Genomic DNA, 288,358 nt, shown 5'->3' with positions numbered 1-288,358 from the left:
GATGATGTTCCGTATATCAACTATTTCTTTGATATATATTGTGATTTTGGTGTTATATCTAAGAAAACTTTACCCAAAATCAAAAAGATTTTCTCTCACATTTTCTTCTAGTGGTTTTATGGTTTTTGGTGCTTCGTTTAGGTCTATGAACTATCTTAAGTTTATTTTTGTATATGGAGAAAAGTATGGATCAAGATGTTTTTTTAAATAAATGGATACTCAATTATTCCAGCACAATGTAAGAATTCTATTTTTTTCTCCATGGAATTGACTTTGCATCTTTTTTGGATATCAATTGACCATATATGTATATGTCAACTTCTGTAATTTCTATTAGGTTCTGTCAGTCTATTTGTTTATCCTTATACTATGATCGCACTATATTGACTACTGTAATTTATAATAAGTCCTAAAGTCAGATAGTCCTAATCATCCAACTTTATTCTTCTTTTTCAAGTTTTTTTCTCTATTCTGGGTGATTTGTATTTTTTTTTTAAGATTTATTTATTTATTTTAGAGAGAAAGAGAGCGCGCACGCATGTACAAGCGGAGGGAGGACCAGAGGAAGAAAGAGGACCTCAAGCAGACTCCACACTGGGCACACAGCTTGACTTGGGGCTCAATCTCACGGCCCTGACAGCATGACCCTGATATTGTGACCTGAGTGGAAATCGAAAGTCCGTCACTTAACCTACTGAGCCACCCAGGTGCCCCCTGGGTGATTTGTATTTCTATATGAAACTTAGAATGAGCTTGACAGTTTCTACCAAAAAAAAAAAAAACAAAACAAAAAACCCTGCTAGGATTTTGACTGAGACTGCATAAAATTTATAGTCCAATTTGACATCTTAACATTATTTTGGGTTTCTTTTCATATATGAGGTATATCTCTCCATTTATTTAAAGTTCCTTTGAAATCTCTCATCAGAGTTTTAAAATATTCAGTGTATGGGTCTTCTACATATTTTTCAGATTTGTTAAGTATTTTATCTTTTAATGCTATTGGAAATGGTATCTCTTTAAATTTAAATTTCCAATTTTATGTTGCTAGTATATACGATAAAATCAATTTTAGCATGTTCATCTGCTATTCTGCAATGCGTTAACCTCACTTAGTAGTTCTACTTTTTTATTTTCCAATCTGGATGACTTTCATTTATTTTTCTTGCCTTACTACCTATCTAGAATCTCTCATACAATGATAAATAGGAGTGGTGAGAGTGAACATTCTTGCCTTCTTGCAGGTCAGAGGGAGAAAGTTATATATACACATAACCATGTAAGAATAAATTACATGGCCCTTTGCCCCGGATATGAAAAATAAAGTTCTATTATGTAATCACAGTACAATTATCAGTTTTGTTAATTTACATTGATATAATTCTCATATTTTGCATCAATACTCCAATTTTGTCAGTTGTTCTAATAATGTTTTTTACACCATTTCGCCCCTCTATTAGAGTATGCAGCCTAAGGCCAGATATTGTGCCATCTGCCATCTCTCTTTAGTTTCCTTTGATCTTGAACATCTCCAACAGTGTTTATCTTTTCTAACATTTATGTTTTGAAGAGTAAAAACCCCTTTTTTAAGTCACATGTTCTTCTCTTACATTTATCTGATGTTTCCTCATGAGTAGGTAGTTGTTATTGTATTCTCAGCTAGAATACTGCATTAGCTGGGCTGTATCTTTCCAGGTTCTCACATCTGGAGACATATCATATCCATCTATCCTTTATTGGTGATGTCAGTTTTGATCACCTCATTAAAATAGTACTGAAATCCCCACTGTATAATTATGAGTTTTTCTCCCTTGAAATTAATAATTAGTCTATGGGGAGACACTGTAAGATAATGCAAATATTCTGCTCCTAATAAAAAATTCTTTATAAATTTGTTGTACATTCATTATTTTGCCTAATTCTATGTAAAACATACTGTTTATCAAATGATTATTTCCCAACTTTAACATTCCCTCCACATTGATCAGTTGTCTGTATTTACTGTAAGGAAGAGATCTTCTTTCTTTAATTATTCATTTCTCCACTTATTGTCAATATGGACTCATGAATTCCCATTCATTCAGTGGATTATAATTCATTAATGCTAATGAATACTTCACTGGTGCTAAAATTGTCCCAGATTTGACCAATAAGTGGCCCTTCAAACTGGCAGTTGTATCCTTATGGCAAGTTCCTGTCACTCTTTTTATTTTAGTACTTCCTTATTTTCTGGCATAACAAGAAGCACCAGAACCATGTTGTACTTACTGTGTATCAGATTTTTCTGGTATCAGATTTTTCAAGGTGCCTTTGTTCATTTTAAGGAAGAGTGGTAACAGAGAAGAAGTTATGGGCACTAGGTGGGTTCATTGCTACTGGGGTGGCATTTCTTCCTGATCTTTCCTTGGACAGAGCTAAGAAAAATATGCATATATACATGCATATACATAGACTTATCTAAACTATAAATACCCACAGACATATGTACATGTATACATAAACAGTCACACACATGCACACTAATAAAGTATTTAAGAAAACATAAGTTCACAGTAGTACATCCAATTCCAATCTAGCCCTATTGGGCTTATATTTGCCTTTCCCCCATTCAAAATCTATTGTTTTTCCATAGGGAAACCTCTGGTTCCCAACATCAAAACGTTTTCCCATTTGTTCAACTATTTAATGCATCTAAAATAGTTTCAGAATGTTTTGTCTACATTAGTACAATCAACAACCCTATTAAAAACACTTCAGGATTTGTCTGTGAGTCTTCACACACTACTTTGCTCAAGACTAAGGGTATATAAATACTGTGTTCATAAATTACTTTGATTAGTTTGTTATTTCACTTACTTTCCCTATAGCATCTTCATGGTAGTCAATGGAATTACAATTAGGACATTTGTTTCAGCGTTGTTTCAGTTTTTGTGTTACCATTTATCTTAATTTATATCTAAAAATAGGTAGAATGTTACATGCTTTCAAACGTCAAAATTATATAAGACGGCATACTCAAGAAAGTGCTACTGTCTCCTCCTTATGCCTTCTGTTTCGTTCTTACCTCAAATTTTCCTACCATGTTTGTCTTTTCAAACTACTATGAAACTGTGATTTACAAACAAGCCATGACAGCATTTGAACTTGGAGAAAATTCAACATTTATATATTAATTAATAATTTGACTTCTGCTTTTTCCACTGTTCTCAACTCAATTACAATAGTTTCATTTGACAACAAAAAGCTGTAAATACAAACATAAATACAGGCACTATTGTTTGGCACCTCTTGATTATAAAATTGTCATTCTTATTATCCAGAGTATACATATGTGTGCATATGGGTGTGTGCTTCTCATCAAAATGAGAACACAATCATATAAAATCTCATAGGGAATGCATTGACCTCTGAAAATTCGTCCATTCCAAGTACAAGCAGGATGTGTTCTTTTCCAATTCTCTTTCTCAGGAATCATACCATAATTCAGAAAAAAAGAAAAGAAAAGAAAAGGATGCCATCTTTAATAAGTTTATGTATAAGCCATTATTTTTTTGCCCTGCAGTAACATATGAGGCACATAAATAAGTTTTATTTTGAAAAAATAAGTAAATATATACATTATATTAAACGCAATGTGTCCATGTTCTTCCTAATGGTATGACTGTGACTAAATATAAGGAAAAACATGAATTTAACCGACAACTTTTTTTTTTCACATTCTTCATTTGAGTTTTGTTGGGAAGTGTACTCATAATACAGAATTATTTATTAACTAAAGAATGAATAGAGATTCAATGATCATAATCAAATTACAGGTGTAAAATAAAATCGAATTTATCCAACTACCTGTTTTCTTGCATCTCTTCCTCCTGTCTTCGATTCCACTCCTAAGCCAGCGAGCACTCTGGTTCCTACTTCACAGATTTGCTCAAATCCTTTTTCCATCTCGAAATCTCGAAATCAGTTCCTTTTCCAAGTTAAGTCATACATTAAGTTCACATTCTTTCCTCTCACTTCTCAGATTTCACTTTAACATATCAAGACTTACTGATTACATAAGTCTAGAAACGGCATTGCAGTAAATTGGTAATTTTGTGGTGAATTAATAGCCAACCTATTATCAGATCATCTTAATAATTGCAAAAATGACAGAAAAACACTTACAGGATTACAGTCTGACAGCAACAATATAATATTAGATATTTGGCTTTAAATAATAAAATTTGATAAAGTTTTATTTTCTTACATTAATATTTCATAATTTAAGACCTGTCTCCCACATCTTACTCTTTTATTCAGATAGGAAACGATTGCTATAGTCATAGATATCTTATGTAAGCAGCATTTAAAAAAAAAAGCATTACACTAAAATATGAGTTGGGAATATTTTGACTACAACAAAAAAATTCAAGACATAATAAAAAAATAAGTAATAAGATATTCTTATGTAAATTCTTTTACATTTTGTAGTTATTGTGGTTTTGTTTTATTTTGTTAGTGTGAATATAATTTTGCCACTTTGGTATGAAAGCAACAGTTCTATTTTATAATATATGGAAGTTCCTCATCAGCATAGTTGTTTGAAGCATCAAGATTGAGTTTAGTTCTCTAATGATACCAGATGCTCTACTCTTTTGCAACATTAGCTCATGGTCTGAGGAGAATTGTAACATGTGGCAGACTCAGCAAAGAGATGAATTCCAAATCCTTAGCAGAGTTCTGAAAAATGGCAATAATATTTTAGCAAGGAAAACTCAATACACATGGTCTTGGCAGCAGTCCCAAGCTCAGACTGGTTCCACCCTTTTTCTTCACCTACATTTCCAACTTTGTTTCAGAATGGTTATTGTTGCAGATCTGAGAGGAAGGACAAACTAAAAGCCTCTAAGGGCAAGCAGATAAAAAGTTTGATCAAAGTTGGGGGAAATAAGAGGGAAGTTGATCATTTGGTGGTTTGGTGTTGTTTAGGAAATCTGGAAATGCTAGAAGTATTGTGGATCCCAGAAAGCTTTGGATAGGTAGTTTTACAATAATTGAGAACATGTATTTAACACAATGACTAATAATCTGTGGAACTTGATGCCCAAGGGTTGATGCTTCCTGAAGATGTAGCCATTTTAATAGCAATTTTGAAGAAAATATAAATAATAAATACAGCTAGTTTAGAATTACTTTATTAAAAACACAGCATATCAAGATGATCTCTGAGGTTCTCCCATTCATTTCTTTTTTTTTTTTTACTTTTTTTATTAAAATTTTTTATTAGCATATAATGTATTATTTGTTTCAGGGGTACAGGTCTGTGATTCATCAGTCTTACACAGTTCACAGCGCTCACCATAGCACATACCCTCCCCAATGTCTAACTCCCATTCATTTCTATCCAAGGAGTCACTCTGAGTCTCACAGTGAACACTAGGCTGGGTGAACCGTGTCCTGGCCTGGAGGGCAGCTTGAATGCTCTCCCTAAAGTATAGTAAGTTTATTGAACAAACAATCTGTGTATATTCATAAAGATTACCTCTTATCTGGCTGTAAAGGAGAATAGCCTTGTGAGTTATTTACCAGATATTAATTTGGTATCTGCTATGACCTAGGGAGCCTATTGGGTTATTAAAACAATAGAGTAGTTTAAAGATAATTATTGAAATGTTTTCCACTGGATTTTAGATGTGTTTTTATTAGATAAGAAAATTTCTTATCTTAAAGGTTTTTTAATTGGATAATAACACCCTCCCTAGGAGGGTGTTACCTAAATCCAGGCAAGAGGTGGACTGCAGTACTCTCTCTAGGGCAGAGATGTATGGCCCTCAGAAAAGAGGTCAGAGGTGAAGTAAATGGGTAGGGTTTATTTATTCAGTCACTAATTTTACAAATATTTATTGAGGATCTACCATGTCCAGGACTTGGCACTTGAGTATTAGGTGTTGGTACTGCAAGAAAACAACAAAACAAACAGAAGTTCTTGTCTTCACAGAACTTAGAATCTAGCTGTAAAGACAATAACAGAAAAATAAATAAAATATATGTCAGAGGATATATTTTCTCACCACTTGATCAGAGGATCATAAAGGGTGAGAAAAAAATAATACAAGAAAAAGAAGGCAGAGGGCTGGTAAGTTGTGAGATTTTAAATGAGATCAGCAAAGAAGTACTCACTGGGGTAAAACTGGACCAAAGGTCTGCAGAAGAGGAGGGAGCAAACCATGCAGCAGATGCTGGGAAGGAGTGATCCAGTTGGAGGGACCAGCAAGTGCGAAAGCCTTAAGACACAAGTATGCTCTGGGTACATCAGTATATGTTGGAGGTTAAAGCCATAGGATACACAAGAAGAAGGAAGAGGAGGAAAATGGGGATCTCAGGATAAAGGATATCTAGGTTACTCTAAAAAACAGACATTGAGACAGAACTCTTTAGGTAGAACTCATTTCTTAAATGCATTACAAAATTACCTAACTCCTTTAATAGAATATAATGTATACCGTCTTCTCGTACTGGTAAACATTATGGACAGTACTATGGAATAGCCCTTGCTCAGGGGCTAAAGGCTTCATAGAGATTTGTTTGCTCCAACTCTGAATGCTTTGATGATATTGGGATTACGATCTAGAAAATAAGAAAGAAAAACGGATCTGCCTTTTAGATTTTTACCATCTATCCTCTTTACTACTGTATCTCATAAGCAGGCTATTGGGGTATAAAATCTGAATGCAACTCTGTTTAATATCAATGAGAGGGAAGAAGTATTATGTAAGCTTTTTGATTCTCAGAATCTATCATTGTCTGATTTCATGTTTATAAGACTATTCTGGCTGGTTGAAGAAGTTAGAAATGGTACTATGTTCAATCTTTTCCAGATAATGTAGGGGAGGGAGAAGGGTAGCAAGATCATTATAGAACAGGCTAAGATTGGGATCTACATGTAACTGGATGAGTCCCTTTGTGTGAGATTGGTGGAAAATATGAGGTGTCATTTGCTACCTCACTTCCTCTGGAAAACCCATCTTGTGACCTAGAGAAGGGATCATGTGCCCTTCAAATGTTTTGGTACCACCTTTATCATAGCATTTATCACTCTGAGTTGAAATTGCTTCTTGTCAGCCCTCCAGACCAGACTGTAGACCTCCTGAAGACATGGATCAGGTCTGTTTCATCACCAAGCCCTGTACCTAGCATAATGCTCAGCACATAATAGACACTCAATAAATATATCTTTAATTCATGAATGAGGGCATGGACCAGTTCAACAGCCATATCTCTGTGGTAGGATCAACTAAAACCTACCAACTTTTTCTTTTTCCACATCAAATACTACTCTACAGCCATATTTCTCTTCACTATATTCTTGTGCAATCAGTTTTTAATGATTGCCTTTATATTACTCTCTTACACAACTTTATTATGTTGATTTCAGCCCACCATCACTATACTTTGAGATTTTTATTTTAATCCTAATGCTATCGTGCAACATGGAGCTTTGTATCACCTACAAATTTGATAAGAATTTCTGCTATGACTATTAGTCATTATTTTATAGGCATATTAATTAAACTTCGTTCATACCTCCCATTTCAATATCATCCCACGAAGAAGTCTTCACTTCCCTGACAAAGTACAGTATGAGAGACTTTGCCAAAATGCACCGACATGAACTCTGTAGTGTCAGAAAGAAAACCAGCATCTCTAAATTAGCCCCAAACAGGTAGAATTGTTTAATCCCAAGGCATTAAGAGATTTATGTCCTGTCATTTTTAAGCATTTTCACTCTTCTCTACACAAATAATGGTTACATCACTGTCAGCACTTTCAGCCAGAGTGAAGCATTTGATCAGAAATGCTTGAAGAATGCATGCATGCAAAACCTTGAGCCTTCTATAAGACAATATGAATCAGATTCAATTGCTAGTATTGAAAAATAAATCAATGTGACAGCCAGATGAAGACTATCCCTACCATAGCTTAGCAAAGCAGTCACGAATAGACTAACCACCCCACCTCTGAATCATGCATAATAGCAGTCCCAATATTTATGAAGTAGGGGATACTATTTTTACAAACCCTACATCTTTTGATGTGAATTTCTTTGATCTCCTGGTATAGGAAGCATTATGGGTGGAATGAGAAAATAAGCACCTTTCTTCTCTTTTCTAGGCTTATTTCACTGAACTGTACACAATGGAAAAAAGTAGATGTCATCTACCATTAGTGGGAGATTCTAAGCTTTATTGCCTCATTCTGAAACATCCCATTCGAAATTAAAACATCAGTTAATCAGGCTACTCAAAACAAAAGTGAACTCAAGAATAAAAATATAAATAATAACAGTATGGATTATTCTAGAGTTATGTATAATTCTCTATATTAAAGTACAAAAATTTGTAGCATTACCTTTAAGTGAAAAATATCCACATATCAACCCCAGAGAGGGTTTAAATAGCTTAACAGCTGAGAAAATACTTCATGCACTGTTTAAAACACACACACACACACACACACACACACACACAACATATTGGTTCTTTCTCTCTCTTATTTTTTTAAGTTTATTTGTTTTTTATAGTAATCTCTACACCCAGTGTGGAGCTTGAACTCACAACCCCAAGATCAAGAGTCACATGCTCTTCCAACTGAGCCAGCCAAGTGCCCCAAAACCTGTTTTGTTCTATTTACCTATATTTTATAATAATGTGGTATAGGAAAAAGGATAATGTTCTGTTAAATCCAGAGAACAGATCTGTTTGAGAAAGGAGCACATTTGAATAAATAATTGAAATTTCTTTTAAATTGGGGGAAAAAAGCATACCATATGACTTTTTTTTTAGGAAACTGTTGAATGTTTAAACCATAATAAACTTCAACCAAATTATGTTTAACCTTATCATTTCATAAATGAATTTATGCTGAGTGGCTGAATGATTTGTTCAATATTAAATTATAATCTCTTTAAGGCTAAGGGTTCTACATTACTTTTCTGTTTTTACCCTAATAAACAGTGCAGTGCCTTGCACACAATAGGTATTTAAGTAGCGTGATTAATTAAGCAAATGGAAACTGCTGGAACCACCAATTAGATGCCACTATCCACCTAGAAGCACTTACATGAGTTGCTGGAAAGTAATTTAGAGGTAAAAATGTAGAAAGTGAATAATGTCCTTGAAAATCCAAATCTATAGACTGAGAGGAAATGGCACATCTGTCAAATGATTAAAGTACAAAAATGAAATAAAATTAAAAAATGAAATAAAATAAAAATTGGAATTTGGTTAGCTGCTTTAATTTATTTAACTGTCAATCCACAGTTGTCTCCCAGTTTAACTGTCTTAACGTGTTCTTCAGTTGCTTCTTGTCACTAAAAAAAAAAAAAAAAAAAGTACATCAAAATAAGAATTTGTCTGAAGGAAAAATTTTCTTTGAAGAAACTGAAAATTAACCAAACTCTGTTTTGAAAAAATGATAAAGAGAGAAAGTGATAAAGAGAAGGTCAAGTTGAGAAATGTTGGAAAAGTCTAGCAAATAGTGTTCTAAAGAAAAACCTATGATCCTTTGGAAATATTTGTCTCAAGCTGTCATTTTGGGACAGCTCCCGCCACATATATAAGTTTTGTTGGAAACTGTGTTCATTTCTGCGCTGTCAGGAAGGGATCATCTTGTAAAGTTTACAACGTGGACAGGGCCTGAGGGGAGGGAAAGCCTGATTTTTCAGTTTCTGGTTTTGCTTGGCTAATCCTAGCTTACTATTGACTACCATAAAACGTGGACTGTCCTACCAGATTCTGAGCAAAACAAAAATAGGATTAAAAATATATAATTTAGTACAGGACAGGTTCTACTCACAGACTACTCATTGTACAGACCTTTTCATTCCAAAGTATAGTCACACCATCTCAATTCAAGGTACTAGATTTAAAGGACTCTTAAGTTGGCTTTTAAATTCCACAGAGTACTAAGATTTTTTTTTAAATCCTTTTTATTCTTTTCTTTTTACTAACACAACGGAAAGGATACATCTTTGACTCTACCCTCACATTATTAAAAAAAGAAAAACACTTTTGGATCTCTTCTATGGAATTGCCTTTGGAATCATTTTGCGAGACATGCAAGAAAATTGGAACTATTACCTTATATTCACATTTTGTTTTTTTGATGCAATTTCACTCAACTCGTTTACTCCTATTTATTCATCAGAAATTGCAGCAAATCGTTTTCGGTAGTCTAAAAAATCTAAGTATACCCTTAATGGTTCTGCCAATAGAAACATTCAATATATTTCAAACAAGTATGCAGTTCAGAAAAAAAAAAAAACTGAACTAAATATAGACACACAAAATATTTTATGGAAGATGAAAATGCTCATTTGAATATAAAGTTTCTGATCAGTTTAAAAGAATTTAATGTTGGGGCGCCTGGGTAGCTCAGATGTTTAAGGGTCTGCCTTCGGCTCAGGTCATGATCCCGGGGTCCTGGGATCGAGTCCTGCATCGGGCTCCTTGCACAGCAGGGAGTCTGCTTCTCCCTCTCCCTCTGCCTCTCCCCCTGCTTGTGCTCTCTCTGTCTTTCTCGCAAATGAATAAATAAAATCTTTAAATAAATAAATAAATAAATAAATAAAAGAATTTAATGTTATGAAATTCAACATAATATATGGACATTAAAAGAATGCCTTCTAGAACCAAACTTCTCAGGTTTGAATCTTGGCTCTGCCATTTACTAACCACGTGATCTTTGGCAGGTCGTTGTACTCATTTGTAAAACAGGTATAAAAGTATATGCACATAGGGTGGTGGTAGTGAGGATTAAGTGAAATATATCTATAATTTTTTATATATTATGTATTTTTAAAGATATTATTTATTTATATGAGAGAACAAGTAGGGGGTGAGGGACAGAGGAAGAGGGAGAACAGACTACACTGAGCAGGGAGCGGGCTGTGGGGCTCAATCCCAGGACCCCGGGATCATGACCTGAGCTGAAGGCAGATGCTTAACCCACTGAGCCACCCAGGCACCCCTACATATTCAATTTTAAGCATATTATATTAAATATATATATAAGAATTGCTATTATTATTATTGTTTTGCTGTTATTAAGAAAGGCTTTGTTTATTGTTTTAATTATGGACAATCACCCACCCACAATTATTTTTCTGTGACAATACCCTTCTTCATACTAATAAAATCAAAACCTGTAAACCCACTTCATAATTCATTCATTAAACATACATTTACTAAGCACCTTACTTGCCTGGAGCTGCATCAGGTATTAGGTATTTAATATTTTTCAGATTTTATTATGAGATGATTGAAGCTCTCTGCCTAACACTTTTTAGGGCTGAGTGCTTAAATGCACAGTCAAAAACAATTTCTGAGAATATTTTAATTGAGGGAGACTCTCTTCTTCACTCAACCCCGTTCCTTGCCTTTATCTATGCAAATTAGCATTTACAGGCCAATCTTTTTCTTGTAAGACTTTTAAAAAAATTATCTGTTGGATAGTGATCCAAAATAAACAGTTCAAATAGGATAGGCTTTGGGAAAATGTTAATAAACTTGCCTCAGGCAAATTATTTGAGTTTCCTTGCATTTCTTTCATTTGGCGGGGATTTTACTTGGGATTAAAAAAAAAAAGAAATGAAGAAAAATGTCACCAGATGGATACTTTTATTCTAAAGTGATGATTTTCTTATAAAACCCACTTTTCAAGATTGAGAATTGGGAGGTCTTCAATTTAAATTTAAATTATATAAATTAGACTGGAAAACAATGAAATCACCAAAAAGCTTAGAATCCTTGGTTTTGGATTAGATTCTCAACATCTCATCAGCTGGCAGGTCTTTAGTGAGGGCCTGCTCTTTGAGGTCTGGTGCTAGGTGGTAGAGAAAAGGTGACCACCAGAATAGGCACAACCTTTTCTCCGTGGAGCTTAGCCTTACAGGAAATTAAAATAACTATGAGTGATCAAGTAAATTACCTAAATAAATAAATATACCAGACAAGAAATTAAGCAGTTTGGGAATGTGTCCATTCAAGATGGCCCATATTTGGGCATTCTTTGTCAATACCTCAAAACCCTGTGTCTTACGATTTTTTACCCCAAACTTTTGACGCCCATTTCCCTCCAGTTCTCAGCCGTTGAAGAGAGAAAATGCGAAGCGTTGCCTTTATCTTTTTTTAGCCAAGGAGAAGAAAATTTAACGGGCACCAATGTAGTGCTAGGAACAACACGCAGGAAAGCTAACACCATGATGGGTACACAGAGGCGCGCGAGGTAGCTGTCACGACTGCTGTTGTTTCTTCCCATTCACTTGTCACCCTTTCTTCTTGTGAACAGCCAGGAAGGATTTTGCTAACTAGTATTGGCTGCATCATTAACAATTTGGTGAAGTTCCAAAATCCACAGCCCCTAGAAATTTTCCTGGATCCCCTACTTGGAGAAACACTGCAAGCATCTTACAGCACACTAAATCAAGAAAGGTTGGCCTGGAAAACCATTTATGTAATTTCTCTGCTTTTGTTTTGGGGAATCTTCCAAAGGAAGTGTCTAGAGAATCAGATATAATTTTGAGCAGGGTATGCTAACGTGGCTTCAACAATGATTTTACTTTTCTTGTAATTTTGCACTCGACATCATTTTTTCCAGTGGTGTGTCATGCTGTCCCAATTGACTGTCTGGCCATATTTTGCTCTGTTGTTTGCTATAGCAAAAAGAACAGATACAAAATTACCATTTTTCAACATGGTGTTAATTTCAGTGAAATCTCCCAAGATGCATCCTCTCCCATTTTCCCCTCCTGAATCTACATGATTTCAAAGAGTCCATCCGTTCTTGATTATATTTTGAATAGGAAATAATAACTCTTTGGTATTTAAAAATAATCCAAGAGTCTTATATTAGCTATGGATTTCTTTTTAATTAGCTAGTCATCATAACTAGCAAACATATTTCTTTCTTTTTTCTTCCTTTCCCCAGCATAAAAATATGTTGCTTACACCACTTCAACTTGGGAGATGGGGAGAATCACGCAATTTTCACACAGTCCTACCAGTTTGATCACACACTGCCTCCAGCTCCTAACCTTTAGCTGTTGGCTTCCCATTGCCTGTCACACCCTAATTGAAGTTTTAGGAGTGACTGCTTGAGCTCATACCAATCAAGACTGATATAACCCTGATGCTGAATCTAGGTCAAAGAAGCCGCCCACTTTGGAGCTAACCTTGCCCCTCACAACCAAAAACTGGATTCCAATTTCAACACAAAAAGGACCTCTTGAGAATACCATTACCTGACTTCTCTATATTCTTCGGCATGCTCAACTAACCAGACTGGTTTCCACACTGCTCCATGGCATTTAAATCAATAGAGCAAACAATATAAAGCAAAGCACTAAACAGTTGTTTTACATTATGTGTGGAGTGTTTGTGTTTGTGGAAGGGAAGGGAAATTTCAGTATTTTGATTTGATATTTTACACTTTTTTTCCTTTTTAAAATTGTAATTGCAAGGAAATTGAGTCAAGGGAAGTAAAAGAGCTCAAACAAAAAATGTGTGAGAACTCTTCAAGTATTTTGTTCTCATGATACTCATTTATACGTCATTTTTTTTTTTTTGGTTTGTTTTTAACACCCCCCCAATAAAACACATTAAAATTGTGATGTGTTTCTAGTTCAGTTATTTAAATTCATTGTGAAATGAACTTTTGGCTTTTCTGTCATTCTCTCTTACAATCCTTGGTAAATTACCTCTTTCTTTCCATTGTGCAAGTTACTTTTTTTTTTTTTTAGTGCTCTGTCTCTTACTTGTGATACTTGTGATAAACACAGAGTTTGGCTGCTTTTAATTTGTTTGCTAACCACTTCTATTGTTTATTTTTTCTTATTCTAGAAATAAATTAATAACATCTGGAAGTTTTAAAAATCCATTATAAATCCAAAGACTTCCTTTGCTGGAAAGAGTGACCTTTCTTCTTTCAGAGTGACAGAAACACTGGGAGTTATTAACTTATTGAAAATTACATGGATTCTAAAGAATACAAAGGAATTAGATTACTTTATATGTATTTTGTATATTTTAAATCACATGCCACTTGATATTTATTAATCACCTACTATATGCAAGGCCCTATAACAACTACTATGGGGTATAAAAAGATGAATAAACCTGAATCTTACCCTACAGTAGCTTTCTGTTTAGTACAGGATATAAAAAGCTATAAATCAAAAGAAACTAAGAGCCATGGGAAAGGTAAGGAAAGTTAGAGGAGGAAGAAACTATTTTGACAGGGAATATCAGAGAGATTTCCCGCATTAGGTGATCCGTGGGTTGAGTCTTAAAAATGCAGTAGAGAAAGATTATATAGAGATGCATATTCAGGTAGAAGAAAGATAATTTCAGACAGAAAGGCAACACAAGGAAAGGCATGGAAACAAATAAATATAAGTTAGATATTAGAAAAAGGGAGCTATTCGATTTAAGAAAGTAGCGCCTAAATCAGGATGAATTGCGTATCAGAAATTATCTAAGAGTGTTTAGCCTCTTATCAGGGAGAGGATGGAAAATGGAAAGGGTGGATGGACACGAAAGAATAAGAATAAAGTAAGATTCGTCTATTCAGTATCATCATCCAAAGATTAGTGCTTTGCATAACCAAGATGGCATAATTTTTGTGTGGTAAATTTCTACTTGCAGTGGTTATTTTCATTAGTCAGATGTTTGGACTTAATCACCACATGAAATGTATCTAACATCTGTAAAATGGTGAAGGGTAGAAGTGAATTCTTGGTGTGGGTCCTGTAAATTTGAAGAAATATCTATATTATTAAGTGCCTAGTATTTTTTCTACACTTTTATTTATTTACTTTTCAATAAGTTTAAATCCTTAAGGGATGGACCATCATACAGATTCTATGTCCAACGGCCTTAGCAGGAAGATTGCTTCAGAATTTGGCATGAACCATGCCCCTGTTCCCACTGGCACCTCTCCCCAGATCACTTTGGTTTTATTTGGGTGGCCACCAGGAGTCACTGTGTGTCCTTTGTATGCCTAAGAACAATTCTTGCCCAAACAGAAATGAGGTGCATAAGTACCTTGAATTTTAACCAGTGTGTGTTCCCACTGGTTATGGAGACCCCACTGAAGCCAGCAAAATTGGACCACACTCTTCCAGACATACCTGCATTTTAGAAACCCCATTCCCAGCAGGCCTCCATCGGCCTCAAGTTGGCAAGAAAGAGAATGCCTAATATTTTAAATATTCCATTCTAATCCTGTAATCTTTTTTCACATTTACCAATACCTATTGCATTCGAGGGACTGTGCTTCCTGTTGTGCATGATATTAAAAAGAGGGTGAGGTAAAAAATAAGAATGACTTATGAGCAGAAATAAAATAAATACATAAATAAGTATAAATAGAAAGCAAAGCTATTAAAATGGACATTGCCACATGAAAGCTAAGATGCCAGAGGGGGACACGTAGGTCCTTGGAAACAAAAGGAGCCCATTTGCCATAGCCCTCTTCCACCAAGAAATTTTTTTTAAAGATTTTATTTATTTATTTGAAAGAGAGAGAGTGCATGCACATGAGTGGGGAGGGGGATGGGCAGAGGCAGAGAGAGAGGGAGAAGCAGACTCCCCACTGAGTGCAGAGCCTGAGGAGCTCAGACGCGGGGCTCAATTCCAGGACCCCAAGATTATGACCTGAGCTGAAGTCAGCCGCTTAGCCCAGGTGCTCCCACCAAGAATTCAATGTTGGTATTGTTTCATAGATCAATAAATACCTAAATGCAGAGCTTTTTAAAACTTGATTTAATGTACAGACAAAAATAAAGTCTTCAAACCTAAGACAGAATATTTTTTCATGAACAATAATACTAACTTGAGATGGGTTAGTTGTATAAAATAATAGTCACAATAAGTTAAACGTGGAAAGGCTGCATTTTCATTTATTTTGGGAGAGGGAGTCAGATGGCTCTAAATTTCGGTGTCCTAAAGAATTATTTGGATTAAAAGACCCTAAATCTGGATGCCCCCCCCATTGAATATCTGAATATAAAAATATTGATAGGAATTAAAGTCAGTCTCCATTTGAAACATGCAAATCCAATGAGTTTGGCTTTGGCCTATCTACTGCTTCTATCTGTAGATGGTGATTGGGGCCTTCTTTTTATCTGCAGACAGAATTGGCTATGTTTGAAAAGCTATTGCAGCTGTGTTGGATATTGCTGAAAATTCCTAAGTATGACTCAGATGACAAATTATATTTGATATACAGTCTAGGGGGATTTGCAGAGAAGAGCTTCAATCCTGAGAGTGATTAAGTTAACTGAAGACCCAACAGGGAACTCCTAAACTCCTACAAGATGTTGCATCCAAGCCTCTGTGTCACCTTTGTGGCAAAATTTATAAAGTAATCGCACTGTTCTGGGATGAGTCAATGTGTTAGGTAATGAGATGAACTTCAGTTTTCTATGAATTTTCAAATCTAATTACAATAATAATTATGATGGCAAATGAATCATCACTGAAACACAAGTATATAAAGATGTCATTCAAAAGGACATACTGAGAATACTTCAGAAACTTCTACAGTTCAAGCGTGTACATTAAGACAGTTTGCAGGAAATTGTACTTGCTCAAATTTTTGTCAATCTTTAAAGGTGTATGTGTGTGTATATATATATTTAAAAGCATACAAATATTTAAAAGTGTATATATGCATATACACACATATGTATACATATAAGCATACACACAAACACACATATAAACACACTCAAACACATATGTGAATTCTCCTACGTGTCCTGAGTTTGGACTCCATCATTCAGTATAAATTAATGAGTATTTCCAAAAAAAAAAAAAATTTAAATTACAGCAATACTGGAAATTACGTAAAGATTAATGGTAAGCCAAAAATCAGAAGAATGGTGTTTTTTTTAATTGACCATTAACTCTAAAACTTTGTTCTTTCTCTTCTCTCCATCATTTCACAATCCCCCATTAAAAGACATACAAAATTAAGTGCCAAATTTGCATTCACCCAATTCTTAAATTGCACAAAAATATCTTTACCACAATCAGTGACTAATCCAAGTGGAAAACAGCTGAAAAAAAAATTGGAAACTGTGCTATTTAATTCCAATCCCAATGAGTAATTTGGAGAGTCATGTAACCTCTTTGAACTTGGGGTAATTTTCAGCTGAAAAATACAAGGGTAGAAATGCAGAACCTCAGTAGTCCCGGCACATGATAAAAAAAGAATAGATGGGAATAAAGATATTTAGTGTTTCCAAAATGAGTACACTGTAGCACACTTCATTTTACTAAATGTCAAGGAAATGTGAGTTTTGTCCGAAAGTAAAATTTCTAGGCTAGAGAGAAGTGGTTAGCAATATAGTTCTTTGGAAACAAAAATAAGAAGACAATCAATTCTACCTTGTGGACTAAGAGGAAATTAAAGAAAGGGGTTTTGAAGAATTGGTCATAGTAAATCACTCAAATATTTGCCTATCATGGCCACTACCAATGTCATTGTCTCAATCTTGGATCTGTCTATGGTTAGATATGCCCAAGTTCTTTAACTACAACATATTTTCAACCATATTTCTAGCTCAACTACACACGTAGTGGTATTTGTCCAAATTCTTTTAGAGGGAACACAACTCTTCGAGCGTGTTTCACACACGTAAACTAAGTGAACTCACCCATTCCTCTATGACTAGCAAAGAAAAGCTGCCTTGTGTTTTACAGTTGTAAATTACCCTATTTTAGGCTGCAATTCTGCTATGGATTCAGTATATGTTTAAGTGAATCTTATCACAGATACATTTTAAAGGCACTTACAGTGATTTGAAAGCATATAGAAAATGTCCATAAAAAATACTGCATCCCCTTGGCTTAAAAAAGAGAATCATACATGCAGCAATAGAAAGGAGAGCAAGAATTCTCCTTCCATGTGTTTCTCATGATGGAGATAATTGCTTTTCTTACTGCTATTGTAGAGAGCGGTGCTGACATTCACTGGCCTACTGAGTCCATCACAGCTGTGCTCATGCATCTCTCCCAAGCTGCGCTTTCCACTGAACTGGAAAAGATTGCAATTGTTGGTTGATAATTTGCCACACCCTCGTTTTGCCTCATCTTTCCAGTCACTCTCTTTGTGAAAGGAGAGCCAGATTACTCAGTGCTTTTGCTGGTGCAGGTGTTTAGATTTGTGTTAAAACTCCAAATGCAATCCAGAGAGCAAAATGCCATGTTGGTGTGAGCTGGTTAACGTCAGGGCAGCCAGGGATGTATAGAAAGGAATAACAAAACACAACAGAAATTGTATGTGCAATGGCTGAAATAAAGCATAAAAAGCATTATTTAAAAAATAATCTATCTAACTTTTCACACTGTAAAATGATTTTAATGAAGGAATTCAACAAACTTCCAACTTTTATCGACCATCTAAAACAATAAGATAATAGAGATACCTGAATTTTTTATGCAAGTGTCAAAGACACTGGAAGAAAGACGAATCATATTTCTGGAGTAGTTCGAAAGCAAGGTTTTTGTTTTGTTTTGTTTTGTTTTTGTTTTTGATTTTTAAGTATAGGATGAAGATAATTGGAAGACAGAAAGATGTATGTAACAGTCTTTTCCCCCAACATCTCCACTATGATCCAGTAAAACAGCTTAATTTCATGACTGTCCAATAGTTACTTTTTTTTTTCATCAAGTGGTGACTCCCCAATCTAAAATCAGAAGACTCACAAGAGATTGGTCCAACTGATTCTCTTTTCCTGTCATCAGATGATGTCATCTACATTGAGATATCTTTGTGCTTTTTGTAACTGGGCCCCGGGAAGCAAGCTAACCACCATCCATCCCTACTGAATAGATACATATACCTGGGAATATGTGCATAACATGTGACTTAAGTAAAAATTGAATAACATGAATTGAGAGAAAGAGAGAGAGGAAAGCAAGTTTAAGGAAGGACAGTTTTGAACTGGGTCTTAGAGAAGTGACTTCCATGAATTGGTGTGAGGCGGAGAGAATTTTCTGTGTACATGCACACATGGAAATGGGCACAGTTGAGTTAATGTGGAAAAAGTGAAATAAATACAAGTGACTTTGACTAGACTTGAGCAGAATTGAAGAGCCCAGGTAGAATACACGGATGATTGAGGAAAGTGTGGATTGATGATTAAGGTGTAAAGAAAGACTGTGCTTACTAGAAATATCTTGTTCTGTGGACAAGCGTCTTTCTCTGGCCAAGATTTATCAAAGACTTACAGATGGTATTTGTCCCTCTTTCAAATATGACCCAGAAATCCCTCCTTAGATCCAGAACTACATTGAAAAGCTATGTTAATGTGGCTTGGAAAATATACATATGAACATCTAAATTTATAAATATTTATACTAATCTTTATACCAATCCAGATCACATGAGAGCTTCTTCTGGGACTCATTTGATATTCCATGTAATAAACCCTTTCCCTTCCTGTTTCTTACAAAGCCAAAACATGAAAAAGCTAATTTCTTCTCTAGGAAACCCTGTCCTGGCTTTCGCAAGCAGCATACAAATTTAAAATCTCACAAGAAACCACACTTTGGCTGGCTAAAGAACTTTGCTGAGAAACAGGAATAGCTATTGATGAGTATCTAAACTTTAAGATGCCATTCAAACATAGCTTAGATACTTAGTCTTTTGACATTTGCCTGAAATTGAACTTCTAGGACCCAGAGTGGGTGGATGAGAAGAACAAACAGAGGCTTTTCTTTCAGTTAATCTCTTACAGTTCCTTATTTAAATTGAGTTAGGGTGGATTCTGGCAAAATCCCAATATAAAGAACTTCTAGAAAGATAAGATTTGCAAATTAGCCATGCCCAAGACAAGGGCATCAAGCAATTTCTCAAAATCAAACAGTTGTTAATGTTGTCAGAGGAAATGAAAAATATATACATTTAATTCTTTTATGAAAATTGAAGGCAGAGCATTTTGACATATTTTCTTAAGTTATGCAAACATGAATGTAAGGAAAATATGTTACAAACTTAGACACAAACAGATGCACACAAACTCCAGATGTGTTTTTTCTTACTTTGTGGGTTGTGTCTTCTATAAGGGAAAAAGACATATTAATCATTTCTTTTACTGCTGAGGGGATGGGTGCTGCTCTCATATTTCAGAAAGGGGCTGGAAAGTGAGGGAAGCCAAACTTTTTCCTATTTAAGGCCAAAGCAAAGGAATCTCAGTGGCTGAGTTTTATGACGGGCCCGGTGCTGAAGGGCAGGGGACATCTGATGGTGCTACTTTGAACTGCTTTTCTTTTCTCCTTTTTGCACAAAGAGTCTCATGTCTGATATTTAGACATGATGAGCTTTGTGCAAAAGGGGACCTGGTTACTTCTTGCTCTGCTTCATCCCACTGTTATTTTGGCACAACAGCAAGGTGAGTAGGTCTTGCTTTCAAGAAACTTTCTGGGGTTTTTGTCTTTCCTTCTCCTTACAAACAGGGATAAAGGGGAAATTAGCCTCCGCAAAGTTAATTTCCTCTGTAAGCTCCCAACTGGGGAACATAGAACTGAGTGTGATGGTGTGTTTTGTTTTTGTTTTTTTCACATTTGCATAGAAAGAATATTGTCATTTTTGTATTTGAAAGTTTTCTGGTTGTTTAAGATAAAGATGTTCTTGTACTAACTTGTTTTCATGTTAGCGGCACTGGAAACTTTTTAAATGGCTTTTAAAAAGTTCCCCTCCTAGACTGTTAACATCTTGGAATGCTTTCCTAGGCGGTCTGGAAGTTATTGGTCTTTTGTAACAATTTTATACTCTCTTTTGTATGCTGGATTCTTTGTAAGGATAGACTATTGAGCATTGTTTTCTCAATAAGGTAATGCATTTTAAAAACAACATGAATTAAGGGAAATACACATTATTAGAATTATGGAATATATTTCTATAGAATGGCAACAAGCGGATACCGTCGTGTTCTTTAAATGGATACAAACTGCTAAGAATGTTTCATCGTCCTTATGTTTATTCTGTTTCAAACACTTCCATGGTTGATTAATACATATTTCTAATAGTTTATTGTTAAGGGTCTAGTGTTTTTCACATGTTCTACATTTTAACTGTATTTGCATTAATGAAGAGAATATTTAAAAAGTGTTTCCAACGGGGATGTTTGACTTTTCTGCAAACAAGGTAAAATGATGCTGGTACTGTTTGACTTTAGAAGGTTGATTTGTTGTGTTTTCAAATAACTGTAAACAATGGTTTTCATGTTCTAATTTCCCCCAAACCATGCTTGTTTCATTACCTGGTTATGTGAAAACATTTCTTTTAACTCATATGTTTCTCATAGTCATGAAAATGCCAGACACATTGGAGTACAAACTTTTATAGAAATAAATATTTAAATGTTAAATTTAAAGATGTTAGAAGAAATCATTTACACATCAGTTTCTATTTGCACAGAATCAAAAATGTTTACATTTAAATTCAGTTTTGGCAAGCGTGCCTGAAAATAGTTTTTGTTTATTCATATAAAATCTTTGATGTCCTTTAAGGTCATATATGAGTGGGGGGGTAGGGGGGACACCACTGACATTGCTTCGGTTACCATCAGCCCATGGCCACGAAAGAAAAGAAACACCCATATTGCTTGTTCCCCATATACCCTCCCCCACATAGTCCTCTTTTCCCTTCCTGTCTCCTCCTTCCCATCTCTCCACCCCTGTTGGCTCTTTTGAACCTCGTCTCCCTTTTCATTCCTTCCCCCATCAGCCCCCTTTCCGAGGCAAGCCCATTTCCTCACCTTTCTTCCTCTTCTTCCTCTATCACTCCCTCCCTCGTCCCCAAGTGTCCTCCCTGTACCTCCATCTCTTTTCTTTCTTCTTGCCTCCTCCCACTCTCTTCTCCTAGAACCCTTCCCTCTCCCTTCCCGTTCTGTCCCTCCCAGAACATGCTACAACTCCCAGTCCTTGGCTAGGGTACCAAATGCCTCCAGCACACCCGTACCTCAATAAAGACATTTGCCTTTTTTACAGTTCTTAAGTTCTCCTGCTTTCGGGGCGGGGGCGACGGGTAGGGCCAGAGTTGCCATTTATTGGAAAGACTACAAAACTTTGGTGTTTGGTTCAAAAGACTGACAAAATATTTGTAGTTGCCCGGTGGTTACAATCTTTTATAAGCACTATGGCTATTTTTCTTCTTGATCCAACTTTAGAGGGGAAAAAAGTGTTTAATACCTTCATTATTTGTACATTACAGAAGTTCTTTTTATCTTTGTCTTTAGCTATAGAAAATAACAGTTATGAAATTTTGCTGATACATTTGTGTGCTTTTAAACTCAAGAGAAGCTGAGAGGGATTTTGTTCAGCTTACTATTTTCATTTGTCATGAAAAAAGGTTGAGTATTTTAAGATAGTACTTCTTGTGTTCCCTATAAATTTTATAAGGAAATTCTGTAGGCGGATTAACTTTGGAGAGGTTACAGAAGGTGGCTGAATATATAGCACACTAAGAACAGTCCAATATAGTTCTGGGAATGTCTTGAGAATCCCAGAGAGAAATAGCACAGACCTCAGGAATACTCACTTCTAGTCTACTCACACAAGTTTTCTGGAGCTTAAAACACGTCTTCACAAAGTATTCGGTCCTTCTACAGATTTCTGAAAGTTCTATTTAATTCACGTATTTTATTCCACCAATGGAGAGATGTGGTCTGTTTTATATTTCCTGTAGTTTATAAACATGCCAAATCTTAAGCACAAAGACTCGCCACCTAGTGGCTGACAGGGTTACCATTTACACAACGAATGCCAACATAAATGTTACACAGCTGGATTCCATATTTTAGAATGAGATTTAAAAATATTACATGTGTGAATTTTAAATATTAAACACTACTTTCCTAAGGAAATAAGTATATTAGTTATAAAATACTGCCCAACACACATACATACACACAAACACATGGTAACCATATTCAGAAACTTTGGAAATGAGCTTGAATGTTATGGCCATTTTCAAAATTCCACAGTAACTATTCCACATATAACATGTAACTATTTGTTTAATATTTGTCAAGTATTTTTATGTAGTCCTTATTTGACATAAGTATTCTAGTCACTGCTTATTAGATAGATGGATAAATAAATAGATCGATATTATTTAGTGATATTGCTTCATTAAGGGCAAAGAGATAAACTTTGTTTTCATTAAATGTTTTGTAATGTTTTTGCTTATATTTTGCTACCCCGATAATTTCACCATGATAATGGACTGCGAGACTTTAATTGTTTTAGAATTACAAAATAAATGGACTTAAGAGAATCCGTTCCCTATTACAGGTCATGAGAGTCTATTTTCCATTATGCTTAAGGAGACAATTTGAAATCCATCAAGTAGCAATCAAGTTTTCGGGTTTGTGTTGCCCCCAGAATTAAACATACTGAATGAAGAAAATATAGCATAAAATCACTGGAAACAATTGTCCCTTCAAGAGGAGAGAATTTATAATTGCTCATGTATTTCAGTGTCAGCACCCCACATGGGTTCAGGGCTTTAGTTGAGATTATACAACCCAGAAGTGACAGCGTTAAGACTAGGACCGAAATTCTGTTAAATCCTAAGTAATTAGAGAACACAAAACATACACTAAATCTAGAGTACCTGACTTTTCTTATTTTTGTAATTGTTTCTCACTGGAAGGGAATACTAAAAAATTTTTCTATTGTCTTAGAAAATATATCCACGAATGCATTTCTCAAGGTGAGAAAAGGTAGATTTTTCTCTGTTTAACACTCAACTTTGAATTGGTAAATCTGTTCTTTAAACAAGAGAAACAAAATGGTCAGTTGTGATTTAACCAGAAATTATCTTCAGTTCTGTAAAAATATAAACTTTAAGTAAATAAAGTATTGATACAAAATTTTGTGTTTTTCATTTATGATACCTTGCATATTTTACCACCCACAGAGTATTCAACATCATATGATCTAAAGACCTATAGGTAAATAGTTATTCTGATTAAATTCTGGAATTAAACATCCCACTATCATAAATGGAAAGAATAAAGCCACTGGAACAATTCTGGGAAAGAAGGAAAGACTGTGGTCATGTGCCTTTTAACTAATTCAGATTCCTGGGTTGATGTCTGATCTACAGGTTTATTTTAAAAAATCAAGGACCATTGGCTATGAGTTTTCAAAGAGTAGAGTTGAGACAAAGTAAAAGAAAAGTCCCTGTTTCACACCTACAGTCACTTGCCAGACCTTGAGTGGTCACTCAGAGAAGAGTGCCATCTACTGAAACCTCATGGTTTTCATTGTGGATGACTCTGGTGCAAAGTTCCAAAGATTTTGTAGTCCAGTCTTTTATTTTGTAACATCAAATGATATCACCGCCTTGAAGTCATTAAAGTGGATTGCTTAAGAGTTAAAGGTTTAAAGATGAAAGATGTTATTGCCTTTGCTGGACATGAAGAACATTTGTAAAATTTCCAGGTCTGCAATAACTTTTTGGAAACGTCTGAGGGGACTGTTTCTTGTAAAACGGTTTTCCCTGGAAAAAAGCTTAGTCCCATTGTTTTCCACACTCCAAAAAAAAAAAAAAAAAAAAAAAAAGGAGAAGAAGGGGAGGAGGGAGGTGTAGTGTAAAAAAAATCCAGAGTTTTCAAAGAGGGAAGCTTTGCCTGTTTTGTATCAAAATGACAACGGAAAAAAATGAGATAGCTACTCTTCCACAAATCATTTGTTAACTGCAGTTTGGGGAGTTACATTAACCACTAGAATGTCTGTCTGTGCCTAACGAAAACACAGCAAAAGTGGATTCCTTTCAGATTAACTAATAAAACCCTTGTATTTTCCATGACTGAGGTCAAGAACTGCCATTTAAAATGTACAATTAATGAACAAAACGAAAAGTTCAAAGAGGAAAGCAAAACTTAGAATGCCCAAAAGATCTAAAAAAATCAAAGACAAAGGATCCAGAACCTATTAAAAATTAAATTCGTTTTGAAAACTTGCATTGAGAAAGTCCTGGTTCAATGAAATGTCATTTACTTTTCTGAAACTATACTTTCTATAATATTTGGTGTGGAAGAAGGCAACCAGGGACTGTGTTTCTCAAGTTAATTAAAATCGGAGAAACACTCTTTGGAACTGCAAGTTATGTCCATAATGTTCAAAGTTAGAAGGGAAGCTTCTAATGAAGTTAGAAGATCATTAACATGAGTCATTTAGTAACTAGAACTCCGAAGTCCTTACTACACTATATAGCTATGATAGTTGAAAACCAGTATCTTAGTGAGACATCCTAAATACGCTTTTTTGTGTGTTCAATACCTAAGATACTTAGGTAGATACTTATCTGTTTGTTGTTGCTGCACCAGAGTTGCTATGAGAATCAGGCTTCTCTGGATATAATAAAATGTAGGCTGAGTTTCCCAATCACACACTAATTCTGTCGGTGGTCTGGATGTCATTAGGGTGGCCTTGGAGATATGTCTCTTTTTCATAAGGTCAGGAGAAAATAAACAATAGAACTCAACTCCAGATGCTATCTTCTTGTTTTGAGACCAGATAGAAAAAATATTCTGTAGGCGACTGTTATCCCTTAAGACAACAACAACCAAAAAAACCCCACTGTCTTTTTAGACTCTGATTCTGAGCTTGCAGGGCTTAGAAGCCCTAATGGGGTAGAGCTTTGAAGTTGGCTTTTTTAACCCTATCCTGACCTCGAAACTGCAGAAAGGAATACAAGGCAGTAAAGTGTCAAATTTAGAGTTAGCTTTCACAGGTTCTAATCGTAGATTTACTCCTACCACGTAACCTCAGGAAAATTTTTCAACGCCTCTGTATCTCAGATTCCTCATCTATAAAATGAAGATGATGACAGCACTCACTCATAAGGAAGATTAAGTAAAATAGGTGTATGGAGCCTTCAGAAGAGTGCCTACAACATAGGAGACACTCTACCAGTTCTGCCCAGTATTACTTTTACTGCCAGTGCAAAATAAAATTGCTGTAGGGAGTGAAAGTACTTAGTGACCTAGCGATAAGGAAAGTAAGATGTACAGTTTGGTGATCAGACGTAAAATTTTATGTTTACCAACTGCCACAAAGCAGGTAGAATATATTTTCTTCAGTATTGCTACAATTTGTCACTAATCAGTTTATATTATAATGCAATTGCTGATTGTTAGATATATGATACTTTTAATTCTAATTCTCTAATTATTTTTATTTTTCGCAGGACAAAATGTTAATCACCTTAAAGGAAATTTCTAATTGGAGGCATAAAATCATAGATCTATAAAGAATAAAGCAAGGAAACATCTAGACTTGATTCATAAAGTTTTTTGTTTTTTGGTTTTTCTGGTGGGGACAAGAATAATCAGAATCCACCTTGTCCATGTAAAACAACATTTTGAAATTGAAGTTATCCACCTATATAGGTCTACAGATATTTCCTTGAAGTTCTTTTAGTCAACTCATCTAACGTATTTTAAAATATTCTGATGAATATAAGCAGCAGAAACGTATTTAACCAAAATGTTTGTTTTCCAAACAGTGTCATTTAAAAGCAAAACATACTTCAGTTGGAAGCTATATACATTCTATATACTCACACTTACAAAACATTCAACTTCCTAAAGAAACAAGAAAATAATATTATGATAATTTGCATTTCATATCTGTTACTTTTAATTTTCAGATTAAAGAACACCTTTTCCCTGAAAAGGATTCAGTAAGAAGAGAAGAAAAAAAATTGAAACCTATCACTCAGGCCAAATGAACAATTTGATTGGATGCTTTGGGGCATATTATTTTTACTCCAAAAATGGATTAAGACAAACATAATTTATACTATTTTTTAGTCACAACAATAAAATTCTATCAGATCAGCATAAATTAACACTTAAAGAATGGAAACAAAAACAATAAAAAGGAAAGTGTTACGCATATCTAAAAATACTAGATTATGTTACTTGGTTTTATTTTTCTCTGAAGTTTCAAAACAGAGAGCTAAGAAAGAAAAGCTCAGAATGGATTATGTCATAGACTAGCTTCATTTTGTTTTATAATTTAGATCCCAGTGAGGAGATGATTTAGTCTAATGCATTGCTTGTGTGGTCACAAATAAATTTATTTCAGGACTGTACTTTGTAATAAGGAACAGAAACATCAAGTGACATGAGGGGTGGGGTTTAAAATTAATTATGTATTGGAACAGGGAGACTTCATTTTAGCAATAACAGTAAAGGAAGTAATTGGAAAAATCTATTTCTTGTCCAGTAGTAAAAATGAGATTATTTGCCTTTATTTAACATTTTTGAATTTCTGAATCCCATTTTTAAAACCATTTCTAAATGCTGCAAGTGGCAAACTAGAATGTTATTCCTCTTGAGAACAAAACATTCTTCTTCTTGACTTTCCCATGATTTTCCCACAGATCATTAGACTATGGTACTAAAACTGAGGGCCATGAGACATCTGTGTAAGAGGTTTAGCTTCTGGGAGAACATATTGCCAATCGTATTTTGTCATGCACAGAACAAGAAATTAGAGGAAACTGCCTTTCAGCAAAGGTGATTGAGATGGAGTAACAGAGAACAGTCTGACTCTCAACCACAAGTTTCTACAGAAACTGACTTTTCAGGAGAGCCAAACTTCTTTTAAATGGATGTGAAATAAGTATGGCAATAAACAACCTGCATTAATTCTTATTTTTCAAGCATTCCAACTTGCTTCTTTTCCTTAGAACAACATCACTTAAAAAAAAAGAGAGATGTACAATAAAGTGACTCAACCTTTATATTGAGACCTCTGTGGTTTAAGAGGCATAATACATATGGTTTCTAATAAAATTTGGACACAAGAGGCTAAGTAACAATTTTCATTTATGTAACATTGGTTTTAACCCAACTCTAATGAATTCATTTACAATTTTTTAAAAAAGTAAATATTGTGCTCACTTAATAGTTTACAGAACAAATGGAAAACACTATTTCTAGTGATGTGGTGATACTTTCAATGAGACATAAACAGAGAGGATGAATATACAAGGAAAAAATTATGTTAATTTTAGGGCAGATTAAGAACAAAGAAAAGATATTTAAAGTATGAAATACTTGACTCTCCCTTTAACTTTTTAATCATTTGTCTTTAGTAAATCATCAATATTCAATAGCTAAGTTTTGTAACAGAGGTCCTGTGTTAAACGTAGAAAGATATTCCCGACCCAGAGACAAAGAGCTGAAGGAATCCTTAGTATAAATTAGTACTATATTTTCTCCCCCCCCAGCTTTACTGAACTATTATTGGCAAATAAAATTGTGTATATTTAAGGTGTACAACATGATGATTTGATATACATACACATTGTGAAATGATTACCACAATCGAGTTAACTAATAGTCACCCACAGTCACCTTTTTGTGTGTGTGCGGGGGGAGGGGTGTAAACACTTAAAATCTACTTTCCTAGCAAATCTCTAGTATACGATACAGTATTATTACCTGTAATCAACATTCTGTACGCTAGTGGTATTTTCAGGAAGGCTGGGGAGCCTGAAGTCCACATTATTAATGGGCAAATCTTGAGCTAAAAATAATCTGTTGGAACATTCCCCATAATGTTAATTTAGAGAAAGCTTTAAAATGTTTCATTTTAAGAATCAGAAGCTAATCCAAAGACTGAAGAATGTATTTCATGCAATTTATTAAACTATCTTCCATCTCATTAAAACATTCAGACCTCTTCTGAAGAACAGTGAACTTAGTTCCTAAATACAAAATGTCAGTTCTGCTCAGAGAAAAATGAGTTTGATGCCTCTCCCCTCTCATATTATTATTGTTCATAACAATGTGAAAAAGATTGGGCTTCTCTTAAGCATATCTTTCATAATACTGTTTAAATAGACCTACTTCATTTGCATTAGGTAAGCCTTCTGGCATTCAGCTTTTATGCTCACTAAGTAGAAAGGAATTCTCCTCTGAAAGCTTAGACAGTATTTCTTTCCAATGTTCTCATATATCTATTTCAAACATGGAGGAAGAATGAGAATAACTTTTTAAAATAAACAAATTCTTGCCTTCTTAAAATTGCATTAAAACAAGCTTTCTTTTATTAGCTGTCGACCACTTTGGGTGATGGTCACACACAGAACAGACTTGGAAACTTCCTGAATCGATGGAGGGTATTACAATAGTGCAAGATCGTTAAAGTCATATCTGTATGCAATAATGGAAAAGAGGAATGGAGTCCATGTCAGTCTGCAGGTTCTGCAATTACCCCTCTTTTGTGAACTTTTGCTAAACCGGCTAAACGTCTAAACCCAAAGTATATAGCATGAACCTAAATCATTGTTACTTCAGATATGAGAGGATATAGAAATGGGAACTCATAAACGTGATCTTCATGGTCATATGCAACCTCCAGATGGAAAAATTTTAGGACCCACTAAAAAGGCCTCTTGGCCACAAGGCAGCAAAAAGTATGGTTATTAAACTCCTTGCTTCCTCCCAAGCAGGCCTCTTTCAGGAGACATTTTAAAGATGTTTGCTCTGAGAAAATAAAATTTCACTGTTTCACAAAGATATAAATACTGAACAGTACATCATTTGTTGTTTGCAAAAATTTTTGCAGATGTTTAGAAACATCTTATTTATTTACTCAATTACTGGCAAACTATCATAATAATCCTTAGGAACTAAAGTTGTATTCAATCACAATTCACAGCTAATGCTTTAAGAATTGAGACCAGGTTTTGTTTTGGCAACCCCTAAGCTGATTCATTGTTAATATCTGCTGAAATTTGAGTACCTTACATATAATTAGGAAACAAGTTTAAAATTTTGGTTGAAGCAAATTTTTGACCATGTTAAGCCACAAATACACATGGCCATGATTCATATTTTTCCCTATTATTTTTACTTATTCCCTGCCCATATTTATTTTTTAAAAACACCATTTATTTTTAGTGATTTGGAACTCTCTTTATATCCATATGGGCTCTACGATATATTATGTCATATCATGTTGACCTACTAATGCCCAGTGGAGCTGACAGTGATATTCAATACATACAGTCAGCTTTGCTAAAGCTTTTCCAGGAATCTGGAAGAGTTTTATGCTGCCAAGAATAGCTGTTTTCCCCTGAATTTCCCAATTAGCTTAATAAAATCCAGAAAGTCTTAAGAGTTAGTGACAAAATCATCATAGTTTAATGCTCCTGTCTACTATTAAAGCAGAGGATAATGATTGCTAGAAAGGCTTGTTTTCAATTACACAATTAATAAATAAATGTTTAAGTGTTGTGTGATTTCCATTGGTGTTAAATTCTTACTATAATTGAAATTAAAATTCTTATTGGCCTTAAGGAAAATTTACTATGGTGTGCCATTTTGAAGCTAATAAACAGATTTGGTATTTTAAGCAAACTTTTACCAGTTAGCAAATTATGTATAGAGAATATGATATTCTTGGTAATTTAATTTGTGGATTTTTTTTTTTTTTTGCATAAGCATGCTTCTAAGAACATACAAATTAGTTTAATAAAAGGAAGAACTTATTGGTTTCAAACTATCTCCACTTTGGTTATTGGAAAGTCATGACAGCATAACAAAAATCATATTTCAGCAAAACCTAAGACAACATCACACCATCTAACTTACTTTCCAGCTGTTGATGGAGGATGCTCCCATCTTGGTCAGTCCTATGCGGATAGAGATGTCTGGAAGCCAGAACCTTGCCAAATATGTGTCTGTGACTCAGGATCTGTTCTCTGTGATGACATAATATGTGACGAACAAGAATTGGACTGTCCCAACCCAGAAATCCCATTTGGAGAATGTTGTGCAGTGTGCCCCCAGCCTCCAACAGCTGTGAGTTTAAAGAAAATCTGTACATCCTCAAGATTTATATTTTAACACATGAATCATTCCTATACCATAGGAGCCTGAAAGGAGAAGAAAGTAATGTCTATCAACTATGTTGGAATTACAAGTAAAAGATGAACATTCTGGTTTAAAACTAAGGATTGGATGTAATTGGGGATAAGAAATAAATATGCAAATTGGGACACACTTCATGGGGAAGTTGCTCTTATGTCTTATTTAATCTGTATCTTTTCCATTTATTAGCCTCCTCGCCCTCCTAATGGTCATGGACCTCAAGGCCCTAAGGGAGATCCAGTAAGTAAACATTCTTCAGTAGAATGAAATGAGTTATTTAAGTAGTCTGCTTTTTTTTTTTTTTTTTTTGCTTCTTCTAATAGCCTTTTCATATTTGGGCCTTCATCATTCAGACATTTCCTTGACTACTACATTATTTAATGACACAAGAGAACTCAAACTGAGAATCCATAATTGTACATGTGAATACTTAAATTTCCCCAACATTATATAATGTCTTCATCCCCATTATCAGTTTGAAAAATAAAATATAGGTCAATCTACAAATAAATAAATCACGCTGAAATTATTCGCATGATTTAGATAAAAAATGTATGTATTCTCAAGAAAATTTATCACTTATATTGGTTCCTCATATTATAAAGCAGAGAAGCTACAATTTGATGATAATTCTGAATCACGAGGCCTTTTCACTGTCTTATGAATTTTTGTCTTTGATTCTTTTAGGGCCCACCTGGTATTCCTGGGAGAAATGGTGATCCTGGTATTCCAGGACAACCAGGTTCCCCTGGGTCTCCTGGCCCCCCTGGAATCTGTGAATCATGCCCTACTGGTCCTCAGGTAATAAATTCCAGGACAAAAAGATCCCCTCCCTTTAAAACTACCTACTTTCTTTTTCTTTTCTTTAGCCTATAAAACATTTCACTTTGGTGGATTCCTTATATCTATTCTCTGATTGTATGTATTTAACAAATCCTTATTTAGTGCTTGTAAGTGCTGGACACTATTTTAAGTGCTTTATAAATTTTACTTTTCCTCATAATGCCAATGCTATTGTTACTATATCTTGGCAACATTTCCCAACTTCTCAGCAGACATAGAATCTATCACTATGTTTGAGAAATGAGCCATCAACTCCCAAATGAATTAACCTGGAGTGTCTAGGAACTGTTGTAACTGTGCCTTATTTTACTTATAATCCCAATGGTAGAGCCTCTGAAAGTTTAGACAAAAAGCAGTTGAAGAGCTGTGAATACTCCTTATTGACTTTAAGTCAACAGGATTATTCAAGCCTAGGCAACTAACTCTTGCCAAGCCTTCAGGGCACATCCTGCTCCTCCTAAAAAGCATGGCAGCGCAATAACCCTGCATGTAAAACAACCAACCGAACAAATAAATAAGATATAATTTCTGCTGCATGGGGTTAGGAGAAATTAGAAGCCACATATCTACAAATCACTCTGAGTTTTAAAAAATGCTATTCAAAAATCAATTCAACAGAAAGCAAAGCATACCATCTAATTTATTCTTATCCTGGTACCAAACATAACCCACTTGTAGGCCTGGGATTCAAAACAAAATAATCTCCAAAGAAATCCGATAAGCACATGAGCTTTTCTATTATTCTTGTGCCTATTTTCTATGCGGATGCTTATTTGGAGGGTAAATTTGTTAGGCATATTAACCGGAAGCCAAGGAATACAAATTTCACTTTCATCATTAAATGTTCGTAAAGTAATTTGACTTTTCCATTTTTTTTTTCTGCTCAGCATGAGACGATCAGATTATATGATTTCAAGGCTCTTTCAGCTTCAAACAGTCCATGATCCTATGTTTCTAAAGCTGCGCGTATCCCTTAGAAATGATATTTTGAGTAAGATCATATAGGAAATAATTATTTGGGAATAACATTGCACAGAGTCAGTTGAAGGGGGTGTGTATTACATAAACAAGTATTTCTGTAGAGTATCTACTACCTGAAGCAACACAGAGACAGGATAAGCAAGATGATGAAATAATGCATATACCACATCTTCTGGCATGCAGAGACTCTCCGTCAGTGAGTGGTAGACGTTGCATGCACCTCTTCTAAATGCTTTTGGAAAGAACTATGACATATATATCAAAATGATCGTATCTATTTGGTCTCTTTGCTACAGAACTATTCTCCCCAGTTTGAGTCATATGACGTCAAGTCTGGAGTAGCAGGAGGAGGAATCGCGGGCTATCCTGGGCCAGCTGTATGTACAAGAGTTTCTCAGCATTCTAGAGCATGATGTAGTTTCCAATTTGTTAATTCTTGAATGGTGGTTTTCCTAGTAATATGGTATTATTACATACGCTTACAAAATAGCTTATTCTCCATTAAGGCTGGGAAAGCAAATGGTAGGATTATCATGATCTTTCTTATCCTAACTCCTCTTTTCCTCACCGCCTCTCATCTCACGCCTGTTCTGCCTCGCCTTCCTTCTTTATACAACCACCTATCCCAGGAGCCCACCTGCCTTCGTGCTTAGGTCTCACACCCATATATTCCCTAATTTTAACAAAAATTTGCTATCTTTCACTTCCATTTTTCCTCGTTCTCCCTAAGTTGTTCAGAATCTTCTTTTTTTATGTGCTTTCATCAATTAAGTGCTACTTGCTAGATGACAATCTGAGTGATGAATGTCCAATATTACAAGCTGCCCCACCTCAAACCCTGAAATCAAATACAAATATTTCCAGAATTTATTGAGTCTTTAAGTTTTCCTACTACAAATGCTAGCTATTCACATTGTACCCAAAAGGTTTCCCTTAATGTAAATGACCTAGAGTTTTGATAGAAGAAAATAGAAAAAAAAAATCACTGAAACCTGGGCAGCTGGGCATGATGCATGGTGTCCCATGTAAATGACCCTAATTGTAGACCAGGCTCTCGGGAGAAGCAATGTGGGGAAGATTATCGCTTCACTGCCAGTAACAGGTACGTAAGTGTAAAGGAAACATGACGCTGGATTCTCAGGGATTATGGAAGTTTGCCAACCAGATCATTAGACACCATATTTGTGACTTCCGAAACTAGAGAGAACAAAATTTAGCTTGTAGATCCAAATGGCCAGTTAAAGAAAGACCCTTAAAATTGATGTAAATTGTAAAAAGAGAATTTTACAAATCCCTAAAGTTTTCAAATCTCTAAAGATGTGATTTTTTTTCTTTTAAAGCCAGAAGGAAAATTATATTAACAATGTAAATATCTGGTCTTATGCAACTAGATTCAAATTATGAATCTTATTTTTCAATCCTATATACAGTTTTTACTAAAAAAAACAAAAACTAAAAAAACAAAACAAAACAAAAAACCCACTACTTAATATTCCAGAAAAGAGGTTACGAGAGAACATTTAATTACAAACTGTGATTTTATAAATTTGTTATCAGTATGTAGAAACAGCATGCTATAAAATGGAAGATTTTCTAGTGTAAGCTGTATTTCTAAGCAATGATAAATCAGTTGGTTCTAATTGTAATTTATCATCGTCCCATGTACGCTGATTTTCTTAAGCACATCTAAATCTTCATGTTAACATAACTCAGTGACATAATTAAGAATTTCTGGGTTGATTTACATCATTGTTTTTAGAAACTGGGATTAACAGTATGTAGATATTTTTCCACAGGAGTTTGGCTGGCAAGCAAAAAAATGCTTCTTCACCAGGACAAATATCATTCTAATTGCAGGGACTTTCATAGCATTTTGCGTGGTTTTTCCAGATTTTAAACCCCTTTTTATGGAGGGTTCAGGCTAACATTTTATAGCATTTACTAATAATTTGTATTGAGTCTGTGGGAATTCCATTTAGAGTGATGTTTTTGTAGTGAGATCTTTATTGTATATCTAATAAAATTAATCATATCTGTGAATAGTTACTACATAATGAGGCATGCTGTTCTCATTTATTTTTTAATGTCAGTATCATTTCTGAACAGAGGCATCTCTTTGATGCCTGAAAAAAGTGTATTTCAAATGCATCTATTTTGTATTTATCCTTTACATTTACATTCCAGGGTCCCCCTGGCCCTCCCGGTCCCCCTGGTACATCTGGTCATCCTGGCTCCCCGGTAAGTGTAGCCATTAGTGGTGCTTTCTTTTTCATGAATTTTATATAAATTGAGTTTACACAGATCTTGCTGTAATTTAGCCATTCCAACATGCATAATCCCAATTAAGGAGAGAAATCACACCCAAGAAAATTCAAAGATGGAAACAACTATTCATAGTGAAAACCTTGGTAAAATTAAACCATAGGCTTAATTTGCATGTGATACGGCTTCAAGTTCAAAACAATTCATTTTCAATGGAATAACGTGGATTAATGGAATAAATTTGCTTTATTCTGATCTGAAAAATTTTGGCTTCCGTGTTTATAAATTGGAATAAGATTTACTGATTGCATTCACAAATCCTGATTTCATGCTGTCTTCAAGAGGTAAATGCCTAATGTGAATATTACATTATTTTTAAAATATTTGCACATTATTCTACTCACTAGGGTTCTCCAGGATACCAAGGTCCCCCCGGTGAACCTGGGCAAGCTGGTCCAGCAGTAAGTAACAATTATATCTGTATTTAATATATTGACAATTCTATGTAGAAATCACTTTCATTTTCCAAAATATCATCATAGGTCCTATAATGTATAGATTGTTTATGCTCAAAATTTAAAATAATAAATAATATTTCTTATGATAATTGAACTGGTTTCAAAGATCTTTTGGACTCTTTAGTGGTTTAGATTTCCTAGAGACACTTGCTATTGAATCTAGGAATTCCCTGGCTAATTAGCCACCATCATAGTTCACCTCCTAGTGTGGATACAAATCTTCTTTCTCTTAAATATAGATTTAATTTTCCTGTAATCACTCAGTTCACCTGCATATCTGCTTTTCTAACATACAATTTTTAAAACTTAATTTAGTAGAAATAAGTATAATTTAACAGAGTCCTCCAAAAAAAACCCATGCTGTATAAACAAGCAAGTGAGGTGAAGTTAGTTCAATTTAATATTTCAAACTATTTGGAAATACCTGTATATTAAAAAATTCAATATCTCACAAAATGTAAAAGTGCCTATGGGTTTATGAATGCATATGATATAAAATATGGATACATGATATTTTTAATTCCTATTAAAAATAAGTTCATTAAACAGTGAAAACTAGATATAATACAAGCATAATATTAACTTAAGGTGTCATTTTTGTCATGAAAAATATTAAGAGTATTTTCTAAAAGGAGATTCCTTTCAGGAAAACACGTACTATATAACAATAAGTTGTTGTAAGAGAAAAACCTATAGATACATTTGTTTTTTATTTTCTTATTTTCAGGGCCCTCCAGGACCCCCTGGTGCTATAGGTCCATCTGGTCCTGCTGGAAAAGATGTAAGTCTTTAAAGATTGAATGGAGATATGGCAAAATCCAAGTTGGAATATACTGTATGCTAGGCTCACGGGAAAACCTTACCAAAAAAATCATTGCTATCCTAATGACATTTTAGCTCATATTAATTTTTGAATGTATAGTGTTTGTATAACTGTAAATACCATAATTTGAATTCCAGACTAACAAAACCCCTAAATGTCCTTCTTCACTGTCAAGAAGGTACACCCACTGAATAGATCACTTAACTGGAGGAGAAACAAGTAGCTTCTTTCTTCCTCTTGTAATGAAGAAATTGATATCAATACTTTATAAACTTGAAAACTTAAAAACACCTTTAATATTGTGTCCTTCTTCCTTTCTCATTTGATTTCCAATGGCAAATTCTTCTCAGTGGATTGAGAGAGCATCATAATATTTCAGTGAAGAGTGATGCCTGTGTTCATAAGTTCATATTGAGATGGGAGAAGTCCTCCCCATTCCTTCTACTAGGAAAGCTATTCTAACAACTAAATGTTTAGCCTACCATTTTCATGAGTCCTTGACAAGAAAAATGCAAAGTCATTAGTATGCTAACTAAGTGCAATGTGCTTTCTTTTCCACAATCACCTATGTATTTTTTATTTTTCCACCTAGGGAGAATCAGGGAGACCCGGACGACCTGGAGAGCGAGGATTGCCTGGACCTCCAGTAAGTCTTTGGCATCCAGTGAATTACATGGAGTAGTCATGATGATCTTAGCTTGAAAATTATTCTATAATTAAATTGAATAAACTTAAAAATGGAAGGCATTTTACAACTGGGCTGTGATTCTATTTGAAAATTCATTAATATCTGTTCTATTCCTTATTTTTAGGGTATAAAAGGTCCAGCTGGTATGCCTGGATTCCCTGGTATGAAAGGACATAGAGTAAGTAGGGTTTCTAGATTAACAAAAAGCTATTTCATTTGGCCATGTTTACTTGCCTAACCAATTTTATTGGGCAATTTGAGTATGTGCCAAAAACGGTTGATTTGATTTTTTAACAGTCAGTTGACTCTGTTGACCAAACCAACTAGTAATTTTACAGGTAGCAATTAGACTGATTTTAAATATGTGAAAAGGCTTGGGAAAAAATTATTTAATTTTCTTATCATCATCGCCAGAAAAAAATGAAAATGTGTTATTGAGAGCCATGCGTTATTCACTGGCTTAGTCAATGTGATTTGCAATTGAATCAAGCAACTTAGTCTATGCAAATCATTAGGTAGATTCCACCAACTGACCCCCAAATCTATCAATTTAATAGAAATAAAATCTGTGAAGGTCATATTTGCTATTGTTAAGGCAACTTCCTAATTGAACTAGATTGTACTTGCTAATTCAGATTTTTTATTATAAAATCAATGTCAAATGTCTTCAATCCATTTAAAAGAGTTTTAAATTATTCACATCAGTGTTGAAAATAGTACTATGTGGTAAAAACTAGTTATGAAAAATACAATGTAAAGTTCTCAACCATTCTGGATTGTTAACAGATCTTTAATATTTTTACTATTTTTATACGTTTCCTAGGGCTTTGATGGACGAAATGGAGAAAAGGGTGATACAGGTGCTCCGGGATTAAAGGTAAATCAAAACAAAAATCATATTTTCGTAAGTAAATTCCTTTAAATGTTATAGCTATATTTAAGATTTATACTTTGGGGCTTAACCTTTTCTGAAATTTACCTGAATTTTGCATTCCAGGAGCTAAATAACAGTAACTAATTCAGATGTTCTATTGGAGCTTCCATGAAAGCTGATAGCTTGAACTGTCTAGATTAGAAATGATTGTGCATCCCTGAGTAACTCACTGATTACTTCTGTTTCATCCTCAAGTTTTTAAGATGCAAAAATTGAGAATTATGGTAAATAAAATGCTACCGAAAATTTGATATTGCTAAAACATATCTTTTTCTTAGGTTCTATAATAGTCTTCATAATGTGCTGCATTTAAAAAACTATACATTCCTCTCTCTGTTCTACAAATGGTAACATATTTTACATGTTTCTAGGGTGAAAATGGCCTCCCAGGTGAAAATGGAGCCCCTGGACCCATGGTAATTATATTTCTTATGTAATTTTCAGTTTTAGTTTATTAACCTCCATCTAACCCAAAACTTGCCTTGCTCCTTCCCCAACTGTTCTTACACATGGCAAGGTTAAAGTAAGACCATTCCTTCAACTGTGTTCTGTAGGGTCCCAGAGGAGCTCCTGGTGAGAGAGGACGGCCAGGACTGCCAGGAGCCGCGGTGAGTCTTGCTACCAACACTGCATAGTTCCAGCCAGAATCCCAGATAAGGCTCTCATCCAGGTTTGCAGGCTGTGGCAATCGTCAGGAAAATCCTTCCTATGAAATAGCATTTAACGATGCCTCCATAAAACTGTAGCTATGACTGTAGGGAAACAAATAAGGGTTTATAGTTATTATCTCTTTTGAAAATTTTTTTAAGTGTTAACTTTGCATACGTTACTAGAACGATTAATTCACATTTAGTTCTGTTAAACACAGAACCCAGTTCTTCTACATCAGATCACCGCTGTATACATTGGAATTTTAACAATTTGACTCTAAAAATGTATTTTTAACAGATTTCAATACACTGGAGGAAAAGTCAACTCAATGGAGTCAGAATTTTAGTCAGGGGGCACCTGGGTGGCTCAGTAGGTTAAGCTTCTGCCTTTGGCTCAGGTCATGATCCCGGAGTCCTGGGATTGAGTTGCTCTCTCTCTCTCTCTCTTGCTCTCAAATAAATAAATAAAATCTTTAAAAAAAAAGAATTTTAGTCATTACTCGTGACTGACTTTTCAGAATTAAGAAGATATTTGAAACAAACTTCTCTTTTTAGGGGGCTCGAGGTAATGATGGTGCTCGCGGAAGCGATGGACAACCAGTAAGTAACTTTTTATCTAATCCTGAGTTGCTTCAGGGTAGTGATTGATTATGTGGTATGGAATGTTGTAATAATATGGATTATAGGCCTAAAACTCAACATTGTCCATAAACATTTCATTCAAACTTACACCAGGTCCATAAACTAAATCTAGACACAATCTAGAAACACTAAACCCATAAGTGAAATTCTGATACTCCTCATTACACTTGGCCAATTACTAACATCTGTATAGTGTTCACTATGTCAATTAATAACCAGTACCGGACATGGCAATTAAAAGTGCTCTGCAAAATAGATAATAATGTTACCTCCATTTTATAAACAAGAGTACAAGAGTTCAGGCTAAGTAAATTGCACAAATCACAGAATTTGTGGTGGAAGGCAGGGGGATCCTACCTTTCTAACTTTAGATTTTACTCTCTTGTATTTTGCCACATCGTTTCTCTACATAATATTCACCCATGGATGAAAAATACTATTTTATCTGCATAATTGTCTTCTGTATTGTGTATGTGCTAACTTATTATTTACTAGTTAGTGTTATGTTAGCTTCTGTTTACTTGATTAAGAGCTTTTGAAATTGTCTTTAATTTTTTTCAGGGTCCTCCTGGTCCCCCTGGAACTGCAGGATTCCCTGGTTCTCCTGGTGCTAAGGTAAACATGCATTTCTATAGAAGAATATAAAATAGATCTTGGAACAACAGAAAGTCATTGGATTGTTTCTTGAAAATAATATATATATTTTACCCATCAAGTAGATATCTTTTTACCTATCAGATCTTTAAAGCCTTATTTCTAATTCCCTGGCATTCAACTATTCTGATACCGCTTCGTCTTTTCCTAGTCTCTTTCTGAAAATCAGATCACATAATCACACACAGTTAGCCTTTTTCTGCGCCTACGTGATTCACGATTCTTCGCTTATGATAGAGCATATCATCATACTATTCCAGCCTTTGGGAGATGGGTTTAAACTAGCTTAGTGATTAGAAATGGCGAGAGACACTGAGTACTTAGGGCTTTCTACCTTAGGGTGAAGTTGGACCTGCTGGATCTCCTGGTTCAAGCGGCTCCCCTGGACAAAGAGGAGAACCTGGACCTCAGGGCCATGCTGGTGCTCCAGGTCCTCCTGTAAGTAGCAAATACTGCCATTGAGAAGTGTTGCTACACTTCTTTCATGAAAGCATACATTTTAATGTTGCTATCAACTGAAATATTTTTTGATAAAAAATCGTTGCTTGGTGCTCTGAAATGACTCTACTGTGATAAATACTGATTTGGTTAGCACTAAAATTCGTGGGTCTTGAGGTTTACCCTCTTCAAAATTTATGAATTTTGTGTTTATTTGACGAAGTGAAGTAGAGGATGGATAGTTATCTGATACTTCAAAGAATGTGTTCCAACTGATCACTGATCATAAAAATTCAGAGATGAAACAGGATTAAACACCTTTTCTATTTATTACTTAATAATTTAGACCAAGTGCATATTATCTTTAATGTATTTAGATAATGATAGTTCTTTTGCCTACATTTTATGTGTTGTGCTGTAGTTGGAGGAATCACTGAAGCTCTACAAAGCCCGACACGCATCAATAAATTTACTTTGCAAATGTATATTCACTAGTTACATTATTTTTACTAGGCTCTTTTCCCTTTCTAGGGCCCTCCTGGGAGCAATGGTAGTCCTGGTGGCAAAGGTGAAATGGTAAGTTGCCCTCACCACCCCCCCTCATTTCATCCACACCCCGATTATTGGCTTCCTTTGCATTTTGCATGACAATCCATTTGTGAAGTCTAAGTTAGCTCTTCAGCAAAGAGAGTTCAAGTTTAACTAATGTTAGTGTTCTTGGGCTATTTTTAGGGTCCTGCTGGCATTCCTGGAGCTCCTGGACTGATAGGAGCCCGGGGTCCTCCTGGACCACCTGGTACCAATGGTGCTCCTGGACAGCGAGGTGGTGCAGTAAGTTGCATATTTTTTCCCTAGTTGCCTGAAAGGTGTGGCTCAATTTCCACAACAGAAATATAAACAGCAGACTTTTTGCACTTGTTCATTTGATTTTATGTTGGTTTCCCTCTGGTTTTATCATTGGATCAGCAGTTGCCACTGCTGATTTTGTTAGTCTGTACTCCCTGTTTTTAAACCAACATTTTATTTCATTTAGGGTGAACCTGGTAAAAATGGTGCCAAAGGAGAGCCAGGGCCACGCGGTGAACGTGTAAGTGTTACCCCAACAGAATGGGTTATTCTTTATTTCCGCTGAAAATTTTGCAACCAAATGTATCCCTTTATTGGCATCCTTTTTAGGGGGAAGCCGGTTCTCCAGGTATTCCAGGACCTAAAGGTGAAGATGGCAAAGATGGTTCGCCTGGAGAACCTGGTGCAAACGGACTTCCAGGAGCTGCAGGAGAAAGGGTACGTTTCCCATAGGCATCTCCAAGGAGAACAGTTATCACTTTCATCTACACAGAACTTGACCTTCAGGGTGAGGAAACCATGCTTTTTCTTAAGCTAAGTACTCAATCCCAAATGTGTTTCGGGGGCATTGTATAACATGAGAACATCTCTGTTGTCACTCAGAAATTATGAAAAAATTTTCATGCTCTGGGCTGAAACGTTTGCCTTTCACTATTTCCAGGGTGTGCCTGGGTTCCGAGGGCCTGCTGGAGCCAACGGCCTTCCAGGAGAAAAGGTAGGTAACTTTAATTTCTATTTTTGTAAATGCTGGTACTACAAATAGTTATATTCTTCCACACAGTTTCCCATTAACTAAAACCTAAATATCTGAAGGAAATATATTGGAGTTTAAAAATAATAATAATTCCCAGTACACAACAATGATTCTAGCCCCTGCTCAGTCTTTCTAGCTTTGCAACTAAAGCAAGTCACTTGTCACTTAACTTCTATGAGAATTCATTAACTTATGTGTCAATAGAGAATTATTTATTTCAGCATCATTGCAAGAATAAAGTCAATTAAAATGCCCAAAAGTTCTTTGAAAACTCTAAAGTACTACCCAAATATGATTTTATATCATCAAAGATATTTGACTTTATATGCACTGAAGTATATCGTGATACCCCCTGAATATTGCTGACATGTGATGTTCATCAAAGTTGCCTCAAAACACTCCCAATATGATAATCCGAGCTAATAGATAACAGTGATTTTATGGCATGTCAGCAGCATACCAACTCTCTTTAAGAGACAAAAGGAAGTTTTCTAATTGTAACCTAAAGGTGATCAATGTCTAGGTCAATGAAGGTTCTTCTACAACTTTGTTGATTTATTTCACCTTGTAGGGTCCCTCTGGGGAACGTGGTGGTCCTGGCCCCGCAGGGCCCAGAGGAGCTCCTGGAGAACCTGGCCGAGATGGTGTCCCTGGAGGTCCAGGAATGAGGGTATCGAGAAACGCTTGCTTGACACTGCCATTTAGTAAGAAGAAGGGCAAATAAAGGAGGATCAAAGACAACTCAAAGCAGACTATACTTTTACAGCCTCCAAACAAAACAAAATACTCTTAAGATCACTTAAGATTAGAATTGATTGAAGAAAAACAGAATACTTGACTGAGACATAGACAGGAAAATGTGCGCAAATAAAAGGCTACCTATGAAATCTCAAAATTTTACAGATACATATATATATTTAATTATCATTTTAAATCACCTGACTGACTGACTTCTTCAATTTAGGGTATGCCCGGAAGCCCAGGAGGGCCAGGCAGCGATGGAAAACCAGGGCCTCCCGTATGTACATTTTTAACATCTCACTTTATAGCCCAGTGAATAATGGAATGCACAATTTGGCCTAGCGTTGATGCATATTGTAGAACCTATATATATATATATAGACACACACACTCACACACATATATACATATATGTGTGTGTCTATATATATATATATATATTGCATATTTTGATGAGATCTTTATCAAACCCCTGTTAATGTAATTTTTTTTCTCATTAGGGAAGTCAAGGAGAAAGTGGTCGACCAGGTCCTCCAGGCCCATCTGGTCCCCGAGGTCAGCCTGGTGTCATGGGTTTCCCTGGTCCTAAAGGAAATGATGTGAGTTCCTTCCTTTATTTCGTCAATAAATATTTGACAGAAGCCTTTTCTTTTCCATATGTGAGTTCAGAGACGGCCAAAATTTGATCTCCACTTCAAAGCACAGTAGAATATATGAAAATCAAAATACCACGTGAGACAGGGAGTTGTTGTTGTTTGGGTTTTTTGGGTTTTTGTTTTTTGGGGGCGGGGAGTTCTGGGGCAAGAGTGGCAAACTTTATGAAAAGCTAGTTCTAGAAAGTAGTTTTGGGTTGTGGATGCATGTATGTGTGTGTGGAAGAGGCAGATCAAAACCATCAGGGAATAAGACACTGAATGATTTCCTTTTGAGAATTAGTAAATACTGGCTACTTCTTTAGGGTGCACCTGGCAAGAATGGAGAACGAGGTGGCCCTGGAGGTCCTGGCCCTCAGGTACACAGCTTTCATTAACTTATTTCCAGCTTTCTATAGATGCATTCATTTCCGGCCTATGGCTTCTATTATCTCCGTTATCTCTGTTTCCCTAACTGCTTTTGTTTTTTTTAGGGTCCTGCTGGAAAGAATGGTGAAACTGGACCTCAGGGTCCCCCAGGACCTACTGTAAGTTTGCTCACATAACTTGGAGATGGAAGTCAGTGGGAGTGGGGCAGAGGAAAGACTTTGGGAATCGTAGTTACGTCATCATAGTTCACCAAAGCGGTTGTGAAGCATGGTTACTTAGCTAGCTAAGTGCTGACTAGTTAGAAGTAAAGACTATATTGTCCATGTCTCCGTTGCATCAGTTCTGTAGGCCAGACTCTGCCTTCCTTCACATCACTAAGTTTTCAACTAAGCAATGAGCCTGTTGAAATGAAAACTGTGTGGACTAAATAGGGAAGGATGTTTTATAACAGAACATCTCATTATATTTTTCTACATTAGGGGCCAGGTGGTGACAAAGGAGACCCAGGACCCCCTGGTCCACAAGGATTGCAAGTAAGAACTTCTTATTTAAATATCACTGGGTTTCTGCTTCTACTAGACAATTCAGTCTTACCCTTGAGAGTTGTATTTGTTGAGCTAATTGAGTTCAATTTTCTTGTGACACTACTAAATTATAATTAATCTTAAGCTTAAAATTTGTGGGTCTGTCTTCCACCTTGAAATAAAATGACAGGCAATGCCAATAGACATTGCTATTCCAGAATGAGTGCATTAGTCATTTTTTAAATTCAGCATGCAAAATTTTTGATGCTTATATGTATTTTTATTATAATATAAATCCACATAGCTAAATCCATTTTACCATATTCATCGATTTATTTTTATATACAGCAACAGAAAAACTAGAGGAAGTAAAACATTAAGTTTGGAAGATATGATTGTCACATCTCTGTCACTGGATTTTGAGAGCCACAAATTTTCTAGTCTTAAAAAAGACTACTGGGACCAGTTTGAATACCTTGCAGAAACATACATGTGAGAAGCTTTCCTGTAAGCAGTGTTTGAAATGATTACACAATCCAAATACGATCTTTTTTTTGTAGGGTTTGCCTGGAACCAGTGGACCTCCAGGAGAAAATGGAAAACCTGGTGAACCAGTAAGTTGCATGCCCTTTTTTTAAAAAACTCAGAAACCAAAAGAATAAAACGTAATCATTTATTGGTTATTAACTTTTGCATTTTCTCATGCATGGTTTCTGAGTTTTAGCACTTAGTTTTTAAATATTCAATAACAAAACAGAGAAAAATTATTCAATCATAGGTATTACATGGAAAGTTTCAATTTTACCATAAAATAAAGAGTACATAGCTCAAGATTGAACAAATTGTACAAAATGCAAAGAAGTCAAATGTGTTATTTTGCTTATATTCCTATAATATGCATTCTGATAGAGACCTAACATATAATGCCAATCTTCTAGGGTCCAAAGGGTGAATCTGGTTCACCTGGAACTCCAGGAGGCAAGGTAAATATTTCCATTTATTTTCTAATTTCTTCAGCATCTTATAGAGCAATTGACTAGTGATTCAGTTTTAGTATATCAAACCAAAATTGTCTTTCTTTAGAAGCACAACATTGCAACTATTTGGTGAATACACTTAGGGTAACTCAAGACATTTTAGTAGATAAGATGTGCTTCATCTGGAAAATCACATCTTCTGACATGAAAAAATACTACAGAAGCAACTATGGGCCTGCAATTGCAAAAGACAAATCTTTCCAGGGCATTGATTCTGCATAGGAAAACTGTGTTGGTAGAAAACCTTAAAAAAAAAAAAAATGCCCTCGTGAATAAAATAATAACAGTGTCAGAGGCAGCTTATCAGACCAGGTATCAAAGTTTCCTCCTTTACACTGACTCTTTTTCTGTTTCCATCTCACTCCGTTGATCAAATGTGTTTTATAAACTACCGACATTTCCAAATTGTTCAAAAATATAAATTCCCCCAGTGACCCGCATCAAAATGAATACAATTTCGCGTGTTTTTGTTTTGTTTTTAGCCTTGGGTTGGCTAACAGGGCTATTCCGTATTCCTACCCCCAGGGTGATTCGGGAGCCCCGGGCGAACGAGGACCTCCGGGAGCCGTGGGGCCCGCGGGACCGAGAGGTGGAGCCGGCCCCCCTGGTCCCGAAGGAGGAAAGGTAACTCCGCACAGTTCAGTTCACCTAGATTTTACAAAATGCACTCCATTTCCTTCTGGAGGTTTACTATTTGTCCTTTAACTTCAGGGCGCTGCTGGACCCCCTGGGCCACCTGGGTCTGCTGGGACTCCTGGTCTGCAAGGGATGCCTGGGGAAAGAGGAGGTCCTGGAGGCCCCGGGCCAAAGGGTGACAAGGTACCAAGTGCTGTGCTGTTCGTTCTAGCATAAAACCAACTTCCTAGGTTAAAGGCAAGAAATGTTGGCGCCAGGGCGCCTGGGTGGCTCAGTTGTTAAGCATTTGCCTTCGGCTCAGGTCATGGTCCCAGGGTCCTGGGATCGAGCCCCGCATCGGGCTCCCTGCTCGGCGGGAAGCCTGCTTCTCCCTCTCCCACTCCCCCTGCTTGTGTTCCCTCTCTCGCTGTGTCTCTCCCTGTCAAATAAATAAATAAAAGTTAAAAAAAAAAAAAGTGAGGCTTAATGTTACCATTTTACAGGAAGTGAAATTTGAGATGTATTGCTAGAGGAACTATTAATGAGAACACCTACTACCTACCCATCACAGCCCATCTTGAGGGTTGCTCTTCTTTTTGGCAGAATCTCACCGAGGATGCTTCTAACCTGATGACTCTGGCTTTTGTTTGACAGGGCGAACCAGGCAGCGCAGGGGCGGATGGTGCTGCAGGGAAAGACGGGCCGCGGGTGAGTACTCCCGCTTGGGAAAAGCAGGTCTTACCTGTCGGTGACATGGAAAGAGTTCCTCATCTCAACTTCTATTGTTCTAAAAACTCATCATGATTACTTAAACCATGTTTTGCCATTTTCTGACCATTAAAAAGACCCAAATGACTTGACTGTTAAAATTCCTGGTTTATATCTATCGGTACCTGATGGTTCAACAGTGATGTGAGCATAGAAAAAACCCTCAAAAGTATGATAAAGGTTACAAACTAAATCATAATGAGTCACTAAAATCCAAGATAATCAATGCTGTTCAGAAAGAATTTTTTTTTATTTTATAAACATCGTAATCCTGTGATGTAGTCATACTACGGAATACTCCTTCACAATAAAAAACACATGCAACAACTTATATAAACCTCAAGGACACCAGGCTGAGTGAAAAAAGTCAATCTCCAAAGGCTACATACTGCATGATTCCATCCATGTAACATTTGTGAACTAACATAATGAGTGATTGCCAGGAGTTAACATGAGGGGAGAGGAAGATGCATGTGACTAAAAGAGGGGATGCGACGGAGTCTCACAGTGATCGCACGTTTGAGCACCTTGATTATGGTGGTAGTCATGCCAGGCTACACTTCATAAAGGGGTCTAGAGCTTATACATACACACTGGCACAAATGCGTGCGTGTATAAGTGCTGAGACCTGAATCAACTCTATGGGTTATACCAATGCCAGTTGCTGCTTTTGCTATTGCACCATAGTTGTGTCAGATATTAACATTGAGGGATGCCTGGAGAAAGGTGCATAGAATTTTCCTGTATCTTCTTTTGCAACCTCCTGGGAATCTATAACTATTTCAAAATAAACGTTAAAAACAAACCAAATGAAAAAACATTCCCATCAATTGTATTCCCGTTTGCAAACATCTTCCGGGTATGACTGCAGCCAATAAGCATGATAGTTAAGTCATTACACAGATGTTATATTTACCAGAGTTGCTTTAAAGAAATTCATACAAATTTCACTTTTGACAGATTTGATGGGTAGGCCATCATCCAATTTTTTAAAAAAACACCTAATATCTCATTTATGTGACATAGGTAAAACTTTCATATTTGAAAACGTCAATTTGAAAATTTTAATATGGGTATTTATATTCTGAGTAGTTAAACATTTTGGGCTATCAAGCAGTTGAATAAGACAATGCACTTTAATTTTTAAAAAGCTACTACTGTAAGATCTTACATCACATCATTTATCTTCTGCAACGGAAAGAAGAATGAATCGATAAATTGCCACTGACTCTTATAGATTCAGTCCTTTAGAGGCACCTCCGCAGAATCTCATATTTATTAGGCTCTGCAGTATTTATACACCAAGTGAAGCATATCATTCCAGCCATAATAGAAGTCATATTATCTAGTTTATTAGATGAATGCTATGTGACTGATAGGAAAAAGGATGCTTTTTATCTTTAAAATTAAAAATGTAGGGCGCCTGGGTGGCTCAGTTGGTTAAGCGACTGCCTTCGGCTCAGGTCATGATCCTGGAGTCCCAGGATCGAGTCCCACATCGGGCTCCCTGCTCAGCAGGGAGTCTGCTTCTCCCTCTGACCCTCTTCCTTCTCATGCTCTCTATCTCTCATTCTCTCTCTCTCTCAAATAAATAAATAAAATCTTTAAAAAAAAAATTAAAAATGTATTTCTATTTTCTTTAGGGTCCTACTGGTCCCATTGGCCCCCCTGGCCCAGCTGGTCAGCCTGGAGATAAGGTAACACTTAATACTACTTAGAAACAACAAGAAAGTATCCCTAGTTTTTTGGATGCAGGCAATATTTTTTTCCTCTTTTTTCAGGGTGAGGGTGGTGCCCCTGGACTTCCGGGTATAGCAGGTCCTCGTGGTGGCCCTGTAAGTGTTATAGTCATCTTCAGTGTGCTTTTTAACTCCACCTGGGCAGCGGCTATCCCTGCTTCCTTCTTTAACAATTCTGCCCCTGGGCCCCGGGTCTCAATGGCAGGATGCCATTTTCAGGAATCCTATGACATGCAAAGGAAGGTCAAAGTTCTTAAATCTAAAATTCACAAGAGACCGTTTTAAATCATGCCTTCTCTCCTAAATAATTCTGGAAAAAAATTTAAAATGCACAAACAATATGCATTTGTAAATAATATTTCTTAAACCTGCAGGATCTTTGCCTGAGGCACCTTCTAGATCTAAAAATTTCTACCTTCAGGGTTTGCAACTCAGGACAGATACATAATAAATGGTCCTACTTAATTAATTGATTGATTTCTCAATTGACCCTTTTAATGTATTTTTAAATGCTTACATTTGTTAGAAGTCATATGATTGCATGTGTTAAACACTTCAAAATTCTCAGATTATTTTTCTTGTAAATAATATCACAATCAGAGGCAGAAAGAACCAAAGGTTCTGGTGTTGTCCACTGCTGATTTTGTGGAGAAGTGGAAAAGTCTTCACAAGTTTCACCGTGTTGGTTAGCTTTGCATACTTCCTGCCGAAGGAAAGATGAGATGATGCAGAGGATGATACACCATTGTCCCTGTGGGAAGGTGTCTTCACCGTGACCAATGAGAATGTTTTTCACTTCAGGGTGAGAGAGGTGAACATGGGCCTCCAGGACCTGCTGGCTTCCCTGGTGCTCCTGTAAGTATGAACACACAGCCCAGAATCACTCTCTTGTTGAAAAACAGACATTTGAATCCGGATTCTAGTCAAGCCTCTGCTGCTCATTCCCTATAGGGTGACTTTACCCACCCCTCCCTTTTTTTCTGTTTTTTTGTTTTGTTGTGTTTTGTGTTTTGTTTTTTACTTCACTCTTACTCTTTAAAAGATGGAGATGAAAACACTTGACTTGCCTTTATGCTTCATTAATGAGGCTCACATGTTACCCTAGATTTTAAAACACTCTGAAAATTTAAAAACTTATTCCACTGTAAGATGATACTAATTAAAAGTTGCTCTAAGTCTTATCTTTCTCCAGTGAATTTACTGGAGCTCATTTTCAAAGCACAATCCTTGGAGAGGCTTTCTCCCTTAGGACAAATAACATCCATTTTAACATTTTCTTGATAGTTTTCTTTTATCACGAAAGTATTTTGATTCACTTTGGTTTGGCCTCTTTTCAGAAAACCTCGTTTTCCAATTTTATTTCAACATCTTGCCACCTGAAGAATTCTATTTTCTGAAGAAAGAGTCTGATAGGCCAAGTGTATTGGGAAGGACGTCAGCTCACAGGTCATTGTCATTTCTGAATGTAGGGACAGAATGGTGAACCTGGTGCTAAAGGAGAAAGAGGTGCTCCTGGTGAGAAAGGTGAAGGAGGGCCCCCTGGCATCGCAGGACCCCCTGGGGGTGCCGGGCCTGCTGTGAGTATTCTCTTTCATTCAGTTTTCAAATGGAAAGCACTTAGATGTATCCATAGTCCAAGACTTCATACTGAGAGAGCCTGTCAAGGTGAGGAGAGCATCCTCTGCCTAGGAGTACAGTTCTGACTTTGAAGCTTGGCTCTAATAGTCTAGATATGACCCCAATCAGGTTGTTCTAACCACTTCCTACCTAGAGTTACTGGTTTGTTGATTTTTGTTTGTTTGTTCATTTGTAGGTCTGTTGTAGTTTTTTTCCCCCAGTTTTATTAAGATACAATTGACATATAGCATTGTACAAGTTTAAGGTGTATGACATAACGATTCGATATATGTATACGTTGCAAAATGATTATCACAATAAGTAGAATTCCTGTTTTTCAAAGGCTGAATGCTTCTTTCAAATTTTGAGTGTGGTGGAATTCTGATGAACCATTTCTACCTCCATTCCATTTAGGGTCCCCCTGGGCCCCAGGGCGTCAAAGGTGAACGCGGCAGTCCTGGTGGTCCTGTAAGTATCCATTCTCTTAACTAGCATTCTCTAAACTGTGATTCAAAAGCAGTAATTAATACCAATCTGTATAAAAACTGCCTTGAAATCACTAGATCCTGAAAGAGTATAAAAACTATAATCCCTTAATTCTATGTTATATGTAAATTCTAAAAGAAAAAAAAAATAAACCAAACCATAAATGATCCCAGGGTAGAATGCAGATCACATTTCTTAGCCTTTATATTTGTTTTTAGTAGTTTATTATTCATTCTGCTTCACTTTTGAAATTCAAAAATATATTATCATTTCCCAGGGTGCTGCTGGCTTCCCTGGTGGTCGTGGTCTTCCTGGTCCTCCTGGTAATAATGTAAGTATTTTTTTTTAATACTTTTTCTTTATTCCATAAAGAACATTCAGATATGCATAGGAGGAGAAACCTACCCATTGCTACTTTTCTTTGTGATTAAATCCCATCTAAAATGCAGGTAAAAGAGGGAAGAAATATTCACTTTTCATTATAAAGCACTCCAACTTCCATAAATGCCTTTGTAGGGTAATCCAGGCCCCCCGGGCTCCAGCGGTGCTCCAGGCAAGGACGGGGCCCCTGGTCCACCTGGCAACAATGGTGCTCCCGGCAACCCTGGAGTGTCTGGACCTAAAGGTGATGCTGGCCAACCCGGTGAGAAGGGATCCCCTGGCCCCCAGGGCCCCCCGGTGAGTGGCTGTGGTGCCCTATGGATTGACAATACTCTTTTATTTTGAATTATGAATTCAACAGAGGAAAACCTAGTCACAGAGAGAAGAACTAAGGCTTTCTTATTTGTTCAATAGGGACTTCCAGGCCCCCTGGGAAGTGCCGGGATTACCGGAGCCAGGGGTCTTGTGGGACCACCAGGCATCCCCGGTCCTAGGGGAAGCCCAGGCCCGCAGGGCATCAAGGTGAGTGTGGCCATCTTGCCCTGGACTCTGGTTTCCTTTGATAGCCTTCAGAGATCACTTAACCATAGCAAGCACGTCATGAACAAATTTTCCCGTAAAAGATGCAAATTCTTGATATGTTCAGATTTTCAGGAAGCACGTGTATTATCAAAAGGCTGCCAAACACAAAAACAACGCACATCATAGGGCAGCCTTGAACATAAACACTAAGAAATTGGTAACACAGAAAATATCTTGCCACCTTAAGTACCTCCGTTAGGAGATGTGTGAGCGTTCTTTACTTTGTTGACTGTCAGTTTTGAAGAGGGAAATAGTCAGTTTATAGACCTGTGAAAGCCTTTAATTAATATGAATTTTCCATCAACTCAATTTGTTTCACACTTCTAATTTTCTTTCCCTAATATTACTGTAACATCCTAACATGTTATAGTTATTTGTCTTAAATATCCATTTAGCAAAAGGGGTAATAAAATTCTGTATCATTAGGGCTCACATTTTGACACTTTGAGCACCTCTTTAAACAAAATGCCATATAATATTGTAACGAAATGAAGATATAATATTTAAGCATATTCAATTTATATGAACATACCTGGTAAATGTATATTTTTTAGATAGAGCCAGATGTCCAATATAAACTAATTCCGATGGTCACCATAAACGTATAATTTCATGATGGTTAATCATTATTTTTTTCTCACAATGGCCATGTCTTATTTATATATCTCATATTAGAATGTATTTCTAAATAACAATCATTGTCATTACTTAGCTGTTTTGGTATCCAGAGTCACTGGGAAAGTTGGAAAATACAAGAAACTGGCTCTTCCTCAATGATAGGGATAGTTTTAGGAACAAATTCAATAGAATTTTTAATAAAACAGAGTTTTTCCACGAAAAATAAGAACATCTCATAACATATTGATTGCTAAGATAATATGAGTTAAAAAAAGTTAAAAAAAGGTAAAATAATTTAAAATAAAATGTCTTTTATTTCTTTATGCACAGGGTGAAAGTGGGAAACCAGGACTTGCTGGTCACAATGGAGAACGTGGTCCTCCTGGACCCCAGGGTCTTCCTGGTCTGGCTGGTACAGCTGGTGAACCTGGAAGAGATGTAAGTACTAGTTCTTAGGAAATATCCAAATATCCTGGTAGTGTTTGGTAATCTATTTAAGCAAGGGTCAAATTGCGCCTTAATATCTAAGAGTGTAAATATTGCCACATGCCAAAGTTCTCCTTCTTTCTTTAATAAGATATCCCTTCTATTACAATTTAGAATAATTTTAAATGTTCTTGTTCATTAATATATACCCAATGAATGATCATTAATGGAGAAGAATCTGAATGCTAGCTAAAGAAAGACACAAGTTGGGGATGGGGAATGCCCCAATTTATAGCATTCCTCCTGCATGAAAATGTGCTGCATGTTATCTGTGATTAAGCCTTTTCTTAAATTGTAGATTTCCATTATCAGCTTAAATTACTGTTTCTTAAGCTTTTATTTGTTATCTCTTCCCGAAGGATTTTTTTAGACATTTTTCTTTCCTAATCACTTCTCCCTCTCTCACTTGTGAAATTTTAGTGCCATTGGTATACTGCTTATCTATTTAGGTATTTAGGTACACAGCTGTTGTAATAGCTAAGATTTTTTAGTCCTAAGAACCAATTTTTATCCTCTTTAGGATGCTATTGCTACCGCTGAGAATACATGGCTTAGCTTATATTTGAATGGTTCGAAAGAGCTTGATTTCTTTTCTCCTTGTTTTTTTAATCAGGGAAACCCAGGATCAGACGGTCTTCCAGGCCGAGATGGCGCTCCCGGTGGCAAGGTATAGTGAACATAGATACAGTGGGTTTGTGTACTTAAAATAATAACTGCTGATCATATTTATGTTGGATCTGTGAATTTGTCCTCAGGGTGATCGTGGAGAAAATGGTTCCCCTGGTGCCCCTGGTGCTCCTGGTCATCCAGGCCCCCCTGGTCCCATTGGTCCAGCTGGAAAGAGTGGTGACAGAGGAGAAACTGTGAGTTTTTCTTTGCTTACCTATTTTCCTCAGTAAAGGGATTAAGAGGTGGAAGATAGGATGTCAGATCGGCTAACCAAATGATCTTCTATCATTTCTTTTTGTATTTATGCTACTCTTTCCTTAGGCAACCGGGGTAAAAAAGGTATCTGCTAAGTTTCTGGCAGTAGTTAATGCAGAAGTCATTACTAAATTCAAAGCAGCATTAATCAGTCTAAGTGTATATTCCCTGGGTAAATGCAAGGCTGAATTAGCAAGACTCTCTCAGCTTTCCTGTTTAGACCCCTTGGTAAAGATAAAAACAGAGAAAGCCCTTTGAAGGAGAAAATGGCACTAACTTTCAATAATCGTGTGCATACTATTAGTCCATCATAGTGAAATTAACTTCTAAATAAAACAAAGCTTTATCAATAAATAAACACTTCCCTGTGTGTTTGCTTTTATTTCAGGGCCCCGCTGGTCCTTCTGGTGCTCCGGGTCCTGCTGGTTCCCGAGGTCCTCCTGTGAGTTGTTTTTTAACTCATTCTAGAGTCTAAGAAATGTTCTATTTTCTGGCATGTTCAGGAAAAAGGGATGACAACATACACCACTATGGAGCAGAATTTTAACTTTCCTTTGATGATACAGAAGGCAATTCAGGATCTAAAATTCCTTGGGGCCAAGGACCTACGTAGCAACTACTGGGGTTTCATGCAATTATCAGTCCAAAATCAAAACTACAAGAACAATCTTTAGTGTTGCATGTATGCAGTGTCCATGGAATTTCTAGCTAATAGAATGTCATGGACTGGATTTCATTGCTATCAGTTTTATTTTGTTTTACCAATATGTATGTGTGTTTATGACCTTAATTTGAAATGTGTCTGTAAAGGGTCCCCAAGGTCCACGTGGTGACAAAGGTGAAACAGGTGAACGTGGTTCTAATGGCATCAAAGGACATCGAGGATTCCCCGGTAACCCAGGTGCCCCAGGTTCTCCAGTAAGTGCATCCGCTTTGTTAGAAAATCCCCTTCGGTGCGTGTTAAGTGATGAGCTAGGCAAATCTGGGAGACCAAAAGTAGAAAAGTGCTCATCTTTTCATGTCTCCATGAGACATGGATTCGAGGGCTTCGTTGAAAGAGTAGTTGGCATGAGGCAATGGGGAGATTAAAGAAGAAGGCAATCATATTCCATCATGACCCCCATGTTTCTTGATTTGATCTTGAATGTACAGTTTCCTAAATCTTTGAGAAGTCTTCCTTCATATTTACCTCTCTTTTCCTCTCAGGGTCCCGCTGGTCACCAAGGTGCCGTTGGTAGCCCAGGACCTGCAGGCCCCCGAGTAAGTGGCATAGAAAGATACTGGAAGATCCATATTTTTCAGACATTCTAGCAGGAAGATATCCTAGCATTGTGATATCATGATCATTTTCTAGGGACCTGTTGGACCCAGTGGGCCCCCAGGCAAAGATGGCACGAGCGGACATCCGGGTCCCATTGGACCGCCAGGGCCTCGAGGGAACAGAGGTGAAAGAGGCTCTGAGGTAAGACCGCACTCACAAATATGCGGGTTTAATTTGCTACAGTCTTCAGGTTTCAGAAACACTTTGTAAGGTTTGGAAGCTAGATAGTGAGTTCAGTACAATACAAACACCCAACTTAATTTAGAAAATCAACAATGACTTTTAGAGATTCTCTACTCTTTCTCCGTCACACTATAACAACAAGAGAAAAAAAAAAATGAAGTTTTTTTTACCGTTTGATGAGAGAGCAGTCATTATCCCCAGAATAAAGACAAAAGCCCAATTAACCAAATGAACTCTGCAAGCATTGATCTCACGCTGGAGATCGCACAATTATGACCATTGTAATGACTGGCAAGCATGTAGCACATCTTCTCAAACAGCTTCCAAGATTCCTGTTTTGCGACCAATACCATCATTCCCAATACCTTCCTATCCCACATCTTTGGCATAAACGGAATAAAAACCATTATCCCCACGAGTTACACATTTGGTAATTGAAACACAAATAGTGATCAGCCCAAAGACAGAAAGTTAATGACAAATCTGGGATCAGAATCTAGGTTTCCTGATCAGATTCCCTCTGGCATGTCAGAGTTAGAAGTGTTTGTATCATTTATTCAGAAGGAAACATGCTAGAGTAAAATTTGTGCTCTCACTCCACTGATTTGTACCCAGGGGAACGCAATAAATTTCATGGCAACGAATTTATTATCATTGGTTATCATTTGATCACAAAACGACTCAAGTAAACCTTTCTTAAAATAATTATGATGACATATTGGTTGGTTCTGATGCATTGTATTGACCCAGCAACGTATTCTTTCCGCGAAGAGCGAGTACACCTCCGTGACGCCTGTTCTTACCCATCCCAGGGCTCCCCAGGCCACCCAGGACAACCGGGCCCGCCTGGACCTCCTGGTGCTCCTGGTCCGTGTTGTGGTGGCGGGGCTGTTTCCCTGGGTTCTCTCGGAGGGGCTGAAAAAGCTGGTGGTTTTGCCCCGTACTATGGAGATGAACCGATGGATTTCAAAATCAACACTGAGGAGATTATGACTTCACTCAAATCAGTCAACGGACAACTAGAAAGCCTCATTAGTCCTGATGGGTCCCGTAAACACCCTGCTCGGAACTGCCGAGACCTGAAATTTTGCCATCCTGAACTCAAGAGCGGTATGTGGGGGAGTCTTTCAGGCTCATGGCAACAAGATTACAGAGAAAGCTGCTTAGATGAGAACTGGGGGAAGAGAAAAGTTTCACTGTGCATAGAAAATATTTTATAGCAGAAATAGTACTTAAAGAATGTTGGTTGAATTGAAACTGCTTGATATATCCAGAAAGTATACACTGCAGGTATCCTTAAGATGGAACATAAATAACCCAAATATTCCAAATGTAGGAAAATTTCAAGACAGTCTTGTAGAAATTTTAAAATAAGTCAGAGTTTGGGATGTTTCTGCATATCATTCCAAAGTTGTTTGAGTGATAAAGCAACATAGATCATTGTGTTTTCGGGACAAAATTTATATAACTTGATACAGACATAATTTGCAACTTAACTTTTGCAATCTTTATTTAATGAGATTAATTTTTGTGATAAATCTAATTATTAGCTTTTTCATATTAAGAAACAGTTAAATGAAACACCCCAGACTTATATAAAATTAAATCAAATATTGTAATACTGTAAGATTTTACACATATTGGGTTAATTCTTTCTGAAAGGCAAAAATTATTTCAGGCTTTCAGATACCTTGACATGGAACATTGCCTTTGTTAGGAGTCATTTCTGAAAATTACTTAAGAAAGAGAACATCAGTCACGGGGACTTTGGGTTAAACTTACTGGCATAAATCTAGATTAGACAGAAAGCTTACAATATTTAGCAAAACCACATTAAACAGATAATCATCTTAAAAAGAGGGAGAGATTTCAATAAATACAATACACCAATCAAAATGTCTTGGCTAAGTATATCATCATTGTTCCATATCAAGAAGCTATATTTTACTTCAGTATTTTCTAATTATTATACCTAACTCTTTTTAATCTCCACAATTTCAGTAAAAAGTTTCTGTATTATATTGTACTATAAAATACAAATAAATTAGCAAACAACATTATGAATGCTTTACCAGGTAAACAAACAAAATAATTCTGGCCCAAACTTCACTACTGGATTTTGTAACCAATTCCCATTATTCTTTTTTGTGACTATTCAGGAGAATATTGGGTTGATCCTAACCAAGGTTGCAAGCTGGACGCTATTAAAGTATTCTGCAATATGGAAACTGGGGAAACGTGCATAAATGCCAGTCCTTGGTCTGTGCCACGTAAGAACTGGTGGACAGATTCTGGTGCTGAGAAGAAACATGTTTGGTTTGGAGAATCCATGGATGGTGGTTTTCAGGTAATAATGGATATACCACTTGTTAACCAAGTCATTCCTACTTACCTAACTTTTTTGATTCCTCCCAGTTTTTCATCACAATGTTAAATTAGTTACTAAATAGGAGAACCCAAATGGCCTTATATATTCAGGTGACTACCTTTATAACTTTTATACCTTCTCTCCCAAAGCTAAGTTAGATCGAATTATTTGTTGTATGCAACCACCTTTCTTTCAATTCTTAACACCTCTTTTACTCTAGCATTAATATGTTACACACGCAAAAGAACATATTCACATATAAAATATTCATACATAAAATATATGAATAACCTGCATTATAATGACCATACTATACTGCATGAATCCTTCAGGACATATGGTTGCAACGAAGATGTTTGATCAGTTGTGTTTTTCGCCTATCACAGTTTAGCTATGGCAATCCTGAACTTCCTGAAGATGTCCTTGATGTCCAGCTGGCCTTCCTCCGACTTCTCTCCAGCCGGGCCTCCCAGAACATCACGTATCACTGCAAGAATAGCATTGCATACATGGATCATGCCAGTGGGAATGTAAAGAAAGCCTTGAGGCTGATGGGCTCAAATGAAGGTGAATTCAAGGCTGAAGGAAATAGCAAATTCACATACACAGTCCTGGAGGATGGTTGCACTGTAAGTAATAACATTTTTAAAGGCATGGATCATAATGATCTTAGCATTTCTAGTTTAATCATGCTATTTTGAAAAGAAGAAAAAATAATGAGGGTGAATAAAAGATAACATTTGGTGTGAGTTATGTAGGATCTACTGGTTCATTGCAGGGAATATTAAATACCACACACAAAAATATATATCTTCTCAACCTCCAGGTGAAAGGAGTTGAAATGAAATCAGTAGAAATTTAAATTCATAATATAAACTTTATCAGATAATCTGGGTGGTTACTATACATTCTCCGTAATAGCTATCATATGGACTCAATCTAAAAATCTCTGCTTTCTCTTTAATTTTGAAGGGTAGCTTTAAATCTTTTCTTTGTTATCATTTATAAGCAAAGGGAGAATTCACTTCTAATATTAGCAAATTCCATCATGAGAGACTTATTCACTTTTTAGTAAACCAACCGTATACCTGGTAGCAGTGACCAGACAGAACCAGGCCTCCTGAAAATGGGCTGGCTATTGGCACTCTCTACTGAATGCACCTTAAAGCTCTATAATGCTTTTGGTTAACAATATGGTTTATTAGGGTGCCTGGGTGGCTCAGTCAGTTAAGCGTCCAACTCTTGATTTCTGCTTAGGTCATGATCTCAGGGTTGTGAGATCAAGCCCCATGTGGGGCTCTGCACTGGGGGTAGATCCTGCTTGAGATTCTCTCTCCCTCTCCCGCAACACCTGCCCCCTCATGTGCACATGCTGTCTCTCTCAATCTAAAAAAGCCCAATAGGGTTTATTATCTGGGATGATTATAACTTTAAAATGGAAGAGGTCTCATATGCATGGAAGATAGCATGGCAAGTTGGCAACACCTTTAGGGCACACTATGCTTTTAAACTTGGTCAGTCAGAGGAAGTGTCTAAGTAATTGTAATGTCATGATACCTCACATTTTTTTCCTCTTTTTTACAGAAACACACTGGGGAATGGGGCAAAACAGTCTTCGAATATCGAACGCGCAAGGCCGTGAGACTACCTATTGTAGATATTGCACCCTATGATATTGGTGGTCCTGATCAAGAATTTGGTGTGGACATTGGCCCTGTTTGCTTTTTATAAACCAAACTCTATCTGAAACCCCAGCAAAAAATTTCACACTCCATATGTGTTCCTCTCGTTCTAACCTTGTCAACCAGTACAAGTGACCAACTCAATTCCAGTTATTTATTTCCAAAAGTTCTGGAAAAAGTATAATTTGGCAAAAAAGGATATTTTTTTTTTGCTGTTACACCAAATACAGTTCAAATGCTTTTTGTTCTATTTTTTTACCAATTCCAATTTCAAAATGTCTCAATGGTGCTATAATAAATAAACTTCAACACTCTTACAATAACACTGTGTTATATTCTTTGAATCCTAGCCCATTTGCAGAGCAATGACTAGGCTTACCATTAAAAGATAATCTTTCTTTCTGAAATAGTCAACATGAAATTAGAAAAGACCTCCCTGTTTCAACTACCTCAACCTGGTCAGAAATACAGAGGAATTCTAGAAGTCCCAGAAGATGAAAAAATTTATATAATTTCCTAAAATATTGGTAAAAAGTATAGTACAAGAATTTGAAGAATTATTTTAAAACCTACAATTATTTTAATCTTGGATATCAACTGCTTTTAAAGGTGCTTTTCTCTTTTCTTGTCATTGCTGAAATGATCAAGATTACCGATATTTGGGAAGGCTTTAAAGACACATGTTATGGTGCTAATGTATTTTCACTTTAAAAACTCTAGGTCAGAATTGTTGCCTTACATTCAAAACATAAATGCACACCATCTGTACATGTCTCCTGTCAAAAAAATCTATTGGTGTGTCACTTCAGGGAACTCTCTCCCTTGATCCTGTAAAAGTCAACAACAACAAAAAACAAATAATGGGGCTTCTTTTGTCACAGTAACACAGAATGTGTTGAAATTTAACTTTGTGAGCTTGTATGTGGTTGTTGATCTTTTTTTTTTTTCCTACAGACACCCATAATAAAATATCATAATAAAACATTCCTGGTTTTTGTCACTTTAATAGATATAAGAAATGCATGTGTACACTCTAGAACTCTGGTGATCTTCTTGAAAAAACGTATTGAATTCGAACTCTCTAGCTTAATAATGCAACGACCTCAAGAATATGAGCTATGTTCAGAAGAGAGAGAATGCTCAATGGGGAATCTTGAGGATTTTTAGATCATATTCAGTGAAAACTGAGGGCATGCTCTTTGAATCAATCCCTGGAAATAATAACATAGTAAATTCAGTTGTCCCCAAAAGGGGAGGAATCAGGGAGGAAGATGCCAGTAATCTACTGGAAGTAAGCAGTGTCTAGCAAAACAATTAAGAATAATTGCAAGTTGAGGCTTTTCTACCACTGCTACACACTGTCTCATTGCCCTCTTGGCCCTTTTCTACCTTCAAATTCTTATTCTTTTAGTTACTGTAAGTATGGTCTTGCACATCTGACTTTATAGTTTGATGTTTGCTTACTCTGTATGGTTTATAACAATAATACTACTTTCAAAAATAAAAATTCCATCAGCCAAATGTCACGTCAAGACGTCCACTTACCCTCCATGTTAGAGGAAACCAATGTTAACAGCTTCTTGTGCATCTTTCCAGAAATATATATACACACACACACACATACGGAGATATGGAGAGAGAGAGAGAGAGATAGAAAGACAGAAAGAAAGCCAATTTGCATTATGCATTAAAATTAAATTACTTGGAGTTTTAAATTTAAGCATCTTCAAAGCCAGAAATATTTGTCCAAGTCTTCCTCACATTGCATCACACTGACAGTGGCTCTCCTGTCTCCCTCTTTCATTTATAAGGACCTTTATAATTACATTGGGTACAACTGGACAATTTAGGATAATCTCCTCATCTCAAGGTCATTTGATGACCAACCTTAATTCTGTCTGCAACCTTATACCCAAAATAGCATCTAGTGTCCAGTGTTACGATGATTTCACCAGGCTGCTTTTGGGGTATGATTTTGAATATGGCTCTGAAAGTGAGCATTCTCTTCATATATCTTTATTTTATGAGCTTGGGTTCTATAGCTTTCTCTGAATTTCCCTGAACTTAAGACAAAAATCTATATATTACATTTCTACTTAAAACAGCCAATGTTGATTTAGGTGGTTTGTAACAAAGAACCCTGACTAGGCCAGCAACTGATAATAGCAGTAATGGCAGTGAGCAGAAATTCGGGAAAATGGAAAAACTCTGGGATCAAATATTTGTACTGGTTAGGGGTAAATATAGGAAAATCCAATTTGCATTCAGAGATGGGAACGTGTCAGTCTGTGGAGATAGGGCTCACATCTGTAATCACCTGGAATGATTTGCACTTTTGAAGCTAAGGCTGAAGAGGATGAGTGACTTCTGCTACACAACAGGTTATTTAAATTTCATGAGAAATTGCAGGACAGCATGTAGGTGTGTCTGCTTTATTGTTGATCCACAGGAAGAGAATGACAAGTTCAGATCCATACCTTCTTGGCTCGAGGTGCAGAAGGAAAGTTATGGCCTTTCCCTGACTGTGCTAAAATAAATATATTAACATGAAAAAACATATTTTAGAACTCATCTCTTTGCAAAGTTTTGAGATAACCAAAGAGCAAATATAAATCTTAATTTATTGCAGATAAGCAAACTTCAACAGAAATCTAAATGGGTTTTTGAATTCTTTGTTTGATTGGTACATAACTAGGAAATAATAGGACCCCAGAAATTTGCATGGGGTTTTTGAAAGAATTCTCTTCAAATATTCCTCTTTCACATTAAATTACTCTAGCCATTTAAAATAGGACCTTTTATTTCATGCCTGCTAATATTTCTGCCTTTCTTGAAATGCAAGATGCCTACAAGAAAAGACTAATTCTCCTCATACTTCACTCCCACCACTGCTTATTGTCTCCAGATTTATAACTAGAGTCAGATCCCAGATTGCATTGTGTAACAATTAAGAAGTCAATCTCAGGAGGAGGCTTACACATAAAAAGAATGAAAAAAAATTCATTAAATAATATTTTCCAAAATCTGGGCAATATGTGTGGAAGAATTGTGCAATTCAGATTAGACAAAATTCACCAATATGTGAATGTTAACAGAAAATTCTAGAAAGGCTACATTATTAACATGGTTGGTTGACTGAACCAGGCCTCAGAGGCGGTGCAAATTAAATGAACAAATGATCTGAGACATTGCAAACATCCTGCCAGATGGAAAATTAAAGAAGAATTAAGATAGAAACGTTGGAATGGCTTATCCTATGTGAGACATAACTTACCTTCTAACTATATACCTAGGATGGAACACCAAGGTCTTAAGAAATACATAGTGAGATGTTGCCAGCACCTTTGAAAACTTCCTTGGAAGTGTGTCTTTAGTCTAGAGATGGAAGTAGGAAAAAAAAAAAACAAAAACAGCTGAAATAAGCTTCTTGGTTTCAATGGAGATGACAGGAGTGGGCAGAAGCCAAAGAGCATCTCTAGATCACCAGAAACAAAGTGAGAATAACTATAAGAGACAACAGGGCTAGAATGTTTTGTTTTGTTTTGTTTTAAAAAAAGGCCTAACTCAGAAATATCATATCTTTGGTGGTGGCTAATTAATAAAGGGTCTACTATTTGGGTCCTGCTAGATGGGCTGACTGTGACAGCTGTACTTAGTTTTTTTATAAACAATAGTGAGAAACAATTCTAGTGCTGGTAGAAAGAGAGCTTGGTTGAACAATCATACAAGACATGACTTTCCCCCCAGTTTCCAGTCTATGAGACAGTTCATAGAGGCGGCGCCCTGAAAGAAGTTCAGAGCTTTGGAGGAAGTCTCCTACAATAACAACATAACTGATGAGCCAAGCATTATTAATATGACCAAGCATTTTTCTAGTCACTTTAAACTTATTAATGTACAATTCACTTCAATCCTCTGAGGTACTATTATCTTCATTTCACCAAAAAAAAAAAAAAAAACCCACAAATTATGAAAGACTAGGTAAATTGTCAAAGGTCACCTAGCTAGTAAGAGGTTAAAATTTGGGGTTAAGATTTTAACCCAAACAATCTGAATTTAGAGCTAATACTCTAAGCCATGACAGCAAACAGCCTAAAAGTTACCATGTTAAGGATACATCCTCTTGCCAATTATTAGAGTGTCATTAGTCTCCCTAATATCTCCGCTAGACAATCTCCGCTATGTCCAAAACTTCAGTCGGCAATTTCACTCAGGATAACTCTCAAATTTACATCTGTATTTTGTAGAGCAAGTGAACCATATTTTCAATGGCCTAACTGAGATCCCCACTAAAGTTTCCAAATGTCTTTCATGAAGCAAGCAATATGGAGATCTTGAAGAAGATCATACCAGACAGAGGGAAGAGCAATTGCAGAGGTCTTGAGAGAGGGGTGTTCATGGTGTGTTCAAGGAAGAACAAAGGGAGACGGATTGGAGCAGTTAGCATGCAGGAGAGTAGTACAAGAAAAGACCACAGAAAGAGACAGGGGGATAGATTGTATGGAGTCTTAGAGGAAGGGTGACCATTTGTCTAGCTTTGCCTGGGAGAGCACTATTTATGGGTGCTTTCTTGATGTCTCATGACATTCAGCATTTTAGAACTCTCTAAATATTCTGATTTTATGATATTAAATGGCCACCCGACTTTTATTTGGTCGCTGTGAAGATCTTGGCCTTTGCTCTCAGTGGAATAAGAAGTCATTGAGCAAATGGACCGCATGATCTGGCTTAGAGTTTTAGAGTGTTGCTGTGGTTGTTCTTTTGAAATAATAGCGTAGCTTCCACCAGGATGGTAATAGTGGAAATGATGAAAAGTAGTTGGGTTCTAGATACATGTTGAATATAGAGGCAACAAGAATTGCTAATAACGTGGATGTGTGGTCTAAGAGAAAGGGAGATGTCAAGCATGAATCCAAAGCTTTCGGCCTGAGTAACTGGAAGAAAAGAGTTGCCAATATCTGAGATGGAGGAAACTGTCAAGGTTAAAGATTTGAGGGGTTCAAGATTTCAGGCTGCGAAGGTTACGTTGGGGATACCTCGCAGTCCCCTAAGTAAACTTGCTGAGTTGGCGGTTAGACAAATCTAGAGGTCAGAGGAGAGGTCCAGGCTAGAGAAACACACTTAGGAGTTTCTGCATATGCATGGCTTCTACATCCATGCAAGCAGATGCAATCATCAAGTAAGTGAGTGTAGAAAGAAAGGAGAAAGTGAAGAAGGACTGAACTCTGGGGTAGTCCTGTATTTACAAGTTGGAGAAATGAAGAGGAAACAGCAAAGAAGATGGAGATGTAATGAAAGGAAGCCAGAAAAGTACAGTGACCCAGACAGCAAGTAGGAAAAAAGTTTGTTGTCTCAATGTTAAATTCATAGCCTATTACAAGGATAAGTAAGCTTAGAGTTGATGTATTCCAAGGCCGCTAATCACAGATTTTAAAAAGTGAGATCAAGTGAGGTTATATCAGTTTTCCAATGTCCTATAAACTACAGACAGTGATGTGATGCAATCCCCCAACTTATATTATCACTTTAAAGCCATATTATCACTTAATTATCTCTTACTTGTTGGAAGATTGAATACAACTCTCTTTACCTTCAATCTGGCATTTGACAACAATTATTTCACTTCTTTGTTTTATTTTTATTATTATTTATTTATTTTTTAAGACTTTATTTATTTATTTGACAGGGAGAGACACAGCAAGAGAGGGAACACAAGCAGAGGGAGTGAGAGAGGGAGAAGCAGGCCTCCCGCTGAGCAGAGAGCCCGCTGCGGGGCTCAGTCCCAGGACCCTGGGATCATGACCGGAGCCGAAGGCAGATGCTTAATGACTGAGCCACCCAGGTGCCCACACTTCCTTGTTTTAAAAAAAAAAAATATTTTATAAGTCTTGAGGATGAAATTTATACAGACATTATAACATATCTGGAAAATGCAGACAAGTAAGAAGGAAAATTGATTAAGCTTGTCCCATATCAGTGGACACTTCCTTATTCTATGTATATTCTAACATAATTGGTACAATACTACATATGCAATTTTGTATGCCACTTATTTCATTTAATGGGACACTGCTTTATTTAATTTTTTTAAGTTTCTTAATAATTAGGAAAAACAGAAGAAGCTATTTTTTAAAAGTAATGGCTATGAAGTTAGAAATCACACTAAAATATCCTTTCTTTTGTCTAGTTTATATTAAAATTTTACTTGTCTGGGTTATTTCTTAGAGAAATGTGCTTATTTTTAAAAGTGAGTCATAAACTGTGAAAAATATTTTCCTTTCAGACATAATTCTCCATTGAGTCATAACTCACTAAGTGAGCTTGATAGAATACTGAAACATTCTATATGACAGTGCACAGATGAAAGCTCTCACTAAATCTTTGTGTTCCCCAGTCTGCCACATTATAGTTTTCACAGATCTTATAAAAGAATCACTTGCTGAGGGCACCTGGGTGGCTCAGATGGTTAAGCGTCTGCCTTCGGCTCAGGTCATGATCCCAGGGTCCTGGGATGGAGTCCCACATCAGGCTCCCTGCTCCTTGGGAGCCTGCTTCTCCCTCTGCTTCTCTCTCTCTCTCTCCCTCTGTCTCTCATGAATAAATAAATAAACTCTTAAAAAAAAAAAAAGAATCACTTGCTGAGTTCATGCCACAAAGAAAAAAAAATGATATCATCCATGGCCAATATTTTTTAAACAAATTCTTCTCTGATGATAATTTTTCTCCTCTTTTTTCTTCTCATCTCTTTAAACATTGACCAAAGACATTTTTCCTTTTAAAACTCCTTAGTGTTTTACTAAGATGCACAGAATTACTTGGCATTTTTCCATCATATCTGATAATGATTCTTATTAACAGAAGTCAGGCTACCCTTTGAGGTCCATAAAATTTATAAATGGGAATTACCATATTTCACACAGTTTAATGATGATGTGAAAACAATGATATGCTCATTGCAATGTTGAAAATGAGACGTTTCATAATGAAATAGGTGGGAGAAATAAAAAGATTTAAGCTCTGTCTTAGATTGGGTCCTCTGGAATCAGACTGCAAGGTAGCAACTTGTGAGCAGAAGCTTCATTAAGGAGTCATTTCAGAAAATACACAAAGCAGGTTTGGACCGAAGGAGATGACCCCCATGCAATTGACACCGAGGTCTCATACAATCCTATAACAAGTTCTGGAACCGAGATGACCTTTCTGAGTTGTTATAATTCACAGTAAGGGGGACGGGTCTGTGCATCCTTGACTCAGACAGGCATTGACTAGACCAGAACATGCAAGGGGTAGGAGGTACGTTCAGTAAGGGGCCAGGTGAAATCATGAGGGAGCAAAACTTCCAAAGGAAAGAGTCTTGGTGACTAAAAGCAATTCTCAATGAGGGGAATGGTGGTGAATCTTCAATAACAGGCATTCCGAGGGGCTGTCAAAGCTTTGGCTTTGAAGAAAAAATCTGAGTAGAACAACATACTATCTACTATGAGCCCCTACTCTCTGCTCAGCGCTCTACTAAACACTAGAGGGGGATATAATATATAATTGCTCCTCCTTAGAAATGTGTTGTCTATCGAGAATTGGTAAGTTGAACTCATATGAAATAGTACAAAAGCATTCAAGATGGTTAGCAATTAAGTGCCAAATGGTGCTGGACCAACCAAGGAGATATAGATACTACATCAGAAAAAAAGAAATGGCCAATGATGATTATATTGTCAGGACACTCTTTAAGAAGATGAAACTTGAGTTGTGGAATAGAGTATGATTTGGGCAAATGGTGGAGAAAAGGAAAGCCATTTCAGACTAAGAAACAAAAGAAGAGAAATAGAAGCAGGAATGATTAGTCTATGCTCGTGGAATAGTGAAGAATCCAGCCTACCTGAATGCATTCATTTCAATTCAGCGACATTATTGAGCAATTATTGAATGCAAGGCCCAGAACCAAGTGCTCAAGAAAATTCAAGGAGAATGCGATACTGTGCAATTTAGAAAATAACATGTCATGGGACTCACCATGATAACTTGTATTAGAGAGGTATGAGGTACTAGAAAGACACAAGGAAGGAACAATCATGTCCACTTAAAAGGCTATATGCAGAGAGTGGCCTTTGAGGCAGACTTTAAGTAACAACATTTTCAAGGGGAAAGAGAAAGGAGGTTCACCAAAAATACTGTAAAGAAAGAGGGGCAGAGTTATGAGGTATATTTGGTGTTTAAATTAGCCCAGTTTCAGACGGAGCATAGGTTTCACCGGTGGTGTAATAAGACAGGGCTAGAAGTATAGTCTGGCCCAAAGAGCTGACAAGAGTAAGGTGACAGGGTTTTTGTTTTTGTTTTTGATCTGATTCTTAATGTAGAGCCATTTAAAAGTTTTAATTATTGGAAGATTCTTGCTTGCGGAGAGTCCAAGGTCGAGGAAAGTGTGGGGAGACAAGGTCAGATTAACAGGCAGTGAAGACATATCCCTTGTGAAGAAGGAAGAATGAATCACCATTTTAGGGAGGAAGTGGATAAGACGAAAAAAACTTGGCAAAAAAATCAGGGCACTTTTTTCCCCGAAGACTAGACTAAGGATTCACAGAGTGGAGATGTCCTTGCTGGGAAAATTAGGTTAAGAGGGGAAAATGGGGTCAGCGAAAGGAGGACATCAAGAGTCACGCAGGAGCTGTTGCTGTTTAAAAAAGGACTGAGTGGAAAGTTACACAACTCCGGTCTTACAGCTTTCAGCTTTCTACGTGGCGGTTCAACACAACAGTGATTCACTTGGAAGAGTGGTTGAACATGATAAAATGTGTGACTGATTGGAGAATACGAGGTCAGGGGCGGCTAAGCAGATCTGGAAATTACCCTTCTACAGATGGTGGATGAAATCATCTGGCTCCAGATGAAATCATGAGGGAGCAAAACTTCCAAAGGAAAGAGGGAAAAGGCCAGCGTGGTGTTTGTGTGGTGGGAGGGAGGCTGTGGAGGGAGCAACGGCAGGAGTCTCATTTGGCATCCTCTAGCTTTTAGTGGCTGAAGAAAGGAGGTTAGTTTAATTTTGAGCGCTGGATTGTGATGACGTCAAGGGCTATGAGCACGGAGAGGAAACTGAACGGAAGGAAGGTATCATTAGCGCTCTTGATAAAAATGATTCGGGCCTGATTTTCAAATTTTGTCTTGAATTTAAACCACCTGGAGACTGTTCTCTGTAGAGGTGGCAAGAGCACAGATGTGAAGGGGTGCAGGCATTCACTGCCTGGGAGAACCCACAGAGCAGAGAGCACAGCAGCCTGCGGGGAAACATGTCGGACGTCCCGGGGAGGAGCAGGGCCTGCAGGGCCACTTCCTTATCTGAATCTTTAGGGCTTGCATTTTGACTACAGATGTGTTCCTTTCCTGTTACGTTGTTCTCATTAAAGTGGCTAATAATTGTGACCATTCTGTATCTCCAGCTGCCTTTCGTTGTATAGCTTATCACCGTTTCAGCTGCTGGGAAAACTGTTCACACTGACGTTACAGTTCTACCTTCCTCTGTTGATTACCACCGAAGCCACCCGACTTACTTTACATATGTACAGACCAATCTCTTATAATACTGATGGCATTTAACCATCATTGCTTATGTGCATAGGCTTTTGGTATGCACTCCCTAAATTGTGGTAAATCATATTCTTTGACAAAAATAAATGCAATTTGGGTTTTTGGTTTTTTTTAACTTGTAAGTAGCCACATGGTAAGGTTCTAATGTGCATTGCATATCATTTGAGATGTTTCTTGATGGCAGCAAAATAAAATCCAGCAGAGAATTATAAGCATAAATTATATAGAATTATGCTGAATTAGTGCAATTTCATCTTTAGGGCTTCTTTTTAAAAAAGATTTTATTTATTTATTTACTTATTTGGGAGAGAGAGAGAGAGAGAGAGGAGCAGAGGGAGAGGGACAAGCAGACTCTGTGCTGAACGAGGAGCCCAGTGTGGGGTTTGATCTTACAACCCTGAGATCAGGACCTGAGCCAAATCAAGAGTCCAATGCTTAACTGACTGAGCCACTCAGGCACCCTTTTAGGGCTTCTTATTATAATAATCTCACTGGTATCTTTGCCTAGATTGATTTTCCAACCAGAATTTTCATCTTCATGTTTTTTTTCTATTCGTCTCCTTGATTTTAGTCATGAAAGTGTAAAGATGAGAACACGAATGCAGGACAGCATCAGAGGTGGCTTTCAGCTCTCTTTCCAAAGTTTGTGGTTACCTTTAACAACTAAGGTTCAGGATTCTATAACTGAGAAGTACTACTCCTAGTAATAGGAATATAACTTTTCTTTTTCTTCTTTTTCACCCTTAAACATCAGCGCTCCTGGTGATCTGTCCTAGCTCACTGCTCTCCTTTTAATTCCTTCTTGAGAGATCGCATTCCCACTTGAAGCTCTAACAGCTCCTCCATGGGATGGCTAGAATGTCTTTAAGTATAACCCCAACCTTTGCCCAGCTGGATGCTCCACAGGTACTTTCCGTATGTCTTCAGCCTCTCCCCAGTTCTGCTCCCCATTTTAGGAAATGCCACCATCTTCCATCTAGCTACCCAAGCCAGAAATGAGAATTATTTGAAATTGTTTGCTGCCTCATCCCCTTCTTTTTCATCATATTCTGTTGATTCTATTTCTTAAGCATCTCCCCAGTCCATCCCTCTTTCTCCATCCTCAATGGCCTTGACTTCTTATTCCTTGTTTCTTTTTCTCCAACATTGTTATAACTAATCTATTTTCAGTCACACTCACTTTAAAAATTCTGCCAAGGTGATGTTTCTAATATGCAAATCACAATACGTGTCTTACTTGCTTAAAACACTTCGTTCAGTATTTTGCGGTAAAAGTCCTATTTATATTTTGGATGCTCCTGATTTCGTTCAAAGGGATTAGCCCTGCATGCAAAATATTCAGCATCTTTGGCCTATCCATGAAACGCCTAGATTATTTCCCAATTTTTATGCTAACCACAAACACCCTCCTCACACATTTCTGAGGACCCTCTAGAAGGTATGGTTACACTCTCAGCTGAAAACCGAAAATTTCCTAAAAGAAAGTCCTCCAGAATTATTTTCAATCTTTAGCTTGACATACAAGTCCCTTCCTGACACCTCTTTCTGCTTCTTTTATTTACTTCCCTGTAATGCCCTGCATTCAGTCCTAGTGCCCTGCCTTCTCACTTGGGGTTCCCCAAACAAACCACATCTATTAAGAGCTCCATGCCTTGATCTACGTCATTCTTTATGTCTGGTCCCTTGCTCAAGACACATTTTCATTGTTCAAGCCTCAGGTATTCTTCTTTGCTTCCCCTCCTTTCCAAATCCCAGTCTAGTTTAGATGATGGCTCAGTCCTGTGGTTCCACTGTGAATACTTCGTTAAAATCAGTTATCATCACATATTTATTCAATTCAGTTGGTGGTTTGTTCTGTTTTACCCACTAAATGGTAAATATACAAGAGTGGTTTCCTGTAGCCTTGATTGGATAATCATTTTACATTCCAAATAAAAAATGCCAATATTCTTACATGAAATACACATGCAAATCAAGCACCCACACCTGATTCCTAGGCTATGGTCTAAATCAATCTGCCACCATTGTGAAATCGGTTTTGTCATGTGTATTTTAAGTTCCACTCTCTTTAATATCTGTTCTTGTTATTTTTACAAATGATATTTTCAGTTACTTGTCATTCTGTAAAATTAATGGTCCTGGAATATACCCCATTATATCTTGCTCTTTCTCTTTCCCACAGTTCACATCTGGTCACAGCCCCTCCTCATACTAATAGGAATCTGAATAAACCAATTTGAGAAAATGACTTTAACTACACCTTCCACATGCAGTGAAAAAAAAAAAAACAGGCAAAAAATATATGTTTCCTTGCATCTTCTTTTATACCTAATACAATCAGACATCTTAAAATCTGTCAAATTCTGATAGAGTTTAATTTCTTATTGTTTTGGTTGCATTTTTTTTTCTAATGATATTAAATATCTTCTACATGTTTATTGGCCTTTATACTATGGCTTCTGTGAATTATCTATGTAGGATTTTCATATTTTAATTTTTTTCCTTCCTGATTCCTAAGGAATTTTTGCAAATAAATCTATTAAACATTTTCTGTCATATTAAATACAAAAATTTTCCCAGTTTGAACATGCTTGTATGATCTAGATTTGAAATTCATTTTAGAATCTGATCTTCCAACATTTTAATTTATTATTTATATATTTGTTTCATTCTCATTCCAAGATTATTAAACTGCTCAAAGTATTTTATACTAATACGTTTAGAGGTTTTTCTTTTCAAATGGAAATATTCAATCCATTTGGGAAATGCCTTGGTACGAGGACTAGAGAAGGAAACATGCTTTAAAATGATAAATGTTTATCAAGTTTCTGTAATATAATTTACTGACTACATGAGAATTAATTATATATTAAATTGTAATATACATGCATAGATTCATTTCTAAATACTCTTCTTTCACCATGGCCAGTAGCTTTTTATTATATTTTTTTCATCTAATTTTATCTAGTAGGGCCAGTGACCCAACTTTACACATTTCTGTTTTTTTTCAGGGGCGGGGCATGCTTTATCATTTTTTTTGCATATTTTTTACTCCAATGAACTTTAGAATGATTTTGTCATGTTCCACGTTTTTAAGATCCTATAGGGATTTTGAGTGGGGTTGTATTTAATTTAGGCATGCTTTTAGGAAAAAGAATTACATTTTTCAAACACTGAGCTTCCCTATGTGAGAATAAGGCACATTTATTCCCATTTTTATCTTATTTTACATATCTTAGTGAAATGTTATATTTTTTTAGTCAGGTTCTATAGACTTCTTGTCAGATTTAGTCTTTGGTGTTGTATGCTGTTACTGCCACTGGGGATAGAATCATTTCTTCTATTGTGTTTCCTATCCACTAATACAAATAATACATAGTAATAAGGATACATGCTTCACACTAATACATAAATCAAGTATTAACACTCTCTAAATGTACTTTTCCAGTTACACAGTATATAATTTCTCATCATTCACTCAATGAATATATTTTGAACAAACACAAATATACCAGGCAGTATGTTGGATCCTTAAAAATAGCCCCTGCCCTTGTAACAAATACAATAGAGAAGACTGACCCTAATCAAATAATCATAAAACTGTGTAAAGCATTGTAATTGTGCTATAAGGGAAAAGTACAGAGTGCCAAGAAAATTTATAAGAGGGACTTTATATAACCTGGGTGGTGGCGAAGGGTGAGGATGTCCTTGAACAGAACTCTAAAAGATGAGTACAAGTAAACTGGGCAAAAGGAATACATACACAAATAGACTTTGGCAGGATGGGGAACCCTGTTTTTGGGAAATGGACAGAAATCCATTGTGTGTGGAGCAGAGAATAGGGCAGATAATGACAACATGAAGCTTCAGGAGTCAGGTGTCAGGTCATGGCAGAGACTCTGAGCTTAAGGATTTTTATCTTTATCCTGGAAGATACCACTGAAGTTTTTTAAGGTGTGTGTGTGTGTGTGTGTGTGTGTGTGTGTGTGTGTGTGTGTGATGGAGCGGAGGAGAGTGAGGTGATATATTCAGACTCGTATTTCAAATTGACCGCTCTAGCTCTTGGGGAAGAAGGCCTCCAAAAAGAGCAAGAACGGATGCCTGAAAACCTGTTAGAAGGCTATTGAAGGAGCCCAGGAGAGAGGAAATGATAATGTGGACTAGTGTCGTGGCAGAGGAGACAGAGAGAAACATTTATTAGGCTCACGACTTCAAAAAAAAGCGAAAGTGCGTTATTGCACCAGCAAAATGAGTTTATTTGCGAATAGCAGAGGCATTGTGATTTGGGACCCACACACTATGGCGAATCATACGCAAGTCTGGAGAACAGAGGAAAGGGGCTTGCTTTTATAGGTGAAGGGAGGAAGCTGGCCGGGACTGTTGCACTGAGTTCTCATCAGCTGGGCTGTTGCTGGGCAAGGAGAAATCCTTCCTCCTGCTGGGGTATGTAAAGTATGCTTCTTTTCTGTTGGGAAATTCAAGTTACGTTTCTTTACAGCAAGTGGTACTTTGTGAGAGCTCCCCCTTCAGGGCTTTCCAACTCCGTTTTACATTAGGTTTCTTTTATTTTCATAAGGCAAAATTGAAAATACTTAGCCATGCCAGAATTCTGGCATGGTGAGGGAGAGAAGTGTCAAGAATGACTCACAGTTTCTGGCCTGATTAAATGGATGGATGATCAGACTATTGCCTTGAGATGGGGGACACAGAACATAAACCAGCTTTCAGATAGAAATAACATACTGAGCTACAAGTACCTTTGAAACTCAAATGAAGATGGTGAGTTAAACATTTATGTATGCATTTCTCGAGCTCCAAGGAGAGATCTGTGCTATGTTATGCATTTTTTAAGACTTATTTTTTTTTAAGATTTTATTTATTTATTCATGAGAGACAGAGAGAGAGAGGGAGAGAGGGAGAGAGAGAGAGAAGCAGAGGGAGAAGCAGACTCCCAAGGAGCAGGGAGCCCGATGCGGGACTCGATCCCAGGACCCTGGGATCACGACCTGAGCCGAAGGCAGACGCTTAACCATCTGAGCCACCCAGGCGCCCTATGTTATGCATTTTGGAGCTACTGACACATAGTAATTACAACTGTGGGCATGGATAAGGGCGGGTGATGACAGAGTATTGAGTGCGAAGGTAAATAGGAAAAGACTGATCCCTGGGGAATGCTGACACTTAAATTTGGATAAAATGATGCATTGATAAAGGAGGTTAGGAATAAAAGCTGCTCTTAGGTAAGCCACCCATTTTGATAAAAAATCAGCTTACTGACACATCTTGTGCTCCATAGACTTGTGGTTGTCATACCATATCATGGCCTTGGTTTACCATTGTTGGAACTCAGCCCCAAAATTAGTTTTTAAGAGGTTAATAACATACTATATGTTAATTAATCGAATTTAAATTAAAGGAAAAAAAAGCAAAACCAGAAAAGAAAGAGATTATTCTTAGTCCCTCCTGAAATCTTCGTAATTTCAAAGAAAAACAGTTAGCTTGACATGCTCTTTATTCATAGTGGGATAAGGACTCTGCAGTATTTCTTTTTTTTCCCCTCAGAATTGTTTGCACTTGCTCCCAGCCATATAACACGATTCTGTTGAGAAGGGATGTTGTCTACAATTTCCCTGAATCTCTTGTCAATTTGGAATAAATTACATTCAACTTGGCCATGATTTGCCAAATTTTATGAGTTTGGGATTTTTTTCAGCATTCTTTATGCTTTCTTTGCTATTTTTCTTCTTTTTCTTAATTTCTGTTAATTTTGGAAGTTTTCATTTGTATTTTTAATAAATTCATATTCAATGAATGTCACCATCCTCCCCAGATGTAGATTATTTCAACTTTTGATCATGTAGAGTTTGAGGTATCAGTTAGGAAGGTAAAGAAGTCCACTAGTCTAGTCTAGTGGGACCTACGGATCTAGATCCCAGACAAGTAATTTGAGGGTCTTTGGAATTGCCTAGGTCAACCTTTCATTCCTGAGCTCCAAATAAGAGCTGGTATTTCTATAGCTAGAGATTATTAGTGTTTTTGACTTAGCAGAATCACCACATATTTCTGGTTCATCTGTCTGAACTTGTACAACCTGTGTAGGTTGGACCTTAAGGAAGTTTTAATACAAACCAAACTCACAAATGTCTTCAGGTACATAAATATCCAAATGGAAGATGTGGAGCTCAAATAATAACCAATTTGGGAAAAAGCAATGTTGTGAAATAAATATTGAAAATAAAACACTGAAATCATTTAGGTTAAATTCGTATGTGATATACTTTGAAGCATACATTTTATTATCACAGTTTAATCAACCATGAAAAATCAGTTGCTTTTCTCTTTTTATCAATAATACTACCCTGAGATTTTTAAGGGCATAGACAGTGATAATTAGTGTCGTGTTGCCTTTGTGGGTGATGTTGAAAATTGATTTTCGTTTCTGAGCCATTATATACACAATGGAATGTACTTGTTGTTTTATCCTTTAAACAAATGACAAAAAATGATACTACAACACTTTAATTTTCACCATTGGAAGTAAAATGGATCTAATATGTTCAAAGGAACTTCACAAAACGAAAACCATTGACATGACAAAAGCGTGCATTTAATTTGATGTTTTGCAGAGATACATGACTAAAGTTGTGTGCATGGCTTGGCCTTTGGGAATGTCCCAGCTGTTTATTTTTAAAGAAAAAATAAAAATGGAGCCAACAAATGCAATTAAGGGGGAAAAAAACCTTGAGACACAAGGGGACCTACATGTTCTGGTCTAAGAAACATGCAAGTATCACAAAACATTCCAGATACAGTATGACAGATGAACAATGAAAAGGCACTGGAACAATGCTCCTTCTTTCAGAAATGGGAATTCTAACAATTATTTTTTCACAAATGGTATTGATGAAACCATCTTTATTTTTAAAGAATTTTATAGAAGGAATTTTAGCACCATCATTAGAGGAAAAATAATAATACATTTTAGCCCTGCCTATCTCCAGTCTTGGAATAATAACAGAAGCATAGCACCTTTTAGTATCTAAAATATAAACAAGAATAGTAAGTCCATCCCAGCTTCTAGAGATGAGGTAGCTCATGCTAAGAAATGTTGGGTCACTTTTCCTACGAGAGTTCAAAGGCCAAATGTTCTAATTCCAATCATCACATTTGATTAGAGTCAGCTCCACAACTTGAGTTTCTAAATCTTTTTCTTCATTTTAGGCTTCAGGATGATGAGATTGTACATGTGGAAGACTCTCGACTTTGGGTCCTGGACATATGTTTATAAAGTTGTACGTGTAAATTATTTTGCATTCAATGTCTTCTTAAACAAGAAAGTGCAAATGTATTCAATGGTATACTCATGTAACTTCTATCTACATTGATAGAGTCAAGAGGAAAGATACCTTTAAATTTGAATGACAAAAAAGTCTGAACTTACCACACTTTACAAAAATTTAAGATCACTTTGTTTTCCAGAAATTCCACTGAATATATATTACTTAAAAATTCCATTTAAGACACTGAGAAACTGATTTTTTTCCCCAAAGTTCTCTTTAAAGAGTTTTTATGGTAGTTAAACAATATCAAGACATGCATGTGGGTTTCAATCACAAGGATAAACATTTTGATTTCATTTTTAATTGATAATCTGGGAATGAGAGGTCACAGAAGGGCACTACTTTCTATTTTTCAAACTACAGCCAAGTGAAATAAACATGTATTGTGGTTTTACATACCCCACTCTTTAAGCTACCTGCCAGGAAGAAGAATTTTCTCATAAATACTAAGCAACTTTGTCATTACATTGAAATAAATTGAAGAAAACGGAGATTCATTTATTCAATCAGTTTACTTTTTTAAAAGGTGGTCATTGTCATTGGTCATCTTAAACCTAAACTGCTGTATTGAAAAATATTTTAAATCAATTAAAACTTGAGGATTGTAAGTAAAATAAATATTCTGAAGGATAAGGAGGCCAGGCACTTAAGACCATATATACAATGCTGATGCAGGATCAGCCATTATTTCAAGAGTCTCAGGATCAGCTTCAAACAGTCAAAATTCTTGTGAATGGGGTGGTCATTGATGGCGGGGGTGGTGCTCATAGTCAATGTATCTTGGCTTGCTTTACACAAAACAAACTGGCCCAATTTCGATGCCAAATTCTTGGTCTGTGCTGCCAACATCCACAGGGGCAAGATCTATGATGGGTAAGCGTGCCACGTTCTGCGTTCTATATTCAAAGATGGTCTTGCCCACATTTCCATTTCGTTTCTGGAATTAAAAGATGCAACGGGTTAATGGTATAGACAAGTTATTCCAAAGATGTTAGATATAAATTTCCAAGCCAAATTTTATAATGTGAAAGCAATGATTTTTAGAGCACTACTTAAAATTAAGAGTACTGCTAACGTCAAATTAGGTCCTGGCATGGTTGGCAGGCATTTCCCTCATGTTTCAATTGAGGAAATGCCTTTTGTTCTTTTACAGCTTCAAACAAAATGGTCACTAACATAAATTACGAAAGCCTTTTTGCTCTTCACAAATGAAACTATAATTCATCAATAAATATTTTCCCTTTTATATCTATATATGCAAGTGAGGAGACATACAAATCAGTGAAAAAGGTAAGGGGTACCTCAGAATGAATATGTTTTAGAATCGAGAAATTTTAGGCCTGGAACTGAGATTAAATAAAGTGACTTGCAGAAGAACCACCAAAGAGTTTACAGAAGAGCTGGGTTAAATCCCAAGGACCCAGTCCTTTGTTAGTTATTTTGTATTAAAACTTCTACTGTGCTTCATGGACTAACACACATTTATGTTTACCCTAAAGAACAAGTATAAACAAAGTGGGAGTAAGATTGCCCCCACTTCTGCCATGACAGTATTTTTATCAAAAATATATTTCTTCTTCAACCAGATCAATATAAGTCAAAAGTACTTACAGAGCAAGTATCATGAAGAACGATATATCTGAATCTAACATTTCCCTCTGCTTTGATTTCCAAGTCATTTGACCCTTTCAGAACCACAGCTTTCTTGAGGTTCTTGGCTTGATCATCCATGTATCCTACACTGTTTTTACAGATGTAAGTAATGTTCTGGGAGGCTTCTTTTGATAGAAGGCGCAAGAAGGTCATTTGAGTAATGGCTGCATTAGGTGACTGATGATCTCCATAAACAAACTACAGAAACAAAGAGTCTTTGTTATATGGGTTTCATAGTGCCCTCTGTGTGTGTGTCTGTTTTTATTTCAGACATCAGTTTTGAGAAATATTACTTTTATTTTTTCATATAACAACATACTTTACCTATATATAAAAATATTTTGGAACTTCTATGAATATTCACAAGTAAGGACCTCTGTCCTTTCAATCCCAAACAAAAGGTAATGAAACCAATGATAATTATAACTCATCAGAGAAAATCTAAGTATTTTTGAAATCTGCTTCTCTATTTGTTTAAAAAGTCTTGGATATTGCTTTTTAGAAGTTATACTTGAGCACTGACTTAATTGTGTATCAAAAATAACTCCCTGTTTTTATTGCTACTTATAATAAGAACTGGGACTCAATTACTGGCTTAAAATCTTTTAAAACCCACTGTTACATACTTAGAGGAAATAAGAATTACAAACTTTCCATTAGCTAACAAAAACAGATAATCAAAAATATTTTCCTACAGGTTCTTTTCTACTTATCTTCTATTTCGAATTTTATTTTCAATGCTCCTATTTAAGCCTTTTATATATTATATTAATTAAGTTATATTTCAACTGGGTATATTTAACTTTTAAAATTTCCTACTCATTAAATAAGGGTAGAGTCTAGTATATCCTATACACATCCATAATGTCTCATTATGTTTGCTATGAACATGTGTTCTGAGGAAAGATCAGAAGCAGAGGTGAGAGGAAAATTGTAGTTAGGCTGCCATAAGGAGATCCAGAATGAAATATTCATATTACAATAGGAAGTGGCAAGGCTGGTTGAGAATCAAAATACAGGACCATGAAAGAAACATAAAGGAGAATGGACTTAAAAATATTAAAAGAATTCATATGCAGTTGACCCTTGAAGAACATGGGTTTGAACTGCCTGGGTCCACTTACACACCTAATTTTTCAGTATATACAGTATACAGTACTACAAATGTATTTTCTCTTCCTCATGATTTTCTTAATGCATTTTCTTTTCTCTAGCTTACTTTATTATAAGAATATAGTATGTAATACATACACCCTATAAAATATGTATTAATCATCTGTTTATGTTATGGATAAGGCTTGTAGTCAACAGTAGACTATTAGTAAACTTTGAGGGCAGTCAAATCAATGAGGATTTCTGACTGCATAGATTTTTGACTGATTTTTCTCCCTAACCCCTGTGTTGTTCAAGAATCAACTGTAACTATAAAAATGCCTTAAGTTTAAATAATACAACAAAGTTTACATAGTGATCTAATTATTAAAAATACTATTATGGTAATTATCTAATATTTTTTTGTAGCTTACCAGGTACTAAATAATATATTAAGCTTATTATAGTCACACAGAGACTGTGAGATAAATATTATCACTTTCACTTTATTTTTAAAATTTTTTTAAAAATTTATTTATTTATTTGAGAGAGAGAGAGCATGCATGAGTGGAGGGAGGGACAGAGGGAGAGGGAGAGAGAGAGAGATCCTCAAGCAGACCACCCCCCCCCCCGCCCCAGCTGAGCATGGAGCCCAACACAGGGCTCGATCCAGGACCCTGAGATCATGACCTGAGCCAAAACCAAGAGTCAGAGGCTCTACCGACTGAGCCACCCAGGTGCCCCATCACTTTCACTTTAAAATGGCAAAACTGAGCCTCCAAAAGCTTAAGTGACTTCCTGAGGTCACAAAGTCAGCAAGAGATCCAGGTGCTAGTCATCAAGTTCTCCTGATGCTAAATATAATCCATGTCTTTCAACTGTGGAAAGATCCTTTTAAGTATACTCCACAGTCAGTGTCACAAGCATTAAAAGTACTAATAGTAAAAACAATTACTTTTCCACATTCCATCAGTGGGAAAATTATCATTCAAAATTTATGTTAATATAATTCATAGTAAAATTTATTTATGTAATAATAAACCTGGTCAAAAATAATAGCATAGTCCTAAATAAATAATAAAATACAATAAATAATGAAAAGCAAAGAATATAATTTTTAGAAAGTATATTAAATTACCTGAGATCCTCTATTCATATCAAGACCATACCAAACAGGCTTATGGTCAGAAGACTTGCTGGCCCACCAGGTCTTACGTGGAACGCTGGATGGGTTTGCTGAAATACATGTTTCTCCTGTGTCCATGTTGCAGTAAACTTTGATTGCATCTTCAACAGATCCCTGGTTAGGATCAATCCAGTACTCACCTATTTTCCAAAATAAAAGTACATGCTAAATAAAGAGAATTTCAAACATGATGATGAGTCTCTGGAAAGAATTAACAGAGGGTTTGAAGATATGAACTCACTGATGAAGGACTCTTTTAAGAGAGAGTATCTCAGTTCAGGAAATACTCTGCGGCTAAGGAAAAAGTGTTACACATTTGAGTGCTTTCTATTGCCAGACACTGTTCTTTTTTCTTTTTTTTTTTTTTTTTAGATTTTATTTATTTATTTGACAGAGAGAGAGACAGCGAGAAAGGGAACACAAGCAGGGGGAGTGGGAGAGGGAGAAGCAGGCTTCCTGCTGAGCAGGGAGCCCGATGCGGGGCTCGATCCCAGGACCCTGGGATCATGACCTGAGCCGAAGGCAGTCGCCTAACCAACTGAGCCACCCAGGCGCCCCGCCAGGCCCTGTTCTAAGGCACTTTGCCATATCATGTGCTGAAGGCTCAAAACAGACATGGGAAGGAAATATCACTATACCCATCTTACAGATTAGAAAACTATACCAAAAAGAGATAATCCACAATAATTACATGGCTTTGCCAAAATGGATGTGTTCTCATTAAACTTAGAAAGCCAATATTTTAAAGGAAAATATAATTGGAATCTAATAAAATAGCATATTGTCAAAATTATGAATAAAGTAAGTAAATGAGTTGAACTATAATTAGAATGCTATAACTTATCTCTGGAACTACATGAAATGGGATCAGTAATAGAGTATGCCCTCTTTTATAATACTTATCATCTCATCCTATAATTTTTCACGTCATTGACTGTCCCCACCACTAAAGCATAAATTCTATGACAGGTTTGCCATTTTACTTCTTGTGTCTGTCACTTAAGTAGAGACTCAGTAAAATATTTAGGGATGCAGTTGAGAACACAATCAGAAACAATGGACCTTGCTCAAATGGGGAGGTGTCTACTCACCGCTCTGCTTTGCAGAATGGCAAAGCTTTAGGTCATCACACGTCCGGGCTGGATGCTTTTTAGAGCCATCAGGACTGCGCATGGTTTCAATCTGACTACTGAGTGACTTCAGGGTAGCATGAACCCCGGGGTCAGTTTTGTTTTTGTCATCCGGAGCCGCCTGATCTTCGGTAAACTCTGGAAGTGGATCCGGCATGCTCTCATCGTAGTGACCCATGATATCTCCAAGAGCAGCTGTAAGGTGGCCTGGGGGACCGGGGGGACCAGGTGGACCAGGCTCACCAGGAGGACCCTAATTTTTAAAACAACCAGAAATGCAGCGAATATATATTTTTTGTTTTTGTGTTTCAACTGGACACAAAGGCACTGATGAGACTTGTATGTGGGGAGTTACAGTGCGATACCCCAGTTTGATGGTACCAACAGATCTGTGACCTCATGACTTTTTTTCTTAAGATTTATTTATTTATTTATTAGAGATAGAGCGTGAACACAGGTGAGTATGAGCCAGGGAGAGGGGCCTCTAGAGGGAGAGGGAGAAGCAGACTCCCCACTGAGTGGTGAGCCCTAATGGGGCTTGACCTTGGACCCTGAGATCATGACCTGAGCCAAAGTCAGAAGCTTAACCCACTGAGCCACCCAGGCACCCCTGACCTCTGACTTTTTTAAAACTAGATGCCTCTGGTCTGCTCGTGTAACTTTCCAAGCATGAGAAATGATGCATAACTTTTATCAGGCAACATATCTGCAAGCCAGCATCTGAGACCAATAAAAATCAAAGCATAAAATATTTGCTCCGATGTTTATCTTGCAGATGCAATATATTTTATGTTAAGAATGTGTAGATATGTACATTCATTTCCAAACTGGGGCAAGGCAAACTAAAATATGTCAAAAGGACTTAAGGACAGAAGCTGGAGGAGGAGATGCAGAGGAGTTGTGGGTGCTAGTTCTTTAAGACCTCACATCTATGTCAAGGAAATACCCGCAAGAAACACCCTGAATTTTCCCCTACTTCCAAATACAGAGGAAAGTACAGGAAGTCTTTTTATGTGCATTAATTAATGTGTAGATCAAACTTCTCTGTACTAAACAAAATTGAATAAAGTTCTCTTTAGCCTTTTTATTAACAAAAATAAACAGCTTTCTTACATTTCTTGCCATACAAGAACTATTGGAGTAATAGGGACATAAGCACAGAAAGTGCTTAGCAGTGGATCCTCGCTATCAGTTGCTTCCCAGGGAAGAGCTCAGCAACTTGAGGGGATCAGGGCACAGCCTGCAGGGGTGTGTAGTCCACCTGTCAGGTGGGGAGCACAATGCTGGCTGTCAGAGGGCTGGAGCTCTATACTAACCTCACTGTGTTAGGTGTCTCTGAACAAGTTGCTTCACACTGCCAACCTGGCCTCACCCTCAACAGACTGGTAAATCCGTTGGGTTTTTTCCCTTTAAGGTCATAGCATGATTCTACGCATTCCTTTATGCTAATCGGGTGGAAGAGATTTTTTTTTTTTTCTACTAAGGACCACCGAACCACAGAATAAAGTCAATCAAGAGCCACATAAGTCAGAGGTATTCCAATTCTGCAGCTGTTTTCCATTCCCAGAGAAATAGATAGGAAACATTCCTCTTGACCATGGGAAAAACAAGGCTGTTCCATCCATATAATAAATAATAAATATTTGGTTTAGTGGTAATATCAGTAAAGGGAAGAGACAGAATAAAAGGGGAAAGATAAATAAGACCAAAGAGGAAGCAACAGCACAGAGGGATGCGTAAACTCACATACATACACGCACACGTGTGCATGGCAAAAATAGGAGCATGTTTCCCAAATTCCTGATGTTTCCCAAGTTGATACTATTGGAATTTTTTATAAGAAGTTCTAATTTAAATCCTTTCTGAATGGCATTTTCCATAGAGCAAAACTTTAATTTCATGCTTTTCCCTTTCCAGAATTTTCCTGAATGACTATACTTATCAATCTCACGTTTAGTATATTGCCATTTAAAGCAAAGTGACATTTTTGTAACTTTAATTATAAATACAATCATAACCTGCTATTTTCTCTCATCGGTGTCACATGAAGTCAAGGCTTCCATAGCTTGGACTCTAATTTAATATGCTCTGAATAATTTGTAAAATACTTGAAATAGTTACTCATATGGACAAGTAAGTTCTTGCGTGACTTCTAGGTTTGTTTCCAGAGTCCTTTCGATCTCTTGTCCACCATGCTGCACAGATGTTCCTTGGGTAGAGTCCAAGCTTTGGCAACCAACAGCATTTCTTGCATGCAAACCCCTGTGATTACCTCAGGTCCTGCTTCTCCAACACTGCCCCGCACACCAGGAGGCCCGATAGGCCCAAGTGGTCCAGGGTTTCCTTCTTTACCTGAGGGACCGACTGGACCTGGAGGACCCTGCCAGAAACAAGGTCTGTATTTTAGATTCTATGAAGAGAACTTTTTACAATGACTGTCTAATCCAAGAACTGTTTTCCTTACAGAGCTATCACAGTGGTTTCTCATTCATTGTCCTGCTGACTAATCAATGGAGTTCTGGCTCCTTAATGTTCACTGTTTGATCACACTTGGATTCTCCAACATCCATACATGGTAAAAGACCAGCATCAGTCAAAAACTTTACTGGACTGATCATCCACTTTTATGGGAAGAAGGCTGTTTCATCAAATCTCATGTATTATAAAGTTAATTAGAAATTTAATTAATTAGGACTAAGAAAATGGCAGAGGTATGAGTGATTAATATAAGTTAAATTTATGTGCTTATTCCCCAGGATTTCATCACGTCCTAGTTATATTAATACTACTCTTCTCAATGTTATGTATGATTTATTTACACTGTATTTAGACATAGCAGAAATTCTTCCCACGATTGTCCTAAGTAATTATGTGTGTCAATTGTCTTGACATTAATGACCTATTGGAGGCAGCACTGATACCAATGCAGAATTTTGAAAAGCTTCAAATATTGGTTTCATTTTATGATTTGCTTCTGAATTAGCCTTACGCAAACTACTTCTGAAAAAGTATCTCAATTACTTAAAGGAAAAAAATAAAAAACATATCCAGCTTCAAAATTTGTTTCTACCTCATAGTAAGTCCTATTATATCTTCTTAAAGAGTTCAGTGAAATTTCAATGAACACAAACTAACAAAATCAAGTAACAGATCAGTATATACATAGTAGGTAAAAGGTTTTAATGTGGGCCCCTGAAGCAATGTTTCAGAATATTTCTACTTAAAGGTAATTGCTGAATGGTTTGTCTCATACATTTGCACTATGTTACCAAAAGCATTGTGGTTATTTACATCTGCAACTTAGTAGCTTTGTTACTTACTCTTGGGCCAAATGGTCCAGGAATTCCAGCACTGCCTTGTTCACCATTTGGACCCTAAGTAGGAAAAAAGTAAAAACTGTTGCCAAAATATTTACACCTACATTTTGCCATTCCCAGCTTTTAAAAATGATTAAAAATGTGCGGTCATTGACTTTAGCAGGATAAACTAATTTCCTGAAGTCATCAATCTCTACGACGTCTACATGAGTTGACTAATACTAAACTGTAGAGTAATGGTACATACGTCCTTTTGCTTTATTTCTTCCTACAAAATTACAGCTGATATATGGCAAATTACAATGGGTAACTGGGTAATTAAATATTCAAGATATGCTTTCAAATTAAAAATAATATATAAAAAGTCCAACCATTTTATGGACAAATAAATATTCTTGTCAAGATACCTGTGTATTTTCACATGGAAGGCAAATAATACTTAGAGGAATAACTTACAGGAGGTCCAGGAAGACCTTGAAGACCAGTGAAGCCCCTGTGACCCTTTTGACCTCGGTCACCTCTGTCACCGTGATCACCTTTGTCACCTCGAGGTCCTTGGGGTCCCTAAAAATTGGGTCAGGACATGGTATTGCTCGGTGAGACTATAATTTACTGCAATGTTAATTTTTACAGTTGTATTTACTACACTTTTGAATCCTGTACAGCAGCCCCCCCTCATCCATGGGGGATGTGTTCCGTAACCCACAGTGGATGACCGAACACTACATACACTATGACTTTTCCTCTACATACATACCTATGATAAAGTTAAATTTATAAATTAGGTATAAATTAAGAGATTAACAGTAATGAATAACAAAATAGAACAATTACAACAATATACTATGATAAAAGTTATGTGAATGTGCTCTCTCTCTCTCAAAATATCTTATTGTATTATATTCACCGTTCTTCTTCTTGTGATGATGTGAGATGATAAAATGCCTACATGATGAGATGAAGTGAGGTGAATGACATAGGCATTGTGACGTAGCGTTAGGCTACTACTGACCTTCTGATGATATGTCAGAAGGAGGATCATTAGCTTCCTGACTGCAGTTAACCGCGGGTAACGGAAACCCCACAGAGTGAAATGACAGATAAGGGGGGGGGGAACTACTGTATGAACTAACATAGTTACTTATCTAAATAGAATTAGACCTAGAAGTTTTTGTCTATTTTCCCCAAGGAATGAAGGTGATCACTAAAAACATAAGATATATAATAATGCTTTCCAAAAGATTCAGTTTTTTAAATGCCTACCCTGCATTCATACTAAAATGACGTATTAAGTTTGATCTAACCAATATGAAACATTTTCCAAAGATTGTATTTCACATATTATGCTGATATCATTATGTAAAAATACTGCCACCATACATAGATTCTTTTAAACTAAAACATGAGTTCTTATTTACTTATGTTACCTCTAAGAAAGGAGTGTTTATTAAATTTGCACATGTAGATAAGCTAACTGGATATGACAGCTGGGAGTATATTAAAGAAGTTGGCCATATTTGAAAGTTGCTAAGAGAGTAGACCTTAAAAGTTCTCATCACAAGAAAATAAAATTTGCAAATATGTGAGATGATGGGTGCCAATTAAACTTACTGTGAACTTGTGATAATCATTTCACAATATATACATACATCAAATCATTGCACTATGCACTGTAATAATGTTATATGCCAATTATATCTCAAGCTTGGGGGGGGAAATAAAAAATTGGCAAACCCTTGTTTAAGCAAATGGAAGAGGAATATCATCATTAAGCCACTCTCCTCTAAAGAGATGCTTGTTATCCTTATATGTGCAGTATCTGTACCCAAATCCATCAATCCTGATCCTGAGAAACTAAAGAGAAAAGCAATAATTAAGCATCTTCTTGTAGGATAGAAGCTATGCCTAGAGAAGAGGTAGAAATTATCAGATTAATCTGATCAGTCTTGGGCTGCCTTTTTATTTGTTTTTTTGTTTGTTTGTTTTGTTTTGTTTTGTTTTTTAAAGTCTTAGAAAATAGGAGCAACTTCAGGAATCCAGTGGTTCACAGTAAACAGACAAGAGGCCTACATAGGGTCAACTACCATAGGGACAGCTTCTGTTGTATTTAGTTTTCCTAAAAGATAATTCAAACTCTATCAATCTGACTTTGGAGAATGGAAAATATCATCAAATAGACTGGCTCTCAGATTAATTATTTTCTTATTAGTTTCTTGCTTTTTTGTTTGGTTCTCTCTCTATCTTTTTTTTATTTGGACATCCTAATTGTCAAACAGTACGGGAATCTTTTTATAATAAAAATAAGAGTAGATCTTAGTTACTTTTACATATTTTATATAGTAATGCAAAATTTTTTAAATTTTTTATTGTTATGTTAATCACCATACATTACATCATTAGTTTTTGATGTAGTGTTCCATGATTAGTAATGCAAATTTAAATACTAAAATCAGTCTGAATGTTTTCACAGCAGAGAGGTTCTTTTGTTTTGGGGTGTCCTAAAACTTCATAATTGAAAATAAACTAAACCAGAAAGCACCTATTTAAATTACTAACTAAAGTTCACTTAATCATGAAAAATAAACCACCTCGTTTTTGTAACTAGTTAGAAAATCATTCACTTGACATGCCATAGAACTATGAAATCTTCTCCAGTGAGGCTCAAATCAAAGCTGAGAATTATGATTTAATAATAGCCATGAATTTAAGGCTATAATTTTTCTTCATAATATAGCTATTAATTTATATAATGAGTGTGAAAGGAACATGGCCTATTAGGCTGCCATCAGGGATGATTCATTCACAGTAAAACATCTATATGATAATCATTAACCTGGAAGTAATTGCAAATAGCAAAAAGATCAGAACATGAGCAGGGTAGTCTAACTGAAAATAAAAAATATTTGACTAGCACTTTTCAAGTTTACAAAGAGATTTCAAACCCATTTTCCTATGTGATTTCTAGAAAATCTCTGAAAAGGGCACTAAGATTACTATTATTTTGAGAGAAACCTATGACTCTAAAGGTCTTTATTGATTATTGAAAGAATTCACAGTGAAATTCAGAGGACATATGTTAAAATTATAAAAACAAATACAAACTTCTGGATATTAAGTTAATATTTTTGTCCACAGTTTGAGGAACTTGCCAATCTTCATTTATGAATCTTAGATTGTGCTTCTTTGAGAGTATATATATTTTATGCGAGAAGATTTTTATTTTTAAAGAAAAACAGAGAACTTACAAGTAAGCCACGTTTTCCAGTTCGACCAGGTGGTCCTATAGGACCCCGAGAACCCTAGAAGAAATTTTCACAAAAATTAGTGTGTAAAAAATATGCATATACTATATAGATACAGGATTCAAAAATATATAAGTTGGATACTTACATATGTTTATGTATATCTATGTGCACATTTTTGTGTCTAATTGATTAAAATCAAGCTAATGTCCTTAGGCATGGGATGTGCTCACTACAACCTCAATGACACTTCTTTAGTCAATTTCATTAACTGACTTCACTGACTGAAGATCCTGAGTGCATCGCACTGACATTATTTGCTTAAATCTACCATGATGCGTACTTACTACCTTTCCCATCAATCGCAACATCTTTAGATGATGAAATTCAAAGCATCGGGATTTTTGAATATCCATTAGAAACCCAATGTTTTCCATTAACATTAAAGCAGTTTAAGTCATAAGTGGCTGTTTATCATTCTTTGTTTAGAGTCCTTAATCAAGTGTGCTTATATGATGCTGTGCGGGCATGCATGTGGCTCACAACATGGCACACCGATGTTTGTAACTGTCAGGATGAGACGGACTCTCCTTACCGCATCTCCTCTCCGTCCTGCGTCTCCTGGGGCACCCACTGGGCCAGGAGTTCCAGGGGCACCCTGAGAGCCTGGCAGACCTGCAGGTCCAGGGTCTCCACGATCGCCCTGATGAGGATAACCATGGCATTATTCTTTTCATATTTATCCTAAACCAATGGCATTCTATATACTCACACTATTCATGGTAAGAAAATATATACCTTTTTTAAACCTGATTTTTATTATTCAACTTATATTTTACTTAAATATTTTACTTATATTTACTTATAAATCAAACTGAAAAGAATAAGAATATTTCCCCCAATTTCAGATGTCCTCCCTCCCCTCACTTTTACCCTATGGCTCCCACAGTCAAGATTACTGGAGTATAACAGTGTCACCTCCAGAATTTAGCATGTTTCTTACACCAAGCAGTCTTCAAGTATATCCTTTCACTTGGGATAAACACTTTCCAGAGTGTGAAAACTGGGAAAATTTTAAGGAAACCACTGTCTTGATTTTCAACTCCATATGTGTTCTCTCAGAGAACTGATCTGAAGTATCCTTCCCTACTACCTCTTTAATAATCACCCCTCTCCCATTTTATGAAAGGAAAAGCATTCTTATCTACCCGCAAACTTATTATGGTGTAGTGCCCCCAAGGAGTGAACACCTTTGGCCACCAAACTAAGGACTTTTCCAGAATGCACAGTTCACTTGAGAATAAAGCAATGAGGTATTTGGAAAGAAAGAGGCTGCTCCTTATTTTATCCAGGTGACCCAACTATGACAAGGCTCCAAATCTTATTGTCTCCTTAGGAAGTCAGAGGTAAGATTATTGTCATATGAACAGGTATTATCATAATTATTTGACTTGAAAAATAGAGTCAGACCTATTCTGCTGCAGAAGTTCTTATTTGACTGATCAGTTTGGCAACCAGGATAAACCTTGGCAATTAGGCTAGAGAATGGGCATGTAATACACTGGATAAGCTAAATGGGCAAATACAAGATTTTGAAAAAATATATATTGAAAGCACATTTAGAATTTACCTCAACGATTACCTCCTTTCCAACTATGTAAACCTATGACTAAAATAAAATGTGATGGCAACTTAAATTGTGCATAGGTGTTCTTAGATTTTCAAAATTATACCAGGGAATACATCTGCAAAATCTTTGAAGACTACTGCATTGTACAATGTATACTGACCAAGGGAAAAATCCACATGCCAAGAGAATTTGCATTCCCTGGCTTTATGATAGATGGGGGGAGGGCTTATTCCAAGATTCCTCAAAACTCTTTCTTTCTCTTCTTTTGAGCGCCTACTAGATACTCTAAACATGCTATTTAATGCACAAATGTCCAGTGGAATAAGTAGTAATCCTATTTAAAGTATTTAAAAACTGAGGTTTAGAATATTTGTTCAAGGCTGCACTGCTGGTTACTTAAGGGAATCAAGATTCCAGTCAAAGTCTGTCTGACTTTAGAGCCCATTCTGCTACATGATGACCTTTCAGAGTGAAAAGAGTCATTGTGTCATAATAGACATTAGACTGGGGGACTGATTTTTTGCCTTCTGTGGACTGATATGAGACAACTGTGTGACTAACCCAAAGGGACTGGGACTTCAGAAAAAGTTGGGGATATTTTCACAGATCAGCATAAGTCATGAGATTTAGAACACATCGTAGTATATACAATATGTAGAAAGCCACATGGTTTATTTTCTCATGGGGCATTCCCTTGAGGAGAGGAGTAGAGAAATTTAGATATCACCCAGCTCTATTTCTGCTTCCATACTTTTGTGAATGAGTTTGAAATTTAGGCTACTTCATCTGTATCCTCATCAAAGGCCTTCATGTTGCACCAGATATGAAAGCAATGTGCTTTCCTACAATTAATAAGAAATGCCATCTCACTTTGCTGTGTACTCAAATCTCATTTCATTGACAAGATCTATCTAAATTATGACACTACAAAAAAGGTAGCTACTATCAGGAAAATCGGGGCTGCCCCAGAGCTCTGAAAGAAAGGGTAAATTTTACTCTTTAGTATTACAAAGATTTCAAATTTACATTACTGCTGATTTTCTAATCAGTGAAACTGCCCTTACACGTTCTCCAACAGCACCGTCCCGTCCTGGAGTACCATCATTACCAGCTGGACCCTATAAAGAATCATGTTTGAAAAATGAGTTAACTGAGTAATGAAAAAAATCTCATTCCAATTGCCAGAAGAATTACAGCATGTTTTCCACCTCTCTTCCATAAAGTATAAATTAGCACTTATGGAAATTTTAGTAGAAGAAAGTCTTCTGCCATGTTTTCTATTACTTGGAATTGCTTGTAAAATTATTAACACGTTCTTACGTTTTTTTGGTGCCAATTTTAATACAGTTTTATAGAAGACACTGCATTTTCCACTTACAATCCAGTGCTTAGAAAGTGCAATGTTACTTCCTTGCCCTGTGCACATAGTCCATATTCAAGCATTAAGAATGCCCAGTTATTTACTATGGCAGCTCAACTTTAGAACTATCATGGAATTTGCTATAAATTTGGGTCCTTCAGTGCTTTGGTGGAACAATACTAAATCTATGCTCGGGTTGGCTTAATCAACCTCTTCAATGGTGGGCCCAGACGAGGCAGCACCAGATGGAGGAGCCCCACCACCAGGGAAGCCCACCCCAGGCACTCCCAGAATGTGTCCTGCATTTAATCTAAATTCTTCATTTCTATTTTTTATTTTAAAACAGGGGGAAAAAATCCTCAAATCCTTTGAAATACATAGGCAATAATTTTATTCTTCGAATTTTATGTTTTGTTTGTATCACCAGTGAGTGGTTTTCCTCCCTTTCATATCTTAAGCTTATCGAAACAAAATCCTTGAAGTTTAAAAATAAAGCAACTGGGTTTAGATATGAAATAACTTTTTACAATGTACATTCTTCTCTTCCTGCATTACTTTGATTTTTTTCAGAACTATGTTTTTATCATTTGATGAAAAATTGCCCTGAAAGGTATTGATTATTTCAAGAAAATGTGACACTGTCTGGTGATTTACCCATGAAAGCACTGAACGGAGGAGATACCAATGTATAACTTCTCAAATCACTTTTCAAAAATTGATTTCCTCTCAAATGAGACTCAGGGAACACGACATGCATAATGTTACTTCATAGTGATATTTAAGTAGAATGATCTCTCCTTACGTTTCTCTTTTCACAAGCTGTAATTGTCATATTAATCCTATTACCACAAAACTTGGCAATTTTGAGAAATATACCATTATAGAATGAAATAACAAGGAAGAAGATGGATGAACGTGTCCTTTCACCTTCAAAACAATTTGGCAACAACCTAAATCAACTAAAATCCTTGGCTCCAGACTAGATGAAGTCAGTGCTTATTACCTTCTCTTTCTGTCCTCACGTAGACAACTTTCTGGGGAAGTAAAGTACATCAAATAACATCACTGAGAAACTTCCAGTCAAATGCACCATCGATTTCTAAACTTCTAAATTTCTAAATTTCTAAATTGATTTCTAAAAAAAAAAAAAAAAAAAAAGCTGTTCCCATGACACCCAGATGACAAGAGGAGAGTTATTTTGACTCACTTCGGGTCCAGGCTCCCCTACAGGGCCATTTGAGCCCGGGGGTCCCACGGGGCCAGGTGGACCTTTATCCCCTGGTGCACCAGTAGGTCCTACTTTTCCTGGTGTGCCCTGAAATAAGCATATAAATATGTCAACCACTTCTGAAGAAATGTAAGAAAGCCAGTTTAGATAAAGTCTACGTTTATTCAAATGGCACCTCAGTCCCTCCTTCTATAATATTAATTATCCATTATCCCACAATACTCACTTTATTTCTGTATCCCGGCACTTGGGTTTCACTATCTTATTGGGAGATTGTACTTCTGGGTGCTGGGCTCACTTCTGGTAACAGTAAAATCTTCCCTAACTCCGAGTTTGCTGGTTTCAGATCTCTACCCACATTCCCCCAGTTCCAAGGTCCCAGCAGTACATCTCTCTGTCTACATTCCATATAAAAACATCACCCCCCCCAACAAGCATGTAAACTTTTAGTGGTAAAATTTAATCTCTTCAAAGCTAAGAGTAAGTCAAACTTTTATCCACACTCCAGGGAATGTGAGGTTCTTAGCACCCTCCAGGGAACAGGAGATTACTTTCAGAGTCTATCTTTATCGCTCACCCCGCTTTCACCTCCAATATTACTTTGGCTCAACTACTTCTTCCCTTTGATGATTTATGAAAGCTTGCCCTCTGAACTGTGAAATATGGATGTTTTGGTTAGGCATGTTTATTTAAAAAGAGGCTACCTACTCACCAGAGGAGATTATCCCCTTTCTCTAGCTCCATGGGTATTTTTAATCTTTGAGGAAAGATTTTGAATCACCCAAAATCCATATCCTTATTTGTCTACTTCTCTGGTCCCCGGGTTAAATAAATATATTTTTCAAAGACTTTGCAAGGTGCTTAAGTAAAGAATTTGACATTCAAAGTCAAAGGTTTTTACGATACTCAGAATTTGTGTCTAAAAAAGACTTTAAATCTACTAAGAAATAAGAGATAAATTCTCTCTTCGCAAATTATATTGCACATAATCAGATGAAATGTTGACCGACATGGCCACTCACCGCTGGGCCCGGCAGGCCGGGCATGCCTCGCTCTCCACGCTGTCCTGGCATGCCCACAATTCCTCTCTGTCCAGTGGTTCCAGCTGGGCCCGGGGGACCGTCAGGACCCTAATTTTGAAGACAAACTATAATTAGAAATCCTCCAGGATAAAACCATATGCAAGGACCAGATCACAGCTTTATAGGTTTTTCAGACCAAAAAAACAATTCTGTTTCATAAAAGCATACTACATAGGAGTAGTCATAATTTATACTCCACACAGAGCCTCTAACATTGTTTAAAGGTGAAAGCAGCTCATTGATTTCCAAGAAACTTGAAGAGTAATGTGAATACTGAAGGAATGAAAGAGGTAACTATTCAGGCAACTATTTTTCCTCTTTTTAAAAAGACAAAGAAACTTTTTAAATAAAGAAAAGAAATAGTAACCTAACACATTAGTGTTTCGAGACATTTAGATATCAAATAAAATAACGTATTTTAAAAAACTGTCTTTATACAGCACAGATGTTCTCTTTAGTTTTTGAACACCACGCCCATTACTGTTATGTTTTACACTTCTACAAATACTTTTTTTTTCTAGAGCAGAGAAGTGTAAATTTAAAACATATAGGGCCTAAGGATTTATGAAAGCACCCAGGTTAATGTATACAGTTTCTTTTCAGCAGTGAATATTATGGATATCTATCAGTAAATATCTCTAATAGAGGTGGCCGCAAACCAAGATGCCAAACTTACAGGTTGCCCATCTTCTCCTGGGTCTCCTTTATCTCCTGGGCCACCAGGGGGGCCAGCTGGTCCTCGATCTCCCACTCGCCCATGAGAGCCAGGGTCCCCACGAAGACCTGGCGGTCCCTCCTTCCCAGGTTCCCCTAAGGGCCCCGCAGGTCCTGGAGCTCCCTAGTAAAGACAGAAAGAAACCCAGGATGGCAGAGTGGAAGCCACATTAGAAGACGTGATGCAGTGGCCTCTCAGGTCCATTTTTCCTGTTAGATAATCAGTCATTGAGTGGATTTAAACAAAATTAAACAAAACACAGCTGCAGATTCATTTCCCAGGAGGAAATCTAAATTATTTGCAGACAATTACCTTTGACTCAATATCAAAAGTGTGTTGAAATTAACTTGAATTTTTAAACTTCTTAAGCCTCTGCTCCATCAGTGAATATATAACATTTTATTCTGTCTGACCTGATCTTATCATGAAAGAATAACATTTATTAAACAAAGTTTCAGAGATGCTTCCTAACTGAAGGAAATGGTTATTAGCACACAATACCATTAGAATTTAGTACCCAAATGGAATAATAGTCAAACACTGGGGCTAAAAAGGACTTGTAAATAAGTTCCTCCAGGAAACACTGGATGATTAAAGGTGAATTTACTTTGACAGGATACCAGTGTGTATGAATTACTAGGATAATGGTTGTTAACATGGGTTAACAAGTCATTAAGAGATTAAATAAAAGAATAAATAGTAACTCAAATATATATGTGTATCTATATAATGTGTATATATGTGTGTTTGTGTGTATTTTCATGTGTTTGTATGGGTGATTACTCCACTACCAATGATTTGAGTTACTGAATTGACTTACAGGAGGGCCTGGAGGTCCAACTCTGCCAGCAGAACCAGGAAACCCTGTAGCACCCTAGAAATACAATATCATATAAACAATTTCAAAATAACTATTAATTACATATACTTTCTGGGATCTATTTTTTTTTCACAGGGATGCTTAGGCTTTAGATTCCCTTCCTTGTTATAAACAATAGATTTTTTTTTCTTGTATGCTATGTTTTTGGGAATGGATCTGCATTAATCAGTAGGAAGGATGCTATTTTTCTCTTTCTACTTTCCATTTATCTTGAACACATACAAGTATGTTCAAGGCTCGTGCTAGGATCACATTAATCTTTCGCATCACAGAGTCCTGTAGAGTGGTTCCCCATTATTCCTCACCTCTTCCATAGGTAATATATTCTTTATGTTATATGGGAGGCAGCTGGGTCTCCAAGATCATAAAACTAATTGCAACCCAGATCTCCAATTAAGTGCCCTTTCCACGACAGTTTACTTATACAAGTAAAAACCTGTTGTTACAGCTTCAGATTAACTTTAAAATGGCCATGAAGTGCTAGGTGTCTATGACTAGCTGTATGTAATTCCCAAAGTTTCAAAGCAACTTACGGGTGGACCCTGAGTTCCTCGGCCACCTTTGAGTCCAGGAACACCATTAGGACCCTACATAGAAAGACATGAACAAAAGGTCACTATAAGGAAAGCAACATGGGCTAAACACAAAGTCTCACCATTGGGCATGTGACTCAGGTTATTGGTGTTTGCTTTGCTTTCCACTTACATGAGGGCCTGGGGATCCTGCTAGACCTTGTGGCCCAGGAGAGCCTGCATCTCCCTTCTGTCCTGGCTCTCCGGGTTCCCCTTTTACTCCAGGCTGCCCATCGGGACCCTACATCAATTGTTTAAATAAACAATCAATTATAACACTTATAGACAAGCTATTCGACAGTAATTATTACCAACATATCATTTAACCATATATTGTTAAATGGTGCTTTGTGTTCAGTATTAGAGCACAGGAGAAGAAAATGCCCTAATGAGGTCTTTGAAGGCAGTCTGAGAACATAAGTTATCCTACCACATTTTTATTATACCAAATAAGTATAGAATTTGAAATAGTGTGAACCCATCCATTTTAGTGCCAGTTGTGGAAGAATGTATGAAAGAATGTATTGAAAATGAGAATATTGCCTAGAAAACTATTTCCAGCATCTTTAATATACCTTCAACACACAGGACAATGATAATTAATTAAATTTATTGCTATCACAAGAGTGTTCATTGTAAATTAGAGATATTTGAAAATTATACCTGAGGTCCAGCAAAACCAACAGCCCCAGTGGGGCCATTTTCGCCGCGAGAACCCTAGGATAAAACAAAGATTACTGTAGCTTTCACACTTTATTCTAAATGGGAACAGTATTTAAAAATACAATTATGTAAACCTACAGTGTTTTGAAATGTAGAGATAGATGATTAGATGTATTTCTTGAGGAAGACTTTTAAGGGTGATATAGAGATAAGGGCCATAGAACAAAATTTCCAAGGTCTGAAGTCTCTAAAAAGTTTCTTAATTATTTAGTAAATGAGTTGCTTACCAAGATTTAATAGGTTGCATACAAATAACAAGACTGGTAAGTGTTTGAGTTTAATGAGTGAAATAAACTCTGAAAACTAAGAAGTTATAAATAGCCTGAACCAACAGGCATGGTTTTATATAAATATCAGGACAAAATGATGAATTGTTTTCCTGCTCATTGACACTCTAAAAAAAAAAAAAAAACAATCAAAATACTGTCACTTACAGGATTGCCACGGGAGCCGGGAGGGCCAACTAAACCTCGAGGGCCAGGTTCACCCTAGAAAGCAGACGTTAGATGGTTATTGTCCAAAGCAGGAGCAAAACATAACGCACCTGGAGGGCACTGAGTGCTATGTGTAGGGCAGGTGGTGGGGAGAACTCTGAGATGATCTTGCCCAACTACCACATGTTATGAAAGAGAAAACAGCATGAGAAAGAGCGATCATCCAGACTTCCTGACTTGGAGCCCACATAACATCAGTTTACCTTTTCTCCAGTGGGACCTGCAGGACCCGGCGGACCCAAGGGACCTGGAAGACCCTGTCAATGAACAGAACATAGACATACTGAAGAAGAGAAGGAATGAAGTCCTCCATGATTAAACAAATAAGGTACCATTTTGTTATAGCTTAGCTGCTTTTGCAAAACATTGTCTATAATAAATGATATAATTTGTATATTCTTAAGATTTTTCTATTTACTCTAAGACAATTTCCTGGGTGTTCTCCACAAAATGTTCTAAACTCTTTCATCCATCTCAACTCATCCCTACATGATACTGTCTTCAAACATTAGTTCCAAATTAATGCTACTCTTCTACAATGTTTCTATGTTTCCTGGCCTATTTAATTTTGAAATTCGAGTGTAGAGTGAAAAAAGCTTTTCTTCTTTTGTATAGAATATTATATTCTTAAATTAGATGAACGAAGTACCACTCTATTTTTTTTTTAAGTGAAACTGTGATAGAGCATTGAGTTTTCTACATTCTCTTAAGATTACAAGGAGTGTGACTACCCAACTACACTGAGGTTGGGGTTCCTTATGCTCAGAGCTTAGGGAGCTATCACATGGGGGTTCAAACTGGGTCTTCTTGACGTGTGGTCACAATCTTTAAACTGGACTATAGTGGAGTCTTTTCTGGAACAAATTTTCTATCTGATATTTCCGCATGGCCTCTTCATATGCAGCCCAACTATTCTTTTGTTACTTAACTTTTGTATGTATTATGGTAGGAATTTAAGGAACAAAAAGGACTTCTGAAATTTATATTCTTATAAGAACATGAGAAAACTGTGACCATATATTCTCTAGATCTATAATAGAACAATATTCTTCCAATAATTTACCTAATATATTTCCTTAAAGAATCAGATTAAACATAAAGATCACTTCATTAAATTCACCCCCCTTTTTTTTTCTTACAGAGAAAACATGTTATTCATTTTTTTTCCCTTTACTATGGGATTACAGCAAGTGGTCTGCTCTGCTTCCTCCTTAAAGCAATGTACTGTCTTTACTGAAAATAAAGCAGTCATTGCTCGAGTCCTGTTTCTATTACACTGCATTTTAAAGTTAGTTCATAGGAACAACAGATACGTATTTCAGATTTCACCTTAAAATAAACTGTCGATGCAACACTCCCTCAAATAGCACTGCACTACTTTACTACTCGCTACAGACCATCTATGACAGAAGATACAAACAACCTGCCAGATTTGCTTAGACCTTTCTTGAAATACAAAATCAAATATTAGAGCTAACTACAAGGCAAGAAACATCTCATGTTCATAATTTGCTAAGTTAAGCATGTCAATCTTAAGTAGATTTTCAGAAAAAAGAAAAAAGGGATAATTACCACTCAGACTAAAACTTTTCTTTATTTTACTTTATTGTCTTTATCAAAAATTAATATAATCAGTGCATTAACAGTGGCTCAATGTGCCAAATCAATATGTTAACGACGGTTCGATGTGAGCTCTTTTTTATGGTACAAGTGCTCTTACCACGGCACAGAATGACAACTACCAGCAAACCATGTCACACTGAAACAGAAATTATTCCTCAAATATCGGGAATTATTCCAGGAAATGCTGAACGTCTGAGCAGCTGTATCTATCTGCTCTTACATGAGAGAATAATTTCATTAACATCTAAAAAATTATATCCAGTCTGTCCTTAGAACTGCAAATGTATTCTATGCTCGAGAATGAAAAGCTTGTTAAAGGTCAGCTTCTGCCATGACATTAAACAATGCCTTGGGGTCGACCATCCTTCTTTACATTTCACTTCTTCATCCTCTTTACTGATGAAAGCATTAATGACGATTCATCGTGCAGTAATTTTCTCACCCCTAACGTCCAGCCAACTCAAGCCTCAACTTGGCTCCTCTGCAAAACTCTACATGCCTGCCCTGGAATGAGGTCTAGAAGAGCTCATCAGACTAACACTCGAACAAAAATAAACATTGCATATGAAATAAAAAAAGAAGATGGAGAAAGATAAAGAGGGCCCTACTGCTTAAAGCACTGTTCTCATATGCGTGGTAAAATGTGTTCTATTTCATTCCCTCAACAATAACCACATTTTGGCTTGCTCTAATTCAAAGTAAGCAAAATGAGTATCCGTGATTGATCAACATCAAAGCTCCAAATTCATCATCTTCCAAACCCTGACCATGTGTGAACACAACGAACTTTATTTTGGAAAGTTCCAGCAAATTCACGTAAGAATGATGATGTTGATTCCCAGCTTAGCCGGGAAAAGAAATGGTCTCACTTACTCTCGCTCCGTCGTTTCCAGCTGTGCCTTCAGCACCCTTCTCTCCCATGCCACCCTGGGGAGACACACAAAACGCCATTCATTCACTTAATTATCTTTTGCTCCCACTTTGTGGAAGCTTTGGGAGGCCAGGGGCTGATCTCTCTTCTTCAGAGTTATATCCCCTTGAGCCTAGAGCAGTGCCTGGCATTGTGTATTTTTCTCAATAAATACAGATATTGAACAAAAGAAAGAGAAAGGGAGAGAGAGAGGGAAGATTGACTTGTGACTTAGGATGGTAGATGTAAAAGCCTGGCCAAGAAATAATTTTCAGGAGGAATTGAGAAAGCCTAAATGAATGAACTAAAACAAAACAAAACAACAGACTTACTCTGTCACCCTTAGGGCCTGGAGTTCCTGCAATTCCTCTCTCTCCTGGCATACCTTGAAGTCCTGGTGGGCCTGTATCTCCAGGGGTCCCCGATGGCCCTGGACTGCCCTAAAATGAACCAACAATAAGTGACCTCACCAATACAGTATTAAGATGGAGCCACATGAAATTTCTCTGCTGGTAAGTCAAAAAGAGTGGAATATCAGCGATTTCAAATGGTTCAGCTTAGTGCTTATATTTTTCATTTGTGAAAATTGCCTCTGAGGTCATTTTTTGAAATAAAAACAACTTGGCCTTTCTGTTTGTTGATTTATGTTTTCAACTTTTTTCTTTGGGGAAATTGAGCATCAATTCAAATAAAAATAATAGTTGCCTTCCTTTTTCTTTGACAACATCATGGGGATCCTGATAAAGAAAGAAGACATTACTTTTTTTTTTTAATTTTTTATTGTTATGTTAATCACCATACATTACATCATTAGTTCTTGATGTAGTGTTCCATGATTCATTGTTTGTGCATAACACCCAGTGCTCCACGCAGAACGTGCCCTCCTTAATCCCCATCACCAGGCTAACCCATCCCCCCACCCCCCTCCCCTCTAGAACCCTCAGTTTGTTTTTCAGAGTCCATCGTCTCTCATGGTTCGTCTCCCCCTCCGACAAGAAGACATTACTTTTAGCCAGTATTTCACTCTTGCTAATGAGAGTTAGTGATATTAAGCTTGATATTAAGCTTGCTTATAGGCTAAGTCAGTGATATTAAGCTTGCTTATAGGCTAAGTCAGTGATTAAATTGAAGCAGATACTATGTAATCACTCTGGACCTTAAAAATGATAAGGGACCTAAAGTTATATGATCATGAAAAATTCTACTTTGTTTATACCGAAATTGACCACCCTGTCTTCTACCACTCTTAAACGGCACCCAAAGGAAATGGTACTGATCTTTGCCTTATGATGTATTTTACTTTCCGATTTCAAAAATGACATACTTTCTTATGGTTAGTAAGCAGAACCTGAGACAAAAAAAATGGAGCGTATAATTAGGAATATCTCTTAATAAATTATATGGTTTTCTATTTACTGCCTCTCCTTATTAATGGAATTATCCAATTGTCTATTTTTTGCCTCTGCTTATTAATGGAAGTCACTAGTAAAAGTTGTATAAATAAATATTAGGAATGGGTTTCTATATGAGAATGTATCATTATGTGCACTAAACCCTAAATCCCATCACAGAAAAGAGACTTCTTTTCAGCTGACTCTTAAGTGCCAAGGAGAAAGCCTAGTAGATGCTCACTGAACCCTTGTTGAAGAAGAAAATTATATAATCGAATTATCTTGCAACAACAAGAGAACTACGTTTTAGTTCCATCATGTGTTTATTGGGCTATAACTCTTGGAACATCCTGAAGCGCCCAGCTCACCGCCATACTCACTTTTGGACCATCAGGGCCGTGGCCCCCAGCCATTCCCTTCTCCCCAGGGAGTCCGGTTATTCCTGGTTCTCCTCTCTCACCTGGATTTCCGCGTTCTCCCTAGTGCAACATTGGGATGTCAAGCAAGCTTAGCGACTGTTCGGAAAGTGGGTTAAAATGTTTCTGGAAATCTGCAAAACTGCTTCTACTGGATAAAAACTGAGAAATTAGCCACTAATGAGGCTCAATTTTCTAATTTAGTGATAAGAAATGAATTTGAAATAAGAATATACTAGTTTTGCAGCACAGGATTTTCTCACAAGATTTATTTTCATCAAGGGAAATAATTTTAATTCTTAAAGCCCACTTTATGATAAAAGTTTTTGTGTTTTTTTTTTTTTAAACTGAAGGCAGTGGAAACAAAGTTAATGATGAAGGAGAAAGTACTCACTCTAGGTCCTAATGGGCCAACTGCTCCAGGATCTCCAGGAACTCCCTATAAAATATAATTTTAAAAATTTTAAGAAACGCTTTGAGCTCATTTTTAGGTATTTATTAGAAATCTTTCCATACCACACACCTAATTTCTTTTAATGTACTATTAGAAGTTTGAATAAGCCCATAATACTGAAGAAAGAAAAATATGTATGCTTTTATAAATGAGGGGATATCCCATACATGGATGGAGGAAATTATTTTTTCAGAAAAAAAAAATGTTTATTAAAGCTGAATCCTTGATTTTGGGCAATGAAAACATGCAAATGAAAACATCCAAAGTATTATCTCAGAGTGCGCTGGTTTTTTTAAAGACAACAAAATATATAGTAATTTTATTTCTTAATGTGAGAACATTTTAATAAAGGAAACTGTAATAAAAAGCCATAAAGAGCTGATCTCAATTCAATTTAGTAAATATTTCTTTTTTTTTGACCATATACTATGGACAGTGCAGTCTACCAGGAATTGTGGGTTCTAACTAGTGCAGTCATGGCTATGTTACAAGTTTCAGTTTATTCTTAACTAAAAGAAAGTTTGCCAAAAAGTTCAAAATCTCTCTCTTTGATTAAAAATAATAACTAATGACAAAGAAAGCTGTTGTGTAGAAAGTCATGGTCATCAAAGACTGGGATGAAAACTAATTTAGACTTTGGGTTGGTCCTGAATGTCAAGTTTTAAGAATGATTTAATCAAATTATTTATCTCTCATTTTCCTTTTTATTTATGCTAATGGGTCATATGTGGTTTAAAAGAAAACCTAAATATAAATATATCCGAGAGTTCTTTCAATAATATTTTATCTCGTAAGAAAACATCGTGGTAGCTTTATCAGCATCATGTGGTGTTTTGTAGTGATATGTAAGTAATGGTACATCTTGCGATTTCTAAATATGATGTGGCTTGCAATTTTGTGGCAGATAGTGCACTATTCACAGTGTCTTGATTTGCACTATAACACCCTGCAATATTCTGAATAGAGTATATTTTTGACAAAGTAGCATATGTCTGATAGTTTGGATGGTAACAGATAACAATGAAACCTAAAACCACTACCGTCTATGTTTACAAAATCACAAATGTTAATCTCAATATACTCAATATGTTTGCTTCCATTGTAATCCTCCATCATGAGAAATTTTCACTAGCGTGATAGAAGAGTTCTCTTGGGCACATGGATACGTGTCTTCACTTTAGAGGCATCAGTGTCTATCCTCCATCCCCAACCCAGGATGATGCCAGGGGAAGTGAAACATGAAGAAGCATGTGCTGTCCTTGGACAGTAATGTCACGTCCTCTAAAATGGAGGGCTAGCATTTCCTCTGCATGTAGCACCTGCACACAAGCTGGTGGCAGTCACACTAGAACATCACTGCTGCTAGTGACTTAGTGACCCACCTTTTATGTCAGTTCCTCAAATAAGCCTTGCCTTTTACTAAAAAAAAGAAACAAAACAAAAAGTGTATCAAGTGGGCCTCCAGTTTTCTCCCCTGCAATGTATTGTCCTCCACGTGGTGTGATCTTCCTAAAACCCAAATCTAATTGTACTACTCCCTACTTAAAAGCCCTTCATCATCTTCCATTAGAAGAATCTGAACAGGGGGCCTGTTGGTTAGCTCAGTTGGTTAAGCATCTGCCTTCAGCTCAGGTCATGATCCCAGGCTCCTGGGATTGAGTCCCGCAGGCTCCCTGCTCAGCGGGGAGCCTGCTTCTCCCTCTCACTCTACCCCTCCCCTCTGCTTGTGCTCGCTCTCTCTCTTATGCTCTCTCTCTCTCAAATAAATAAATAAAACATTTTTAAAAAAAGAAGAATCCGAACAAATTACACTCAAATTCGGACTTTCCATAATCTGACTCCTGATTCACCGTCCAGCCTCACCTCCACATCAACCTATACTATGCATTCCTGACTTGCCAACTTTTTCAGTGCCTTCATTTGATCACAAAACCTTTGCACCTGCTGTTCACATTTTCTGGAGTATTTTACTACCTTCCTTCCTCCCTCCTTACTCATAAAAGATATTACTTTGTCTGGGAAACTTTTCCTAAATCTCCAAGTCTGAATTCGGTGCATCTTCTATGTTTCCACACACACAGTGCCTCCCCAGAAACTCTCTATCTCCTACTATGATGTAATATAAAGGCTAGGTTCGTGTCCATCTTGTTCAATTGGTTAGGGCCAGGGCTTAATACAGCTAAGCACAGAGTGCTCAGCAAATATTTGTTGAATGGTCAAATGAATGAACAAATCACTCATAGAAAAATAAATTAACTGATGTCCTGGTAAAATAATAGAAATAAAACAGTATCTGTTTATAACCATTTATAAAGCCTCCAGTAAAACTCTGTAATTATAAGAAGATATATATTTAGTGATTAAAAACACAGTCTTGGGAAGCAGGCCACCAGGATTTAAATTATATCAGCTGTATGACTTTGGGAAAGTCACCTAACATGTCTGTGCCTCATTTTCCTCATCTGAGAAATAGGCATCATACTAGTACCTAGATATATAGGGTTGTTTTAAGGATTAAAAGAGAGACCATTTATAAAGCAAACCAGGACAGTACTTCACATGTAATAAGTGATGTAATGGCCCAGCAACTTTTATTATTGTTATTATTATTATTATTTTAAAAGAACTCACCTGATCACCTGGCTTTCCACCTTCCCCAGGAGGCCCTGGAGGACCAGGAAGCCCCTAAAGGAAAAGGAAGAAAATGAAATTGTGAATTGGTGAAAGTTTAATAGGCCACTAGGGTTAATAGTTTACCTTTTATAATTCATAGGGCCTCCATGACTATACTTTCAAGCAAAAGATATTGTTTAAAGACAAGCAAAACAGAATAAGAAAACTCTATCTTCTACCATAATGCAGCAACCGGTCAGTTTATAGGTTTAGATTTTCATTTGGACACCACTTAGCAAAAAGAAAAAAAAAGATAAGAATCTAACTGGAGATTCTTAACATCTGTCAAGTTTTTATGGGTCTGAAAGCAATATTTTAGGTTGCCAGTATAGTACTGAAAGTCACTCCTGAAAGTGTTTTTTTTTACCAAATTATCATTATCCATTATTAAATAATTTCCCATACAATATATTTAGATAAATTTTAAAAATTTGTTTAACAAAAATTTTAAGATATTTTGTCTGTAAAACTAGATAAACCTTAAAACAGTTCAATAAAGCTTAACAAAAACATTTTATAATTTTTAATTTGTTAATAATTTTGGATTTTGATCAGTTTTTCAGGGAAGTCTGTTCCTTCTCTCTGAACAAAAATGTTGGGTTTTATCCATTTTATCTATTTACTAGAAGAGGGATGACTTTTTTGAAAATTGTGGAATTTCACATCATTTGACCATATCTTTTCATATTTTAAAAAAGCAGTTTAATTAATGGTAGAAGAAATGGAAAAATGAATTTGTGCATACCTGAAAGCCAGTGGGGCCTGGAGGTCCCTGTTCTCCTCTCTCCCCAGCTAGACCCTAAGTCAGGAAGGAAAGAAAATCATGAGTAGAACCAATCTTTATACCTGCTTCCTGCTTTTGTGACCTACCAGAAGTATTGATATTTGCCTTTTTTCTAATCACATGTTTTCACTTTAACCAGATAATGAACTAGCATTATAATGAACTAGCATTATAATGAAATAGTTGAATGGTATTGGTAGAAGTCCCTGCTGGTGAGAAAATATCTTCCAAAGCCAGCAAAGACACTGATGACATATGTTTATTTTTGATCCAAACATAAAATGTCTAGAGCCAACCATAAAATTGTGGGAAATTGGTTAAGTTGAACATGGAAAAATTCATTACTTTCTTATATCTAATCTAAGCAGGTAATACAAGTATCCCCTGCTCTTCCAAAGTTCGTGTTCTAGCACTTCACTTTTATGGAAGGTCAATATTAGCTTTCTGCTAACTGTAAGGAATCTGAAGAGAATTTTTGCTTTCGTGAAAGAAGGCAAAAAGCAAAAAAAGCATTCAGCATCTTTTTGCAGTGAGCTGTCACAGAGGCAGTGCACCCCTAGGACCAAAAGAGTGGCCGGTACAAGCTCCTCCTTCCTGGGGAACCACACTCAGCATCTCAGCATCAAGCCACCAGAGCGCCGACCTGTGTCTGTGAGCATCTGTGTTTTACCTACATTTATTTTGTGCATGTGTTAGAACAAGATACGTCCTAAGGTATTAAAAAAAGCCTAGGAGAGGTTCTTTTTGGAGTCTGGGAATTTTAAGAAAATTTTCCATATAAATTAATGATAATTGCTTCTTTGCTTTATACCATTTCAGCTTATAAAAGTTTTCCCAGGAACACTCTACTTTCAGATAATGGGGGAAACCTGTATTTCTCTTCCAATTTATTTCTCAGTGTCGTAAAAAGTATTAATCAAGGTTTCAAGCACTAGAACAACTGAAGAAAGCAAAGCTAACATTTTAGAAAGATATCTAAATTGCCCCATTGCAAACAAATAAGTAGGCCAAAATATTTCTGATAAATATTTCACTTTCGAATCCTCGGATGCAAATGTACCTTAAAGGATAAAAAATTTTCATTTTTTAGTCCTCCAAAAAAAAATAAGTCAGCTTAAATAAACTTCTATAAGACATCACTAGAAGAATATAGGTATAATTCAGTATTTGTATATTATTAATAAAAGACAGTACAAAATATTTGTCAAAACATTTGTCAAACTGATTTTCCTCAGTTGACATATTCTTCAACACATAAAGATGACGAGGTTGCTTTTACCATCAACATTTTAAATAAGTTTAAAATAAAAAGTCCAATCACTCCATTTAAAAAGGCAGAAGGTACCAGAACAGGAATCAAAAGAAAGATTATAACTGAAATTCTTCAATCCTGTACTTTCTTATTTACTTCCCCTGAAACTTACTCAAAGTCAGGCTGTAAACAAACATCAATGAAAAATGCAATGTGAATACCTTCTCGTTGAAAGATCACCTACCGGGGGCCCCACGGGACCAGAAGGACCAACTTCACCATCCTTTCCAGGAGCTCCCTAATATCACACAGACATAATATGTGAAGTGAGGCCACAAGACACTTGGATAATTGCATACATACATATATGTATATTTCTTCCTCTTGGCAGAAAATGTATAGTTACCCTCTGCCCAGGAACACCAGCATTTCCTGCCTCTCCAGGTTTTCCAGGGTCGCCCTAAAGAAAAATTAGAAACTATTTTAAAATTCAATCAATTTGCTCAAAACATGGCTGCTTCAAGTGAGGATTACGATGAGATAGCAAACCTGTTAGACACTGTACTCACACTGCTACCTTTGGGGCCTGGAAGACCCATACTCCCAGGTTGCCCTCTGATTCCTATGGAGCCTGGAGGACCCGGCCGGCCATCCTCCCCTGGAGCACCCTACAAAATTCACAGGAGCAAAGGAAGTTTTATGTAAATTCTCTCTGAATATCGTATCGCCCAAAACATCACTTGCCTTTCCTTACTTTTATACAAGTTCCATAAGTTTTAGATTATCCTTCACCTTTTACTTAGTGCATAAGAATAGTTGAGTGTTTAAAAACAACTGCTGAAGTATTTTGAGTATTTAGAACAGAGATTTCACTCTTTCTCTATACACAAACCTCATCTTCACAACTCCTTACACTCTCATATTCATAGGGAAAATTTTCTTTCTTCTTTAATTTACTCGAGCTTGTGATAATGAAAATTTGGTACTTCTGTTTCACATTTTTGGCATAAAGGAAGGGCCCAGAATATATGAGCTGTCAAAAGTCATACCTACCTGTCTCTTAAACCTATACAATTGGGAGGACATCAAGAAATGAGAATGTTTCTAACAGACATATTTGACCAATACTGGAAGAATACATAATTTCAACTTTTGCCACTGATGTCAGAGAAGCAATTTCAATCTCAAACATTTGTATCAATTAAATTTGATCAATTTTTGGTGAATTTTAAAATATGAAGATCCTATGAATTTGCTTCGGCATTTTAAACATGTATATATCATCCACCCTATTAAAAACATTAACCTCAAATAAACATCTTACCATTTAAATTGTAGGTCTATTGAGCAATATTAATGCTTGTGGAGTTGTGTTTATTTATTTATTTTAAGTAGGCTCCACGTGGGGCTTGAACTCATGACCCTGAGATCAAGACCTGAGCTGAGATCAAGGGCTGGATGCATAACTGACTGAGCCACCCAGGCACCTTAAGGAGTTTTATGTAAAATACTTACCAAAGGCCCAAGTTTTCCTTCAGGACCTTGAACACCAGGATTTCCCGTCAGACCCTGAAAATTAAAAGCAATTGTCATTTTGTTACTGACTTGCAACTGAAGTAAAGATTCTAGATTGTAAAAATAGTATTATGTTAAAAGGATCCAGTTCCACTTTGCAATGCCCATTCTCAGTGGCCTTAGGCTCCTCTAGACAAACTCACAGGCCAATCATGGACCTCAGCTAGGCTGGCTTTGGAAGGAATGCAGGGCAGAAAACACAGCGTGCCAACGGGCAGCACCACGTGGGACTCTTCACTTGGTGGGGGGAGCCCTTACAGCACAGCCTCCCACACTGGAGAGGTCACATGGGAGGAAATGAGTCTACATGGTGGGCACAGGAGCCACTCTGGCTGAGAAATCTCATGTAACCAGTATTTGTAAGAGTACCTTGAATGTAGTATACTGATCCTGGCAAGGTGAATGTGCAGGTACTAGTTACTCCAAACTCATGGCACCCAAAGCTATGCCTCCTACCAGGTTTTTATAATTCATAGTCCTCCCAGTCCAAATGTGGTCTACAGTCAGAGGTCATTTTTTATTATAAGCAATATTGACTGCTCTTTCAGCTGGTATACAAACTTTATCAGGTATCTAGGGAAGAATTTCTAAGAAAATGTTGGTTTCCTACGTAGAAGGAGGAAGGGCTATAATAGACTTTTACTCATATATTTCACACTGTGTTCAAGATTATGTGCAGCCAAATGTACATTTCCATCCAACAACTTTTTGTATAATTCCTTTCTCTTTGAGGACCATTGTTGACAACTGAATATGAGTGGAATTCCACAATCCAAATGAATTTTTAAGTGACATTTGGTCAAGAGGAAATTTATCAGGAATTCTCTCTGCCAAAACCAATAAATTATTTGTCAGCAAGTAAAGAAAAAAATAAATATTGACAAACGGGATTTTCTTTCATGTCAAGTGGCAAAATGATTAATGCATACTCCTTTGAGAAAGGGAGACTAGAAATGGCTGTATTTTATAAACATGATAAAAATAACAAACCAGTATTTTAAAAATAGTGAGTCAGGTCAAAATTGCAAAAACAAAGACATGCTCCCACTTGTCAAGACTAGCTCAATTAAAAAAAGTCCTTTCGATGAGTTCTCAGGAGCAGTTCTCTTGGGTTGATGTAGCAAACGGCTGTGTTCTTACCCGAGCACCTGGCAGCCCAGGTTCACCTGGCCGTCCTGGGTCCCCCTGACCTCCTTTAGGTCCCGAAGAACCCACAGGACCCCTTTCTCCTTGAGCCCCCTGTTCCAATGCAAAGCAGAATGTGTCAGAAAACAAGAAAATAGTGCAGGAAATAAAAGCAAGGAAATATAAAATTTATGTTTTACAAATCAAAGCACTAGTATACCATACAAATACTTTATCAAGTAGTTACAAAGTTACAAAAAGTATCACTACATATTCTATTCTCATTTGTCTTTCTTAAAGAATAGTGGTTTTTCATCATTAACTAATGAAAATTATGTTTAGATTACCACTCCGATAATCTAAACTTGGGGAAAAAATACCAAAATTTTAGAGTCTAAATTTCTAGATAAAGAAAATTCTATATATCAGCTAAAGGAAAGGTGTATGACCTTTTCTTCTCAGCAGTGTCCCTAGAAAGTCTGAAAATAAACTTCTACGTGCTTCCAACCATTATCCTTCTTCCCTAGCCCTCTGTAATATAGAAACTGCACAAGAGGTATTTGACATTAGGCTTGACGTCTGTGTTTGACTCTTTTCTGGATCTGCCCCCATGTGGACCAAAGCTAGATGGCTATTCTGGACAATGGCATCTTTTGGACCACCAGCCACATGAGTATCAGCGTCGATGGGATAACCTCACCTTTGGTCCAGGTAAACCATCAGAGCCTGGAAAACCACGATTGCCAGGAGCACCCTATAAATGACCAAAATGTGATTCTTTATTGTTGTTGATGTTCTTGAAATGTATAATGAGTGGGTAATTTTTAATTTTAGTATTATAAGGTTTTAGGAGCTGTGATCAAGCCAACATGGCAAAAAGTATGTATAAGGGGAAAAAAAAAACCTACCTACATGGAAAGAAATTTAAAATTTTGGAGAATATATAAGTACTGAGCCAAAAATTATTCAAAGTAAGAACTATACTAACAGTTCATTGTAAAATTAAACATAGAGGAAAACTGATATCTAGATATGAGCAGCAAAGAATGGCACCATCTACTACGATAAAAATGTCAATGATAACATGCATCTGTATTGTCTTCTATGTGAAGCACTTTGCATTCTCTGAAAGTCTCTACAAATGTAAGGTGATAATGCCATTGTCCCTTTCAGACCTGTTTCATTACATTCCGGCCACAGCAACATCTTCTAATCTCTGAAATCACCAACCCTCCTGGCCTCCAGCCTTTGCATTTCCCATTTCTTCTGCTGACAATGTTCTTTCTCCTAAGTTCTCTTTCTGGCTCATCCTCATCTTCAGATGTCAGCTAAAATGCCATCTTCCCAAAGAATCCTACTTCCTAATCACCTAATCTAATGTTACACTATTGTCATATACTCAAAGTTACTCTCTACCACATCATCTGTTATTTCCTAAGTGTATACAGCACTTACTAAAATGTATAATTATATTTTTGTTTGTCTGTTGACTACTGTTTACCTCCCCACTAGAACAAGCTATTGTTTACTAGCCCCCACATGAAGGCTGGCAGCCTTCTTTTTCACTGAGTACCAATATATCAACTATATATCAATATATTAATATAGCAAACTGGCAGAATGTAGTTGTTCAATCAGTATTAGTTGAATGAATGAATGAATGAATGAGCAATAATTAAACAGTTGGCTCCTTGAATTCACAGACAGCCATACTGGACAATGCAATGCACTTGCAAGCATTTCTTTTAACTGCTCTAGCTTTCTTTACTATCCCAAAACTTACCCATGTAATTCCCCCACAACTCTAAGAATTTATTTTATTATTCAAATTTTACCCTTTCTCCCATTGGGCCTGGAGGACCGACTGTTCCTGGATCACCTCGGGGACCTCTTTTGCCTTCTTCACCAGCTGGGCCTATTGGACCCTGAATACCATGTGGCCCCTATTAAAAACAGAAGGAGGTTACCAGAAAGAGCCAGAGTACAAGGGAGTTATAGTCAAAAGCTTCATTCAATGAAGTCAGTTACAAATTTGAAACTATATTAAACTGTTTCCATCCAAAGGTATATTAGTCATTGTTATTATTTGAAACACTTGAGCGTTTTGACCTGTCCACTCCTGGACAATATTTATGCTCTTCTTAATCATTTAAACAAAAATAATGAAGGCTTACTGGTTCCCCTTTTGGGCCAGCTTCTCCTTTGAAACCTGGAACTCCTGGATCACCCTAAAATAAAAGTATGAATAGGTATGAGAACCAGGACTTTTGGCCAGTCCAACCTGCTTTAATTAATTATAGTAAATGGGTCTTGAAAACTTTCTGCAGCTGAGTCTGTATTATCATTTTTTTTTTAAATTTTGCAAGTCTTGTAGAATGTATGTGAAATTTTATAAAATCTAGTAACATTTAGGTAGCAGTTTGTCTATTTTACAGTGGTCTTCAAGAGACTTATTTTTGAAATCTTGTTTGTTTCATCACGCATACTAGAAAAATTAGAATTATTCAGTTTTTCCAATTTGCTAATTAAAATTAGAACTAACAATGACAACTTCTACAGATAAATCTATTTCAGGTTTATTTTAGGAAATAGACTTATTTACCCAGAATCAAAATAATTTTATATTTATGTTCTCTTTGTTGACAGTTTGACAACTTCAAATAGGGCATTTCATCTTGGGAGTGTTCAGAGGTTTTATGTATGTGTGTCTTTAAACACCAGTTAAACTAGTGGGAAGCAGATTGCTAAATTGAGAACATGATAACGTCGAATGTGAAATATCAGCAACACTCGTGTTTTAATAAATCTGTCACCAGCATTTAAAAGGATTTGTTAGCATAACTAAATTACTTGGAAATGAATTCTAAGTATTTATTTTAGGTAGTGCTAAGAAAGTTTTAATTTTTACATATCAAGCTAAAAATATATAAACACAACTTCTCAATGTGTTTATTTCTTATGGGCTCTTCATAACTTTTTCTAATAAATAATTTCACAAAATATGAAAATTCACTCAATTTGAACAATACGGTGGGGTCACTCTTCACGATGACTCTCAAGAAATGGCTGTTGAATCCATTTTTCACTGAACTGTCATTCTAACCTCCACATTTCTTCACACTGGCTTGCAAAAATATTTCCATAATGGTTATTATTCAACTACTGATAAAATTCTATGAGGAAGACCATCAAATCACGACCTTATTATTTTAAATAAAAAACCCACTAAAATCCAAAAACAACACAGTAATGTTCCCCTTTGAATTTAAACCCCTAAACTGTTCATTAACAACATTTGGCTTCCACTTTACAAAGATTTCTATCTTCAACTGCCTCATGCAGATAAGTCACATTATCTACGTTTCATTGCATCTCACTGAATATTATTTTCCTTGGTGATCTCAGGTGGATTATGCTAATGGACGGTGATTACTGTAAAGGACATTACCGGTTGGCCTCGAATTCCTGGAGGTCCCGTGCTACCTTGAGGTCCCGGAGACCCAGGGGGCCCTGCTAAGCCAGGAGGACCCGAGGTACCAGGAGAGCCCTAGCAGAGTGAAAGAGTGACATGATGAGCACAGACCTTTGTAGAAGTCTATGGTCAATGTCCAGATGATTATGTCCATTGGAGCTTCTCGCGGCATGAATGCAGTTAGTTACTTACCGTTGGGCCTTTGGCACCAGGTGTCCCATCAGTTCCTACCACACCCTAAAAGATATATGAAAAGTTTATAAGACATTAAGCCATGTTTAGAGTGGTCTTTGGATGTCCACCCATATTCCAAAAGGAGGCAGAAAATTACTATAAAAACATCAACCACCATTATATCATAAAACTCACTTTTATAACTAGTTCCCTTTCCATAAAAATAGACAAAATGTTGCAGAGTTGACAAGAGAAATATGTTTTTTTTAAATCAGTCGCAAGCATTCAGAATTCAAAGAAGATATATTAAAATAGATTGCCTTCGTTCTGATGTTATACAACACATCAAGCTTTCTGTTAAGAACATCATTCTTAAATGTGCTAGCAACTTACAGGAAGACCCTGAGAGCCAACTGGACCCGGTGGCCCAGTTTCACCTCTTTGCCCTTGGGGACCTTCAGGGCCTCTTGCTCCAGTGGGACCTGCTTCTCCCTAACGGGGCACAAAAGAATATTAATTTAAGAAAAATATAAACGTGGTGTGGTTCAAAGTTTATTGCTTATTTGGAGCTTTACATTTTATCCTCCAGCATTTAAAGCGGTCATGAGCACAAATTGGTCTACAAGGGATGTGTGCCTAACCTAGCTTAAGGAGTGGACTCACTTTCCTAACCCTTCGAGTGTGAGGATATCTGCAGCATTAACAGCAGAGCCAAGTGGTCAAGGTTACCTGATAGCTACTCTTATTTCAACCCAAGAGAACGGTCCAGATAGTAAATAAAAGTACAGATGCCGAGTTAAATTCTAATTGACATAAATAACAAATAATTTAAGTATAAGTTTGTCCCAGGCAATACTGGAGCCATACCTGTATGAAAAATTTTTCTTTATTTATCTGAAATGTAAAGCTAAGTGGGTTTCTGTATTTTACATAATATATTAGGTCCTTACGTAGATCTAATCCTAGAGGGACCTGGACCTGGAATTTTAGAACTAAAATTCTAAGCCTTAGGGTGTTCATTAGTGCCAATAAGACATATAAAATCTCCCTTGAATCCTTGAAATACAAAGAACTGGATGTGGAAGTTTATTCTTCATTTGGAAAAACAGAGATCATGGAAGAATTTAACAGGTATAGCAGAATCCTGGCCAAAAACAAAGATCTGGGAATTTTATGCTTGGGGAGGTGGGGATAGATTAGGCAAATAATTTCTGAGAAAAACAGTTTTGCAAAGTGTTTGACTTTTTTAGCAGTTTTCAGTAGCCAACAGCCAGTGCTAGAAAACCCCAGGAGGAGAAACAAGTATGCAGAGTGAACTGCTGTATAAATTGTGATTCTAAGAGTCTTATCTAGATGCCACAGTAGGAGCAGAAACCACTTTCTGCTAAATCTTAGTCCTGGCCATGGTGAGTATTCTATCCTTAATTCTCTGGCCAGAGCTCAGTTTGAGGGTAGAGGGTCTCACACGAAAGGGGAAGGGATTTTGCATATTTTGATCAGGGGACATAGGGAAGGTGGGCCCTCCATGGCTAGAGTCAGGAGCAAAAGGATTAGAACTTAGGGGAGCAGATCAGAAACAGAGGGGGCCTCATGAAGGTCCTAGGAGACCAAGTGCCACAGAAAAAAAGGGACTGGTTAGTGAAATGACTTAGGGCATCATTTTAAAGCAGCCACATCTCTGTGGCACAGAGTTTAAAGACAGCATTACAGAGAGCCTGAAGGATAATTTGACTTGATGATGCTCACATTTCAGAGTATTTGAAATTTTGTTGTTGTTGTTGTTGGTTTCAAACAACAAGTTCAAAGCCCATTTGAGTAGCACTCCTCACAAGAAGCTTGGATCTATATTGAGGGCATCACTTAACGTTCAACGAAATTCCATGAGAAGACAAGATTGAGAGAAGTGAGGTGATTGCCGTAGCTACAGTCATTTTTGTACAGCAGAATCTTGTGAGTGAATCCCTTCTGTGAGATGAAGAAAATTATTGCAAAGGGGAAACTGGGTGTGAGGGGTAGTCAAATGTATTGTGTTGTTTAACATTTGAAAGAGGTGTTCTGAATGTATTCACTAATCTAGCTAATACAATCTTAACAATCTCCTACTGTAATCCTTGCATTTATCATCCAAAACACTGAAAGAACAAACTGTGACTCCCTACAAATGGAAATCATCCCAACAGAGTACTTTAATCCATTCCCATGTGGAAAGCCAAATAAGCCTCCCTGACTATTCCTTTAATGGGTTGTGTAAATGGTAGGGGCAGGGGGAGGAGTGAAAGCCAGCATTGCGTGAGAGAACAGCCTTTTGACAACCTCTAATTTATTTTAACCTCCTCTTGTTTAGAACATTCTGCTATTTATTACTGCCAGGCACTGTATCCAAGAACAGAGTTCCAATTCAGATTAAGTTCTTATTCCTTGCAGCTGTTACAATTGTCTAGCTTAGAGTTCTAACACAACAGATTCTTTGATATTACAATTGTATGATTATCAGTAATTCTCCTTCAATTACATATCGTTTAGTAATCTCATTTTTAAGTTTTTACAGTTATTTTTTTCCCTACCGTATTAGACACTGAGAATGCTCTAGGCTTTTTCCTTAGGTAAGCAACCTCCATACAATTAATGAAATGTCATCCTTCACTTCAGGATTCATATAATCAAGTAATTCTTATAATCAAGAGCGAAATATATTAACATTTTACCTTCATCCCAGGATTTCCTGGAAAACCGGACGATCCAGGTATCCCAAGGGGACCCTATTAAAAGAAACCAGAAAAATGATCAGACATGTTTTTTAATCAATATCTAATTGAGTCATCTTTCATTCTTTGACAACATTCTGCATTTTGACACATAGGATTAATCCACTTAGTACTTTCAAATCACAAAGATAATGTCATTTTATTATAAGTACTTTCCAATGTTGGTATGGAATAGTGCTAAAAGCCACGTCCAGTGGTATTAAACACTTGTTGTAGTGTATTAGAGAATAAGTCAGTCACAAATACAAATTATTTGAAACAATTGCTTCTTGAGAGATGTACTTTCTTTGTGCTAACTAAGTGGTATAGTTTTTAGAAAGTTAGGTTTTGTACCAAAATCCAGGACTGCACTTTATAAAAATGATGCTTAAGAATCATCTGGGTATTTCAGAGCGATTTTTTTTCAGGCTAATATGTGGATATTTGTCACTATCCCATATTTGGGAAAGTGTGCATAGAGTTTAAACCATTAATTTAAAGGCCAGATTTAAAGGAAATGAGTGAGTGTAAGAGGAATTCCATTCCAGGTTATCCTGATTCTTCTTTGAGGACTGTGTTGTAATTCCATCTGTGTTACAGTAATAAAATCCCTTTTAAACTATTCTTATTTTTTCCTCCTATCTTTTTGTTTCCTTTTTATGAAGAACAAGGCGGGAAAGATCCTAAGGGCAAATAATTTCAAATCTGATTTACCCTCCTTGTATTTTCCTGAGCTCATCATGTTTTTTTTAATCTATCCATCCTATAGACCATGCTATATTACTGCTCATTTTATATACTCATCTTTCAAGACTTAGCTTGAAAGTTGTTCCTCTTTAAGTCTTCCTTAATATCTGTATCTCACTATAGGTGTAGGTACAGGTAGGTTCCCATACTTGAACTTCAAGTTACACTGTACAGCATAGCACTTATGGGCAACAGCATTATGCTACAATATTAATCGATGTATCTCTCCTTGATAGACAAGGCAGTATCCAAAGATAAGTACTATGCGTTTATCACTTTTTTATTCCAAGTATCTGGGACACAGTGAGTGCTCTGTAAATGTTAACAAATGTACAAATGGAAGAATAAATGAATGAAGTGAATATGAAAGTAGTACAACTCACCATCGGCCCGGGTTTTCCAGGCATACCATGTGTACCTCGTTGTCCCTAATTAGGAGAAAAAGAGACAAGATACAATTACATTTTCTATAGTATTTGCTCATAATTCATTTGTTTTATAAAAATTTCCATGTTAAAAACTGAAGAATAAATATTAACTGACAACAACCTTAACTGGGTCAATAGCAATAAAAATACATTTTTGTACAACATTGATAGGGTAGTAATAAACACACCCATCCTTACAACAATAACAAAGAAAAATCAAGATTGAGAAAAAAATGGAACTGATTAAAATGATCCTTTTTATTTGAATGTATGATTTGCAATCAAATGAACTCAAAGACAATGAAATTTTATACACCTAAGTCTTTCTAATAGGCAGATTAACTCAGAGGAGGAATGTCCTCCTCGTAAAAACAACAGCAAAATAAAGTACACACACACACACATACACACAGAGGAAATTAAGTAGTAGTGAATGCTATGGTGATCATCTAGATCTTCCTTCAGCACTGAAGTAATCATTCTACCACTGCTGGAAGTGTTGTAAGCTGATGGCTCATAGTTAAGACCCTCCCACCAACTGCCCTCAGCAAAGGAGTTAGCACTCCCAAGGTTATGCCTCTTCCAAGGTCAATGCGGTAGTACAAAGGATTGGCTGCCCCCCACCCCTCCATTCAAGACAAGTCTGATGAGCCATCCCAACCCCACAGTTCTCATGGAACTGAGAACTCATGGAGACTGGGCTCTTTGTTGTAATTGTATACAGCTTAAATTCTCCTTGTGACAAACCCTGCTTTTTATTCATTTCTTCACAAATGTAGCTTCTGAGAGCACTCCCCAATAAATTCCCTGCACACAAGTCTTTGCTTTGATGCTGTTTCCTAGGAAACCTGATCTGACACCCTAATACCATTGGTGCCTGAAGAAGTACAAGAAAGCAGACTCTAAAATGGGAATTTAAAGCTGGATTCCTCACTGACTATCTAGATGAAGCATGACTCACTCTTGACATCCTGGGGCAATGCAGCAATAGATATTGTCTCCAGTGGCAAACTGAGATAGGGACAAGTGTAAGAGAAAGGGCTATGGGCACATAACTCAGACGCTCGTGAAGGATTGAAGAAGTAGCAATTATCAAGTTGATGGAATTGCATGGATCTTGTTGAATGAATACATTGGAGAAAGACACTGAAAGGCTAATGGTGATTTATCATCAATATAAGACTCCTTGGAAGCACTTTAAGATATTGTAATCTTCTACAATCAGAGAGAAGAAAAAGCTGAAGATTGGACCCAGGACTTGATAAAGCTTCAAGAGCTCTTGACAAGGTTGAATTCTCAACCACAGAAAGTCTGTTACGCCCTATGGTCAGGGCCCTTGATTTGAAGGAATGAAATTTGGCATTGGGAACTTCGAAATCTCAACTCCAAAGTCTGTGGGCCTGTAGAAATTCCCACCATTAACAGCTTATTCTTCCTCACTTAAAGATAATGCGGAAGCCTCTACTTTACCAGACAATATATGCTACCACCACCACCACCTGCCCCTGCTGCTTAGCCAACAGATCAATAACTAGCATCAAGTCACAAATTAACTGAGTTGAGGAAAAGCCGCTTCTGGTAAAAGAGGAAAGAGACACACCAAAGGAGCTATGAGTCCCTTACATCATGTAGAGGCAGAATCCAAAAGAGAATGTGTGGAAGTAGGTCCTGAGGGTACCAGATCGTGAGGGAAAGGACATAAAGTGGAGAACTTTAATAATATGGAAATACTCTCCCATGATACATATTTAACACTCTGATAAAGACTCTGAAAAAATGGTGTTAACATGGGAGATGGTTTAGAAAGAGCAATGGCCCACACTCAGTGATGGAGCATTGCCAAAACTGCCTTGGCAGATAGTAGAATAAAGCACAGAGAAGTGAACATACGAGATCGGATATACTGTGTAAGGATGGATAAGCAACAGCCGACTACATTCTACAGTAGTTTCTACGTTTCCAGAGGACACTTTATCTTCAAAGGGTTACAAGAGCCTAGTGAGAGGGTCTCAATTCTCCCCAACCAGGGCTCTGACTTTGGTACTATTGAGAAATTCTAAGGTGGCTGTCTTCTGTAGCTAGGGGTAACAGCAGGGGATGCTGTAAACCTGGGGTTCCTAATACTAATAGGGATGATAAGATCTCGTCATAATAGAGGCTAGGTGCAGTCCTTAATTTTCCAAATTAAAGTGGGTGCAGTATAATTAACTGCAAGGTTGAAATATTAGCAAGTACAGCCTAACCTTCAGAGAGCTGTGAAGAGAATCAATGGAATATGCCCCCTACCTATCTAGGTTCAAGGTACATAGGCAGACAGCAAGGGCATTCCTCAATCTATACATGTAAAATAAATCACAGGGATGCTTAGGTGGTTCAGTCAGTTAAGTGTCTGCCTTCAGTTCAGGTCGTGATCTCAGGGTCCTGGGTTCGAGCCCTACATCGGGCTCCTTGCTCAGTGGGGGGTTTGCTTCTCCCACCCTCTGCCCCTCCCCCCTGCTCATGCTCTTGCTCACATGTTCTCTCTCTCATGAATAAATAAAAAATATTTTAAAAATAATAAAATAAATCAAAGACAGATGACCAGGAAACTCAGCTCTTTAAAAAGGGGACACTCATAGTACTTACCTTTTAGGATTGTGATGAATATGAAATAAAGTGTGGAAGAATGCTTGGCATATAATAACTGCTTGATAAATGGTACCTATTATCATAATTTTACTACTATTCCAAATTTTATATTTTTTCCATGGACTACATTCCGTGCTGCTATAGTTTTTTTTTATACTTTTCTTAACTTTGGTATTAATGTAAGTAGGCAACAAATGTACAGTGGTTATATAAGATGTTAACATTAACAGAAGCTACGCAGAGCGTGCACGGGAACTCTCTATACTACCTTTGCAAATTTTCTGTAAACATGAAATTATTTCAAAAGAAAAAGCAAGGAAAAAATTGAAAAATTAAAAAGTAGGCAACCAGTACTATCTTCTCATTTAAAAGACATATTCAGCTCATCGGAGTGAGTTGAGATACGCATACTTACCGGAGCCCCCTGCGGCCCAAGCCTCCCTCTTTCTCCCGGCATTCCCCTTGGGCCCTACAGGTGACAGAGAAAAACACCTTTGAAGCATCTTATTTGAATTCTAAGGTAGTTTGACTACCTCACTCAATTCGACTGAGACTCAATACAATTGGCTACCAAACAGTAGTATTTCTAGGGGCAACTCTGGGTTTGAAAAAATCTCTACCAGGGCACCTGGGTGGCTCAGTCGGTTAAGCGACTGCCTTCGGTTCGGATCAGGATCCCGGGGTCCTGGGATGGACCCCCGCCTCGGGCTCCCTGCTCTGCGGGGAGTCTGCTTCTCCCTCTGACCCTCTGCCTGCCACTCGCCCTGCTTGTGCTCTCTCTCTCTCTCTCTGACAAATAAATAAATAAGATCTTAAAAAAAAAAAATCTCTACCTGTGGGGATATATAACCTACCACCTCTTACCTGAACAGATTTCACTTAATGTAGCTAAAATGGGCTAAATCTACAATAGTCCTGATTTGAACACTAACTATAGGAAAAGAATAAGAGCATTAAATGGTTAAGAAAAACAAACAAGGGCAAGAAGTCTTTTCTATTCAAAGGGTGCAATTCTCTGGATGTGCTTGTCTGTCAGCTGGTAAGCAAGATTACTTCATCAGCTAACATACTTTCTCCACATCATTTTGTTTTCCATTTAAACATTCTCTTTATATAGTCTAAAAAGAAAAAAAAAAAACAAAGAATTAAATTGATACATACCATTGGACCCATGGCACCCATTGGACCAGTAGGGCCAGCTTCACCCTAAAGCAAAAATGAGATTACATTATAGTACAAAAAACCTACAACTGATATTCATATCACTGTTTCCATGTGTGTGTCATTTTAAAAGTGTATTTTCAAACTGAGCATTTGAAAGGCATACTTGAAATGAAGGAACTCAAAATTCTGTTGTATTACTTTTTCTTAAAATGCAATGGCAATTTAATTTCTATAGAAAAAAGTATAAGATAAAAGTGAGGATGTAAACAAGATTGATGAAACTATCACATCTGTTCACATTAATTAGTATCAAAAAGGTAATTATATGTTTATGTCTGATAATACTTTAGTCCAAGTAAAACTTCAGAAAGCTAAAATTGACTAATATTCCTTTAAGATTATAAGAAGTCTAAAAATAAAATAATTAAAGCTAATGCATATATATACACACACATATATGTACACATACATATATCATACATACATCACACTTATATACGTGTGTGTGTGTATACACACACACACAAATATATATGTATATATTTTCATATATCTCACATGATGCTTCCCACTAAAATGTCCTCTGTACTTCTTTTATGGTCTCTTTCTTTCTCTAGGAACATAAACACATCTTGGGAAGAAACAATAGCTAGAAGGCCCTGGAATCAAAAGGGTACTAAATAATGGAGCTAATAAATTATTTAAACCTCTCAGATATTTTTGAAGAAATAAAACAGTGACTGTTTTAAAAGGTGAATTCATAGTACCATCTTCATGTGAGGAAAGCGCCCATCCTACATTGGCAGAAACCCAGTGCCATGATGTCTAATCTTGGTGGCAAAGTTAAGCCATGTCATGTATCCTGCCAAATCTATTGCCACTCATCTATGAAAAAATATATTTATCTACTCAACTATCTCTTTTTTTATATTCCTCTTTCCTCCAAAATTTAAGGGGGTTCTGAAAAGTTGGTAGGCACTTGAAGCAAACCAGAAATGCAATGGTGATGTCAGATTTAGATTTTATACAGTTACCTTGGAACCAGTTGCTCCAACTTCACCTTTAGGGCCTTCAAGACCTTTGTGTCCCTAAGGAGAAAAATATAAATTTGTATGCTACTGCTTTTTTAATTCTCAGATATATAAAAGAAGAACCAAAAATAAGCTCACAGAAAGTGTCTTATAAAAATGGATATTTAAAGTTGTTACCCAGAATGTTTTCAAATTCTCAACATTTTTTGAAAGCCTATTCAAAGAAAATTAAAGTACCATTCTTAACTTGCAATGTCCTTACCTTTCAGATTTTTGTGATTTCACAGAAATTTAATCTATAGCTACAAATGAAAAATCTATGGTGGTTTTAGAGAAGACAAGTAATTGTGGAGGTTATACAGTTATAGAATATGGGCTATAGCTGGGGAAGACATTCAAAATAATAACTAGTACAGCAGCAAGCATTCTAATCAGAAGTTCAACTACTCAAAACAGAGGACAGCCAGTATATACTTATCGAATATCAGCCATGCTTTCTGATAGATAGATGATAGATTGATAGATGTGTAATTTTTTTTTCGGGAATTTTGAGATCTAGGAGTAAATCTTAATGCTATTAAATTCACAAATACGATAATCCAAATACCCAATTCTATTTATCTAAAACATATTGCAAACATACAAATATTTATTCTCTCCACATGTCAGAGCCCATTCATTTCATGGTTTGGAAATGTGGAGAGAATAGATTTCCCTTAAACTGCAAGTCAGCAAGTATTTCTTTACAGTTAATTTTAGCAAAATTCATACAAAATAGTAATAACAATGATCTTCTTTCCTTGTTAACTCACAAGGAAACACCTTCAAAACTGCATTTTGTTAAAGTTTCTGTACTATAATGTAGAAAAACTGAACTACACAAATATTGAAAAGTTACAAATCCTTCAACTTTTTATTCCTGGCTCCACTACCACAATTTACCAGGCACTATACCTGATGTAATGAAATGAAAAAGCAAAAGCTATAGCAGATAAAAGACCTCATATAATTGACACTACATTGCATTAATCCATAGCTACACTGTTTGCAAACTGGGGTGATGACAGTCCTGAGCAAGAAGGGGTTCCTGTTTAAGCTGCAGTAACTTCTCTGACCATGGATCATCGTTCCTTCTGTGGCAGAGTTCTACAGTTCCTCTAATGCATTTGGGACGACTGTCTCAAAGTAACCTACAGCTTTTCTGACAACTCCTCGCTCTCTCTCCTGCTAAGAACTGTAGCCTTTTTCGTCTGAGTTTTTTTAGAACCTTCTGCTACCATATCCATCACTTCTACCACCAGACCCATAACCACCACCACAGGGACTGCCTGAGCTTCTTCCACCAAAACTGTCCCCCTTCATCAGTCCATAATTTGATTGCTGTTGTCCACTGTAATTTCCAAAATCCTTATGGCACCCACCACCACCATAGTTATCTCCAAAATTTCTTCCTTCATTGTAACTATCATATCCTCCACCACTGCCACCGTATCTGCCATATCCTGGTCCATATCCTGGTCCACCACCACCATCATAGCCTCCTCTACTGCCATAACTAGGACCACCACCATCGTTGCCACCATCACCTCCTCCTTAGCTACCTCTGCTACCACCACCTCCACCACCAGAGCCTCATCTCCCATCAAAGTTTCCTCCACGACCCATAAAGTTGCCAGATCTACCTCCATGACTTCCTTGTAATCCAGCAGACTGCATTTTTGTAGAAAGGGCCTTTTCCACTGCACAATTATGCCCATTAATAGTGTTGTATTTCTGAACAACAATTTTACCAACTGCATCATTATCATTAAAAGTTACAAAAGCAAATCCTCCCTTTTTTCCAGTCTGCCTTTTCTCCATAACTTCTATGGTTTCAATCTTGCCATACTTTTCAAAGTAGTCTCTCAGATTCTATTCTTCTGTATCTTCTTTAATACCACTGATGGAAACTTTCTTCACTGCTAGATGGGCATCAGGCTTTTTTTTTTATTATTATTCATGAGAGTTAGAGAGAGAGAGGCAGAGGCAGAGGGAGAAGTAGGCTCCCCACCTAGCAGGGAGCCCAATGTGGGACTCAGTCCCAGGACTCTGGGATCATGACCTGAGCCGAAGGCAGATGCTTAACCATCTGAGCCATCCAGGCGCCCGATGGGTATCAGGCTTTACACAATCCTTTCTAGAAACAGCTCTCTTTGGTTCCATTACATGCCCATCAACCTTGTGTGGTCAAGCACACATTGTTGCTGCAATGGAGGTTTTACCTCCGTTTTGAGTGATATGTAATTTCTATATATGTACATAACATATAATAATTACCTATTAATTATCTTGAGTTATAAAGAGAGAAACATTCTATGGCCTCCCCAGTTTGGGCTGACTGGACCCCTCCCATGATCTAGCGCTCTCTAGTATCATTGTCACTTATTCCACTATGTAGTCATTATGTCTTTTTGTAACTGTAACCCTCATTAGCCTGAGGCTGAAAGCTATGGATTTTTCTTGTTCATCACTGCGTCCTCTTTTGTAGTACAGTATCCAGCATATAGTAAGTACACAAAATATATTTGTTTATAGAATCAAATGAAATTCAAAGGAAATATAAAAAAGTATTGTGAATTTGATAACCACAGATGAATACTGAGACCAGAGCCAGCTAAGGACAACTGACAAACAGAATTGTAAAGATTTTGAAGGTAATGCTCCCCAGACCCTACTCAATAAGCCATAGTATCTGAAAGGATTATGAAGGATTGAACTTACTCGGTGACCCTTCAGGCCTGGAAGACCAGGAGCCCCAGGAAATCCTCGAGCTCCCTGTGAAAAAAAAATAGGTAAGGCATTTGAGAGTTATTAATAAGAATAGGAAATTGTTTAACATAATTTTGTTCCCCAAAAATCTAACACTATAGTTTTGTTTAGCAAAATACCAAAGAAGAGAAAGGATCAGTATACTTTCATCTGTCAAAATACACTTACGTGATCAAAATTAGCAAAGCAAACTCACTGTTAGGAATGGAAACATGACTTACACAAAGACCTGGATTAGTGCCAGGTATTGATTTGATGACATTTCCAAATTTTTAAACTATATCACTGTATTATAATTAGTAGCAAAAAACAAAACAACACAAAAGCAAACAAACAAAACCCAAACAGACAAAATACAGGAAAATAAGTCAGAGTCAACATGTTCAATGTCTGAATCAACTATATCGATTGTATGGGGAAAAAATCAGGGAAGGAACTTAAGGAAAACTATGCTTTCTGTATATTGTGCTTTACTTGTGGTAGAAGAATAAATATGTCTGTACACATCAAGGTATTTTATTTTCTCTGAACTACCAAATATTGGCAGCAGAATAGGATTAGAAAGATCACATTAAAAAGTGATCAAAAATTTATTTTAAGTAAAATGTTCAGGAGAAGTTTTATGGATCTATGATTGTTTAAAAGATTAACTGAAGAAAGGAAATAATCCAACAGAAGGGTTGGTCAAGAATTATGGAGAGAACAAGTTGGATCCTAGACTCAATAATTCCTTAATTTATGTTAATTTTATGCATCCTCCACCTAAGCATAGTAAATTAAAAAAAAATAGGACTCAAACGGAAAATTAAATCTAAATGGTATGACTATTTTGAAACAATGATGCAACTTTTTCCTTATACCCTCTTAAAATAGGTAAGGACCCAGTGACTTAATTATTCACTTATTCTCATTGTCTACATTAATTTGGTTTTGAATTGAATGCCATTACCACTGGCACCCATAGACTGAGGACATTGCTAGCGTAGATTCATGTATCAATTATTATCAATCATTACTATTAATCTGCATATCCCTGGCACTTAGACTTATGCCTAGTGAGTGGGCATTCAATGAATAATCACTGAAGAAACAACTGAAGAAATGGTTTAACATTTGTCTTAACACTCATAGCACTTCTCCTAAACCTTTCCTAAGGAACTTCACTTGTGCTAACACAATCTCAGACAGATGGCAAAATCTTCTGTTCTGTACATCATTGCCTTCATTCACTGTGTACTAACTACTCAATAAATGAAATTCATATGATAAAAGCAAAGCAATCATTCCTCTGTGACCTCTTGTAGGGAGAATGTTTCTGTAGTGTTTTAAGGAGGGGTTTTAACAGTCAGGGCACATCAAACCATGTCTCTCTGAACAAATAAAGTTCCACTAATTCCTCTGTTTACGCAGCCCTGCTTGGGAATTCCTCACTTCAAGCGTTTCCTGTAGGTCTGTCCACTGGAATGCTCCCCTTTACTGATATTTGTTCCCCCTCCTTCCTGAGCAGGGAACTCCGTACACTCAGCCTATAGGAGAATTACTGAGCTATGCTATTTCAAATAATTAGTTAACTGAGTTTTTGTGGTCTGTAAGGGAATTCTCATGCGATTACATATCTCTAATGCAACAAGAAAATGAGCCAGATGTACTAGTACTCATAAAATTTTCTCTTTCTGCTGACCCGAGACTGTCATCATACCCCAATCACATGTGTCCTTGCACAGAACTTGCCGGGTGCATCTGCAACATGCTGGCAGGGCCTGCTTCCTCCCCACGGAGGGCCCACACCGAGAGGATGTGCGAGAGCACAGTAGGAAGGGACGTTCGAGCCTGTGCTGGCTGACGCGGACATCTGTGCTAATGACTAAACCTCATGCCTTGGTCTGCACTGACTCCCCAGGCTGCTGGGGGAGGAAAGGGAAGAGAGAGAGCAGGGAGCTGGGGAACTGGTTTTATATTTGAAACTAAATAATGCTTGGAAGCTCTGTAAGTTCCCTTAAAAGATGAGCACTCATTTGTTTTTTACAAAAAAATCCCAGCATTGAACTTCATCAATTTTCAGGAAGTAAGTGGAGAATAATTCAGTACTGTTGGTTGTATTGAGGGGAAGGAACATTAGAAGAATATAGGAAATGTAGAAAGTAGAAGGTTGAATCCGTTTAGGGGTTGTCACACAAGGAGAAACTTTAAGAGCAAGAATGTTAAGAGGATTTTTGCTTGCTTATCTCTAATTTTCCCCATTGCCGGTGTAGCATATCCTAGGAGAGGGCCTATCAAAGTAACCTGAGTGAGGACAGAGAGGTGGGTTTAGAGTATGGCCAAGTGGCCCAGGTCCTGAATTCTGGTGGAGTGTGTTACCAGGGACAGGTCCCTGCAGTAAGCCAAGGGGAGAAGTAGCTATGTTAGGAGTGCTGGCCATCAGTGTATCTTGTCATAAGATTTTAGGGTCCAGAACAACGAGTTTCAGCCAACATGAGGGTTTGAGGAGCAGCCAAAGAGGCATCCTGTCCATAATTTATTGTCCCTAGCATATAAAAAAAAAAAATCAATAAACGCTCAAGCTGTTCTTTTTGACAATATTAAAAAGACAAATGAGATTAGGAAGTTGTGAAATAGAAATAGTCAGGTTGGTGACTTTGTAAATTTGACACTCGGTTTGGAGAGTACCCATGTTAGGTTATGAAATAATTATTTAGCTCTAGGAGGCTTATTCATATGGTGCCAATGCAAAATAGGAAATTGGAATTAGCTATCATTCTAGCAAAATATACTGTTTCACAATGACAAAAGGGAACATATCTTGGTGATAGTGTCTAGTGCACATGTATATAATGAATTACAAGGTAATTTTAATGTTCTTTCCTTTGCAAAGTTTGCCTCTCTGGCATTGTATTGATAAGTATAAACTTACCGGAGATCCTGCAAATCCCACTTCACCAGGATTTCCATTTCTACCAGGTTCACCCTTTAAGGTTAAAAACAAACAAACAAACAAAAAAACACACACACAGACACAAGGTGAGGGGGAGGCAAAGAGGATTAAAATGCTCCCTTCTGAGACTAGACGACAAGTCAATTGCCGATAAAGGTCTTTTTTAGAAAGCTCATGCCCCCACCCCCAAAAAAGAAAGCGCATGCCCAATGCTCTAAACAGTGTAAAAGTGAGATTGGGCTCTATTTCTGATGGCAATCTATTATAGCAAGTCAGTGTGAAGCTTTCACTAATTTATCCAGAAGAAGAAATTAATATAAATTATACTCATCTGACCTAGCTCACCTTTTCACAATCATCAAAATTTACACACACATACAACACACAGGTACATGCTATGAAATTCTATATCAACATGTGGCACTGAATTAAAACAGTTTCTTAGAACACGACTTGTCATTTCTTTTCTTGTGATAAAATAATTAAGAACTACTAGACATACTTTCTTTACTACCAAATTCAATGTATCTGCTGAAATAAATCTCTTTGAGACACAAAGAGAAAATATTTACTTGTTTTAGTATCACATAGAAATTAATAGTTTACCCATGATTTTATCCTCAACTTTGGTACAACTGAGAAAAAAAGTCCAGAAAATCAAATCTGTTTTTGTATCCTGTTCTTAGATCACATGTTATCATTGTTAAAACCTGAAGTTGAGTCTTAACTTTAAAAATCTAATTGAAGGGGCGCCTGGGTGGCCAAGTCGTTAAGCGTCTGCCTTCGGCTCAGGTCGTGATCCCAGGGTCCTGGGATCGAGCCCCACATCAGGCTCTCTGCTCAGTGGAGAGCCTGCTTCTCCCTCTCTAACTGCCCCCTGCTCGTGTTCTCTCTCTCACTCACTCTCTCTCTCTCTGTCAAATAAATAAATAAAATCTTAAAAAAAAATCCAATTGAAGAAATGGCTTTTTCAGCATTGGAGAGCAATATCGGTGCTATACTATTAATACATTAAAAAAATTCCATTTAATGAAGACCTCATAATGATGTTTTGCCATCAGAGCAATGTATTTTTCTTTAAGTTCACTTCAGAGGTTCCACCAGCAAAAGTTGTGGCTATTGTGACAGCAATTCTAATATCTTATGGAGAAATCACAATGGAAAACTTGGGGGGGAGATGCAAGAAAAAACCAGAACCTAATAATACAAAACAATTGAAATTAAGAATACTTTTAGATTTTTATAGAACTACACTCTGAGTTCTCCAGTTTTGTGTGCATTTAATAAAAGCTAAGAGTGAGGAAAGTACATTGGGAGTTAATGAATAATATCCATGTTAACACTGTAGCTTCTTATTAACCTCTTCAAAATTGCAAAGCATAATGAAGGCAGGCAGCTTACATCTTCACCAGGTTTTCCAGGAGGGCCCTCTGGTCCACGTGTACCTATTGGACCCTAATAACAAAGCAAAATGAAAGGAAAAAAAGAAGATTTACTTATATTTGCCTATACCTACCAATGATATAATCTAAAATATTCTTGAGACAAATGAAAAATATCAGAGAAAACAGCTTTATTTATATTCTGAATTTTATGTTGCATGCCTCAGATCATGTACTCAAAGGAAAAAAATTTAATTTCACAAATGCAAATATCTTGGCATGGTCTGCTAACCATATTCAAAGCCTCTGAATTTAAATACTCTGCCACAAGAAACATAATACTAGCCTCCTGAACTGGACCCTAATTTCTCACTACATTAGGAAAGGGCTGACAAAAGAAAGAGCTCACATCATTATAATGGTGGACCCATCTTTAACTGGGTCTACATGCTTACTCGACATTTACCATTGGTCCAGGTTCGCCAGGTTCACCAGGAGGTCCTGTAGGGCCAATGCCACCCTAAAATTAAGAACAAATTATGCAAATAAATATAATTATATGTAAATTACATATACAAACCAAAGAAAACAGAATACTAAATCATATATTCCTGAGGATAGTGCAGTTGCTTAAACTGCTGGGTCTCCCACATTCCAGCTCTGTGCCTTTGAGGGAGTTACTTAATCTCTCTAAACCTCAATTTCCTAACCTGTGAAATAAGAATAATAATGCTACCTACTTCATTAAGCTGTTACAGCTCTCTTGATAACAAATGCACGTTAAGAACCTAGAATAGTGCTGCGCAGAGGGGGTGTTCCATCGGTGGTACTTATCATCATGATACTGACGTTCGTCTTCCTCATCACCATCAACAACTACAGTTTTCTATTCATCCAGGGCACTAATATAAAATGGCTTGAAGTAAGACTCCACACACATGATAATGACAATATGAAATCTTTGACAGAGCTAAGAATTCTTTTTTTTCCCTTTCTTTTGGAAAAATTATTTCCTACTGCCCGTCAAATCACTACAAAAATTAAAAAATATCTCTACACTGCTTGATTGGTATTCGATATGCTACAGAAAGATAGTATTATACTCTTTTTAAAGATCCCATGGAGTGATTGCCTTGGCTGTGATTTCTAATACCACATGGTGGTAGCCTTCAATGATCTGGTTTCACAGCCTCAGAGTTAGCACATAACCAATTAGGAGAATTTTCATTATGACATGAGATAATGATCTGTGATTTCAGAAGCAAAAGCATATAAAAATCCTTTGTATTGGAGGCCAGTCACATAAAGAAACCAGATGATAAAACTTTAGCCGCATGAAGAAACTCTGAAAAAACATGCTGCATGTATTTCTGAATAGAAGTTAATTGAATACAGCCTGTTCAAAGTGAGCATTACAATATGAAATTTAAAGGCAAGCTGAAAGCACACATGTCACAGAGACCTTATTTGTATTTGTTTTTATTTTGCTATAGTATGTAGGTTAATTATAAAAAGACTTACTTGCTGCCCTTGTAAGCCTTGAGGTCCCCTTGGGCCAACAGGACCCTTAAAAACAAATGAGAAGAAAAGTTGCATAGTGTTCATGACAATTAGGTCAAACGTTTCAAAAATGTTGAATCAGGCTTAGAATCTGGAAAAGTGAAGCTTTGACAGTGAAAGATGATGACATTCTTCATTTGTACTCATCTGGAATGCAGCTAAATTCAAGAAGATTAAAGTTTGGGCAACATTTGGGATGATTTTATACATACTTTCACTCTCATAAAGAGAAAAAAGAATATGCCCGTATACACCCAGTGCCTCTGGGACAAGAACATTTGCATGCTTAAGGGGTGGTTCTGTTAAACCAGAATATCCAACGAAAGAAAAATCTTGGCAGGCAGTTAAGTAATTCTCAAACTGTCTATTGAGTTCTTCAGCATCACAGCAGATAACTCTTATAGCTTTAATGAGCACATTGAATTAAAGACTTAGGAAGCTATCAACAATATTGACTAGATTATATTAAATGTAAGTTTAAAATTATCTACAGCACTGAGATTTCTGGATTATTTCTTTCTTTCATAACAAACATTTAAAGTATCCACATAGGCTTTTTCCATTTAAACATGAAATGATTGCACCAAGGCATGACAAAGGGAAGGAAAGGAAAATGCCATTTTAAAAATTGTATTAATCATATATCCATATAATTTTTGAAGTGTAAGAAAAAGCAAAACCAATTAAATCAAAATCAAGTTTGTTCTTATGGCAAAAATTTAAATTTTTATTTTGAATTGATCAGGGTTTTAGCTAGTAAGAAAACAAAAGCTCCATTTAAAAAATAAACATATTTGCAATTTGAACTTCAGATGGATGGAAACACATATATTTCAGAAACATATCCCATGGTAATCATTGAATGAGCCCATACTGCTAGTGATTTAAAAAGTAGACAGACAGGCAGTGTTTAAGGATGGGTAAAAGATGTGCTTATGTATGTAGTCTAACTTTACACTTGCTATTGCCCAGAATTCCATTAATCTGGGATGACTTTGAATTATGTTATGAGCAAAAAAGCATGGGAGAGTTGGTTGGATAAGTGTTAATTTGTTCAGTGAGATTGTATTCTCCAAATACCCAGGTTAAAGTACTTGACCAGAGAAAATGGGACTCTTTGGCAGTTGAAGAAATTCAAAAGACAATGGGAATAGGGTTGCTAGGCCCAGTCAGGAAACTTTAGAGCTGTTGGCATAGGCAGCCAGAGGATATTAAATAGGAAATAATGAAAATTAAAATGGCAAAACTTCCCATGTCAAAGTTTTGCCAAATCACTGTTTCTAAAAACACCGTCAAAAGTATGGGTTTTGTTGTGGTGGTTATATGTTTTAAAATCCTTTATTTTCTTCAAATATTAAATGAAATATACAGGCAGCCCTTTATTAAAGTCAACAAATTCTTTGCACAGTTACAAATGGAACACCACTGGGCTTTTAATTGGGACACGGCAGGGTTTGACAAATAAACTGAATGAGTTAATGGATGGATGGATGGATTTGTTTAAGAAGACACATATTACTTCTTAACTAGCTAATTCAAACCTTGCTTTATATAATGTTATTTTCCACAAGAAACTTTGATTATCAGTAAAATCTGCACTTACCACAGAGCCAGGCATGAGGCCTACTTGACTTCCAAGTCCAGATTTTTCATCTAACCCAGCCATCTGAGCTGAAAATGGCTGTAAAAGCAATGTGTTCATGTTATTTCCACAGCAAAAGACATAGATCAACAAACTTTTAGATTGAGAAATGCACATTCTCTGGGATTCTCATAGAATGACTCTTCTGAGAATCATTTTATACTTTTGACTTTAAAGCGCAGAAAGATTCGAGTTCTTTTCCATTGTACATGTTTTTGATTGAACAATCTTCCTCAGAGTATTTTACAACTAAGTTCCTTCAGAACAACTACTGCAATGGGCCAAATGTCTCCTCCTTGGTAAAAGCATATACCGTTCTGCTGGTCTAATCGTTTTCAGCTTTAAATCTCTTTATCTGATTTTCTCCCACAATTGGAGCATTCCAAACATCTGAACAAAGCCTAAAAGCTGCTTTTAAAACATTTGTCCTGCAGATTCCAGTTTCCATTTCAGACTATTTTACTTAGATGGTATTCTTGTTTCTTTGTTCATGACCAGTAAACTTTAACTGTATTTATGTAAGTTGATTTTATAATCCTTTTAATGACTCTCTGACTGTTCCAAGAATTGGCAACGGTTTTATCTATTCCCTTTCACATCACAAAAACTCTGGTAACCCAATTGACCAAAACTGTCCAGATATATTCCAGGAGTTCGATTAATTTCCAGATCTTAGTAGGGGAAATGTGCATACTGTTGAAAAAAATAAATTGGCAATTCCTTCTGCAATCAGTTGAGAAGCAACTGTATAAATTATAATAAAACAAAAATCCGATTTCAGTCCATATGTTCCCTAGCTTTGCTATGCATCTACTCATAAAGCCCCTACGTCTGCCACTAAGAATTCAAGGAAGCATATATAGAAAGACATTTTGTTTTATTTTATTTCTGGCAGGAAACTAAAATTGGGAAATCATCAGATAGGATTTTTCATGTCAACTCAGTGGCCCATTCCATATACATCATACTGGATGTGTCATCCTCCCTTCTTGTGGAGGACATGACACAGATTTTGTGAGCATTCTGAGCCTAGAGAACAGCAGAAGAAGAAAGATGTCGCTCTTTTCAATTTATATTGGGGACAGTATTAGTAGCCCTTTAGAATCAATGGAAAGAATAAAATTGCAGAGTCCAGAACTGGCATTGAAAAACACAAGTAATTTGAAGTGGTACTTTGAAAAATGCTATTTTGAATTTTCCAACAATTCTCTGTGGATTTCCTAGTTTTATTGTTGCTCCATAGTAGCACTGCATTCACTTAGCTGCTCTTCCAGTCAAGGGCCAACATGTGAACTAAGACAACTTAAAATCATAATAATAAATCACAAACTTAGGTGGGGGGGATGGGCAAAGTAGGTGAAGGGGATGAAGAGGCACAAACTTCTGGTTATGAAATAATAAGTCACAGGGATGAAAAGTAAGTACAGCTTAGGGGATACAAACAATAATATTGTAATAATATTGTATAGTGGCAGATGGTGACTACACTTACCACGGTGAGCATTGAGGAATGTATAGAATTGTTGAAACACTACATTGTACACTTGAAACAACTAGAACATTGTATGTCAACTATCCTTCAATAATAAAAATTTTAAAATTAACATATTATCTAAATATAACATTGAACAATGCATAGAACTCACCCTGCTCATGCCATCAGGTCCTGGGTGGGATGGATGTCCAGGAGGCCCTGGGGCACCGGGCTGACCAGGAACACCTGGTTCTCCATCAATTCCCTGAGGACCACGAGGACCCTGGGAAAACAAGCCAGCGCAAATTAGAACACATTGCCAAATATGTACTTAGTAGAAAGCTAAAAGCACAGACTTCTTGATGGAGATGAAGTGTTCATTATTTTAAAAAGGAATAGACACACTGTACGCTTCCGATTCTATGACATTCTGGAAAAGGCGAAATTATGGAGATTAGCAGTGGCCAGGGGTTGGGGTGGGAATGGGGAGATTAAAAGGCAGAGCACAGAAGAATTTTAGAACAGTGAAAACACTCTGTGTGATACTATGATGATGAATATGTGCCAGTATACACTCGTCCAAACCCCATCAAGAGCAATTCTAATGCAAACTATGGATTCTGATGGGGGATCTTGATAATGGGGAAGGCTATGGATATGGCGACAGATCGTATATGAGAACTCTCTGTGCCCACCTTTAAATTTTGATGTGAACCTCAAACTTCTCTAAAAAAAAAAATAAATAAATAAAGTCCTATAAAAAAAAAACAAAACCAATAGCAATCCAGCCACCTACAGTAATTTCATCAGCTCTGCTGACACTGCTGATTTCAGCCCTGATCACAGCCTCTCCATCAGGGCATGGTTGTACATTCTGGTCAAAACTTGGCTCTTGATGTATTAAATCCCCAGTATGAGCCTTCTTGGAAGAATTATAAAATTGCATTCCGTTCACCAGTGTTCTAGAACAAGCTTCCCTATTTGGTTGGTTTTGTGGTGTTTAATAAAAATTTCTAAATTCACTTGTCTGTCTTAGATTACGGTTAACTATACATGTGTCTACTTAACCTCCTCCCACCAAAAAAACATCTGAAAGCCCCTTGACTGGGGTTTGTGGTTTTTTTCATTTCTAATTTTTTTAATGTTTTGTATAGTTCTTGGCACATGGCAGACACAATATATGCTTACTACATTTTCACATCTCAATCCTCTTTATTCTCGTCCCTCAAGTCTGGCACACTTTATTTCCTTTACCATCCCCAAAGGTAGACCAGACCAATAAGAAACAGAGGGAAAGGCACAGTGACCCAGCCTGGGTCAAGTAGAACTAGCCAAGTCTAGTTCTCAGAGAAGTGAGCAATGGTTTCTAGCTGCCAAATTCCACCCTCCTCCCAACCCACATTCTGAAGGCAGCTTGGTGAACAGCCACGTCCTCAGTGCTGGAAATGCTCCATCCCCCAACCTCATCATTCCCACAAGCCTTGTGAAGTATTTTCTGACTTTTTAACCCCTGAAGAGTCCTAACGGACTTTCAAAAGAAAGAAGGGACCAAAGAACTCAAAAGTCAGTATGACTGTTATAATTAGAAGCAGATCAAGAAAAATATAGTAAGGGAATTGGAGTTCAATAAAAGGAGCTTCTCATGCCTAAACATGAGAACACCTCCTGGCTTACAATAAGTAATTAAAATATGAGTTAATACAGCAGAAAGAATAAATATAAAACAAGCTGAGATGGGAAAGGGGGCAGTTTGCATATAACGGCTTTGGGGAGGGTGGCATAATAGCTATTCATTAATTTAATTAATATATTCAAACATTTATATAGATTCATATAGATATGTTTACTTCTTAGAAGACTAGAATATAAGCAAACTTATCTATTCAAATAAAAGTAGATAGTCTGAAAAACTTCCACTTTAAAAACTAATTTCTCAGAAAATTATTCTCCTCCTTTATCAAGTCAAACACTTTCTGACTCCTAGACCACTGTCAATTCACTGAACTCTTTTAATTATACTTACGAGGCTGATTCTAATTGCTATCTAGGACTCCTGGATCATAGGAATGTGAGCACCATCAGCTGGAAGTTCATATTGTCAGTGGTAGTGCAGAAAATGTAGTAGTCTGATCTACTCAAAGAGCCTTGTGTGGAAAACTTCTAATGTCGTTTTGAAATGTGAAATTGCTAATTGATAACCAGGTATTGTTATACAAAAAGTGAGCTGAAACATCTCTGCTCCCAAGGGGATTTCTAAAGACAACACCAAAAACTACATTTAGTGTCAATGAGAATAGAGAGAATTTTGGGTAATATTAATCCTCAAAAATTGTGTCCTTTCTCCATCCCTCTGTGATTAATAATCATGTTTTAAAGTCCACTCTGAAGCCAGCCCACTTTTCTATTGACTTCATGATGCATTCTGTGCCTCCAAAGCATCTACTCTAAATAACCTACATGATTTACTCTCATGCAAATTGAGATTAAAATTAATAAAAATTTGTAAAAATTATCCAAAATTAAGTGAACATAATTGTAAGTGAAAGTAAGAAAAATATAGTATATGAGCAGTTTTACTAAGAAACACTGAAAACAAAAACTATCATTTGGGAACACATTAAAATATATACCTTCATATTTCTAAGTGAGCTGAATTATATACATTTTATATTAAGGTAAATATTCCATTTATCATCATTCCCACCCATCCCCCAGGATACTCTAGTACTAATCTCAGACATCTACAATAAAAAGTACTTATTGTGTAAGACTGATGAATCACAGACCTGTACCTCTGAAACAAATAATATATTATATGTTAAAAAAAAAAGAAGAAGATAGTAGGAAGGGAAAAATGAAGGAGGGAAAAATCGGAGGGGAGACGAACCATGAGAGACTGTGGACTCTGAGAAATAAACTGAGGGTTCTAGAGGGGAGGGGGTGGGGGGATGGGTTAGCCTGGTGATGGGTGTTAAAGAGGGCACGTACCGCATGGAGCACTGGGTGTTATACGCAGACAATGAATCATGGAACACTACATCAAAAACTAATGATATAATTGTATGGTGATTAACATAACATAAAAAGTACTTATATATTGCCACTAGGTGGCGACCTTTAAACATCCACAAATAGAAAAGACTAATAAATTACCTCAATGGTAAAGAACTTTATTCACCACACACACACACACACACACACACACATCATGAAATGTTAGAGTTGGTGAGATTGTCCCATTTTACAGATGAGGAAACAGATCTACAGAGTTTAAGTGTCATGTGCAATTAGAACTCAGCACACCATTGTCCATCTTCTGACAGACAAATTGCTAGTTTGTCACTATGAAGTTATCAGGTTAACTTAGTTAAAACCAAGGACATATGATGAGAGACAGTCCCGATGGTCATTGGCTAGGAACGAAGGCTTCGTGAGAGTACCTCTGTAGCAGTAGTTCTTGAGCCTGAGCACTGTTGCTCTCTTTCCCCAGGGGGACATTCAGTAACATCAAGAGACATTTTTAGCTCTCACAACTGTATGAAGAAGGAGGACAGGTATTGCTACTGGCATCTAGTGGGTAGAAATCAGAAATGCTGCCAATCATCCTACAATGCATAGGAATTAAGTGGCCCCAAATACCAATAGTGTTGAGCTTGAGAAACCATGCTTTCCATCGTGAGATTTCTGTGTGTTTTTGATGGTGATGGAAGCAGAGGGAGAAACTGGTATTTAAGATGGCAGTAGCAGCCTACATTGTGCCAGCCACAGCTTTTGTCTGGTAAGCGGCTTCTCCATGTCTTGGGACCTGAGGCAAAATACTCTACCTACAGGTATTTTGTGACATCATGCCAGGATCTTGCAATTGGCCATGTTGGAAGCATTTACACCAGGGAAATCAGCAAAAGTACAGGCACGTTTTTTTTTAATGAGTCAGTCGTTAAACACTTACCATCACACCAATGCTTGCTAGGATTAAGAGAACAGATTTCCTATTTGGGCATCTGCCAAGATTGTTTTGCTTAATTCCAAATAAATAGCTACTCCTCTTACACACACACACACACACACACACACACACACACACACACACATACACACAAACACACCCCTAATTCTCCATTGATTGTCTCATTGTTAACCAAGATAGGAAGCGGAGCATATCACACACTAAGTCAAGTAGAGAAGACGGGGCAAGAGTAGACTCACTGAATCCTAATAAGGAATTCTGAAAGTCCAACCAGTATTTCCATAGTAACTTCCACCTAGACTTAGGACTCAGTGTTATCAATTATTTAAGGGCATGAGTACATTGATGCACATTATTTTCTGCATGGTCCCCTGCACTTCACCTAACTGAAGTTATCTTCTATCTGTTTCGGTCATTCTAGACCCTGGGCAGACATCTGGAGAGCCACTAACAGTGTTCATGCTACCAACACTGGTGAGGTAGCTCAGTAAGCCCAACAATGAAGAATGAAGAACAGCATGGGGTAATCAGAACACAGCCTTCCTACACACCTATAGGACTATGCCCTGTTTCCTTGGGAAAACTGTCATTTACCTGCACGCCTGCCAATACCTATATCCATAACTCCAGCTCCAGTTTGGAAAAAGTATTGTCAGCATGCTATACTTGGTCAAATGTGTGGAAGCATAAAATAATATCAAAGATGAAACCAGTGGCAAGAGCTCCTAGTGACATGATCTAAAATACATTTTTCCTTATTTATATATTCAAGGTTGTTTTTTGCTTCCTTGCTCATCTATTTCTCCCATCTACATATGGATAAACACATATTTAGAAGGCTAAAAATCTAGAGAGTTAAATTTAGTAGATGTCATTAGACAGAAAATTAAAGAGCACAAATTTTTCTGATTAAAACATAAGATACTGATAGCAATACAAAAATTAATCCAGTTATTTAATATATGAAAGACATTAGTTTCTGAGGGTGAGATCTAAAAAGAAAAAGAATTGCTATCCTAGGACTTGGTAATAAGTAAAAAAACTCTGGCATATATTATATAATATGTTGATGTTTTATCTCAAGGGTATAAAGTTGATCATTTAAATTTAAGGGTGTTCCCTTTGTTCTGGTAATGGATTTGTTGATTTTTTAAAATGACTCCTTTGATAACTCTGTATCAGCTGTGCAGTGAAAAAAGATAGAGTGTTACTTGGGAAATAAATTCACTGTACAACCACTTGAAAGAAAATTTAGTCCTCTAATAATTTTTTCCTTTATCCAGTTTGGTTATTCCTGTAGCAACCACAGATCACAGAACTAGGGTGTTTTATCTCAACAGGACATTCCTGGCATTGTTCACTCATGATTTACAACTTCTGAAAACAACATGAGGTATTCATTAGGTTTCCTTAGGTTCTACTTTATTTTAGTTTGGCCTCCTGAGGGACGAAGAGACGCCGTTTGTGTTACCTACGAAGATAATAGGTAATTATTACCATGTGATCATTTCCTCTGAATCAGAAGAGACGCACAATCACTTCACGACCTGAATTCTGTCCCATTTGATAGAGGTGAGAGAGAAACAGCGCCACCAACTCTTTGCCGCATCCTGGGAATGTGGTCTCGAGGTGCTTACTCAGTACAGGGTACAATTCACAAAAAAGGCGACTCTGCTGTCAACTTACAGGTTTTCCCTTCGGGCCCCTCTCTCCTCTTGGTCCTTGTGAACCAGGAGGTCCCTGAAACAGAAAATGATGATTATGCCTTCAAAACACACATACTTCAGATGTTCTTGTTTTAAATGCTTGCTTGATCTAAGAAAACCGGAAAACAGAAGTATCGCTCTTCTTTTCTAATTCGATTCAACTGAAGACTATAGAAAATAAAGCCACGTGCATATAAAAGCCCTGCGTACACAGAAAGGCTGTTTATGTTAGCAATGAAGCTTAAAGGCCTGTAAAGAATTAAAGAATTAAGTGCTACATCAGAGCGTCAAGGAGCCCAGTGAGCTGAACATATTACTTGAATGATAATTGCAAAATTTATAAGGATCATTTTTCCTGTCTTGTCCCATGCAAACCTTTGGTACTAAATGATGGCCACTAAAATACAGTTCGGATTTTTAGAACTACATAGATGTGTGAAACCCAAATTATCGGTGATCTGAGGGAACATACGTGTGTGTTCTCCATCTAGTTACCTAGGAATGCTACTACTAATCCAAACCTGAAATCAGTAGTCTTCTGTGCTAAACCAGTAATACGCTCTTCTGATGTGTAATTTCTCAAATTCTATGGAAATATGATTTAATTTCACTAACAGATGAAATTAACAGTTTGTTTCATTAAACAGATAAAAGGAGCCTACCTTTAATCATTGTCAAACAATAGACAGGTGTGCCCTAATTTCAATGAGTAAAGCTAATCTAAAATTAACAATGTAACAACAGATCGCTTTGCCTTTCATATAACCAATAGGGACACTAGAGAAATAACAGGGTTCATCAATTTCAGAACGAAATGATCTTTTTTGCATCATTCATTGCTGCAAAGGAACACTTGAACTTGAAGCTGTTTCAAAAACAAATGTTTCAAGAAGCCAAGCATCATGGTTTTGCATTCTATTGTCTTTTGATGGGTATAATATTTATAAGGACTTTCAGTATCTCTAAGAACTTAAGAGTACCATGAATGTTGGAGGAAACTACTTACTGCTGGTCCTGGACGCCCACGTATGCCTGTTACCTAAACGACAAATAAGATAATCTGTAAAGATGAAGTTTTGACAGTTTTAGAAAATCAATAGTCAAACAAGTAAGAATAACCGCAAAAATCCCAGTGAAATTTTTTGGAGCAAATGGATGTTGTCAATTGATGCCCATGTCCAGCTTGCTTATGTGTTAGGACATTACCTAATTTACACTCTAATACAGGGAGGCTCTACTGTTACAGTGAATGAGAGCACCAAAGCTGGAGCCACGAGGCCTGGGTTCAAATCCTCACTAACTCTAATCCCTTCCCAGCGGTATGACATTGGACTTAATCTCTCCATGCTTAATATTCCTCCTTCTGCAAAATGGTGATGATGACTATAAAATTACCTCCCTGGCAGAGTTGTGAAGACAAATAAATAAATATTTGTAAAGCACTTAAAATAGCACCTAAGGCGGAGTAAGTACACGGAAGGGTTTATAAATGAAAGATAACAAATGAATGATTTACTTTCTAGGTAATCTTTGTTAAAAACAAGCCAATTTCAAGGCAAAGCAAAAATGCAAACACTGCCAAATAAATCAACATGCATATACTTTTTGTCTTGACAGAGTGATGACAACTCCTTTGAGATCGATGAGACTGCTGGTTGAAGAATTTTCATCCTACTTAATAATATACTTTTTGATCATGTACAGGTCTAAATAACTTAAGAATTCTTATAAAATAGGGAATTTCAATCAGGATAATGGCAAGACATATTTCCAGAAGTGTGGCACATTAAATCATGCCTTTCTATTTAGATTACATGGCTATTTATACTGTAAAAAATATACATCTTAACTATCACTTTACATCCATATATAATGTGCTTAACTTTGTAAGATCCTGATGTTCACTTTCAGTCATGGGACAATAAAATTCAGGAATATTGTAATAAATAAACATTAAATATTATATTAAAGAATCAATCTCTTGGTTTGCTTGTCTTATACTAAAACTTGGTTATAAAATAACTAATTTCCCTTTCTATGAGAGTATGTATGTAAGCAATAATATACAACTATAACTAAGTTTATTAAAGACACAAAAACGAATATATATATATATATACATATATATATATACTTACAACAGGCACTAATCCTGGTTCTCCTTTTTGTCCCTATGAAGCAAAAAAAAAATTCAATTATCAAAATATAATAGCTTGTGCATAATCATGTCACACTAGAATATTCCATATAAACACTGGGAATCTCAATGTAAGAAATGTAAAAAATGGGTGCCAGGTTGGCTCAGTGGGTGAAGTATCTGCTTTTGGCTCAGGTCATGATCCCAGTCCTGGGTTCGAGCCCCATGTCAGGCTCCCTGTGCAGTGGGGGGTCTGCTTCTCCCCCTCTCTCTGCCCCTCCCCCCTGCTCATGTTCTCCCTCTTGCTCATGCCCTCTCTCTCAAATAAATAAATAAAATCTTAAAAAAAAGAAATGTAAAAAACAAAAAGGAGATGAGAAAAGAAACAATATTTACAGTAGTCAGACATTATTGATGAAAAAAATTACTACCATACGAAAGACACAAAAATATCAATCCAATATTTGAAAAGCATAAAGTTATTTCACCTTAGTTTTTATAGTGAATAAGCCTAACGAATTGACTAGATCAGGAGATACTTGTCATGAAAAGGTGTAAAGTCGAAGCACCATAGGAACACTACCCAAAGTCTGAAAACTCAAAAGAAAATCCAACATTTGGATATGTCTGAATTTTCACACTCATACTACATGCCACCTAGTTTTTAGTAACTTCCAGATGCCATTTCTAAAACTCCTGCCATCTTTTTTATAACTCATGGAAGAATCTGAGAAATAACAAGAGGTAAGTTTGCTTATCTACCAAAAAAGGAAGAAAGAAAAGACATAATATTGGTTAGACAATTAGGAAAATCTAGAAAAAATATTAACTGAATAGGAAAATAAAAATAACACAAGAAACAATCATAACTTAAAGGAAATAACATCAGGCAGTTTAGTTGGCTTTTACAATAGATGCAGCAAACACAACAGATATAGATGGGATCCTTTGAACTTCAGTTTCTCAAAAATCATATTCTCATAGCATGATTTCAAGTACATAGATTAAATAATATTGGATGAATTGTACGTTATATGGCTCTATTTTACCACATATTTACTTCTATTATTTATTTTGGAATTTGTCTTCCAACAAATGTTGGTCTCCCCAAGGTCATGATCAAGTCAATTTTATATCCTCAGTTTGACATAGAGAAATCCTCAATAAATTTTTGAACGTATTAATTTCCATTAATATAGTATGAAGTAATGCTTTTTACTGGGCAATTGCAGATTATGAATACATTAAGGATTATACCCAAAATGTAGAAAAAGCTAGAGTAATGAGTTCTATTTTATTTAATTTCTCTTTTCACATGTAATGCTCTTTTATCTGACTATAAAAATAATATGGGTTAATGGGGAATTTTGAAAATAGAGGAAACTTACAGAAGAAACTAAATATCATACTCAACACCCAGGAGAAAACCGTTTTTAACATTCTTGTATTCTTAGTTTTCCATCATGTACCCGAACTTGATTTACCTCATCAATGCCTCAGTATTTTACTCTTAGAATACAGTTTCATTTTTACAATTAAAAATAACTACAATGAATATCCTTGTTTATAAATATTTGTGTAGCATCTCTAGTTAATACCTTACGATGTATTTCTAGAATTTAAAGTTGTGGGTTAAAGATCATACATATTTTTCAGGTTTTTGATCTAGATCACTTAAGCATACTCCTGAAAGGTACAATGAAATTATATCCTTTCAGTAGTATCTCACATCTGACAAAATTTTGTGAGGTGAAATTTTAAAACTATTTTACAATCCTCATAGTCTTAGTAATGGATTCGATGGCAGAACCATACCCTGATCACACCTGCTGATTCTAATGCTCAGGTTAGAATTCGGCAGTGGGAGATGGTTCTACAGAAGCAGGATGGAGCTCTATCTGAGTAAGTTCAAGGTAGGACACGAGACTAAAAGACAACCTACAAAAAGACTAGAAGAAAGGGATCAGCACATACGGGCAGCCAAACAGAGCAGGCTTATTTCTGCATTTCTAAGTCTCCTAACTTCTAGCCCAGGCCTTCCTATTTTTAACATAACCTGAAAATAATAAAAAATAACCTCTTAAGAGCTGTAAGAGCTTTCTCTGAGATACTGAAAGAATTTGAATTATTTAGAAAGGGTAGATAAATCCATGCCCAATACCTAAAGGACTTTATGAGAATAATACTGAAAAAAAAAGTTCCTTTCTAGAACAAATCTAGAAAAACAAGTCAAAGGGAAGAGGAATTATTTCAGCCAAAAAGAGAAAAATGGGATAGTCCACTAAGAATGGTTGAGAAATCTCCATTTTAAGAGACCAGAAATTAAAATGCAGCCTTGGCTCTTACTTTGTGTTTAGGAGAAATGGAACTCGCTGATATCTTTCTCAACTAAATTGTAAGGCTTCTGATATCCTATTATGAACTTTCTGTTGTTCCACAATACTTGATATGGGATTAAGTGCTCCATTATCAGTCTGATAATACATTTTTCTAATGATTCAATAACGATTCTTATTTTGGAAATAAGCCACCAGTGTAAGTATTTGTTGCTTTTTTTTTTTAAATATGGGCTTTGAGTAAGTTAATTTGCATGGAATGATCATTTGTCTAAGCTTTTGCTAAATTTGATTTTCAAACCCACTGGGAAACCTAAAATTCAAATACTCAGATTCAGATGAGAATTATAGCTTAATTTTGCTTCTTGTCTATTATTCATCACTTAATGCCACATGGACATGCCTCACCACTTTTACAAGATGGCGTTACCATGGAGACCATCACAGTGTTTTTCCCATCATTGCATCATCTGTATCCTTTGCCTCATACGGGGATATGACAAAGACTCAGTACTTATTTGGGGGTTAACATGAATGAACGAATATGTTATAAATAAAATCAATATTCATATAAACCAAGCACAAAATACACTTTTATTACATTACATTTCTGCTCTGATAGTTCTGATGGCACTTGATAATAAATGACAGAGTCATGAAGATAGTGGCACATAACTAGAATGTGGTACATTGGCAGCTGCTTTGAGGGTGCCCTCCCCGCTGCACTGCCTTTGGGAAATTTCAGATTTAATTTCAGATGTAAATTAAATGTGAGCTGTTATTCGTAGACCTACTCCTTTGACATCTATTCAAATCTAAATGGCTTCACTGATATTTGTTCCAAATAAGACAATTTATGGTATTGCCCTTTTAACTAAAAAGTGTAAAAGTAGCCAGGACCTCCCCTTGATAGCATCACTTTCATTTACCATGAAGGTATAGCATTGCTTTACCTGATTATCTGATTTTCACCTTACTGAAGTTCTACTGTATGCAAAAGTAAAGACAGTTTAAAGTTGGTGGTAATCTGCCTAATATCTGCCATGAAATTCAGGATGACTGCCTATTTCCATTCCTGACCCCTGAGTCCATCCCATCTGGATAAGACTGAAGCAAATGCCACCGTTTTCAAATTAACTAGAAAACTGAGAACAATTCCAAGAGAATGGAACTCTCTTCACTCAGGGGGATTACCCATATCCAGAAGACACGTGGCTAAACTAGCCAGGTATATCTAGGGTCATGGCTAAATTGTACCACTGTCCTCTTGAGTGTAAGGATTGTTTCTGGGATTATTAGATTATAGGCTCCTTGAACCGGGGGGAGGGGAGAGAAGAGAAGGTGATGTGTGTCTGGTAAAGTGTTCAATTACTTCTTTTAAGTGAATATTTACTTTCCAACCAGTAGAAGAGGGGCCACAACCCCACTGAGGGTACAACCATCACCCCCACCCACTCTTTCTTTCTTCCTTCCTTCCATCCATCCTTCCTTCAATTAAGCAGTAACTGAACTTCTAATATGTGTAAGGTATATACTAAGCACAGTGATAAATGCAAATAATTTGTTCTTTTTTTTTTTTTTTTTTTTTTTTAGAGAGAGAGGGGGAGGAGAGTCAGAGGGAGAGGGAGAATCATAGGCAGGCTCCACACCCAGCCTGGAGCCTGACAGGGGGCTCCATCTCATGACCCTGAGACCCTGACCTGAGCCGAAATCAAGAATCAGTCACTTAACAGACTGAGCCACCCAGGTGCCCCAAAAATGCAATTAGTTCAAAGGTTAATGTGGAATAGTCTCAATCTAAGGGATTTACAACCTTCTAAAAGAAACATCTATAAACAAAAATTAACCAAGTGAATAAAATAGAGGCAGCTGTAATCTATAAGCAAAGTATTTCAGATATTTATATTTGGTAATTTGTACTTTACAAAAGGCTTTCAAATACCATAAAACACAGTCCTGAGTGGACAGTATTAGAATGAAAAAGATATTTTATGAAAATGAAACTATGCAAAGTAAAACTTACCTTTCTTCCTCTACCTATAAAAAGAGAAGAATAAATACATTAAATACGTTATTTTAAGGACAAACAGTTATTGAGGATCTCCTAAATATTTATTTTCAGTAATAGGTTTTTGGGGTGTAGAATTTAACTTAAACAGGTTTCCTTATTACCAGTAGGCAGAACTCAAAAGTTGTTTTAGATCAATATTTCCATAACAGACAAAGTAATACATCCCTTTAGAAAATTCTGACATTATGTAAATATTCTTCACACCATTCATATAGCATTTAAAGTCCATTAAGTTGTAAAATTAACTATTAAAATTGTAATGAATTATCTTCAATCAATATTCTATATTTTTGTTTTTTATACTTTTTTTGAGTAGGCTCTCCATTCATACAGCTAAAAATCCAAAATACATTAAACGTACACAATTATAGAGTGAAAAAAAGCTTCTTCTATCCTCTCCCTTTCCCCTATTTCCCATATTTCAACCCCCCGGAGGGGGACACCATTACTGATTTTTCTATTACTGGTCTTCCCAACCAAAAATATAACGGGACATTCCATTTTTTAAAGTTATCATTTGTGTTAGCAGTGCTTTACAGTTTTTTTCAGGTAGATCTTATACATTTCATGTTGCTTATTCTTAGCCATTTTATCCTATGTGTTGCTATTACACATGAGGTATGTTTTATTCCCATTTTTTATTCTATGGGGTGATTGTTGGTATATAGTAAATCTACTAATTTGTTGATTTTACACTGCATTGTCTTACTAAATTAATTTTTAGTAGTTTTTTACTCCATTCCCTTTAAGTTTTATAAGAACACAATTATATTTTCTACAACTAATCATTTTACCTCCTCTCTTCTAATTTCTAAAACTTTCATTTCTTTTTATCTAATTGTTTGTTCAGGTACATTCAATAATATTAAATTGTAGTTGTGATGATGGATATCCATGTTCTATCTCTGAGTTTAAAGAAAATAAGTCTAGTACTAAACATAATGAAGCTTTTAAGCTGAGAAGTAAATATTTTATCATGTTAATGAAATGCCATTTGGTACTAAGTTACTAAGCATCTTTATCAAGAATATTTATTCATTTTTGCCAACTATCTTTATTTCAATTATGAGGAAAAGCAAATGCTCTTTTTTCATAGTTCTGTTAAAATAATTATTTTTTTTAATGGCAGTGTTGATTCTTCCGTGCTTCTTCCTCTGTCATCTTCATTTCCCTATGATGGTTTTTGGTTTTCTTTCTACTTCTTTCTTCATCATTAATTATTTTGTATTTCTAATGTAGGCCTTTCTTAATAAATTACTCCACTAAGTTTTACTTAGTTTATGGTGAAATGGTCATAATTTCTATCAGTTCTGTGGTAATATATTTACCAGTATGTTCTTTATTTTGTAAATGTAGCTAAACTCTCCCATCTTTTTTCTTAAAGTATCTTTGCATTAATGCTGTTGCTAGCTCTGTTTTTATTATTCATTTTGGGACAAACTGGACTTTCCAAACCCAGCTATTTGCAGAAGGTCACATATTTTGCTATTTTTTTTATTTGCCACTATTGTCCCAACTTACTTATCCCCACAGGTTTAATTTTACTTTGTTCCTGGAGCTTCTTTGCAGATTGCATCAGCTTTGGGTAGCCCTTAGGTGTCATATTTTTAATTCTTCCTATTATATCTTTCTGATTATTTAGCAAATAATTGAGTTTAGGTATTTATTCAAGGCACACTGTTACTGTTGAATGATATCCAAGAGGAGAACTGGTAAATTACTGTCTAATATTTCATGAAAGTATGGTTGAATACCTCATTTTATTTGTTGTTACTTGCAACAGAATTTTGAGCAGGAGAGAATAAAGCCTTAACACTATTTCGACAATGATGCACACACCACTAAAACATTCATGACTGCTAAAACAAATAACCTAGTAGTTTAATATTAATCTTACCTGGTTCATTAAAACATATGAATATGAACTTGTTTCTCTAATATGTGTCTTTAACACATGTATTCAAATACAGTCTATATTAAACACAGATATTTGTCTCCAAAATGTTTTAAAAACCAGGAATTTATATCATTCTTTTCTTCAGGAAATCCATCTCATTCTTTTGTCTTTCTGAGCCATCATTAAAAGCATTCTGCATTCGTGAGTCGATGTAACAGAGGGTGCTCTGGCATTAAATTATATTAGAAATAATTATTCCATTCCCAAGAGCAACCTTGGCACCAGAGAAGACAAATGTGTTTTCTAAATCTCTTCTTGGACATTAATGGACCTCACAGAATACCAACAAATATTTTGGAGGCATCCAGCATGGACAAGGTAACAAATGACCATCTGAAATGACTATAAGAAATTCTCAAATTAGACATAACCACATAAAACTCAGCCCCAAATTCCCCTGGTTTTTAAGAAGACAGGAAATTATCCTCTCCCTCTCACTAATGTTAGATAAGATGGGTGAGCAAAACCATTAACCCCAAACGTCATTGATGAGTGGCTTCATTATTCTCTTTGGTTGCTGAATTCTGAGAGCAAAAACCACTGCAACTATAAAGATGAGTCATTGGATCAGTTCTGGGTTGGCTTTAAGCTTTCTTACCAAAATTCGTATTGCCACCTCCAGTTGTGTGTGGGCAGACAGGACAGCATTCTCCAGGAGGGGTTACAGGGTCAGCACATTCAAGTACATCCTGGCACTGTATCTTGTCACAAAGAATGGCTCCATTGTCACAGACACAGATCTGGCAAGGGGCAGGTTTCCAAATGTCTCTGTTTAAGTACATCTGACCATTCTGAGTACAGGCTATTTCTTCACCATATCCTTCTAGAATAAGAAGAAAAAGGGGGGCGGGGGTTAGTAATCTTCTGAAATTTTGGAATCTGGGAAATAGTTAAGGTGAGTCATCCTGTGGGTTCAAAAAATTCTGGGCTAAGCAGTAACCTACCAAGGAGGCAAAACACAAATGAAGTTACTTCATTGGTATTTACATACTAAGTAATATGTAATTCACAATGAAATGATTATGATACTTATATCCTAGCATGACAGGGGAAGGGAAAAAAAGTGATCCAAAGTTGAAAGCAGGTAATGTTTCCCAAAAGATTTCATTTGTGAAGGTTTAAATAACCAAATATAGGAAGATCAGTAAGAAGAGATTAAAAAAAAAATCTGAAAGGGGGAGAAAAAGAATAATTCAAAAGGGAATATATAATTTCCATGTTTGGTGAACCATATGTGATTTTCAATCACTAGAAACTTTAGATTAATAAATCCCAAAACAACAGAAGACAATATGTATTCTTGTTCCATGAAGAAAAACTTAAAAAAAAAGTGTACGGGTTTTTAAAAATTAGTTTTAAACATAAGGTAGAAAAGAATAACAGTATCTCATTTCATGAGATGTATTTACTAAACTAAAGATGCTTACTAAACCACAAAAGACAAGCAAAGCTTAAACAGGCAATGCATTATCTTCGCATCAAAATTAATTAAAGAAAGTCATGACCACAACAATATGGTAAGCTATTATATAATATCTGCCAAATACTTTTCTACATTTAGATAAAAATGTAATGCAGATTTAGAAAATATATACACACATTTATACATATAACAATTCTATTATACAATTATTATAAGATAAATATATTACTTCTTTAACTTTGTGACTTTTAAGAAACAAAACTATGGTATTTTAAAACACAATGTGGATCATAGCAACCTTGCTTAGTTCCTTTAGAATCCTCCAAACTACTTAAATTCTGAAGCCCAAAGATCCCCCTTCCCAGTCCTTGCACAAACTCCCCTTCCCCCATGCCAGGCACACAGAGCTCACTATTACGGTTTGCTTGTCACCTGCCCCCACCATTCTGGCCCCTCTACAAAAGCAGACCTCCTTTATCCAACTCATTCACTCATCCACCCATTCATTCATTTTGTATTATATGCCAGCTAATTAACCAGTTTCTAAAATGTGGACAGGCAAAAATCACTGCCCTCATAAAACTTATCATAAGTAGTATCAGTTTACTATTTTTATTTATTTCCTTATCTCCTTCGCTAGCCAGTAAATTCCGCGAAGTTAAGGACTAGTTTTTCTTGTTCATCATGGTATTTCTAAAGCTTGACTCCAGACCTTGCAGGGAGCCAACATTCAACAAATAGTTGTTCAATGGATAGATGGGAATGCGTGAATGAGTCTAAATTATGGTTCACTAACTTAATTGCACCGGTGTTAACTTTGTATTTTACAAAACTAAAACTAAAAATAAAAAATGCATTTGTGATTAGTATATAAAAGAATTTATATTTTTTCTTTATTTTTAATTGAAATGTAGTTGATATACAATATTATATTTTCAGGTGTACAACATAGTGATTCCACAATTACATACATTACAAAATGCTCACCACAACATATGTAGTAACCATCTGCCAGTATACAAAGTATTATAATAGAAAGAATTTATCATTTACCAATATACTCAGTGCAGAGCTACAGATAAAAATTTCAGTTCAGGGGAAAGACATTGACCCAAATATCTATCCTCCTAACTCTAGAAAGCTTTTCTTGGGTAACATTCTTCTCATTGCCCCATGGAATGCTTTCGCTTCACGTATCTAGTCCTTCATCCCAGCTATGTGGCAAATGGAGAGTTGCTTTCAAAGCACAATGCCACATTCTGGTTTCTGTGCCATTCACAAGAAGATAACTAAGGCACTAAGTTTCTAATCTGTTTCATCTTCAATAAAATAGGTTTATCACAAAACACACAGCTGACCAAAACAGTAGTGACTCAGTGTATTTTAGGAATTTTAAACGGGGGAGAAAATAGAACTCATGCCTTAACATGCTGTAATGCAGGATTGTTTTGAAGTAAATTAAAAAATTTATACATCAAATAGCCGTGTTACTTTTAGAGGGAAAAATCACTGTGAGACAATGTAACTCTATAACGAACATTTCCACAAAACACAACCTATCCAGAAATGGACTTATATCTATAGTCCATTGGACAATTCAGTTAAGTAAATAATTTAAGAGTAACTTTGTTCATTAAGTTTTGATTGAGAAAGAAATATCCAATCACAAACACTAAATGCCATTGGCTGAAAAAGAGATTCACGGTAAGTTCAAGTAGCTTGCTTCTCCCTTTCCATACCCTGAGGGGCAAAAGTGTTTGACATAATTACTGAGAGTTAAGTGGGTATGCGCCTAGTACTGCGTGTGCAAAATATTGAAAGTTCTGTTCTATTTTCAAAAAGTATATATTATCATTACCAGTTACACCAATGAAACAATTAAATATGTGGAAATTAGAGAATATGAAAAACAAAAGAAAATCAAGATGCCATGCAATAATGTTGTCAATTAAATATCATTAAAATGTGTGAGAGACTCTTTGGGGGTGAGTTATCCTGTTCTCTGTGGCTTCTTTGGGGTTAGAATAAAAAGACACATCCTCTCTTTTGTGTTAACTCATAGAAGGTCACTTTCTTCCTGGAAGTTTAAGACAGCATGACCTCAAGTTGCCAAGGGGCAAAGAAGTAAGCCACTGTATGACTTTCTTTAAATGACAATGTTAAAAGCTAGTTATATACTCTGAGTCATCACTGGTCCTATTCCCCCTGAGAATTTATAATTAAATTTAAAATGATGTGGAAAGTTAGTTGGAATACTTTTAAATGGCGAGGAGACGAAAAACCACATTTGCTGCTAAACCCTGTCTTCTCTTCCCCCGCACAAGAATCCACACACATTACAGAGGGCACAAAAACTCAGTGAACTCTCATTGTTCATGTCTGAATGAAAGACATGTACAAAGAAACATCGAGTAGAAAATACAGGGTGGCTTGCCGTTCTCGGGTTTGTACATGGTAGTTGTGCGCCTGATGATTAGGTTGGCCCTGCTGTTTTCTCCATAGATGTTTACTTCAATGAGAAGAAAAGTAAAATAGAAAGCAAAATTGTAGACAATTTGCAGTGAAGTTGTCATGACATATTATTTTATAAATGACAATATTATAAAAGAAAAAACAAATAGAAATGTTCATACGACATTCTGAGAGGTTCAATACTGTCCTGATTCCTCCACAGAAATCATAAAAATTAACCCAAGTTAACATGAACCTTGATTTAAGGCCTAGAACTTAAACAGTTACTGGTCTTAAAGTACATGGGTAAACAATTTTTTTAAATAAAATCTGAAAGAAACATTCCCAAACTGCAATATTGTGACACTTGTAGTTTGCTATTTATGTTTATCTTTCTTAAAATTGAGGAGGATTGGTAGATATCTGATAATATTGCCATTATTTTGTGATCTTCTGTGGTGTCGCAACTTCCAAAAATTTTGTCTTCCAAGCTGCAGGGTTCTTTTACCCTTATCATATTCCAACAAACTGAACCAGTTCATTGTGAAGCCATTACCACAAACGTGCTGGCACTGATATCTTAGACAGACAAGATGTATTTTATCTGACCACATTTTATTCCAGAGTAACTCAATTGTCCTGTGTTTCTCATATATCCTCATAGATGTGTCTTCTCATAAAGCTTTGATGTGCTTTTAAATGTAGTTGTAAGAATTCAGTTTTAATCACTAGATGGCAGACCAAATCCACTATCTTATTACAACAGATAATTAGAAATTCAGTCATCAGAACTGCTGCTCACCTACTGGCCATGCCCTAGGTCCACATTCCTTTATAGAATTATATTTGTACAAAAAAGCCTGCATAGAAATGGCCATATTGAAACCTTTGACTGCCCAGGAAAGATGTGATTCTCTTTGTGTAGGAAATTATTGGGGTCTACTTAAAAACTTCGGGAAATAGAGGAAATAAAAGTCCCTAAGCCTATGCTGGACATTCCCTAGACACTAACTGAAGTTCTTCCTTGCAGAAATAATGTAAAGTTCTCACATGTCACACAAATTTTATCTCTTATTCAGACAAGTGTTTGCTCAGATAATTTTCCCCACTGGACTGTGAGCTCCTTGGGAGCCAGAACTATGTTCATCTCAGTAACCTTCACACCCAGTGTCATATAATTAGCCTTTGATGAACATTTTTGCAGGGTGGATGAATGCATGAGTGAAGGAAGGAAGGAATTGTCCATTGATACACTTATTAAAAAGACAGCACATGAAGCTGTCCTTCTTTCTTCCCTAAACTTCTCAGAGATGATATACCCTTTGGGACTCCTATTTTGAATGAAAAGGAAATAGGTCACTTGATGGTTCCTGCCAAGTGTGTCCCTCATATTTAGACCTCTGTGGGGCCAGAAAGGAAGAAGACCGTGTCAGTCACAACAGCTCATATTTTGGAACAATTTTCAGAAAGCTATAGCAGCCCTCCCGCCTTCCTAACCCAGCTGGCCTCGGTGCCTGCCGGGGTTATGAAGGTCTGGGCTAACATTATTTAAAGTTTCTCTAACTGTACAAGTCTTTAAAGGACTGCAATCAAGGCAGCGTCAGCTGCCGCCCTCATGAAATGGGCAAAGACTGCCTTAGGGCATTCACATTCACAGGAAATAGCAGCAGGGCAGTCCCTTGTGGCCCCCTGGACCGAACCACGGATGCTGCCTTTTCCAGCAGCACACAGCATCGCCCCAGCTGCTGGCTTTCCTTCCAGAGAATCTTCCAAGGAATTCCCTCCCTTCCCTCTGCTCTTGGGCATTGTTTATCACCAGGGAGAGACAAAGAGGTTAGAGTATTCAAGTGCTTCCTTTAGACTCTTCTGAGTATATGCCAACAATTTCACATTCATCATTTCTCTTTCCTCTTCTTTCCCCATTTAAAACATTAGATACATAGGAAGCCATCAGGGAGAGTGGAGGGGGATCTGTCACGTACTTGGACAATATTTTTCCCCCTCAGCCTCAAGGTCCCTGAGAGGGTAAGGGGGTAGGTGAATAAGGAGTAGGCCTATGGAGTTTGCATCCTTTGTTCTTCCATCCACTATAGACTTTCACTTTTCAAATTTAAAATCTCCTTTTAGGATGGTTATCCAAATTGTTACTTTTGTTGTGCCCACCTCCTCTCTTTATTGCACCAACTGAACAAGAATAGGCATTCAATGATTATTTGAGCTGAGTTAAATTTCTATTTTGTGAAGAACAATCATATTTTATATTCTAAAGCAATGTAATAACAATTAATTTTGAAAAATGACCTTAAAATCTGAAAAAGTAAACAGAAGACAACTCATATACAGCATTTCAGTGAAGTATAGAAATAAAATGAAATTAGATAAACTGTCTACAATGGTGAGTAGTTTCTTCAGTGCAACCAGTCAACATTTCTCAATCTCCTTTGTAAAGGCTTTTCAGTTAAATAAAACTGCTGTTTTCACTTTAGTTAAAATGGAAAAAATAAAAAGGAAAATCTCTCATGTTAGGTACTACTTAAGTTTCTTTCCATGTATCATTGGGAAATCTAAATGATCGTGGCCAAAATGTGAAACTAAAATTACACATAATGCACACGCAATGCTCATCTACAATTTTGTCTGGAAAACCAACTTACAGTCTGCTAATGCATTTGACATAGATTTTTTTTTTCTCTGAAAACACTGCTCAAGCTATTGAATAGCCTGTAAGAACACCACAACGAAAATTAAGCCTGCCTTATACTGAATACACTAGAAATTTCAGTAGTAATTTCTAAGCAAACCCTAGTCCTTTTCTCAGATGTTAATCCTCAGTGAATGAGTTCAATACAATCTGTGCTATGCCAAATGTGCTTGCCTACCTAAATGCATGAACAGTTTTGAATTGTTTTGAATGAAGTCGGTCTACTTAATCTCTCTCCAGCATGATACTGCTTGAAATAAAGAGGACAACCAAAAATCTGCCTAGCTATTTTTCTGTCAAATGGGTGGTATCGTGGCTTTTATATAGTCTGGAGATAAAGTAAGTAAGCAGCAAATTCTGAGCAACATATGGTACTTGCATTCCAGATTTCCATCATTTCCTTCAAGTCTTAGCTCAAATGTTACCTTCTCCATAAAGCCTCCTCTAACCACCTTACAAAAAATTTGAAAATTAGCACACACACACATACACACACCCACGTCACTCTCAGTCCACGAGTTCCTGCTCTTTTTTTTCCTTTTAATTTAGTACTTATCACTTTCAAGCCTCCTATATTATTGTATTTATGTTTATTGTTTGTCTCCCCATGATAGAATAATAGCTTTATAAGGATGAAATTTATTCTGGCTTGTCCATTAATATATCCCAATATCTTATAATAGTATCAGGATCATAGTAGATGCTCAATAAGTATTTGATGAATTAATTTGTCAAATATTCAATTATAAGAATACCAAGAAAAGATCTAGACCGTATTGGATATAAAACTATTGGCTTTGATCTTGGACTTATATAATTTTTAAAAATGCCTAATTTTTCACTACTATTTAAATGTGGGCCATATCTACAGGGATTTAAAATACCTGGCATTGTAAAAAAATAAATAAAATAAATAAAAATAAATAAAATAAAATACCTGGCATTGTGGGAATATCATGTATTCATGTTATTTATTCCAGGTATTTTGTCCTGAAAAGGACAGATTCATTTTTATAATGAAAAGGTTATTTTTGTATATTAAGAGAATATTCAGTATGGGGTAATCAGATCTGAGTGACAGATGGCAGCTACACTTGTGATGAGCACAGTATACCTACAGAGATATTGAATCACTACGCTGTACACCTGAAACTAATGTAACATCGTGTGTCCACTATACTCAAAAACAAAAGATGGGTATAAAATTAAATACTTTATATGATGAAACATTTTTAGGATGATTTCAACTCTGTATCTTATGATTTCTTTGTGCTAAATTTTGCTTTCTTTTCTTGCGTTCCCTGACACAGAAGAAGATTTAGGCCGCTAGAGAAAATCCAGACATTGTTGTCAGTTTATTTCTTCTAATTTATTCTTTATTGGCTGATTCTTTATTCACTGCCCTTGCCCTGATCAAACTGAAATTTCTTTTACAATCAACGAAACATTCCACAGTTCTCAATGGCTCTTTGATTCCTTCTATTTTACTATCAAGAATTCTAAAACATCTTTAAGTGTGGAAAGGGGACCTAAAGTGGCTGTCTCTTTCTGCACTCCTCCCTTGGGAGTTCACTTCTGCAGGAAGGGGGCCCTCCTGCTTTCATCCTGAAGGCACAATTTCTAATTTTCTCCATATGGGTCTACTTCAGGACTTGAACTAATACCCGTAATACCCACTTTTGTCCTGATCTGCCTAGATTGAATTTATGTCTATTCTGTGGCTATTACAAAATTAGAGGGTGATTTCACTGAAGAACAGAAATGAAAATGGATTTTACCCTTCTTTCTGGCATTCCTTACTCAAATCACTTCTAGAGCAGGTAACAGATTATTTAAAATAAGACTAAAACCATTATTTCAGAATCTAAATCCATCTCTTCCTCTTCATGTTCAGCTTACCTTCTCTAATGCACATTCATGACTGTAGACTAGCCACCTTATTTGTTGCAGTTTTAAGATCAAGGCCCATTATGCACCGAATCTCAACGCCAGACAAATGCCACAGTAATATTCAGGGGGAGAAAGAGAAGCTGTGCCCTTACTGAAAAGTTATATTAATAACTTTCTATATGCACAGCACAACTTTCATTGGGAAATTTCTGTGTTTGTAAGGGGAACAATGGAGAAGGAAAGGAAAAAGCAAAGAGAGAGAAGGAAGAGGAGCAGGAAGGGGAGAAGGGGAAGGAGGAGGAGGGGAAGGAGGCGGAGACCAACCAGGACAACTTTTTTTTTTTTTCCTATATACTTTTACTACACTGAGAAGGAAGATTTGCAAGTTTCTTCAGCAAAACACAGAACTCACCTAGGGATATTTCCTTATCCTACGTTTGGATAAGAAAAATACAAAAATGGAATCCAAGATTTTGACCTGTAAATCTATGTGCTTTTGAGAAGTTACTTCTTTTAATAAGTAAATGAATGGAGCCCAAATTAAAACACCCTTTTGTGGAAGTAATATGAACATGACAAGCTTTATTGAATTTCAAAAGCTTTAAATTATTTACAATTATTCAGAATTATTCCTATTGGTTTTGTTTAAACTGAATTTTATCACTGCTGTTTAATTCATATGCTAATTTCTAAAAACATGGTGGCTATGAATGTATGTAAAAGAAGAGAACACTCATTATTTTCTTAAAATATCTATAGGAAGATTTACAGTTTTCAAAAACTTTTAATTATTTATTCAATCCCAAATAGTGATGGAACACTTATTTCGTACTAATGTGGCTAGCAGTAGGGTTGAAATCAGAAGGATGTAGGACACTTGCTAACCTGTGGTATGTAAAATTTAGGTTGGACAAAAAGACAGAGTAGCTAGGTTGTTTACTTTAGTACATGAAAAACAAGTCTCAGTGTCTCTGTTTATTACTGTATAGGAGAAAATAAAATATTTTCTTTACACCTTTACATTCAGATGAAATGAAATATTCTAGGATATCACAAATAAGTTTGGCTCTAAACTGTTGCTAAAAGTTAATCTAAATAAATTAGTCAATCTGGCAAATGGAATGGAGGCATTATTTAATCCATTTAGTCAATATTTATTTATATAGCAAATTTTACCAAATACTTGTCTAATACAAGAGTAACTGTGGATCATGAAATGAGACATTTGGAGTCCAACTTCCTTGCCAAAAACAATCAAAATATACAAAAACTTCAAAGGGTAATGAAACTTTCTTGTAGGAAAAAATAAGTTTGCATATACGTGTATTCCAATTGTACATTCTGGAAAATTTGCATACACATTGAAATTTTATAAACTCAATTCCTGAAATCTCCCTCTGTTTTGAAAGGTCTTTGCCTAATGCGATTTACTTTAATCAACTAGAACTAATTCTCGGCAATGTCAACCTGAGGATTTTCTAGATTCTAAAACAAAAACAATCTTCAATCATCTGGGGGAGAAAGTTATGTTTATAAAAGCAGACTTCAAGTAAGCTAGGAATAAAGAGAATATAGAATTCCAAATGACACTGAATTATCTTAAGAGCAGATTGATCAGCTATTTGACTGTCCTTCAGTGTCCAAATGGTAATAAAGTGTATTTCAAACTCTAGAACAGTCTGAATTCCTATCAGTAGGAGAGTAGAAACCCACAAACACACATCATCCAATGAGTTCTCATCTTATGCCAAGGCCATAGTTACAAGATCCCCTGCATGGGTTTCAGCCTTCTTTCTATGTTTTAGTCTTCCAACATCTTTGGCATTGAGAATCTTTCATATGAGGGCGCCTGGGTGGCTCAGTCGGTTAAGTCTATGCCTTCAGCTCAGGTAATGATCCCAGGGTCCTGCCACATATCAGGCTCCCTGCTCAGTGGGGAGCCGCTTCTCCCTCTGCCCCTCCCCCTGCTCTGCTCATGCTTTCTCTCTCTCTCTCTCAAATAAATAAATAAAAATCTTTAAAAAAATAATGCTTTCAAATGATAAAGTAAATGTACTTACTCTTGAAGCAAATATCAAAATAACAGAATGAATGCATTTTGGTAATATAGTTTATTCAACAAATGTTTATTATCTGTTACTTTGCCAAACATTGGGAATACAGAGGTAATGTAATGAATTACTTCCCCCCCTTAAGAAGCTCACTCTCTCTATTAGGGAACCAGTCCAGGAACAGACTATTAGAACACCATTCTTTAAGTATAAAACTAGAGGCAAACCCAGGTTGAATAGAAATACTTAAGAGGGATACTTCATGTAGGCTGGAGGTAAGGAAAATCAAAAGAGTTCTGTGATTCAAGTTCTGTTATTTCTTTATTTCTCTTCTTTAATTTAATACATTTTTAGTTTTTCTTTATCTTTTTTCTTTTTCTTTGAGTGAGAAAACTAAGATCCAAAGTGGTTTCTTCCAAAAACTCACTTCCAAGTTGTATAATATTGACACTCCCGGCTCATTGCTGGTAATTGGCAATGGAGTCCTCTCTACCAACTGGCCAGGATGGATCTGAAGGAGTACAGGCACTTCCTCTCACTCATTACTTCCTTATTTATTTATTTATTTATTTATTTATTTATTTATTTATTTATTTATTTATTTTTGCCATCTCTTCTCTTGCCTGAGGGTGAAACAATAGCACTCTTGTTTCTAAACCTCCTAGTGCCTCCATAGGTAGGTGCCTCAGAGAGGAGTGAAAGTGCAGCTCGTTGGTCACGGCGCCAACCAGCTGTGCAGAGGCCAGCAACATGGGAGGAACCAGTTGCCCCGATGACTAAGTCTGGCAATGCTGGGATGAAGTATAAATGCATTTTTCCAGGTCTAATTCTACAACCATTTGTAAATTCGACAAAACCCAATTTATTACCACTTTTCAAAATTAGTACAGAATTCTGGATTATATGGCCTTGGCATTTTAGGAAGTCAAACATAGTTGCATTATATAACATCTACTTTGAAAGACCCTGAATTTCGTCCATAGATGCAAGTTTATAATTTAGAACATAGCACAAAATAAAGGATCAAATACCTGTGCTAGAAGTTCATTTATTTTATTCCTAGCAAATCCATTTATATCCATTTTCACAGATTCCCTAAGTTGGCAAGTCCTTTGTGTAAGATACTAGGTGTGAAGAATTCTATATAAGAGGTTGGAAAAGATGGGATCACTGTGAGCTGATATTATCTGAGGAGGGATGAACAGAAGTGGGCTCTAAAGTAGGTCTTAAAAAACGCAAGCTGTTTGAGATGGTGAAGGTAAGGAAGATTGCCTGAGAATGGAGCAGAAACCGCCACCACCACCAAAAAAAAAAAAAAAAGGCATAGAGAGGAGGGCAAACATGTCGTATCAGAAGGGGATGGTTCCATTTATAGGGAAAAAGAGTGTTGTGAATTCTGGGAAGAATAATACCTCTGCCTCGAGAAAGGATTTCCATGACTTGCCCCTTTCCCACATGTAATTTGGCTTCTCTTTTCTCTGTACTCTGACTTCACCTCCTCCGTACACCTAACGAAGTACCTGCAACAGTCTTCAAATGTACTTGTTTGTTTACATGTAAGCGTTACCAGGTTATACTTTTATTGAGGGTAAACAACATTTAATTTATCTCTGTACCATTAGTGCTGAATAGTGTCTGATAAATGCTTGTTGAGTAAATAAGTGAATAAATAGAAGGAAGTATAAGTAACCCTCAGGAACATTAATCTAACAACAGAATTGAAAATGAACTGGAAGCAGGTAAGACTAAAGGCTACTAGTTAAAAATGTTATACTGTAGGAAGGAGAAATAGTTATTCTGGGAATGAAGAAAGAGGGGTAAATCCATGAGACACCAGATATAAAATATGCAAGGTTTGATTAACTACAGGTGGGACAAAGTATTAGAAAAATTTTAAAAATGACTTTCAAGGCTCAGGAATGAATACAGGAAGTAACATCTACCAGATATGGTTATGAGTTGAGTTATGTGCCCTAAAATAATATGTTGACCTTATTTGGAAATAAGTCCTTTGAAGATGTAATTACTTTAGATGAGGTCATACCAGAGTACAGTGGGCCCTTAATCCAATGTGACTGGTGTCCTAAGAAGAAGAAAAGAGAAGACACAAAGAGACAAAGACTCATGTGCTGGAGGCAGAGACTGAACCATAGCTGCAAACCCAGGACTGTGGAGAACTGCGGGCAAGCACAGGGGGCTAAAAAGAGGCAGGGAAGGATTCTCCCTCTACTGAGTTCAGAGGGACGATGGCCCTGCCAATATCTTGATTTGAAACTTCTAGCCTTCAGAATTGAGACAATACATTTCTGTTGTTTTAAGCCACCCAGTTTGTCATACTTTGTTACACAGCAGCCTAAAAACAAATACAGACATCTACAGGATAGGAGAATGGTCCAGACACTGAATAGAATACAAGTTTTGGAAAGATAAATAAACTTGATTAGAAAAATTCTAAACCCTATTTAAGGCACATTAGGATGTATATTAAGGAGGAACAATCCAGTATAAATACTAATAGCTACTATTTATTGTGTTATAAGAGCTATGCTAAGTGTCTTACATAAATTCTATACTTAATCCTTCCAACCACTCTGAGAGAGACTTGGAGTCAATCCTCACAAAGTGAGTGAGTGGCAGAGCCAATATCTGAACAACCACACACTCCTAATTATTACATTCTAAGTTAGACAGTTGGACTGCTACTTTAGAGAGAGAATAAAGGGAAGACAAGTTTATATATATACAATTTAAAATTTACACTCTAAGTGTATATTTTGAGTAAGTGACAGTAATAAACTGACAACCCATATGAAGAATGAAGAGCAAGAGAAGTCTAGATTAACTTGAAAGGAAAAAAAGAGTAAAGCATGGTTTACCTTAGAGATAGGAAAAGAGAGATTACCATGGGTTTTTTAAAAACTGCATTTGTTATCAAGGGGAAGCGAGTGAAACATACTAAGAATGTGAACTCCATTCTTTCTTTCTATTCAGCTCCCAATTCAAAACAGTCAATATTTCATTTCCTGACGTTATGCCTGTGTAGCCACCAAATGTTACCATCCTAATATCCTGTGAAATTTCCCCTAACTTTCCCGAGGCTTCACAGGATATTGATGGGGAAAAACTATCTCCATGACAAAAATAAGCCTTCAGGCATCTTGATGAGTATGAATAGTAAATGACTGCATACCAATTATTATTTAGTCCTTTGTAGATTAGTTTATAGGACACAGGAAATGAAATTTTCCTCTAGAAAATTCAGCTTACACTATATAAATATGACTCCCCTAATAACAAACAATATACTTTATTCTACCTACTTTAAACTAAAGAGGTGATGCTGAAAAACCCACTGGGGAAAATCTAATAAAATTTGACATTGAAAAATACAATTTAAAGCAAACCAATAACCAACTGCTTTTTAAATTGCACCTTATTCAGGTTTCCATTTCCTTTCATTTTTCCAAAGTCTAAACTAGTCTTCACAAAAGTTCTTAATTGTTTTTTCTTTTTTTTTTTAATTTAATCTTGTGTTAAGAGCTTTGAAAATAGAAACCTCCCTCCAAGAATTCTTAATCTCAGGAAACAAACTGAGGGTTACTGGAGTGGTGGGGGTTGGGGGGGATGGGGTGGCTGGGTGATAGACATTGGGGAGGGTATGTGCTATGGTGAGCGCTGTGAATTGTGCAAGACTGTTGAATCACAGATCTGTACCTCTGAAACAAATAATGCAATATATGTTAAGAAAAAAAAAAGAAGAAGAAGATAGCAGGAGGGGAAGAATGAAGGGGAGTAAATTGGAGAGGGAGATGAACCATGAGAGACTATGGACTCTGAAAACCAAACTGAAGGTTCTAGAGGGGAGGTGGGTGGGGGGATGGGTTAGCCTGGTGATGGGTATTAAAGAGGGCACGTTCTGCGTGGAGCACTGGGTGTTATGCACAAACAATGACTCATGGAACACTACATCAAAAACTAATGATGTAATGTATGGTGATTAACATAACAATAAAAAATTTAAAGAAGAAAAAAAAAAGAAAGAAACCTCCCTCCTAGGATCAAGGTACAATTTCCATTTTCTCCTGTTTAGTAATGACCAGTTCAGTCACAATTAATTTGAATGACAATAATGATGAGAATATAAAAGCAAATAATGGAATAAAAGTGAGAACTAGTTTTGTTTTAAAAGAGGGCATGTGAACTAATAAAAAAAATTTAAACCTGATCCATTTGCATACTGATTTAATGGGAGATAATTGGGTGAAACTGGATATTCTTTTTTTTCTTTTAAAAGATTTTTATTTATTCATTTGACAGAGAGAGACACAACGAGAGAGGGAACACAAGCAGGGGGAGTGGGAGAGGGAGAAGCAGGCTTCCCACCAAGCAGGGAGCCCTACGCGGGGCTCGATCCCAGGACCCTGGGATCATGACCCGAGCGGAAGGCAGATGCCTAACGACTGAGCCACCCAGGCGCCCCTGAAACTGGATATTCTTATGATGTTAATGGCGTAACAGTGATTAAGAGTTACTTAATGGAATTTTATTAGTTAAATATCAAGTACAAAGGTTGATGGGATTTATTGTGAGCTCAGCTGAACTTTTCATGATTGGACCACATTACCAAATGAGATGACAAGGTTGGGTAGATACAAAAAGATACTTAAAGTACGACTCCACCAATAGAAATCTCTCTGGAGTTGTAGAGGTTCAACCATAGAGGGGAAAGGCCATTCACGGCAGCTGCATTGCTGAACAGAATAGTAAATTTAGAAGCATTTCATGTCCATCTACATTTACCAATTCTCTGGGAGTTAGGAATTCTAGAAATAGAAAAATCATTCTCTATATCCATACCAAATTACAAGTACAGCAGAATTCATATATGCAACATTATTCTACCACTCATAAAATTATGGGCCCTCAGGCTCTGGATTCCTTTAAGTATCTATGAGTGATGAAAAAGTTTACCAGGAACTTAGAGGAATATGAAAATACACAGTGATAAGCCTTGTCCAGCCATGACTTAATGCTACTTTACGCCTGCCATGTATGATGAATTATAAATTCTGTTATTTAGTGTGCTAAAGATGTCAGAAACTTAAAAATTTGTTTTTATATAGGAATTAGATTACATTTAAAATTACTTGGGATTAATTTATCCTAATCATTCAGTCTGTCCATGTTAATAGTTTAAAATTATAAACTTAATAGTTTAAATTATATAGCTTAAATAATTAAAAAAATTTTTTTAAAGATTTTATTTATATATTTGACAGAGAAACACAGCAAGAGAGGGAACACAGCAGCGGGAGTGGGAGAGGGAGAAGCAGGCTTCCCGTGGAAGCCCGATGCGGGGCTCGATCCCAGGACCCTGGGATCATGACCTGAGCCAAAGGCAGATGCTTAACGACTGAGCCATCCAGGTGCCCCAATAATTTAAAATTTAATGAAAAAAAGCCAATGTGACAATAAGGTAGCAAAGGGTCTATTATCTATTAGTTTATGTGGATTCTTTATAATGGAAATATTTTGTGTGATGGAAAGAGACTATAGCAAATTTCTCTCAGTTATCATTGCTAACACTAAATTAATATTTCTTATTTTTAAGAATATTAATAATAACTCTTTTACTGTCAAAAGAAAGTACCTCCCAAATATTTAAAAAATTATAAAATTTTATTTCTTTTCATGTTGCTAAACAAGAGTCGATTTCAAGAAAAATGATTTGGCACTTAGAGCACATTAAATAGGAAATTCTGCAGAATTTCCTAAGAGGAAAGAGGAAATCGGCTCTTTGGCAATTATACCAAAAGGTCAAAATGTCCTAAAACTCAGGAGGAAGAACATGTTTTAAGTAAAGGGTGTGCAAACAAAATAATGTAAATCAAATCTAATTTCCCCTGTTAAATGACATTATTTAATAAAATGACATATATAAAACCCAGTGTGCTATGTAGGGGCCTTGAAAGGTCTTGAAAAGGTAAAGAAATGATTTAGAATCTCCAAAGAAATATCCACAGAAATACTCCAAGGAATACTAAGGTCATGAGCAGAGAGAATATGATCTTTATCCAACCAGCAAATACTGAGCACCTACTATATACCATTTCTCCACTAGGTACTAGAGCTGAACAAAAAAAAGGACAGCATTCAAATTCCAAGTAGCTATAGCCCAAAGAGGCTTAAGACAGTCAGTCAAGCAATTAAAGTACATAATGGTAAGTACCCTGATAGAAATAAATATAGGATGCCAAGAGTGCATGCGCTAACATTGTTTAAGGCATTTTGTAGGAGGAGTAGGTTAGTCTTTCTGGCGGAAATGTTGTGTCAACTGAGAATCGAGGAAGAAGTAGAATTTAACCAGGAGCCATATGTAATTCACTATGGTTAGAAGGAAGAGACGGAGAGAAGAGAAAGCAGAAGAAAGAGATTGAGTGGTGGGTAAAGGGACAGAGCTGGAAGAGATGGCAGCATGGGGGGCTGGAGCATAAATTTCTGGTGCATTTCAGCACCTCCTACTTTGGCTTCACCTTCAGGGTAGGTAGCATTCTGCCAACTTAAGTCAAGAGAATGAGGAATGGGGAACTAGCGGGCAAAATGCAGCTTTAACTCCCAAGCCTTTCAGATGTATTTTCACTCTTAAGCTAGTCACTGGGAGCCCCTAAAAGGCAAAGTGATGCAGGGGCAATGGACCTTAAGGAGTCAGGGAAACCTGAGCTTTTTGTTTGATATTGCTTTTTTAACTCTGGCGCTGATAATTACTTGTTATGTAACATTTGGCAAATGACAACTTATTTGATCCTCAAATTTTTCCATCTAAAAATAGGGGTAATATACTCCCCCACCCCAAGGCTGTTCTGAGAATCAAATAGATGTGAAAGTGCTCTGAAAAAATCAGTATGTTATTTAAACACAGCCATTATTACTTAGCATAGATTTTCCCAGACTCCTCTTGCTTGTCTCAACCCCATTTACACATATATCAAAAGCAAATTCATGCTCACTTCTCTCCCCAAAGTGGGGACTTATCAGCATCTGGAGTAGGGTGAAGGAGGAGAGATAAATCATGCATTACCTTATATTGGCAGAAATCCATTTGTATGGGGCTATGATGACAGTGGAGGAATCCTGTTTCTCCCACAAAACACCCTGAGGTGAAGTATTTAATAGCCAGGCTTTGGGTCTGTCCACATAAATAAGATCATAACACAGGAGTGTGCTCAGATTTCAGGAAGTGCAGTGATAACACAGAAAGAGGGGAAAAGGTGATTTCTGTAGGGCAAGAGGAATTTTTCTGAGTTGGCATATGATATTGGACAAAGCCATTGTAGTAATTAGTATGGCCTGTTAATGCCACAATACCTGAGCCACTTGCCCACAGCAATACACCTGTGTTTAATATAATTACAGCCGGAAAGTTTTTGAGACTAATTATATGGTAGCCTTGACAGGAGGCTTTTTAAGCTGTGACAGAATATTTTGTGACTTCAGCCAATATGACCCATATCTTACAAGATAAGTTTTTAAAAAGTAGGTGGCACTGAGCCTGCAGGGCTGGAAGGCAAACCCCAGTATCATCTTTCAGAGCCATTTAAAGTTTCAGGTTATTTTATGACTATATTTTATGATCTTTCAATTCTTCCTTCATTCAAAGATTTCACCCAAAATAAAAATTGTATATGTTTTGGTACTTTAAATGCCATGTATCCCTCAAATTGAAGAGTTTCTTTTTAAATTTTTTTAAAGTTTTCATTTAACTTAAGTTTATTTTATTTTATTTTATTTTAGATCTCAGCCTGGATTCTAAGTACATGCTTCTCAAATCTGGCTTTGCAAAAGAACCACTCAAAGAACTTCTTTTAAAAAAATCACCTCCTAGACCCTACCTCTTGTAATTCTGATTTTGGTTTGCAACTGGAACTCTGTAGGCTTCTTAAAGGCGTCTCCAGTATTTTGATGCCAGATTCGGGTATAATTACTTTAGTCATCACAGTAAGCACTTCCAGTGATGCACTACTTCCTTTAAGTGGAAGAAACGACAAGAGAACTATTGTTTCTTAGAAAGATCATGCCTATTTGGGGCCTTTCAACTTCCTTATGTCCAGTTGTTAGAAAAGAATGTATTTTCTGCTCCTTCCTTAAAACAACACAGAGGAAAGGTAACTGGCACTCCCCCCAGCCCCAGTAGGAAAATTTACCACTAGAAATTACCACAAACCTGAAATCTCAATAATCATCTCTTATTTAAGGTGTAAAAACTCTTAAATTAAAATCACTTTAATTAGTATGACTCTTGGGTATTTCAGACATCTATCTCCCTGGAAAAGTATCAAATTTCAATCAGTCCAGTGAGATTGCGGTGTGAATATCAGAAGTTACAAAGCTCCCCCAAGAATCCATTTGTGCCTTTATGGTCGACGAGTGAGTAGTATCACTGGGTAGAATTCACAGACCAAAAAAAGAAATCTCAAGAAAAACATTTCACAGGGAGAATTTAACAAGAAAAAACAACTACCTTATAGAAAACAGATGGCTTGTGTTACTAAAGCTGGAAGGCCGCTAGCTGTGGCCTCAATTTGTTTTCTGTGCTTTTATAAGTTGGCAGGAAAAATCCCTTACATTTTACCAAAAGGGGCCCAGCCCATAAATAATTCACTAGAGAAGTAAAAAAATCCATATTTTAAATATGAACTATGTAAAATGATTGAAGAATGACCTTTTAGTTCCTTTTATTTTGAGAGATGATTTTGAGACATTCTTAAAATATCCAAGAATAAAGAGAAAATAATGTGGACCAAATAATAGTTTATATGTCAAATGATATTGTTTTCATTTTTTAAAACCATTTTAAAACCAAAAAACTATTTTACATCCAAAAACTACTAGGTGATGTTTACTTTCATAAAGCACCTATTTAATCTAAAAATGGACAAATTATAGTATGTGGTCTAGGAAATTATTTTCAAGTCAGGAATCGAAAAGTGACTCAACTGTATTACATGCATCCACTCGAACTTCATATATGCTAAAATTTGGAGGGAGTAGTTGGATTATAATTTAGCCACCTATTATGTGGCTACATTATAGAAAATAGTGTGCTAGGAGGTTTATAGTGATATCAAGTTCATGGCCTCATGTGGCATGAACACTTTAGTTGTTTCAACTTGTGCTCTTTCAATGGTTCTGTCTATAGCAGTTATGAATTTTATGACCATAACTGACCCCTAAGCACAGAGAGATTCCTTTAAAGAAATGAACAGTTAACTGAAGTAAGATGTCTGTGTTGTGATATACTAGAGATTGTTTTGGCCACAGAACTAAAATACTTTTCCTCCTTATATTCCTTCAGTTCAATTTGACAAAAATGCACTTTCTGTCTTGTTTGTGCCGGACACTTTCCCAGACACTAGTGATGGAGTCATGGGCAACGCATTCCTGAATACTTTTATTTCTGAAAGGAACTGTCTCGCCTGATTTTGCATGAGAGTTTTCCTTCCTCTAGTAATTCATAGAAAGATGGCGGTATCTTGTAGGTAGAATCTCTGTGTGTGGTTTGGACAATTTACCCCCAAATCCTATTAATCACAGAGGAATTGTGAGAGGAGAATCTATTAAAAAAAGTTTGACTTTCCATGTATAGAAATAAGTTAAAAGAGATCAAATTCAGATTTAGAATTTCTTTAAAGCTTCATTTTCCTCATTTATTTAACAATTATTTGTTGAGCACCTCATCTGTGCTCAATTTCAAAGGGTGCTTACTTCTAAAAACGCTGACCAGATTCATCCTAATTTTTGTTCTACCACCTCCTAGACTGCACCCTCCACTCTGTCTTGGCTAGCAAGGCAGGGTATCTCTGTCTTATTCATATCTATATCCTTGACATCTAGTAGGGGATATGAGACATTGTGGGTGTTCATTGAGCTTTGTGAACTAAAAGGGAAGGAAGGAAATAAAATCAGAGGATTGCTATCATATTTAAATAGCCACTTTGGCTCTGAGAAGATTTCACACATACCTATCACCTCTTCTACAGGGATAAGTGTCCATTTCATTTTATAGATGAATAAATATTCAGAGGATAAAGTAGTCTACAATTCTACCTTTGGCACAAGTAACCATGAATTACAAGTCCAGTTTTTAAATCCCAAGTCACATCAAAAAGTTCAATTTATTTCTCTTTCATTCATTCCATACATAGATATTTGAGTACCTACTATCTGTTAGGCACCAGACCAGTCTTAGGAATGTTAAGTGTGAACAGAACAGAACAGAAAAAGTCTAGTCCTTAGGGAGTTTACACACTAGTGGAGGGAAACAGAAAATAAGCAAATAAACACATAATCATTTAATATGCCTAATACTGACAAATGTTACAAAGAAAACTGCAGAAGGTAAAGACAGAAAGTGCTAGGAGAGACACAAATTGAATGGGGAGGGGAAACTAGGGTTAATTTTTAATAAACAGGGGTAATCTCACAGAGATTTTAACATTTTTGAATTACTATTTTTATTAGGAGAAATGTCATCTTTAAGTACTATCATCATGAACAGCAATCTCAAGTTCTTTCTTGGGTTACAGGAAATGATTTTGATGGTTAAATGTATTGCAAAGTTTATATAATGGGACACTTTGCCAATGTAACTTAATAGCAAATATAACACAAAGCATCAAAAGTATCCCTCTTTGCCCTTAAAATGTTCATGCCATTTCAAAAATTTCATGAAAGTATGGCAATATGTCAGTGAGAAAATTTAACTTTTGTTTAAAGAGCTCTTGGCTGAAAAAGAAAGAAGCTTAATGAGTTGGATTGTCTTAAGACACAAGATAGATGGTCTTAGGACACCTCGTTGGACAAAATCTTGAGTCAAAGGTTGGCTTTGAACTGCTATTGGACACTGAAGGCAGCTATAAACATTCTGCTTAATTCATAGAGAAAGGTCTGCGTCACGACCAGTGGGTCTCTGTTGTGCAGAAACAATTAAGCAGCTAGGGTTTGGAACTCATTGATGAGACACTCAGCCTGTCTGGACCTGGGGGAAGGAAAATATATGATGATTTTCAATGCAATTTGGCTTCAGGAAAGCATAATGATGGTACTCTCTTTAGTCCAAAAAACTGAAAATCTAATGACACTAGTGAAATGTGAATTTAAGAACTACATTGCTGGGCTGACTTGGTCAGAAGAGCATACCACCCTTAATCTGAGGGTCATGAGTTCGAGCCCCATGTTGGGTGTAGAGATTACTTAAATAAATAAGTAAAAACTTAAAAAAAAATAACTGAATTGTTGACAAGGATGAATACTCAACTATGATTCAATTTGCTTTACAGTTCCTCTGAGAGAATTTCATCATATACATATATAACTTTAGCCAAACTCACTTCTTGTACTAGGTAAAACAATTAGAAGAGAAAAGGAGAGAGTATATGTGTTAATAATTACATATTTCTCATGCTAAGATTTGAATATTTTGAAAAAATAATGCTATGTAATGTAATTGATAAAAATTTTAAAAATGAATACTAAGTTTTCATTAATTCAGAGGATAATAGATTTGATTATGAAGTATCTATTAATTCATCCACTGAGGTTTATATTTTGATTGTCTTTTATTAAAACATCTGTTATTTGAAATATTAAGTCACTGAGATGTGCAGACATGTGATTAAAGGTGCTCATGGCAAGGTTCTCTGACCTCAAGAGGCCAGAATAGCCACGTTTTACATCTATTTTTATGATATATAATCATAGCCTACTTTTTAGAGACCTAAGTAGAAGTTTCCTACCACATCAGCATTCCAGAATAACAGTATCATTTTGGTACAGACAGCTTCAGAAAATCAGAGAAAAAAAGAGAACTTGTTTTAGGAAAGGTTACAAACCTGATTGTACATTAAAACAATTTTTTAAAAGAATGCCTTTAGTTAATGAGATAAAATTAATTTTGTGTGCTTAAGGGAGTTGTACAAGTGTTTCGGACCTGGCTCTAAATATTAAGCAGAAGCTATCTTAACTTTCTAATAATTTGACAGTACTTTTATTTAAACTAAATACCATAAATTGTTTTTAGAAAAGCATAATAGAATTGAAAAACAGTGAGTGAAATTCAAATAACCAAACCATAATGTATCTGAATAAAAGGTGTATAATTTTTAACTATCCATCTCATTTACTGTCAAAATGTAAGAAAACAAATTAATTGAGCACTCACTGCCTGTGAATGCCTGGCTAGGAGCTTGGCAATCATAACTGGGGAGAATTTAAGCAATTACTCAGAGATGAGGAGTTGAAGATGGGGTATGCTTGGGGAGCATTCTTGTATTTGGTCTGCCTGATACTGAGTATTCTATCTAGGGAATAAGTGGAAGAAATGCCAGAAAGTGTCAGTTGCTTTCAATCATAGCAACCCTGAACACCAACTGACAGTGTAGTATTTAACTTGGTTGATGGTAATATGATAGCATTGAAGTCTTTTCCTTCATTGAGCAGCAAAATGAAAGAAGGAAGATTGAATCCTCTGAGATTGTAGAGTAAGCTGAGAGAATCATAGAGGAGAGAAAGATTCCATGCAGCAAACCAGATAGGTGGTCATTATTCTGGTCCTAGGATGAATCAAGGAGGGTTCAGCCTAAGGACAGAAGGGAAAAAAGAGAAAGAAGTTAGAGAGGCATGTGAAGACTGATGTTGGTGACAAAGTCAGAGGAGTTCAGTTCTGTTTCTTACGAGATGAAGATTTTTTGGAGTAGTTTGTCCTGCCTTGAAGAGTGGAAAGACCGTTTCTTTCAGTTTTCTCTCAGGTGTCTATTTCGGAACATACTGGTAATCACTACCCTGCCCCTCACGGACCTTACAGACTAGTGAAGACATAGCCGGATAGAATTGGTTCACCATTCCTGAAAGCTCTTCTTTTGCCAATAAAAAAGTAACAAATATCAGAAATGATAATGCTGATCAATGTTCTTTGGTATCAAGACAGACTCCTAGATCTAACATCTTCTTCAGGCCACTCTGAGAGTTATTAGTACCTTGAGCCCTCCATTCTGTTCCAGTGTCAGTTGCTTCGCAGATTACCTTCTCACCAGCCAGGAAGCCTTTACAGAGTTGATAGTAATCATAACCTGAGCCTGAAAATTATTCTATTAAGGTAGTTGACAATATAAACATGACAATCTCTTGGTGGTTTGCTGGACTGTGTTGGAGTACATAATTTTCAACAGTTTTGCATAAAGCAAATTCAAATTTGATGAACTATAAAGTAAAAAAAAAAAAAAAAAAAAGATTTTGGAATTTAGGAAATACCAGACACCAAGAAATAAAGGGCAAAGTCCAGGAAAATGAGAAAAATCGTATCATAAATGGGAATGCAAAAATTTCATTTCTACTTCTTAAGCCTGGCTAAACAGAGGGAGATGGGGTGGATAATTAGTTTTAAGACTTACAAAATGAAATCCCCCTAGTTCCAATTAATCCATCATTAGTGAAAACACTAGCTCCTACATGCCTTATTAACCACATGAAATTAGTACAATCTGAGAAGTTATAAGAGGCATTTCAAAGCTTTGTAAAGTCATCTTGCCCTTAAGAACAGTATCCATATCTCTGGCTTCACAACCTAGGGTTAGCTGGAATATATATAATATATATGGCAAATCTTCAATTTATGTCATAATTTACCTTCTATTTCTGTTTTCCATTTCAGCTTACATTTATGGCCAAAGTCAAATAATAATAAAGTACTAGCTTACTTTAGAAACACATAACTTCTCATTCAAACCAACCAAACAGCAAAAGCAGAACCTACCACAGATGGTCATGGATTTCTAGATTATTATCTCAACCCCTTTAGCAACTTTCTTCTTCCCTAACCTGCATAATAACATGTCATATGTAATTTATAGTGAAAATACTTTACGACCAAATATTGCCAAATACTAACAGTAACACACACATTTCCCATGCTCCATGAAACTGTGGAGTGCCTATCTGGTAAGAGAAACATTACCTAAGCTTGCAAATAAGATACTGCAATGATTTCTAGCAAATCCTACTCATTTGTGTCATAAATAGTGGTTACAAACAGTGAACTGAAAAACTGAATGTACTATTCCACTTGACAGTTTATTAATGATAATCTGCAGGCTCAAGCATTTCAATTGCTTCAGTTTCAAACAGTTGCAAACATTATGGTCAGACCTACACACTCAGGAAATCTCCACATTGATGACGATGAACTGGTGACTCACAAGTTGGATGTTGGTTTTTTTTTATTTTATAAGAGTTATTAAAATAGAAGACAATTCAGTTTAAAAGGACTTTCTTTAAATTGATAGTAGTAGCCATAGAAGTAGCAGAAGTAGCCATAGAAGTCAACTGAATACTTTATGTGCTAAGTACAGCCCAAAAGTTTTATATTCTTGATCTCATGTAATCTTCAACATCGTGTCATTCCCACAAGGTGACAGTAATAGCTCACAGCGATTAAACAGTTTGTCCTGGGGCTAAGATGCCCACTCCTCAGAAGTGATAGGCCCAGATCTGAAACCAGGCAGTATTATTGCAGGGGTAAGCTTTTCCATCAGGAAAGAAGATCAGCAGAGAAGCAAGGCCTTGTTAATCACACATTCTTCCTCTATCACATTCATTCCCTGGTTGGGCAGTGGTCAGGGAGGTGTTAGAATAAAATGGCTCATAGCATAGAACCTGCTGAGGTAGAGTCCTGATTCAATTTCTGGCTTCTCAGCACTGAAAGTCAGGAATCTTAATGGTTAACTCAAGCTGTATTCATCAGTTTTTCTGAATGCTAATTTATGTGGCAAATGTTCCTAAGACATTATGTGAAAACTCAACATATTCTGCAGACCAGGAGTTTCCATTGAGTTTATTAGCTTTGTCTAATTGAAACATTAGTGTTATGTATGTAAATATATATGTATGAAATATCATTCATATGTGTGTATTGTGGTTGTAGATATGTTCTTTTATAGAAATGGTTATGCACACTCATGTTAGGCAGCTGCAGATTTTTTTACAAATACATATATAGACAAAAATATTACATATGTATAAACATGGTAAAATTATGTGTTTTTATACTTATATATACACATGCAAATAGACATGAATAAACATGATAAAATCTTACGATGCTGACAATTATGCAGTGATATTGGGGGAAGAGGGAGATGGTCAAATTGCTAAATGTAGTTTATTTCTTATACTTTTAAATTTTATTTTATACTATATTTATTTTTATACTTAAAATTCTATCTAAATTCACCTTTATTCCAATAATTACAACACTTTTTTTTCTTCTTGCCATAAATTCATTTTCTTGACAAATATATTGAATTTGATTCAGTCAGTAAAACATGGGAAGCTACAAGCTTGCTTCCCTTCCAGCTACTTATTACCTAGATTTTATTTTCATTTAACTACTAATGGCTCTGACTTTTTACTTCCTCATAATGTTCATCATTTTGAAAACAAAAGAAAAATGTCAAATAAAATGCTGAATCCATATTCCATATATTTAGCGACTAGAAATCTATATTCTATAATTAATAACATTTTCCTTTATTCATGTTCCTTCTGAATAAAACTAACTGGACTCTGTAGACAAAATTACAAACACAGTGCTTTAAATATAGCAGAAAAATGTACTTTATAGACCTTGGATAAATTATTTATTATTGGCCTTTTATACAAAATAACGTGGTTCAAGATTTATAAAAATTTTCATAGAAAATAAAAGACATAGAGATGTCTTCTAAAGATTTAAAAGTAGGCCATATATTAATGGTATATACATCAAAGCCACGTCAAAATCCGAACTCTGTGTTGGATCATATTACTTTATGAAGTCATTTTGTAGAAGTGGCAAGAAGGCTTATGTTCTGATCCTTATTGGAGAATGAAGGATTAAGGCAGACCTCTAAATTTACCGGTCAAGGGTTCATTTCACATTGGAATTTTAAGTAGTATTATTTTGATGCAGTCACACTTTGCATATTAAACAAACAGGAATATTTCCCACTTGCGTAGAGAAACATGCTTTCTCTCATTTTACTTAAAAATTTATATATATATTGTAGACAACCTTCCATTTTCCCACTGTGTTAGCCATGGATTCAAAAAATATTTTCCTTTCCTCCTTACCATGGGAAAAACAACAGCACGTGTGGGATGGACCCTCAGCTGGCTCTTCAGTATCCAGGAGAAAATGAGGTGGGGGTGGGGATGGATAGCCTGGCTTATGGTGGACTGGAACTTGTGCAGTCCTCACCAAGATGTGAACTACTGTTCAATGCAAGGCGATTGTTACATGAATAATGAGGGTCCAGAGTTTCTCAGATACGATAAACTTTAAAGAGAATCTAGAAATCAATATTTGTATTTGACATCTCTCACTTTTTTAATGTTATGTAATTCAAATAGTTTTAAAAGCACTGTGTGCAACAAACAAACATATGCGCAGGCCCATTCAGCCTGGGAACTCCAGGAAGGAATGTCTGGTTTAGGGTATACTTTTATGATATGTTTCGAGCATTTGCTTAGCTCTACCTTTATGGTATTTGTTAATGTGTCCTAATTTGCATCTGTTTTATATGATAGCCCACACATGGAAAGCTTGGGGAGAGTTGTTATAAAAACCAAGGCTACCCTACTCCCAAGGTGTCCTTGCTTCTAAAATATTGTAGATACATAATTCATTAAAATATTTATAGGTGTATGTATATACACCTGTTCGTATACATGCATATATTTCCTTGCTCTATCAATTGGGAGGGGTAAAATAAATGACTCCCAGTAGCAATGACGATATATATCTGGCCTCAGATTGTGGTTTCTACTACCATACTCCAATAAAAGGAGGCTCTTTGAAGAAATGGCTGATTCTATGACTAAGACAGGAAGTATTCAAGATAAGCCTGGAGCATCTTAGAACGCTATAAAGTAAGATAGTACTAAAAAACGAAAAAAGGAAAAAAAAAATCCCACAATGATGGGGGTATGTCAAAGAGACACCAGAGCCACCTGGAAGAATTCCCAATGGTCAAAGTAGGAACAATCTAAAAAGGAAAGTAGCAATGAATTATTACCCAAAGTTTAAAATAAATATCCACAAATCCACATTGATATACATAAATGAAAACAAATGAACGAATGAATGAATGGATGGAATGTGCAGAATTCCAAATAAATTATGGATGGAACATAACTCTTTCTCCTTAGGTGTGGGCTGCACACAGGGACTTTCTTCCAAAGAGTGCAATATAGAAAGGAAGAACAATAGTAAATTTATAGTGGAGACATCTGACAAACATTACCTCATGATGAGAGTTGAGAATGGCACTTTAGGTTGTCCTCCTGACAACCTAAAGGTTGTCTGAGGTTGTCCTCCCCAAAATCCACCACCTCAGTCTAATCTTTAAAAGAAAAGTTAGAAAAATCCCAATTAAGCAACATTTATAAAACAACTAACCAGTACTCCTCAAAACTGTCAAGGTCATGAAACACAAGGTAAGTTTAGGAAACTCTCACGGCCAAGAGAAGCCTACGAAGATGTGACAACTAAAGGTGATATGGTATCCTGGATGGGATCCTGGGACAGAAAGAGGTCATTAGGTAAAACCCAAGGAGATCTGAATAAATATGGATTTCAGTTAATAAGAAACTGTCAATACTAGTTAATTAGTTGTTAATAGAAGATGGTAAGAAGAGGGGAAATTAAGTCTGGAGGGCATCTTTACAATTTTTCTGTAAATCTATAACTTCTAAAATAAAAATATATTTTAAAAAATGACCAGAAGTTAAAGTATGTCAAAGCGTAATTGCTTAGCATTTCTATAATTATCTAGTATAAAAAGCAAAAATGAAAACAAGCATCAAAGTTAAGAAAATCATTTATACTAACAGAGAATTCATTTTACCATATATACATACTCCATATAGCACCATACAGAGAAAAGAGCAAAACAAAAATTTCTCAGCACACGAAAACACAAAGAACATGCCCAAGGCTTCAAAGATGAAGAGTCCTCTGATTCCCACCCCAGAGCTCTTGCCTGGGGGCCAAGTTGCCTTCTTTCCTTTACTCCATCTTAAACAGATTAGAGAACTGTTGTGAACATCAGTGCATTTTTAATCCGGGAGGCACACTGGGTACCTGATTATGAAACAAAGATACGTTTATAGACCAGGAAGCTCAACACAGAGATACCACTGTACTTCAGCGAGGCAAATGATAAGGATACAGAAAATGTATGGATATGTGTGTATAGAGAGAAAGGGAGAGAGAGAATGGGGAAGTTTATCTTTGCTCAAAACGTATAATGCCATATTTTCAGAGCTTTAAATCTCCATACTCCTTTCCGTTTAGGCTGTTATCTTTACCCTTTCTGATTTTTGTATTAAGTCTTATTATTCACTGTAGAAGTTTAATATACACTAGGAAAAACAGTGTGTGGTATCAGAAGAGCCAGCTCTACTAATTACTGGCAGGGACACCTTGAAGTTATTTCTTTTCCTAAGGCTCGATTTTTCCAATTTAAGAAGTAGGTTTAATAATTCTCACCTCAAATAAAATGAGATAATCTACATTAAAAAGTGTAAACTGTTAAGCATGACATAAATATTTCTTGTTGGTTGACCTAATTCAAATATTCTAAAATGCACTAAAAAATCACACCTTGCCCATTTGAGATTTAAATATATTTTTAATAACAAATAATTATTCTTTTATTGAATGGAACTATAAAATAGCCAGATGTATTCCTTTTAATAGAGACGTGCTGAAAGTAAGGTATTCTGGGAATTAAAGCAGGATTGACAGGCAGAGAGAGGGTAGATGAGTAACATGAGCTAAGGACTCCAGATGGTTTAGTGTGGGTGAAATAAGCTGGAAATGTAGTGTGCAACAGATTATATTGCATAATTAGCATGCTTCAGGTCACCAGTAATAATAAGAACCATTTATTAAGTGTTTATTCTATACAAGGCATTTTTCGGATGTTATCTGATAAATGCTCAAATTTTTATTTGAGGTAGGAATTATTTTCCTATTTCCCCATATTACAGATACAGGGACTGGGGCTCACAGGGGCCAACGATTTCCCCAAAGTAGTGAAGAGTCAGTTGTCAAAGCCTTATTTATGTGACTGCAGAAGGTGTGTTCTTCACATAACCTCGGCCAACAGCTATGTAGTTAGTATATAGTAGAGTGCCCTTCTGACTAGGATGATTTATTTGCGGCTCTGGTTAGAGATCTCCTCTCACCCAATAAATAAAATAAGTTTATACAGTCACATGGGTCACACGGTTAAAGCAACATTTAAAGTTAACAAATTCTCTTCTCTCAACTCTCCCCTGAATTCTTGAAATTCACCAGTGCTGCAGAGAAAGACTGAAATGCCCTGCTAACTTTCCTCTGGATTCTTAAGGTGTATTCTGACCCATAAAAAAAGTTAACTGGCCAGTTAATTGGGTCAGAGTTTATAGGATTTAGTAGTGAAGCTATCTCTTTTAAAATCTTTAAAAATCCAGTTGTCCAATAATATTTCAGTTACTTAATTTCATAATGAAGTTTTTATGTCAAGGATCAAAGACCAAAAGTTAAGCTTCAGGATACTAAGAAAAGAACTTCAGATATTTTATGGACAATCATTGTACAGATAGTATCAAACTTTTCTCTGGAGTCTCTTACATCTCATGCTAAGTGATAATATAAATTTGATGTAATTAATAGCTAGAGTTTTCCCTAATCTATGTAAATATTAAAAACATTTTAGATGTTTTAGAAAGTATTTATTTAGATGATTTAGATAGAATAGTACAGACTATTCTAAAAGATTTAAATTAAAACTATATTTTGATGGTTAAAAATAATTTTAAACCAAAAATCTCTTTAAAATAGTAAAATTCTTTTGACTACTTTCCAACTAAATATGTCTAAATATTTATAAATCTCCCCAATTCCTTTTTTTTTAATTTTTGAGATAAATGCTTGTAAGTAGACTGTAGATTAGGATCTTCCATTTGGCATCAACGAGCTCACCATAATTGTAATTTTTCTGTATTTGTGTATATCGTGTACCATTATTTATGTGTATTTTCCATTAAAATCTATTTTAAGTTGACTCTTCCATTTTTTAAGCTTTAAATTTTTAAGCTTAGTTCTAAACAAAGCTCAGATTTGATAAGCTATATAGTTTTTCCTAACATACATGTCAACACCAAACTTGCAAAAAATTAAGTGTTGTATACTACCTAAAAGTATCTCATGTAGCACTGAGACTAATGTCTTATGCTTTGGGAAACATTCCCATAGATCATAGAATTTTAGAGTGTAAGTAATTTTTAAAGTCAGCCTATAACAAATAATCCTTTCATAAAAAATAATACTTTAAACCTATACTGAGGAGATTATATTTTTTAATGCTACCTCAGCACTATATACTTGCTTTACTTATAATAATGCATGGGACCTAGGCTTAATAACTGAGTGCACATATTAGGAACTCAATAATAATTATTGTTATATTCATAAATATTCACTAAGGAATTATAACTTAAATCATTATTATACATTCCATTTCCTCAGCTTTCAGAGCACTTATCCTCAGATTTTATACTCACATAGAGTCAACTAGAAATTTTGCTCCATACTTCACCTTGTTCATTTTTCCCTTTCTTTCTGCTTTCAAGATCACAGACATCCTGCAGATTTCATTCTACTGTTGCTACCCTGCAATCTATTTTAAATGTAGCTACTAAAACTGTCTTCTTAAGTGGCACTTCAACCATGTCACCTTTCTCAAACCTCAGCAGTTGCCCTCACTATGCTCTGCCCCAACAACAAATTCATCCACACCTTCAGAACTGTGTCCTTTTCTTCACTCTGATCGTTCCTCACACCTTACAAACTTCATCTACTGTTCCCTTATCTGTCTGTGAACTGGCCTCCTCATTCTCTTAAATGTTATTTTGTATGCTAATTAAAAACCTAGATTAAATAGGGGCGCCTGGGTGGCTCAGATGGTTAAGCGTCTGCCTTCGGCTCAGGTCATGATCCCAGAGTCCTGGGATCGAGTCCCACATCAGGCTCCCTGCTAGGCGGGGAGCCTGCTTCTCCCTCTACCTCTGCCTCTCTCTCTCTCTCTCTCTAACTCTCATGAATGAATAAATAAAACATTAAAAAAAAAAAAAAACCTAGATTAAATAAATAAATAAATCCTTTTCACATCAGCCACAACTACCCATGTCTCTCTCACAGTTTCGTGACCCATAATATTCCTTCAGTTCTCAGCCTCTGGCTTCATGCCACACAGAATATGCCTAGAGTAAGTACTTCCTAGACTACCAAGCTTCCTATTACTTGCATCTGCACCACTTGTTTGGAGGGCTGCTGTATATTGTTGCAGCTTGTACACTTCACAAAGTCTCCAACTGAGGGAGCCAGCGGGAGCGACATTCATTCCAAGCTCCGCACCTATTGGAAGGAGGGAGGACTTTTTGTTTGCACAAGGGTACTACTCTCCACTTGCCTAGGGTCACGCAGAGGCGATGCCTTCTCCAATTCACACCAAAGCTATGTAAAGGCTAGACTTGACCCTGGAGTCAAGGTTAATACTTCACACTGTAGAATTTTCCCCTAACTTAATCGCTTCCTAATCTAGTCTCTCCCACATTCTCTATTAGAGTGAGGCTTCTTTGAAGGCTTGAATGCAGTCTTCATTCAACAACTAGGTCCTGAATATCCATTATGTCCCTTATACTTTACAAAATAAAACAAAAACAAAGAATCTTGTTATCAAACAACTTAAACTCTAATCAGAGAACCAAAGCACACAGGCGAAACATTCAAACCACCATACACTTTGATTTCCGGTGAAGACTAGTGCTCCTGGCAATGAAAGAGAGATACATGAATATTAGATTAACCAGGAAAAACTTCACAGAGGAAGCAGGTCTTCAACCAGCTTTTGAAAAAAGAGTAAGATGTGGCCAGGCTAAAGAAAAGAATGAAGACATTACAGCACCATGGAAAACATCCCACAGGTGGAATGTCACAGGTACAGTGTGTTCAGTCTTTAAAAACATATAGCTGGAGAATGCAATTCTTAAAGAATTTGACATTATAATGAAGATTAATATATTAGGGATCATCAGGGTAGAATTTTAGGTCCAATCTGTTTCCCAGATCTTTAGAGGAGGGAGAAAAAAAAACCCCAGTGTTTGTATTTATCATCTGCAAACCAGATGGTTATGGAAAGGGGTGCGGGCTCTCAAAGACATTCTTCCCCTGTAAGAAGCATGTTGCTATGATGTAAGACTCTTGAGCCTCTAAAAACAGTAAACTCAAAAGCACTTGAGGGCTTTCCGAACAATTCAAAAAATCAAAAGAGAGATAAAGAAAAAATATGCAGTGTGACACAGACTGAAAAAAAGGAATCTCAGTTTCAGTAAGTGAGTACCTAGTTGGGAATTTGCTTACTTTTACCTAGTTAGGGGAGCAAAAGCTTTATTTTTGAGCAAGAGTTTTCTTAAAGGGGAGGAAGGAAAAACAAATAATGAGTGCTTGTTTATTGCAAATGTTGAATTAGAAAACTGGACAGTGATTTTATAAATATATCTCTAGCTTCATAAGGACTCAATAGGCTGCAATGTCCTCCTAACTCCACAGTGCTGAAAGACTGGGACCAAAAATATATAAACAAATATAATATATAGGATTATTTTTCAAATAATCTCACTGAATGAATTCCATGAGCCATCTTATTAAATTTTAAAAATACACACATTTATCAGGTTTTTTTAAATCATAATGAACTTGGAAAATGGTAAGTGGTTATAATTTCAACAAATAATGTGAAACACTAGATACACTATCAAGTCTGGATGAGTAGAATATCCTGAGCAGTAAGTACAGTTTGAACACTGAGCAGCCCTGACATGCTGATGTAAAAGAAGAATTCTCCATTTGGTTCTGAGTAGGAACAGATGCCTCTTTTTCTTTTAGAGAGGAAATTACATTCTACATAAGAGGAACTCTGCACTGCCAAATTAATAAGATAAGAAATTTATTTCACCATCTCCTGGAATACATTAGCACGCAATTTCCCTACTGTTACTCTTACTGAACTAGCGCTTTTTTGAGTTTGGAACCTCATGGAAAGCTGAGCTAATCTAGTCCACAACCAGCATTACCCTCAGAGCATTGAAGAATTCTTTTTAAATCTCTACATTATGGAACAATGGAAGCCATGCACTTCCTTATCCCAGATTCTGAATAAGTGGGATATAAGAGGACTTAAGGATTCTTGCATACAGAAAGCATTAGAAATACTCCAAGGGTACTATAAATTCAATAGATATATTACTTAAGTGAAATAATGTGAAAAAAAATCACATCAGAAATTAAGAATAACTTATTCCTTGAGCATCTTTTTCTTGTTTGATATTTTTCCATAGGTTCAAGGCAGTGTTCATTGAATTTCTATATAATAGTAAATATATAGTAATGCACATATTGCTCACTAAAATCATGCAACTAAGCTGAAAATATAAAAGATTCTTTCCTAAAACCCCAAGTATTTATTGAATATCCATTACAGTAGAGCATACTATGTAGGTGCTATACTGAATTCCATGAACACAAAGTGAATTAAGACATCATCCCTCCTTTGAGATTTACAGGCTAATAGAGGAAGTCAGCTCACAAATAATCAGTTATAATAGTGCAATGGTTACATGTAGGAATAGAAGTATGTACTGGATGTTATGGTAGCTATAGGAATGAGATTCAAATCAAATAGTTTGCAATTATGCATAGTTATTTGGATCACATACTAAATTAGAAACTCTATGAAGGCAAAAGTTTTATCTGCACTTATACCACTGTATAATCAGTGTCTACTATGTTGCCTAGATAATTGCAGGCATTTAAAAAATTATTGTCAGGTAATGAGCTAAAGATTTCATTCCGTAGGATTTCTATGGGGCAAGTACAATATTTTAAAGAAAAGAATATATCTGATAAGTTACTGATCAGAGATATCCTGTATGAAAGGTGAGCTCAGGCTATAAAAATGTATAAGATAAGGAAAAAAAATGATTTTTTTCTCTGAGAAGGAAGATAAGGAAGAAAAAAGAGAGATAGAGATAGGGACACAGAGACAGAGAGAGAGAGGGGGGAGAGAGAGGAGTGAGGAAGGATGGGGTAAGAAAATAATTGAGATCTTAGTCCTTAATAATGTGACCCTTTTTTGGAACCCTAAATCTTCAATTCAATTATTAAATCCTCAAAGACTTGGCATGAATGGCTTTTATTGGGTATATGAGTGAGGTGCTGACTCTCACATCTGGACTCACACAAGGCAAGAGAGTACAATTACACAGAAGGCAAAGGATCATGGACTTAGGGGAAGTTAACATGCAATTTAACTGGAAAGTGGCTGACAGCTAACATTTTGGTTATAGTGAAGACATTTTCATTACATTTGAATATATATGGAAGATGAAGAAGATGGGAAAAAGTCTTCCAGAAAGATCTGGGAGAAGGTACAAAGTTGTGAAATGATGCCATTTAGGAAGAATTATACTGGGAAAGAAAAGAAAAAGCTCATGTGGGGAGTAAATGAAGACAGCGTAATTAGGAACCAAATTATTAAAATCCTTCATTGTTAAACTAAAGAATTTGAACACTATTCTCAATGTTATAGGGGACCATTTTAAACAAAATAATCAGAATAGTATACAACAATTAAGAAAGTGAAGATATCTAATAAAGTAATAATAACGTGGATTTATATTGTCATTTTCACATAGGCAGATAGTATACACGTTGGAATGCAAAAATACAGACCATTACAGACATCTGCTTGCTAGACCTGAATTTTCAACATCAAGGCAGATTTGAGCAGGAACTGATGCAGGCTGTATCACGGCTACCCATTTCTGTGTACTAATTGTTTACAATTCAGCTCAGCATTTGGGCAAAAGAAGGAATGCTATATAAAATCATTTGAATTTAGGAAAGGGAGCTTAGGAAAATGTGGTCATTATAAAAAAGTAAAAAGGAATAGTTTAAAATAAAATAAACCACAGAAAGTCTGGAGACTATTTTAAAATACACCATTAGAAGCCCAAGATGAATTTTTTGTCATGAATCATAAAAACAAGCCAGATGCAAAAAAAAAAAAAGAAAGAAAGAAAAAATGCTTTCACAGCAAATTGGTACAGTAAAAGCTGACTTCGCAGAGAGAAATTGGCATAAACTTTAAAGATTTCCAAATCTAAGGGAAAAAAGGAAGCCTCCTAAATGTGACAGATCAGATACAATTAAAAATTAGGCAGACCAGAAAAATATTTGCAAGACTATCTTACAAGGAACTTCAAAGCCAATAATGAAAAGGATCCTTAAAAATGTTAAAGAGAAAGAATCCAAGTGCAGAAAACAAAGGAATCCTAAACATAAAAATAGTACATTGGGGAATACTCAAGGAATGTTTAGCTATTTTCTGTTTTGGTTGGTTTAATCATTTGAAGATTTCAACACCTAAACTGTATATTGAGGTAGGCATGTCGGAGGTGCCAAAGTCAAATTGCCAAAAACACATTAGGTGTTTCATTTATTAGGAAATATGGCACAGAAAAAAAATCTGTGATGCTATAATATCTACACAAAAACTATGGAAGAGTTAAGAGTGAAATGTTGAATATGGAGTCAAGACATGTTACCTGTCAATAACAAACTATACCAAGCCAGAGAAGGTAAATTCTCATGACTCCATTCATAAACACAGAATCCAGTGAAGACCTTGGAAATCTAACACTCATTTCATCCAGGCAATTTTATGGAATCTGTTATAAAGTGGAGGATAACTATGTACTTCACTAAGGACTCACAGAGGAACCACGGTCATGGAAGAGGAAATGATGCTTGACTAACCTATTAGAGTTGTGAAGCTAAGTAAGCATTTGGACAGGAGAGAACTGGTGGATGTAATTTATTTGTATTTTCTAAAAGTCTCTGACAAAGTTCATACCAAAACTACTTGAATGTTGAGTCACCATGGGATTTAGGAAGATGTTCTGACATGCATAAAGAGCCAGCTTAGAGTCAGGAAACAAAAAGTAGGGCCAAATAAATATCTCCTCAGGTAGAAAAATTCAAATGCTAGAATCTTCCAAGGAGTGGAACGCTATAACTTCTCTAGAAAAAGCTATGCCCATACAATTCCCTAGACTTGGGGCACGTGGGTGGCTCAGTCAGTTGGGCATCTAACTCTTGATTTCAGCTCAGGTCATGATCTCAGGGTCCTGGGACTGAGCCCCACATCAGGCTCTATGCTCAGCCGGGAGTCTGCTTAAGGATTCTCTCCCTCTGCCCGGCCCTCCCTCGCCCGTGCATACTCTCTCTCTCTAAAATAAATAATTAAATCTTAAAAAAAAAAAAGAATTCTCTAGACTTACATATAACATCAGAGTGATTTTTACCTTTGAGTCTGTCCACAAGCCTTCGCCAAAATTCTAGTACCCCAGCAAGTTCTCATGAGTAAGGGGATGAGAGAAGAATAGGAGGGGGTCGGGAGGAGAAGGAGAAGTTTCATCTCCTCTCTGAAGATTTTTGGGCCTCTATCAAATGAGCTGCTAGGGAATTCTTGAGCATTTTATCACAAATCCTTAGAATCACTACTGGGCAATCCTAAATCCTTCTAGGAATTAAAAAACCAAATTGTGAATGATTATCAAAAAGTTCTATGATGCTCTTAGTAGACAAACAAAGGACTAATGAACTTCTTCAGAGAAAATATACTTACATTCATATGAAAATAAATTTCTATTCATTGGGTGGTGGGGGAATCCAAATTTCCCCTTAGATGACATGCTACATTATGATGGGAAAGACTCAGAAAAATAATCTGAGTTTCTTCATAGTTCACCCTGAAGATAATCTGGCAAGATCTTAGTTTAAAAAGCCAACATATTCGTGAAGAGAGAAATATACATAAAGTAGTCTTTGATATTTAACAAAGTCATAATATAGCTGAGCCTAGAAAACGTCATGGGACTTAGGTTGCCACTGCTAAGGAAAGATACATAGAGATAGAAAGAATCCAGTGAAAGGCAAGCACAAACCCAAGGGAGGTAAGCAATCTGAATAAATCCACAGAGAAGATGTGAGGCTTCCAGGCTGAGAAAATGAAGTCAGGAAGAATGTGATAGGCCAGCGAAGTGTACTAAGTCTTGGAGGGGGTCAACTGAGACTGAAAAGATGTAAATAGAGGAGTAAAAAGAAAAGAACATTACAGAGTTGGTATTAAACATAAAATCCATATTGCCCTCCAATATGGTGATAGAAAATTATAAAATACTGCAATGACCAAGATTTAGCTAAACCTAGGAATACCAGACAAGGTATAAATATATTTGGAAGTACTTTTAAAAGTCTTTTACCCCTACATATTCTAGAGTCATAAATTTAGCTGAATCTTTATTTTTCTGCAAAGAATCTTCACTGCACAAATTTGATCCCATATAAGGATTACTAGTTCATATAGATCATGGTCTTAACCAAAGATGGAATTCCTAAAGTGTGTGAAGTTCCTTTTAATTGTGATATGGTCTTCTATAAGAAATACTGATTGCACTCTATAGAAGTTTGAAGTATGGAAAATGTTATGCCTCCATCAAGGCAACTTCACTCTCTTCTTATCAAAAAGAAAACTTGATACTAAATTTTAGGTAAAGATTTTCTCATCGTCTTTTATTTTACGGTATTTTATGAAATCTTTTTTTGTTGTTTCAGAAACTGGTGATGAAGACAACTAGAACTAAATTTCTACAAACTTCAAACAAGATTGTTTTAGAAGTGAAATAAATGCAGTAATACTTGCTGATTAATAATCTTGTTAGATTGATATTTGATTGATTACTAAAATTTTTGGTTTTCCACAATCTAAAATAAATTACTTACTAGTATATTTAATTCTGGATCTAAATTCCATTTAGTTCTAAAAGTCTGTGATTCTTTTAATAGATGAAATGCAATATCATTTGCAGAGGTCTAACAGAATAAAAACTAATATAATCTTTACATTTAAAAAATAAGAATGAATCTACCATACTATTAACCAAAGAAATAAATCACACATGATAAGAGTCAATTACAAAATTAAATTGGATTTGGCTAAATATCAACATATTCTGGAAATACATAAAATGAAGAAACTATAGGTACATTAAAAATGACTTTTTTTCCAGTGGGTTAAGATCTACAATCTATATTTCCCCTTTGCTTTTTAAGTATTTGGTGGTTTCAAGATAGTTTGGAAGGCTAGCATTAGAAATTTCTATTATCAAATCATTAACCTTCAGAATAAAATGTGGCCTTCTATGCCAATATTCCTCTTCCATAGTCAAATTTTTCTAGAGAAAAAACTCCATGATAACGCTTATTGAAATAGAACCTTTTATTCAGTGTTCTTTGTAAAGTCTTAGTAGAAACTTAAACATACACTTTTCTCAAAAATGATATATGTCCTATATGGCCATGTAATTTCAAGCTTAGTGCAATGCAAGGGCTTTAAAATCCCTCTGTGAAGTATATTTTATGTGTATCCTCAGTTGTTATGGTTTGCTTTAATTTATGTAATTATGTATGAGGTCAATATGGAAAACTAGCCCTCACTCATTACTGGCAAACATTCCTGAACAATGTGTGTGCCTCCAGGAATCAAACTAACAGGCTCACAGAACACAGCAAGGTCAAATGAAAGCAACCAATTGTTCAGCCACTAAACGGTTGTGATTGTTTCCTATATTACAATTGTACTTTGGAGATGGCTTAACAGGCAATAAATTACATCCAAAATGCTCTCAGATGACAAGCAAACAGCAAAAGAGTTCAGCTAACTGTCACATATCAGACCACAAACACAAATCTGATTCTGTTAGGTCAATATAAAAATCTTGAGACACAATGCATAGAAGGGATTTCTATTTGAAATTTAGTCAACTAAAATCCTTTGGGACAAAAATATTTGAAGATGTAAATTTTAAAGTCCCATAAAAGTTTTCAAAGATTCAAATGTTAATTTTCAATGTTAGTATCTCTGTTGTCTACCATTAATTTTCATCTTATAAGGAAATCAACCTAAACCAGGCTTGCATTTCATCACCTCCATTAAAAAAAAAAAATCTTTGAAAGATAAAGAGTTTCATATATATAATAAATGTTTCATGAGATTCATTGAAAACTCTATTCTCAGATCTTTGTTCTGGAATGAACTTATGGAGCTTGCCTTTGGCTTCTTGAACATGAGATTCATTTACACAGATCATCAGAAGAAAACAAGAAGCTATTTAGTCCAATGTCTTACGAATCCCTTCTCTAGCATCCCTGACTATAAAGCTTCTGCTTGGTTACTTCCAGAGATGGAGAATTTCCCACCTCGATGGGAGCCCATTCTATTTTCAGTTAGGTCAAATGGTTAAGATCTTCCACAGGGAATTCCACATGGCATTTTGGAGAGTGTGTCTATGTATAAATACCGACCAGTACTCTTTACTGTAATTCAATCAACATATCATGGATTACCTGGCAGCCAAAATCGACCTACCTACACTTTCAACTATATGGAGCTACCTTGGTCTGTTGGAGTTATAAGAAATGTCTAATTCATTTCCACACAGAAGATTCTGTCAAATATTTTAAGACACACTAACAGGGGCCCTACCCTCTTATCTTCCTTTCTTATCTTCTGTGATATGAACTCAATTACTTCACCCATTATATTACAAAAGAATGATCATATTCTCCCCTGGACATACTTCCAAAATGTACTTTCTTTAAACTAAAAGGATCTCTATGGCAAATGGTGTTGGAGTCAGTCCCAAAATTGTTTTATGGTTTACATTTAATAAAGGCATAATGACAAATGAAGCAATCCTCAGACTGAAGACACTTATAATCTAGATAGCAGATCCTCTCAAGAAAAGCAATAATGAAAATAATTGTGCTTTGACTGCCTTATTTTCTATTATATCCATGACTAAAGACATGAATGCATGGCAAAGGCTTAGAGAAGTGATGGTCTAGATAACCTGCAAATTAAGTAAATACCTGACATTGAGCTATTGCTTTTATAAGATTCCATTTCAGTTACCTTACTCCCCTTCCACAATGAGTTGCCAAGGTGTGTTTAAATTAAAATCTATGATTCAACAGTCTTGCACAATTCACAGCGCTCACCATGGCACAATTGGAGGGGGAGATGAACCATGAGAGACGATGGACTCTGAAAAACAAACTGAGGGTTCTAGAGGGGAGGGGGGTGGGGGGATGGGTTAGCCTGGTGATAGGTATTAAAGATGGCACGTTCTGCATGGAGCACTGGGTGTTATACACAAACAATGAATCATGAAACACTACATCAAAAACTAATGATGTAATATATGGTGATTAACATAACAATAAAAAAATTTAAAAAATTTAAAATCTAAATTAAAATCAAGGTGTGTTTTAATTAAATTAAAAGCAAGACCATAAAAACACATATTCCTCTATAACTGTTTCTTACGTTCTCAACTTCAAAACCACTAGAGTACCTTCTCAAATTTTACTCTCTATAATTATTTTCAAAGCTCTGCCATAACTGAGCTTTTTCAACTGACTGCACACATCTTACATACTTCTCAATGGCTTTGGTAAAACTATACCCCGGTAAGAATGGATAGAACAGCGATTTTTATTTTAAAAGCCACTTTTTTTTTTAATCACGTAACTATGGAGTCCACCTGAAAACTGTATTGTTGGGTATGTGATCCTAGTATTTACTTTAGAAAGAGATCTGTGATGTTCCTTTGTTTGCTGAAGAGTCTTGAAAAGACAAAGCCTTATAATTCAAGGCATAAAATTGTTTCCAAACTTCTAGGAGAATAAAAAAGCATAATAATCTAGTATAGAAGAAAATTTGTATTAGGTAAGGAAAATCTCATTGGGCACATTTATTTAAGTATCTGTAGTACAAATAAAAGCTAAGAAATTTTGTAAGCTTAATCCATACCACACATTGTGTTAAATGTTTTAGGTGCTCTCTTGTTTGAGAAAGGAAGTAGGTAAGCGGTGACTCTCATCCCATTTTACAGATGAGGTAACTGAGGCTTGGTGAGGTTAATTGTCCTGCTCAAAATCACATAGCACGAGGTAGCCTGAGATATGGATTTGTTGCAACAGGACTTTAGAGGCCCCACTCTTAGGAATGTTCTATATACCTCCCTCCCTTGGACCAAGCAAGTGCGGGTACTGGGGCTGAGACAAATACACAGAAATAAAAGTGATCTCTATCCTTTAGTCACTAAGGAGAGAGAGTCAAGTAATGACAGTGCAATGTGAACAGAAAAATGCAAAATTTCAGAGAACTGACATAGGAGTCATTTACTCTGTTTTATGTGCTTTGACACACATGATCTCATTCAATCCTCACACACCATGAAGTAGTCAGAGCAAGTATCTTACCATCTACGTTTTATAGATTTAGAACCTGAGGCCCAATGGGTATGATTTAAAGTAGAAGATCAGGCAGCTAATGGATGGAGGCACTAGGATTTATGCTGAAAACTTCCAACTCCAAGTATAATATTATTATAAAGTCAGCATACTAAGATTAAGCCAGGACACCAAAAAATTCTGAATTGTATCTCTGTGATGTTTCTTCAGAGAAAATAGGATGACAAAGGGCAGGGAAGCTAATGTGCTAATTTGAAATGGCAGGGAGATCAACACACAGTGTAGCTCCATTGAAAATTTAGACTTCAAAGCTTCCCCAGTAAATTCACAGTGGAACACAGCCAGATGTCCAGGTGTGGAATGAGCTAGTTCCCCACAGGGATCTCTTCCTGTTATCCTGGCTCCTATTACTCTGCCCCTTGGGAAAATAGTTGGGAGTATGAATTAGGTTTTTAGGTTCCAACTCTTGCAGGGGTTGGCCTTTTGGAAGAATCTGGCTTTTTCTGGTCCAGGGCCAGGCTTAGCACAGAGATTGGAAAAAAAAAAAAAATCTCTATTTCAGAAAAGATCTGGGAGAGAGAGTGTTGTAAATGGAAGGGGGAGAAATCAAAATGATTTAGAAATGAAAGTCTGGGACACCTGCGTGGCTCAGTCGGTAAAGTGTCTAACTCTTGGTTTCGGCTTAAGTCATGATCTCAGGGTCATGATCTCAGAGTTGTGAGAAGTGAGATGGAGCCCCTCAGGGGGCTGTTTGGTCAGTGAGGAGTCTGCTTGTCCCTCTCCCTGCCCCTGCTTGCACTCACTTGCATGTGTTCTCTCTCTCTCAAATAAATAAATAAATAAATAAAATCTTAAAAAAAAAAAAAAAGAAATGAAAGTCTAAGATCTGATCAAGATGTGGAGGCAGATGGAGAATTTCATTTATCTTCAATTACATGGAACTGGTTGGGTAGTTTGGGATGACAATTAATAGTCTGCATTTTAAAGATTTTATTTATTTGAGAGAAAGAGAGAGCACTGTGGGGAGGGGCAGAAGGAGAGGAAAAGAGAAAGAATCCCAAGCAGACTCTTCACCCAGGATGGAGCTTGATGGGAGGGCTTGATCTCATGATGCTGAGATGCTCAACAGACTGAGCCACCCAGGCATCCCTACAGTCTGCATTTTAAAATCAACACACAGGTTAAAAAAATGTTGGAGTAAAAGAAGCACCTTGGATATTCAGTGTGTAAAAGAAAATATTCCATTGAGGATGGATGTTCATTTTCGCATTTTCTTTTTTTTATTATGTTATGTTAATCACCATAGATTACATCATTAGTTTTTGATGTAGAGTTCCATGATTCATTGTTTGCATATAACACCCAGTGCTCCATTCAGTACGTGCCCTCTTTAATACCCGTCACCAGGCTAACCCATGCCCCCACGCCCCTCCCCTCTAGAACCTCAGTTTGTTTCTCATAGTCCATAGTCTCTCATGGTTCGTCTCACCCTCTGATTCCCCACTCTTCATTTCTCCCTTCCTACTATCTTTTTTTTTTAAACATATAATGTATTATTTGTTTCAGAAGTACAGGTCTGTGATTCAACAGGAACAAATAATCTTAAAATTTGTATGGAACCAGAAAAGACCCCGAATAGGAATGTTGAAAAAGCAAAGCTGGTGGCATCACAATTCCGGACTTCAAGCTCTATTACAAAGCTGTAATCATCAAGACAATATGGTACTGGCACAAAAACAGACACATAGATCAATGGAACAGAATAGAGAGCCCAGAAATGGACCCTCAAATCTATGGTCAACTAATCTTCGGAAAGAATATCAAATAGAAAAAAAGACTGTCTCTTCAACAAATGGTGTTGGGAAAATTGGACAGCCACATGCAGAAGAATGAAACTGGACCATTTCCTTACACTACACACAGAAATAGACTCAAAATGGATGAAAGACCTAAATATGAGACAGGAGTCCATCAAAATCCTAAAGGAGAACACAGGCAGCAACCTCTTTGGCCTCAGCTGCAGCAACTTCTTCCTAGAAACATCGCCAAAGGCAAGGGAAGCAAGGGCAAAAATGAACTATTGGGACTTCATCAAGATAAAAAACTTTTGCACAGCAAAAGAAACAGTCAAAAAAACCAAAGACAACTGACAGAATGGGAGAAGATATTTGCAAATAACATATCAGACAAAGGGCTAGTATCCAAAATCTATAAAGAACTTATCAAACTCAACACCCAAAGAACAAATGATCCAATCAAGAAATGGACAGAAGACACGAACAGACATTTTTCCGAAGAAGACATCCCAATGGCCAACAGATACACGAGAAAGTGCTCAACATCGCTCGGCATCAGGGAAATCCAAATCAAAACCTCAGTGAGATACCACCTCACACCAGGCAGAATGGCTAAAATTAACAAGTCAGGAAATGACAGATGTTGGTGGGGATGCGGAGAAAGGAGAACCCTCCTACACTGTTGGTGGGAATGCAAGCTGGTGCAGCCACTCTGGAAAACAGTATGGAAGTGCCTCAAAAAGTTGAAAATAGAGCTGCCCTATGACCCAGCAATTGCACAACTGGGTATTTACCCTAAAGATACAAATGTAGTGATCTGAAGGGGTATGTGCAGCCTGATGCTTATAGCAGCAATGTTCACAATAGCCAAACTGTGGAAAGAGCCAAGATGTCCATCGACAGATGAATGGATAAAGAAGATGTGGTATATATATATATATATATATATATATATATATATATATATATATATATATAAAATGGATTATTATGCAGCCATCAAAAGGAATGAAATCTTGCCATTTGCAATGACGTGGTTGGAACTGGAGGGTATTATGCTGAGTGAAATAAGTCAATCAGAGAAAGACATGTATCATATGATCTCACTGATATGAGGAATTCTTAATCTCAGGAAACAAACTGAGGGTTGCTGGAGTGGTGGGGGGTGGGAGGGATGGGGTGGCTGGGTGATAGATATTGGGGGTATGTGCTATGGTGAGTGCTGTGAATTGTGTAAGACTGTTGAATCACAGACCTGTACCTCATTTTCGTATCTTCTTCACCTTTTAGGAAACAATCCCCAGAGAGTGGCCGATATGTAAACAGAATCCCTGGTTGCCTATGTGATTCTATTACAAGAGCTCACAAAAAGTCCACCTGGCTAAAAATATCTGATCTATCAGTTTGTCAACATTAGATTCAATTCTCAGATATCTTCTGACAATGTATTTTTCCTAACTGTACAAAAACATGTGAATTCTGGAGGTTTGTCAGAAGGGGCAGATGGGAGGAAAAACTCATTTCTGCATGCACTTCATATACACTATTTCATTTGATTTTCACAACAGGACTTTGGCAATGAGATTATAACTTCCCTTCTACAGATAAAAAAAATTGGACTATTAGGGGCTAAGCAATTCAGTCAAGGTCATCCTGACGGTAAATAATGAACCCAGGACTGGAAGACAAATCTGTTTGAGTCCAGCCACGCAGGTTTTACTAACCCCATAATATCTAACAAACATATTACCTGGGAAGAGTTTCCCTGATTTACATACTGACATCAATCTTTACAGGAAAGATAATGAAGGTAGAGGAAGGGGTGAGTGGCACGTAAAGCAGTGATAAACATGTGTGTGCATCCCACGACAGAGGCAAACATGCTTTCATGACATGCAATGAATTGGGGTTCTGAATTTTGCTCTCTTGGCTCACCCATCTTCCCTGTATCTATACTTTCTGGGTTCTGTTTGCTTTGCCTGCCGTGTGCCTGATCCCACTTACATCAGTGCTTCATATCCCTTCTGGTTGTTCTGGCAAGACATGTTTCAGTTTTCTGTAGCAGTAGCCAAAACAAGCATTTCAACATCTGGAAATCATCCTCCATCACTTTCACTGGTAAGATACATTTGCCTTAAAAGGTAGTTCCCATATAGACCCCCTCAGATTCCACATTACCTTTGAGTAAGAGCTCTCCAATATTCTCTGGTTACATTGGAACCCACTGACTGCAAACTCTGGCACTTTCTATCATGTTAGTAATGACATATTTTATGAATCAGTGTTATAACATCCTGAAGTTAAAATAGTTTAAAAGGAAAAAATTAAAACAAATGATCAAGCAAACAAAAGAGCACACACAGACACATGCACACACACACACACACACACACAAATTCTCTGGATTCCTTAATGGAGACAACCATACCGGAAACTATTTTTTTAATCCATAAGATATGATCATTGAAAATCAATACCACTAATATAAACTGCAAAAGAACAATGAAATGAATATATAGAAAAAACAACAAACATACACTATCAACATAAAGTTCTAGTTCAAGACTTATCAGTAGAAGGACTTAAAGTTTACTAAAGATGAGCCTCTTTTGCTAGGTAAGCCATAATTCACGACGGCTACCATTACTTCTTCCACTGAAGCGAGTTGTGTTTTTGCCAGGATGAATCAGTTCCACAAAATGACCAGAGACTTACTGCTTTGCATTTTGCTCCTTCTACCTGCAATGCCCCTTCCACAGCCTTTCACATACCCAATTCCTTCTGATCCAGATCTTCACACAAACCGAATCCCCTTATGTAAAGTAGTCCACTCTCCAGAACAGCACTGTCCAAGAGAACTTTCTGTGATGATGGAAATGTTCTACTATCTAAACTATCCTATTCAATAGTCACAAGCCACACTGGCAGTGCTTAGATTTTAATTAATTTAAATTTAATTTAATATAAGTAGCTGTAAGTGGTTAGTGGGTATTATACTGGACCACACAGCTCCAGATCTTACTTTGTTTTAATTCTTTTATGCCAATTATTATAAAAAATTATCTATTTTTTAAAATATTTTGTTTATATATTGTCTTATCATGTTGTATTAATTTTCATTTGTTGCTGTAACAAACGGTCATAGACTTAGTGGCTTAAAGACAACATCAATTTTTTATCTTATAGCTCTGGAGCTCAGAAGTCCCAGATGAGTCTCACTGGCTAAAATCAAGGGGTTGGCTTTCCTCCCATGGGTGTTAGTATGGAATTCATTGCATTGCCTTTGTCAGCTTCTAGAGGCTACCTGTATTCCTTGGCTCATGGCTCCATTCCAGCTTCAAAACCAGTGACATCAGGCCCATCCATCTCATACTGCTGTCTCTGGTTCTTCTATCCAATTTCCCCTCCCACTTTTATATTGTATTCATTTCTTACTGCAGTTGTAACAAATTACTACAAATTTCCTGGCTTCACACAAATTTATTATCTTACAGTTCTAAACATCAGAAGTCTGAAATGGGATACAATAGGCTAAAATCAAAGTGTCAACTGGGCTGCACTCTCTCTAGATGCCCTAGAAGAAAATTCATTTACTTTGTCTTTTCCGGCTTTTAGAGGCCATTTGCACTCCTTGACGTGTGGACCCTGCCCTAATTTTTATAACCAGCAGAGTAGCATCTTCAAATCTCTCTCTCTGATTCCGACCCCTGCTTTCATTGTCACATCTTCTTTTGCAACTGCATTTCTTCTTCTTCCTTCTGATTACATTGGGCCCACCCAGTTAATGCAAGTTCATCTCCCTCTCTTGTAGTCAGCTGATGAGTCTCCACAATGCCACCCATAAACTTAATTATCCCTTGCCGTGTGAGGTAACACATTCCCGGTTACAGGGATTAGAGCATGGGCATCTCTGGAGTGTTGTTAATTGCCAACCACACCCTACAGGAGAATTCCAGTTCCATGTGGTCAGGGGCCTGCTCACTGCTACAGCCCCAGAGCCAGGGAATGTGGCTGTCACATGGCACTTGATAAAATACTTGTTAAATAAATGAATTGTAAGTTTCCTTTTTTAGGGAAATAATTCTTGGCTATGGATATTGAAGACTGTAGAATTTTAAAAATAAGAGAATAAAAAACACCATAAAATTATAATTTATATTACATTTGAAAACAAACCAATATACTGTTTCTTCTTTTCAACATATTTTTCCTTTCAGAAGGACTTGCCAAGACTTGGAAGTTCCAAATATGCTCAGTTTTCTGATATATATTGATGGCCTTGCCCCCATATATTAATTTTATTTTTTTTCCTTTTTTTAAAAAAAAATTTTATCTATTTGTTTGACAGAGAGAGATAGAGAGAGCAGGGAACACAAGCAGGGGGAGTGGGAGAGGGAGAAGCAGGCCTCCCGCTGAGCAGGGAGCCCGATGCGGGGCTTGATCCCAGGACCCTGGGACCACGACCTGAGCTGAAGGCAGACGCTTAATGACTGAGCCACCCAGGTGCCCCCCATATATTAATTTTAAAAGAGTCTGGTTATCCTGCTTTGTTGGAGAGATTGCCCCAAAGAGACATATGCATTAAATGAGCAGAATTTTATCACACACTGATGCATTAATAGAAAAAATTAGTTATTTTCGTATACCCCAAACATATATTGATTTGTTTCAACTATATTTTTGTGCCAAATATTTGAATCTGTTATCTAAGAATAAATTCCATTAAAGTGACAGTATAACATCTCATTATCATCTGTAACTTCCAAAACAGCTAGTACAAAATCCAGTACTAATTTACATGAGGAATATAATAAGCATATGCTCTATTAAGTTACTGTAATAATTTGCAATAAAATAGTAAAAATATGATTGAGGATTAGTTGCCATGGTAGCTAAAAAATAACATCTGGTAACAAAATGGAAAATTCGGCCTAGGCAACTGTTAATATGACTACGTAATGGCTCTGACTACCTTCTAATTTTTCACCCATCTCCCCAATGGACAACACTCAGCACTCAGGCTATAATGAAGCAAGCAGTTAAATATTCTGTACTATTTAATGAAAAGTATATATAAATATATAGATATCTCTCTGTCCCATATATATAAATATATGTATACATATAAAGACATAAATACAAATAATGCTAATACGTTTAGATCACATTAAAAGTTGTCCCAATTTGCTAACTTTTAAAAAAATTTGTTTCTTCTGTGTTTATTAAAGCATATACAAATAATAACACATCCAGAAGTTTAACCCAAGACAAAAAGCAAAAAAACGACAGTGGTAGAGAAGAATTGAAAACATGCATTGAGTTAACAGAGCATGTTAAAGACGTTTCAATAAAAAGGTCCAAAAAGATTAGAAATATCATTTCTTCATTCATCTTGAACTTTAATCACACAGTGTTCTGTTATCTTCTTACGCTAGAAGAGGTAATATTTGCACCACTTTGCCAATGTGACTGGACAGACTGGACAGCAAAGAACTCCAACCCAGACTACTGTCTACTTCAAAGTGTATCTCACACATGCCAGTAACAGGAAGTCTGGAATGTAATGTGCTTCGGATGACAAAAATAAAATGTGGGCTAATTCTTCAGTGAACTAGATGTTTTGTGGTATTCTGGCTTGAAATAAAACTTTGCCAAGAGTTAGGTCAAAATGCCCTATTCTCCCTGGTATGTCCTGGTTTGAAGAAACAACTTGCCATTTTTACAATCAAAGAAATGGCTGAAATAATAAACTATTTTTTATCTGATATTAACTATACTATGTGATTATTTCTTTACCTAAATAGGAAAAAAAAGTTTATTTGTGACAACTAAATTTTTAAAACATTCCCATTCTGGGGGCACCTGGGTGACTCAGTCAGTTAAGTGTCTTCCTTCGCCGCATGATCTCAAGGGTCCTGGAATCCTGGAATCGAGCCCCACTTTGGGCTCCCTGCTCAGTGGAGAGTCTACTTCTCCCTCCCCCTCTGTCCCACCCCCACTCATGCTCGCACTCTCTCTCTAATAAATTTTTTTTTATTTTAAAAATCTTCTAAAAAATTTAAAAAAAAAATTCCCCTTCTATATACTTGCTTTTCCCTCTCTCTTGATAGACTGAATTCAGTGAGGGAAGGGAGTGTATCTTACACTGGTAAGTGTAAGTGGTACTCCCAGAGCCTTGCACAGTAGCTGGAACACAGAGCATATCCAATAAATACTTGCTGAATTTTAATTAGAAAGTCAAAGTCTTTAGGTCATCATACCAGTAATTAATAGAAGGGTCTCTGAGAATCTGCACTGTAATACCTGACGAGATGTGCAATGACTGATTCCATAGTAATGGCTTTATTGAGTAATTTATGGAAATCTGTGTCATTTTTTATGATAACAAGTATTCTTATCACATATGGATTAAATATCACCAAGCCAAGGTGGATTTTATGCAATTTGCTTATATAATCCACTGATCACAGTCCTCCACTTTTGTACAATACCTCATCAGCACTACAAATTATTTCCTAGCACTAAAAATATTCACACTGCAGAAACACCAGCAGATTGTATCCATCATTTCATTAATAACATCCAATAAGTCCCTTACAAAATAATATAGAACTAAAATTGGGTGAATAGAATTTTACTTAAATATGTGACTTAAATAACCACTATATGAAATTAGTTCAGAAATCAATATATTTGAAACATATAAGAAATCTAACCACTGGCAATTTTGCTTTAGTTCTTAACTATTTGGACAACTATTCTCTCAAAGACCTTTGAGAAAGGTCAGAAAGGTCAGAAAACTCCATGCTCCAGTACCTTTCTTCTATCGCCCTTCCCTTGGATCTCTGTGATAAAATTACCATTGATCTGAGAAACTTTATTTTTTTCAGATTTTTAAAATTTATTTATTTGATAGAGAGAGTGCAGAGAGTGAGACAGAGAGAGAGCACAAGTGGTGGGGGAGCCACAGGCAGAGGGAGAAGCAGACTCCCCTCTGAGCAGGGAGCCTGATGTGGGGCTCCATCCGATCCCAGGACCCTGGATCATGACCTGAACCAAAGGCAGATGCTTCACCGACTGAGCCATCCAGGTTCCCCAATCTGAGAACCTTTCTGATGGCTTCCACAACACCAAATTCTCCTGCCTGCTTCCTCTCTGAAATCTTCACTCATTTTCTAACAGCTCCAGCTAATTTTCCCCTTTCCTAAATTTACTTCAGGCTTATTCTCAAGAATTAATGTACCTTTGTTCAGTGTTTATATATCCTATTTCTTAGCTTAATTATTTCAAGTGTTTACTTTGCCAACTAAATTAGAAACTTCCTAAGGTGAGGAACCATGGCTTCTAGTTCTGAATTTATTAATAAATACATAGATTAAGTGTACCACAGCACTCGGCTTGGTACACAGAAGTCAAATATTTTTTATTGTAGATTGATTCATTATCAATGGGCAGCATTTACATAAATGTAAAACACTTCTGCAGGTGATTAAATCTTTAACTCATTTGTAACTACCTTCATGGAAAGATGAACAAATGTTTTGATTAAAAAAATGTCAGTACAGAAGGAAGAAAATATTTTCTTAACATTTTCATTGGAGATCCTCCTACTGAAAATGTTTGGTGTAGGTGTCTGGTTTTTGTAGCTTTTAACTAATTTATAGACCAGCTTCAGCAGATCTGCACGCATGCTGTTATCTATCTATCAGTTCTCTTTACAAATATTTACAGCTCGTTGTACCTCTCATACTAGGACTCTATAAGTAAGACCATTTCTTATTTTTCTTTCTACTTCCAGTGTCTGACCCGGAGCTTAGAATCCAGGGATTGAAAAAGCACACAATAATATTTGACCAGTGACTTTTTTATTAATTTTATAATCAGCAGAGTGTAGAAAGCCGGGACAGAAAACCTAATAATTAAAGGTGTCTCACTGAGTGCTAAACCCGCATAATTTTTTCTTTCCAAAGTAATTTTTGGCTTTTACCCTGTAACACATCCTGTGATTGCATCTGTTTTCAACTCTATGCAGAGTCCTGCTTACAAGGTTTCCTATTTCATCTCAAGTAAAATTTTTAGTTGGGTAAATTAAAAGTTGCTTGTTTATTTCCTCATTACAGCTCTTCATGATAATTCCCAATGTTCATGTCTGAAAAAAAATCTAAGCCTCCACAAGATCAAATGATACTTTCCCTAATCATTGCCTGCCACAGGTTTGGTCTCACTGAGGTCTCTAAGAATGCAGCACTAAACAAACACGATTTTCATGTAGTGTGGAGTGCTTTTCTTTTGACTAAAACAGTCTTGCTCCTTTCCTTTTCTCCCCTCTATAAGATACAATAGAAAGAGCTATGGATTGGGAGCCAGAAAACCTAAGTTCTATATCCCTGTCCAAAATCCACTGCATCATTTATCTTTTGTGAGTCTCAGTTTCCTCATCTGTAAACTAAGGTTCTTAGGTTTTATGCGTGCATCAAATGAATAAATGTACTTTGTGAACTGTACAATCCTACCTAGAGGGTGATATTACTTATAGAGGCAGCAAACTCTACAAATAAATGTCAAATGAATATAGACCACCGGCCTATAGAGAAAACCCTAGCCTTACCTCTGAGAAAGGGAATCTCTTAATCATTGTGATTTAGTAACATGTGGTGGGGGTGGGGCAGGGTAGTTAGGGACGGATGGAAAGTTGAAGCTGACTGTCCAAAAGAACAGCATACCACCCAGCTGAAAAAAGTAACATTATGTATCATGATGCAGAAGCATTTTGAGCAACTGTCTGACAACCAACATTCTCAATAAAAACAACTAATTTACTGATAATTTAATCTTTGCATCATGTTAGCCCAAACAGACCAATAGTTAGAACAGTTGGTCTCGAGGGCCATTCCAAGATATGCAATTAAATTAATTACATTAAATGGATTTAATTTTGTATTGAATTGAAATTGATGCATTAAAATAACTGAAACATTAAATTGAAGCAATAAAGATAATGAATTCAAGCCTGAGCTAGCACAACCTTCCACTCCTGCCCTTTGGACCCCAAACAGACCGCTTTCACCTGCAGCTACATCTGCATCTTTGCCTCCTTGTTTCTAGTGTCAAAGATATAATAATCCCATCTCCTCTTTGAGACTAACCTCTCTACCTTTACACACAACGCTGTGCCTTTCTGAATCGTGGTTAGTCTTTATTGCCCGTATCTTCAAGCTCTCCCTCTCCCTGGGACACGTTCTCTCAGACTATGAACATCCCATTCTGTTCATCTGAAAATAAAATAAAGCAAAAATCCTTACTTGACTCTACCTCTTATCCCAACTATGGTCTTGTATTTCTTCGACTTCACAACTTAGCTTTCTAATGGATGGGGAAGAAAAATAATAATCTATACTTGCTATCTCTATGACTATTAAATACAGAATTTATAAATAATCAATCAATAAATTGTCTAGAAAATCATGTTTCTGGGGTGCCTGGGTGGCTCAGTCGTTAGGCGTCTGCCTTCGGCTCAGGTCATGATCCCAGGGTCCTGGGATCGAGTCCCGCATCGGGCTCCTGCTCCGCGGGAAGCCTGCTTCTCCCTCTCCCACTCCCCCTGCTTGTGTTCCCGCTCTCCCTGTCTCTCTCTCTGTCAAACAAATAAATAAAATCTTAAAAAAAAATCACATTTCTAATAATGAATGAGATAATCCTACCTTCCCTTCTATGCTCCAAGACATTAAAGCAGCTAGTAGTTTTTTGCAGTTTTCCTGCAAAACAATGCTGATTAACGCTCCTGAGTGTTTCTTCATGTCTTTTTCCCTAACTGGATGCTGTTGTACTCTTGCTCCTCTCTTGTCTCCTTTCTGCCGGTTACCACACAGCCATCATTTATGTTCAGGGTCACTTGCTCTCAGAGGTGAGCTGCATAACCCTATGCACTCTTTTTCATTGTATTCATTATATTGTGTTTTACTTTTTGGCTCATATGTCGATTCCCCTCATTACACATGTCCCTTAAATAATGGATAGTGTGTTAATCATCTTTGTGTCCCTAAAGTCTGACTAAAGTCACTATAAATAAAATAGATAAATTATAAAATTAACTTTTGTTTCTATTCTGTACCCAATTTGTGTGCTTCAGAGTATATACTTTTATGAGGCTTCACACAAAGAGGCACATAAATATAGCTAACCTTTACATAAAAGCTGATTCAACTTTTTTAAATTTGCTATTGATATAAAAACTTCAGCAAGATTGAGTAATATAATTAGAAAAGAATCTGATAATTAACTGAGAAAAGCCACTTGATTTTGAACCATCAAAAATATATTTTGCTTTAATTATTAATCACAAACATTTATTGAGTATCTACAATACGTGTAGCACTGGAAATGCATTGGATTTTCTGGGCTTGAGAGATGGTCTTTTTTTGTGCATTTTTATTTAAATTCCAGTTAGTTAACATACAGTGTACCATCAGTTTCAGGTGTCCAATTTAGGTGTGTACATCCAACACCCAGTGCCCATCACAACGAATGCTGTCCTTAACACCCATCACCTATTTAACCCATTGAGAGATGGTCTTTATTCTGAAGGAGCATATGATAAAACTAAAATATCAATGACATTTATTGATAAATGAAACTAAAACAATGGACAACACAGAAAAGGTTCTCTCGAGTGCCAAAGGTGTCATAGAAAGGGGAAATGCTGTCCTTTAGACAAAAAGAACAAAGACGTCTGGGATCATCAGAAAAGTTTTTAAAAGGAGGCACATCAGACCCAATTATGATGTGAAGGACTTGGATGTATGAAAGACAGGATGGAAGGCAGATGAAGGAGATAATGGAGTGAATGCAGGGGAATGACTCTGCTCTGGTGTTTGCTCCTCTCAGACCTTCCCTGACCTCCCATCCCAGCGCTCCATCTCTGAGGCAACATGTGGCAGGGATGTCTTCTGGTGCCCCTAGGATCCTCTGTCTGCCTCCATCTCAGCACAGACCACGCAGTATTGTCCTTTATTTTACTTGTGCCCGTTACATGATTAGCTCCTTGGGGGTAAGGATTAAATGTTTGTTTCTGCAGCAGTCAGTAAAGTGCCTGGTAAACAACAGGTACTCGGTAAATGTTTACTGAAGTAATAAATAAATGAAGGAAGGCAAGTAAGTGCCTCATAAGTGTATACTGGGACTATCTTCCTCTGTAGAGAAAAGCCAGTCAAAATTACCATCACTTGAGATTAGAGCATTATTTCCTTTAATAAAAAGTCAAAAATTTCAGAATCATCTGAATTAAATTCCAATGTCACTAACACAACTTTATAATGACCTTGGAGGGGGATTTACATTCCCCCCACCAGGAAGTAAATTATTACCAAGGGCTATAAAATGACCAAGTAGATCTCACTTATTGAAGAGTACATTTATTTAGAATCTGACAGTTTTCTCCCACTGGCATCTCTGATTTGAACATGGAGGTGAGCATTTGTGAGTAGTATTTTTTTTTATTCTTTTCAGATTTTTAATCTAAATTTTTCATGCACCTCAATTAGATACATAGTTATTGTAAAGACATTTAAAAAAGGCTGTTCTCTACCCCCAGAATGTCTAGGAGTAAACTTCTAGCAGGATTGGGACCACAAATGTTTAGAAGACTCAGTCAGTATTACTGAAGGAGGAAAATTGGGGAAAAAAGCACAGAAATGGAGTCTCATTTCCCTGAAGTAAAAGGAGGGCAAGCAGTATGTTATAACAAGTTCTGTGTTTAAGAAATATTAGTGAAATAAATCAAACCTTCTAGATATTCAGAGTAAACATGTACATATCTTCCAACAAACATAATTGTGAAAAATAATGACTCAAGAATAACAATAAAATATGGATTGAAAAACAAGTATGACCATCCCATAATCTACTCCTCACATGTAAGCCCATAACCTTTTAATTCTCCTTTTTCTCCTTTTTTTCTTTTTTCAAAGTCTGGACAGAATAGCAGTTTAGTATGTCCAGGCGTCAGGAAAAGTAAACAGTGTCTCTGCTACAAAGACAAATCCATCAGCTATAAGGGTGAGAGCCTAGGATGCTGCTTAACTCTGACCACCCGCCCCACCAAAAAATATCTAGAGAACATGGTGTCTTACGGTTGTAATGGTGTAATACAATACATGATACGTTTACACATTTTCTCTGTTGTTGGAAAGTTCGAAATTATCTGAAACCTACATAATTTGAGGCCACATTACTGTAAATTTTTTTCATAACCTCCTCTTAGAAATTTTGCCTAGCTCTGTCGGTTAAGCATCTGACTCAATTTTGGCTCAGGTCATGATCCCAGGGATGTGGGACAGAGCCCCATGTTGGGCTCCATGCTGGGCGTGGGGCCTGCTTAAGATTCTCTCTCTCCCTCTCCCTCTGCACCCCTCAAAAGAAAGAACTTTTGCCTAGAAATTTTGTCTCCTTTTAGAAACTTCTCTAGAAACTTTGTTGTAAAGCCATTCACTGAAAAGCAGATCATTTTCCAAAGTTATATATTGGAAGTTGTAGTCCTGAATGAACCAGAGTTGGGTCAATAACTAGAAACCTGGATAAAAATTTCAAATACTAATTTAAAAGTACAGAAACACATTATCGACAGAGATTATGCATGATTCCTCAATCTACCAAAAGTGTACATGAGATTCTTCACAGGAGTATAGCACAAATCTAGCCTACGTGGAGTAAAGTTTCTGTAATCCTTCTATAGTCACAGACTTTCAGAGCAGGAAGAACTGCTCTGGATAATATATCACAAGTTTCACCAAAAAAAAAAAAAAAAAAAAAAAGAAAGAAAAGAAAAAAAAAGAAAAGAAAAGAAACTGAGGGCCAGAGAATTTAAGTCACTTCCACAAAATCACCCAGTTATTTCATGATAGAACTGCAATTAGAATGCAGATTTCCTGTCCTGCTCCAGTTTTAATCTAGAAGCTTTTCTTTAAAATTATTTCAACAATTTATTCATGAAAGAAAGTAACAGTCTATTTAGTTGAAGCCCTCATCTCTTTAACTGCATGTTTCTCTCCGTACAAGTAGAGAGTCTTAAAATATACCAGAAAGTACACAGGCCTGAGGGATGATGGAACCTTTGTCTAAACACTTGGCTCATATTGCTGTGGATATTTGTCACCAGTTTAAACTTTTAGCTCAAAGTCACCTTCTGACCTAGGGAAAAGGGATACCATGCTACAAACAGACCCTCAGAGCTTCACTTTGATTTTGAGACAGGCTTCCTGATGAGAGATGAATAGGGGAAAAGTAATGATAATAGTGGATTCAGCCATCTGCCAGGAAGCTACGTTTTTGCTTGTGGAGAGACTACAGTCCAGTTATATCGCAAAAATCATGTTTTCTTTTTCTGTTTATTCTGTTTATCCTCTAGTCAAAGCCTCTGTTCTAATTTTTTCCTATTTAATTCCTATTTGGGGGCTTTGGGATGTTCCTAGATAGTTATATAAGAAGGTATTTTACTTTCCTCAATTCAAGGTTTAAAAAAACACCCTAACTTGCTTTCTTTCATGTCGATGGAGAGTCTTATATTCCTTTGGATCACTAACATTATTATTTACTTAAAAGAAAACATTTAGTTTGCATTCAGCTAACTGTTCCTCACAGCAAAGGCATGCTAAGATAATAACGCTATCCCTATATTGGCCTTTATAGGTATCAGGATTTCCACACATATTATGACTTCTTTATTTTGTACCTGTGAGATAAAATAAAAAGTATTATCCCTATTTTATAAATGAGGAAATTAAGGCTCTAGAACATTGTATTTATAAGGAATTTATAAGGAAGGAGTCCCACTTTATTCTGGTCATCTGCTCGGGGCTAGTGCTCTCTAGGTCCTATTGCCATGTTGAGTTAGTAGAAGCTGAGTGAGCTCACACACACACACAGCGCCTTACTCTCCATTGACCACCCAGGAGGAGGTTACCTGCCATACTTCACAAAAACGTTGCCCAGGGTTTAAATAAGTCTGCCTTGACATCAGTAAAATATGAGGAAGGTAAACAGAAGTTTTCTATATGAAGGAGAGTTTCACTTTTCTTAAACAACTCTACCTGAACCAAATGTGCAAACAGTTGCTAAAATCATTATATTAGAAAAAAAGAATAAAATTAAATGAGTAAATGTACTGCCAAGTTGGTGAAATGCATCCTAATACCAAGGTATAACCTTCAGGGGTTTTGCTTGTTTGCTTTTCCTAACTTGCTTTGTGAATAATCAAGAGTTAGGCAGAGGCCTGGCTCAAGGAAAAAACATGAGATAAATAAAAATTATTTATTGCCATTTCAAACCTCCCAATTATACCTCTCCCTCCAAACCTCCCATTCTACCCCTCATGCCTAGAAGTCACTGCTCCCCCATTCTTCCTCCTATCACACCTAGTAACTGGGAGTGGATTGATAGAAATTATTTCAGTTATGGAGAAATAAGTCCACCAGTCCATCCTACCAGAAATTCTAGCTCAAAAATTAGCAATAACAGGGACACCTGGGTGGCTCAGTCAGTTAAGCATCTGCCTTCGGCTCAGGTCATGAACCCAGGGTCCTGGGATCGAGTCCCGCATTGGGCTCCTTGCTCAGCGGGGAGCCTGCTTCTCCCTCTGCCTGCAGCTCCCCCTGCTTGTGTGTGTTCTCTCTCTCTGACAAATAAATAAAATATTTTTAAAAAATTAGCAATAACATGAGAAAGATGATTTCTGAATTAAACTGTAACTTAATTACTTCTTCAATATAAATCTCTGCAAAGAATGAGAGAGAAATGGCTTAAAAATAACTTCAAACTAGCATAAAGGAATCTGATAGATTCTTCTTCCTCAGGAGCAAATAATAAGCATATGACTGCTATTTAAGATAAATGAAAATATTAATGGAACTGGAGGGTGTTACGCTGAGTGAAATAAGTCAATCAGAGAAAGACATGTATCATATGACCTCACTGATATGAGGAATTCTTAATCTCAGGAAACAAACTGAGGGTTGCTGGGGTGGTGGGGGGTGGGAGGAATGGGGTGTCTGGGTGATAGACATTGGGGAGGCTATGTGCTATGGTGAGCGCTGAGAAGTGTTCAAGACTGTTGAATCACAGATCTGTACTTCTGGAAACAAATAATGCAATATATGTTAAGAAAAAAAAAGAAGAAGAAGATAGCAGGAGGGGAAGAATGAAGGGGAGTAAGTCGGAGGGGGAGACGAACCATTAGAGACGATGGACTCTGAAAAACAAACTGAGGGTTCTAGAGGGGAGGGGGTGGGGGGATGGGTTAGCCTGGTGATGGGTATTAAAGAGGGCACATTCTGCGTGGAGCACTGGGTGTTATGCACAAACAATGAATCATGGAACACTACATCAAAAACTAATAATGTATGGTGATTAACATAACAATAAAAAATTTAAAAAAGATAAATGAAAATATTAAATCTCTATAAATGAATTTATTTGCAATGGAACCCATCCATATTTTTAGAATTCCATGATGAAAAAATCTAAAACTGATGGCCACAGAGCCAACATATTGAATAATGCAGATTTAATTAAAAGAATTATTAGCTACAAATAACCTGGTAAGTTTCCACATGCATACCTCCCTTCTAAGTCAAGCCCACCATTTTGTTTAAGTTTAAAAAACTGAGATGAAACAAAAGTGCAGCAAAGTAAGGAAAGTGTGGGTGAGTGCGAATAATGTGCCTACTTCGTACACCAGTTTCTGCTTTCTGGAGTAATCCTCCCAAAAATCTCCTGGGAGTAAAAGGAGTGAAGAAAGCAGCAGCATTTGGAAAATGAAGAGGCTTGCTGAACAGTCTGGGAAAAGATGGTCACCCCCATGACTGCATCCAAATAGTCCGGGGAGCTGCCTTGTAAATCCCTGTGTTATGAAGCAATTCCTCTCATTCCAAATGCAACCTGGGGCAATGCAGTGTGGAAAATAAGTTTCCAATTTTGAATAGAGACTTTTATGACTATCATATTTTCAGAAAATAAACTCTGAAATAGACATAGCTGGTAGACAGGCATGAGGTAGCACTGGGGCATAGAAGGAATCGTGCTTGGCTTGCTCACACACTGGAAACCACTGCAGAGAATGAAATGTGTGTGTGGGGTGTGAAATGGGAGAGGCGGGGTGATGCTTCAAACCACATGGCCTTGAGACAGTCTCCAATGGAAAGATGTTTTTGTTTCTTTTGTTATTTCCCATAGGAAACCTACACAAGGAGCCAATACAATAAAGCTCTACTGTTTGAAGAATAACATTTTAAAATGGGTTTAAAATATAGTCCAGTTAGAAATTAGTTACATATTTTTTTTACATATTTTTTACATATTTTTACATATTTTTTACATATTTTGATGTATTATCAAAATGACCATAATACAATGGTAGGTAAAATTTGCATTTTAAGTTTTACACTAGGCTTTCATCTCTTTGAGAGCAAAAGTTGTTTCTTTTATTTTTCCATAATATCTAATATTTTCATTCTCATAATCACCTAATAAGCATTTATTGTTATTGCTATATTATTAAATAGTAATGGAATAATAGTATCAACTATCATCTAATGAGCTCCTGCTATTTGTCAGGATCTATACTACATAGGTGGTTTATATACATGACAGTCTTCATAATAATTATTTGAGGTAAATATTATTATTCCAATTTTGTAGATGAAGAAACTAAAAAATAGAGAAATAAAAAAATTGCTCAAGATTATGCAAATTTGCAAAAATTGAGTTTGAAGTAAGTGTGCTAGTACTTGAATAAATGGTGGAAATTTTTTTTAGATTTTCAAGAATAATATTCAATTGGTATATATGCATGGAATAACTATAATGTACCTAATACATAAAATGAATTCATAACATGGAGTGGAACCTGGAAAGCAGAGGTAAGTAAAAGAAGGAAAAGTGCATGTGTGTATGTGCAGTGGGAGTTGGAAACTACAGGCAATTTCTTATTTTGAGGCAGAGTGACAGCTGATCTGACTAAAGTTCTAGAAATGAGCCAGATCATAGAAGGTCTTGTATGCCATGCTTAGGAGCCCTGAACATTATTCTTTATGGGAGCCAGCAGAAGGTTATAGGGCTGGTTATGACGTGAGCAGATTTTAGTTTTATATCACAGTGGCAACAGAGAGGGTCTATATACATGTGAGTGGGAAGTGGCCACATACGAGGCACGGCAGGGAATTTAAATGTATTGCAATAATCCAGGGATTTGATGCGGGCCTGAACTGAGGCATTTGTAGAAGAGAGGGAGAAGAGGTATATTTGGGAAGTATTTAGCAGATAAAATGGTAAAATTTAGTAACTGATCTGAATTTTGCTTGAGTGACCAGGTAACATGATGTTGCCATTAACTGATATAAGGAATACATAGGAAAGATGGTCTTGTCTTAAAAGGACGATCATGAGTTGAGTTTTAGATACACTGAACTTGAAGTGGTTATGGTCCATCAGTGGGAAGCTGGGGAAGGTCAAGATTGCAGAGAGAGATTTGAGAATTCTCAGCAGTTAGCTGTTAAGCAAAACCCTGAGTGAGTCCAAGATGATCTAAGAAGAGACAGGGAAGAGCAGTCAACTAAATCCTGTGAGGGGAAAAAAAAAAAAAAAAAAGCAAAGGGAAAAAGGAGAAGTTACTCATGAAGCTAAGAGGAAAAGGTTGGGTAGCTAGAGGGAGAACTTTCAGAGAATACTCTTTCAGGAAAGCCCAAGTGGTCATCTGTATCAAATAAAGGAGATAGGCCTGATAAAACAGATAAAAGGGGCCCATTGGAACATCACACATTTTAATCCTCATTGTACTAGATCAGCTTAACTGGAATGGAGGGGGCAAAAGTCAGAGTGCATTGGGGATGAGTGAGGGGATGAAGGCACAGGCAGAAGACTATACTACCCTTAAAGCAGCTGGACTAAGAATTAAGAAAGGATGGGAGCCAGACACAGGCCTTGGGAGAGAGTTGAGCTTATTTACCAGATAAGGGGAAAGATGCCAGAGAAAGGAAGTGGCTGTAGTTCTAGCAAAGAGAACATGATTGATGGAGCAAATTCCCCTGGGAAATGGGAAACAAACAAAATTACAGAAGGAAACAAATCCAGAAGGGTTTTCAAAACAAATTCAAAGATTGGGTAAAAGTCAAAAATATGCCATTAAGCTTGGTATCTGTGATGTCTGAAATCAGACTGTAATATCACTTTCTGTGTCTTATTTAAGTGTTCTAAAATTACCTTCAGGTAAAGTTCCCAAATGATCTGCCTAAGAGTCCCATCAGACTGACAGGAGTGTGTATATCTTCCCAATTTTAGATGAGGACCCAAAGGTTTAGTGAGGCTAAACATTCCTTGCAGGTTGCAAAACTGCTAAATAGCAGAGCAAAATCGGGTGTTTTCCCAGTGATTACTTGACTGGGCTTACTTTCCTTACTAAAGTATATAGACTACAATAAGGCTATGACACTTAAGATGCAAGCAACATTTCCACTGAGAATATATTTGTTGTCTCTTGAAACTGAATTTATAATTCTGATTGAGCAGACACCCAAAAAAAGAAAAAAAAGGGAGAGAGAGAGAAAAGAACTGTGAGATGTCTTTTCTCCTTCCCAGGAGAAACTTAAAAAAAAGCATGTAAACATTTTTGAGTTTGAACATTATACCACAGAACTACAGGGACAAGGTTCCATTAATTTATTAATATTAATTAATATTGTTAACATTGCTACCTTCTTTGTAGAAGGCATGTGGATAAGAAGAATCTTGCACTATTGTGATTTCTCTTATACACTGGTTCCTTAGTGAATATATTCAGTATAAGATGAAAACACCTTGATTTCTTCTGAGGGGCTTAGTTTTGAACATATCAATAAAATATAATAAAAACACTAAAGTTGCCAATGTGGCCACAATTTTAAGGCAAAATTTTCCATATGATAGTCTGCCCCCTCCAGCAAATGCTAAAAGTAGATACTTTAAAAAATATTGACTATCATGACTCAACAGTCTTACAGGAAATTTAGATGAAATCTACATGGAAAGAAATTAAGAGAAAAACTGAATTGTCAATATCTTCCCAACTCCATTGTTTTATATAAACTTGCACAACTTGCCCAAATTTATACAATGAATCAATTAATAACTAACAATTTTAGTCTCTTCTCCTACCATTACTACATCTCTCATATGTAAATCTAAATTTTTCAATGTTGTGATCTCAGAGCAAAAAATGGTAGATCAAAAAATGACTGACCTTTAAACATTTTATAAATGTGATAAAAGGCCAAGTGATGATGTATGGACTGTCCTTCAAGTAGGAGCACATTGTTTGATTAAATAGATTTCTTTCTGTGACCATAGATTAACATGATTCCAAACTTACAAGTCCAAGCTCCTCAAAACAAAGCTTTCTCTTTCTGTTTCTACCTCATTTCCAGCATTATGTGCATTTCTGGAATGATCAACACAATGAATTGTAGGTCTGCAGTGACAGTGCTAAAAGTATGAAGAACAGGAAGTAAAAGAGAGAAAAAGAAATATATTCACCTGAAAATATATTTTAAAAACATGTGCCCACTGTATAGTAGAATGATTTACCTAAGCTCCTATGAAGAGGATTTGGGCATCGAGTTATTTTTCCAGAATTGACAGTGAATTTGCAATGGTTTATCTATAAACTTTAATTAGGCAGACTTGTAACTGAAAGGAATAACTGGAGTAGCAAATTACTACCAAGTCACAGTTGTGTAGTCTTGAAACAAGAAGCCAACTGGTCTACATCAAGATCAAAAGAGTGTTAGGCAGAGATGTAATACAGTGGTTAACCAACATGAATCAGAATCACCTAGAGAGCTTCCCAAATCCCATCCAAACCTACTAAATCAGGGTATTTGAAAAGGAGAGGAGCCTAGAATCTATATTGGTAACAAGCTCTTCAGATGATCATACAGCCAAGCTCAACATGGATCTGTGGATTGTTTACCTACTAACCTAAAGAGTCATGGTCAAATCATATGTTGTATTTGTCAATATAAAAAAATTATCTGTATCAAAGCACGTGGATGACACAGTCTGTTGAACATGGCTGACTCTTGGTTTTGGCCCAGGTGGTGATCTCAGGGTCCTGAGATTGAGCCTCCCATCAGGCTCTGAAGCTCAGTGCTGAGTCTGCTTAAAAGACTCTCTAGCCCCCTTCTTCTGCCCCTCCCACCATGCTCTCCCCTCGCTTTCTCTCTTTCAAATAAATAAATCTAAAAATTTATCTTTATCTCTTGATCTACAGTCTACATACATAGAGATATACTCTTCAAAGTAAAGCCTCATTTTAGTTTGAATAGAAGTTATAGGTACTTCTAAATTTATCTGGAAAGAATTAGGAAGCAAAGAATTGCAGCCTAATAAGTGCCATCCAATGTTCTTGGCTTACATACTACTCAGAAATGAACAATAACCAGGGTAGATCTAATCACACAACTATATCCTGTCCATTGAAACTAGAAGATCTGTTCCACTTAAAGTGGCTGACACTCATTGTGGTTGGGACTATAGTTGCTTCCTAACAGTTATTGTCTCTTTTATATCCTTCATAACATAACTCTATTCAGTAGAGTACATAGCTAGTGCTACCTAGCTAAAAGGCTACATTTCCTAGCCACCCTTTTAGCTTTGTGTGACTATGTGAGTAAATTCCAGCCACTATAAGTAAGTTGAAATGGAATGAAGACCTAATTATCTCCATGAAGAAAGAGAGAATCACCACCTTCGTCTCTCATCCTCTATCCAGATGCCTGGAAAGGAAATGTAATGGCTGGAACTCCAGCAGCCATCTAGGAGTATAACTTCAAGGATTATACCCTAGGGATATGAGAGTAGAGAACTAGAAAGAGATTGAGACTTTGGTGACTTTGTAGAGCTAATATACCAGCTTTTCATTACTTAACTAAAAGTTTCTTTTAAAAAGAGAAAAAAAACATTTTTTTAAACTATTGCATTCTGCTAGATGCAGCTGAACCTAGATTAAAACATCCACAATAAAAGAAAAGTTTGCATGTCCTACATGATCCAAAGTACCTATTTCAATAGTAATGTGTTTAAAACAATTTATGAGTAATCAAGTATCTTAAGCTATATATTCATATTCTCTACTTCCTTTAAAATGATCTGATCCAAGTCATACTGAGCAATAAGCATTTGTGTCTTCAAATTTGTATTTTCATGATGAGATCAATGGCAGATATAGCATAACAAAATGCAAGAGACCATGATATAAAAAGGACTGTGAGCCCCTCATCTCTTAGTAATCAGAAGTTGGGTTGGGTCCAGGATATCACTGTAGAGTTGCAACAAGAGGGTTGCAAATTTATGGTCCATGAGCCAAACCTGGCACTCAAATATTGCATTTGGCTTATGCAATGCTTTCTGAAAACATTAATTTTGAATGCCTTAAAGTGGACATGCATCTTCAGTTCTCCACCGGCCCATCATTCCCTGTTGATGTACACTCATTTACTTCACTTGTTTATGTTACCTGCCTGGCCTCTGAAAATAAAATGGTACATTTCTGCACCTTCCCCTCTCTCTGTTACTTCTCTGTTGTTGAAATCAATGATTCATACCAAAGATGATTTTCTAAGATTAAGTCTGTCCATTTCTAATAGCAAGAATGTGTATAACTCACTAGGTGTTAGAACTTCGTTTAGGAATGTAAAAATTATTACAAATGCACTAGTGTTTTCTTCTACAAAAAACAAATAGGAAATCTTTTAAAGCACCCCACCACAACATCACAAACACACATACCCAAAAACTCATGAAAAGCTGATTTTGCCATCTTAACTCTGATTCTGGTTACTTAATAGTTTCAACTAAAGTTAGCCCAACTTCCTTTCAGTTTTTAGGAATTTTATTTTATTTTGTTTTTTCAGTTCTTAGGAATTTAAAAAACCAATTCAGTTCTTAGAATTTATTAACACGTAGCAATGTTTGGGCCTAAAAGGCCTAAAACTTGATTTACTTACTTTTATCTCATCATTCATAAGTATTTCTATCAGGCAGGCACTACGCTCATGTTACATTTCTGGTAAATAACCACAGTCAAATAGATGAAAAATATGAAAGTTTGTAAATATCCACTTACATGTGATAACATGTCTCTCCATTTCAAAGGGGACATATTTGTACGCAAAGTCAATACCACATTATATGACTTAGTTATAACTAAAATTTGAAAAACATACCTGTTTTGCATGTGTACCTTAGATATTTCTTTAGTTTAAAGCATTTACCTAAACTTACTCTTCCCCAAACTTAAAATCCTGTGGAGTTTCAAAATTCTGACACGTTTATTAAGCTTGTGTCAAGCCTGAACAGGGGAAATAAAGTATTGCCAAGTATCCATTCAATATAACTGAAACCAAAATATGCACAGTAAGTTACGAAACTCTGAGTATACTGGATTCTGGAATTCTTTTCTAGATTACCTTTAATTAGGGCCATACTACTTTCTTCTGCTATTGAATTTTTATCACATATACTCTCCTAGGTTGAGTAATAAAACAGAGGAAATTATTTTTTGCAATGTGAATGCAAGGAATTATACTTTTTTCTGTAAAATCTGATATTTGGGATTCTAGTTGCTGTGCTGTTTGGTTATATTGGGGGAAGTGAGGTTGGTATGGAGATGGGGACAGTTTTGCACCAAATAACAAATTTCTAACATTTATGTAAATTAATACTAAGAAAAATTAAGCTCTCCTTATTTTTCAGAAACACCTACAGAGTAATTACAACTATTTGGGGAAGTCTGTTAATATATGGCCTATTCCATATACCTTATGAAACACTCCTTTTGTTTATTCACATGTTCAATTATTTCCACACTTTATAAAAGTAAGTTATCTATTTTAAAATATATTAACAAGGAACGTTGTGTTAATTAAGTTTTAAATTAAAGTTGTTGATTGTTTTGGTGGGTGAGGGGAGTGAACTGTCCCTTTTAAAATTAGATTTGCTATTTCTATTGTAATTCTTCTGTGTTTTTTTCTCTCCTCTTTACTGACTTCTACTTCCCAATTATTTTCCCCACCCTTCCAAACAACGGATGTTTTTCACACCATTACAAAAAAACTCAAGAGTTTTACCTTTTGTCAATTGCTTCATTTTTGAAAACATAAAAAGTTCCAAGATTTTAGAAAGTGCCCCCTCTATGGGACTCTGGACAGATTGTTGGGTATTCATCTCACATTCTTATTTTCACTCTGAAAATTATTCTTAGAACCTGTGGCCTCTAGATTAATTTTATGATCTTCTTCAGAGCAAAAGACTCAGTAGTAGGTATTAAAAAATATATACATACATATATGCATATATCTGCATATATACATATACACAAAAGTATATATGAAAGACAATAACAGAAAAGTTTAAATGTGCTAAGTTTTAAAAAGCTTGAGTTTGATGTTAAATAGTTATGAAAATCTATAATGGCCTATGATGAAAAAGAACATGTCTGGAGAATAAGGATTTAATAATCAGTGGAACCAAATTAAGTATTTTCTTATATTCTATAGCAGCCAGGCATTTTTGCTCAACCATACCATACAACCCAACCCTCACATGAGCAAATTGCATAGGAAAAAAAAAAAAGTTGGTAACCAGGCAAGGTTCATCTTAAAATAGAAAAAAAAAAAAAAAGGAAAAGAAACTTGCGTCTAAAGGATAATGCCCATGCAAATACTCCATGATAAATACATTCTATATATAAGGCATGCTGATTTGCTGCCTTCCGCCATCCAGCAGGGAACCACCACTGTCCTGATAATCAAGTCAGTAGGGTGGGAAAATACCACTGTTGAAGAAATCTGGCTTCTATCAGCCTCTGTCACGGAGAAGTAAATGAGACTGGCTCTCAGTAAGCAAAAGTGGTTTTAAGATCACAAATGAAAATGGGAAAGAAGTAAAAGTCTGTAAAGAGAGAAGAACAAGGAGCCAAAGACAAAGAAAAATCAGTTATCAGAGTGGCTGCAGAGGTTTTTCTAAACAAAGAATTGTATGAAGCAGCTGAAGTTCAGTACAAAAAAGACTCCACCCTACCCAGCTTCTGCTGCGACTTTTCCTCGCTCTGAAAACTCCAGCCCACAGAACAGAACTCCTCTGACTAAAAGTGCCTTTAGTGCTCCGTTTTAAGCACTCTTCTTTTAAACTTCCCACTCTCCACATTCAGGCAAAAGGACTTATCCTAGACTTTCCCAGAAATATTCAGTAGTATACTCTGCTCCATGGCAAATGTAGAAGCTCCAGATTTACAAACAACCTCACTGTCTTCAGATCCGTTTCCCAGGTGCAAATCTGTCAGCCCCCTTCTCAGCTTCAAACCAGAACTTCCTCTTCACGCTCTTCCTTCCCTAGGCTTAACATTCCACCTATTTCCCAAACCGTGCAAGAAACACCACAAGCAAAGCAAACGGCAAACTCACCATCCTCGCCTTCTTCCTGGGCTTTTATTGAGACAAACTGCCCTAATAAAACAGTCAGAATGAGGAGAAGTCTTGCTTCCACCCAGTTTGCCATCATGTCTAAATATTAGACATGTGGGTTCTCCTGGGAGTGAAAAGTAGATTCTAAGGTTATTGTAGCACCATGAAGTCAGCTGCGGGCTCTTTCAGCACCGGCCCCGGGGCAGCCTTTGCAAACCCCCTTTTTCAGCACCAGCTCCAGCACAGTCTGAGAAAACTTTTTTCAAGCGATGCAGCTTTAAATAGGAAGAATGCTGCCTCCACTTCTTTTCCTGCCCCTTTTCAGCTTGTTCAGGCTCATAACCATCCAGTGTCTGCCAAGCAACGGTCTGATTGATGGTAAACAACCAAATCAGAACACACGCCTCTGTGCCTTGAACTGTCCCTTCTTCATTTATGTTTTAAACATAAATGGGGGCTTCATCACAGAAACAAACGTTTATTTCTTTCTTTTTTTTTCTTTTCTTCTTCTTCTTTTTTTTTAAGACAGACTGTTAGAAGAAAATAGTCCTATTCTCCCCTCCCTAATCCTTCCCCCAGACACACACCCCTTCACTTTTTCCCTATAAGCTGAAAAAGACATTAGGGAGGAAATATAGCCTTTTAGCCTAGTTTTTGGAGTCTAGACAATCCAGGACTCTTGTCCACCTTAAACTTGTAAAGGATCAAATTTTAACCCTTTCTTTTTACTGAAGAGGAAGTATTCTTGTCTCCCTGCCAGATTCTGTTTCTTTGCCCAGATTTTGGAAGGGGACTATTAAAACTGTGTCCAATTCAAGTCCAGGTGAAGAGACTGTTTCAGAAATATAAATTTGTGATGCGTCATACTTAAAGATTATCTCTGGATTTCTCCACATCTCTTGTTTAGGGGAACACATCTGCAGGTCCCTCCTGTCCCAAACAGTTCTATTCTGTTGAAAACTAGTCTACTATGTTCGCATAAAGGGATGGGAAGTATGCTGCATTTGGACGCAGAAAGTCTCGCTTCAAACAACTCTGCCACTTAACCAATTTCATAAACACAAACTCCTTTATCTCTGTGCACTCTTATTTTCTCATTTGAGAAAAGGGCTTTGCCCTGACCAGTGTACAGGGTTTAGTGACACTAAAATGAGTAATATATTATTAACTAAGTTCCAAATTACAAAGAGCTACGTAAGAGTAGATGGTGGTGTTATTATTCCTACACTAGTTTTTCAGGAACTGTGGCAGTCCCAGTGACACATGCTATTTAACAGCAATATTCATAAATATTGGGGCCACTTCTCATGTTTGCTAAGATCTTAATGACCTCAGAATGTTCTACATAATCTAATACATTTGCTACCTTGAGTCCACCTAGAATGGCTATGCTATACAATACAGGTGAGTCAACGGTCTATAGTAACTCATCAGTGATCAGGCACCTTGCACTGTGCTAAGCACTGAGGGAGACAACGACCCAAAAGAAGTGAAAGCCATGCCCGTTGCCTTTAAGGAACACATGTAGATGCTAAAAAAAAAAAAACAAATTTACATGAAACAAAGAAATATAAGCTGGAGCATATAAATATGTGTGGGTGCATTAACCCCAGGAGAAATTCTGAGAAAGGAGAGATTATACGGTGCGATTAGGTAAGTAATGCCCTGTCACTTTTAGTAGAAGAAATCCAAGAACCTTTGATTTTTAGCTTGGAGCTAGAATCTCTGGAGAAATATTCCAGAGGGGGGTCAACTTTACAAGCAGCTCTAATGCTACACCTCTCAGTTTAATTTTTCATTTTTATAAGAAAGATTAAAAACACAATTCAACCTCGCACGATTCCCTCCAGTTTCAGCCTCTTCTTCCTAACAAACCAAAAGCATATGGTATGATAGGGATGCAGCAAATATTTTCAGGACAGCTGTGATAAATTAGCTCATCTTTGCGAGCTGTGTGACTTCGGCTTTTCCTCTATGATCGGCTTCAGGATCCTACATTACAACTTGGAAAAGAGTAAAATGTACACAGGTGTTGACCAGGTGTGTTGGTTACATTCAGTATAGAGGACTCAACCATTTCTTAGTCCTTGAAGAACTGATTCTAGGCCTCAGTGCTTAAGTGGGGAGCTCAGAAATCCATCACAATTTCAAGGAAGCCCCTCCCAAGTGTACATATTATAATAATACACGCCTCCTGGGTAAGTTTGTACCAAATCAACTTTCACAGCAACCTTGAAAGTTATTTATTATTTTTCTTAAATCATATATAAGGATTTATGGTTCAAAGAAGTTTACCTGCTCAAGTTTGCTCAACTACTAAGTGGTAGACTTAGGGTTCTATTTCAGAAATATCTGATTCCAAAGTGAGTATTCTCACTTCTTCCTAGCTCTTAGATCAGCCTGACACCAATATTTCCAGTTTCCAAAGAAAAGATGTCTCAGCACCTTCAGGGTCGGTCCTTCCCTCTGTGCTCTTTATCCTATCCCTTCTTGTCTCCTTCAGGACATTACTCTGTGTCCTCCCCTCCATCCTCACAAAAAGAAACAAAAACCCCCAAAGATTTCCCCTAACTACTCACCTTCTATAGTCTCCTTTTTTCCTTCTACTTCCTCACCACCCAGTTATACTTCACCATCCTCATTAGAATATCATCACCAGCACTGCAAGACACATCCATATCTCTTTGTTGATAAACCCAAAGACCTTTTGTCTTTTCTCCCTGTAGTATTCGGTATTCTGACTACTCCCTTCTTACTCAAACTCCTTCCTCCCAAGACTCCCTGGTCCCACATACTTCTCTTATGCCCCCTGCTTTTCTGGTCAAACTTCCTTTTCTAATTCCTTTCAGAGAATTCTTGTGCTTTCCAGCATTGTCCTATCAGTATTTTACCTTCCTTGCCCATTCTCTTGGGCTATTTTGACTATTAGATCCCTGGACTTTATTTCCATTTACGTGCTAATGATTTCCAGTCAAGACTTTCCTCTTCAGTTGTAGATCTGCAGAACTGTATTTCTAAGTGTCTGCATTGAACACCTTTCTCTGCACAAGTCCATGAAACTCAAAGAGTCCAAAATGAAACCATTATCTCTCATTGTTCTTTATACCCATTAACACTGTCACCATTATTCTAGTCCCAAAGATCAGGAACATAGAAAGACACCCTTTCTTCTCCCTCAACCTACATCCAATTGATAGCCAAGTCTTGTTGATTTTGTTATGCATTTCTTCACTCATTTATTTCTCCTTTCTTAAAAAACTAAATTAACTCCCAAGTACTTACAAGATAAAGTTGTATGATATCTTAAAAGAAGAAGTAGGGGAGGAGGAAGTTGGGGGAGGGGAGGGAAGAGGGGAAGAGGAAAATGCCCATTTCTTGGTTTCCATTTCTTTCTGCTTTCCTCTTTTGGCTTCAGCCATTGGAAACATAGATTTTTCCCAGGCACATAAGCAGTTTCACACCTTGAAATTTTGCTCAGGCTCTGACCTTTGCCTGAAACAACAATTTCCCTGGTCTAATTCAGTCCCTTATTCAAAAAGATTTGTTGAATGCCTATTATTTGCCAGGTTCTACTCAAGGATCTAAGGATATATCTGTGAACAACACAAATGAGGTCCCTGATGCTGTGGAGCTTACAACCTTGAGTGGAAAAACAGCAATAAGTAAGCGAGCAAATATGCAAACAGGTAATTTCAGACAATGATATGCTATGAAGGAAATAAATAGTGTGTTGTTTTAAGAGTTGTTCAGAAGTTGGTGGTAGGAAGAATGCTGCAGACTAGGGCCATCAGGGCAGACCCACTGAAAGAGGTAACAGTGAATCTGAGACCTAAAATTCGAAAAAGTATCTATCCCCAGAGAACTGGGAGAAAATGGCATTCCAAGCAGGAACAGCAAGTGTAAGTGGCCTGGAATGTAAGTGGCCTTTCTATGGCTGCCATAAAAATTATCACAAACTTAGTCCTTTAAAATAGTACAATGTAGTACCTTACAGCTCTGTAAGTCACAAGTCTGGGTCTCACTGGGCTAAAATCAAGGTGTCAGCAGGCCTGCATTCCTTTATAGAGGGTCTAGGGAAGAATCTATTTCTTTGCCTTTTTAAACTTCTAGGGGTCACTCACATTCTCACAGCCTCTTTCTCCATTTCAAAGCCAGCAACATAGCATCACACTGACACTTTTTTTGTGGCCACATCTCTTTCTCTGACTGCAGGCAAGAAAGGTTCTCTGCGTTTAAGGATACAGTGTGACTGTGCTGGTTCCACCTGTCTAATCCAGGATAATTTCTGCCATCTCAAGATCTTTAATCACATCTGCAAAATCCCTTTTGACATGAAAAGTACACAGTTTCTGAAGATTAAAACATGGACATCTTTGGAAGGCCATTATTCCTCTTTCCATATATGGGAATAAGCTTTGAACGGGCAAGAATAGAAAGAAAAGCCCTTTCTGGCTAGGGTCAGTTACTAAAGTCTTACAGGTCATGGAGAGGACTTTAGATTTTTTTTTCTAAATGCAATGAGAATCTAAGAAAGATCCCCATTGGAATAATGTGCTCTAATGTGCTGATTTTTAAAAAATCTGAATGGCTTATGAGACATGTGTTCTACCAACGCCAAGAATGGAAGTGAGGACACAAGTTAGGAAGCACTTTTACTCCAAATGAGACATGATGGTGGTTTGGACTGGGGAAGTGCAGTGAAAACAGAAAGAAGCAGAGGGATTCCAGATGTGTTCTGGAAATACAGTCACTGAGAAGTTCGATAAAGGGAAAAATTGAGGAGGACATCTCTGCCAACTAAGAGGATGACAGAGCTGGCGAAGCTTAAGTTTTACCAGCCCACCTTCCTCACAGACAAACCAGCCTGTTCCTTCATAGAACCGAGGGACATGTTCTCTGCAGACCTCGCTAACATCACATGATCTTTACATGTCTGTTTCCCCTATCAGACTGGAAGCTCCCTATGACTACAAACATTGTTTGGTTATTTATATTTGCCCAAGAGTTATTTGTTGAACACATGTCGTTTGGTGAAGAATCAGTGGAACTTGATGACTGAAAGGCCATGACAGACATGGCAGTGAGCATTAATAAAAATGATTCTAAGATGCCAACCTAGAGGACTAGGAAAATGATGATCCTGGTGAAAGAACTATCTCGGCTAGGAAGAGAAACTGGTAATAGAGTTGAAGAAGACCACATAATAGATTAGGCACATCTCTGCACATCTATGCTATGAAATAGCATAACCATAATTTCTGAACAGAAAAAGCCTGCGTATTATGAATATACTCTCTTTCTGGCAGAAAGCCACTGTGAAAATAATAACCATAAGAATAGTAATAATGGGTAAAATATATTAAGTACTTACTATGCATCAAATGCTATGTAAGCACTTTCTATGTATTAATTACTATAATCCTTAAATCAATGCTATGGGATAAGTGCTATTATTTTCCCTGTTTTACAGATGAAGAAAGGAAATTGAGGCTCATAGAAGCTAAGTAAATTGTGTCAAGTCATACATCAAGAAACTACCAGATCCAGGTTTAGAACTCTGGCTGCATAGTCCTCTTGTAACAAGGAGTTGAGGTTCAAAGAAATTATGTTTATTTCCTTAGCTTAAACTCCATCACCGATTTTTTTTTTAATAAATGACAATATTGGGAGAATCCCTTGAAATGCATTTAGCATAATATTTTTTCAAGTAAACAAATATATGAACCAATGAATTTAATTACAAATACTATCTATATCCAAACTTTGTAAATACAGGTTACTTCTAGCTGAGTATTTGTACTAAAAATATATCTTTCTACATCTAGGCAAAATTAGAAATATTTTTTTTGTATTAGAAATTGTAAACTTCTTAAATTACAAACTTTCATTTTAATCTATATATGTTTCAGAATAAGTCATATTTTGAGAAAAGTTTGTGATTTTACATTCCAAAATACTATCTTATCTTCTGAGGCAATCAACAGTCACATTTAGAAGTTATGAAAAGTCTTGTGAGCCAAAATCATAAGTGATCTGATAAATAATATTAGCTTCTGTAGCACCCTCTTCTCTACATACTGTTTGAGTACACCATAGTCTTTGAGACTCACTATAACCCAGTAAAGTAATATGGTCAGGATGATTATTTCCATTTATACTGGGATTCAGAGAGATTAGTGACTTTTCAGAAGTTACACAATGCAAACAACAGTCTCAAACATAGGCTTCCAAGTCCTAGCCCTCTATCCATTGTACCTCACGATAATTAAACTATAATTCAGATTTTATTAACTACCGTATACTTGAAATTTGCTAAAAGAGTAGGTCTTAGGGCGCCTGGGTGGCTCAGTTGGTTAAGCGACTGCCTTCGGCTCAGGTCATGATCCTGGAGTCCCGGGATCGAGTCCCACATCGGGCTCCCTGCTCAGCAGGAAGTCTGCTTCTCCCTCTGACCCTTTCCCCTCTCATGCTCTCTCTCTATCTCATTCTCTCTCTCAAATAAATAAATAAAATCTTAAAAAAAAAAAAGAGTAGGTCTTAAATGTTCTTACCATACACACAAAAAGGTAAGTATGCGAGATGATGGTTGTATTAATTAACTTGATTACAGTTATTTTTTCACAAGGTACATATATATCAAATAATCACTTTCTATACCTTAGCTATACATAATTTTACTTATCAATTATACCTCAATAAAGCTAGAAAAAAACTAAAATAACTGTAACAATAAAGTCTTCAGAATTGTAGTGGTTATGAGCACAGACTCTCAAGCTAGACAGAGTCCAAATCTTGGCCCACCACTTACCAGCTGGTGACTATGAAAAAAATTGCATGTCTTTCTGCAGCTTAGTTTACTGTCTGCATAATGAGAATAATAACATTGCCTACCTCATTGGGTTGTTTTGGGGATTAAATAGGTTGATATTTGTAAAGCTCTTAGACAATGTCTGGCATAAAGGTAATATTATTATATATGTTTTGGTTAAATAAAAACAAGTAACAGCATTAGTGCTTCTTTTAAAAAACATAATTTGTCATCAGTTTAAAATTTAACTGTTAATATGTATACAATGGAATATTACTCAGCCATCAAAAAATAAAATCTTGCCATTGGGGACAACATGGATGGATCTAGAGGGTATTCTGCTAGGTGAAATAACTCAGACAGAGAAAGACAAATACCATATGATTTCACTTACATGTGGAATCTAAAAAAATAAACAAATGAACAAATAAACAAAATAGAAATAGAATCATAGATACAAAGAACTCGTAGTGCCAGAGGGGAGAAGATTTGGGAAATAGGTGAAATAGATAAAGGGGATTAAGAGGTACAAACTTCCAGTTGTAGAATAAATTAGTCACTGGGATGAAAAGTACATATGGGGAATATAATCAATAACATTGCAAATAACAGTATATGGTAACTTGTGGTAACTACACTTACCATGGTGAGCATTATGTAATATATAGAATTGTCAAATCACGATGTTGCACGCCTGAAACTAATATAACATTGTATGTCAGCAATACTTCAATAAAAATTCTTAAAATAAAATTTAACTGTTAAAATTTACATAAAGATGAAAACCTAAGGTAACTAGAAGGAAGTTTAATTATCTACCACAGTATGCTCCAGTAATTCCCTCACTGTGTTTTTTTATATTATGTTTATTAAGGAATGCTTTATTTCCTTTCTTTCTTTTTAAGATTTTTTTTATTTTTAAGTAATTTCTATATCTAATGTGGGGCTTGAACTCACAACCTGAAATTGTCTCATGCTCTACTGACTGAGTCAGCAGGTACCTCAAGGCGTGCTTTAAATAGAGCAAAATTCACATTTTTAGGTGTAGGGTTCTTTGAGTTTTGACAAATGCATACAATCATGTAACCATTATCACAATCTAGAGGATATTTTCTTGCCCCCACAAAGTTCCTCCATTTTGAGCCAATCTTCTCCCATCCCATACCTGGCACCATTGATCTGATTTCCATCCCTATAGCCTTGCCTTTCCAGAGCGTTATATAAATGAAATTTGAAAGTATGTAGTCGGAGGTGCCTGGGTGGCTCAGTCATTAAGCGTCTGCCTCTGGCTCAGGTCATGATCCCAGGGTCCTGGGATCAAGCCCCACATCAGGCTCTCTGCTTAGCAGGAAGCCTGCTTCTCCCACTCCCCCTGCTTGTGTTCCCTCTCTTGCTGTCTCTCTCTCTGTCAAATAAATAAATAAAATCTTAAAAAAAAATAAAAGTATGTAGACTTTTTTGTCTGGTTGTGTGATTTCATCCATGCTACAGCAGTTCATTCCTTTTCTTAAATTTCTATGTTTACATGTTTAGATTTATTCTCTCATTCTTAACCATTAATCTATTGTTTATTAAGCCTAAAAAATCATAAAACACAGATGATTGTTTGTATTGGAATAGACAACTCTCTGTAGCTAAAAATGAGAGTCCATGAGTCAGGGCTTCCCCTCAGGGAAACTTTTTAGATGGCAGGACTAGGTACAGGCTACAAAGGAGAAATTGTCCAGAAACTCAATGACACCAAGGCCATTTATACCAAATGAGCTTGTTATGCTCCATATACTGCTTTTAAAAAATTAAAAGCCTAAGAGTCTTAAGTTGTTTCTCAACAAAATAAGGAGTGATTCAGTTCTGTTGACAATTATGTGGCAGCCAGAGGTCTGGAAATTGTGTCCTTGGTATGGAGAGGGAAGTAAAGGGCAAGGAAATGAATGGGATGTATTTTTTTCACATTTCACAAGCCCATCAGTACTTTGTTTAATATTTTAAATTTTCCTATACATTGGGGCAAACTACTCCTTCAGCTCCTCTAATAACTTCAGTTGTTTTGTAGAGCTGAGGAATTCTCTGCCTTTGAGAGACTATGCAAGAAGATTTTATAAATTTGTTCTTAAGAAAGGATAGAATTCTATATAAAAGAGCCATTTTTAACTGTCATTTATGTTGTAGTTTTGTTTCACATTTCATATTTGTGTCCAGTGTTTGAATAAAAATAATTATACCAGGCATCAGTTATATCAGAGCATTGAATAACAATTTTTTAAAATACTTTTTTAGATAATCTATGAATAATAAAAAGATGCAACCCATCTCCCTCTCCCCAATGCAGACATACCAAATAGGAAATGACCATCAGTGGTCAAGTCTTAATCACTGTGGGAAAACAGGAACTTCTGTTCACAATACCTATTATCACAATTCTTTATAATATTCAAGTACTTAAGAAGCTAAAATGACATTATTGAATGAAAAATATATGATGCATTTGGATTATAATTTCTTATTTAAATGTCTTCAAGTAATCAATAAGCTCATTTTGGTATAAATATACAATTATGAATTCAGAGATGTTCTGACTACAGTAATTGAAGCCTTAATTAAATATTAAAATGTGTGGCTCAGTCAGTTAAGCATCTGACTTTGGCTCAGGTCATGATCCCAGGGTTCTGGGATCAAGCCCCGCATCAGGCTCCTTGCTTAGCAGGGAGTCTGCTTCTCTCTCTCCCTCTGCCTGCCACTCCCCCTGCTTGTGCGCTCTCTCTCTCTCTCTCAAATCAATAAATAAAATCTTATATAAATAAATAAATAAATATTAAAATGTGTCACTACACCTAAAATTTTTTAGAATCAACTTTTTTATATTATTATTTTTTAATTTTATTTTATTATGTTATGTTAATCACCACACATTATATCATTAATTTTTTATGTAGTGTTCCACGATTCATTGTTTGCATATAACACCCAGAGCTCCATGTGCCCTCTTTAATACCCATCACCAGGCTAACCCATCCCCCCCACTCCCCTCCCCTCCAGAACCCTCAGTTTGTTTTTCAGAGTCCATAGTCTCTCATGGTTTGTCTCCCCTTTCGATACCCCCCTTCATTCTTCCCCTCCTGCTATCTTCTTCTTCTTCTTTTTTTTTTTAACATATAATATATTATTTGTTTCAGAGGTACAGGTCTGTGATTCATCAGTGTTACACAATTCACAGCACTCACCATAGCACATACCCTCCCCAATGTCCATCACCCAGCAACCCCATCCCTCCCACCTGCCCACCACTCCAGCAACCGTCAGTTTGTTTCCTGAGATTAAGAATTCTTCATATCAGTGAGATCATATGATACATGTCTTTCTCTGATTGACTTATTTCGCTTAGCATAACACCCTCTAGTTGCATCCACATTGTTGCAAATGGCAAGATTTTGTGTTTTTGATGGCTGCATAATATTCCATGGTGTGTGTGTGTGTGTGTGTGTGTGTGTGTGTGTGTGTGTGTGTGTGTGTGTGTATACCACATCTTCTTTATCCATTCATCTTTTGATGGACTTCTTGATTCTTTCCATAGTTTGGCTATTGTGGACACTGTTGCTATAAACATCGGGGTGCACATACCCCTTCAAATCACTACATTTGTATCTTTGGAGTACTCTCACTCTTTGCAGATGATATGATACTTTATGTGGAAAACCCAAAAGACTCCACCCCAAAACTGCTAGAATTCATACAGGAATTCAGTAAAGTGGCAGAATATAAAATCAATGCACAGAAATCAGTTGCATTTCTATACACCAACAACAAGACAGAAGAAAGAGAAATTAAGGAGTTGATTCTGTTTACAATTGCGTCCCAAACCATAAGATACCCAAGAATAAATCTAACTAAAGAGGCAAAGAATATGTACTCAGAAAACTATAAAATACTCATGAAAGAAATCAAGGAAGACACAAAGAAATGGAAAAACGTTCCATGCTCATGGATTGGAAGAAAAAATATTGTGAAGATGTCAATGCTACCTAGAGCAATCTACATGTTCAATGCAATCCCTATCAAAATACCATCCACTTTTTTCAAAGAAATGGAACAAATAATCCTAAAATTTGTATGGAATGAGAAAACACCCCAAATAGCCAAAGGAATGTTGAAAAAGAAAAGCAAAGCTGGTGGCATCACAATTCCGGACTTCAAGCTCTATTACAAAGCTGTAATCATCAAGACAGAATGGTACTGGCACAAAAACACATAAATCAATGGAACAGAACAGAGAGCCCAGAAATGGACCCTCAACTCTATGGTCAACTAATCTTTGACAAAGCAGGAAAGAATGTCCAATGTAAAAAAGACAGTCTCTTCAACATATAGTGTTGGGAAAATTGGACAGCCACGTGCAGAAGAATGAAACTGGACCATTTCCTTATACCATACACAAAAACAGACTCAAAATGGATGAAAGACCTAAACGTGAGACAGGAGTCCATCAAAATCCTAAAGGAGAACACAGGCAGCAACCTCTTTGACCTCAGCCACAGCAACTTCTTCCTAGAAACATCGCCAAAGGCAAGGGAAGCAAGGGCAAAAATGAACTATTGGGACTTCATCAAGATAAAAAGCTTCTGCACAGCAAAAGAAACAGTCCACAAAACCAAAAGACAACCGACAGAATGGGAGAAAATATTTGCAAATGACATATCAGATAAAGGGCTAGTATCCAAAATCTATAAAGAACTTATCAAACTCAACACCCAAAGAACAAATAATCCAATCAAGAAATGGGCAGAAGACATGAACAGACATTTCTCCAAAGAAGACATCCAAATGGCCAACAGGCACATGAAAAAGTGCTCAACATCGCTTGGCATCAGGGAAATCCAAATCAAAACCTCAATGAGATACCACCTCACACCCGTCAGAATGGCTAAAATTAACAAGTCAGGGAACGACAGATGTTGGCGGGGATGTGGAGAAAGGGGAACCCTCCTACACTGTTGGTGGGAATGCAAGCTGGTGCAACCCCTCTGGAAAACAGTATGGAGGTTCCTCAAACAGTTGAAATTAGAGCTACCGTTCGATCCAGCAATTACACTACTGGGTATTTACCACAAAGATACAAATGTAGGGACCCGAAGGGGTACGTGTACCCCAATGTTTATAGCAGCAATGTCCACCATAGCCAAACTGTGGAAAGAGCCAAGATGCCCATCGACAGATGAATGGATAAAGAAGATGTGGTATATATACACAATGGAATATTATGCAGCCATCAAAAGGAATGAGATCTTGCCATTTGCAACGACGTGGATGGAACTGGAGGGTGTTATGCTGAGTGAAATAAGTCAATCAGAGAAAGACATGTATCACATGACCTCACTGATATGAGGAATTCTTAATCTCAGGAAAGAAACTGAGTGTTACTGGAGTGGTTGGGGGTGGGAGGGATGGAGTGGCTGGGTGATAGATATTGGGGAGGGTATGTGCTACGGTGAGCGCTGTGAATTGTGCAAGACTGTTGAATCACAGATCTGTACTTCTGAAACAAATAATGCAACATATTTTAAGAAAAAAGAAAAAGAAGATAACAGGAGAGGAAGAAAAGGGGAGTATGTCAGAGGGGGAGACGAACCATGAGAGATGATGGACTCTGAAAAACAAACTGAGGGTTCTAGAGGGGAGGGGGGTAGGGGGATGGGTTAGCCTGGTGATGGGTATTGAGGAGGGCACGTTCTGCATGGAGCACTGGGTGTTATGAACAAACAATGAATCATGGAACACTGCACCAAAAACTAATGATGTAATATAGTGATTAACATAACAATAAAAAATTAAAAAAAAAATTAAAAAAAAAAACAAAAAACAAAAGACAACCAACATATTGGGAGAAGATTGGGAGAAGATATTTGCAAATGGCCATGCAAAGGGCTAGTATCCAAAATCTATAAAGAACTTATCAAACTCAACACCCAAAGAACAAATGATCCAATCAAGAAATGGGCAGAAGACATGAACAGACATTTTTCCAAAGAAGACATCCAAATGGCCAACAGGCACATGAAAAAGTGCTCAACATCACTCGGCATCAGGGAAATCCAAATCAAAACCTCAATGAGATACCACCTCACACCAGTCAGAATGGCTAAAATTAACAAGTCAGGAAACGACAGATGTTGGCGGGGATGTGGAGAAAGGGGAACCCTCCTACACTGTTGGTGGGAATGCAAGCTGGTGCAGCCACTCTGGAAAACAGTATGGAGGTTCCTCAAAAAGTTGAAAATAGAGCTACCGTATGACCCAGCAATTGTAGCTGTTTTTCAGTGTTCTTTTCTTTCTTGTTTCAAGTTTTTATTTATATTTTAGTTTCTAGAGTAGAATTTAGTGATTCATCACTTATATATAATACCCAGTGCTCTTCATAAAGTGCCCTCCTTAATACCCATCACCCATTTAACCTATCCCCCCACCCATCTCCCTTCCAGTAACCTTCATTTGTTCTCTATAGTTAAGAGTCTCTTATGGTTTGCTTCCCTCTCTCTTTTTTTTCCCCTTCCCCCTATGTTCATCTGTTTTGTTTCTTAAATTCCACATATGAGTGAAATCATATGGTATTTGTCTAGCTCCATCCCCGTCATTGCAAATGGTAAGATTTCATTCTTTTTGATGGTTGAGTAATATTCCATTTTCTGCTCAATCTATTAAAAATTCTCCAAATTACTTCAATTATTTCGGATATGGAAATTGTCAGTAAAAGAAAGAATTAAGAAGTTATTGTGTTCCTGAGGCATGAGCATCAGCCACCCTTGTTTCAAATGTACCTTGAACATCCTAATATATCCATCCTACCTACTTAAGGGTAGGTTTGAGGGTTCTGGTTTCAAAAGTTATATGCAATTCAACATAATGCACACTTATTGAGAGATTACTTTGAGGATGCAAATATATATAAAATCACATATCAATCACATCTTCTTTAACCATTCATCAGCTGATGGACATTTGGGCTCTTTCCAATGTCCTAAACACCACAAAGACCCAGTGGCTCATTGATTATACTGCTTAGAAATCAGAAACATTCTGTATATTTAGATCATATTGCCCTAATTACTACTGGATTAAAATATGTAGATATCCATATACAAAAACATATACCCGAACAAAAAGAGTTGGTGAAAAGGTAATTCATAAACTTAATTTTGAGTATGATCCTAAGTTAATGCACCCACATAAATCTGAGTCCTCCTTGACACCTAAAGATGAGAAAATCAAAGCCTCCTGTGATCACTCCTACAAAAATTGGGTTGTTATTCCTAATACATAGAAAATACTAACACGGGTTTCACTCACCAGTTGGAGTATATTATTTTAATGGTTTTTTTAAGTATGTGAGTGATATTGTCTCCTGAGATTTGGAAGAACACATGGACCTCATTTTCTTGTTTTACAGAGACTTACTTTTGTTTTCTCTGGAATAATTGCAATCATAAGATATTATTGGATGAGTGAGATTTTATAAATGTGCGCTGTCTTCCTTTCAACATCATCTCCACTTCCATGATTTTGGAATGAGAGGAATCTGGAAAATTGTCCCTGGAACATCTGAAATCTCTTTTTCCATAAATATAATACATAGCTAAAACAATCAAGGGACACTTAGAGAACTTTGGCAATTTCTCTCTCTGTTACTTTAACTATAATCAAATTTATACACATTTAATTGTAAGAAGAAATCCTTTATTAATTTGCAGTTTGTAGTTAATCTTTAAGGCCCATCAGTTGGCTCCAGAAGCCATAGTGTACTTAATTTACTAAATTTATTTTGAATTTTGCTCAATTTTTTATGAATCTATTAAAAACTCTCCACGTTACTTCAATTATTTTGGATATGGAAATTGTCAGTAAAAGAAAGAATTAAGAAGTTACTGTGCTCCTGAGGCATGAGCATCAGCCACCACTCTTGTTTCAAATGTACCTTGAACATCCTAATATATCCAACCTACCTACTTAAGGGTAGGTTTGAGGGTTCTGGTTTCAAAAGTTATATGCAATTCAAAATAATGCACACTTATTGAGAGATTACTTTGAGGATGCAAATATATATAGGACATAGTCGTTGCCCTCCAAGGGCTCACCTGGTTTGGTGGTAATAGACATAAGCATTGATATCTATAATCCACATACTACCAGGATGAGTTCTATTATAGAAGTGCACAGAACCACAGAAAAACAGAATAGGGTAAAAGACATAAAGTCACAGGGAATCTAGAGTTTATGGAGGTGGTAGAATTTAAGCAGAGCTTCCAAGAACAGATAGCTTTCCAACAGAGATTGGCTAAAGGAAGGTTAGGGAAGACAGAAAGGAAAATAGTCAAGTGGCTTAAAGAAATTGTTAATAGCCTAGCAGAATTAAATCTCAATGGTACAATACTGAGGCCACTCAATAGTATAAAACATGAAATATTTAAGTAAAACTTAAATACTTATTAATAAATAAAAAATATATAAACAATAAATAAATTAATACCTAGCAATTTATTAAGTAAAACATAATATTTGGAAAGCATAAAGTACTTACATTAAAGGAAATGGGAAGAGGGCCCAGGAAATATTTAAAAGCCAACTGTAATAAATCCCAACCCTAACAAGAATTGCATCTTTTAACAGTCTAGTCAGTATTTCAAGATAATATCTATGCTAATTATTCTACCTCATGGTACTATGGGTTTTTTAATGATTTTACTAAACTAACATACTACTGGACTATATTCTTCAGAATGCTCTGTCACTGGAGAGGGACAGAAAGACATCAATAACATGCCTACATCTTTATTCATGCAGCAAAAAAAAAAAAAGTATTTCTAATACTCTGCATGGTTTTATTTCTTGTAGAACCACACCCACATCTCTCTTCCAAAAGAAGACATAGCTCAAGAAAAAATGTGCATGAATCAGTAACCATACATAGATTTGAATGCTGTTTTTCACATAACAACCTCATCTCATCTTCTAAGTTCAATCCAAAATGGTTTTTCAGCAGCCTGAGAGTCAACATAGCAAAGAGAAATGGAAAACATATTTGTAAGTCCCTCTCAGATGTAAGTCTGTTAATGTTACTAGCCCTTTAAAGTATTTAGAAAGAAAAATACAGCTTCAAATTCCAAATCCTGAAGAAAGGGAATGAATAGCTAGTATAATCAAACTAATTTTAGGTTAAAAAAAAAAACAAAACAAGGAAAGTAACAAAAACTCCTTTTGCGTCATTAAGAACTTGAAGTGTGATCTCTCTGAAAGGACTGTTCCACAGAATATTATCTCTGATAATAATGGGCCATAGGAAATATGAGCTCTGGTCCCAGGACAGCCTCTGACTAACCACTTGACCTAAGGAGAGCTCCATACATTGGCAGAACCCAAGTCCTTGTTTGAAAAATGAGACAGTAAAAGCCCCTTCATATTTCCAAGTATTATTACAGGAACCATTCATGAGTGAGTTTTACAAATTCTAAAAATTAATAAAATATAAGCTATCATTCTTATTATTCTTACTACATTTGAGGGATGATTAAATACAAATAGGCTGTTTGAGAAAAGCTCTATTCAATTCTTCGCTTAATAATGGACAGTGCAGGATCCTGCACTTATTTTTAGCCATTTAAAACATTTTCAGTGGGTAAAAGGACAAGACAAGTGAGCAATGCCTAGTTTGGCAGGATTCCCTTCAGGCTGCCTGAACTCAGAACTTCCAATTTGAGTGTTGATCTAACAGAATGAGCTAAAAGGAGAGTATAAGTGTTTGGAAGAGAAAAGATGGGAAAGAATAATAAGAGAAAGTATCTGATATCCCCCTGGAAAAAACAGACTTTCCATTTGCTTAAAAGTAATGTACATAAGCTAAATATTATTCCTTTACAATTTATGACTATGAGAGTTTCAAACATAACTACTATAAAAGATTTGATTTGATTACATAAAGAAAATACAAAAATGACATGCGGGGAATCCCGTTTTTTTTTTGATACTGTGAAGGACTTTCACGAGGACACCCCATTGAATTCTCTCAACCATACAGTGGGTTAAGAATCTCATGTTATAGGTAATTAACATTAAGTTCGGTAGGGTTAAATGACATGCAAAAGTTACACAACTAGTAAGTAAATCATGCAGGAAACCCAGATCTGACTACCAGTTCATCCCCTACTTTAGAGGGTCTAAGCATTCCTAGGTGCACACAGGATCTTCTTTTTGGGGAGTTAAGGGTGAGTCTGTGAAGTTTTCCCTTTTCCAAATACATATCTATATAATGCCAAATTTTTTCATACACTTTAACCATTACAACAAATGGCAACAGCTTAAAATTAGATGCAAATATGAGAATCCTGCTGCTTTCTATTAAATCAGACATTAAAGAGATTTGCAAATATGTAAAATAATGCCACTCTTCTCATTAACTTTTTGTTTTGGTAAGTATTGCTACTTTCATAAAAATACACCATTATGTTAACACAAAATGGGTATATTATTATTTTAAATAAATTAATAAAAAATTCTCAGTTTTATTTCTAAAATGGTGAATATCAATAGGTATAATCTACTAAATTTTATTTAGGGTCCTCAATAATTAAAAAAGTACAAAGGGCTCCTGAGACCAAAACGACAATTTGAGAAACATTTATACCATAGCCCAAGCATGTCCATTTCCCTTCTACATTTTTAATACAGTATTTGATTTTCAAGTCTACAAAGTAGAACAGGCTTTTCCTCCCACCCATAGAGAAGAGAAAATGAAGAAAATATTTTAAAAATCATTTCACTAATAAACCCATCCCCTTGATGTAATCATTGGTAACATTTACAACATCTATTTCTCTTCAAAGATTTTTTTCATTTGAGAATACATTTTCAATATGTAATATCTTGCTTAATATATTGCTTTTTTCCCCAATTAACAGAGATAAAACTTTCATGCACACTACTAAAAATTCTATGAACAGCTCTCTTAATGACTGTATAATAGTCTATCATATCCACTCTATAACCTATTGAGCTACTCTCCTATTGTTAGTTACTTGAGCTGTTCCCAATTTAAAATATTACAAATAAAGGAAAGCAGAGAGGGTTACTAGTAAATTCTTTAAGTTTCTGAGCGGTAAATGAAGGCACCTGGAGGCACACATATCCTTTGTTGTGGTTAAGGAAGGCTATGTTACAGCTGCTGAATTGGCTTTATGTTTATTTAGGTTTATTTATTTAGTTTATTAATGATATTTAAGCTGAGATTCAAATGACAAAGTAGCTAGCCATGAGAATTTCCAGGGGAAGAAAACTCCAGCAAAAGCTCATACAAATGCAGACTATCTTTGCTCAATATATTTAAGGAACAGAGATGACCAATATGGCCAGAAACTTCAGATTACTGTTTTTCTCTTAGGTAGTAAAAATTTTCCATAGGCCCTTGTTGGTTTTTATTCTGCTATCTTAACCTTTAATAACCTTAGTAAGATATATATTTAGATCTAGGAGTTTATTATTTCTACCTCGAAGAAGTGTATATTACACTTTTCCCTCCAATTTTCCACATGGAGGCTGGGAGGATGAATATATAAAGATACATGTTATTTTTATATAATAAATATAAAGATATATAGCTATAAAGATAATTAATGGGTTTATAAATATATAATCTAGTCTGTCAATCATTCATATTTTGCAGTACTGCCGGAATAAAGTGAGATTTCTTACCACCACTCTATGATTATTTGATTATGAGCAAAGGACCTTAGGAATACAAAACAGTATGAAGTTTATTTTTTGACTGGATGAGTTGTGGATAGTAAAAGGGAGAACATATGGTAGGAGATATCAATTTTGGAGAAATCCAATGGTAAAGAAAGACAGAGTAAAAGGTTTACTAGAAAGATGGGTGGGACAAGAAAAAGTTTTTTTGTTGGTTTGTTGACATATGGGAGGCATATACCAACCAGAACCATTTATCTGATACTTTCATTAATGATATGACTCAGAAGTCAATTTAACCATCCAGAAATTGCTTTCATAATAATAAATGAAAAGCAAATTAAAGGTCTGAAAATCAATTCCTTACCTGCCATTGTAGAGCATATATATGTCACTATTTTGAGGGATATAGATAAGTAATAATAAGTAATCATTAGAAATGGTGGTAAACATTAGGCCAATTCTACCCTAATTTATAATTTATTCATCAACTATTTTATCTAATCATTCATTCATTCAACCATGTTAATATTTTTCTTTCTCAAAAGTCCTATACACTTCAGGGTGCCTGGGTGGCTCAGTTGACTGAAGGTCTGAGTCTTGATTTCAGCTCAGGTCATGATCTCAGGGTCCTGAGATGAACTCTGTGCCAGGCTCCTTGCTCAGCAGGGAGTCTGCTTCTCCCGCTCCCTCCACTCTTCCCCCAGCTCTGTACAGGCTCACTCTCTCTCTTAAATAACTATAAAATAAGGTCCTATACACTTATTAACCTGAATAGTTAATTCCCCACATGTAATATACTAATGTGTATATGTATGCTTTCAAGTGATGTTTTAGACTAGTAGACTACAGGTAGGAGAAGAATTAAGATTATTTTTTTTAACCTTCTGTGAGCTGGATTCCCATATATATGAATTGTTGGGCAAGTCTATGATCCAAAAGTAAGATTGGATACTTTATTAATTCTGTTCTTATTCAGCAAGGATCTATATAATCCACAGATAAGTGGTCATTAAAAACTAAAATGTAAAAGTATCTGATTAATGCTAGCAAAAAAGATGAACCATGAGATAATGCTATAAGTAACTACAGAGTAAGATTTATTAAGGTAGCATTTTATTTTTTCTCTTCTCTTTAAAATCTAGAACAACCCTCAAGTTCTGTTTGTTTGAGTTCATCAAATCACAAAGCTATAGAATGGCCAATAAAAAAAAAATAGAACTCTAAAAATTCAGTTGATAAAAGTTGTTCAATTTAAAGTCTAAATTATGTACAAATACAGCTATAGAACTTTCTACAGTTAGACTTTCTATCCTAATATAATAAATTTCCCAAAGGAAGCAACAGATTACTTGGTTTTCTCCTTTTCCCACTTCAGATTCACTCGCCATCCTTTTTCACATCTCTTTACCTTAAGACGCTGACATTTACAGGTTGCATCAGCAGAAAATCTTGTCCTCTGACTACTTGTTGTGGCTTGACCATTGGGGAGCACAGTGGGGAATTAGAAAGCAGGAAGAGAATGAGGTCAGAGTATTTATTCTCCTGGCCCACTCCTGCCAGGTTGTGGTTAGAGAAAGGCTGCATTCCTGAGGAGTAGTTTTTTCCTACAGCAGTACCTCCCCAGGTTCCAGGAACTGCTCTCCTCTTTCTCCTTTAGACCTAAGGATGATAAAGTCAGGTCCTGGGTGCTTTACCATGTGCTGTTGGTCTTACTTTCCTTCCCACACCTTTGTAAAGAGTGACTGTGTGTTGTCCTCCTTTATCTCTACTGAGGATTTCATCTCTTTAGGGCCAGGATCCTGATAGATATAATCCATCAAAAATAGAATGCATCCAAGTGTTGGATACAGAAGAGTGTTGGTTAGAGACATAGAAAAAGATAACTGAGAAAAGATGAACCAGGTGAAAGCAAGGCAGATATTTGCTTCAGCAACTTGTGGTTAAGGAATTCACCAATTTATGAGTAAGAATTAGTACTTAAAAGTAAAACCATATAATAAAAATGAAGAAAAATTATATTTATTGAATACTCTGTGCCTGGCATTCTACTAAGAGCTATCCAAGCATTATATCATTTATTACAAACACCATCTTGAGATAGGTTCAAAGATAAGAAAACCAAAACTTAGAATGGTTAAGTATAATCAGAGAAAGATAGTGATTGGAATTGGGTTTCAAACTCCAGTATTTTTGAATCCAGAGTCCATTCCCTCAACTACAACCCAATGTCATCAAATGGTAATTATTTAGGCATATAATTTCTACCTGTTTCAATTTTTACATTATATATATATATATATATATATATATAATCATTTACATGAGGAGGTAGCATAGCATGTTAATCAAATGACCTGTAATATTTACCAGATCAAACTCAAAAAGTCTATGGGAAGAGAATAGGCTGGCAGAAAGGAGAGCTTCACTATAAATGTCACTGCCAGCCATGCCAATCTCATAGATGCTGAGAAGTAAGTGAAGGTGGACATTAAAGGAATGTTCAAGAAAATAAATCTCAGTCAAAGCTACAGACCTTTCCACCTTGTTTCTTTGCTACTTTTCTTTCACCACTTTACTTTTCAGCAAATTTCCAGCCCCATAAACTGCCAGCATGGAAACTAAAAAGAGAAACTGAAAAATAAAAGGAGAAAAGACATTCAAGGAGAAGGCAGAGGAAGAACAGCACAGCACATAAGAAAACAGAGGCATAGTTTACACAGAGTTTTTCAGACTCTCAATAAATTAGTGTGTACTATTTCTATTAACAAATCACAAAAATAATAAATTGTGAGCCAAAAAGTTTATATATTAGTAGGAGATGTAAAATAAGTTTATCAGTGCTCAAAAAAGAAATGGAAGATAAAATTAAAAATATTTAGAACAAAAGCCATATATGAACATAAAAGCAATGAAATAAATATTCCTGAAAACAGAGAGATAGTGAACAAGCTAGAGGTACTCACACAAAAATCAAGTGGAAGATAATACAACCATTTAAATATACAAAGGCAAAGATAGATATTGGATGACTAAAGAAATCAGAGATTCAATATATACATAATTGGTACTCTTGAATTAAAAAATAGAACAAAAATGGAACAGAAAACATATCCAAAGATATGAGAGAAAAAACATTTTTAATGAAAGGAAAGAACATCTTGAATATCCGTATAGAAAGAGTACATGTATCATAACAAAGTTGTTACTTGGATGATCAACACCAGGTCATATCTTGTTGGATTTACTGAACTTTCATGATTAATAAAAATTATGTGAATATTGAGGTAGTTGAAAGTCTGATACAAAGGAGAAAAATCAAGTTGGCTTGGAGATTTTTTACAGTAATATCCAGCACCAGAAAAAAACGGAGTAATATCTAGAAAATACTGAGGGAAAAGTGGCTCAATAATTATTCTTAAAAATAAAGTCTGCAGTGATCAAAGTTAGCCAATCAAGAGACGGCTTTAAGTACAGTGAAATGGAGGCACAAATGTGAAATGATCGTGCTACAAACTGAAAAAAATGTGACTAAAGGAAAAGAAAAAACATGTGTTAAGCTTGATGGCCTAAATAACAAACAAAGTAATCCAAATTAGGAGTTGGAGAAGAGGAAAGGAAAAGGACAATAAAATGTACTGATTTTCATTTTTTTCATTGCTAAAAGTCATCAGATACTATCTCAAAATGAATTATGGAATAAAAGGACATCTAGCTTCTAAGTAGGAAGTAGAAAGATAACAAGTGCATTTTTCCCATCCTAATAATAAGTAAAAGCCAGATAACCTTCAAAATCATGATTTTTCTTTACCCAAAAGAAACCTGAGGCTACAGGGCAGCCAAGCAGCATGGTTTCCAACAATATAAAAAGATGGGGTTGTAAAACAAATTGAAGAAGAAAGAGAGAATGGGACAAAAGTAATATTTGGGGAGATAGTAGCTAAGAGTTTCTCTAAAATAATAAAATATATTAAAGGTACGGTTTCAAGAAGCTCAGAGAACACCAAGCAGGATAAATAACAAAGAAGAAAAACAAAACATCATATTCAAACTTCTGAAAACCAAAGATAAAAAAAAATATTTAAGGCATCTAGACTAAAAAGACAAATACATAATATATAAATAATTGCCCCAGATTTCTCATCAGAAACTTTGCAAGACTGGAGACAATAGGATATCATTTTTAAAGTGGTGAAAGAAACCAAAAATTTTTTACACAGCATAAACATCTTTCAAGCCCATTACTGGAAGTCTTACACTATAAGAAAAGTTGAAGAAAATTATTCAAGTAAAACGAATATGATAGAAACTTGGGTCCACTCAAAGAAATAAAGATCTCTGGAAAAAATTAAAATAAAAGTAAATATAAAAGATTTTTATTATTGTTTTTACTCTAAATCATAATTGAATTTCCAAAACAGCAAAAGTAGCAATTATAACATATGAAAAAGTAAACTATATGATAAAAGTAGCATAGAAGTGGGAATGAGAGAGTGGAATTATACTGTTGTAAAGTTTAACACTGCATGTGAAGGTTGATTTTGATTCAAAAATGTGTATTTTGAACCCTAGAGCAACAATGAACGAGTATTAAAAATAGGTATTATTCATAAATCCATATGGAGGTGAAATGGAATCATACAAAATATTACCATTCAAAGGCAGACTAGACATAGCTAAAGAGAGAATTGATGATTTGGAAGACACAACTTAAGAAAATATCCAGAATGCAACATAGAAAAACAATAAAATAAGAAATATAAAAGGGACATTAAGAGATATAAAGGTTAGAGTAAGCAACTATAACATATATCTGATTAGAATTCCAAAAGGATGAAGTCAAGAAAATGGAAAAAGGGCAATACTTTAAAAGATAATGGCTAATAATTTTCAAAATTGAAAATTAACCTGATCCTCAAAGTTAGAAAGTGTAAAAAACAAAAATAAAAACCTAAACAGAATAAATAAAAAGGAACTCACATATAAGCACATTGCATTAAAACTACAGCACACTAAAGACAAAACAGTATAAAAGCAGAATTGGAAAAAGAAGGGCAAATAACTGAAAGGAACAATAAATAAGCTAAAAACTAGACTTTCTAACAAGAAAAGAAACCAGAAGGCAGTGTAAGTTACTTTAGGACTACACTTTAGGAAGAAAACAAAAGTTATCTCACAAAAGAAGTCTGAGATGCAAGCAAAGAAAAATGTTATATATATGGGTAAACCTAAACAATCACTGACCATATAAAACAATTTCTAAAAAATCAGACGGGTTAATAAAAATAATACAAAACTAAAATTGTATATATCTGTTGGGTTTTGGAAGTAAAGCATTTTAAGTGCCTGATTTAGCTGGTAAGAAGTTAAAAATATTAATTTTAGATTATTAATTTTAACATGTGTATGAAAATATCTAAGACAATAATTAAAAGAAAAATTAAATGCATAAAATATACTGTTGCTGAGGGTGGAAGATTAAAATGTGAAAAAAAACTAAAATCTATTAACCTCTTCCCTGAAAAAACAAGAATGGAAAAAGCAGAAAAAGTAAGATAAATCAGAAGAATAAAATGCAATGTTAAAAATTAAGTTGTAGTAAATGTAAATAAACTGAATTATACAGTTAAAAGCCACAGATTATCAGACTGGGTCATGAGGAAAGGTAGCATTTGAATGAATGGGAGAGAGGTGAGAAGAATAAGAGCAAGGAAAGTGTGGAGGATGGAATAACTGACTTACTCAAGAGGTGATAAGTGAACTGGCCAGAGTAGGCAGAGGCTTCACATTCAGAAGCAGGAAAAATTCATTTTTCCAGGTTTAGAATTCATATGGTAGAAAAGAGAGCTGCTGAGCAAAATAAAGAAATTATAAAAGTAGTATATAAGCATGTAGGGTAAATGAAGGAGAGAGATTAGAATATGAGATTCCACCATTCACTTTGAGGAATGATTCACTTTAAGGAAGATTCACTCTAGGCATAATGAACTTGAGAATCATCATTAAAATCATTATCTTTGTTGGAAGATTTGACCAGAAAGGAGGAATGAGGATGAGGATAAGAGAAAGTGGGTCAAAGATATATGCTCATTTATTAACCTTTTCTAGAGAACAGTTTCAATCACTCATATTTCACTACTTGTTATACTTAAATTTATCAATTTTTAAATGAAGTTACTTAACTCTTTAAAGAGTTTTGCTTAATAGCTCAATATCTGAAATACAGTTTTTTGAAGTATAGTCTGAAAACAAGAGAAAAGATGTGTCCTTCAAACATATGTACAAGTCAAGGAAATAAAATGAGGATATATCATGACTATAATATAATTATTCTGCCTTATTTCTTTGCACCCTCCCAAATCTAAAAGTGGCATTGCTTTCAAGTTCTAACCAAAAAAAAAAAACAAAAACAAAACAAAACAAAAAAAAAAAAAAATAGAATGAACTTAAGTACAATGTAGTCAAGAACCAAACACCAGAACCCTAACTTACAATCAACACACCCATCCCATAAATACAGGAGAAAGTCTGGTGGCATAATAGAATTACAGGGAGCAGACCAGTGTTTGCTTTGGCAGATGTGGAGACTGTGCAAATAGGAACACAGCTGTATGCTGAGTATTTTAGTGTTTCTAAAACTGCTGAATCAGACACAAAAGAATATCCAAAGTTGCAATGTATCAGCAAGTTTAGAGAACTGAGTGCTTAGAGAACTGAGTGCCATTCTATTTTTTAAATTTTTATGGAATAAGTGACCTCTATTAAGCGTTTTTGTCACCATGTCAGTTGTAACACAGTAGTTCCCACTTCAATATTGAGGGCCATATCTTACTTACATGGCTATATTTCTTGTTCCAATTTGGATATTTTACTATTTGCCACAAATGTAGCACAGGAAAACTCCAGAGGAGCTGGTGACCCTTTAGCCTAAAAGAGACTTAACTGAATATATAATTAGTTACATATGTGTGAGAATTTTAATAAAAGTGAAATATCTCACATTGAAATTCTGAAGAGTAATGCTGGAAAATTATTGAGAATAAAATTAGAGAACTTGATCCAAAGCTATCCCTGTCTGAGAATGAGGCTTTTTCACATAAGCCTTAATTTCACATAAATGTTAATTTTCCAATGTAATAATTTATTCTATTTTATGGAGAAGTTTAGGTCTTTAGCATTTCAAAAATGAAAGTGAAAAAAAAGCACCTTTTCATTTACCAAGCAGGGCTTTGCCCAAAGACGTTTCCTGAATGGATAATGACTAAATGGTCCCTTAGTGCCTTACTTGTCCCATTCTTGGAAATTTTTAGGACTTCTTTCTGGGCCAATTAACCACAACCTACTACAACTTACCTTGTTTCTAAATTATGTGTTCATGTGTGTCTGACTTCCCTACTGATTTAGTTTTAGACCTATCTGTGTTTCAGTAACTGTTGTTGAATTGGCCTAGACTTACTTTCAAATTATCAAATCCATTTCATCTTTAAAGTTTAATCTCAGCACCTAGAATATTTCCCTGCTTTATTTTCCCTTTAGATTTCTTGTCCCTATACTATTTTTCTTAAATGAAGATTTCACAAAGGCTGCAAATAGACTTCAAAAGACTTCAACCTGTGGGTTGACTCCTGATTGATTCATAGTGATTGCCTGGAATATTTTACTAGGAAGAGCTTGAGGACAAATCTCTGCATTAAGCAGGAAATAATATAGTGCTGGATTAATTACGTCTGCTATGGACTTGGAATGGCGGAGTGAAAAGTGGTAGAATACTTGCCATTTATTTTCTTTTTTTATGGAAATCAGCTTTCCCTTTTATTGAATTATGTTTGACCTAAGACATTATATAAATTTAAGGTGTACATGTCGATTTGATACATTTATATATTGTAATATGATTACCTTTGTAGTGATCGTTAGCACCTCCACCACAACATATAATTGTTTTTCTTTTTTATGGTGGGAATAACCAAGATCTTACCAAGATTGATGATTATAATACGATATTGTTGTCCATATGCTGTATACTGTGCATTGGATTTCCAGGACTCATCTGACTATTGGTTGCAAATTTGAGTCTTTAAACAGTATCTCTCCTATTTCTCCACAACCCAGCCCATGGTAATCATCTTACCCTACGTCTTTGTGAGTTTAGCTCTTTTATATGCCACATATAAGTAATATTATACGGATTTGTCTTTCACTGTCTGACTGATCTCATTTTGCATAATGTCTTCGAGGTCTATCCATATTTTCACAGATTGAAGAACTTCCTTCTATCTCATGGGTTTTTTTTTATTTGTGTTTTTTTAATCTGGTATTTTAATTCCAGTTTAGTTATATACAGTGTTGTTTGTTTCAGGTGTAAAATATAGTGATCCAACAATTCTATACATCAGCTGGTGCTCATCACAACAGGTGCACTCCTTAATCCCCAACACCTATTTCACGCCTCCCCTGACCTACCTCTCCTCTGGTAACCAACAGTTTGCTTTCAAAACCTAAGAGTCTCTTTCTTGGCTTGTCTCTCTCTCTTCCTCTCTTTTTTTCCCCCTTTGCTCATTTGTTTTGTTTCTTAAATTCCACATATGAGTGAAATCATATGGTATTTGTCATTCTCTGACTAGACTTACTTCACTTAGCATTACACTCTCTAGCTCCATCCATGTCATTGTAAATGGCAAGATTTCATTCTTTTTATGGCTGAATAACGTTCCATTGTGTGTGTGTATATATAGAATATATATATATATGTATATGTATATCCATTCATCTATTGATGGACACTTGAGCTTCTACCATATAATTTGGCTATTGTAGGTAATGCTGCTATAAACACAGAGGTGCATGTATCCCTTTGAATTAGTGTTTTTGTATTTTGGGGGTAAATACCCAGTAGGGCAATTATAGGACTGTAGGGTAGTTCTATTTTTAACTTTTTGAAGAAACTCACAGGAATGTGGAGACCCCTGCCTCAAAAAAATAGCTTTTTCTAATTCCTATTTTGTTAGCCAAAAGAGAAGAAAGCTATTTTTTTAAGTCAAAATGTCTGAATTAATAAAAGAACAATTACTTTGTGTTTAGTTTACACCAGTCACCACACTAACTGCCTTACATGGATCGTATCATTTAGCATAGACAATTGTGGAAGAAAGGAACTACTGACATCTTTACCATGATCATCTCTAATTTAGAAGTAATTAAACAGAGCTTGGGGATGTGCTCAAAGCCTCAGCTCTGGTGGATAGCAGAGAAGAGATATGAAACCCAGGAAATCTAATTCCGATCCCTGTATTTTAAGTTACAATGGGAGGCAATGTCTCTAAATGAGACAATAGGCCATCTCTAAGTCCTACTAAAATAACTGAACTGAATGTTAGTGTTCAGAAACAGCACAGTTAGTATTTGGTCTTGCGTTAGATTCCAATGTCCATGCTGTAGTTGTTACCTAACCCTGTCTCTATGAGCCACTCTTGCCTGTATGTAAAATGGAGGTAATGCTCCCTAAAATGGTGGAGTAAATTACAAAGATTAGTAAAATAATTGCATATAAGATATCTGACCAATAGTAGATGTCAGTAAGTGTTGGCTGTCTACACTCATATTTTAATTTCTTACAATTACTATAGGTAATCAGATCTTTAGGCTTAAAAAAAGGATTTATAATTCACTGGAGAAGCAAAACTAATGAAACTTTTAAAATAATTACAAATTTGTGTAACACACTAGAATCAAGATATCACATTTATGAAGAAAAATTGGTAGAGTTTTTAAGTCCCTATAGGACCAAACTCATACCACCCTGCCAGATTCCTTATTTCCTAAAATGATGTATTTAAAGTAGAAGAGCAAGTACTCCCTTCCCCTGCAACAAAATATTCTTAGCCTCTCCTAAGTCTACAAAAAACTTTTTAAATGACCATTAGGTGCATCTGTCCCATCATGGCTTACGAGTGGAAAAACTGAGGAGGGAGTGGGGAGGGGATAACAGATGTGTGGAGATAATGGGCCCCTGACATGACTGACTAGGAATAGAGAAAAAGCTGATTCACATGAGTCCATGCTCACTGATGGACTCCATAAGAAAGGCAAGTGGTTAGAAATATGTCGAAGCCAGGCAGGTGACTATAGCCACAAAAAAGATGGCAAGAGCAAGAATATCCAACCTTAAACCAAATGCTGAAAGGAGCCTCAGGGGAGTAAATTCAACAAAGGCGTACAGGTACAGAGGCCCAGGCCAAATTCCACTGTCCTCATCTATTATAGCACTCAGAATCCTAAGGACACGCAACACAGCTTGACAGAGAACACAAGTGGATTCACGTTGGATGCATATGCCCTCCAGGCCAGCTACATACAGAGGCAGAAATAGTAGCTGCCTGTATGTTGTGATTTGAGAGGAAATAAGCTTTTTCTCTAAAAATATCATGTGATGAATAAAAGTCCTTTGAACTAAGGAGTGGTTCCCTGTTAACTGAAGAGTTAGAGTCAAGCCTGAATAACCCCTGAAGAGGAAGGAAAATCCACTCATCTTTGTCATTTACAACTCACCTGAAAAAGTATTTGCCTAACATATTCACCCTGCCAGCAATTTTGTAGAAGTTGTTTGAGATGAATAAAATGTAGGAGGCAGAGAGGGAAAGAAGAGCCACAGGGCACCACAGGATTATGAAAGGTGACATTAGAAGCCTTTGGTAACAATGTCACATACTTGTAAAGTTTATGTAGGATTATTTTCAACTGTATTGTGAGCAGCAATTCAATAAGAATGTCTAGGTAATATTAAATTTGGAAGCCTAAATTAAAATTCTTTGACTAGTAATATTAGAGATGATTTTTACACATAATTCAATTTATACTTTTAAAAGTAGCAAAAGTGATTTTGGAAAAATATCCTTGGATTTTATGCAAATTCAAGACTAAAAAATGGCAATGTGTGCTCCTACAATATTGGAGAATATATGTGAAAAGAAATAATCAATACTACTGCAGATCAAACAAAAGCTTAGTTTTCTTCTTGTATATGTTAAATTGGAATTAAACTAGGGTAAATGTAGGACTTTTCAAACTTAAACAAGACTGTAGACTAGAGTTGTGAAGTTTATGAATGGTGGTATTTTCAAAAATTGGCTATATTTTAATTGGTTCCTCTAACCTCTATTGTTAACTATGCAAAATATTTTTGCATCATTAAAACATATCTTCAAAATTAGGCCAATAGTAACTCGGGAAAAAAATAACAAGCATTTCAGCTTCCATTCTATTAAACCTAAGCCAGAAAGAGCTTAACTCTGTGCTATGGTCTGAATGTTTGTATACCCCCAAAATTTCATATGTTGAAATCCTAACTCCTTTTTAAAAGGTGATGGTATCAATAGGTGGGCTCTTTGGGAAGTCTTTAAATCATGGGGGTAGAACCCTGATGAATTAGTGCCTTATAAAAGAGCCTCCAGAGAAATCCTTAACCCCTTCCATCATGTGAAGGACACAATGAGAAGTCTGTAGCCCAGAAGAGAGCCTTCCCCAGAATGTGACCATGCTAACACCCTGACCTTGGACTTCCAGCCTCCAAAACTATGAGAAATAAATGTCTGTTGTTTATAACCACCCCGTCTGTGGTATTTTGTAATAGCAGGCCAAACAGACTAAGACACTCTGTTATCTTACAGTTTCAATTAATCGGCTTTAATGACCTGCATCAGTCATACAACTCCTTTACCAAGCATCTAGTAGGTATCAATTTCTGGTCTAAGTGCTAAGGTTGCAAAGATCAACAAGCTGCCCACAAGAAGTGCACATTCTAGTGATTTAGAAAAGCTGATAAATAACCATAATAGAAGGAAATAAGTGCTCTGGGTCACTGTTTTTTCTGGCCAGATTTCTATAACAAGTTCTCTACATTATCTGTCTTCACTTTCACCTCCTCATTCTTCACTCTACTCTACGCAGCAGGGCCATCTTTCCAATGAAGAGGATCCCCCTGTGATCACTAAGTCCCGGGCAAAAGTCTGCATGCATGGTTACCTTACCAAACCCTGGCAGCAATCAACACTGTTGCTACTCCATCTTTTTGGAATTTTTCCTTACTGGTTCTGTATTTAATGCTGCTTCTCTAATCACTCTTTCTCTCCTTTTCGTGTCATATTCCCTGACTCAGCCTTTACTTGTTGCACTTATTAAAAACTTAGGCATTGTCTTCTTTTCTTTACTCCCCTCTCTCTCCAAACCCTTGATTGGAATGTCTATGCTAGACAGTCTCAATGTACTTTTCTTTTACTCTTGAGCTACACACTGATTTATACATCAGTGTTCTTAATACTCCTCTTGGTTGTCTCAAAGAAATATCAAACTCCACTTGTCTGAAACCAAACTCATTACCGTTCTCCTCCAGTCCACCCTGCTTGCTTACTTACTTTTAATCCCAGTTCAAAAGTCACTTCCTCGGGAAATTCCATGCAGTGGAGACCAAGGGCATTTGGCTCACCACGTAGGTACAGTGCTTTGCACAATATCTATAACATAATAAGGGATTAATACATACTTGATTTGAATGAATGAACAATCTTTTTAGGAAGTACAGAGGAACCAGTCATTAATTTTATATGGAACTCAATTTAATGGAACAGTTTACTTTTGAAGGATGAACAGGATTTTGTCAAGATAAAAAGGAAGCAGAGGAGGCAACAGAAGTAAAACAATGGAAGTATTAAATGTTTCAGGAGAATGAATTGAGGATTACAGAGCAAAGGGCATGGTGAAGCATGCACTGGAAGTTGGGAGGTGGGTTGGGGACAGTCATAAAGGAGGAAAGGGAAGATTGGAAAAAGAGATGAAAAAGTAGATTGTGGCCAGAGTGTGAGGAGTCTTAACTTTATCACATAGGCAACTAGGACCCATTGACAATTTCCAGGTTGAGGAGGAGAGATGATCTGTGTTCAAGAAAGCATACTGTATTGGTGATTAAGCTATTGATGCTTATCTGCAATCCATCCATCTATACTCTGTTCTAGGATGCTAATGCTGACACTCTGCAAATCACCGTCTTGCCACCTGGTTCTGTTAGATTCTGTCAATAGGGGACTATAAAGGGAAACTAGAAGACTGGTAAAAGGGAAAGTGGACTCCCTCTTTCCTGTTTGATTCATGTTTTTATCAGAATCACCCTACCATGGCCCTTGTCCTTCTTTTGGCCCTCCCATGACCAGTTATGGAGGTACCAGTAACTTCCAACCTCGTTCCTCCCCTCAAGTTTGAGTTCCCCTTCATAGGGTCCTTCCTCTAACTTTCTTGCTAAATACTCCAGCCTCATGTCTCTGTTCCCTCAGTCCTAGGAGAAGTAGCAGCATCTACAATTATTCCTCTGGTATTCTTTTGTATTTTTTCAGTCTTCTAATAACTTATTGTTTGATATATCTTTAATTCTCCATGTGGGACTTCTATGGTTCTTAATGGACCCTAACTGGCATAAACACTTCCCCATGGGTTATAAAAACAGTGGTAAAAACTGAAGTTAGAAGAGCAATTAAAAGACAATTTTAATATTCTAGATAAGAGATAAATCAGAGAAACTGGGAAGAGTGAAGAGAGTGATGAAAATAATAATAGTTAATACTTAAGGAGCACTTATAATACACCAAGCACTGTTCTAGAACCATAATTCTTATGATATAGATACTAGACTTAATTCTATTTTATAGACAAGAAAATTGAGGTCCAGGGCGGTTTTAAGTAACAGGCCCCAGGTCACACAAATAATAATGGTGGAAACAAGATTTAAACCCCAGTCTTCTAGTTCCAAAGTCCTTCCTTTTAACAAATAAAAAGGGATAGAATTATTGAATTATTTCTGAGAAAGAAGCAATAGTATTTGAACTCTCGTTCAACAGGAAAGATCATAAAGGAGAAGTAAAAAAAAAAATTCAAAGACATACTTCAGTGAATGGGTGGATGATAAAGCTATTAATGATAACAGAAATCTTTTTAAAAGATCAACTTTGGGTGCCTGGTACAAATAATTAATTCAGGTTTGAATATTTTAAATTCAAGGTGAATGTGGGAAAGGTGAGGAGTGATGTCAGTTGAAAGCTGAATTTGAGTTAGGTCATTTAAATGGCTGACATAAAGATACAGATTTCAGAGTTCTCAGAACAAAGATGCTAGATAAAGTCATGAAAGCAGATGGTAATGCCTCTTCTGAAAGGGAGACTACAGAAAGAGAGTGAGGAGAGTTTTCAAGTGGTTAAGTATAAATCTTATGACTCTTTTTTCTACATAAAGAATAGCAAACAGCCTTCAGAAGAAATATATATTAAGCAGTGGAATGGAGACACAGAGAATGAAAGGAAATGTATGTGGTATGACACACAAGAAAAGTATGAAATGATTCAAGAGGTTTTTGGTATTTTTTTTTAAAGGAAACATGAAGTAGAAGGGAGATAAAGACAGTTTAGAACAAAATGCTTTAGTTCCTGCACTAAAATGCAGGATTCCTTAGATTGATCATATGTCTTAGAATGATTTGGCAACAGAGAGTGGGATGACATCAGCAAGCCAATCCCTTAGCCGAGTAAAATGAGTCACATTTTCGTCTGTTTCCACTTGATTAAAATATTTTACATTTGTTGAGCTTGAAAAAAAAAAAAGACAGAGGAAGCCATTGAAAGTGGAAAATTGAAAGTCCAAATATGGTTTGTTTCTGACTCACCAGAATTGCAGCATCATAGGAACTAACTTTGACTTAAAAAGACTTTAAAAAAAAAAAATCTTCTATTCAAGAAATAATTCCCCAAGTCACATAAAAATGTTTTATGGCTTTCTTAAACTTATAACTTAAAACCAAACAGAGAAAACCCTAAAAACAATTACCTTCTGTAATTTTTTTTAAAAATATAAATATCAACTATAGAAAAAATAGGTAATATTTGAATATCATCTGGTCTTTATAACTTATCTTGTTCAGATTAGTATAAACTCTTAGTTTGGATGATTCAAATGTATCTAAACATTTGCTTCTTTGGAACAGAACAGGCAGGAAAAGCAGAGTAAAGAGGTGGGAACAGATTTGCTTCTTTACAGGGATCTATGCCAAGTAATCTGCAAACAATCCATTTCCTGGCAAATGTCCGCTAACTGGTTTGTCCATGTTTTTTTTTTTTTTTTTAACTGTAGCTGCTAATACTGACCTTCAGATCCCTTAACAACAAAAAAGACTTAGAATTAGGCAGAATTCACTTGGAAAAGAGATCCATTGCTGCTGACTTCAGGCAGTTATTTTTCTAAGTACATGAATTATTGTAAGGCCCAAATTATATAAGTGAAAGAAGTCTTTAACCTATAAGGCACAGTATAAACCTTACTTATTATGTATTAATAGACCAGAGCATGTAGAGATCATCTATGAATGGGAACAACTCTATTTGATATCATTTCATATTAAGACAATGTGCTGCTTCATTGTTCTTTGTTCTGTAGTGACATTAATTAAATCTTTCTCATCAGTAAAACTTATTAAACTTATTAAACTCTTCAACAACCAGTGGGTAGGTCTTTCTAAATATAACCAAAACCACATAGAAAAAATATTGAGAAATTGATTCAAAGTTCAAAACTATGTTATGTCAAAATAAATTTAGATGACAAATGCCACACCGTTAAAAATTATTGTTGTTGTTACTATAACATATGATAGACAAAGAATTAAGATTTATTTCTTAAGTAGAGTTCTTTTGTTTTTTTTTTTAAGATTTTATTGATTCATTTGACAGAGAGAGAGAGACAGAGAGCAAAGCAGGGGGAGAAGTAGAGGGAGGAGAAGAAGCAGGCTCCCCAATGAGCAGGGAGCCCAGTGTGGGATCAGTCCCAGGACCCTGAGATCATGATCCGAGCCAAAGGCAGATGCTTAAGGGACTGAGCCACTCAGATGCCCCTTAAGAAAAGTTCTTATGTATCATTAAGAAAAAGGCAGACTCCAATAGAAAAATGGGCAAAACTATGAAAAGGCAATGTAGGGAAAAAAAAGGCCAATAATAAATACATACATAGGAAAATAATTATCAGAATTACTAAAAATCAAGTAATGAAAAGTTAAAAACACTGAGGTACTGAGGTGCCTGGGTGGCTCAGTTGGTTAAGTGTTGCCCTCAGCTCTCAGGTCATTATCTCTAGGTCCTGGATCAAGCCCTACCTCAGGCTTCCTGCTCAGCAGGGAGCTGGCTTCTCTCTTCCTCTCCCTCCGCCCATCCCCACTGCTTCGTTCTCTCTCTGTCTCAAACAAATAAATAAAATCTTAAAAAAAAGAACACTGAGGTACCATTCTCACATTTCATACTGACAAAGATTAAAAATGAAAATACCCAGGGGGATCCTGGGAAAATGACAAAACTAGAAACATCATAGTTTTTGGGTTTTCCAGCAAACCTACATAAAAATGGAGGGAAGAGCTAGAGAGAAAACTAAAAACCCATGGACAACATTTACAACAAAACTAGATGGCAATATACAAATGTGTGGGGACAAACCACTAACAGCCTCAAACCTGCGTGGGATGGAAAGCTGTGCAAGGGAAAGTCAAGAGAAGCCCAGAGGCATCTAATGACTTGAGAAACAAGACAATCCCCAAATAGCTGCCAGCAAGTATTCACTGAAAAATCCAGTAGCCTGGTTTGAGATCAATTGCTTGGAGGGGGAGGTGGCACAGTGAGAGTAATCCACCCAGGTGGAGAGGATTATTTTGTCACTGACATTGTTTAGAATGGCCAGTGGAGGCTGAATACATAAAGCAGATCAACTTTCAGTAGTTCCGTTTTTAAAAATTCTCTATAGACTATCTGACCTCCCTTTGAGTTGAGCCACTAATCTCTACTGTATGTTGTTAGATTCATTCAGCAATTCATTAATTTACTTATTTATTCAGTATTATTTTTGCTAGGTGCTAAAAGATGAGAATTCAAAGTTGAAAAAAACAAAATACCTGCTGCCTCAAGATCTTAAGACAAATACGTAAATAAAAAATACTATAATGTTATTAGTGCTACAGTAGAGGTTGTATATGTCACTAGGATGTATTAATCAGGTTAAATAAGTCACATTGGAGAGCAGATAGTAGGATTCTAAAGAAAAAATAGTATAATAAAATGCTTAAGATTACAAACTCTGGAGTCAAGCAACTCTAAATTCTAATTCTGAACACTGTCACTCACGAGCTGTGTGAAATTGGGCAACTGGGCTTCCTCAGTCTCTATTCCTTCAAAAAGAGAAAATGGTAATACCACCTCAGAATGTTATTAAGGAATAAATAAGCTCAGTAATACTCTGAGCCCTTAGAATTCTCTCTGATATTTTCTGTATACTCAAAAATGTACATTTTTTTATTATTGAATGGATCTAATAAAATCTAAATTTGCTGGAGAAAATGGTATGGACAGATCCATGAATATTTCATTGATTAGTGGAGGACCAACGTGAAGAAATTGCAAAAATTTACTTTGAAACAGAGTACAAAAAAGGAAGGGGGAGGGAGGTGACAGCAAGTATCCATGTGACAATATTGTATTGTGCCTGCCTGATTTAATAAAATAATTCTTAAAAAATTAATACTGGTTCATTATTTATGAATGAAGACTCATTAGTTACAAATAATATTGAATAGCTCCATTCAGTCTTTGCATTTATTTGCTTCCTGAAGTAAGAGCATCAGCATCTTATTGTCATAGAAAGACATCAACAGCGGTGGTGAGAAATTCCTTAAAGGGGATCAGGACTATAATCAGTGTAAGAGTTGAGTAGATTCACTCTTCTGAATTGTGGCAGGTGCCCTAACAATGTATGCACATAATCATATTTTTTGTAAAATCTGTAAAAAATAAGATATTTTAACTGTAATCAATTAAGGTCACTTTCCATGCTGACTTCTTTGTCACACTTTCCTTTATGGTCCAGTACTGTTGAAGCAGCCACAGGCATTTTGGGAATCCAACTAAGAAGCTGAGTTGGGGAAACATTTATTGTTGATTTGGTGGGATATATGTAATCGGCTCACACTACCTTCCACATACAGTTAAGATGTTACTAGGAGGCCCAGTATAGGCATGACCTCAGGAAATACTCCTGCCTGTTGTGCTGACTGGCCCAGCAACATAACACAAAGGCTCAGGGCTAGAATTTATATATTAACATGAACATGTCCTACAGTGCCTTGCAAAAAAAAAAAAAAAAATAGGTAGGTCGTGGAGAAAATACAAGATTTGAAATGTATAAAACCAGAAACTAGTCTGGAAAATTCTTCCAATCAACAGCTGTGTACGATTGAATCACAGTGTTAGGCTCTCATTTATGCATAGTCAAAGTGAAAGTTCTTTCCTCTCAGCAATATACTTGATAATTCAATGCACACAATTGTAAATGAACAATGCATTTTTTGGGGGGTGGGATTGGTGGGAAATGCATTAAATGGAATTGTCAGTTACCTCTATTTGTAGGACACAACCCATAGCAGTAGTAAAAACAGGAAGTACCTCAAAATGTGAAAATGCTTGTTTTGTATGCATTTCAAGGTATTGGATTATATTTTAGTATATCTATTTCATCTTATTCTGACAGCGTGGAGCAAACAAAATGCAAATTCCACCAATGCAGAAAAATTGAAAAAGCTAGTGTTCCAGTAACAAAACTAATGCACACATACACATCAGTCAATGTATAAAGTACAATTGCATAGCTCAATACAAAAGAACAGCCATTTAAAAATACACTTAAATTGCTCTTCCTTATGGTTTTAAGTTAGTTTTGTATATTTTTCACAATTTTTGGTTATATCAAAATTCAAATATAACAGTATCCTAGCAGAAGCCAAAAACATCAACTAAAAAAGACTGGTTAAAATTCAATCAGAAAACTCCTACATATATGGCATTTGTCAAGTTTTTATATTCATATTTATTATCAGTTTTTTCTCATTTTAAGTAAATATTAACTTGCATACCAAATTTGTATTTGTAATTTTCTATTCTTTTTCTTATAGAAGTCTTCTCTCAAATTGGGTAAGAACATACCTCATTGAAGGGCAAAAAGGAAATGGATGAACAAAAGCATCACATTCATGACTTAGGTAGGAAGGTGGAGAATATACTGTAAAACATTTGGATATAACGTATAAAACAGAATGACAGATGCCAGAGTTGTTCATGTCATGGTATTTAGAGCTACAAGTGAACCAGCAAAATACAGTTTAAATTTTTCAGTATTAAGTATTTTCTTGGTTACACAAGAATGGGCTTGGCATCCAGGTTGAACTGCAATGCAGTGTAAGCCACACGATGCCTTGGCCAAGCACGGAGGTGCTGTGGAGCCAGGGTCCGCATTATAAGCTACAAGGACACCTGTATAGGTGCAATGGGCTCCACGCCTAGAGTGCCCCATGCTTGTTCATTATTCTGCCATCTTCTTGAACTTCGTAGTAAGTTTTGAACATGGTGGTCCACATTTTCATTTTGCACTGAGCCCTGCAAATTATGTAGCCAGTTCTCTGTAGAACACATATGCCTGTCACGATAGCCCATGTGGAGCTGAAAGGGCACTTTTAATGTCTGGCTGGCTGTCACCAGCTGTGGGCTGCCACAACCAGGATGTGACTTCAGGGGAGGAGACGTTCTGCAGTGGAGGCCCAACCTGCAGTTGCTGAAAGCTGGGAAACAGGTCGTCTGGAGGGGGCCCTAGGCGGTCTGTTTCCATTTCCACCATTGGCATGATGTCCATTTATTGGATGTTGTGTTAAGATCTTATTGCAACACTTTAAAAGATAACTTCAGTTGCCCAATTTTCTCTTTTCTCATTATAAGTATGTAAAGATTCCCAGAAGTCTAAGTCATTTTCCTAACTCTTAATGACTTAGAAAATTTCACACTCAAATTTCTTTCTTACTGAGAAAATTCCTTAGTGAGAGAACTCAAATTATTTTAATTGCATTTTAATTTTAAATTTATAACTGTAACATAAATTCAGTGCACTAAAGAAAAAAGACAAGTACTAATTTTCTACTGGGGTTTAATATGCCAACTGCTCCCACATTAACCAATACAATTTTCAGTCTCTGTCTTTTTATTGTTTTTTAATGATTTTATTTATTTGAGAGGGAGAGAGAGTATGAGCAGGGGCAGAAGGAGAGGAGTGGGTGAAGCAGACTCCCCATTGGAGCAGGGAGCCCGATATGGGGCTCAATCCCAGGATCCCAGGATCATGACCTGAGCCAAAGGCAGATGCTTAACCAACTAAGCCAGCCAGGTGCCCCAGTCTCTGTCTTTTTAAATTAAATTTCACTTAGCTAGGGGTGCTTGGGTGGCTCAGTCGGTTAAGCATCCAACTCTTGATTTCAGCTCAGGTCAGGATCTCAGGGTTGTGAGACTGAGCCCTGCACTGGGCTCACATGCTGAGTGTGGAGCCTGCTTAGGATTCTCTCTCTCCCTGTCCCTCTTCCTCTGCCCCTCCACTACTTCTCCTTTTCTCTACAACAAAACAAAACAAACTTCACTCAGCTATACATTTCAAGTAGACTATTCCAAATAAGGTCATATTTTAGGATGATTTTATATTCAGCAGATTCTGGAAACACATCAGTAACCCTGGTTATAAATTAAGAAATAAAACACTGGTAGTTACAGTATATAAAGCAAAAGAACCAATGTAAACAATATTGAGCATCCCAATGTTATTTCTGATGCTCTGTGGTATGTAAGCAAGATCATAAGCATGAAGATCATCACCCAACCCTTCCCACCCCTCTTACCCTGCTCCTTTTTTCCCCATAGCAATGATTTCTTTTGAACTTACATTCGTATTTGCTATTTTCATTGCCTATCTCCTCCCTCTACAAGGTCTATGAGGTCAGAGCTTTTTGCCAGTTCTGTTCACTACTGTATCCCCAGTACAAAGAAGAGTGGCTAACCCACAATCAGCACTCTAAAATAAGTTGTTGAATGAATGAATGAGTACATAGAAATTTATAAAACCTTCCTAAAATTATAACTAAAAATATAGAATCCATAAATCCACATTTGCACAATTAGCAAAAGCAAAGTGCTATTATACTACAGCTCAATAGAAATCAAAATGGAAATGATAAAGTAATACTCAAACTCTTAAACCCTACAAATTATTAAAAATAATTACAGCATAAACCAGTTTGAAGTTCAGTTTGTGGATGATAGGCTTTTGGTGCAGTCTAAAAGTTACCTTAAATAGCCAAGAGATGTTATTCTCATTCTTTTTTTAAAATAGAGAAAAATCTAGAGAATAGTATCTGGTACTAGTAATAAAGCTTGGTTTGTATTTGGCCTATCAGGATATAATTAAGATCTTATCATGCACAGAGACATAGGAACTTAAATCCTCAGGGTAGAAAGTAGGAGCAAGAAAATAAATGTTAAAAAGAAAAAAATTATAGTCATGCTAACATTAACACTGAAAACACATGTTTGGTATGAAGCCTATATCCAAACATTACAACTTCTTTACGAAAAGATACTTATTCAAGAAATGTAATTAGATAAGCTTACATTTAGGTTGCTAAAAAAAGAAGGCACATGGAATTTAGACATTAGCCTCTCTTGACTCTTGTATATAGGGATTCCCATTTTAATAGATCATGTCCCCAAAAAAATTTCATTTAATTTTTTCATTCTCTTCTCTCTTCATCTGCTCCTCTACAGTAACAAGAGAGAAAAATAGTGCATAGTAATGTTATAAAAGTTGGACTAAAATTTAACAAATTAATGATGCTGGGCAACAAAGCTTGTCCTGGAGGGAGACCTGGGCAGCTTATCTCCATGGCCACCATGTGTCCACCATAACCTTATTTGTCTATGGAATGGAATATTCTATAATGTGGATCTATTTAAGACTCAAAGTGAAGGGAATTTAGCTTGAGTCCATTTTAAGTTATAGCCCTGAGGCCTTGAAAAAAAAATTCACGGTTATTACTAGAATTAAGCACTTAAAATAATTCTTAACTATGTCAATTGATTTAGGTAAATCACTATCATTTCATTGCCACTTAAATTTCCTCTTATTCTCAAATAGATTCTAACTAGTAAATTCATCTGAGTGTGCTTTGGAGTTTAAGCCATATAGGTCTTCATATGTTAGTGTACATCAGAATTACCTGAGATGACATAAAAATGGAAATCTATAGGCCCCTTTCCCAAAGATTCCAAATAAATAGGACTGGAAGTATGGTCCACATATTAAGAAACATTGGAATAGGTACCTATACATTTCCAAGTTTTTGCTAGATTTTTGTGGAAGTTTCTAACATTATTATGTGAAATGGACAAGGAACATTTGATGGATAAAAGTTTATTAAGTATTATTTTTCATAATATATTCTCTAATACATCTAGGTCAATAAAGAATATTTTGTATCTCCTACCAGTTGTATCCTCCTATCCAGGAAAAGTGCCAGTTCAAGTTTGTTCTCCTACAAAATCAAAAGAAACATCTGTGTACTGGTAAATGCCAGAATAGAAATGACTGGGTAATTTCCTTCTTGGGCGACCAAACAGACTGATCCTCAGAGAACCTAGACTGGGCAATTTAAAAAGCACTTAAGGGCTTGACTCTGGGCCATCAGACTTTGGCCAAGGCAAACCTGTCTCTCTTCCTCCACAGAAGGGGCAGTTGTGTTTGTAGTTTAGGAAAGGAAATAACTGATGCCCAGTAGAAAGCCTCCCAGAATTCCCAGTTCTGCTGCAGGTTGAATGCAGAATATCACTGAACATATGAAAAACAGATCTCAAAACAAGAGTAAGTCAGCATTGGTCCTGAGAGCTACTTCACATGAGATTGCTCTAGTCTCCTATGCTGAGAAATTCTCATTCACCCAGCACAAGTATTCCCAGGATGTATGTCAGAATAACCCATGGACAACATTGAAGGACTATAAATAAATAAATTCTAAATTTTAGTCAAAATGGACAAATATGTGGGTTTTCTCTACATGAGCCCAGCTAAAAATGTGCTCCGTATGAATTAGTTTTATACTAAAATATCTTACTAGCTTATGTTCATTAGAAAATAAATTTCTCCAAATGACTTAGAACATAAGAAACCTCCGCCACTGGGTTTCTGTGAATACTAGAACAATGTAGGCAGTCTGTAGGTCAGAAATAAGCCAGAAAATCTAAAAAAAAAAAAAAAAGCTAATCAGGTTGTAATGATATTCTCCAAAAGACATGTATAAGAATATTCATAGCAGAACTATTCCTAAATAGCCAAAAATCAGTAACCACCCAAATGTATACCAATAACAGAACAGATAAATAAATTTATGGTTATGATCAAACAGCAATGAGAACGAATGATCTATAATTATGTACAATTATGCAAACATCTTATAAACATAATGTTGAGCAAAGAAAGTCAATATTATGTTGTTGGTACATACTGTATATTTCTATTTATATAAAGTTCAAACTCAGGAAAAAATAATCTGTGATGTTATAAATCAGAATAATGGTTAACTGAAGGGAGGAGGAAAGATATTGATTGGATGTTGGTAAAGGAGGCTTTCTGGGTTTTTCACAAGACTCTGTTTACTTATCAGGGTCCTAAATATATGGGTCTGTTCACTTTGAGAAAATCTATTGTGTGTGTTGTACACAAAAAATATGCATACTTTTCTGTATATTATACTCCCATAAAAGTTCATTAAAAATCCTATCACATTGTGATACCAGTGAGGATAATAACATGAAAATGAATTAAAAATGAGAGTTAAAAGCAAGGAAAGTTGGTACCAAGGAGAGCTAGGAGAGAAAAGGAATAAGATGGAAGATCTATCTCGTAAAGTAACTGCCTGTCTCCTAAAGAGGAGAGGAATGGGGATTGAGAATAAAATATAAACCAAAATGCTTAGAGAATATCAAATATCAAACAAAAAATGACCAAAAACCACTTTTTCCCTTAATGAGAAAATACAAAAATCAAATATTTCCAAGAAAAATAAATGGCACTGGGTTCCCCGACTAACAGTTAAAAAAATAAACTGAGCTCCCTAGCTCATACAATGTAATCTCCCCAGAAGTCAGTTGTCCTTTCAGTTTAGATGAGATAAAACATAAAATGGGAGATAGATAAAATATAAGAGAAGAACCAATTTTTTAAAAGCTAACAAAAATATAAGCTTGAAGCAGGAACTACTCTAAGCATAATATCATAATTTTTTCAACTTGAAAAATCAGAACCATCTATGCACCCAAAAACCATAACTGGAAGTGAGAGAATTTTAGAGATTTGGGGAAATATTTGCAAATTATTCGAAAGGCAAAGAGTTAATATATTTGATTTGCTAAGAATCCTTACAAATCAAAAAACAAGTTTTAAAGAAAAACAAAGGACACAAATAGGCATGCCACAAAAGAATACAAGTAAATGAAAAATCAACCTCAATGAGTATTAAAACAATTACAGCATTCTGAAATTATAAAACCGATAAATATTAATGACCAGTTTGGTATAATACAGAAATATGATGGAGATATAAATGCTAAAACCTCTTAGAGGACAATTAAGCTGAATCAAACACTTCACTGTACATACCAGCAGCTCAAGTTTGACCCTCAGCTATCTTCATAGAGAATCAGGAAGAGGTGGTTATGTGGGAATAGTGACCATAGGACTCTAGGATTCAGAATCTTGCTGGGCTGCTCTAAGGTATAGCAGATTAGGGAGCAGGTGGCTGGGCTTCTCAGGACTTTTGATATTAACAGGAGCTGTTCCATGAGGACGTTAAAAATGAAGAAAACTATTCATGATAATCTGACCCAAAAGGATAAAAACCTCTTCTATCTTGAAAAATAGTCTCTAATATTGTTTCAAACTAAAATATTCTTGCTACATCTCAATTATCACAGACTCTCAGGGAAATCTGTATTTGAATTTGGCAAAACACCAATTGTGTTCTCTTTGCATTATTTTGCTAGAAGATAAAGCTATTTTTTCCTATTTACAACAAAGAGAATATGATGAATGTTTTAAAAATAATTATTTTTAAACAAAAAAATACTTTTCAACTATGAAAAGTAAAAATAATTAACTGTTTAAAAACAAAGCCAGAGTGGAGCGCCTGGGTGGCTCAGTTGGTTAAGCATCTTACACTTGATTTTGGCTTAGGTCATTATTTCAGGGTCATGATCTCAGGGTGGTGAGATCGAGCCCCATGCTGGGCTCTGTGCTCAGCACAGAGTCTGCTTGAGATTCTTTCCTTCTCCCTCTCTTCCCCCTCCCCCACAAAATAAATAAATAAATAAAAATCTTAAAAAAAAACAACAGAGCAACAACAGTAAAAACAAACAAATAACAACAAAAACCCTTCGACATATAATACATGTTCCAAGTTGGACACTGAATTTTGAGGATTTTATGGATTTTAAAAAAATTTTATGTTATTATATTGTTTTGCTTTTTCCTACTGTTTTCTACTTCTAGAACAACCACTGAGTTGTTACACTGCCTGGTTTAATTCCCAATTCTTCTACCAATAAGTGGCAGAATTTTGGGCAAGTTAAATATTTTCTCTGTGCATAAGTTTCCTCCTCTATAAAATTAGGAAAATAATAGTAACATCTATAATGCTTTTGTGAAAATTAAATATCATTGTATAAACATTTAGGATAGTTGTTGATGCAGTAAAAGTGCTTAATAAACAGTGTCTATCTTACATCTATATCTCTTACCTGTTTCCTTTAATACAGATAAGAAGCACAGAGCATGATTAGTTGGCAATCACATTTCCAAGTACTCAAACCATAAAAGCATATGTAAATAACAAGAACTAGTACTAAACAGAGGAATGACAGAGGAGTAATGACAGCAAGTTGGTGGGATAGGATGCCCCAGACCCTCCTTCCTCCTACAGAAATACTGACTCAACAATATGTGGACCGATTCCCTTCATGAGATATCCAGACAGTTCAGAAGCTCCTGTTCCCCAGGAGAGCACATAGGCAAAGTGAAGCCAGTGGGAAAATTCATGATACTGTCTTGCCATGATCCCTTTTCCTGGCAGAGCATCACACAGTTGAGAGGAAACTCCCACGTCCTGACTTCTCCTTGGGAAGCATAAGAGAAGACCAGACCATAAATCTAACATTCTGTGCTTATAGTTAACAAAACTTCTCACTTAAAAATTTAAGAGGGTAGATCTCATGTTAAACACTTTTTACCACATTTACCACAATGACAGATGGTAAATAATAATAATCCTAACAGAGGTAAAGGAATAATAACTCTATCAGAAAGAATAGTAACATATGAGGATGGAGTGAAGAAAGAAAAAGGAGAGCCCCTTCTGAAAGGTAACCTCACAAAAACCTGGGATTGTCATCCACACCCAAAACTTTTGATCCCTTCTCTAAAAACTGTTCACTTTGTAAAACTGTTGTAAAACAAAACAACACTTCTACAAAATTGCATTTAAGATAGCCAGGTACTCATTAATGTGGATGCCTACTATGCACATACAGAACTGGCTTGACTCTCTAGCTACCTAAAATGAGTCTTCCATTTTTATTAATTACTTCTTTTTTCAATTTTTTTATGATAAAATGCACATAACATTAAATTTACCATTTCGGCCATTTTAAAGTGTACATTGTGTGTGGTATTAAGTATATTCATAATTTTGTGAAATCATCACCACCTTCCATCTCCATAGCTTTTTTCATCTTGTAAAACTGAAACTCTACAGTCATTAAACAATAACTCACCTTTCCCCTCTCCCACCACCTCCTGGCAACCACATTATACTTCTCTGTCTCTATGATTTGACTACTCTTAAGTATCTCATACAAGTGGAATCACACAGTATTTTTCTTTTTTTGACTGGTTTATGTCACTTACCATAATGTCCTCCAGGTTCATCCATGTTCTAGCATATATCAGCATTTCCTTCCTTTTAAAGGCTGAATACTATTCCACTGTATGCATATACCACATTTTGCTTATCCATTTATCTGTAGATGGACACTTGGGTTGCTTCTACATTTTAGCTATTACGAATAATGCAGCAATAAACATGGGTGTACAAATATCTCTTTGATACTGTGCTTTTAGTTCTTTTGGTTATATATCCAGAAGTGGAACTGCTGGATAATATGGTAGTCCTATTTTTAATTTTTTGAGGAACTGCCATACTGTTTTCCATATATATGTATCATTGGAAATGCAAGGCATTAGAGACATTGCTGTCAACAGCTTCAGCAGTGATGGGAGATGGAGCCAATGGCTTTGGCAGCAGTAAAAGAAGATGGGGATGATTCACATATCAGTGACCTCAACATCAGACATCAGCAACAGCTCACATGTAGACTGCAGCAAACCAGTGGCAGAAGGCTGATGCAGCCATAAGCAGTCAACTCCAGAGAGCAACTGCAACCTCTCTTGAATGCATCCACAGCAATATCTTGAATGAGCATGAATGACAAACTTCCCTGCTGGGAACACAGGAAACATTACCACAATGAAGTAAAGCAGGAGGAAGAAGAATAGATGATTATCTTGTAGTTGATGGATTTGTGCCTGAAGTAGAGGGGAAAAATACCTGCTGAGCAAAGAAGTAGATGGTGGAAGAGCATTTGTGTTTCTAAAGAATGGGTGGGAGCACACCTGAAAAAAATGTGTTCTTTTGTGTGACTATTATTGAGACTTAGTTTATGCCTCAGTGCTGGAATGGCCTGGGAATACTGATATATCAGTAAAATTTAAAAGAATAAGCAGCTAGATTTCTGGTACACCAAGTTTGCTATTTCAGAAATTTCTCCAAAAAAAGGCAAGAAATTTCAGTCAAAAGAAAACATGTAGAAACAATTGTCTCCACACCAAAGATATATATGATTATTACACTGAGTGTACAAATTATTGTTTTCCTGCTGATATTTGTACCTTTATTCTTACTGCCTTCATTTTGTTTCTAGGTAATTAGAGGCTGAGATCTAGGAAAGATAAAGTGTTTTAAATGCTTCCATTTAAGAATAAAGCTAGTGCTACATTCTAAAGCAAAACTACATGTAGTCACAAGTTAAACAGAGATGATTAAAAATGAGACATTACCATTTCTAATTCATACTGCTGTTTGTCAATGAACATAAACATATTAAATAGTCAACAATATTTGAGACCTTAAGAACTATGAAAAGTAGAAATGAGAAAAGTATATGGATTTAGACACCTTGGAGATTTTAAATATAACTCTGATACTACAGCTTTACTTTTGTATTTGGGAAATAAAATCTAAGAGTAACATGTCTATATCATATTTCTGCTCTTAATCTTCTTTCAACTCAATCTTTATATTTTAAGTTTATCTCATTTTCTTTCACTCTTGGGATAGCTATATTTGATCTTTCAGTCATCTTATTTTAAAGATTCTGTTTTACTTCTGATTCTGTGCTATTTTCTTTCTTTTCTCTCTTTTATTTTATGGTCTATGTTTTCTACAATATCATAGAAAATATCTATTCTCAGTATATTGTAAGTTGTGAATTCTGTTTTTAGTTCCATTAGTGTTTACTTTTATATTTATTAATGACATTTCTTAAGGGCATAGTTGGCAGCTTATCAAGTTCAGGAATGAAATAAATTCTATTAAGTTCCTCCAAAGAAATTATTGAATTACACACTTCCTTGACCTTGTCCCACCTCTCTACACACACCCTAGTTTTTGCTTTTATGCTTTTTGAAATCACTACTATTGTTACATTAAAAAAATATTTAAAAATTATATCTTATTCAAGGAATTGTATTTATCTCTTATAATTCTACTTATGATAATAATTAGACTCAGTTCTATGCTTAAATAACTCAAAACCCACCATCACCCCTTTCACACTATGAATTCCTTATTCAAGTTCCCTAAATGGCTGAATTGAGTGTTTAGATGGAGATTTTGGTAAGACAGATATGTAAGTAATGTATTTCCTGAGCCTTTGGTTGCATAAGAAAACTTTTTTGTCACATTTTTATGGGAATAATAGCTCAGTGAGATACAGAATTCTTGAATCAAATTCATTCTCTCTTGAAAATCTGGTAGGTAATGCTCCCCTATCTTCTAAGAGTACAGCACAGAGGTGAACAGCACAGGACCTAGAATTATATATATATGTAATTTTGGCTCTGCTAATTACTTGCTATGTAACCTTTATAAATTACATACCCTTTTCTTTATATTCTACATTTTTTTATATCCTACATCCCATATCTGTAAAATGGGACTATTGTCCCTCAGGATTGATGTAAGAAATTAATGAAATGATCTATATTAATGCCATCTAACAGAGATATAACATGAACCACATATGTAGTTTTAAATTTTCTAGCCTCACATGTAAAAGGTAAAAACAAAAAGGCAGGGGTGCCTGGGTGGCTCAGTTAGTTAAAACAGCCAACTCCTGATTTCAGCTCAGGTCATGATCTCAGGGTCCTGGGATTGAGCACCATAACAGGGTCCACGCTCAGCAGGAAGTCTACTTGAGGATTTTCTCTCCCTCTCCTTCACCCCTCCCCCAGTTTACACACATGCACATGCATGCACACACGCACTCTCTAAAACAAATAAAGTCTTTTAAAAAAGATAATATTAATTTAAATAATATATTTTACTTAACCCAATATTCAATAATACACTGTCATTTCAATATGTAAACAATATAAAAATATTCTTTTTTACTAAGTCTTCAAAATGTGGTGTATATTTTATACTTATGCCATACAGCTATAATATACATTTATAGCATAAACATATAATACATATAAATTTGGACATGCCACCTTTCAAGTGCTCAGTAAGCACATATATCTAGTGGCTACCATACTGGAGAGTGTAGAGCAATATAATATAACTCAATAGGGTACCTGATACAAATATTCACTAAATTAATATAATTTTATTGTTTTAAAATTATACAGAACTTTTATTTAATATTATACATTAGTACTCTCAGAAAACTCTTTTATTTGTTTTTTAAATAATTTCTTCTGCCTAAATATATGTAGGAGTCTTTTTTTTCTTTTAGCTTAAAAACTTTCTAAGTAAAGTTTGCATTGAAATATAACATAATACAGAAAAAAGCACAAATTATAAGTGCTGACCCAAAGAATATTTACACAGTGAACATGTAACCTCCACTCAAATCAATAAAACAATACCTGTACCTCAGAAGTTCCCCTATCTATTCCAGTTATAACCTCTCTAGGTGACTTCAATCACTATGGTGTTTAACTTTACCTATTTCTGAACTTTATACAAATACAAACATACAATGTGTATCCTTTTATGTCTGGTTTCTTTTGTATGTTTCATCCACATTGCATAAGAGTTTGGATTATACTTTTCATTGTTCTATAGTATTCCATTGTATGAATATACAAAAATTTATTTATGCATTCTTCCATTCTACTGTTGATAGACTTTTGAATTAATTCCAGTTTAGAGCTTGTGCATAAACAAGTTAACATAGCAGACCTGACTGCTATCCTTAGACAGGATTGCACATACTGTTGGCCTTTGGCTGGTACCTGAGAACTAGGATTTTAGAAGGTTTCCCACCATCCTAATTTTAAGAAAGACTCATTGCACCCAAACTGTAAAAATAATATGGTTTATGTGAACATCTGCTTTCCTTCTGGAAGTCTGGAATTCTGGTACATGCCAGGTGGAGGCTGTATACTTGACCAACACCAACAAAAACCTGGAGTACTGAGTCTCTCATGAGGTTCCCAGAAAGACAGTATTTCACAGATGTTGTTACACCTTGTTGTTGGAAGAATTAAGCATGTCCTGTGTGACTCCACAGGGGCAGGATTCTGGAAGTTTTCCAGGTTTCCTCAGGACTTTGCCCCATAAGCTTTTCCCTGTACTGATTCTGCTTTGCTTTGTTACCCTTTTACTATAATAAATTACACTGATGAGCATGACCCTGGGCTTGTTGAGTCCTGTGACTCCTCTAATGAATCATCAAACTTGGGGGGTAGTCTCGGCAATCCCCGACACAGGGCTACTATGAATATTCTTCTATATGCCTTTTGGTAAAAATATGTTAAATACATATACAAAGGAGTGGAATTGTTGGTTCATAAGATATATATTCAGCTTTATTAATACTGAAAAATCGTTTTCCATCAGTTCACACTCCTAGCAATATATGAGAGTTCTAGTTATCCACATCTATCCTGTCTAACACTTGGCATTTTGAGCTTAGCCAATTTGGTGAGTGCAGAGTGACATATCATTTTGGTTTTAATTTGCAATTTCCTTGATGATTAACTAAAGTTGAGTTTTTCATATGTTTATAGGCTTCTTGTATATCCTCTATCATAATATGTCTGTTTGGTCTTTGCCAATTTTTCTACTGGTTTTTTTTGTTGTTGTTGTTATTGATTTTGTAGGCATTCTTTATGTATTCCATACATAAGACCTTTATTACTTATATATGAACATCTGTATATTTATTTATAGTATGACAAATATTTTCTCCCACTCACTCTCCTCATGTTAACTTGTAGTAAGCAGAAGTTGTTAACTTTGATGTAGTTTATCAATTTTTTTCCTTTATGCCTAGCAGTTTGTGTGTCTTGTTTAAGAAATATTTACTACCCCCAAAGTCATAAAGATGTCCTCCTATGCTTCTTCTAAATGATTTACTCTTTTACCTTTTACATTTAGATCTACAATCCACTGGAAATGATTCTTTGCATGTGGTGAAGTCTTTCTTTTTCCTTGAAGTCAAATAACCTCTCCGGATTTTGATTCACAATTGATTACTATTTATTTTCTCTGTGATAAGTTGTACCCTTTTGATCTGTAGGTTTACTGTTTACATCAGTTCAAGAAAGCTTTTCTTTGTAATTATATATTTTAATATTTTCCTGCTCCATTTCTTCTGTCTTTCCTCTGGAGACAGTATTGCTTCCCACTCTAATATGCTCTATTTGTGATCATTTCTTTAGAGTTATGTTATCTTTCTGTTTCATTCTCTTTTACTGTTCTCTCAACTTTTTCTCTTATTTTATAGAGTTCACAAAGGAGAAAGAGAATAAGATCACAGAAATAATTACCACTGCAAGACAATAACAGCAAACAAGGCAGCTGGGCTCAAGAAATGAAATAGAAGTCACTATTACAGTAAAAAAGTTTTCCCTTAATTACATATAAAATAATACACATACTAAGTAGCATAGGAATTCAAAGGAGTGAGGAATCACATTGGTCCAGGGTTAAAAAGGAATGTACCTCAGAGAAGTTGGTGAGTTTGATGAGGTGATAATAAGAACATTACTGTGGTAAGAGCCAAAATATGTGTAATAACTGGTATTTTAGTTATCTTGGCAATATATGGACCATACAAATTCACAATGACAGAGTATAATGTATACTATTAAAAATGAACCAAAATCTATATTTTTATTTGGCTCAAATGTTCCATTTGTTCATGGAAGTTTATGAAAGTCAAGAAATAATTAAACATGACATAGAAATTATAATTCCACATTTGATGGACTTTGGGTTTCCTTGGCACTGAATATGGCAAGTTCCAATTATGAATCAAACAAATGTAAACATCTCCATGTTACTTAAGTTTATGTATTAAGCTATTAAGTCCAGTCTGACACTTTCATTGAACCAAATGAAAATAAGAACTGACCTTAGTCAGGCTTTTCATAGAAACTAAATATCCTCATCATAACTAAAACTAGCAATGGGATTCAGGAATAAAATACACTCTTTGTGAGCTATTATGTCCTGCATTCAGAGTTGAAATATATATGCATGTAATAAAAGTTCATTCTAATTTCCATAATATTTCTAGTTACATTCCTTTTTTTATTTCTGCTTGAGAATTTGCATTGCTCCATTATTAGACCCCTTCGCCTGCTCTGTCATAAACATGATTTTTTTTTTCCTTCTGCTGATGTTTCAAAATGCAAGGTGGCCAGAAGGACATCTCCAAAGAATCTTACTGAGTATCACCATCTCAATTAGTTAATTGCTGACCAGGAAATGGGCCTCTCATTTGCAGCCTCAAAGACCTGACTTTTCCTGTACATTGTCAATGGATCATAATCCTGAAGTATGAATTCAAAGTTCAAATGGATAAACATTCAGTGAGAAATAAGATCCTAAATAGAACTAGAATCTTTGTATCTCTCGCTAGGAAAATGTACATGAGAAACCAAATATAATTAGAGATCACTTTTTTAAAAAAGGTAATTACTTAGAAAAATTAAATATTTACTAGATCCTACTGTAGCATTACATATCTTTTTGCAACAGAGAACAAAATTTCAAATACTTTAGAGGTCAGGTAGGTAATATCAGTTAGCAAAGGAATCTCAAATGAAGACTTTGGTGAACTGAAGGACCATAGGTTCTTAACAAAAGAGCTACCAGAAATCTCTAGTTGATCATTGTAATGAGGGAGTATAGATCCAGTGTTGACAGATCTTCCGATTTTTGTATGTTCTTTTTCCGGTTTCATTGAGAAATAATTGACACACATCTGTGTAAATTTAAGGCATATAACATAATGGTTTGATTTACGTATATTTTGAAATGATTACCACAATAGGTTCAGCTAACATCTATCTTCTCATATATAGATACAATAAAAAGAAAAGAAAGAAGAATAAAAGAAAAACTTTTTCTCCTTGTGATGAGAACTCAGGATTTACTCTCTTAACAACTTCCTATATATCATACAGCAGTGTTAGCTACAGTCATCACGCACCTTGCATTCCTAGTACTTATTTACCTCATAACTGGAATTTTGTGCCTTTTGACCACCTTCCTCCAATTCCTCCTACCCCTATCCTCCACCTCTGGTAATCACAAGTTTGGGGTTTTTTTCTTTACTTTTTTAGACACCACATAAAAGTGAGATCACAGAGTACTTTGTCTTTCTCTTTCTATGTCACTTAGCATAATACCTTCAAGTTCTAACCATGTTGTTGCAAATGGTAGGATTTTCTCATTTTTTATGGTTGAATAATATATATGTATATGTGTGTGTGTATATATATATATATATATATATATATATATATATCACATATATATCACAACTTCTTTATCCATTAATCCATTGATGGACACTAAATTGTTTCCATGTTTTGGCTACTATAAATAATGCTGATATAAACATGGGCATGTAGATACTTTTTCAAGTTAGAGTTTTCATTATCTTTGGATATATTCCTAAAAGTGAAATTGCTGAATCATATTGTAGTTCTATTTTTAATTTTCTGAGGATCCTCCATATTGTTTTCATAGTGGCTGTGCCAATTTTCAATCCTACCAATAGTAAACAAGGCTTTCCTTCTCTCCACAACTACACCAGCATTTGTTGTCTCTTGTCTTTTTGACAAGGGCCATTCTAACAGGCCTGAGGTGGTATCTTTTTGTGGTTTTCATTTGCATTTTCCTAATGACTAGTGGTATTGAGCATCTTTTCAGGTACTTGTTAGCTTTTCATTTATCTTCTTTGGAGAATTGGGTTATTTATTTTTTGCTATTGAGTTGTATCAGCTCGTTATATGTTTTAGATAGTAACTTTATCAGACATATGGTTTGCAAATACTTTTTCTAATTTTGTAAGTTGTTTTTTTTTCCATTTTGTTGCTGGTTTCCTTTGCTGTACAGAAACTTTTCATTTGATGTAGTCCCACTTGTTTATTTTCTACTTTGTTTTTTGTGCTTTCGATGTCATGTCCAAAAAAATCATAACTGAGACTAAAGTCATGTTTTCTTCTAGGAGTTTTATGATTTCAGGCCTTGTGTTTAACTCTTAATCCATTTCAAGTTAATTTTTGTGAGTGGCATAAGATATAGGTCCAGTTTCATTCTTTTATATGTGAATATCCAATGATCCCAGCACCATTTATTGAAGAGGCTGTCTTTTCTCCATTGAGTATTCTTGGCTCCCTTATCAAATGTTAGTTCACCATATATGCTTGAGTTTATTTCTGGGTTCTCAATTCTGTTCCATTGGTCTATTTGTTTTTATGCCAATACTGCATTGATGACTATAGCTTTATAGTATATTTGGAAATCAGAATGTGTGATACTTCCTATTTTTTCATCTTTCTTAGGATTGTTTTGGCTATTTGGTATGTTTTGTGGTCCCATGTAAATTTTAGGACTGTTTTGGCTACTTCTGTAAAAAATGCCATAAGAATCCAGATAGGGATTGCATTGAATCCATAGATAGTAGTATGGATATTTTAACAATATTAATTCTTTCAACCCATGAACATGGAAAAACTTTGCATTTATGTGTGTCTCCTTCAATTTCTTTCACCAATGTCTTGTAGTTTTTCCATCTCTTCATTCTGTCTATGAGTGTCTTTAAGGCTAAAATGAGTCTCTTGTAGGCAGCATATTTTTGGATCTTGGGGTGTGTGTGTGTGTGTGTGTGTGTGTGTGTGTGTTTAACCCTTAAATCATTCTATGTCTTTTGATTGGAGAATTTAATACATTTATGTATAAAGTAATTATTTACAGGTAAGGACTTACTATCACTATTTTGTTCATTGTTTTCTAGTCCTTTGTAGATCCATTGTTCCTTGTTCCTTATCCTACTGTCTTTTTCTGTGTTTTGATGTCTTTTGGTATCAGTATGCTTTGCCTTCTCTATTATGTTCTTTCTGTGTAATTACTACCAGATTTTCCCTTGTGGTTTCCATGAGGCTTACATGAAATATCTTAAACTTGTAACATTCTATTTTAAACTGGTAACAACATAACCTCAATAGAATTTATATACTTGACACTATTACTTCTCTTCCTCTCATATTTTAGGTTATTGCTGTTACAATTTACATGTTTTTATATTGTATAACTAAAAACAGATTATGTTATTTGTGGTTATTTTTGCTACATTCTTTTTTTAACTTATAAACTAAAGTTGTGAGTTATGCACCACTATTACTATATTGCAGTCTAATCATGACTATATTACCATTACCAGTGAGATATATGCTACCTTTTTGTGTTTTTATGATGTTAATTAGCATTCTTTTATTTCCACTCAAAGAACTCCCTTTAGCCATTCTTGTAAGGCAGATCCAGTGGTAATGAAGTCCCATAGACCCTCTTCACTCTTTTTCATTCTCTCTCCTCTCTCTCTTTTTTCCTGCTCCTCTGACTGGGTAATTTCCAATGTCCTACCCTCCAGGTCACTGATTCTTCCCCATGGTCAACTCTACTTTTGAAACTCTCTATTGAATTCTTCAGGTCAGTTATTGTATTGTTCAACTCTAGAATTTATTTTTTTATGATTGCTATCTCCTTGTCAAATTTCTCATTTTGTTAATGCTTTGTTTTCCTAATTTCATTCAGTTGTCTGTCTGTGTTTTCTTATAGTTCCCTAAACTTCCTTAAGAGAATGATTCAAAATTCTTTGACGTTTCAGGGATATTAATTTCTTTAGGGTCAGTTATTGGAGCTTTATTAATTTCCTTCAGTGGTATCATATTAACCTGATTTTTTGTGATCCTTGATTTTTTACATTGGTATCTGCTCATTTGGTTAATGGGCTCCTCACTTTACAGGTTTGCTTTGGCAAAGGCAGTTCCTCACCAGTCAGCTCAGTTTGGGTTTCTGGGTTTGTCTGTTGATAATGTCTTTGGGCAAGATGAACCTGCTATTATGGTCCAATTTTGAGCAAGGCAATTGTTTGAGTTCTAAGGATGAGGATGGGAAGGTGTTCCACTGGCTGAAAACAGTTGGACAGGACTGCTGGCTGAATTCCTTACCCACGTGAGGCTGCAGGATGGGTTCTGCAGTTGCCTGAATTCTCTGGTCAGGCTTACATATAGTTGGGACTGGGTACTATATTCAGTGGTGATGGCATTATGAATTGGCTTCTCTGTACCAGCAGGGCAAGCGTCTAGGGCCCAAGGCTTATATAGCTCATTGTTTGGGGACCTAAATCAGGCCTGAGTGTACACTTAATTCCCTGGTCAGGTGAGGCCATTAGTTTTGCTCTACAGACAGGGGAATCCACAGAATGTGCTCTCTATTTAAGTGCCACTGTAAGCACTTGGCAGTTGAGTGGGCTATACAGCTTACCATGTGCTCTGGTTAAGGTTCCTGTTTGGATAGGCTGAAGGGTATGTTCAGCAATAAGCAGGATTACAAATTAGATTCCCTGCCTGGGTGCAGTGGGAGAAGAGCTCTAAAACTGGTAAAGCTCTTGTCTTACCTCAAGCCAATTTGCATCCCAGCTTCCTTGGATGAACAGGGCCACCGGTTTTGCTCTGTCTGAGATTTTCTTGGCTCGAACACCTCTAGGCTGCAGAGCTTTCAGGTGTTTTCATTAGCCCTTCTGGTTAGATGGGACTGGAAGGCACTCTCCACAATGGGGTTGTGATTCAGCACCTTGCCCATGCATGGGCAAATATGGTGCTAGGGCCTGCAAAACTCCTCATTTGAGGATCCAAATCAGGCAGATCTGTACCCTTCCAAGTTCCCAGGTCAGAATGCACCCCCAACTTATTTCTGCAGATGAACAGTTGGAATTCTGACTTGGGCACTTCAAGTATGAACTCAGTCTGCCAAGAACTGTGTGCTGTTTCAAGACTTTCCCCTTCTCCATCACAGTCAGACTCTCAGTGGCTGGACCCTGCAGAATCCCCTGTAAATCTCCATGATATGAGATCAGAATAGGGACTCCCAGAAAGTGACCCAAAATGCTGGGGGAGGCTGGTTGTCCCGCCTAGCTTCTCTTTTCTCACTGGAGAAACCAGAGGCTTAGGGGAGACTTCTCCACATGGTGTTGCACTGTCCTGGGGGAGGGGCAAAGCAGTCAACATGTAGCCCCTTCTGTTACTCTTCTAATGTAGTCTGTCTTGGACTCTGAGGTGCTGATGGTGCTTCAGCTTCACCTTCATGTTCTAGGATTTTCTCAGTGGTGTCTTATTCTTGAGCAGATATTAGTTGCTCTTCTTATGACAGGAAGCAAAGTCAGAAATGATCCCTGTTGACATCTTTGTGACTTCGTCTGATCTTCTAATTTTTCAAGAAACTCCGGAATTTCAAATTTTAATGTTTATCCTCATATTTATAAATGTTTGAAATTGTAATAGAATAATGGCCTTGCAACTATACCCATGAATCCTCAGAAGTTATAAATATATAACCTCATCTGGCAAAAAAGATTTTGCAGATGTGATTCAGTTAAGATCCTGAGATGGCGAGACTATCTTAGATTATCCAAGTGGGCCCAATTTAATCATAAAGGTCCTTAAGAGAAAGGAAGAAGCAGGGAAGGAGATGTGATGACAGAAGCAAGGGTCAGAGTCAGAGAAATATTTGAAGGTACAACATTTATGGTTTTGAAGATGGAACAGGGGAGAGGAGACAAGTAATGCAGGTGGCTTCTATATGCTAAAGAAGATAAGGAAACCCACTGTACCCTAGAGCCTCCAAAAGGAATGCAGCCTGTCCACATCTGTTTTTTAGCCAAATAAGATCCATTTCACACTTCTGGTTTCCAGAAATATAAGATAATAAATTTGTGCTGCTTTAAGCCACTACATGTGTGATATATTATTATGGCAGTATTATGAAACTAATGCAATATTTTAAAAAAACTCTAAGCAAGCCAAGTTAATCATATATGTGGGCCAAGTTCTAGCCTTTAGATTATAAAAATAAGTACACTTGAGAAGATATTAAAGACAGCCTTACCAACAGGATAGTAATGTTTAAAGTGTTAACTAACTTAAGATGAACTCTTCCCTATAGAGTACAGGGTTGCATACTATCCGTATTTTATGGTTTGACGTTCCTTTCTTCTTTTTGTGTTTCTCTACCCAACCAGTGTCTCCTGTGATTGGTTTATCTGGGTTTTACTCAGTCCTGTTGGTCCAGTAGTCAGCCAGTGTCTTTAGGATAGCTTTGTAGATCTCTTCTCTAAACCTTTGTGTGTTGTTTTCATCATATAACTCCCACAGGACATCTTAACTTCACTTCCAGATTCTCAGAGGAAGCTTCACGGTAGCTCTCAAGTGCAGTAAATGCATGATAGAACACATAAATATTAGTGACATACAATAGGGGATTAATGGATTAATCAGTCAATAAATCTGTGGAGTGAAAATCTAAGACATTAAAATATGTTCAGAAATACACATCATGAACAAAACCATATTCATAGTATTTTGCCTTTCCTATCCATTGGTATTTATTCCCTCAAATGGACTTCAAATTCCCAAGTCTAGTCACGTATTGTTTTTGTTTTATCATTAAACCCAAATACAGTTGATCCTTGAATAACATAGGTTTGAACCATGAGAGTCCACTTATACATAGATTTTTTTCCCATAAATACAGCACAGTACTATAATGTATTTTCTCTTCCATAAGTTTTTCTTAAAAACATTTCTTTTCTTTAACTTAAAGAATACAGTACATAATACATATCACATATAAAATTTATGTTAACTGACAGTTTATATTATTAGTAAGCCTTCCAGTCAGTGGTAGGTTATCAGTATTTAAGTTCTGGGGGAGCCAAAAGTTATTATGTGGATATTCAACTGCATGGGTGGGACAGTGCCCTTGTGTTGTTCAAGGATCAACTATAGCTTGCCATTCAGACAAAAAGATCTACTAATCCCTCTTTGTATACTCACATTGTTTTATATAACTTTCATTTTCATTCTTCAATCTTCTATAATGTTCAGTGGTGACCTATTTTCTTCCACATCAAATATAATCACCTTATCCCACTATATATCCTTATTACTCTCTGACACATTATTCAATTCTTGAAACTGAAACTTAAAGAGGTGCATTGTCTTGCACAAGGCTATATAACTAGTAATCAGCAGATCTAAGATTCAAATTCAGCTCTACCCAACACCAAGCCCTCCTTCTTTTCACTGTATGCCTCACAGATAAACATGCCTTATTGGGTACTACTTCACTGGGTTCACTTCTTACTAAAACCGATCTATTCAAACTTTACCCATCCTTTACATCTGATTCAAATTTTGCTGGCTTCCATTCAAAGATAATATTTTTTGTGAGAAAAATCATTAACATAATGCTAAAAATGTCAAATTACAATATATTAACTTCAAAATACACTTTCAAACAGAAAATATAAAGCAGAAAATTTGAAAACTCCAAGAAGCAGGTTGAACTTGATATATGGGAAGAACAAACAATGGATAAGCGAAGAGGTTACAGAGAGGAACCTGTCAAATGATCCTGGAAAAGCTGGAAAAGTAGGACACTGACCTCTCAGTTCCCAGCAGCTTCCAGTAGGATGGAGTGGCCTGACCAGCCCAAATCCCTCCAACCTTAACATTCATGGAATCCAAGAACTAAATGGAGACCCCAGAATAGATGAGCCAAGAAAAAAAAAAAAATCACTGTTATAAGAGCCTGCCCTGTTTTGATGGATTGGGATAGAGGAGCAGATAATAGGAACGCAGTGAGCTCCCAAGTGGATCAGGAAAATGTCAGCACTCGGGAAGAGAAGACCAAATAAATAGATAAATAAATAAAAATTAAATGAATGGAGGGCAGAAGAATACCAGAAGTTTACAGGAAGGAGAGGAAAGTGAGGTAGATATGTCAGAGAATAAACATAGCCTTTTCTGTCAGGCCAGATTCATCGGTTTCGAGGGGTAAAAACAGAAAGGTAGGAAGGAAAGGAAAGAAAGAAAGGGGGGGAAATAAAAAAACAAAAGGCAAGGGAAAGAAGGAAGAAGGCATTTGTCTTTTGCTATTCCTTGTATATAAGTTCAATCTAGCAAAAATCTAGCATTGAAGTATGGGATTCATGACTACAGTTTCTCCTAATTTACAAGAATTCCAGGTTTCTTGAGAGCTGTTATTCATGCCTTTTTTTTTTCTATTCAAATAATTCAAAAGACCACAATAGAACCACAACAGCAATATTTTATAAAGGATGCTACTTCCTTGGTATCACCCACTCCAGACACAGAAACTTAATTGCAATAATTAGATAAAATTTATACCTGGAAGAGATGCTTTAAATAAAAACTTAAATGGATTATTTGAGATGATGAAGCTCAAACTATGGTATGCATGCTATATGTGTTTTACTCTAAAGTTAACTTAAGGATACTTGAATTAAAAAAAAAAACAACTAAATAATATACAGTTGGGATCCAATATGAACTTCCATTTTCCTCCTCACCAATCAAGACAGTTTCAATTCTTAGCCAAGGTACAACTTTCTCTTAGGCAGTCTAAAGAGAATGCCTCTTCCTGGGTTTCCCAAACACTTCCTCTGTGTGCACCACTCTGTCCAGTGAAATACAGACCTTGTAGGTTGTCACTTGTGCCTCAGACATTCTTTAAGACATTTCTAAACTTAAATATTTATCAATTGACCTCTTAAAATATTAGCCCAAAAATATTGCAAAAGCTATTGTCCAAAAATCTAATCTCCCAAAGACCTGTGCATTTTTCCTAAGTTCTCTATAGATGTAGTTTTTCTCTCTGATTATTCTTTCCTCCCTTCCATTGGTTATGTTTTGATCCTTCATATTCTTAACTGCAATATGGTAAAGGGACATTTTTAGAATTAATTTTGCTTAGAAGAACAGTTCACTATTTTGGTAGAGTTAGATAGAATTGAAGCTGTTTTCCTTATCAATGCCATTACCATTACAATTTGTGTTTAGTATGATTCCTCTAACTGGAGAAGCTCACGGTATGTGCTGTTGAACGATTTCGTTGCTAATATTATGGAAACCACAAAAGCATTAACCTATGATGAAAATAAATTAGACTTCAATAAACAGAAATTTGTTGATGTTGTCAATTTTACTTACAGACCATTGCAAATACTTATGATGATATATTTGGTTATTTTAAACAGGCATATATCATTTTATTTTTGATAAAAATTCAATATTTCTAGAAAAAAGTATATCATATGAAACTTTCCATTTTCTCACAAATACTGGAAAAATCTAGTTCTAACCCAGAAATATAATCCAAATTATAGCATGTCACACATTAATTTCTCATTAGTTCTAGTTTGATATCTTTGTTTCATAGAATAATTTATCAAAAGAGTTGTCCCAGCTATGTCACAGCTGAGGCTGGGAATTGTAGTAAATGAAAATAGGTGACAGTCCAATAGCACTTAGCTATCTGCCTTGGCTACATGAGACTGGGGAACCACATAGAAAACCGAACCTGTCCACATTTGGGCTTTAATTATATACAGACATGTGATAGACTGCAGTGGGTAAAATGTACCCAAAGCCAAATAACAGGCTGATAGAGAGTGAGGCTCACCTGAAAGAAAAATCATAAGCAGAGAATATGGAATATATGGAATATGGAATGGAGAATATGGAATAATGGATAAAAGCATAAATGGAGAATAATTGGTCCAGTGGGCCAGATTTGGCAAAACATCTCCTTAGTGAAAGAGGCTGGTGGTTGAAAATAGAGCCTAAAGAGATATTTGAAGCCATCAGATCTGGCCTTCTGGAATGGGGAGGGCTACCTATGGTCATTGAGAAAGAGAAGACTATGGGGTAAATGTGAAACAACTCAATTGCTTCCTAGTCAAAGAACTTCATCAAGCCAATTCTTCTGAGGAATAACAACTGCCCTTCCACTTATAAACAAAACAAAAAAGCAAGCCTGAGATGAAGGAAATGTTTCTCTGCTGGCCTTGATCTAAAACAGGTCAAATAGTGAAGGGGTCCAAGCACAGGTAGTAGAGAAGCTGGTTGTCTATGAATCTTAACAAGGGATCTGGGCAGGTCATGGCTCCTGCAGAGATAGACCAAGATGATGCCGACAACATCACAGATGGTACAAGAAGCATCAAAGTGAGGAGCAGAGTAATGGACAACAGCCCAGAAAGATGGCATGTACAAAAGTAAAGGTGCAGGACTATTGAGTGAATTAAAGAAGAGATAAAAAAAATGAACCTTCCTTTGGGAAATCCCAGAGAGCCAAATAAAAGAGAGAGAACTATTAGAAAGCTGGGAACTGTTTAACCAAGTTTATTTAGTGTCCACAAGTCAGTGGGTAATGATTTAATGGGGGCTATGTACCCCATCCTCTCTCCCCAGAGAGGTTCTGTGGTTAAACAGGATTGTGAAATATGCTCCCATAGCCCCCTTCCAGATTCACAACATGTATTAGAGTCTGAAAAGTTCTGCAGTAGAGAAACCTAAAATGATCAAATTTATCTGCCCTTGGGGCAATTTTTTTTTTCAACATCCCCATTTTCACACTGAGGTTTACATGGCACATAAGTTTAGAAAACCTAGCAAATTTATAGTTTTTAAACTAACACAACATAGCATGCAACCCAGTGCATCAGTGTTCAATGATAGAGTTCTGAAGATGTATTTGATGAATGTTCAAAACCTTTAAAATCAATACATATTCTCATTTTTCTAGAAGTAAAATTAACTTTTATAATTCACTTGGAAATATTTTATTTTCCAAATAGTTTAGCTGGACTTTAAAAAAAAAACAACTTAGTTTTAGCTAGTTCTATTAGTTCCAAAATATTAGAAAAAGGGAATGTATATATTTAATCTACAAATGTCACAGTTTTTAACCTAATAGCATGTGCTTTTATCAATGTCCAAATTAGTTGTTTTCTGTCTCAAGATATGGCTGTGTATGTTATGATTTATGTTTGTAAATTAAGTCTGACCTTTCAGAGAAGTTTCCCTTATCTACAGCTATTTCCATGTTTTAAAAAATTGGAGAAGAAACAGATGTTGAGTAGTGATACATATTTCAAACTATTTCAAAAATATTTGGCAGCAAGAGCTGGAGCATTAGTGGAAGAACAGCTCTGTATAAATGGCAAGTTTTATTTTGCATGTACTTTTCTTGAAAAAACTAATTTGAAATGAGACAATAGTGATGTGTATTATATAAATCTTTATTAATACGAAAACCAATTTCTGGAGAATATTATATTTCATCATAATTTTCAGTCTCTATAAAACTCTATATAGCTACTCAGACATGTAACATATTGAAAATATTTCAAGTTCCTTTGCTTACTATCATCTGTGATTTTTAAAATTAACCCTGATGATTTTACCCATCCTTTCTACCGTTTAATTTCTACTATAGCTTGTAAACTAACACTTGCTTGAGAATATAGACTAATTCATGATCTACTACTGTTTCACAATAATTTCTGAGAGATTCTTGTGGTTGAGTAATAATTCAGTTTCTGGCATATCTGGTCATTTTGCATAATATGTTCATTTTATTTCTGGTCAAGCTATCCTTCCACATCATTAAAATAACTTTAAAGTATCTTTAAGACTCTTTTGGTGGATAGATTAAAAGATGATTTCACTAAAAAGAAGGTTATTATAATATTTCAAAGGATTTGAGGAGGGGAAAAGCATTAGTTGGCTTAACTCAAAATTTTGCAATGAATTTTCTTAAGCATTTGTCACAGGGACAGCCAATTCTGTAGTTTTCTTTGGCATACCAAGAAAAATTTTATTAAAACACACTTGCAGGGGATGAAGTTTAGCAATATATAGAATAGGCATATGTTATATCAGATTATTTTTCCCTTTGCTAAAATTCTCTAGGATGGCTGCTGAAATTTGTTACTATTTTTATCACTAACTAAATCATATATCAAAACAGTCAAAATTCAGAGACTGTCTACATGTCACATCAAAAGAAGGTAGCAGCTTTAAAGCAATGAAACTGTCCTTAATGCAAAACTTATATTCTTTCTCCAGTTGGCCTTGAACTTTAAGCTTTACTGTGTATGTTATGGCCAAACCCCAGCAACTTACTAATTTATGACTACGTAGTAGATTGGTTATAGTTTCCTATGGTAACGCAGGATCCAAAATTTCTGTATTTAAAAATAATCCAGAACTTATTAGGTGTTTTAGCATACTTGAAGTACAATAAATTGTCTTTGTCATTTTATTACAGAATTCCAAATTAAGGTTTTAAAAGCAGTCTTTTTATCTATGGTCACTTTTGATTGAATACTCCTGCTTAAGTAGTTAATTAAAAATAAGACAATTCAAATAACACACCACTCAGTCACAGCTCTCAGCTGGATTAAGGCCAGGGTGGTTATCTGTATCCCATTCCATGTACATGAGTATGGTTGTATAAGTGGAGAAAAGAACAGCACATTTCACTTCAGTCTACAGCTAAGCCACACCTTCCAAAGAAAATATATACTATATGAAAAGGATAAACAATATTCAAGATGCTTAAGGTAGTAGGGAACTGGAACAGCAGCTCTCACTTATTTTAAGGCTTACTGTATAAAGAGTACCATTCCTAGGGGTGCCTGGGTGGCTCATTTGGTTAAGCATCTGCCTTCAGCTCAGCTCACAATCCCAGGGTCCTGGAATCGAGCACCGCCTCAGGCTCCCTGCTCCTCCCTCTCCCTCTGCCGCTCCCCTGCTTGTGCTCTTTCACTCTTTTCTCTGTCAAATAAATAAATAAAATCTTTAAAAAAAAATCAAGAGTACCATTTCTAGAGCTTTAGATATATTAACTTATTTAATTTGCACCACAAACCTATAAGGTTAGTACTAGATCATCCCATTTTATAGATGATGATTAAAGCACAGAGTGATAAAGTGACAGCTAATGATCATGCAGTTGGTAAACAGGAGCCATGGTTAAAACCTACACAGTTTGACTTCATAATCCATTCTCTTAACCAAGTAATGAAGTTTAACCAGGATCTTTAGCATTTCTAGAGACAAATATTTTAGCCAATTGTTCCAAATGTTCTGTGTCCAACCAATTTGGAGTCACTTTAGCTAGAAACTTCAATAGAATGTCTCAACCTGCTGATGCGATTTCCTGCAACTCCTTCCCTCCCCTACTTGAAAATTCATCTTAGTGCACTGTTTTCTCTATTTCCTTCCTTCATTGAAGGAATAAGTATCCCTCTTCCTTCCCAACACTAATTCAAGGTCCCACTTTAGTGCTTAATTCCATGTCCTACCATACTCTATAAATTATCTTGATTCGTAACTGTCCTCACACTACTGCACAATATTTCTTCCTTTGCCCAAGACTATAACATATTCACATCTCTACTTCTTTCAAGAAAATAATCCCTCAACCATGCTCCCCTCTAAAACTATCATCCCATCTTCATTCCTTTACCTCTTGCAATTTTTATTTTAATTTTTAAAAGGTGGTTAAGTCAGTCACGGTCATTTAGTCAGAGACCAAAAAGAAATCACAATATGAATTGTTCAATTGCTCTGGTGTAAAGAGATCAAGACATGAAGACAGAAATCTACCCTGCTTAATGGTATGGATTCTTGACACCAATCAGTTGCAAAATGTGAGCAATGATACCCATCCCATTGGGTTCTTGTGAGAATTACATGAGATCAAGTGTGAGAATACCACTCAAACTCATCTTGGAACACAATAATTAGGAAATACTTGCTGACTGTGAATTATAATGGCTGTAGTAATAATTATGTTAGGAAATTATCCTTTATAATAAGTGAGGAAAGAGATCAGAATGGATGAAAAGGAGAGAGCACATTTGTGTGAAGGAGAAGGAGAGAGAGAGGTCAAAATGGAGAAAGAGAGAATGATACTGTGTAAGCACTAATTCCTAGGAGATGCTCTAGAACTCATTCATTCAGCAAATATTTATAGAGCACCTACTATGTTCCAGGCATTGTTCTTGGCACCTGGAATTCATCAGTGAACTAAGCAGAGAAAAAAAACCCTCTACTGTCTAATTTTGCCCACTCCAACAAATTAATCTTTCTAAAGAACCACCATGATAGGTTCTTGCCTCCTTTGAAAGTCTTCAGCAGTTCTTCATTGTCTATTTAATAAATTTCAAACCCCTTAGCCTGTCATTCAATGTCTTTTTTATTTTTTTTAACTTCAATCTGTTTTTTAGTTTATTTCTTACTATTTCAACTTTCCCATACACGAACTCTCAGGAGACATAAAAAACAATATTTTAAAGGGACTCTAAAGCTCCTGCTGAGTTTTAGAATTGAAGCATATTTAAGTATGGCTGGGATATTTGAGAGGCTTGAGGAGAGGGTGGAGTTGCAGATGATGGGGCTGTGAAGGAAAACTGGACTAGGGTTAGATTATAAAAGAAATTTTATGCCACACTAAGAAGTCTGAGTTTGCCTTGTTTTGTTTTTTTAGAAAGGGAGGGTCAGTTTGGGGCAGAGGGAGAGACAGAATCTTAAGCAGGCTACATGCCCAGCGTGAAGCCCAACACAGGGTTCTATCTTATCATCCTGAGATCATGACCTGAGCCAGTCAAGAGTCAGACACTTAACCTACTGAGCCACACAGGCGCCCCTGAGCTTGCTCTTAAAGGCAATCAGACATTATCTGTTTTAACAAAGGAGTGATAAGATCAAATCTGTATTTTCCAACGTTCTGGAGGCAATGTTAGAGTAAATTTGAAGAAGAGAGGTAAGACAGTAATACTGTAAGGATGAGAGGTGGTGATAGCTAAATAATGCAGTGGAGCTGATGGAGTGAAGGATCTCATTCCTAAGAAATATTTCAGTTACTATCAGTAAGGTTGGCAGAGCGGTTTAATGGTTATGTGGCTCTGGAGTCAGACTGCACTTGTCTCAGCCTGTCTTTCCCACTTACTGTCTGATTTAGGTAAATTAACATACCTCCCTTAGATCCATTTTTTTCTCATCTGTAAAGTAGAGATAATCATAATATCTACCTCTAGAGATGCTATGAGAATTAAAGTCAATAGTTATACCAAGATTTTGGCACCATAACTGGCTAAATAAGTGTTCTATAAATATTAGCTATAAAACTGTATCCCTACAATGTGGAGAGTTAGATGCATTGTTTGGACTATAGGTCTTCCCCCCAGCTTTGTGTGCTCTCAAATTTGCTAAACGTCCTTATATTCTACACATAATTGCATTTTTTTAACCTCTAGTAGATCATTCTTCAGGCCATCTCTTTCACTTTGATTTCCACCTGCCAAAATCCAAGCTAATACCACAGTCCATGGTTTAGTCATATCTTTAAAATTCCCAGCACTTAAGTTCATAAGGTTTGAATTAAATTCGATCAAAGTTCTCTAAAAACTTCACCAAACAAGCCCCTGAACTTTCATAGGACTTTGGGTCATTTTGAAACTTATCACATACAGTCTTGCATCTGAGGGCTTAATGTACATAACTCATCTGCCCTCATTGCTCCATGAGTCACTTCCCCACTGCAACTCTCCTGGTGCTTTATACCTGATCAGATTGATGTCTTAGAAGAATAAATCTAATGCATAACTATTTGATGAATCACTCACTCATGCAATGGCAAATAATTCAAAGGAAGGCCACCAAATAGATATAAATTCTTTATTGCTATAAACTTACTGTCCTTGTAGTCAATACTAAACTTTCATGTGTCATCATTATGGAACCTGTTGCCAGAAAGTAATCTGAAAAGTACTCATTTAGTAAACTTGAGTTCACACAATTTGGTCTTCTGTTGATTGCCCTTGAATATTTTATTATCCTCACAAAGTCTTTCCAAAAATGAAACTCATATCTTCTCAATTAAGATAATTTTAACTTTTAAGCATATGCTATACTATAATTTAACAGAGATGATAGCTGTTTATCCTCCTTGGGTCACATTACATTTTATTGTGTGGGCAGGCATCTGAATGTTTCACAAATAGCAGTTACGAGGGGTGTAAATATTGGTTGGCTTATATTTAGTTTAGAAACTTAAGGCTTTTCTGGCCAATGATTTAAGCCAGTATCAATGTTCCACTAAAAGATCTTGGGCAGGGCTTACAAATGTCTTGGGAGGGCAGCCAGCCAAACACATGTGCCCTCCAGATTCCCAAGTCTGGGTCTGAGAAGGGAAAAAAACCTGCCTGACCAGGCTCAGGGCAAACAGCATCCTCATGGCCACTTCTCCTGGCCTCTGGTGCTGTGTTCTGCCTGGGCCCTTGACAGCACTCCCACATAACTGCTGCCACTCCAGGCTCTGTGTGACACAGAACATTTCCCTTGACATTACACTGAATACAGAATCAAGCTACCTCTGCCTGTCACCAGAAGCCAAAAGAAAGTATTTCACTGCATTAGAAGCAAATGCTGCTGAGGGATGCCAGGAAAAATGTGAACCTCGTGCCAGTTTGGGAAGCAAACCACCTCACAGATTCTTGCTTAATCTAGCAACAAAAGTCTTCTCATTTGAAAGTATCAGTACACATATCTCTTTCATTTTGAAGACAGCATAATCATTCTGTGTCTTATAAACACTATCCTGTCACCTACAAACAGTTGTTATGCTATTAATAAAGTGCACAGAGAAAGTATTTTCACACTCCCTCTTACATCCCTTCCCAAGAAGTAGACCTTAAGTCATAGAAGGCAAAAGTGATGTATCATTCCTCCTTCCACCAATCAGAAAATAGGCTAGCCAGGTTCTTTCCCACATATTACAAATATGTGCCTCTGATCCAAAGACTTCGGTTGATATGAGTCTAAGAATCCAAACATAAACTTCAAGTGTTGATTAAGTGAATATGCGATTAAGTTAATTTAAAAATAGTTAAAATCCAAACATATCAAAAGTCTAGTTCAAATATAAATTCCATGTGAGTCAAAAATTTGTACTCTCCAATTAATTATTAAAACAGTCAAATTTGTGTAGTCATTTGACATTCTTTCCAGTGTGCAATAAAATTTATAAGGTAATTTTAATGCCATCTGTACTCTTAACTTTTCTCCATCCAAATGGCCACCTTCTTCTTCTCAACCCCAACTCCCCAAATCTCTGTTCTGAAACCCACTATAACTTGGATAAATGTTTGAAAAATGCTGATATTTTCACAAAACAAACTAAATTTATATTGTCCCTGATATAATAATTCTTTGTGCATCAAAAGAGTCACTGCCAAATACACAAATATTTTATGTTTTTTTTAAATTTTGACATGATTCAATTTAAAGTTATTAATTGTTACTATAGGTTGGTTCCAATGTTAGGCACTATATATAATAAAATAAGCTCCCTCAAAGAGCTTATAATCTAAATGGTAAAATATATATAAAATTATTCAACTACTAGCCCTTTATCTGATATGTCATTTGCAAATATCTTCTCCCATTCTGTCAGTTGTCTTTTGGTTTTGCTGACTGTTTCTTTTGCTATGCAAAAGCTTTTTATCTTGGTGAGGTCCCAATAGTTCATTTTTGCCCTTGCTTCCCTTGCCTTTGGTGATTAACATAACATAACAATAAAAAAATTATTCAACTACAACATACGGGAGAATGATATAAGAACTAAAGTGAACTGCAAACATGTTGTAAGAGTAAAGTAGGAGAAACTATTCATCTTGATGAGGGGAATCAGGTAATGTCTTATCAAGGAAATGGCACTCAAGCAGCCTGAAACATGACTGTGATAGAAAAGAATTGGCAGAGGGGCACCTGGGTGGCCCTGTCAGTTTAGCAACTGACTTTTGGTTCCAGCTCAGGTCATGATCTCATTGGTTGGGGGACTGAGCCCCATGTTGGGCTTCTCACTCAGCAGGGAGTCTGCTTGAAAGATTCTCTCCCTCTGCCCTTCCTCTCTCTCTCTCTCTCTCTCTCTCTCTCTCCAAAAATAAATAAATAAATCTTAAAAAAAAAAAGAATTGACAAAATATTTACTCTCTGGAACATCATGCCTTGAAAGTACAAGGAAGATGAAGGGACTGACAATGTGGAATGGCTAGAGTATATGGGGAGTTGGAATAAGGAGGTGGGGCTTTAAAGGTGATTAGAGAATGATTTTGACTTTCAGCATTTATTTGTTACTTATTTACTATACATTTGGATGTATTTACTGCATGTCTGTTGTATCCCAAGCAGAGCACTTGGTACTGAGTATTCAATGGGGATTAAGAGTCAGTCCATGCCTTCCTGTCTAGAAAATCTGGGAGGCAAATTTAAAATTTTATTACATTTTTGGGCAACAAGAAGCTTCTGAAGGTCTTTGTGGAAACGACAGAGTAAATGAAACTGTATTCTGAGCGCACTCTTCAGTAACATGTTACATAGATTGGAGGGACAAAAGATTGAACATTGGAAGATGGGTATGTCTTGAGGGACACTTATTTCCCTCCTGTGCTGCTTCCTTCCCGGCAGAATGAGGGCGAATAGGAATATTACCCATGGTTTCTCTTCTCATCCTGAGTTGGAAAAATGACTGACCAGATTGGCAAATTTCAAAGGATAAACCAGGCATAGAGCCCTGATCATTTCTCTTCCTGCCCTCAGAGAACTCACGTTTGCCTCAGCTTCTCCAAGTTGTCCATAGTTGACTACAACTGGGTGGGTAGGGTGGCTAATTCAGGACTTCATAATTAGGAAAATTTGGAGATCTTTCCAAATCTGTGCCATCAATATTTTTTACATGCTTTTGAATGTACCATAATGATTTAATCAGTCTACTATTATTGGAATTTAAATTACTGCCAAACTTTTCTATTACAAACAGTACCACAGTTAGTGACATGTACATTCCTCATTTCACACACCTTTAAGTTTATCTTTAGGAAAAGTACCCAGAATCAAAGGTTATTTCCAGTCATAATTTTAGTAGATATTGTTAAATTGTCTTCATAGAAGTTGTACAGCAACATATGAGAGAACCAATTTGTGTCCACCATGTTTACCAAAACACTGTTTAGATTTTTAATGCAAGGTTCCTTCATTTTTAGATGTCTTCTATAGACCACTTTTAACATGCATGAAATGTAAAGAAATAGACCAGATCTTGAGAATAGAAAGAAAGATAAGAAATGGTTGCTCCTGCCAGTTACCAATTATCATAAAATATATTTTTAAAACAATCGTTCCAAGTATAATATAACCCCAAATGGAGATGTATATATTTTATCTTATCCATTTAAAAATCGTTTTACCTATACCATACTATCTCTTATTAAAATACATGTAATCCCTCTTGTTGTGAAATAAGTATATTTAAGTTTATTGTAAAAGTAAGTTCTGTTGGGTAAATTCCTGTTATTTCTGTTGTGAATTTATTTCTGTCATGACCTTAATATCCGTCAATGTAAGAGTATAGTTCCAGATGATTAAACAGATAATACCACAAACTTTGGCAGAGTAAACACATGCCAGAGTAAACACATATTTTCTTCCACTGTTCCACAAAAACTAAAATGTTTGGGCTATTAATTACTCTAATTATATCCAATTTTGTACCCAAAATAATTCATTATATTGTTGTATTTTCTCTATAATTTTAAATTACCATCTTTTTCTGAACAGATGAACAGATGTCTTGGCTTATGACACCCTATCATCTCATCAGGAAGAGGAGATGATAACCAATTCAGTAAAAAATGAAAGCTTCCAATTTTTGTTTAACATAGTAATTCTGGGCCCAGTATTGCAGAAATGCAGTATGCATTTGCATTGCAATATGGAGTTTCTTAATTAAATCCTACCTTCAAAATGGAAGATTGTAAGGAAGGTGATATGTGTTTGAGTTTGTGTGCAAAACAGGAGACATGTAATACTAAAAGGATTCTTTTTCAGAACACCTGGGTGACTCGGTCAGTTAAGCCTCTGACTCCTGATTTCAGCTCAGGTCATGATCTCAGGGTTGTGAGATCACGCCTCAGGTCAGGTTCTCCACTGGGTATGGAGCCTGATTAAGATTCTCTCTCTGACCCTCCCTTCCCCCCTCCCCCTAAAATAAGGATTCTTTTTCTTTCTTACAGAAAGAAGAAGGACAGGGAGCTGTAGCCGCCCAGAATAGCCTAGTGGTTAGGGGGCAAGAATAGTGACACAGGAAGAATATACACCCAGGAGCCAGGATAACCAATGTCAACGTCAGCTCTGCAGCCAAATGAGCCAAGGCAAATTATCTGCCAAACCTTGGTCTGTTTCCTCAGCTGAAAAGTCTGACCATATGGTCTCCAAGGTCCCTTCCTGGTCCAATATTCTGTGTATGTTCTGATAATTCCATCCTTATCCAACCCTCACCCTCACCACCCAAACACAGCAGTTAAGAGAAGTAAAGTTTATCTGAGTTAGGAAAGGAGTTAATTGTGACTCCTTTTACGCACATCAGTCAAGTAATCTGTAATGAACCCTTGGTCCATTTTAAATGATAAATGTCTTTGGTGGCAGATCAGTTGCTATTCAAAGAAAAATGTGCACTAGGAGATAATTACACAAGCAAGAAATGTGTATTAATTTCCTTCTCAAAATGTGAAAAAAATGTGTAACTTAATGTTGTAAGCCATTCTAAGATTTTCCATTTATAGAGTCTTATAGTAATATTCATTCAAGTGTAATTTTCCAAGATTATTTTTAACTTCACACAGTAAAAATGTGATTGTTCTTCTTCACTATGGTAACCATATGTCAGCAATTTTCCAAGGCAGCCTCAATTCTAATCGTTTTGTTCCAAATTTAGACCAAGCTTTGGACTTTATCTCTCTTTTTTTTAAATTTAGGGAATATGATTACATATATACTTAATTATTCCCTTTCTGTGTCTTTCTTCCCTGATTATAATAACAAACTTGATCTGAGAAGAGACTAAGGAGAGACCCAGATTTTCATATTTCACATCTTTGTATTTGGCTAATAGCTTCACAAGCTGATGTGGTGACTGAAGAAGTTGGAAACTGACATAAGATTTACCCTTTAGGTAGACACAGATACTAGGAGATATTTGGCTACAGTAACTGACCTCACAGAGTTAAGAAGGGCTGGAAGAAAGGCTAAGTCAGGACTGTTCTATTGTTAATGACATTTCCAAGTGGAGATATTAGGGTCCTTAACCAGAGAAAAGAGCCAACTAAGTTTAGGAAGCTAGATAGGGCAGTTGTCTTCTGGGCAGAATATACAAGGGCCAAAGAACCTTGACAACTGGGCTGAGATCCCAGTTACTACTAAAAATCTACACAGGAATGAGACAGATAAGGGCAATGTGGGTTATCAGGTACCAAAGAAAACACCCAATACTGGGCACAAGGACATATGGATGTAAGTAAAGTGTTTATTTCTATAATTTTATTTTATATTGGCTGTAGATATGATATTGCATTCTTAAATCCAACATATAACTCTAAAATATAAGTTGTTTATAAACTTTGTTGTATTACATACCTCTTTGAGAAACTACTGAAACATACGGTGTCAGAAAAAAAAATACATGTGATGTCTTACGGCAATTTCAGGGGACTCACAGCTTCTTAGAAAGTTACCAATAGACTTCAGTGTAAAACCTCTAGCAAAGAGAGATGTGACTTTGTAGGGTGATCTAGGAGTTCAGTGACAAGTAAATGCCAAATCTAGTTGGCAACTAAGACTATTTGGATAGCCCACTGACCAGTGAGGAGGCCCCAGTTTCTAGAATTGGGAGGATAATTAATAGAGTTAGCCTCCATGGGAAGCTAAGCCTATTTATTACCACTTTCCAAGTGTCCTGTTTCATTTAGAAAGTGGAGCAGAGCTAACTTGTGATGTGAAAAATCAGTGGGCCCAGCTCATGGGAACTGAGTCTAGCAAAGGTTGAAAAATCCAATGAGGCTGAGACAATCAAAGAATCTGCTGCCTGTGCACCATGCCCAA

General features: G+C 36.1%; 2 protein-coding genes and 1 pseudogene across 3 annotated transcripts; 1 reads left to right on the top strand and 2 right to left on the bottom strand.

The window, feature by feature from the left end:
* Nucleotides 1–20,261: 20,261 nt before the first annotated feature.
* COL3A1 (collagen type III alpha 1 chain) lies at nt 20,262–59,150 on the top strand. 2 transcript variants are annotated; one of them, XM_088022082.1, is made up of 52 exons: nt 20,262–20,437; nt 21,224–21,226; nt 30,678–30,880; nt 31,139–31,189; nt 31,637–31,750; nt 33,070–33,150; nt 34,958–35,011; nt 35,443–35,496; nt 36,281–36,334; nt 36,969–37,022; nt 37,189–37,242; nt 37,888–37,941; nt 38,370–38,414; nt 38,553–38,606; nt 39,204–39,248; nt 39,852–39,905; nt 40,284–40,382; nt 40,914–40,958; nt 41,115–41,213; nt 41,416–41,469; nt 41,559–41,666; nt 41,890–41,943; nt 42,554–42,652; nt 42,947–43,000; nt 43,224–43,322; nt 43,682–43,735; nt 43,850–43,903; nt 44,225–44,278; nt 44,830–44,883; nt 45,208–45,252; nt 45,832–45,930; nt 46,018–46,125; nt 46,576–46,629; nt 48,333–48,386; nt 48,471–48,524; nt 49,230–49,283; nt 49,898–50,005; nt 50,460–50,513; nt 50,809–50,862; nt 51,048–51,209; nt 51,327–51,434; nt 52,443–52,550; nt 53,212–53,265; nt 53,354–53,461; nt 53,911–53,964; nt 54,333–54,440; nt 54,729–54,782; nt 54,877–54,984; nt 55,839–56,136; nt 57,186–57,373; nt 57,781–58,023; nt 58,979–59,150. In XM_088022082.1, the coding sequence occupies exons 1-52, from the start codon at nt 20,359–20,361 to the stop codon at nt 59,123–59,125; spliced, it is 4,404 nt and encodes a 1,467-aa protein (XP_087878208.1). In that variant the 5' UTR covers nt 20,262–20,358; the 3' UTR covers nt 59,126–59,150. The 2 variants fall into 2 exon arrangements, with proteins under 2 accessions (XP_087878208.1, XP_027978618.1); XM_028122817.2 differs by lacking the exon at nt 21,224–21,226.
* Nucleotides 59,151–76,529: 17,379 nt separating this feature from the next.
* Nucleotides 76,530–215,289, bottom strand: COL5A2 (collagen type V alpha 2 chain). Its single transcript, XM_028123120.2, has 54 exons — nt 215,176–215,289; nt 147,461–147,685; nt 144,858–144,871; nt 140,500–140,532; nt 139,368–139,400; nt 138,342–138,395; nt 132,861–132,971; nt 131,176–131,253; nt 129,534–129,578; nt 128,479–128,532; nt 128,032–128,085; nt 126,610–126,663; nt 123,651–123,704; nt 120,894–120,947; nt 119,857–119,901; nt 119,111–119,164; nt 116,023–116,067; nt 114,854–114,907; nt 112,542–112,640; nt 112,167–112,211; nt 111,951–112,049; nt 110,677–110,730; nt 110,338–110,445; nt 109,203–109,256; nt 108,518–108,616; nt 107,318–107,371; nt 106,372–106,470; nt 106,209–106,262; nt 106,047–106,100; nt 104,512–104,565; nt 103,725–103,778; nt 101,034–101,078; nt 100,604–100,702; nt 99,165–99,272; nt 98,796–98,849; nt 96,503–96,556; nt 96,240–96,293; nt 95,746–95,799; nt 95,216–95,323; nt 95,044–95,097; nt 94,451–94,504; nt 93,592–93,753; nt 92,856–92,963; nt 91,813–91,920; nt 90,310–90,363; nt 88,211–88,318; nt 87,619–87,672; nt 84,830–84,937; nt 84,377–84,430; nt 83,329–83,436; nt 81,018–81,309; nt 79,879–80,066; nt 77,607–77,846; nt 76,530–76,932 (listed from the first exon to the last, which is right to left on the bottom strand). The coding sequence occupies exons 1-54, from the start codon at nt 215,270–215,272 to the stop codon at nt 76,786–76,788; spliced, it is 4,500 nt and encodes a 1,499-aa protein (XP_027978921.1). The 5' UTR covers nt 215,273–215,289; the 3' UTR covers nt 76,530–76,785.
* Nucleotides 122,151–123,128, bottom strand: LOC114224093 (heterogeneous nuclear ribonucleoproteins A2/B1-like; annotated as a pseudogene).
* Nucleotides 215,290–288,358: the final 73,069 nt, after the last annotated feature.

This window comes from Eumetopias jubatus, unplaced genomic scaffold, assembly GCF_037043125.1.
Source record: "Eumetopias jubatus isolate StellerSeaLion01/CBP00866 unplaced genomic scaffold, mEumJub1_p1.0 scaffold_3, whole genome shotgun sequence".
Classification (NCBI taxonomy): domain Eukaryota; kingdom Metazoa; phylum Chordata; class Mammalia; order Carnivora; family Otariidae; genus Eumetopias; species Eumetopias jubatus.
This window is presented reverse-complemented; position numbering and strand designations above follow the sequence as displayed.

Coding starts and splice junctions, on each gene's coding strand:
- COL3A1 (XM_088022082.1), top strand. CDS start 20,359: ATGATGAGCTTTGTGCAAAAGGGGACCTGGTTACTTCTTGCTCTGCTT. Junction 37,942..38,369: donor CAGGTGCTCCGGGATTAAAG/GTAAATCAAAAC, acceptor ACATGTTTCTAG/GGTGAAAATGGCCTCCCAGG. Junction 43,904..44,224: donor AGGGTCCCCCAGGACCTACT/GTAAGTTTGCTC, acceptor TTTCTACATTAG/GGGCCAGGTGGTGACAAAGG.
- COL5A2 (XM_028123120.2), bottom strand. CDS start 215,272: ATGATGGCAAACTGGGTGGAAGCAAGACTTCTCCTCATTCTGACTGTT. Junction 98,850..99,164: donor CAGGCCCTAAGGGTGACAGA/GTAAGTCTGTTG, acceptor GTGTCTCCCCAG/GGTGGCATGGGAGAGAAGGG. Junction 77,847..79,878: donor ATATGAATAGAGGATCTCAG/GTAATTTAATAT, acceptor TTGTTTCTGTAG/TTTGTTTATGGAGATCATCA.